Consider the following 288,358-nt stretch of genomic DNA (forward strand, 5'->3'; position numbering starts at 1 on the left):
CTCATTGCAATCAAGCAGTCACTAAGTATTAAGCAGCACTTAGGTTCCCTGGGGATGTAGACAGGCAAAGGCACTTCTAACCGGAGGGGAAGACAGACTATCAAGTACTATATATCTGGGGAGATACAAGACATCTACAGAGCAGATGCAAGGTGACCTTAGACAAAAAGGCCCTGGCAGCTGCTGGGAGGACCAGGAAATAGCTCCTGCAGAGTCATAAGGGAAAGCAGGGATTCTGAGGTGAGGGCAAGGTTCTCAGGTTGCAAAGGCCCAAGACAGGTAGGTCCGAATGGCAGAATTTGGGTATGTATAGAGTTAATAGACATGGAAAGGGGGAGGGATCTAGGGTATGAAAAGCTTTAAATGACAGAAGAGTTTTTATATTTGATCCTGGAGATCACAGGGCATCACCACCATCACAGGTTGAAGACAACGGGATCTGTAAAAGGTCAACAAAAATGAAAATTTTACCGATGAGAGAAGTGAGACTTGGAGAGAGCCTTGTGACTTGTTCAAGAGGATGCAGTGAGTTAGTGGCAAAGCAGGATGTAAAACCAGATCCTCCACTTCTTAATCCAGGACATATACTTTCCCTTTTGCCCCCTCAATTTATGGGGAGGAGAAAGGCATTAGGCTCCCAATTCCTCTCCTCAATATCATTGGTCCCACCAGGTTCCAAGTCCAAAAGCCACCCCCCCACACACAAACACACAGACACATTCTCTGAGTTTATATCCCAAGACACTGGATTCTTATGGTTTCCATGCTGGACTGGTTAAAACCTGTAGCCTGGAATTCTGGCTTCCTAGGTCCCCATAACTTGAGGTACTGAGTCGGGGACTCTACCCTCCTGCCCCTAAAACCATAAAAGACAAACAAAACAGACCAAAACCCTAAACCCATTTCTTGGGGCCACAGGGCCTAAGGGGAAGGGGGGAATGGTCCTTTCCCAGCCCAGCTTATTGTAAGTGCCAGACCTTCATCTATGAATACCACCAGAAAGAGAGAGACTGTCTCAGTCTGGTGGTTTGAAAGACAAAGCCAGTTGTATATATACCACCAATGCAAAGAGACTACTTCTACACACATGGTAGGACAATGCAATATGTGTTCTTCTAGAAGCCAGCTTATTCTCAGTACCTCCCACATGAGTGTTTCCATCTTTAGTGATCTGGGCATGTGCCAAAGACCCATGATACTTGCTTTTTGGTAAGCTCTCCATAGGATCTACCCAACACACTATAGGCTTCCTTGTTGTTTTTCTAAGGTGGCTACCAATGGACATCTTGGACTGTCCATCTTTTGTCTTTCATTCTCAATTTATGACCAGTCTACTTCCTGATCCAGTCACATCCTCGATGATGTCTTCTACTTCATTTCCTATGTACAAGGCTTTAATATAAACATGTGATAGCTTCAGTCTATGTACCTTTCTGTTGCCCTTTGAGTTATCTGTAATTTTAATTCTTCTGAGTTCCATTATTTATGGCCAGATAGCACCACTGGGAAAATATCTGGTAAAAAGATGGTCTTTTGCAGAAATAAGTAGTTTGGGATGTTGGTAGGTGACATATAATCTCTCAAATCTGGTCCACCTGAATCCTGGGAGAATAGAAGCAGAAGAAGCCCTAAAGTTCATCTCATTCATTTTCTAGATGAAGAAACTGAGGCCCAAAGTGGGCATCATATTCTCTCTAAAGTCTGTACCTTCCCAATGTCCATCACAGTGCTCTGCACATAACAGGCACCCAACTGCCAACTCTTGAACTGAATAGACACCATTTGAAGAGGGAACACCATTTATGCCTCTACCTACTGCACTTGTCTCATCTTACTCCATGCTTCAGGTCTCATCTGTCCCTCATGCCTGAACTTCAGTTACACACTCCCCCTTTTGTAGACACTAGGGGAAGAAGTCAAGTAGGCAAAGCCTCAAACAGGGTTCAGGCCATCTTTGGTACAGTAGGCTTGTCACACACAGCTGTGAGGAAACATTTTAAGAGTTCCATGGCTAGAAAATCCCAGAAAACAAGCACACGCACACATCCACACACACTCGTGGACACATCCACACACATGCAGAGCATACTTCTCATAATAAAGTTGAACGTAAATGTTAGTAGATAAATATAACAGCCAGCCTTGTATTTGGTGACCATGGGTTTCAGTACAGTCTCCTTATGCTCGTTTTCATCACGTGCGATGGGGCAATTTTAATGGAAAGTAGACACTATTGCTCAAAGGTATACAAACAATGGGTTATTTCTAGGAGCTTATGTTTATTTTGCAAGAAAAAGCACCAAATAATGCCATTTATTAATCCTCCCATTCTGTAATTTGGATACCGCTGGCAGAGTGAATGATAGCATAAAGAGAAATGCCTCATCCCGGCCAATAAAACCACTTGGAAATATGTAGCGGTATTTATCTTTGATCTCCACCTCACCTCCAGCCCTCATTTTCAGAGGAATGTGGATTATTTTCAATCATCTTCTATAACCTACCTGATGTAAAGAGTCCTGTGATCTTCTCTTGTCTTAAAAGTTCAGTGAGTGGGGGTGAGCATGAGGGGCAAGGAAGATCATTTGGTATAATAAATTCATACAGCCATGGGCATCTTGGGTGGACCAGAGAGTGAGGGAAACTGGCCAAGTGGAAGTCAAGTGAAACAATTACTTTGAAGACTTGGTTCTTCATAAAAAGCATTGCTGGTCAGTCAGAGAGAGCAGTAACAGCCCAAGTTGAGTAAATTTCTTTCTGTTCCTTTAGACTTTGCAGATGAAGGAATTGCTTTTAAATTTAGACTCTTGCATCCTAAAAAGTTTGTGAATTCTGGGTTGACATTATCTATTTAAGGTCCAGTCGTACTACCACAGGAACTCACCTTCCTCTGGGACTGCACCTTGGCAGGAGTTAGCAGATGTGACATGCACCAAGTTCTCTCATGTGGGCAATCCAGAGCCACAGATGTTAGAATGTCTGGGCTCGGCCACCTTTTCCTCTGCCTCCTCCCCATGTCTCCATTGTCTGCATGGCAGTGGGCCAGGTAGTCTAAGCACTTTCAAAGCAAGGTGTTGCCTTCACGAATATAAGCTATGTCCTTAGGGCTCCCAGGCTTGGGGAAAAATTATTCAAGCTTTTATTCCCCCCAAACAAGGCCAGAGTTGAGAAGTGGGGTCTAATGAGAGTCCGTACTATAGAAGGAATTTGGATGGCCACTCGGGAAAAAGCCTCATTAATCAGACAAAGAGGCACCCTTCTCCTGCAAAGCCTCAATTTCACTTGAAGGAAAGGAGCATTTAAGGGGTTGTGGCCTGCCCTATCTTTCTCACGTTTCAGACCCACAATAGCTGTCTCTGAGTCCAGTGACCACAGAGTAGATTGGGTGTGTTGGCCTAGCCATATATAGACAGTGTCATTTATGTGTATTTTGACTGTGTCCGTTTCTTTCCAAGAGAGCATGGCCCGTTGCCTTTTGCCAAAATAACCAGGCTGACTGTTTTCTCTGCCTATCACATGATGCTGGTGGCAAAGTTTGTTTGCCCCCTTCTTTTTCGGGTGTCATTTGCTGCTCCAAGCCAATGCATGAACGGCTTTTTTAAAAAAGGAAAAAAAGGAAGGGACAGCGGCCACGTCCCAAAAGGGAAAACCCCCAGGAAGTCAAGTCCCAGGTTTCTGTCCAAGAGGTCATTTCAGATGTTGCCATCACGACTGCCCTGTAGTCTGGCTCTGGGCACTCAGCTCCCTTGCCAACAGTGTGATACTGATGCCAAGGTTTGCTCCTGCATCAGTTTACCTGCTGCCTCACCTGAGGGTGGCCTGGGGGCCTTCTTCTGGGCAGGCTACCAGAAAAACACTAGCAAAATGCTTCAGAAGGACCTCAAGGAACTCTGAGCTTCCTGTGGTGACAGTCTAACCACAGCAGCTGACATTCCATCCTGAGTAGGGCAGGCAGGCGGGCCAGGGAGGTTAGGGCCAAATGAATGAAGCTTTGGCCAGAAGGTGAGTAGGCATTATCAGATCACAGACCTAGAGTTGGCAGGAACCTTTCCAGTCTAGTCATCTAGTGGAACCCCCTCATCTTTAGATGATGAGGCTGAGGCCTCAAAGAGATGAAAGCTCTCACCTGAGGTCAAACAGTAAATGCCAAAGGCAGAATTCAAACCCAAGGCCTCTGATTCTACGTCAACCAATTTTTCCACTGCCCTATCCAGAATATTCATATGAGACTGAAGGAATTCAGGGGAAGAGGGAGCAGTCACTCTTTGCCCATGCTGAGTTCAGGAAGTGGGCCCTTTCTTTTTTTTTCCTCCAGAGGAATATTAGTTGAAGGTATCCCAATTTCCCTTTGTGATTTTGCTAGTGGTGTGTCCAGACTGAGGACAGCTGTTACCTTGCAGTCTTCCAACTAGGGCTGGGCTCCCAGAGGCTGAGCAGGCAGCTGCCCCAACTCTGTGGTGGCATTTGAGGGGCCACCTCCAAATCTCGACTCAGAAGGAGAGCTTTCTGGTATCTTATTCTCTTTCAAAGTACTTCTCCCACATTCCCTTTCTAAACTCCTGGGGAATGGGTGCAGATGAAGCTGAAGGATGAAATGTGAAATGAGATCACAAGAATGAAATCATTCAATTGCTCTTCTGCTTTCATAATTCCATCCGGCAGGGCCCATCCTCATGATGTCATCATTTCTACATGGCTAGGTTAATGCACCACAATTTTCATGAATTACCTTCAATCAATTAAAAGAATTAGCATTTGTTACTGCAGATCACTATTTCAATTATCTGTTGCTTTTTAAAGCTTTAGAAATGCATACCAATGAATTCATGTGACACAATTAGCATTTTAATATCAGATAGCTAGAAAAGACAGATGATGTTTAAGGCTGTTAGCATGGTACTTAAGAAGAGCATTTGGTTTCATCTGATAGTTAACTATAAGTAATGTGGTGTTTCCCCATGTGAAAATTGACCCATCTCTAAGATAAGTTTGAGTAAGACTTCCATTTCCCTTCCCTCTTTTTCTTTACCTGCCAATTTAAAAGGGGACTGGACAAAGGGTCAAGAAATGACTGTGCAATTGGGATGAGTCCTTTAATGTCTCTGAGTAATCCTTCAGTTCACACCTAATCAGATGATATTCGCAAAGCACTTTGCAAACTATGAAAAAAATCTACATGTGAAATATATATGCATATAGACAAATATATATATATGAAAAATACAAATGTATGTATTTGCTGCCAGTTTTATTATTGAATAGTTTATGTTTATTTGCTTAATGATGGATGGAAAAAAGGAGGATTTGATGGGAGAGCAATCAGAGAACGACTGTGGCATAAAAAACCACAAGGCTTTGGTAAGCATTCGGGTTTTGTTGTTGTTGTTGTTGTTGTTGTTGTTGTTTGATGGAAATGCTGATTGCTAAGCATTTGTAAAGAAGAAAGGAGCAATGTTGTAGCTGACTGACTAGTTTGGAAGACAGGTGAATAACAGTAATAATCATAATAATGGCCACCAGTTCTATAGCCCTGTGAAGGAGGTTCTATCATCCTCACTTTACTAATGTAGAAAAGGAGGCTGAGGGAGGCCACACAGGCAAAACGTTTTTGAGGTGGACTTGAACTCAGGCCTTGGGAGAGTCAAGGAAGAGAAGAAGGACTTTGGCATTTTATCACCCTGTAGTCCCTTAGCTCTAATGGCTGCTGCTGTGCCACCCTGAGGTGCCCCATTGGCTTTGGTAGGGACAGCTTTGGGCCTAGAAAACTGAGTCCTGGGGAGTGGTCTTGTTCCCCACTACATAAAAGAAGATAGGCTTTTATTTTCATGGAGCTTTCTTAATTCACTTTAAAAAAAAATTGAAGTAAAGCAGGTAGAACAAAGAACAACAAAAAAAAAGCCAAAGGAAAATCAAAGGTTCCCTCATAGTCATGTCTTAACCAGCTCTTCTGATTCTCTCTCTAATTCTTCTTCAGCTGACAGTCCACGTTTAAAAATGCTATTATACCACTTTGCTACTAAGTTACCCAGAATGCTAATGACTCATCCAGCTGTTTCGAATTCCCCTGCTAGAAGTCTTTATGGTTTTTTAAAATTTCTCAGGAAACAAGTCTCTGCTTGGCATGGCTCTTTCTTGGGTGTGGTCTTTTCTTCCTGGGTCCCCTAGAATAATCCTATTCTCTCTCATTCTCCCCACTGCCCTGCCCCGACATTTGCCCCCAACTTCCACCCCCATGGAGGCCTAGAATGGCAATTCTTTCTAAGGTAGCTTCCTTTGGATTCTCTCTCAGGGCATGGCTCAACCATTTTGCCTTTTTCGGTGGTATATGTGACCTTGTCATCAAATGAGGTCCTAGACAGTTAAAGTATGAAACAAAACAAATACAAGTTAAACACAAATGGGTTTCTTCCCCCAGCTAAAGCGCTCTGGGCCTCTAGAATGAATCAGAATCATGTGGGTGGAGACCTGGAATGACCCAAAGCATGAAGACAAGGCCCATCCCTTTAATGCAGGCCGCCCCTCTGACCAAAGAGCTGATCTGCCTCCTGTCCATTTAGGGAATCCTGAGCTGCCTTCAAGGCTAAGTCCTGGGGTGTCCCCCCAGTTGTTAATGCTCTCTTTCCTCCTCACTCTTCTGCTTATGTCCCCAGTGGAACAGAAGCTCGCTAAGGCCAGGGCCATTGTGGATGGGCCACATAAACACAGCACACAGAGAGCAAGGGTTTGATCAATGCTTGTTGACCTGAAGTGTCATATCCCTAATAAAACTACGCCACTCATTATATTTTACTGAGCCATGAACAGTACCAAGTGTATGGGCTTTCTTAAAGCACCCACCTAGTCCATTAGTTTGAATCTGACTTAAACCTTGCATTTTATAAAAGTGCTGAACCAAACTCAAACATCAAAATATTCTCCAAATCAAACCTGAACTGATCCAATATTTCATTTGGCTCAAGTCCCTGGGAATAACACAATCTATTTCCAAATAAAACACAGAATTCCTTAACCAAACCCATTCCAGGTACTAGTATTCAACCATATGAATTTTATTTCCATGACTAGAGGCACTTGCCAAACCAGACCTACCACTAGTTTCTTCCTCATAGTAGACCAAGTGTATGTCCAAAGGGTGTGTCATGAAACTCCTCCCCACAGCCCAATTCTGTCACCGCCCCCACGCCCCTCTGGAGTTTGCTGCCTGCACTTCTGGGCTGTGGGTTGTGACAACAGGAGCTCTATTCTCTGAGGTACAAAGCTGTCTCCTTCTCTCCAAGTCCGAGGGATAAAAAGGAAGGAGATCAAGGTGTAAGTGAAGAGATGAGTGAAGCAAAGGTGAGGAATCTCAAGGCCCAGATAAGGGATGTGGAGTGCTCAATGCCTAGGAACCTTTTTTTCTCACCAACTTACCATTTAGCTGGCCGTGGCTCTTCATAGTAGAGTAGTATTCTTGGAGCAAATCTCACTCTCAATTTTTTGGCCCTAAGAGTACAATTCCTTGCAGAAAGCGGTAGCTGAAGGTATCTGTCAACAGTTTTTCTTTCATGTACTTTCTTTGGTTTTGACGTCCACTGTACTGGCCTTTCAAGCTTTCAACATAGCATCCTCGAACTTTTTCATTTGTTAGTCCCAATGTCCAGTGTCATTAAAGGGGAAAAGGAGATTTGGTTCCCATCCCCCAGATCGCTGTAGTCACGGATATAATCGCAGGTGATGAGGTGATATTGTGTTAATGAAACTTTAACACCTAGAAATCCTTTTACAAAGTATGAATACCTTTCTCTGATGGAATGAAAGAGAACTTGACCAACAGAAGCAAAAAAAATCTCATTCTCACCTCTCTCTAGTTTCCACCAACTTCTAATCACCTGCTTGTAGGGAAAACCTCTACCCTCCCTCCCCCCAACAAATTTTCAGCACCCCTTTATATGTTGTCTTCCCCCACTAGAAAGTGAGCTCCCTGAGGGTAGGGATTGTCTTTCTTGCTTGTATCTGTTATCCTTAATGCTTAGCATAGTACCTGGACACACAGTCAGTACAAAATAAATGCTCTATTCACCTATCTCTAAAACTGGCCACAGACTCTGTGGACAAATTCTGGAGACAATTAGACAGTCAAAAAGATCCAGAGTTCATTAGTTCAAGGAAGCTGAGATAGGTATCAGCAGTTAGGGAAGAACCCAACTATTTATCACTTGGGGACAAGGGAAGGATTCCCCCCCCCCACCATCAGCCATGCTACCCACTCAGAAGGAATAGTTGGAGAATCAGTCCAAGAAAGTCCCAGAAAGTATGAAGCACAACTAAGAGAGGAGACACATAGCCTCTTCAGACAGATCCAGATCCAGAGACCCAGTCACTCAAAGGAAGAAGCAATGTGTAGCAGCATCAGGACCTCCAGCAGCAGAAAACCTATGTACTCACGGAAAGAGCTAGTCCAGGCAATTTGCAGCATAGCTGCAGAGAGGAGCAAACACAGGGAGCCAATTGAACGGTCTGCCACAGCAGAGATACTTCCCAAAGACTCCATAAAAACATTGGAGCCCTGCAGTGAGAGACTTGTGAATTGCCTTGACCACATGTGTACCCTACAACAATGGAGTCTTAAGTATATGCTCACTTTTCCAAGAGTACCTATGGAAAAGTGCACCCCAGGCTTGGGAGGGTGATGTTTTGTAGCTATTATTCTTGCTACACCCTCTCAGTAAATGCCTTTGATTTGAGCTGTGTCCAGTGGCTGACTATTAAAGGTAAGCACACTTGGGAGGGGCTCCTGAGCTACAGACTAATGAGTAGCCACCCAGAAGGCAGTCTAGAACCCAAGGTAGCAGCCACTTTCTGGGGAGCCAACCCACCAGTGCTAATTGTAAGCTGGGGTAATACCCCTAAAAGAAGTGTTATATTCATTTTTGTTATGAACGCTGATTTGTAAAAGTAGGAGTTAGTACCCAGGTTCAATAATCTCCTCTACTATTTACTACTCAGTGATTTTGGGTAAGTGTCTTCCTGTCTCTAGGTTTCCTTGTTTTCTTCATCTTTTTTTGGGGGGGGGACAATGAGGGTTAAGTGACTTGCCCAGGGTCACACAGCTAGTAAGCATCTTTAAAAAAAAAAAAAAGGGCAGCTAGGTGGCACAGTGGATAGAGCACTGGCCCTGGAGTCAGGAATACCGGAGTTCAAATCTGGCCTCAGACACTTAACACTTACTAGCTGTGTGACCCTAGGCAAGTCACTTAACCCCAACTGCCCCACCAAAAAAAAAAAAAAAAAGAACCTTTCCTCCCTAGGGCCATACTCTCCTAATGATGACTGCTATTCACATAACACTATTCCAGGGAGGCTCCATCCATGCTTCACTTTATGCTCTGCTCTCATACTAGTCAATGCCAACATAAAGCCTTCCTTTCCTGGCCCTCTCTCCAGTTCTGGAACCACTAAGTATGACTAAATCAACTTTGACATTGTTCCTGAACTCGACGTGCCTATTCCCTGTGGCCCCCTCTTACCATTTCTGTAATTTGATGATCAAACTGCTCTTCCCTGGCCACCATTCCCCTATGTGTGTTGTTTTCCCCACAAGAATGTAAGCTCCAATCAGGGCAGGGACTGTCTTTGCAGTTGTATTTGTATCTTTTGTGCTTAATACATACTTTTTCATTCATTCATGCAAAATGAAGAAGTTAGACTAGATGACCTCTGACATCCCTTCTTGCTCTAAATCTATGACTCACTGATCCCAGGATTCAAGAGGGTAAAATATGCTATATTAAGATTCACATTATTAAAACCAGATTTTCCATAATTATAGACATTTCTTTATTATCTCTAATACTGCTACTCCAAATTCTTATTTAAATAAAACCAAAATAACATTTATTCATCAAATACAAAATGTTGAGAAAAATCTCTACCTACTCAACTTCTGGTTGAGTTCTAACACCCCCTGACTATATGCTATATAAGTCAGTGAAAATTCACAGATGTTCCTCATCCACACTTATGCATGAATAGGGCTACCGAAATCAACATGAAAAAATCACTCTTTCCTCTTGTCTTTCTGGTTGTCTGCCCATAAAGTTGCATATCAGTAAGAAGTTTCTAGAATAAAATATTCACTACTCAATGGCCCTATGTCCCAAATATCTGTCTCTTAACTGTTCAGCAGGGTTTTTATGATGATATATTTATTCTAGTGCTTTCTGCTGTCCCAGAATATGCAAATCACACTTCTGGGCTCTGGGTGACACAAAAATATAAAAATACACAGGGTCCATGCCCTCAAGGAACTTACAATCTAGTAGGAGAGATGCCAAGGGATGTGTGCAGAGATAATTCTAATCATAATTAGAATATGAAAGCAAAGGAGGATTACAAAATACTATGGCAATTCTGAGACAGGAGAAATCATTTCGAGCTTGGATGGTGTGGGTAACCTACAAAACTATAGCAACTCCATTTTATCTGTAGTTACTCATTTTGCCCTGAACCCTGTTTGTATTATAGCCCAAACCCTGTCTACAACCTTCCTTTCTGCTGAAACAGATAGTATCCAAAATAGGCCTATCTATTAGAGCAGGGTTATAAGAGATAACTAACCTGAACTACTAGCCCCCCAAAATGTCCTATACAATCAAGGTATACTACATCCCCTATTCTTATCCTGTAAGCCCCCAGCAACAATTGATATCCAATCCAGAGGTACCCCATACCCAATTCACCTCCTGCCTAAATTGAAACCTATATAAGTTTTGTCCTTTTGTTCCTTTGAAGAGTCTCCACCTTTGTGAATGGGGCTCCCTTGCTGGCAAACTCAGTAAATCCCTCTTGGTTCCTCAATTTCTGGTTCAGAACCAGAGTTCTGGTTTGTTACAGCCCTGATCATTTTTCCTACAAAGGAGAGGGAAGGGAGATCAGGGAAGGCTTCTTGAAGAAAGTGTCATTTGTACTGGAATTTGAAAGGTAAGGAGGTTGAGATGGGGAGAATGGTGGAAGGATTTCTCATGTAGCTGTACCTGGTACTCAGAACCCACTAGGTTTCACATCTTAACAGCAGAAGCAATAACAACAGCTAGAATTTCTATAGCACTCTTGATGTGGGATGGAATTAGGGTTTTAAAAGTGCTTTATAAATATGATCTCATTTTATCCTCGACAACTGTATGAGGTAGGCACCGATGGACGAATGAGACGAGAGTCAGCTTTGGTGCTGAAATATCCTCATTATATCTAGCTGGCTATAGACCCATGCTTCATGCTAGCCATATTCTTGCCATCCCTCCTACACACTCCATACCTCCCACCCCTTCTACTTCTTGATCTGGGAATAGTGATTAAATACAAGTCAATGCTGCCACAGCTTCAGGAAAAAGCACGGCAATCTCTCTCCATTCACCATTGCTCTAACTCCCCAAAGAAACATTCCCTTTCCTGGCCACCATTTCCCTGTATGCGATATCTCTCTATTAGATTATAAGTTCCTTGAGGGAAGGGTCTGTCTACATAGCATAGAATGGAATTGGCATTGGAAGCAGGAAGAACTGAGTTCAAGCCCCACCTCCTATATCCCACATGTGTCACAGGAGGCTGTGGGATTTTAAGCAAGTCATAATCTTTCAACAACTCTAAGACTTGGAGAAGGTGCTAACCTGCATTGATAGAGGAAGTTTCCTATACCAATGAAATCACCTGTCAAGTACCAATCCCTGATCTGCAGTGCTATTGGAGAGTGCTTGACACATAGCAGGCACTTAAAAATGCTTTGTCATTCATTAATTCACTCATTCATTCATTGGTTATACAGAATAAATATAAAACAAATACAAGGTGGTTTAGGGAGGGAAGTCATTAACAGGGAGGAAGCAATAAAGACTTCCTATAGACGGTAGTGTCTTGGGGGAAAAAAAGGCTTCTCTGAGGCAGAATGGAAAAGGAAAAGCATGCCAAGCAAGGATGGCTAGTGCACAGGCAGAGAGCAGTGATTTGAGAAATTGCAAGAAGGCCAACCTGTTTGGAACATAACTTTCCCCCAGTATATTAGCTACTACTCCTAGACTTAGGCTGTCTGCAGAGTTGACATGAATGCTGCTTCGGTCTTTCTCCAAGTCCTAATAGAAACATGAAGCAGTCTAGGGACCAACCAGCACCAATCCCTGAGACACCTCACCTCCTTCCAAGCTGACACTGAATCATTAACTGTAACTCTGAGTCTGGCCATTCAAACAGTTTCAAATCTGCTTCTCTCCTCTAGCTCAGATACTGAATTTCTTGCTCACGCACCATCTGTTTCCTTTGCTTCTCCCCCTCATACTGCTGTATGGAGCTGGAGGAAATCGTTCAAATGGGCTACTACAACAAAATTCTGTGAACTCATTTTCACTAGGCCTTCAGCACAGCAAGACACTACCGTTACTCCTTGTACCCTAATTGATTCCCCATCCCACTCTCCCCAGGAGGCTGTCAAAAACCTCCTCTGCTCTCCTCAAGCTTCCCACACCATCTCCTCCCCCAACCACTCAGGTGAAGAACTTGATCTATATTTAACAAAGAAAACTGAGGCCATTCTCCATGAGCTTCCTCTTTGCCTCTTCTCTATATATCAGATTTTCATGACATGATCTTCATTCCCTCCTCCTTCATTCATGCCCATGATAAGTTTATCTTTCTCCTTGCCAAAGCAAACCCTTTTACACGTACCTTATAATCCCCTCAGATCTTCTGAGCAGATTGCCCTCATGATCACACCAACCCTAATCCTCTCTCTAATCTTCAATCATTCCTGGATTCTTCCCTAACTGTCCAAGTCTTTTATAAGATTAAGAAAATCCTAATTAGACCTGAGTTCACTACAAATTTATGTTACGTGACCTCAACTGGGCCTTCACTGTGATAAGGTAATACTTTTATACTTCCTTAATTGACTCACTATCCTACTCACCACAGTAGCTTTTCCAAATCTATCATCCCTTCTTAAACTTCCTTTGACTCCACCTCCACCCACCCACTCAACTGAGAATATCACCTATTTCACTGAAAAAAATAAGGCTATTTGATGAGAGCTCCCTCTTTTCCCCTCCTTTTCATAGTATATCACCCAAATGCCTTCTGCCATTATCCCCACCTTCACCCCTATCTCACATGAAGAGATCCCCCTTCTTCTTGCCAAGACCTCTACTTGCATAAGTAACATAATTCTACCCCATCTTCCTCTGCAGATTGCCCCCTCTATCATCTCTGCCCTCTCATTTATCTTCAGTCTTTCCTGTCTACTGGCTGATTACCAACTGCCTAAGAGCCACTTGATCATCCATCCAACCCTCCATCTATCCACCCACCCATCCATCCATCCATCCATCCATCCATCCATCCATCCATCCATCCATCCATCCATCCCCCCATCCATCCCCGTTAGCTGGGGTCCTAGATCTCTCCCTCCATTTTATGGCTAAATTCCCTAACAAGGCTATCTACAATACAAGCTCTCTTTGCAGTCAGGCTTCCAAGCTCATCATTCAACTGAAACTTCTCTCTACAAAGTTACTAAAGATCTCTTAATTGCCAAATCCAGTGGCATTTTCTCAGTCCTCATCCTTTTTGGTCTCTCTGAAGCCTTTGACACTGTTAATCACTCTCTTTTCCTGGATAATCTCATCTCTCTAGGTTTTCACAAGATTACTTTATCCTGGTTCTCCTATGTGTCATATCTCTCTTCAATCTCTTTTGCTGGATCTTCAGCCAGGACACATCCACTGAAGGTAAGTGTCCCCCAGGGGTGTGTCCTGGGCCCCTTGTCTTCTCCCCTATACTATTTCACTTGAGGATCTCATCAACTGCCATGGATTCAATTACCACCTCTGTGCTGATGATTCTCAGATCCAACCTCTCTCCTAACCTCCAGACTCACATCTCCAACTGTCTACTAGACATCTTGAAACAGATGTATAGTAGACATCTTAGACTCAATTTAGCCAAAACTGAACTCATTATCTTTTCCACAAAACCTTCCACCCAATGCCAAACTTCTCTGTTATAGTTCAAAGTACCACCGTCTTCCCAGTCACCCACACCTACAACACAGGTGTCAACTTCAAGTCCTCACTGCCTCTCACCTCTCATCCAATCTGTTTCCAAGGCCTATTGATTTTACTTTCATAACATCTCATTTGTTCCCTTCTCTCCTCTGATACTGCCGCCACCCTGGTGCAGGTTGTCATAACCTTGCACCTGGACTATTGCAATAGCCTGCTCATTAATCTGCCTGCCAAAAGTTTCTATGCCACGGTATCTTCCCCTCAGGTGTCAAAGTGATCTTAGTGATCTTTCTAACATGTAGGTCTGACCATGGTGGTCTGCTCCCCTCCCCCATAAACTCCAGTGGCTCCCTATCACCTCCAGGATCAAACAAAATCCTGTTTGATGTTCAAAGCCATCTTTTGGTACCTACTACACCATCTTCTCCCACCCTGTGCTCTGGTGACACTGGCCTCCTTGCTCTTCCCTGAAGAAGATATTCCACTTCCCATCTCCAGGCATTATTACTGGCTAGCTCGCAGGCTTGGAATGCTCTCCTCTTGTAATCTCCATCTCTTGCCTTCCTTTAAGCCCCAGCTTAAATCACACCTTCTCCAGGAAACCATTCCAACTCCCGCTTAATTCTGTTTTTTCAAACAAATTGTATTTCTATATTAATAAGGGCTGGACAAGAGTCTTTGCTTTAAAACAGAGAAAGAAAAGAAAAGCATCAGAAAAAAGGAAAACAGTTTATGGCACATAGTCCTGTACAGAAGAGAGAAGGAGAAGACAGGTTGTAAAGAAGGGGAAAAAGACACACATACACACATACATATATACATACACACAAGATTAAGGGAAAGGAGGCCAGATAGGCAGGGTCAAGGTTCTTGGCTAGTCATCACCTGCTTCATGTAGGTTTCCAACAGTTCATTTTTAAAGTCTCTGTGGTTTGTCCAGAGCTCAGCAATGCATATGTTCAATGAGTTGTTGATGTTGGGTTCTCCTAGGAGACTTTGAATAGATAATAGGATGGTCCTGACATGATAGAGGACTGATCACTTGTCCTTAAGGATTTCCAATAGATTATGCCTTAGATGTCCACACTGGGATGGGAACAGGGCATGACAAATTGCACAATGGGAGCATTATGTGGGTAGCTGCTGGGGAACTCCAAGAAGAGCTTATACTTCAGGTCTTGATATACTATCTTGGCTGCCCCATGGATGATCTCAACCAATTTGAATAGATTGATTCTGGGAAGGAAGAAATTCCTTTGTCTCTGAATATCATTAAGGTAATCAATTACTGCTGTAACCACTTGCTGGTGGACCTAAGGACCTCTCAACTCACTGCCTGAGGCTTGGCCCTCTAAGGGCTAGGGTTGGTGGCAGGGGTCAGTTCTGGGAGGCCAATAGGGACAGGGGCTAGAGAAAGAGAAATACCCAAGTGGCAACAACAGGGTTTTAGCCCTCCCTCCTTAACTCTAGTGCTTTCTCTCCATTGATTATTTCAAATTTATCCTGTATATAGCTAGTTTGTACATTTGCAGTCCTTTTTCAGTCCTGCCCGACTCTTGGTCACCCTATTTGGGGCTTTCTTGGCAAGGATACTGGAGTGATTTGCCATTTCCTACTCCAACTCCTTTTTCAGAAGAAGAAACTGAGGCAAATAGGGTGAAGTGACTTGCCCAGGGTCATATAACTAGTAAGTGTCTGAGGCCAGATTTGAACTTCAGGCCCAGCACTCTATCCACTGCAGTGCCACCTAGGTGCTCTGGTTTGTACCTAGGTATTTGCATATTGTCTCCCCTGTAAAACTGTGAGCTCTTAGAAGGCAGGGACTGTCTTTTGCCTTCCTTTGTATCCCCAGGGCTTAACACAGTGCCCAGCAGATAGTAAGCATTTAATAATCTTTGCTGACTATCATCCTATCTATTTTCTCCCCCTCAGAGCCAAACTTGTAGAAAAAAAACAACCCTATCTACATGGGTTACTTCCACTTCCTCTCTTCTCACTCATTTCCTTTGCAATCTGGCTTTCAAACTCATCATTCACCAGAAACAGCTCTCTACAAAGTTACTAATGATTGTTTAATTGACACATCTAAGAACCTTTTTTAGTCATCATTCTTCTTGACCTCTCTGCAGTATTGGATGCTGCTGACCACCATTTCCTCTCTAGTTCTCATGCTATTGCTCTCTCTTATTTCTCCTTCCTGTCTGAGCATACCTCAGGTTCTTTTCCTAGTACATTATCCATATGACACCCTCAAACTATGGGTGTTCCTCAGGGTTCTGTCCTGGGTCCTTTTCTCCTCTATCTCTATGTTCTTTTATTTGGTGACCTCATAAACTGTCATGAATTTAATCATCTGGATGCAAATGATTTTGTAATCTACATATCCAGTCCTACTGTCTCTCCTGAGCACCAGTCATACATCTGCAACTGCTTATTGGATCCTTTTTAATATAATTTTCTAATTTGCCCAAAGAAAATATTTAATGCATTAACTGTGATCTTGCATGGATAATTACATGGATAATTAACTAAATTTATGTAACAACATTTTCCTGCTGATTTTAAAGTGACATTTTGAAGGTTTCAGAAGAAATTCTGAAATACAGATAACTTCTTTATAACTACAAGTAACCATTAATCCAGTTAATTTTCTTATGGAAAGCTGTTCTTAAATGTATCTTTATCGGGGCAGCTAGGTGGCGCAGTGGATAGAGCACCGGCCCTGGAGTCAGGAGTACCTGAGTTCAAATCTGGCCTTAAGACACTTAACACTTACTAGCTGTGTGACCTTGGGCAAGTCACTTAACCCCAATTGCCTCACTAAAAAATAAAAAACAAATTTAAAAAAATGCATCTTTATCAATTTACTTTATTTTTATAAAAATCTTAATTGTCTCCAATACTAGAATCTCTAAAAAATTCATCTAAGATCCATCTAGTTAGAATATGTAATAGCTAAAATTTACTAGTATAAAGTGTGTTTTACCCATATGAGTTATGTGTATGTCCACATAGGTTTGTCTGAATTCAGTTTCCAGGGAGGAGTGAATTATCTATCTCTAGAATCTTGCTCACCCTCTCCAAGGGAGACTGATTCCTGCCTGGAGGGGAGCAAGAGCTTGAGATCAAGAAGTAGGCTAACATCATCTCTATCTGCTCACCTTGCTGGTCTAGGTTCAAGTTGCTTTTCCTGGTCATGATCCCTTAACAGGGAAGAGTGTGCCCCAAGCTACATCCAAAGGCTGGATCCTTTTCCCCATTGCATCCTAGTTACAGAAAAACTATCACAAATGGTGAATAGCCAATCAACCCATCTATTCAAGCTATTACCAAACATAAATCAGAGAAGTTGTACAGATTAGAAAGTATCAAACAATTCATGGTTCAAATGAGCTTTCCTGCTGGGGGCAAGATATATGGGCTCTACTCAGAGAGCCGCCAATCTCACCCAAGGGGAAATTTCCTGAAGTCTCCAGTGTGACAAGCTAGAAGTCAGAGTCATGCTTGAGGGACCCCCTCTGCTGCATGTTGGTTTCCTCCTGTCTCCGTTCCATCTAGGGGCCTCTCTCTGAAGAGGACATGAAACCATGTGTTGTCTCTTAAAGCTGGGAAGCCCAAAGGAAAATACTCCTCTCCAAAGTTCTCCCCAGTTCTGTCCCTCATGCAGGTACCTCTGGAGCATCAAGTTGTCATCTCCTCCATTGAGGAGAATCTTACACAAAGGCCCAGACTTGAACCCTTGCTTACACTAGAAACAGTCCATCATTTAGCAAGTAGCATGTTTGCTCATTAAAATAACTTCGCTTGGGTATCAACTCTTCAAAATATAAAAACAAAAATAATTTAAAGGTGCTTTTAGGAAGACAAATGGCCAGCTTGGTCTTATGATAAATATTATAGTACATAAGACCTTTGCTACTGTATTGGACATTTCAAACTGGATATGCAGTTAGACATCTCAAAATCAACACACTCGAAAATGAATTAATTCTCTGTCCCCTCAAACCTGCTCCTCTTTGGAACTACCCTGCAGCAGTGTGCAAATTGGATGGGCCAAAGTAAAAGAAAGGTATTGACATATAATAAATCTCACAACTTTTCACATCTTTAAAAAAGTTTGAATATGTAATAGCTCTTTTCCCTGTAATCATTTGTTTTATATGGTTTAAACATGCGTTCACAAAATTTTGACACATATTCCTTAGTCCTTCATCATGAAACCACAAATTTATCACAATGGATATAAAGTATAATTCTGATGAGCAGTCCAATTTTCCAAGTCTAGCCTTGATTATAATCCATAGGTTTTCAATAGGGTTTCAATCGAGCAAATGTCGAGGCTTACCTCAGTCTCATGGATACACTTCTTAACCCTTCCTGGCATGTGGCAGGGTATGAATTCCAGACCAATTCTTAGAACAGGAATATAGTTATCAGTTCTGTCAAAAGCAACATGATCCTTCTGGGTTACCCAGATTCACTCCTCACTCTCTCACCTCATCTCATGGGTCCATGGCCAAAATCTTGTCATTTTGACCTCAGAAACATCTCTTACATCTGTCCCCTTCTCTCTACTCATACATACAACATCCTAATTCAAGACCTCACTTAGCTCACAAGGCTCTCCCACCTCAGGTTTCTGCCATCTCTGATCCATTATCCCTGCAGGAAGGAAGTGACAGGTTCTACTATTACCCTTGTGTTAAGGTGAGGGAACTGACTGAGGCAGACAGAGGTTAAGTGACTTGCCCTGGGTCACACAGATAGTAAGTGTCTAAGGCCAGATTGAAATTCAGGTCATCCTAACCCTAAAGCCCAGTGCTCTATCCACTCTACTATCCAGCTGTCTCAGTGACTGCAGCTGCTAAAGTCCTAATGTTCAAGTCTGACCATGGTATACCCCCCTCCACGATAAAATCCACGTGACTCCTTATTACCCTTAGAATCAAATGTGATGTCCTCTCTTATGCATTTAAAATCATATAGAGGAGGCAGCTAGGTGGTGCAGTAGATAGAGTACTGGCCCTGGATTCAGGAGGACCTGAGTTCAAATTCAGCCTCAGACACTTGACACTTACTAGCTGTGTGACCCTGGGCAAGTCACTTAACCCTCATCATCCCCCACAAAAACAAATAAAACAAAACAAAAAAACCCAAACAACAACAACAAAACAATAAAAAAAAATCTTATAGAATGTGGACCCAACCTGCCTTTTCAGCTTTATTATACATGACTGCCCCACCCACTCCTTATAGTCCAGCTAATCTAGCCTTTAGGCATCATCATATTCCAAAGGATGAGAGAGCTCTTTGGGGGGGGGGGGCCGGGGAGCTTCCTGCTATCCCTTTGATCACACCCCATAGGCACTCCCCTCCTCTGCTTATATATAAGCCCAGTCCAGCCCAGACTGGGGATATGATCCTTGAAATGGTAGTGGCAATAATGTGCAGTAAAGGGAGCATGCCCAGACACTTGGCTCCAGAAGATGACTCCATACAGTGTCAGAGAAATCTACTAGTGGAGTACATGAGTGTTCTACTTTACTGACACAATCATCCCTTTATGACCTTCTCAGACTTCTAACAAAGACCATGGACCAGAGTAATCAGTCACCGAGGAAAAAGCAGAAAAAAAAAAAAAAGAACAATGGAAATGTCTCCTCTCCTTTGGTAGCCTCAAAGGAATCAACTGAATTAATACATGTGCTGACAAACTCCTGGAGTGGCTGAAAAATATCCTGAGATGGGAGTGAACTCTGAATCTCAAGGCAGCCCTTACACACCCACTGGACTTTCCAAAGTATCCAACAGGATTCCAGAGCTGGAATGCACCCCCCTCATTTTGCAGAGGAGAACGTGGGCTGGGAGCAGGGCAATGCAGAGTCTCCTGCTTCAGATCCAAACCGCCCTGACCTTTCTTCATCGGACTGAGCAAATATTTATACACTCCTCTTCCAACAATGAGAAAGGGCATTGAGATCTATTGGCAAAATGAAGAATCATAGGGCTTGGGGTTGATTTTTCCAACTCTGGGCCTGAACCTGTCATACTGAATTCCCTTCCTGCTGTTCTCTCCAGAAATGCTATTCTTAGACCTTCTTGGCTGCCACCACAAGCAGTAATTGCTGGTTTGAACCTGAGGTCAAAAGACATCATCATCTTTGAAAAGAGAACAATTGGGGCAACTACAATTAGAGGACCAAGTGATGAAAAGTCACTGTGTCCCAGGCCCAGCTGTTCCTCCTGGCTTCTCTCCCTATTCTGGTGGGAAAGATGGGAGGCCTCTTTTTACTGGGATGGTGAGATTTTGGAGGCTGGAATTAACTGAGGGTGCCTGGCAATTCAGGTGCTACAGGTCAGCCTGGCTGACAGGCTGGGCACACAGTGTCACAAAAAGTGCTTGAGTTACACATTAAAGATGAGACCCAGGTCCTATCCTCAATGAACCCAGTCCAAAAAGGACTCAATAAACAGACAAATATGCCCTCAGTGAGGAAATTCATATACAGATCATTGTAACAGGAGTTGAGTGGGTTAGGAGAGCTACATGGTACCTGAGAATGTACCCCGTAGGAAGTCATCCTGAGTTGAACTTTACAGAAGATGAGGGCTGTGGTATGGAGGAAATGACAAGTGGCATTTACACTCACAGTGGCAGGCACTCCACTCATTTCCATTTCTCCTGTCTCTATCTTGTTTGTTCACATTGTCTGCATGTTGCCTCTCCCATTAGACCGTAAGCCCCTCAGGGGCCGGGAACTTCCTTTTTACCTTTCTTTGTATTCCCAGAATTTAGCACAGTGTGGCACATAATGAATGGTAAGGGACTGACTAATAGCTGACATTTCAATGGTGTTCTAAGGTTCATAAAGGACTTCACATACAGTATCTCACTGTGAGGTAAATGCTGTAGACCTAGTTTATCCCACTTGACAAATGGCACAGCTGAGGCTCAGAGATGTGAAAGGCAGGATTCAAATCCAGGTCAACTCTGCAAGTCTGGAACTCTTTCCACTACACATTAAAGGTCTTCTGCTGCATGTAGTAAAGGGCTCTTGAGGCATAACCAGTATAGTGATAAAAATCTTTTCTAGGAGATACTATAACACTGCAATGGTTATTGTCTTATAATATTGCCAGCAGGCCCTCTTACACCAGAAAGAATGAGAAAGACCAAGAGAGATGGAAGGGAGAGACACAGAGAGAGAGGTAGAAGTAGAGGAGGAAGAGAGAAGAGAGACAGAGACAGAGATAGAGACAGAGATGGAAAGGAGAGAGACAAAGAGACAGAGGTAGAAAGGAGACAGAGGCACAGAGAGAAAGAAGTCAAGGAGAGAGAGAAGTAGGGGAGGAAGGGGTGAGAGAGAGGGAGAGGTAGAATCAAAGTTATTGAGAAGGGGGGGAAGGGGAGGCAGGGGAAAGGAGGAGAGGGCAGGGAAGGAGAAAACCATACTAATAAAAGTCAAAGGGAGCATGTCTTTCATAGCACCTTCTTCTTCATGCCACTTCTTAGTAAAAGAGAGCTGTTTCCAACATCGTCCAAATTGACCAATGATATGGAAATAGTGTGTCCAGCCTTGTTTGTGAGCTTTTGTGAAGCTACAGAGGGGCATGAATTTGCCACAATGTTCCCCTGTAAGTGGATCCCTAAAACATGCTTATTTGTAAGGTTGAGCCATCTGGTCACCAATATTAATGATTCCACATTAGATCTCCACATGCTAAATCTGAGGGCAAATGACAACCTTCTTTCCTAGTAATATCTGACCTTGTCAGAGATCCTTTGGGGTAGAGTCACAGAGTACACAGGTATAGGCCAAGGACTTGTCCTGGGATCTCCAAATGGGGAAACTCTTTACCAATATGGATTAAGGTGGAAGAGAATTGCCTAGAGCAATAAGAGGTCAGACACCTTGGCTGGAGTGACAAGGCCAGGCTGTGTCAGAGCAAGATTTGCACTCAGGCCTTCCTAGCTCTGAAGCCAGATCTCTAGCCACAACTATCCCATGCCACCTCTCACAAAAGTCTGATTAGGATGAATTCACATGAAAAGAAATATTGTGAGGCTGAACTTATTCTAATTCCAATACAGCCTTTGAACTCTTTCCTTAAAACACTCGAATCCATGGACCGTGCAATGATTTAAAGTTGATGTCCACATCTGAGTGAAATCACTGAATTCAACAAACAAAATCCAGAAGGTAATGTCTGTGCTTCATCAAATCCCAATCTTCCTCATTCAATCCAAGGGAAGATTCTACAGGAACTTGGCAAAACTTTGAAATGGCCCAGACACTAGCAACAAAATCCAATTTAGCTGTTTAACAGAACCAACTGATTAATTAGTCCAGCCAAGTCCTGCTGGGTGGTAGAAATGGTTGCTTTTGAAACGGACCAAGAGACCTAACTGAAGAACCACCACTGTTCTCTAACTCTCATTCCACAATGGCTAATGGCCAAAAGATCTGAACAGACTCTTTTTTCCAAAGAAGGAAGCAAATTGTTAATAATCACTTTAAAATACTCATCCTTACTAATAATCAAATAGATGAAAATTAAAATAATTATAAAGTACAACTTTGTACCTCTCAAATAGGCAAAAAGAATTAAATACAATGAAACTCGTTACTGGCAGGATTGTGGGGAAATAGGTGCAGCCACTCTGTTAGTGGAATTACAAATTTGTAACCTCTTTTTGGAGAGCGACCTGAAAATATGCAGAAAAGTTATAAAAATAACCATATCCTTTGATTCAATAATTTTACTGCTGGGATAGGACCTTGAAGTGTTATCAAAAACAAAAACAACAGCACACATTTTTTTGTGGAAACATATGTAATTTTGGAAAAAAAAAACAACTAGAGGCAACTTAAATGTTTAACTAATAACAGGGGCCTCACTAAATAAAGTATGGTACATTTATGGAATGAAATACTCTCCCACAAGTAAGCCTAACAAGTATGAGGAATACACGGAAATCTGCAAAGACCTTTACAAACGAATGCCAAATGAAAAAAAGCAACAGAAGTAGAACAAGGTGTCCAGACTTAAGAGGGATCTGGAAAGGGCCTCAAGTCCAACTTCCTCACTTTACAGAAGAGGAGAAATGACCAGCCCCAAATCACACAGGTAGGATGCAGCAGAGGTGAGATCTGAACCCAATTCCTGACAAGCAAAATCCAGTGCTCTTTCTCCTCTAACATGCTAAGTGAAAAACTGCAAGGATAACTCCAGACAAAGAAATGAATCCAAATATCAAGATGTGCGCGACTGAGTTGACTGTATTGATGGCCAGTGTTCAATTTTCAATAAAACACTTAAGTGGCTTGTTTGTTTGTTTGTTTAAAGAGGCTTTTCTTCATAGCAACAGTTTTATGGAAACAGAGGATTAGAAACAAAGTCGGACCCTATTGATCAGTGAATTCTCAAATTGTCACACATTCTGTACCATAAAAAATGACAAATATGAAGGATCCGGAGAAGTATGCAGTGTATGCACATATGGTTTTTCTTGAGACTCCCTCCCTAGATTATGCTGTTTCTCTGTCGCTGAATTGTTAGTAGTTGTTCCTTTGTTTTCCTATAAGACACAACATAAGACTAGGAGACAAGGAGAGACTAGATGCTAACCGGCCACCTGTCAAGAGAGCCCTACAAAGGGGGCCAAGGGAGAAGGGAAGAAGCATTTATTAAGGACCTACTACTTGCCAGGCACTGTGCCCATAACAACTCTGAAAGGGAAGTGTTATTATTAACCCAATTTTACAGGTAAGGAAATTGAGACAAACAGAGATTAATTGATTGCCCAAGGTCACACTGCTAGTGGTGACAAGCTGGATTCAAATTCAGGTCTTCCTGTCTCCAGACCCAGTGCTTTATCCACTGTGTTCCCTAGTCGCCTCAGGCATTACACAGGGGAATGGTTTAGGATGATGGATTTTACTGAGAGGTACTGCGAGGTAGTGGAGAGATTCTGAAAGACCTCTGTTCAAAACGCTTTGCAACCCCATGTGAGAAAAAAGGGCTCCTTCCAATTCTGAGATTATCTGATTCTCTGAGAGTCTTTGATATTATGATGCAGGCTTCCCCAGAAAGTGCCCCACTAGTGGAAAGAGCCCCCCTAGAGGGAAAAAGAAAATTTGCCTCTATTGGCACCCACTCACTATTGTATATTTGCTAAGCACCTCCTAATCCTCACATTAGGATATTCTTGGAGCATTTACCTCCTAACCCATGGCAAGTAAAATGCTGGCCAGGTCTCAGGAGCATCTGTAGACTGGACACCACAAGGGCATCAGGCAGAAAGGCCACAGTGGAAGGCCCCGTGGATGCTGATGCTGGGGGCCTTTTTCGTCTCTAAACAAAAGCTGGGGCTAACTACCAGCAGCACTTCACCACGTCAGGTGCCTGGCTGTCCTTCAGGTAAATATTTTCTGCTGCTGCTGTATGTCCCATGTTTTCCCAGTTAAGATGACTTGCTTAATGCTAGGCAAAGAAATGCAGATGCACTCCGGGCCTCCCCCATGCCCACCCCCGCCCTTTCTGGCTGTAACCACGGAGCCAGGGGATTCAGCATGGCTGGGGTGGTACAATGTGGGGCTCATTATTCTCCCCTGGTAGCTTTGTGCGGTTCTTATTTAAGTGGGGGGAAAGGAATTTACATTGCCCGAGCATCTGTATTAAAGGGAAAATAGCCTGTACCACAAGGAGACGGGTATTTACACGTAGGCTTAGGAAGAAAACCCTGCTGTCACAATAGAGACATAAAACTTTGTCTTCTTTAAAGCACTTATTCCTCTTCGTTTCAATATTTTTAGCGATGTGCCCTGCTCTCTGCTAAAACACAGACTCCCCGTGACAGTCACACACAGCGGGCACTTACAATTAAGGAAACACCAGCAAAGGTGTAATGGGGCTGTCTCCTCTGCTGATGAGGTTCCTCGCCCTGCCTAGTTGGACCCTGCCCACTATGCCACCCATGCACCCCCATGGACCCCAACTCAGAGGCCTTCACAAACTGGGGAAGAGAAGCCCCAAGTGCTGCCAAATGGAAGGACTCCAGATGTTCTGGTTGCCCCCACACACCCTGCCCCGGGGAAAACTAGGAACAGAGGGCAGAGGGTACAGAGGCACCTCCAGGCTTGATGCAAGAAAACCCTTCCTAGGGAGGAGAGCTGGCCCCTGTAGAGACGGACCAGGAAGGAGGGGAGGTCCTGTTAAGCTCTGAGCTTCTGTGGCCTAAGACACCCAGGGCTACTGCCAGACCCAGGGAACAAATCCAATGCCACATGTCCCCTCTTCCCTCCTTCCTTCCTTCCACCTTCCTTCCTTTCTTTTACCTTCCTTCCCTCCCTCCTTCCTTTCTTTCTTTTACATTCCTTCCTTTTTCCTTCCTTCCTTCCTTTTACCTTCCTTCCTTTCCTTTACCTTCCTTTTACTTTCCCTCCTTCCTTCTTTTCTTTCTTTTACCTTCCTTTTACCTTCCTTCCTTTCTTTTACCTTCTTTCCTTCCTTCCTTCCCTCCTTCCTTCCTTTCTTTTACCTTCCTTCTTTCCCTCCCTCCTTCCTTTCTTACTTTTACATTCCTTCCTTTCTTTTACCTTCCTTCATTCCTTCCTTTTCCTTCCTTCCTTCCACCTTCCTTCCTTTCCTTTACCTTCCTTTCTTTTACCTTCCTTCCTTTTTTTACCTTCTTTCCTTCCTCTTACCTTCCTTCCTTGCCTCCTTCCTTTCTTTTACCTTCTTTACTTCCTTTTTCCTTCCTTCCCTCCTTCCTTCCTTCCTTTCTTTTACCTTCCTTCCTTCCTTGCCTCCTTCCTTCCTTTCTTTCTTCTACCTTCCTTTCTTTTACCTTCCTTCTTTCCTCCCTCCCTCCCTCTCCTCTTCTCTTTCTGTCAGTCAAAATTGAGTGACTTGCCTAGGGTCACACAAATAATACATGTCAAGTGTCTGAGGCCAAATTTGAACTCGGGTGGTCCTCCTGACTCTAGAGGTGGTGCTCTCCCTAGTTACCCATCCCTTTCTTTCTTAAGAATTTGGTCTCTTTCTCAAAGTGGAGAGAGGGTAATAATGCAGCACCCTGGATGGCAGAGAAGGGTAGAAGTTTGTGGTGGATGGTAACTTGGTCACCTGCCCCCCTCCAAAGAAACCCTCTCTATACTCAGTGAGTCTGGGGTTGGCTGTCCACCTGTCCCCCAGACTGTATACCAGATGTGTGCAGACAGGCAGAGGAAAGGAGGATAACTGGGAGAGAGCTTGGGAGAACCTTCGCACATACACACAGTCTTCGCATTTTTCAGCAACAGTTTTTTGAGAATAGAAGAGGAGGATACTCTAACCCACTCCTTCTTTGTCCTTTCTCTCTCCTCCTGCCCAGTCCCACAGCAGACCATACCAGAAATCTTTCTGTAACCTGTCCCTCTGGTCTCATCTTCCCTCACAGGCCCAGACAGAATAAGGTTTATTTAGAATTCTTTTTTAAGTCACATAAATGACTTATAAATGACATATAATGACATTGGAGGTCATTATTCCACTGGATAGTTGGTACATTTTCCTGGCACAAAGTAAGTACTTAATAGATGCCTTTTGGGGGCAGCTAGATGGCACAGTGGATAGAGCACCGGCCCTGGAGTCAGGAGTACCTGAGTTCAAATCCGGCCTCAGACACGTAACACTTACTAGCTGTGTGACCCTAGGCAAGTCACTTAACCCCAATTGCCTCACTAAAAAAAAAAAAAAATAGATGCCTTTTGACTGACTGACTCTTCAGGAAAATCCATATTTTGTCTTTTCCCTGAATACACAGAGGATTTGTTTTTTTTTAACTTGCATTCAAATTCAGTTGACCAAGCACAAATGACTAGAACACATAAGCAAAAGGGAGGTAAATGTAGACTGAACAGTGGACAGGGCCGTCCACACAGGTGTAGGTAGGTGCTGAATAAACATGGGTCAAATTTATCAGTGAAGGCCACTGTGAACCTGCTTGAGTGACTTCCTTACCTTTCCCTGCAGTCAAAAGGGGGACAACTTGCCATCTTCCTTCTAGCTCTCCTTTTTGGTACCATTTTTTGAGAAGGAAAAAAGCAAACACAACAAAAACAAAAAACAAAAACAAGGAAACAGAGAAAATAACCTGAAAAGTTGGGCCACTTCCCTTGAACCTACCTGCCTTGGGTGGTCTTCATTGGCATTCTGTCCCCTATGTCTTCATTTTGTACTCCAATTCTGAAGGTATCTTTTCTGTGCAACATTTCTCCCTTAAGAAAAGAAATAAAAGAACTCTTTAATTTTTCTCTTTTATATTAAAAAGCAATTTTATTTTCCCATTCCACAGTCTCAACTCTTCATATTCCCTCAAATGTATCTGGCTTTATGAAAAAAAGGGGAAATGACCAGGTCTCAGGTCACATGAGAGAAGTCTTGGACTGCTGAGCCGTTAGGAGCAAGAGTTCCACTCCAAAAGAAGTCTCCCTCTGATCAGTCTAACTACATGTTAGAAGCATCAACCTTGGGAACACCAATCTGCCTCCCCCCTTAGTTTTTCTTTGCTCCTGTCTTCAATAAGCCATCCATGTTATCACATTCAATCAGCCTTTAAGAGTATCAGAAACCACTAGATAAGCCTGGTTTCACTGCCTACTTTCCTTCTGCTTCCCTCACAAGGCCACACAGTCTCATTCTCTGGTCCTCTGGTTCTTGAGTAAGCCAGATCCTTTCTCAATAGTTATCTGGGCTTTCTTTGTGGGGACAGAATGCTCTCTCAGGCAATTCTACCTTCTACAACATCTGTATCCCATAGGTGCCTATGGTGAAGAACTAATGAGCTCTTGCAATTTGGTTTGAGTTTCATAGCACAAGTAACAGGCTTCATAAATGTATTATTCTTCTATTAAGATATAAACTTAGTACTATCCTTTGGTTTTAAAGAGAAAAATCTCAATCAGGTGGACTCAGCCCCTGAGTCCCCAGACTCTGATGGGTAAGCTTTTTCCTTGTCTTGTCAGGAACCAGGCCTCTACATCATTTCTCAACCATTTCCAAACCATGCTGACGTGTATACCCTACCCCTTGCTGGCGCCCCCAAATTTGTTATCTTTTCCTCTTAGAATGTAAACTCCTTGAGGGCAGGGATTAGCTTTCTTTCTACTTGTATTTGTATCTCCTGGGTTTAGTACAATGCCTGGCACATAGTAAGCACTTTTTAAATGTTTTAGTCTTCATTTTTCTCAGGACTAGCGCATGACTTAGGCTCCTTACTTTCAGTCTTCCCTGTTCAATGAACATAAACATTGTATTAGGAAATGCTTTCCTTAGACTCTTCCTTGGTCCCTTACTCCCAGAATTCTAAGTATCAGTTTCTGGTGCTTCTCAAACTACCTCAACATGTGTCCTACCAGTAATTCAAAAGGAACTATATCCAAAACAGAACTTAAATATTTTCTATAAAACCTACTCCTTCTAACTTTCCTGTCTCTGTCCATGTTATTAGCATCCTCCCATTAACTGAGGCATACAGCATCAGAATCTTCTTTGCCTCTTCTCCTTCCTTCACCTCCTACATCCAATCCACAGTCACCACCTGCAAATTGCACTTCTGTAATGTTTTTTATACTTGTCTATGCCCCCTGCCACTTCCATGCTCATTTCCACTCACCTGGACTACTGGCATCTTCTGATTCCAAGCCCAGGGCACTATCCATTATGCCACACTGCTTTCTAAACTAAATGATATTTTCATCATATTATCTCCAAGTTCAGACCCCATAGCTTTAGTTTTGAGAATACCCATCCGGTTTAAAGCAGGTGGACCTTGTTTTTGTTATTTTTATTATTAAGCAGTCACCAATGAAGAACAGAGCCCCAGAAGGGTCTATGTCATTTCACCTCACACGACTTAGGAACCTCAGCAGATGGTAGGACCAAATTACAAAGCCTTCAGGCTCATTTTGTCCCAGCATAAAATAGTTACTATGTTATCCATCCAACTGGCTTCCAAGAACATCAGTGAGGATTAACAAGTTATATGTAACAGGACATTCTGAAGAGTATAATGGTTCTAAAAATTACAAATGATATTATTATTTATTCTCATTCCATAAATTCCAATGTGAACAAGGCTCATATGGTCATGATAGACTAATGTGGCATCCCTTCTGACCTAATCTTTGAGGTATCTTGGATCAGTGTCATTCCCAGACAGTCTTTGATACCAACAGCCAGACTAGGAATTATAGATCTTCTGGTTCTTCCACATGACGTCCATTTGGTAGCAAGGGATGATGGATCACTAACATATATGAAGCAAGACGCTGCTTATTTCAAAGTGAAAAAATGAAACAATCTTATAAGATTCTCCTGTATCTACGAAGAATATTTCACTTTAATTATATTCCTAATATATGTTTTAATTTCCCAACCAGCTGCAAGGAGTCCCTTGAGTTAAGAAATTAAAAGAAAAAAATTCCTGGCATAAAATGGAGGAATTGGTTTGGTATTCAAACATGAACACCTATGAAACTGGAAAAAAAAAGAAAAAAACCACAAGATACACCTGGAACTTTTGTCCCAACACTAACCTGTGGTTAGTCCACCAATCCTTTAAAGATTACTTGTTCTAGAAAAATCTTCCATGATTCCTTCGGTCAGAAGGGATCATTCCTTCTTCCAAACTCACAAAATTATATAAGCATTAATGTTACTCTAAGTTGTATTATATTGATCTGAATGAACATCTCATCTCTTTTCTAGATTTTAAGCTCCTTGAAAATGTTGATTTCCCCCAATACCCACCACAGTGCTCTGAGAATACTAAGCACTCATTAAATATTTATGGACTGGCTAATGAATCAATGGTAGCAGTCTCATCAACTCTAGCACCTGCCAAAGCTCACATGCTGAAGTCTTTATGTCTGCTCAGCTCCTGGATGCACAGGAATAAACTCCTGAATAAAAGAAGACATAGGTGACCACAGATGAAGCATCAACAAGCTGATTCTCTTGAAAAACCACCTACTTAGTTTAATAGAAAACATTTAATACATTGGATTGGTGAAAATCGGGCTGGTACTCTACAGAATTACAAGATGGAAGAAGTTTTCCCTTATCACCTTCCATCTCTTTTCCCACACATAAGTGCTTTCTGGCTGTCTCAAAGCCGCCGTGCTCTCATGATGCCCCCAGAATGCCCCAGGCCCCCTGCTGTGGGGCCTCCAGTTGGGCTAGACTCTGTAGGCAACACTCTCAATCATGGGCTTTGCCACTTCTCTTTCCATTTCATTTCCTACCATATTAACACAAAATATCCCTGAAAAGGGTCTGATATCCAAGTTATATAGAGAACTAAAAAAAATATGAGACCAAGAGCCATTTCCTAATGACTAAGGGAATATGATTATAGAAAAAGAAGAAACATTTCTTAAAGAGATTGCAAAGCACTGGGGGCAGGTGTGGAGTTCACCAGGTGGTGGCAGCACCAGTGTTGAGCATTGGAGATTGCTGCAACGGGGCCAGCAGCAGCTCTGGGAGCTCTCAGGCCTGAGATAGTAAGGGGGTCAGGCCACTGATCAGAGAGACATTACAGGGAACTCTTTGAAGCACTGGGCACAGGACCTTGTTCCACTGCCCATATACAGCTGAGAGACATAATTCCAGGGTGGAGAGGAGTGCCTGTGATCTGTCAAAAGAGCACTGGAGCCCTAGTCACAGTTCCAAAGCAGAGAGAAGCCCTAGCACCTGCAGCTGGAGGGGATCAGAGGCCTTTCCTGGGTAAAGACTAGAGCACAGAAGAGGAGATCAGCGATCACACCTCTCTCCAGATCATATCACCTTGGAAGCACCAAAAACATGCAGACCTCCAGAACTTGCTCTGAAAACAGCAGTGCAAAAAAGCCTGAAGCTTAGGACAGTGCCTCTCCACCCTCAGGTGAGCATAGCCCAACCTTAACATAAAGTTCAAAGTCAAGAAATAGGCTGGAAAAATGAGAAAACAACAACAACAAAATAAGGCAAGCAAAACCTCAAAGAAAAAAAATGCTAATCAAATACAAGTCCAATAAAAATTCCTGAAAGCATTAAAGAGATAAAAGTGACAGGGGAAAAGTTGGTGAAAGAGAGCAGTGACACAAGAAAAGTATGAAAGGAGAATGAAGAGAGTGATGGAAGAGGCACACAAAAATACTAAAGATAATAACACCTTAAAAAAAAACTGAAGTGCGGCCAGCTAGGTGGTGCAGTGGATAGAGTACCGGCCCTGGATTCAGGAGGACCTGAGTTCAAATCTGACCTCAGATACTTAACACGTACTAGCTGTGTGACCCTGGGCAAGTCACTTAACCCCAACTGCCTCACTAAAATGTTTTTTTTTTTAAATAAAAGAAATGATGAGCAGGCAGATTTCAGAAAAACCTGGAAAGACTTAAGCAGACCAATACTGAGTGAAGTGAGCAGAACCAGGAGAACATTATACATAGTAACAGCAACAGTGTGTGATGATCAACTGTGACAGACTTGGCTCTTCACAAGAGTGCAATGATCTAAGACAATTCCAAAGAACTCATGATGGAAAATGTTCTCCACATCCAGAAAAAAGAACCATGGATTCCGAATATAGATTGAACCATATTGTTTCTACTTTTTGGTTGTTGCTTTTTTTCTTTATTGAGGTTTTCCCTTGTGTTCTGATTCTTCTTTCACAACATGACTAATGCAGAAATATGTAACCTACATCAGATTGCTTTCTGTCTTGAGGAGGGAGGAGGGAAGAGAGAGAGGGAGAAAAATTTGGAACTCATAATCTTATGAAAACAAATGTTGAAAACTATCTTTACATGTAACTGGAAAATAATAAAATACTCATATAATAAATAAAAAACAAAGGAAAAAAAAACAAAAGAAAAAGGGGCTATCAGACTGTACCCTGGATCAGACTACATGAGGGCCTGGTGACAATTTGTAGAGCCCTAGCCTGAATCATTCCTGAACTCTTTGAAGAACATAACACAACACCCAGAGCATGAAGTGCCAGAACCCCAGATGACAAAGATCAGGACTATACACAGCACCAATTTTCCCTCCAGAAGTACACAGAGGCTGTTGTTGTTGTTTGTCCTTCATTCTCAAAGAGGACCATGACATTGGGAGGTGATGTCAAGACTTGCACTGAACTGGATTTAAGTGAGGGAGGGCTGTACAAAGTCACCAACCTCACTCTCTCCTCCAGACCCATCTGGATCCACTGGCAAGACACAGATCAGGATGACTAGATAGCCCCAGATGTTTGAGGCAGTTGAGGTTAAGTGACTTGCCCAGGGTCATCCAGATATTAAGTGTCAAGTGTCTAAGACCTGATTTGAACACAGGTCCTCCTGACTCCAGGGCCAGGGCTCTATCCACTGTGCCACCTAGCTGCCCTTAACATAAAGTCTCAATTCAAAAAGTAAAGCTAGAAGAATGAGTAAACAAAAAAGAATTGATGATAAATGGCAACTGTGAAGATGAGGATGTCCAAGATACCAACCCAAAAGAAGAAAATAACTCCAAAACATCTATAAGCAAAGCCTCAAAGAAAAACACAGCTTGCCACAAGGTGAACTAAAGTTCCTGGAAGAAATGAAGCAAGAATATACAAAATTCTATTACATATAAAATGAATTATCTTGAGGGAATAATTAGAAAATAATGAAAATGCTACAAGAAATATTTGAAAGGAGAATTAATACCAGACTTAACAGGTTTTATAGCAAGAGAATGAAAGCCTTAGTAAAACAAAGCTGTTTTAGAAATTTAGAAGGGAGCAAATAGAAATCAATGATTCTCTGAGACAACAAGAATATTCAAACAAAGTGAAAAGCCTGAAAAATAAAAGAAAGAAACAGCCTGGAAAAAAGTTCGAGGAGAAATAATTTTAAAATCATCAAACCACTTAAAAGTCATAACAAAATAGAGCCTTTATATCATATTTCCAGTAACTATAAATGGAAACTGCCCAGATTTGTTGGAAGCAAAGGTCAACATGGAAAAAGAAGGAATCTACTGATCACCTCTTGAAAGAAACTCTAAGATTGAAACTCTCAGGAATATCATAGATCCAGAGCTTCCAAGTTAAAAAAACAAAATATTGCAAGAATTCAAAAGGAAAATATGAAGTACCAAGGAGCCACAGTCAATTAATACAAGATTGAGTGGCTACCACTATAAAGGAGTGGACTATTTGAAATACTATATGCCAAAAGGGAAAAGATATAGGCTTACAAGAAATAATAACTTTCCCAGAAAAATGAAATATAATCCTAGAGGGGAACAATGGACATTTGATTAAATAGAGGAATTCAAAGTATTCCTGACAAAAACCCCAAGCTGAATAAAAAATATGAAATGCAAACTCAAGATTCAAGAGAAAAACAGAAGTATAAATATGAGTGAGCAATCAGGAGGGATTAAACATTGGAATGGAGGAAGTTATATGTGTCACCTCAGAAACCTAATGTCATCAGGCATGATAGAGGGAGTTAAGTAAGACAATGCACAGAAGTGTTTTTTATTATGATTCAATGATTTTTAAATAAGGAAAGGAAAGGGAGGGAAAAGGAATATACCAAGTAAGGAAATGGAACAAAGAGTGGAGGCACTTGCTATCTCACAAAAATGGAAAACTATATCTAAGGAGAAAGGGGTGAGTTGGGTTGGTACCACTTGGATCTCACTTTCATCTGAACTGGTCAAAATCAAGTTAGAACATGCACACATGAGCACATACACACAAAGCGTTGGGTGTAGAAATACATTCAAATCAACAGGGAAACGAGATAATAGCAAGAGGAAAGACTTAAGCCTAAGCGGGAGGGTCCATTTAGGGAAGAATTAGTCATAAGCAAACCGAATGCTGACCTCCGAAGGGAGATTATGAATAAGAGTCTAAAGGGGGAAAAAAGAACTTGCGATTGTGGGCTAGGGGAAGGGAAGAGAAGAGGGGTAGGGAGTAGAAACTGCTCACATCAATCATATAGCACTGGTCCTGAGTACACTCTTCTCTTACCACCCCCTTCTTAGTAAGATGGAGCAGTTAACAAAGAGTAAAACAGCATAGAAGAATAGGATGGAAGGAAATAGGTAATTAACAATCATAACAGGTTATAAATGGAATTAATTCACTATTAAAATGAAAGCAGATAGCAGAATAGATTGGAAAGCAGAATCCAATAAGATGATGTTTATAAGAAACACACTTAAAACAAAGGTTTTCACAGATTCAAAGTCTGCTGGGGTAGGTAGGTGGTGCAGTAGATAGAGTGCCAGGCCTGGAGTTAGGAAGACTCATTTTCCAGAGTTCAAATCTGGCCTCAGACACTTACTGGCTGTGTAACTCCAGACAAGTCACTTAATACTGTTTGCCTCAGTTTCTTCTTCTATAAAATGAGTTACAGAAGGAAATGGCAAACCACTCCAGTATCTTTGCCTAGAAAACTCCACAAAAGGTCACAAAGAGTTGGAGCACAAAACTGAAAAATTACTGAGCAACAGCAACAAAGTAAGGGGCTGGAACAAAATCTATTTTACTTTTGCTGAACTCAAAAAAGGAAGGGTATCCATAATGGCAAAGAAAAAGCAAAAATGAACTTGATTAAAAGAGATAAACAGGAAAACTACATTATGCTGAAAGATATAGACAATGGATATCAATGCTTAACAGACACAAACCAAATGTTGAGTTATACTTAAAAGAAAAGCTAAATCAATTATAAGTAGAAGTAGAAAGTAGAACTATAAGAGTTGAGGAACTCAATGTACCCCTTTCATATCTAAACAATTTTTTTGTGGGGCAATGAGGGTTAAGTTATTTGCCCAGGATCACACAGCTAGTGTCAAGTGTCTGAGGCTGGATTTGAACTCAGGTCCTCCTGAATCCAAGGCCAGTGCTTTATCCACTGCACCACCTAACTGTCCCATATCTAAACAATTTTAACAAAAAACAAAATCTCAGAGAAGTTAGACATACATCTCTGGAAATTATTGAATAGAACAGAAATATTTCCTCAGCTGACCATGGTAACTTTACAAAAATGATCATAAATTAGAATATAAAAGCCTTACAAATGCAGAAAAACAGAAATATTAAAAACATCCTTACTGGCCGCAATGCAGTTAAAATTATATTCAATAAAGGACTGTTGAAGAAAGTATTGAACACTAATTAGAGACTAACTTAAAACTAAATATTTGGTGTGTTACATCCATAAGGACAACAAATTATACTTTTTAAAAAATACGACCAAAGTAGTCCTTAGGGGAAAATTTATTACTCTAAACACTTTAAACAATAAAAGAAAGAAATGATCAATGAGCTGAGGATGCAACAGAAAAAGTAGAAAATCAACAAATTTAAAATTAAACCCCAAACTAGGAATTCTGAAAAATCAAAGAGATTAGCTAAATTGAAAGCAAAGAAGTTGAATTAATATATAAAACTAGGAGCAGTATTTTAAAATGAATAAAATATGTGAACCTTCATTTCTATAAGACAGGGGAGGCATGGATAGAAAACAAAAACAAAAACAAACAGAAAACGGTTCTTCTGAATATGGTCTGAGAGGGTTTAGTGGAATGCAAATAATTCAGCAATGTGATTTGACAATTAGAACACTAAGCCACTAAATTAGGTTGCACTGGGAGGTCCATATCTTCTAGGACTGAGGTGGATGGAAATGAGATTGCACATAACAGGCGTCGGGTAGGGAGTTCCTGCACTGGGACTTCAGTATCACTAAGATGGGAAGAGTAAGATAGGGTGAGAGAATACTAAATATTGTGGAATGGATTCAGACAGAATATCAGTGGATGAAAGTTCTGCTGATGAAGGCAGCTGGATTAGGATGTTTAAGGTCTCAACAGAAATGGTGTTTTACTAGAGGTATTCACTTGTCTCCTGGCAAGTGAAAGAAGAGCCTCAACTCACTGATTTGATGAGTTTGGTTGGTGAATAACTCACTGTGCAAAAGTGAATTTATTCCTGTAAAGAAAAAATAGAACTTGAATACAACAGAAGACTTTCAAGCATTTTTGATGAAATGAATGAACCAAGTAAAAATTTTGAAATGTAAATGGAATAAAGCAAAATCTAGAAAGGGAGATACATTTGAGCAACTACGTGAGGCCAACACTCAATATTAGATTCAACAATACCAAAGGGTTCTCACACAGTGAGAGGAGACAAGTATACATTTAGAATTTTACTATCTTCAAGGCACACAAAGGGGGTTAAGAAAGAAAAACACAGTCTTGGTGTGGTTTTGTGTTGACTTATTGGTTTTTTAAAAAGGAAAGAAAAGAGAACAACGAAAAAATTAGGAAAAGAAAGAGAAGAAACTTACTATTTCTCATAATTTGGGTATAAAAGAAGAAAAGTAAACAAATAGAGGAAGGGGTAGGGAAAGTGGGCTTTTCATGAAATTTATTTTTACTTGAACCAGACAAAAATATTAAACACAACACATACATACATGCACATAAAGAACAGAAATACATTAAATTCAAGAGGGATACAGGCAGGGAGAGAACATGAGAGAGGTCAGGTTTAAAAAGTCAGGTCGAATAGAGAAGAGAAAAGACACAAGCAAAACAAATTTAAATTTTAGGGTGGAGCTCATAAAGGGATATTTAAAAAAAGAAAAATGTACAAGAACCTGACATTTTCTGGATGTGATGAAGGAAGAAGTGACAGAAGGCCTTTGTTTATGGTGTAGATCAGATTCCTTTCCTTTCTCTGTCTCCTCCTTCTTTATAAAGAAGAGGACAAGAAGAAAAGAGAAGCTATGATGGTGGGATATGGAAAATTAACAACCATAACCATGATGGTGAATGGAATGAACTCACCCATAAAACAGAAGAGGGCAATAGAAAGGATTCAAATAAAAAATTTTAAGTATGTACAAGAAACACTTAAAACAAAAATTCACACAATTTTAAAAATGAGTAGTTGGAGCAAAAGTTACTATTCTTCAGGCAATTTAAAAAAACCGGGTCAGCAGCCATGACCTCAAACAAGAGTAAAAAGAGACAAGCAGGGAAGCTAGATTACGCTTAAAAGCACTAAAGAGATGAAATAATATTGATAGTACATTCTCTAAATGCCACAGCATTTGAACACATAAGAAAAGTTAATTAAATCATAGGACAAAATGATAGCAAACCTATAATAATTTTTTGTTCCTTTTTCTTAATTTTTTTTCTCTTTTCTTTCACAGCCTGACTAATGTGGAAATGTTTTGCATGACTACACATGTATAACTTATATTGAATTGCTTGAGTTCTTAACGTGGGTGGGGAGGGAGGAAGAGAATTTGGAACACAAAGTTTTAAAAATCGATGTTAAAATTTGTTTTTACATGTAATTTGGAAAAAATTCTAAATAAAAAATTAAGCAATATAGTTTGTTTTTATAAAAACAATCTAAGAGATTATAGAGAACAGAATGGGTACCCACAGAATGTTAATGAATCTCAAAGATGGCCTCCATCACAAATGGTGGACACCATATGGAAGATTTATGGTAGGACTAAGGCAGGTCTTGATAGAAGATCTAGATAAGTTGGAGTGTGGAGATTTATCAGTGAGATGACTGGATGATTCAAGTATGGTAGGTCTGAAGCACTACTGCTGTGTTATGGATTGACCAAGCTTCTGTAGAATGCCTGAGAAACAACCATCCATCACTTTATTTTTGAACAGTGGCTATCTTTGGCTCACATTTCTCTAGTGCTTTTAAGTTTATAATGTACCCTCCTCCAAATGAGAATATAGGGTAGATAGCCCAGATTTGGAGGTGTTATGTTCTGGACCTGTGATTTCACTGGCATAAAGAACTCTTGGAATTTGAAACTGAGGTGATGTCCATCAACTGATTTCAGAAAAATCTGGGAAGACTTACACAACCTGATGTGATGTAAAGTAAAGTGAACAGAACCAGGAGAACTTACCAGAAATGACAAATACTGGAAGGGATAAGGGCAAATTGGTACACTAATGAACTAATGAACTGATCCAACCACTCTGGAAAACAATTTGGAACTAGGTCCAAAGGGCTATCAAACTGTGCGTATCCTTTGATCCACAAATACCATTACTAAGTCTATATCTCAAGGAGATTTTCAAAAAGGAAAAGGACCTATATATAGAAAAATATTTATAGCAGCTCTTTTTGCAGTGACAAAGAGTCAGAAATTGAAGGGACACCTAACAGTTAAGGAATGGCTGAACAAGTTGTGGCATATAATTGTGATGGAATACTATTGTGCTATAAGAAATGATGTCAGATGCTTTCAGAAAAACCTGGAAAGACTAATATAAACTAATGCAAAGTGAAGTGAGCAGAACCAGGAGAACACTGTACACAATAACAGCAATACTGTAACGATGATCAACTGAACAATACAATGATCCAAGACAATTCCAAAGGACTCATGATGAAAAATGTTAGAGAATGAACTGATAGTCTGAATGCAGATCCAAGCATACCATTTTTCACTTTCTTTCTTTTTTTGTTTTTTTTTTTCGGTCTTCTTTCACAATAGGACTAATAAGGCAGCTAGGTGGCACAATGGATAGAGCACCAGCCCTGGATTCAGGAGGACCTGAGTTCAAATCCGGCCTCAGACACTTAACACTTACTAGCTGTGTGACCCTTGGCAAGTCACTTAACCCCAATTGCCCTGCAAAAAAATGAGGACTAATATGGAAATATATTTTGCATGACTACACATGTATAACCTATATCAATTTGCTTACTGTATCAGGAAAAGGGGAGAAGGAGGACAGAACTTGGAATGAAAAATTTTAAAAGATGAATATCCAAAATTGTTTTTACATATAATCAGGAAAAATATTACTCTAAAAAATAAAGCACTCAGTGAGGAAACTCCTTTGACCAATGTTTATCAACAACTATTTTGCAACTTACCATCTTTAGAGAGTGGTCTGGAGTATCAGACAGCCAAGATGCACCGCATGCAGTCCTTGAATCTACATCTTTCTGATTGTTGAGGCCAGATCTCCATTAGGCCAAGCTGCCTAAGTAGTATTATTCCCATTGTGTAGGTGAGAAACTGAGGCCCTGCAACATGAAGTGACATGTCATATGATCAGCCAGGAAGTGTGAGAGAGGGCATTTCAAGCCAGGTGTCCAGACTCCATGTCCAGTACTCTTTCCACGATACTCCTCTGTCTAAACAACTGATCTGCGTTTTTGGAGCATGACCAGTCTGTAAGACAACGACTGAGACCATTATATATTCCTTGAAGTAGATCCACTTAGAATAAAGCTGAAAGTATAATAATTCTTTCATGTGTCATCCAGGGAATGTCTTGCAAGTCGATGTTGTGTGTGATTTGATAAGGCACCTTATCAAATTTTGGACAGGGAGTCCTGTCCAAAAATATTAACATTACCATCTGTCATTCCACCCTTGTAGTTTCATTCACTTAGGTCATAAAGTCTTTCCTTCCTCTTCAGGAGTCTGGAAACACTCAGGTCTTTTATGCAAATATCCCTAGGAAGTATTAAGCCTTATACTAGCTATCAAATTAAGTGATCCTCAATATCCTTTGGGAATGGGACAAGGGGAGAAAGGCACAACTCCAGTGTGGTCAAGAGGAAGGAGAGAAGTACTGTTAGGAGAGGTAATTAAGAAGTAGGGACATATCTGACCCCCTTTACAAAGCCATCAATGCCTAAAGGGGGAAGTGGAGGATCTCAATCATGGAGGCATGGTACTGATTCTACGTCATATCCATTTAAGACTAGACATGATTATCAAGTTGGATGTACCAGTAACCAGTCATTTCTATCCAATAATTCTATGAAACTGACAAGTAGAACTCCTCTAGTCAATCAGATTTAAAAAAAAGAATAATGCTTATTACTCATCCAAGCAACTACTATCTCTCTACCTCCATGCCACTCCATTTTGGGAATCGAATACATTTGCATGCTACTCAATAACAAGTTAGAGAAATCAGTAGTAACATCTAGATTCACTTGGTGCAATTTTTTTTTTTTTTAGTGAGGCAATTGGGGTTAAGTGACTTGCCCAGGGTCACACAGCTAGTAAGTGTTAAGTGTCTGAGGCCAGATTTGAACTCAGGTACTCCTGACTCCAGGGCCGGTGCTCTATCCACTGCGCCACCTAGCTGCCCCCACTTGGTGCAATTTTAATAATGATTTCTTTCAGGCAATTATTCAAAGTGGACTGTTTCAAGATAAATCCAAGAATGCTTCTCAAAGCCAGCCAAATGGATCTGACTTGGTGATCAGGGTCTCAACCTTTCCAAGAACAAAGTTAGCCAATACCATTTCCAGACCCATTTCCCTCCGTGGCTGTGGCCCAACACATTGGTCCCTGTATATCCCTAGATGCTCCTTGAGTTCAGATACTGCAAGGATAAGAGACTTGTCACAATCTAATCTCAAATCACTTGGAGCAAAGGTTTTCAACAACTACATTCTTCAGTGATGGAACTGACTTTTAGAGTAATACAATCAGATAACATTTGAGCAAGAATGTCTTCTAAGGAACATTTAAAACTCATATATGACATAATATAGGCTAACATTCTGTAACTGGAAAATGGAAGGAACCTAAGAGATCAGCTAGTTCAGCTCTCTCATCTTACAAGAGCCCAGACAGAGGAAGGGTCTGGCCCAAGGCCACATAGGTAGGAAGGAGCAGAGCACAGATTTGAATTCAGATCTCAGATTCTTAACTAAGTGCTCTTTTTCCTGTTGCTTTGAAAAACTTTTCCCTAAAATTAACTATTTTTCCCCTCCAAAATCTTGTGATTACTATTAAGGATTTAGTTTCAGATGAAGATAGAAGCCCCACATGTTGTTCACAGCCATTTCTTTCCTATAAATTGTAAAAGGTCATAGCTCTCCCCTCCTCAACCATGTCCCTCTCTACCCCCATGCCTGAACTGTCTTAATTATCATTTTATTTGAATTTTGGTTGAATTGAAGCCTTTGGTAAAGTTATAGAATTGTATTTTATTTGAGAAAGAAATAAGCCTGCTTCTCATCCTTCTCTACTTTCTCCTCATCTCCTCTCCTCCCTGGGGACCCATATAGAAATGAGATGATACAGGGCCCAAGGTCATCTTGTCAAGGAAAATTTCACTAGGTAAATAAACTATCAGAGAAGCTTTCACTGTGCACTGTTGACTTCTGCAAACATGACTTAGAGGATGTTACTGTGAATATCACAGGAGGCTAATGGAAATGATGGAGAAACCCTAGGTCAAGAACATAATAATAAATACAGCCCATATTTCTCAAGGCTATGAATGGCGGAAATTGGAATAATAATTTCCCTTTTAAATGAGAAATTCTTGGAAACGCTGCCTGAGGAACACTGCCCCAGAGGAGCCTGACAGACATTTTCTCAGAAAGGCTCACTGTGCAAAAATCCTGACACTGTTCAGCAATTCCTGAAATGGAGCGAGAGGGTAGAGTAGAGGAATGCAAGAATCTCTAGAGAACAGGAGGGAGAAGGCTAGCCAGCTACTTCTTTTCAGGAGGCCCTAAAAATGCCCAGGTAGCCAATCTTGGAGCAAGCCACCTAGGAAGCCTAGAAGTGTGAAGAGAAGACCTTGATGCTGAAACAATCCATCAATGGACAGAGCCATATTTTGTCCTCTCTTACCTTGGATAGAATTCTACTCATCCTTAATGAGATGTATTAGACAGAATGGTAGACCTGGAGTTACAATACATGGGTTCTAGTCCAGGTTCTACCACTTCCAAATTGTTTGACCTTGTCAGCTTTCTGGGCTTTGCTTTCTTCATTCTATAAAATGAGAATGGCATTTGCATGACATACCTCCTAAGCACTGTTGTGGAGAAAATGTAGGGTGAACTAGAGAGTACTAGATAAATGTGAGCTATACAATTGAGAACCAAAATGCCAAGGTTTGAAACCTGACTCTGGCCCATTAGCCACATGCCATTGGGCAAGTCATCTAACTTTTCAGGACCCCATTTTCCTTACATTAAATATGAGGATAAAAATTAACCTTCTATCATCATTACCGTCAGGTATTAAATTTCCTTTTTCATAACAAATTATAAATAACAGAGAAGGGTATGCAAAGATTACAATCTGCCCTGGTGGAGGGAGCACCCACACAGATGAAATAATAGTGCTCTGAAGTAAAGTAATAATGGACCTCCCTTCCCACAGAGTTGTTGGGAATACCATATGAGCTGAAGGAGTGGGAAGGCACTTGGCAAAACAGCATGTGTTAAGCAAGTCTAAGGTATTATTAATTATAATAACAATTCTTAAAACTTAGTTAAACTTGGTCTTAACTCTTTAGAAAGGCAGGGTACCTACATTAAAGTTACCTTTTGTTAAGGCAGATATCTCACAGGCGGCAATATGAGAAAGTCAAAAGAACACTGCCTTGAGTCAGAGAACCTAGATTCAAATCCCTTCTCTGATGCTCGTACCTTTGGTGATCTTGGGCAGCTCATTTGGCCTCCCTGGCTCTCAGTTTCTTTATCTGTAAAATGGACGAAATGGCCCCTGAAGTCCATTTTAGCTCTAAACTGAGACTTTGCTGATAAGGCAGAGTAGCTACAGCAGTAGTCAGCAAGCTTTCAGCATTGATGTAGCCAAATGCTGACCCATTCCCTTCTGCCATGGCCAGGAGAGTGTGAATCCAAGGGCTGGCTACCAGAACTCAAGGTAGGGAACAACCAGTATCTTTGACAAGCTACCACAAGCCTTGGTGGCACTGAAACTGAACCCACGTTGACATCCACTGTTCTAGAGGTCCTTGACATAAGAATTAATGTCAAAGTAGGATAATCCCCTATTTCCATGATTTTAGCTAGGGCTTTTGAGACAAACTAGAAACTCAATATGTAAATGCATCATATAGTTACACTACAAAGGAACCTCCGTCACCACACCTACCACAGAGCCTTGGGCCCAAAGGACACACTCAATAAGGCTTTGGAGAAGTTCCTTGGTCATGATTATTGGAAAGGACAATACAGACCATCTAGTCCCCCCCCCATTTTATGGAAGAGAAAACTGGCACCCAGGGTGGGGAAGTGACTTATCTCAGGTCACATAGCGAGTCACATCGTTAGTAGGGAAAACAAGCAAAGACAGGTGCAGAAATAACGTCATCATTTGTGTAAAAGTTCATAGGAAAAGTACAAAGTGCTATGAAAAAAGAGGAAAATTATTTCTGGCTGGGGGAAGTTCAAAGAAGGTTTTGTGGAGGAGGAGGTGGCACCTAAGCTGATGGCTCCCTACCTCTCAAAGTTCATGAGCTTGGAGAAAGCTATTTTTAACTCAAGAAAACTTTTTCATTTACTTCTAGACTTAAAGCTACATTCTGGATGGCTAAGAATTCTGGAAGTCAGACCTCTGATTAAGGAGTAGAGACGAGTCTAGCGAATTAACTCTCAAATACTTCACAAAGCTTTAGAAGATAGCTTGAAAATACAAGACTCTGTGTGTGTGTGTGTGTGTGTGTGTGTGTGAAGAGAGATGTAAAAGAAATTCCATTCTAGAATAAAAATCTATACAAATACATCATACAGCCACACCAATGACTCTTGTCAGCCCCTCCAGTGACTAGGACTAGGCCAAGCAAATTATCCTAAAACTCAGAGATGCCTCAAGGGAGCAGCAGAAACACAAGATGGAAAGGGGCTGCCTCTGAGGCCAAAAGCCCATGTCTCCATTACACTCATATAGAACACGGTAACAGAAACACTGTCTGACACAAAACTTGTCAACCAGAGACTCTGAACCTGGAGTATCTGACCTTGCTTTTACACACACACACACACACACACACACACATACACACACAGAGAGGCATGTAGATACATATGTATATACACATATGTCTATATATACAAACATATTTATAAATATAAGTATATGTATTTTATGTGTGTAGCAATAACTGTATTTCAATATAATTTGTTTACTTTGCCATTCTATGTAATTCATTTTGTGCATCTCAAAACACACTTCTTAGCAGGGGGCCCTAGGATTCACTGGACCCAGTGCAACACAGGGAGTTCAGAAGGATGGTGTGGTAAGGAATCATGGAAGCCAGGACCAAAGAAGGGGCTGGAAATGAAGTGCACTAAGGAAAAAGTTGGACTTTAACAAAATCTATTCCAAGGCCCATGCCTTACTAGTGATCTTCCTATGTCACCCAGCACCCCCAACTCTGTAAACTCCAGCAAGCCCCTCTGGCCTCCAGGATCAAATACAAAATATTCTGGCTCTAAATGCTTTCATAACATAGCCCCCTCCTACTTTCCAGTGTTGTTACACCTTATGCCCCCAGTGGACTGTGACCTCCTTGGCAGGGACTGCCTTTTTGTACCCCTCATGCTTAGCATATTAGGTGCCAAGTAAAACTTGATTAGTTGATTTTAAGTCTGAAGATGCAACAGAACTAAGTAGAACTTGCAGTTATAGAACCCTAGAAGACTCCCTGGCACCTACCTCTGGTACTAAACATATTTTCATATACAATGACACGACGGGCCAGGAAGAGAAACAGGCATGCTTTTCACTCCTCTCTTTCACTGCCAGACACTCCTTCTGACCATCACTCAGCAACCTCTCCTTTTAAGTACATTGGTCCTCTAGAATCATGGTTGGTCAGTGTATTATCAAAGTCAACATGGCCAAAATAAACAACATTCCATTTATATGTTGATGTTGCCCCAAATGCCCTTGCTTTCATTCCATAGTGATCTTTACCTTAATTCCACCACAATCACACACAGAAATGGTTAGACCCTTCATCTCATCCTCACCCACAAGTGTTTCACCTCTACTATCAATAACTCTGCAATCCCTCTGATTATAACCATCGCTCTCTATGCCACAGCCTTGCTAAATGTATTCTCTGTCCTCACTGCAACCTCTCTTCACTCCAAAAACACACTCTTACTTTCCCAGACCCTCACCCCTGCCCTGGCTTCACTCTCCTCCCTTCATAACCTCAACCCTATAGTTACGCAGTTTAACTGTACACTCGACTCTACCCTTGAATTCTTTGTCTCATTTCTGCTCATCTCTTTCCAAACATCAACCATAGATCACTGTCACTATAGCCCCTACTTCTGTGCTGAGTGAGTCCCCTACAAATGTATGTTATTTAGTCTCAAATGGGCCCCTCATTGCTTTACAACAATCCTTTTGCTCTTCTCTGATTTGCTCTCTCTCACTCCCCACAGCACCTGTGGCAAAGCTTTCCCTCTCTTCTCAAGCCATCTACACCATCCATTTGTTCCCTGATCCTTTTCAGCAGAAGACATTTCTTCATACTTTATTGAAAAAGTTGAGGCTACACGAGCATCTTCCCTCCAATTCTTTTTTTTGGGGGGGGGGCAGGCAATGGGGGTTAAGTGACTTGCCCAGGGTCACACAGCTAGTAAGTGTCAAGTGTCTGAGGCCAGATTTGAACTCAGGTACTCCTGAATTCAGGGCCGGTGCTTTAACCACTGCGCCATCTAGCTGCCCCTTCCCTCCAATTCTATACAAAAAATACCATCAAAAGCATCCTCATTCTCTTTCCCTTTGCTCCAATCTCTGAGAAAGATATAGAGGGGCAACTAGGTGGCGCAGTGACCTTGGGCAAGTCACTTAACCCTCATTGCCCCACAAAAAAAGAAAACAAAAACAAAACCATATAGAGAAACATGTAGACCATCTCCTTGCTTAGGCTAATCCATCTACTTTTCAATCTAACCCACCTATGCATATCTTCACCAGGAGATTTGCCCCTTTAATCATGCCCTTTCCCTAATTTTCTATCTCTCCTCCATCAGCTTCTTCACTGTTGCCTGCAAACATACTTGACCCTGCTCTATCCTAAAAATAAACAAAACAAAACAACTTTACTGGATCAAACCATTCCTTCAAGCTATCATCTGTATTTCTCTTCCTATTCACAGCCTAACTCCTAGAAAAAGCTACCTATACTCACAGTCCCTACTTTCTCATCTCTTGTTCAATCTTCAACCCTTTGCAATCTGTCTTTCACCTCTACTATTTGACTAAAATACTCTCTCCCAGGTTACTGGGAAATGATTTATCTCTTTATCACCTTTTCTCATTCTTCATCTTTGTTTTCCTCTCTGCAATGTCTGATACTGTTGATTACTTATTCTTTTTTTTTTTTTTTGGTGAGGCAATTGGGGTTAAGTGACTTGCCCAGGGTCACACAGCTAATAAGTGTTAAGTGTCTGAGGCCAGATTTGAACTCAGGTCCTCCTGAATCCAGGGCCAGTGCTCTATCCACTGCACCACCTAGCTGCCCCGATCACTTACTCTTAAACAATTTCTCCTCCCTGGGTTTTCGTGACATTGCTCTGTCCTGATTTTTCTCCCTTCTCAGTTTCCTTTAAAGGATCAGGACCTATGTCTTTCATCCCTGTGTAGATGGACTCTAAGGCTCTGTCTGAGACTTCCTTCCTTCCTTTTTTTCTTTTTTGCAGGGCAATGAGGGTTAAGTGACTTGTCTAGGGTCACATAGCTAGTAGTAAGTGTGAAGCATCTGAGGCCAGATTTGAACTCAGGTCCTCCTGAATCCAGGGTCGGTACTTTATCCACTGCACTACCTAGCTGCCCCCTGAGCCTTCCTTTTTCTGTCCAGACCTTTTTCTTTTGACAATCTCATCAGCTCCTTTGGGTTCTATTATTATCCATATGCAGATTATTCTTAAATTGACATATCTGAGATCTAGTCTCTTTCCTAAGCTCCACTTTCACATTTCAACCTGGATGTGCCACATGCATCTTGAATCCAACAAGTCCAAAAATAGGACTCGTTCTCTTTCCAATCCACCAGACCCTGCTTGCTAACTTCCCTCTTTCTGTTGAGGGAGGGCACCACCATTCTGCCAATCACCCCAGTTCACCATCTATATTCAAGTCAGACTCAGCAGTTCACTTTCTCTCACCTTCCAGATCAAATCTTTTCCATTCTAAATCTCTATATCTCATGTATATTGCTTTTCTCTATATTCACATAACCACCACCCTGTTCAGATCCTCATCAGCTCTTACCTAGACCATTTGCAACAGCTTTTTAAGTGGACTCCCTGCACCAACCTTCTCCCCTCTCAAATCCATGTTATAAACCCTTTGCTGTTGTTTTGGTCAGTCATGTCTGATTCTTTGTGACCCCATATGGGGTCTTCCTGGCAAAGATACTGGAGTAGTTTGCCATTCCTTCTCCAGTAGATTAAGGCAGACAAAGGTTAAGTGACTTATCCAGGGTCACACAGCTAGTGAGTATCTGAAGTTAGATATGAACTCAGGTCTTCCTGACTCCAGGCCCAGCATTCAAGTCTTTGAACTATCTAGCTGCCCAATACACAGCTACAAGTGTTATATTCCTAAGGCCCAAATCTGACCATGTCACCTGCCTGCTAAATTTATTCCAGGATAAAATACAAAGTTGTCCTTGGCATTAATGACCTTCCCAAATGATCCCAGTCTACTTTTCCAGTCTGATTTGTTATTACTTCCCCCTGGCCACATTCCACACTCTGGCTAAAGAGTTCTACTTGGTGTCCACCTGTCCATGAAATATGCCTTTGCATGGGCTTTTCCTCATTCCTAGAATGTTCTTTCTCCTTCCTACTCTCCCTCAGAACTTCCAGTTTCCTTCAAGGCGCAGTTTGAGGGCCACCTCAAGAACACTTTCTCAATTGTCCTGGTTGTTAGCATTCCCTTCTTCTCCTCCCAAATTACTTAGTAGTGATGTCACATTAATATATCTGTGTATGTTGACCCCTTTCCTCAATGGAAAGGAAGCTCTTTGAGGAGAGGGTTGTATGAGATGTTTGGGGATTTTATATCCCTAAAACACAGGACATGCTTGTTGAATTGAACACCTTGGATCAAACATGGAAATACATTAAATTCAGAAATGCCCAAGATGTAGATCCTGGAAAGGGGCAAAATATGCCATAGCTATCAGTTATTGAGAAGCCCTTGAGACTAGTTCTCACAATGAATCAGTTAGTCAATCAATCAGCATGTAATTAAGTGCCTACTCTATTCCAAGCACTGTCTTAAGTACTGAAGATACGAAGAAAAGCAAAAAAAAAATAGTCCCTGCTCTCAGGGACCTCACATTCTAATGGAGGAGATGCCATGCGAGTAACTATGTGAAAACAATAACTAGACAGAATAAATTGAGAGTAATCTCAGAGTGAAGGGACTAAGATTAAGAAGAACTAGGAAAGGTTCCTTGCACAAGGTAGGACTTTAGCTGAGATTTGATTCAAGCCAGGGAATCAAGGAGATAGAGATGATGACGGGGGTGTTTCAAGTCTGGGAAACAGCCAGTAAAATACTCAGAATCAGGAAGTAGAAACTCATATGAAAGGAAGAGTAAAGAGTCCAGTGTCACTGGATCATAGAATACATGTTGGGGAGTAAAGTATATGAAGACTGGAAAAACAAGAAGGGGTCAGGTTATGAATGGCTTTGAATCCTGGAGGTGATGGGGAGTCATTGCAGTTAACTGAATAGGGGGGTGACAGGGTCAGACAAATGCTTTAGGAAGATCAGTTTGATAGTTGAGTTGAGAATGGACTAAAGGGAGGAGAGACTTGAAGCAGGAAAACTAACTAGCAGGCTACTGCAATAATCCAGACATGAAGTGAGGAGGATGTGTGCCAGGATGGTTGCAATGATATGGGGGAGTACTCGATATGCTGAGAGAGAATGAGGATTCAAGGACGACACCTAGGTTGTGAGCCTGTGTGACTGTGAGGATGGTGGTCCACACAACAGGAATGGGACAGTTCAGAAAGAAGAGTTTGGGGGGAAAGACAGAGTTCATCTTTGGATGTGTTGACATCAAGATATCTGCAGGCCATCCAGTTAGAGATGCCTAAGAGGAAGTTGGAGATTAAGACTCGAGGTCAGGAGAAAGATGAAGGCTGGGCAAATAAATCTGACAATCATCGATATAAAACGGATCATTGACCCCATGGGAGATCAGAGCTTTCCTTACTGTAAGTGTCTGGGAATCATGGCTTGAAAGTTGGTCCAACTGCTAAGTCTTTCCTGTGGGAAGTGTTGAGTGAAGTGCAAGCAATAAATCAACATTATTCACTATTCTGAATCTGAGCCCTCTACTAATGAGAGTGATCCCAAATTTCAAAAGAAAGAATTCTGGGAAAAGAACCCCAAGTATGTATTAAGCTCCAACTCCAGAAAGTCACATGCTACAGAGATACAAAGAGATATGGTAAAAAGAGTGCTGGCTCTGGAGCCAAAAGGCCTGGACTTGATCCCAGATTTGCTGCCAATGGCTTTCTGGGCCTTGCTTTCATCCCTTGTCAAAAGTGAGGGGCTGCACTACATGATTTCTGAAAGGTAAGCAACAGCACGTCTGTATCTAGAACTACATCCCATATCTAAAGCTATATCTGTGACATCTACTACAGATGGGCCCAAAACTGAATAGGAGAAAGAAAACAAGCAGACCTGGATAACATTCAGGAACAATTACTGGGCCCAAGGAGCTGGGGAAATGCCCATACTTCCTTCTTCCTCAGGAGATTCTCTGCTCTGGTCCCAGGTACTTGGTCCTACTCAGGTCAATTCTGAAGGAGTCTGACTTCTAATGAATGAGGGTGGCTCCCTTTCATTCCATTCTTTGTTTGGCTCATTAGGACTCCAGCCCAGGACAACTTATTTAAATCTTAGGTTTTATTCCCCAAAGAAGTCAGGAGAGCAAAAAGGTACTCAATACACAATATGAACCAGGTATGGGACAAGTATCTATTTCATAAACACAAAAGAAATGCTAAAACGCACAAAAAGACAGCATAAATCAATGACACAACTTAAAACAGGATTCAGCAACTTCAAATATAATTGCTATTACAACCCGCAGGAGAGCTGGTGCTTAAACCTCATCTCACTATGAAGCGGTTTATAGGGCTACTGAGGAGGCATTCTGCTGCTGCTATTCAGTCGTTTCAGTTGTGTCCAGCTCTTTGTGACCCCATTGGGGGTTTTACTGACAAAGATACTAGAGTGGTTTACCAGGTCCTTCTCCAGCTCATTTTACAGAGGAGGCAAACAAAGTGAAGTGACTTGTCCAGGGTCACACAGCTAGTAAGTGTCTGAGATCAAACCTGAACTCAGGTCTTCCTGACTCCAGGGCCATCGCTCTATTCACTTATTGATTTACCACACAAAGTCAGTCAGTCACTCAGAGTCTCAGTCTGTGTGTGTGTGTGTGTGTGTGTGTGTGTGTGTGTGTATGTCTCTCTCTCTCTCTCTCTCTCTCTCTCATATAACACAACCTGCTCTGCTATTACAATGGGTAGGGGGAGGACCAAGGGGCCAAGCAAGGTTTGCCATATCACAACAAAGTATCATGTCTTTCAACTCTTGAGTCACACCATGGCCAAAAGTAGCCAAGAAGTTAGACATCTCCAATGCATACAAATGCTGAGTTATATATGAGTCAGGTAAAAGCAGGAAATAATAACAACCAGCACTTATATAGTGTTTTAAGGCTCACAAAGTGCTTTACAAATATACAATTTATCCTTCTAACAACCCTGGAAGGTAGGTGCTATTATAATTTCCATTTTACAGATGAGGAAACTGAGGCTCACAGAATAAGTGACTTGCCCAGGATCTAAGGGCTAGTTACTATCTCCTGATATGCACACTATCCTCTGTGCCACCTAGATGCCAACTTTGTGCACATTCCAAGGCATGGCACTCATTATACTCACATTTGGGGAATGAGACAGGGCTTTTGATGATTCCAGACATTCCCTAGCACAGAAGTCTATCTTTAAAAAAAAACATTTCCCCCCCAATTTATTTAGTTTTAATTCTTTAAATTTTAAAAAATTTATATAACACATTTTTTTCTGGTATAGATTCTGCCACTTGGTAGTTGTGTGATCTTGTTCCTTTTTTATGAGCAAAAATACTTTCTCTTCCTCCCCATTAAAAAGATAAAGAAAACCATTGTAATACATTTGCATAGTCAAGCAAAACTGATTCCCTCATTGGCCATGTCTAAAAAACACATCTCAGTCTGCAACAAGAGGTGAGCAGCACATTGCATGATGGCTCTTCTGGAATTAGGGTTGGTCATTGTGTTCATTAGCATTCTGAAGTCTTTCCCAGTTCTTTGTCTTTGCTATGCTGCTGTTCGTGTATAAATCGTTCTCCACTCTGCACTGCTCGGGGGAGTCCTCTCCAATTTCTCTGACATTGATCTCGTCATTGTTTTTTATGGCACAATAATGTTCCATAATTGGTTTAGCCATTTCCCTTCTGCTACCACAAAAAGAGTTGCTGTCATTTGTTAACATATAAGTCCTTTTTCTCTTTCTTTGGTCACTCTGGGGATATAGACCTAGTAGCAGCAGCTTAGAGGGAAGTAGGAGGAGCAGTGAACAGAGTGTAGGACACAGAGTTAGGAAAACCTGAGATCAAATCTTGCCTCAGACACTTACTAGCTGTGTGAGTAGGAAAGTCACTCAGTCTCTATTTGCCTCACTTTCCCCATCGGTAAAACGAGGATAACAGTAGTACTAATCTCCCAGGTTGTTGGGAGAATACGATGAGGTAACATTTATAGAGCACTGTACAAACTTTAAAGCTATTATTATTAGTGAGGCAGCGAGGTGGCACAGTGGAGAGAGCGCCAAGTCTGGAGTCTGGAAGACCTGACTTCAAACATGGCTGCAAACATTGGCTGTGTGACCCTGGGCAGGTCACTTACCCCTGTCTATTTCAGTTTCCTCATCTGCAAATGGAGCCGAAGAAGAAAATATCAAGTCACTCCAGTATCTTTACCAAGAAAACCTAAATGTCGTCACAAAGAGTTAGACATGACTGAACAACAACAAAATTACTATTAGTGCCATTGGTAGGTCAAAAGGTGTATGTATGTGTGTATGTGTCTATATATGTGTGTATGTATATATGTGTGTGGATATGCATATGTGTGTATATATACATATAAAAATGTGTGTGTGAGAAAGAATATGATTTTGGGGCATAGTTCCAAATTGCTTTCCAGAATGACTGGACTAGTCAGCTTTACCTACATGCATTAATATACCTGTTTTCCCATAGACCCTGTAGCATTTATCATTTAAAAGACCACCTTTTCAAAAAAAAATAGATTTTATTAATATATGATTTTTATATCACCTACATTTCTTACTATATCCCTCCCTCTTCCCACTCCCAGGGAGCTATTTCTTATAACAAATATTTTTTAATTCAACAAAACCGATCAACACATTGGAAAAATTTGACATTATATTCAGCATTAATTTCCAATTGTTTTATGAGGATTTTTTTTTTCATTTTACACTGCTGTGGTCCTCTTAGCCCTTGGTTTTCACCTGAAGTTACATTACCAAAACCAAAACCCAACCTCTAAATGAAATGAATGCTCCCTTTGGGAATTTTCAGAAGATATTCTAGTCTGGAACTTGCTAATTGCTAATAGTAAACCCTCAGCCAAAATGAAATTTTCAAAAGGAAGGCCCAATGCTTGGTGCCTTGAAGCTTGTCATCAAAAGGCACAAAGGTACAGATTCAGAAATGACATCCAAACTGAAAGTGAGGAGAATCAAGATATTTTGATTTAGGTTCTGTTTCTTCTATTCGATAGCTGATGGACCTTACTGAACCTCAATTTTCTCATCTGTAAAATAAATAATACTATTAAGAGAACCAATGAAAGGTTCTCCTTTCTCTTGTCTTCTCCCCCATAGGCCTGTCATAGTGTTTGAAATGCCACCAGTACAGATCTTTTCCCTGTAGTGATCTACAAAGTTTTTGTTGTTATTGTTCAGTCATTTTTTATTCATGTCTGACTCTTCATGACCCCATTTGAGGAAACTGGGGCAAACAGGGTGAAGTGACTTACCCAGGCCCAGGAAGATGAGTCTTCCCAGCTTCAGACCTGGTACTCTATCTGCTGCTCCCCATCTCCAATTTAAAAACCCACTGAGGGGTGGCTAGGTGACGCAGTGAATAGAGCACCAGCCCTGGATTCAGGAGGACCTGAGTTCAAATCCGGGCTCAGACACTTAACACTAGCTGTGTTACCCTGGGCAAGTCACTTAACCCCAACTGCCTCACCAAAAACAAACAAAAAAACTATTAAAATACCACTGCTATCTAGGGCAATGGTGTCAAATTCAAATAGAAATTGAACTGCTAAACTGTACATAAGGATCCCTGTGGGCAGCACATTGACTTCAAAAACCACATGTTAACATTATCTATCTTCTACTATATTTTTATTTATTGTCATAAGTATTTCCCAATGACATTTTAACTTGGTTTACAGCACTGGGAAGTGTTAAAGGTCAATGAATACTTGTACTTCTAATCTAAGAGTAACACCTGACACTGTTAGCAACTATTAAAACTTTTGAATAAGTTCCTATTGATTCACAGAGCCAGATGCTAGCTTCCCACCAAGTCTAGTAGACAGAGGAGAGCTGATGTTATGTCTACTTTACAGCTGAGAGAAGGAAGGTAACTTGATTCATACAGTTAATAAATGGCAGGGCCAAGAACTGATGCAGAGTGAAATGAGCAGAACCAGGAGAATATTGTTCACACTAACCACAATACTGTACGATGATCAGCTGTGAATGAATTAGCTGTTCTCAGCAATACAATGAAGGACTCATGATGAAAAATGCTATCTTTTTACACGTAATTGGAAAAACTAAACATTTTCAAAATGGCAGGGCCAGGATTCAAACTTGAGTCTCAGCTTCCCTGCCTCCCCAGGTTTTACCTTTATCTCCTGTCCCCTGCTGCCTCTTTTGGGGATACAAAGAAGACGGAGAATTTTGATGAGGGACAGGAATAGGGGTCACTGCTGGAGGAGGCATCATGGGTAAAAACATGGGCAAAGGTGCAGCAGCATATGGGGATCAGAGATCAGGCTGTTCCAAATTACTGATGTGGCCATACAGAATAGTTCCCTACTCTACAGTGCGCCAGCTCTGGGCATCAAGGTCAGTCTTCCCTTTTTAGTGACTTCCTCCTCATTTTAGTACTTTTTTTCCAGAACATGGCAAGAAGCAAGCCCCTTGAGGAAAGGTGTGCTTCACACTGTGTTCTCTCTAGTGTCTGACAGATTGTTGGCATTTAACAAACCATAAATAGCAGTCATCACAATAACTCAACAACACTGAAGACTCATTTTCAGTAAATGAAGTGAAGAAGTCATATGCTGCCTATACATTCTTACATCATTGGCAAAAGGGAAAATGCTACACCACACGGGAGCATTCATTTCCCTTTGAATCCTGAAGTTATGCATTGGTTGGGTCCTATAAGCCTCTTGGAGCTCTCGCATCACAGGGTACATTTATTGGACCCTCCTGGACTCAGAGGAGAAATTCTTGGCCCTTGATGTGAGCTTTGAGAGAAGACTCTCTTGTCCAAGACAGTGCCCAAGCAGTGCCCTATCAGAGCCCTTGGCAGACAAAGGGTTCTAATGCTAACACAGAGCACCTGCCCAACTAGGGTTGGAGCTCAGCCCAGTGGCATGGCCATGGGGCTACTGGAAGGAAAGTACCCAATAACCCTTGGATAGATAGCATGCCATCAACATGACGGGTGACTTCTCAGAATCTTGCTTTGCCACTCACGGCTGTGGAGGGAAGAAAGAGGGGAAGTGATCCGTGTGCTGTTGTCTTAACACACTCTAGTGACTCCAGCCATGCCATCAACATTTACAGCTACACCTCCAGGCAGTTGCAATTGGTTTTTTATGTACAAGAAGAATCCTATTTTAATAAACACCATTATAACAGCTGGTGCATGATAGGAAAGCCTTTTTCAGGGTGAAGTATATTTTCAGGTTTCTGAGACAGCATTGGGGAGTACAAAGAGGAAAGGAAGGGTCAGGTTCAATGTTTAGCTCCAACATTTACTTACTGTATGACTTTAGGCAAGTCAATTATTCTCCCCAAATCTCAGTTTTCTCAGCTACAAAATTGGGATAATAATACTTGCACTACTTGCCTTCATTGTAATAAATGCACTTTTAAAATTTGAAAGAGGCACCAAAGAAATGCGAATCCTTCATTTATTTGGTTTCTACTAATAGGGTTTTGTTAGTTTACTTACAGCAAATTCTGGGTCAGCCTGCCTCAAGTCTCTCCCCACTCCAATCCATCCTCCATTTAGCCACTAAAGTGATTTTCCTAAAACACAGGTTTGATCATGTTATTCCCCCACCTCTTTGACTTAATAAATCCCTGTGGCGGGGCGGAGCCAATATGGCGGAGAGGAAGCAGCAAGCTGCCTGAGCTCTCCTGCACAAGAAGCCCAAAACAGGGACCCTGGTGCCCCCAGAACAGACCTCAACTTAAAGAATAAATAAATAAGCTGCAATAATGAGTAAGAAGCAAAAAAGAGCCCTCTCCATTGAGAGCTTCTGTATCAATAGGGAAGAAGCCAACACAAACTCAGATGAGGACAATAGCCTCAAATTGTCTACATCTGAAGCCTCACAAGGGAAGGTGAATTGGTCGCAAGAACAAAAAGCCTTCCTGGAAGAGCTCAAAAAGGATTTTAAAAATCAATTGCAAGAGGTAGAAGAAAAAATGGGTAGAGAAATGAAAGCAAAACAAAAAAACTATGAAAAAAGAATCAGCAGCTTGGAAAAGGAAGCTGAAGAAAACAAAACCTTAAAAAATTCATTTGGCCAAATGGAAAAAAAGCTGCATGATCTCACTGAAGAAAACAATACCTTAAAAAATTCACTTAGCCAAATGGAAAAAAAGGTGCATAATCTCACTGAAGAAAACAATGCCTTAAAAATTAAAGTGGGACAGTTGGAAGATAAGGAATCCATGAGACACCAGGAATCAGTCAAGCAGAATAAAAAAAATGAAAAAAATAGAAGAAAATGTGAAATACCTCATTGGAAAGACAACTGATCTGGAAAACAGATCGAGGAGAGACAATTTGAGAATCATTGGACTGCCTGAAAGTCATGACCAGAAAAAGAATCTAGACACCATATTCCAGGAAATTATTAAGGAGAACTGCCCTGATATCACAGAATCAGAGGATAAAATCATCATTGAAAGAATCCACCGATCACCTCCTGAAAGAGACCCCCAAAGGAAAACTCCAAGGAATATTGTAGCCAAATTCCAGAATTATCAGGTGAAGGAGAAAATACTCCAAGCAGCCAGAAAGAAGCAATTTAAATATCATGGAGCCACAGTCAGGATTGCTCAGGACCTGGCAGCTTGAACATTAAAGGACCGCAAGGCTTGGAATATGATATTCCGGAAGGCAAAGGAGCTTGGATTGCAGCCGAGAATCTATTACCCAGCAAAAATGTGCATTTTCTTTCAGGGGAAAAGATGGACATTTAATGACATTGGGGACTTTCAATCTTTCCTGGTGAAAAGACCAGAACTGAATAGAAAATTTGATCTCAACATACAAGACTCAAGAGAAGTTTAAAAAGGTAAACAGAGGGGAAAAAAAAGTTACCCTATTAGGTTAAACTGTTTATATCCCTACACAGGAAGATAATACTCATAACTCTTGAGAACTGTAAATGTATTTGGGCAGAGAGAAGGACTTTATATAGAGGGTATAAATATAAATTGTCTTTGATGTGATGATACAAAAGAATAAAGGGGATAAAAAGGGAGTCTATGGGGAGGAGAGGAAAGGGGAGGTGGAATGGGATGAATTATATCATATGAAGAGGTGGAAAAAAACCTATTACAATAGAGGGAAAGAAAGGAGGGGGGAACATGGTTTCAACCCTATTCTCATTAGATTTGACTCAAAGAGGGAATAACATATACATTCATTGGGATAAAGAAACTTAACTCATTCTTTAGGGAAACAAAAGGGGAAGGGAAAGGGGGGACTGATAGAAGGGAGGACAAAAGCAAGGGAGAAAAGGGTAAAGAAAAGAGAGGGGGGTGATAAAAAGGGAGGGCAGATTGGGGGAGGCAGGGGTAAGAAGTAAAACGTCGGTGAGGAGGAATAGGGTGAAAGAAGAGGGAAAAGTACAAAGGGGGTAAATAGAATGGAGGGGAATAGACAGTCAGTAATAATAACTGTGAATGTGAATGGGATGAACTCTGCTATAAAACGGAAGCGAATTGCAGAGTGGATTAAAAACCAGAACCCTACAATATGCTGTTTACAAGAAACACATTTGAAGCAGAGAGATACACACAGAGCAGAATATATTATGCCTCAGCTAAAGTAAAAAAGGCAGGGGTAGCAATCCTTATCTCAGACAAAGTGCAGGCAAAAATAGATCTCATTAAAAGAGATAAGGAAGGAAATTACATCTTACTTAAAGGTACTATAGATAATGAAGTAATATCAATATTAAATATGTATGCGCCAAGTGGTATAGCATCCAAGTTCTTAGAGGAGAAGTTAAATGAGTTGCAAGAGGAATTAGATAGTAATACTATACTAGTGGGGGATCTGAATCTCCCCCTCTCAGAATTAGATAAATCTAGCCAAAAAATAAATAAGAAAGAAGTGAAAGAGGTGAATAGATTACTAGAAAAGTTAGACATGATAGATGTCTGGAGAAAATTGAATGGAGATAGAAAGGAATATACCTTTTTCTCAGCAGTACATGGCACATTTTCAAAAATTGACCATGTATAAGGGCACAAAAACATCATAGTCAAATGTAGAAAGGCAGAAATAGTAAATGCATCCTTCTCAGATCATGATGCGATAAAAATTACATGTAAGAAAGAGCCAGGGAAAAGTAGAATGAAAATCAATTGGAAACTAAATAATTTCATTCTAAAGAATGAATGGGCCAAACAAGAAATCATAGAAACAATCAATAACTTTATCCAAGAGAATGACAATAATGAGACAACATACCAAAATCTATGGGATGCAGCCAAAGCAGTGCTTAGGGGAAAATTTATAGCTCTAAATGCTTACATGAATAAAAAAGAGAAAGAGGAGATTAATGAATTGGGCATGCAACTTAAAAAGCTAGAAAAAGAACAAATTAGAAATCCCCAATTAGACACTAAATTAGAGATCCTGAAAATTAAAGGAGAAATTAATAAGATTGAAAGCAAAAAAACTATAGGATTAATCAATAAAACTAAGAGCTGGTTTTATGAAAAAACCAATAAAATAAATAAAATATTGGTTAATTTGATTAAAAAAAAGAAAGAAGAAAACCAAATTACCAGTATCAAAAATGAAAAGGGTGATGTTACCACCAATGAAGTGGAAATTAAAGCAATAATTAGGAAATATTTTGCCCAACTGTATGCCAATAAATTTGACAATCTAAATGAAATGGATGAATATTTACAAAGATACAAACTGCCCAGGTTAACTGAAGAGGAAATAAAATCCTTAAATAAACCCATATTAGAAAAAGAAATTGAACAAGCTATTAATGAACTCCCTAAGAAAAAATCCCCAGGGCCAGATGGGTTTACGGGTGAATTTTACCAAACATTTAAAGAACAATTAATTCCAATATTATAGAAATTATTTGGAAAAATAGGTGAAGAAGGAGTTCTACCAAATTCATTTTATGACACAAATATGGTGGTGATACCAAAACCAGGCAAAGCAAAAACAGAGAAAGAAAATTACAGACCAATCTCCCTAATGAATATTGATGCTAAAATCTTAAATAAGATATTAGCAAGGAGATTACAGCAAGTGATCACCAGGATAATACACTATGACCAGGTGGGATTTATACCAGGAATGCAGGGCTGGTTCAACATTAGGAAAACTATTAACATAATCAACCACATCAATAAGAAAACCAACCAAAATCATATGATTATCTCAATAGATGCAGAGAAAGCTTTTGACAAAGTACAGCACCCATTCCTAATAAAAACACTAGAGAGTTTAGGAATAGGGGGAGCTTTCCTTAGAATAATAAACAGTATCTACCTAAAGCCATCAGCAAGTATTATATGCAATGGAGATAAATTAGAGGCCTTCCCAATAAGATCAGGGGTGAAACAGGGATGTCCATTATCACCCCTATTATTTAATATTGTCCTAGAAATGTTAGCTTTAGCAATCAGAGAAGAGAAAGGAATTAAAGGAATTAGAATAGGCAAGGAGGAAACAAAACTATCACTCTTTGCAGATGATATGATGGTATACTTAAGGAATCCTCGAGAATCAAGTCAAAAATTACTTGAAACAATTAACAACTTTAGCAAAGTAGCAGGATATAAAATAAATCCACATAAATCATCAGCATTTCTATACATGACCAACAAAGTCCAGCAGCAAGAGATAGAAAGAGAAATTCCATTTAAAGTAACAGTAGATAATATAAAATACTTGGGAGTCTACTTGCCAAGACAAACCCAGGAACTCTATGAACACAACTACCAAACCCTCTTCACACAAATCAAATCAGATCTCAATAATTGGAAAGATATCAATTGCTCATGGATAGGCAGAGCTAATATAGTAAAAATGACAATACTACCTAAATTAATTTACTTATTCAGTGCCATACCAATCAGACTACCTAAAAATTATTTTATACAGCTAGAAAAAATAATAACAAAATTCATCTGGAAAAACAAAAAATCAAGAATATCCAGGGAAATAATGAAAAAAAATTCACAGGAAGGTGGGTTAGCGGTACCAAACCTGGAGCTTTACTATAAAGCGGCAGTCATCAAAACTATCTGGTACTGGCTAAAAAATAGAGTGGTAGATCAATGGAATAGGCTAGGCTCAGGAAATGCAGTAGTAAATGACACTAGTAATGTAGTGTTTGATAAACCCAAAGACTCCAGCTTCTGGGATAGGAACTCAGTATTTGACAAAAACTGCTGGGAAAACTGGAAGATAGTATGGCAGAAATTAGGCATAGACCAACATCTTACACCTTATACTCAAATAAGGTCAAAATGGATACATGATTTAGACCTAAGAGGTGATACCATAGGTAAATTAGGAGAGAAAGGAATAGTGTACCTATCAGATCTTTGGAAAGGAAAACAGTTTTTGACCAAACAAGTGATAGAGTATATTATAAAATGCAAAATGGATTATTTTGATTATATTAAATTAAAAAATTTTTGTACAAACAGAAGCAATGCATCCAAAATTGGAAGGGAGGCAGAAAGCTGGGAAACAATTTTTGAGGCCAGTGCTTCTGATAAAGGCCTCATCTCTAAAATATATAGGGAATTAAATCAAATTTATAAGAATCCAAGTCATTCCCCAATTGAGAAATGGTCAAAGGATATGAACCGGCAGTTTTCTGATGAAGAAACCAAAGCTATCTATTCCCATATGAAAAAATGCTCTAAATCTCTAATGATTAGAGAGATGCAAATTAAAACAACTCTGAGGTACCACCTGACACCTATCAGATTGGCTAAAATGACAAAAAAGGAAGATAATAAATGTTGGAGAGGCTGTGGGAAAATTGGAACACTAATGCATTGTTGGTGGAGCTGTGAGCTGATCCAACCATTCTGGAGAGCAATTTGGAATTATGCCCAAAGGGCGATAAAGCTGTGCATGCCCTTTGACCCAGCAATCCCACTTTTAGGTCTTTTGCCCAAAGAAATCATGGAAGGGAGAAAGGGATCCACATGTACAAAAATATTTATAGCTGCTCTTTACGTGGTAGCAAGGAATTGGAAGTTGAGGGGGTGCCCATCCACTGGGGAATGGCTGGACAAGTTGTGGTATAGGAATACAATGGAATACTATTGTGCTGTAAGAAATGATGAGCAGGAAGAGTTCAGAGAAACCTGGAGGGTCTTACGTGAGCTGATGATGAGTGAGATGAGCAGAACCAGAAGAACATTGTACACAGTATCATCAACAATGAGTGTTGACCTACTGTGATGGACTATATTCTTCTCACCAATGCAATGGTACAGAAGAGTTCCAGGGAACTCATGATAGAAGAGGATCTCCAAATCCAAGAAAAAAAAAGAAAGAAAGAACTGTGGAGTATAGATGCTGATTGAACCATATTATTTCTTTTGTTTTGGGTGCTGTTGTTTTTTTTTTTCTACTTTGAGGTTTTGCATCACTGCTCTGATTCTTTCTCTTGTAACAGGATTAATGCAGAAATAGGATTAATGTTATTATGTGTATATATATATATATATATATGTGTGTGTGTGTGTATATATATATATATGTATATGTATAGAGATATAACCTATATCAGATTACCTGCTGTCTAGGGGAGGGGGGAGGGAGGGGAGGGAGGGAGAAAAATCTGAAATTGTAAAGCATGTATAAACAAAGGTTGAGAACTATCTTTACATGTAACGGAAAAAATAAAATACCTCATACATTAAAAAAAAAAAAGAAATGAAAAAAAAATAAATCCCTGTGGCTCCCTATTGCCCCCAGGAACAAAAACAAAAGGCTATGTTTGGCATTCAAAGCCCTTCCTAACTGGTCCCCTCCTACCTCTCCAGTCTTCTTCTGCCTTCCTGCCCACACATACTCCCTAATCCATGACACTGGCCTCCTGGCTGTTTCATGAACAAGACACTTCATCTCTTGGCTCCAGACATTTTCTATGGCTGTCTGCCACACCTGCGATGCTCTTCTTCCTCTGCCCTAACTAATGACCTCCATGCCTTCTTTTATAACCTAACTAAAATCTCATTTTCTACAGGAAGCCTTCCCCAAGCCCTCTTCATTCCAGCACATTCTCTCTGTTAATTATTTTCTATTTATCCTCCATGTAGTTTGATTTGTATATATTGGTATGCATGTTGTCTCCCCCATTCTATTGTAAGCTCTTTAAGGGTAGAAGCTGTCTTTTGCCCCTTTTCATATCCCTCCACTGTGCACAGTTGGTGCTTAATAAATGTTTACTGATTGATTAAAGCATGACCCAAGCCAAGACAGAAGTAATTTTCAAATCTGCAAAAGTGCTTTAGAAATGGTTTTTCCCCCACTCCCCAGTGAGGTCCAATTCTCCATCTCTTAACCAATGAAGGACTGTCGAGTAAACAAGCATGGTCTTTTGCTGCCCATCAATTGGGGAATGGCTGAACAAGTTGTGGTATATGAATGTAATGGAATTCTATTGTGCTGTAAGAAATGATGAGCAGGCAAATTTCAGAGAAACCTGGAAGGACTTGCATGAATTGATGATGAGTGAGATGAGCAGAATTGGGAGAACATTGTACACAGTATCATCAACATTATGTGTTGATCAACTGTGACAGACTTGATTCTTCTCAAGAATACAATGGTCCAAGATAGTTCCAAAGGACTCATGATGGAAAATGCTCTCCAAATCCAGAAAAAAAGAACTGTGGAATATGGATGCAGATCGAACCATACTATTTATTTTGGTTTTAGTGCTGTTGTTTTTCTTTTTTGAGGTTTCTCCTTTTTGCTCTGATTCTTCTCTTATAACATGACTAATGCAGAAATATGTTTAATGTTATTGTACATATATAACCTATATCAGATTACTTGCTGTCTTGGGGAAGGGGGGAGAGAGGGGAGGGAGGGAGAAAAAATTGAAACTAGAAATCTTATAAAAACAAATGTTGAAAACTATCTCTACATGTAACTGGAAAATAATAAAATACTTTTATAATTTAAAAAAGAAGCATGGTCTTTTAATGTACTCAAATGACACTTGCTCTTGATTATATGAACTTAAAAGAGCAACAATGGGGTTTCACAGGATAGTAAATACAAGCTTCGGTAGGTAATATTGCCATTTATCACAAAATGAGGAAAACTGCTCAAGGGGCATTCCCCACCCCGAATTATTTTCTGTCCCCATGAAATCTTGCAAAAATTAAGAAATTAAGGAGATGTGGATTTAAGAAATCAGTAGTCACAGCATCCTCAAGCTCCTGAATTTGCAGGAACTTTAGAAGCTCCAGCTGAGGGCTGGAGCATCTCCAACACAATGCCCTTGGGAGATAGCACAGCCTATGAGCTGACAGTTCAAAATGGCAGCAACTTCTTCTTTATATTGAATTGAAATCTGTCTCCCTCCTGGTCCCAGTTCTAGCTTCGGGTGCTGAGCAGAAGAAAGCTAAGGCCTCTTCTGAAGTACAGACATTCACATCTTTGGAGGTGTTTATGCCAAGTCTTCTCTGGTCTGAGTTGAGCTTCTTCAGTTCATCCTCATCACCTCCTCTTCTTCACTTCTTCTCAGTTTCTCCCTGGCAGCTGCTGATGCTGTAAAGACCTAGGTTGTATGTTCTAGCTTCCATGGTCTTTTTCCCTTGGGAATACCACTTCTTGGGCCTGATCCCTGCCTTAAGTACTATTATTCTTGGCCTCATCTTTCAATAGCTTTTGAGGGTTCAGAAAAGCTCATCCCATGAGCATCGGGACTCACTGAGGATCTTTTTCTGCTTTGGGAAACAGAATTACATAAATTGAGCAGTTGATCTAGTTTTAGTGAAATGGGTCTAGTTTAGCATGCCCTTCTATTTTGGTCATTCAGTTGTTTGAAAATCACAGAATATCAGAGGTAGAAAGGCTCTTAGCTGGTTGAACCCACTCGTTTTTCAGGTGAGAACACCAAAAGGCGGACAGGCCAAGTGACTTCCCCTAGGTTTTATCACTAATAAGTAGCAGATCTAGGATCTTTTGACTCCAGAAATCAGAAAGACCCCAAAAGTGGTGGGAAGAAGCCAAGTGAGCCCTACATGGACAGCAAAGGGGGATTTATCACCCAAAGTTTAGGGGCTGACAGTGAGAGGGAGCACAGGCAGATTCCAAAATTCCCAAGGACACAGTCAGAGCCCTCAAGAGGCAAACAGGTTTGAGGAACTCAGGCCTAGGAGATACTAGAAGGCCAACCTAAAGCTCTTAAATACTTCTGGCAATGGCTCTGGGTGTGATCTCCCTGCCTGAAGGAGACCAAATGTTATCCAGGATTGTAAGCTGATCAGGCAGTGACAGGTTGTGAGTACAAGAGTCAGGGGGAAGAGCAAGAGCTCTGGGCTTCCTCCCTAGGTGCCACACTTCAGGAGTGTGTTCAGAGGGGACAGCCAGGACAGTAAAGGGATATGACATTATATATGTCTACAAAGCCTCTGGGGTCCCTGTGAACCCTGGATCTCTGATTCTATAGTCCCAGATGACTAGAGGATAAAAGAAAGAGAAACTTAGGAGGAACCTTGTCCTTAAGAGGAATTGTTTTCAAATATAAGGAGAGGAGACACAAAGAAAAGAGAATAGAATTTATCCTCAGTGAGCGGAACTAGGATCAATGGGTTCAAGATATCAGGAGGCAGATTTCAATTCAATATAAGAAAAAATTTCCTACCAAATTAGAACTGGTCAAAGGTGGGCTGGGGTAGCTCTAATATCTAATAATGTCACATTATATTGTTTCAGGTTTACAAAGTGATTTCTCCATAAGGATTCTATGAAGTATAAAGTCTAAGTATTTTATTAAAGCAATATAATAATAATAATAGTCACTAGAATTTATGTAGTAAGGTTCTCAAAGCACTTTATGGATATTATCTCATTTGATCTTCACAACAACCCTGCAAGGTAAATGCTATTATTATCCCCATCTTATAGATAAAAAACCAAGGATAACAGAGGTTAAGTGACTTGTCCAGGATCATACAGCTAGTAAGTATTTGAGTTTAAATTTGAATTCAGGTCGTCCTGACTATAGGATGAGCACTCCACCCACTGTGCCACATAGCAAACAATTGTATTTCTGATTTTGCATTCCAGAACTAGCAGTACCTGGTTGATAGTAGGCACTTAATAAATTCTTACTGAATAAATGAGTTGTGTGACTCACCCACAGTCATGTAGCTAGAAAATATAGGATACAGGATTCCAATACAGGTCTCCTGACTTCAAGAACACCACTCCTTCCTGTTACTGAAGGTCAGCAAGTAGATGGCCATTCTTCAAGCCCAAGAAGAGTCCCAACACACCCGAGTATTCCCCACCCCCTCCTTAAAGAAGCTGCCCCAGACACTGCCGATGGCCCAAGTCATTATCCTGGAAGTTTTTTCTCCTCCTAGAGTATGTTCACTTCTCGACTCTTTGAAATCTGGTTCCCGACATCATTACCCAACTGAAACCAGTCTCCCATCATTACCCACTATCTATTACTTGTCAAATCTGACAGACTTTTCTAAGTTCTCCTCCTTCTCAGGCCATCCGCTATATCTGAAACCACCTGAATATGCTCTCATCTCAGGGTCTTCAGGACATTCTTACCTAATGTCTAATGTAACCACTACTTCCCAGTCTCTTCTGCTGGTTCTTCATCTGGGCTGGGCTCTCCCCTGTCACTCTGGGACTCCATCAGCTGCCATGGGTGTAACTGTCATGTCCACAGAGATGATTCATACAACCTATGAACCACCTCTCTCCTGAGCTCCAGGCCTGCCCATTGGACATTTTGAAATGGATGTCCCATAGGCACCTCAAACTCAATTTGTTTAAGACAGAACTCCTTCCTCTAGTCCCATCCTCCACATAGCTGCTGAAGCACTTTTCTTGAAGTGCAGGCCTGAGGTCTGACTACAGCCCTCCTCTAGCCAATGAACTTTAGCTGCTCCCGACTGACTCTAGCAGTAAATGTAAATTCCTTGGCCTGGCCTAGTACTAATTTAGACATCTGACTATTAGAGTTCTCCCTGTCTGTCAGTCTGGATCTGTGCATCTACTGGTGTGAGGAAACTCTGTCCCCCTATGCAGCCTCTGAGAGCTTCCTGGGGCAGTGGCAGGTGAAGGGTCACACAGCCAGGAGATGGACCCAGGGCTTTTGGACTCCCACATCAATTCCACATAGCCCCTCTGGAGCTCCCTGATTTCCTCCAAAAGCACAGGTTTGCTTACATTCTTGACTTGCCTTAAGGGTCATTTCTCTCATCTCTTCTTCCACCTTTGGAAAAACGAGACTGCCATCTGGGACCTAATGCTGACAACCAAGAGGGCAGGCCCTGGTTTCTGAAGCGGCAGTGGTGCCAACCTTGAGGGAGTGACCACTGTGCTACAGGCCCAGTGCTAGGAGAGGAAAGGCAGCCTAGTCTGGCATGCATGAACACACGTGCTTCCAAAGGGTAAGCAGGAAAGGGAAGGAGAAGCAGGATCCCAGCCACTACAGTTCCTTTGAGGGATGCAAAACTAGCAAGGACAAAATTCCCAAGTCACAAAGAGAGAACAATTCTGATAAAGAAGAAAAGGGAGGGGGGCATTGTCTAAAGAGACAAAGGTGAGCTCACAACCGACTCAGACTTTTCAAAGAAACTTACAGAAAGGGGAGCAAGAACAGGAGCACATCCTCGAAGAATAGTGTCCAAAGTGCCAAAGGCCAGATAAGTCGAGCCTAGGGATGAATGCTAAGAACAAGTAAGGGCAAGAAGAAGATCAGTGAGGGAAGGGACAGAACCACAGCCTGAGGGGGATGGGACCAGAATCACAGGCAGTGCTGAGAAGGCAAAATACCAGTGCTCAGACTTAACTCCATTTTCCTGTTTAAGGAAAGAGACCTTTGCCCAGGAAGGACAGCACCAAAAAGCTGAAAGCTGATGTAAGGAGATGGTAAGAGCACCCAGCTCTTCTCTTTTTTGTGGGGTATTGAGGGTTAAGTGACTTGCCCAGGGTCACAAAGCTAGTGTCAAGTGTCTGAATCCAGATTTGAACTCAGGTCTTCCTGAATTCAAGGCGGTTGCTTTATCCACTGTGTCACCTAGCTGCCCCACCCAGCTCTTCTCAATGAGGTCAAGTGAGGAAGCACCAAAAAGACCAGGGTCCTGCAAGGGGAGATTACTAGATGTGATCACTGAACCACTGACAAGGATCTCAGAGAAAGAATGGAGAATGTGTCAAGTGTGGGAGAACTAAAGAAGGGAAAATGTTACAATTTTACAAAACAGGAAAAAGGGTAGAGTCTGAAAATTAAAGGTTGATGCTTGATTGCAGGGACATCTTCAGTGGAATGCCCTAGCTCTATCTCTGCTTGGCCCTGCTCCATTAGATATTGGATAAAGCATGATGGCAGATGATACAAAGCTGGGAGAAAGAGCTAATGTGTCGGATGGTAAGGCAGCATCCAAAAATATCTTGACTAGCTAGAACAATGGGTCAAATTTGATAAGATGAAACTTGGGTGACAAATGTATAATTATACATGAATTCAAATAATCAAGAATAACTAGATAACATTTTGAATGGATTAAAAGCTCAAAATGTAACTGATAGGACTGGCTCAGAGATCATTTCTTCCACTTATGCCCAGAAAGGAACATACACATGCACATACACACACACACACAACATGTCCAAGTGATCATTCAACCTTTGAAGACCACCCATTAGCAATGACCTTGCTTACTTCCAAGGAAATCCATTCAACTTGTGTGTGACTTTAACTGTTTTACGTTTTCCCTCATAACAAGCCTAAATCTGCTCCTCTGTAACTTTCCCCCACAGATCCTAGTTCTGCCATCTGGATCTAAGAAGAATAAGTCTCTCCCTATTCCACATGAAAGTCCTTTAGATGCTTTGAGACAGCTATCACATTTCCCCAAAGTCTTCTTTTCTCCAGGCCAAATATACCAACTTCCTTCCATTGATCCTGGTATGGAATAATCTTGTAGCCCTTCACCATCCTGGCTGCCTCTCTCTGAACAATCTTCTACTTAACCAAAGTCCTTCCTAGAGTGTGGCCCTAAGAACTGAACACAATGCCCCAGATGTAGTTGGGGCAGGACAGAGCAGCAGGACTACATGACTTTCCCAGTAATGTACACTATGAGCCTCAATGCAACCTAATTAAGCAAGAAGACAGGGAAGTTAGAAAAAAGTGGTTGCTATATCCCATATCCCAGTGAGAAAGCTGTAACATCTGGGACAAGGGCAGTAAGCATCCCATTATCCTCTGTGACTTGTGTGTTCAGTTTGGGGAAACACATTTAGGAAAAGACATTAGGAAGTTGAAGAAGGGCAATCTGGAAGGTGAAGGGACCGAGGACCATGCCATCTGAAGAGCAACTGAAGGAAATGGGCATGTTCAGTCTGGGGAAGAAAAGATTTTAAGTATTTCAAGGCCTGCCTTCAGAGGGATTCGATTTCTTGGTTGGTCTCACCAGGCAGAACAAGGAACAGAGGTGCAGATTTCAATTGGCTTTGAGGAAGAACTTCTTACAAAATAGAGCGGGTTCCCTCAGGAAGTAGTGGGTTCCCCTTTGGTGGCAGTCCCCAGGAAAGATGGATAAGCACCTGGCAGATATACTGCAGAGGATATTTCTGTTCAGATATAGCTTGGATGGCCTCTGAGGTCTTTTCCAGCTTGGAGCTTCTATGCGTTAGTTCTGAGGGCCATCCAGGGCCTGGACTCTGACCCTGCTGTTAGAGGCCATGGCCATGATCTCTTTTGCGTTATGTCTCTCTTCCCTTTTATCTCGGAAGTGACAGAGTTGGAAACAACTTCAGAAATCACATAAGCCAACAAGCTCATTTAAGAGAGGAGGAAAAAGGCCTGTGGAGGGAAAGTAACTTCTCCAACTTGGCGTTTCAAATAATTAGTAAAGCTGGGCATAGAACTCAGGTCTCCTGATTCCTGGCCAATTATCCTTCTAACTTGAACAGACTTCATCTTATCTCCACTCTTTCACCCTGGACGTCCCCCTGCATCTATTGGTCTTTAATGACTTGGAGATTATTTCACAAACCAGTGTCACCACATCGCAACATCTGAAATATATTTAATGACAACAGCAACCAAAACCCACTGACATTTTCTATTCTTCTTGGCCTTCTATTGTGTAGTATTGGGGTGCTGAAAAGTGGAGACGTCTTTAAAGCTTTGTCCATTCATTTGAACCTTTGACTAAGCTTTAACCTTAGAGCCTGTAATTCCTGATTTATAAAATGGGTTTCTGGAGCAGGCCTCAACTGGGACAGGATTAAGGCTGACAGGCTTCTCTTGTTCAAAACATCAAACAATCATATTCATCATAGGCATGGCTACTGAGCAAAGGGCCCTGCTGGCAAAGAGAAATCCTCAGAAAGCCAGTTCACCAGGTTTAAGGTCCTCGGGTATGCTGGAGAGGAGCAGGTGATTTTACTTTAAGCTGCATTTGTCCCCATTTGTCCTTTCCCTCTAAGAAGTTAATTGTCTAATGCTGTTCCTTACCTTCTAAGCTCCCGAGAGAGCAGGTAACTTCCCATCTCCTCCAGCCCCACCATCAGTACCCCAGTCTTTGGAGGGACTGCACATCTGAGAGCATCACAGAGTCCAACTAAGAAGGATGGAGGACTATCTTTTGTTCAACACCTCAAACTCCCCAAATCCCGCTATGGGACACTGCTTAGAAACTGAGACAGACTAGATAATTTGCACCTGACCCAGACCAAGGACTTTTTCCAGTGGGACCTTGAGCTGCCTCCTGTGGACACAAGAGATGTACTTCCTCCCTTGGTTGCTAACACTGTCTTCTGTACTCAGGCCTGAATTATGGCGACAGCTCCAGAGTGGGCTGCTTTGTGCTCTCCATTGGCTTCACTGTGCTGCCTTAAAGGGGCTGAGTCAAGGCCAGATTTTCATGCCCAAGACATGCTATTCAAATACCAGTGTGACCACATTTGAAAAGCCTGCCCGCGTCACTTCATTGCCACAGATGTCTCTTACATCTGGCAAGGGCTGGTTCTCTGCATGTCAACAGTAATTCAGCTTAACAGCTGTCTCTTTTGACAGGCTTAGTGTCAGACTCTAAAATGACAGGGTGACAGTTTCCCTTTTCTTGAACAGAACATAGTGCAAATTAACCATTTGAATACAGGAGCACTGAATGCATTTAGAGCCCCCCCCTTTTAAAGCAAGCTCCGTAGGCTTAAAGAACTTGTTTATATGATTACTGGGGCTGGAGAATCAGAGGCTGATGATTCAGGCTTATTTTGGACAACAGAGGGCTATGTGTGAAATCTGAACACTTTCAACGTAAGATGGCCTTAAATTGAGGCCAAACGGACAGTGCAAATAAACATCACACACTGACAAACTGGCAAATGATTCATGGGGGCTCCATTGCCTCAGGAGAACTGAGAATCCCCACTGTATTTGCACAACAAACTTAGAGAGCCTGGGACTATATCAGCTAATAAATAGTACTGGCTTTATTTTTTCGGCACCAGGCTGTCCACGTACAGTTTGGTCAAAATACCACTAGCTACCACGGCCTACTCTGGGCAAACTCTCCAAATCTGGGAAGTGTGTCTTTGGTACCTTTCTGTCTCTCTTGACTGTGACTCCTCCCCTACACACACACACACACACACACACACACACCCTCTTGTCTCCTGGCTGCTCTAGGCCACCACACCAAAACACTGTTCCCTAGCCCCCATGATGACCCGAGACTTATCTCCCCTGAGCTTTTTCAAAACTCCAGATGGAAGAACAAGGACCTGGTAAACTAAATCATACTACAAATGGCCATTCAAATTCAATATGTCCCAAGTACTGTCCTAGGCGAGAGGGAGCAGAGAGGGATGGATAGAGGATTAGTCTTGGAATCACCTAACCTCTTGGCTGCCATCAGGTAACACACATCCAAAGGTTCTTAATATGGGATCTGTGAACTCTAAAAATATATCTTAATAACTATTTCAATAAATGTGGTTTGTTTTCTTTGAAATCCTATGCACCTTATTTTGTGCCTTTAAAAACCTGACTCTGAGCTGGGCTCCATGGACTACATCAATATGCCAAAGGAGCCCATGACATCTGGAAAGTTCAAGAGCCCCTGCTCTAGACCAGAGAGTTACAGATAGCTGGGGGTTTGCACAGATAGAGAGAATTTCCACACTGGGTTTTCCCACACCAAGGATATTGTAAACCCAGATCCCTCCATTGTCCCCTACCAAAAATCAAATAAAAACTCTCCTGAGTATTGAGGGAAGTTCCCTACCCTCAAAGAGATTCTTGTCTAAGAGAAGAGAGAAAATATTTCCCACTGTCTCACTGAAGGTCGTATTCCTTTCAGCACTGTAGCCCATCAATGCTTGCCCATTCTCTGTGATCCCTTCCCATGCCTTCCTATGAAATGCTCATAGAGGTCTACCCAATGTGCTGGGAGCTTTCTTCTCATCTTTTTAATGGACATGAATACTCATGGGTAGCCCTATCCAAGTGTCCCTCTATTCTACTTACCTAGATTTGCTGAAGGGTCAATGGATTAAGGGTTATGATTCTATAACTAACTTGAATAGTGACAATTTGTCTCTGCTTGAAATTTTCTGGATGTGTCTATCTGTGACATGTGTAAAAGGGGGACTGCCACCATAGAGAAGGCTTTTGACAGAAATTTTCAGAGAAACAAAGCCAAGGCAGGAAGACTTATTGGCAAGTCGCCCCAGTGCCCCACTTCACTTAGTCCACAGATCTAAATAATCTAAAGATAATTTAATACTGGCACTAGCAAGCAACACCAATAATGTTGCATAGTTTAATATCCGGAACTACTTCAGTACCTAACAAAAAATGACCAGGAATGGCTACATGAAGTGCCTTACCTTTCATCAAGAGAGCCAAGTGGGCTGGTGAGAGATGCCAAGGCTCAGAGTTCTGCCTTTTGGTCCAACAAGAGATTCAGATGCTGGGAAAATAGAAAGATTCTGGTTGGCAAAGAGCTCCAAACTCATCTTTAGTCCTGAAAGGATTCAGAAGGACCCTCAAGATCATCTAATTCAATGTTTGCTCAAAACGCATGTTTGTTGTTCTGAGTTGTCAGCAACGATGTGTTTAAAAATCTGTCTAAATCTCTTCTTCTCTTCACAAAGACTAGTTAATTTCATACAACTTAACTGATGGAGAGCCAGGTCTAGACTCAGGAAGCCTTGAATTCAAATCCTACCTCAGACACTTGCCAGCTGTGTGAGCATGGGAAGCCATCTATGTCAGGGAGATAAGAACAGCCACCTCAAGGGGATGTTAAGAAACTCAAAGGCGATGACAGACAGAAAGGACTTTGCACATTATACTCCTGGCTCTAAACAAGTACCTCCCCAGCCTTATTCCACATTATTCTCCTTCACACAGATTGTGGTCCAGCCAAACTGGTCTTCTTCCTCCTAACAATACTTAGCACTTAAGGTTTGCAAGCTTTACAACTTTATGAAATAGAAGCTATTATTATTCCCATTTTACATATGAAGAAACTGAGGCAGGCAGCAATGAAGTGACTTGCCCAGGGTCACACAGCTGGTAATTATTTTCATACACATCATTACATCTCCTCTCTAACTGCTTAGAAGGCTTTCCTTTCGTCTCCTCCTTAGGATCCCTAATTTCTGTCAAATCTTAGCTCAAACACCAGCTCTAAATAAGGCTTTTCCTTCCCCCAGCTACTAGAACCCTCTACACCCTCCCTATTATGGATTTGGTATATACTTCTAAGTTAACATGTAGTTTCTGCCCAGTAGAATAAAAGCCCCACTAGGACAATGACTGTTTTCACTTTTGTCTTTGCTAGCATATCATAAATTCTGGGTGATTTCTTGGTCGATGTCCATTAGAGAGATGATGATGATGACTTAGAGAGAATGTGCATGGTGTCCTTGAGCCAAACACGAGGGATCACTGATCTAACATTTCACCTAGAGAAGAGGCTTGCCCCAAGCCACACAGCTTATGCATTTCTGGACTCGGTAGGGGTGGGTGTGAAACCCAGGCCTCTTCATTTCTAGTTCAGAGCTTCTTTCCACTTCACTCTGCCTGCCTCTTCTAGTTTATCCCCATGCTGATAGCCAGGCTGCTAACGAGAAGAAACTTAGATTGTTCTGAAGTTCTCCTTTTTCTGTTCCATGTGCACCATATTACAGACAGGTAGAGAGACTGGACGAATTATTTCTTTGGTGTAGGGAGCTACTAGAAAAGGAAATTCCCTCTACCACACCAGGTTGGTGTCTTCATTGACAGAACAATGAGAGGTTAAATGAGGTATCCAGGATCCCAGGGCGAAGATGGAAGGACTTGAGTCCAAGGCTTCCTGACCAACCACCTTTCTAGCTACTCTGACATACCACCTCCATTCATTAGTAATACCCATGGCAAAAAGAAAGAGACGTTGAGGGAGGAGGTGAAGTTTACAACTGAGAACTTGAAAACCTCTCCATGAAGGAAGTCTATCCTGATGACCTCAGCCCACAGACTGAACCTTTCCTTGAGATATCTACAGCCCTTCCTGCTGACTTACTGGGACAACATATGGGAATATGGCCCAGGTCCCTGTGAAGTAGAAACAATTTCAAGGGGTCATAACATTAGAGCCAGAGGGACCTTTGAGAGCATCTTGTCCAATTCATTCATTTTCTGGGAGTAAGGAGAAGTGAGGGGGATGGGGGTCCAAAAAGGTATAGAGTCCAAGGCCACAGGAAAAGTGAAAAGCAGAGCTGAGACTTTGGACTCCAAGAGATTTTTCTCATTTAGTGCGCTGCCCCTCAAAATAGCTTTCATTTTCAAAGGGGAATTGAATATTTTGCATTAGATTTTAATGTACTGAAAATGGTGCCAAGTCAATAAACACCCACACTGCATTCTAAATAACAATCTAGGTTATCAATCAATATTCAGAAAAGAATGGGTACTCATATAAGGTGGTTAAACAGACAGGAGGCTATAATTCAATCTCTTTTACTGACTTGACTTATACATATTTACTTGTTCTTAACAATGTTAATTATAGAATATTTCATGCAAATGGGATCTGTAAAGGTGGAGTAAAGAGTAGAGGAATGCATTACAGTTTAATGACTAGTTACGAAGTATTCTGGTGATGGAGGAGAAAACCCCCGAAAGGTTAAACAAAAACAAAAATTATAGTATGCGTAAGCTTTCTTACATTAGCTTCCACAAAGCTAGAAACTTTACTTTTGGGGCATAAGACTTGATTTTCTGATCTGTGCATTAAATATTTACTTCTAATTATAAACTTATATACAACACAAACAAAAACTGATTTGCATTATTAATGATGCAAGAAACGCAAGATTTCATCTCTCAAATTTGGTAATAAAGAGGAAAGATTTGCTTAACTTTTCTCCATTTTAAAAGATAAGTTGAAATGATAAAACTTGTTTAATTAGTTACTTACAAATGACATCTTTTTGCCAGCAAGAATGTGAAGGGGGAGGGGATGGAGAAAGCCTGTTTCAAATGGAACAGAGACTATAAAGGATCCATTTCCAGCCTCAGAGTCTCTAGGGAGAAATCAAAGGGTTTCTTTCTTTCAACAGTTTGGGTGAGATGATGTTTGGAAATGTTGACAGCTGCCAAGCTGCAAAACCAGTGAAGAAACTTTCCAAGTGAAATGCCCCTTCTGATCTTTGGGAATTTTCCTGTGTGTTCAGACCATTTCTCCTTTTTTTAAAAAATGGCCCCAATTCTAGTGGTTTAAGAGGTCATAGCCAAGACCAGATTAGTGTTCAGCTCAACTGCTCAGGAAGATAACTGTCTAAGAGTATCCATTCTTGGAGTTGAACTTAATTCCACTGGCTTCAGTCCTTCAAGAATCCTTGATTTGCCTGGAGTAGGTGCTCACACCACTCAAAGAGAGCAGTAGTGTTTCACCAACTAGCAGACAGTTTAATGAGTTAACATGCCAAAGTACTTCATCACCTGGTAGTCGACATTCATGCTAATGAGTCTCTTGGAAATTAAGGAAGCTGGCACTTAAGTGATACCCAGTCTGTTGGAGAGCCTCTGCTCTCTGGCTGGGCCTAGATCTTAAGAATCCATGGAACCAAACAGCATTCTTTGTGGTAAGAAAGAATTGGAAAGTAAGTGAGTACTCATCAATTGAGGAAGGACCGAACAATCTGGGTTATACAAATGTGATGGAATATGATAAGAAATGACAAACATGGGAAATTCAGAGAAACATGGAAAGATTTGTAAAAATAATGCAGAGTGAATTTGGGGCAGCTAGGTGGCACAGTGGATAAAGCACTGGCTCTGGATTCAGGAGGACCTGAGTTTAAATCTGGCCTTGGACACTTGACACTTACTAGCTGTGTGACCCTGGGCAAGTCACTTAAACCTCATTTCCCTGCCTCCCCCCCAAAAAAATAAAAATAAGTAGTATGATTATTTCAAATGAGACAACATTAAAAATAGACACTATCAAAAAAGGTAAATACAGAAACTACATTAAAGTTCTGGAGTGAGAGTCAGAATACTCTTTGATTCTTACTGCTACTTCCAGACTCTCCTCATTGAAGTTCACTCTACTGAAAATTTCCACCCTATACAGATCATAAGGGCTGTTGCCTTTTGACCCCCAGGTCATTCATTCCCTTTCCTTCCTCAAGGAGTTCATAACCTGGCTCATTGTCTTTCCCTCCCCAATTCCTGCCTTGATAATAGGGCACTTCAACATCCATGCTGACATTCCCTCAAACACCCTACTCTACCACATCCTCAATTTCCTTAAATCCATGATCTATACTTCAATAATACACAAGGTTGATCACATCCTGCATCTCACCATTACCCACAAGTCTACCATTTCCTTAACCAAAAACTGACATTCCTTTATTCAGAACTTTCTATCATTACATCATCTCCCTGTGCTTCTCTCCTCCTAAACCTGTTCTTCTCCCTTATCATGACTGCCACCCATCCGTACTTTCTCGGGTCATCACCACTGCTCAGACTTTGCTTTTCTTCCTTCCCAATTTTGGCCCTATAGTGAACTGGTTCAGCTTCATGCTGTCTTCTACTTTTAAGTCTCTTGCTACCTTGTTTCTAGCTGTTCATCCCTTGCCACTAATCTGCCATCCACACTTCTTCCCATGTAGTACTGAAACAATGGAGGAAACCATGTAACCAAGTTGACTGGGTACATTACATGTTTACATTACCTAATCTCAATGGAAAATTCAGGACATCAAGGCAATCCTCTCACTCCTTTCTAATTGATTCCCTATTTTACTTCCCCAAAAGTTGTTCTAAACATTCTTTTCTCTCCTCTAGCCTTCTCCATTTTTCTCCCCTCATCACCTCAGCAGAGGGTCTCTCTTCTTACTTTATTAAGAAAACTGAAGCCATTTGTGATGAGTTCCCTCTTTTTCTCTCAGCCTCTCTTGATATCATCCCCAAATCTCTTTCTTCCAGTCTTTATTGAACAGGGGACCTTTCCCTTTCCCAAGGGCAAACAATGTGTCCTCAATCCCATCATATCCTCCTATCTTCTCTAAAAAATTATCCCTTCAGTCATTTACCCTTTTCTCTAACATAAGAACTCCCCTAATGTGCATGTTGGATCCACCCATACCCACTGAGCTATCATCCTACATCTCTCCTCTCTCTTGGGGCTAAACTTTGGGAAGACCATCTACAATTGGTGCAACCATTTCTTTCTCCTCACTCTCTTATAAACCCTCTGCAGTCTGGCTTAGAACCTCATTATTCAACTTAAATAACTCTTTCCAAAGTTACCATTGATGTCTTAATTGCTGAATCTAATGGCTTAGATGACTCTGCAACCTTTGACAAAGGCAATTACCCTCTTTTCCTGGATATTATCTTCTCACTGCATTCTCATGGCACTGCTTTCTCCTGATTCTCCTGACAGTATGACCCTGGACAAGTCACTTAACCTGTCTCCCTCAGCTTCCTAAACTACAAAATAAGGGTACTAATAGTACCCATATGGGGGCACCTAGGTGGTACAGTGGATAGAGCACCGGCCCTGGATTCAGGAGGGCCTGAGTTCAAATCCAGCTTCAGACACTTGACACTTACTAGCTGTGTGACCCTGGGCAAGTCACTTAACCCCAATTGCCTCACCCAAAAAAATAGTACCTATATGCCAGGATTGAGAGAATAAAATTAAACATTTGTAAAACATTTTGTGAACTTTAAAATATTACATAAATGCTTGCTTGCCTGGTGGTAGTAGTAGAAGAAGAGGAGGAAGAAGAGAAAGAAGAAGAGGATAAAGAGGAGGAAGAAAAGGAAGAAGGGGAAGGAGGAGGAGGAGAAAGATAAGAAGGAACAGAAGGAGGAGGAGACATGATGATGATGATGGGGATGAAGATGTAGCAACATAAGTAGTAGATATCTTAGCACTTTTCCTTCTCCTTTGCTGAGATTTTTATCCATGTCACACCTACTAAAGGCTCTGTTCTGGGCCCTTTTCACTTTTCCCTCTATACTATTATACTTGGCAATCTCATCAGATTCCATGAATTAAATTATCATCTCTATGCAAATTATTCCCAGATCTGTTTACTCAGCTCTGACCTTCCTTCTAATCTCTAGTTTTGCATCTCCACCTGTCTGTTGAACGTATCAAACAAGATGTCCTGCAGATTTAAACTCAATATGTGCAAAACTGACCTCATGATCTTCCCCCCCAATATTTTCCACTCTTCCCAAGTCCCCTAATCCTGGTGAGGGCACCACTATCCTTCCAATCATCCAAGCTCATAACCTGGGTGTCATCTTTGACTCCTCATTCATTGTTGTTGTTGTTAAGTCGTTTCAGTCATGCCCGATTCTTCGGGATCACATTTGGGATTTTCTTGGCAAAGAAACTGGAGTGGTTTGCCATTTCCTTCTCCAGTAAATTTTAAAGATGAAGAAACTAAGACAACCAGGGTTAAGTAGCTTGCCCAGAGTCACATAACCAATAAGTGTCTGAGGCCATATTTGAACTCAGGTCTTCCTGACTCCAGGCCCAGAGCCCTAGCCACTGCCCCTAAATCACTATAACTTCTCATATCTAATATGTTCCTAAGTCTTCTTGTTCTAACCTTTATAAATTACCTCATTTCTCCTCTGACACTGCTACCATTTTGGTACAGGCCTTTATCACTATTGCAAAAAAAATCACTATTGCTTGTCAGTCTCCTTGCCTCAAGTCTCTCCCAACTTCATTCACTCTTTCTTTTTTTCTTTTTGATAGCTGAGTAGCTATCAAAGTGATCTTCCTAAAGTGCAAATCTGACCAGAAACAATAAACTCCAGGGGCTCCCTCATACGTCCAGATTCAAATAGAACTTGGATTGGTTTTTAAATCCCTTTGTACACTGGCCCCTTTCTACCTTTCCATTCTTCTTGCATCTTATTTCCCTCCATGTATTTTATAATCCAATTATTCTGGCATCCTTGATATTCCTTGAGCAAGATAGTCCATCTCCCAGTATGTGCCTTTTTACTGGCTGGCCCTCCATTCCTAGAATTCTCAGACCTGTACTTTGAGAGGATCATTTTGGTAGTTGAGTGGAAGATGAATTGGCCCGGGGAGAAACTTAAGGGAGGGAGACCAATCAGAAGGCTATTGCAGTAGTTCAGGCAAAATATAATGAGCATCTGCACTAGCATGGGGCCTGTGTAAATGGAGAGAAGGTGACTTATACAAGAGAAGTTGTGAATATAGCAATAACAAGACTTATCAAGAGATATCTTGGGCCAGTGTAAGTGAGAAGTCAAGGATACCACCTGGATTGCAAGTCTATGTGATTGGAAGGTTGGTGGCATCCTCGAGAGGAATTGGGAAGGTGGGAAGAGGGAAGGATTTTAGGGGAAAATATACTGATTTGTTTTTAATCTTGTTTAGTTTTAGGTGCCTATGGCATATCCACTTTGAGATGTCTAAAATGCAGTTGGTGAGGTGGAGTACAGGTCAAGAGAGAGGTTAGGGCTATATAAATAGGGCTGAGAAGCATTTGCATAGAGATGATAATTGAACTAATGGGAGATGATGAGGTCACCATCAGTATAGACAAAGGAGGAGAGGACTAAGGAGAGCCACTTGGGGTACACTCACCCTTGATGGGTGTGACCTGGATGAATATCTAGCAAATGAGTGTGAGAAGTCAGACAAGGAAGAAAACAAGAGAACGGTGTCATGAAAATTGAGAGAGGAAAGAATGTCAAGGAAAATAGGGTGATTGACAGTGTCAAAGGCTGCAAAGAGAGGAAGAAGGATGAGGACTGAGAAAAGGCCATTCGATATGGCAATCAAGAAATAATTAGCAGTTTTGGTTGAATAAAATGAAGTTGCAACAATGAATTTGGAAGCTAGACTACAGAGAGTTAAGAAGATAGTAAGAAGAAAGGAAGCAGGAGCACTGATTTTAATGTTTTTCTTCAAGAGTTAACCACTTGAGGGTAAAAAAACCAACATTAGTTCAGTGCTTGGCACATAATAGGTGCTTAATAAATACTTACCAACAGATTGTTTTAGTGACTGAACATAATGAAATATTATTGCCCTGTAAGAAACAATGAATATGAGGAATACATAAAAAGTCTCAAATGAAATGACATAGTGATGTGAGGGGGGAAGGGGAAAGGAATAAGCATTTATGGAGTACCTGCTACACCCCAGGCATTGTGCTAAGCACTTTACAAATATTATCTCATTTGAAGCAAGCAATATACATAATGAGTACAATAACAAAGGGAAAGAAGACTAAAAGTAAAATTCACATTGATTTCAATGACCTATCTTGGTCTTGGAGAATGGATGATGAAGCACACTTCCTTCCTCTTGGTAGAGAAATGGGGGACTACAGGTATGCACCATGACAGATTACTGTTCTCATGGTTATTCTTTCAGTCAGCTTAGTATTTGTTCAAAAGGATTGTTAGATAAGAATTACAGTAGTATAAATAGTATAAAATAGATGCTATTTGACTAACACTTTAAGGTTCACAAAACACTTGATAAATTCATCTGCGTGCATAACAGCCTTGTGATGAAGGCATGATCATTCTCATGGGTAAACTACCACAGAGAGGCTAAATGACCAGTTCATGTTCACAAGTGGAGTCAGAATGATTCAAATCCTGATCTTTCTGACTCCAAATCCAGTGTTCTACTTACTATGCTTTAATTAAAAAAGAACCCTAGGAAACCAACAAATTACTGATACAAACCAAATATGGGAGTAAAAATTCAGAGATAAACAAAATTGAAATCAGAAAGACTGGATTTATAAACAAAACAGCTATTTTTTAAAAGAGAAAGATAATCAATAAAGCATTAACTAATCTGATGAGAGAGAAAGAGAGAGAGAAAGCAAATTACCAAGATCAAAAATGAAAAATGGGAACTCACAACAAATGAAGAGAAAAAATAAAGGAAATTTTCCGAAACTACTATACTCAATTAGTTGTCAACAAAATTTAAAAAGAAATCAAATGGATACATCCAAAAATATATAAATATATGATATCAAAATTATTAAAAGAGAAAATAGAGTAGCTAAACGACCCTATCTCAGAAGCAAATTCTGTGCCTAGTTCGATTTACAAGTAAATTCTATCACACACTTAAAGGAAAAAGAATTAATATGCAATATAAGGTGTTTCTTAAAAGAGAGAAAATAAGACAACCTACTGAGCTCCTTTTTATACAAAGTTTATTGAGAGTATAGCAAAGCATTTGATAAGATCTCTCACGAAAATGTTGTGGAGGAGGTGAAAAGATTTGGGCTAGACAATAATGTAATTAAGTAGATAGCTCTCTAGTGACCTGGGGAGTTTCAAGTATTGTCCTTTCTGCTATTTCTTCTTCCCAAGTGCCTTTAACTAGAGGGTATTGGCAAAATCTATGGCATAGCTCTTAAGAAATTCAGAGATTCATATTCTTCCTTGAGAATACAGGCCTATCATAGCTGGTGGGCCTGAAGACTACACTCAGAGGGAAAGTGATACCCTGATGTCACTTCCTCCCCTTCAGAAAAGAAACCTAACTGTCCTGGGTGAAAATTCCTCTGGATTGCTGCAATATTGGGAATTCCAACTGGAGGTCCAGATAAATTTGATACAGTTTTGGTGAGAGTGACATTAAAGAATGCCAATGACTTCAAGCTTTGGAACCTGAGTGACTGGAAGGATGGAGATGCCCTCAATGAAAATAAGCACATCTGAAAGAGGGATGACCATTGGAAGTTACGATAAGTTCTGTTTTGGAAATGTTGAGTTTGAGATTACTATAAGGTATCCACTCGGAGAAATCCATGCAGGAGTTCATGATGTGTGACTGGAGCTGAGATGGACTAAGGCTGGATACACAAACTACGTTTTTCTAGGAATTTGGCAATGAAAGTTGAGAAACAAACGGGAGGATAATTTGCAGGTAAGTATGGGGGAGAATTGTACAGGAGGGGAGGAGCCAGGAGACAGGGAAAGGCTGAAAATTAGAAAAAGAAGTGATGGTAATAGGGATGAGTTCTAGGAAGAGACAGGAGGGGATGGGATTAAAGGTATAAATTAAATGTGTTAGCTTTGATAAAAAGGGTTATCTCTTCTTCAGAGACTGGAGAAAAGGAGGTGAAAACAAATAATAGTGGTGAGAGGATTTAAAGGTTAAAAATAAGGAGAAAGGGGCAGCTAGGTGGTGCAGTGGATAAAGCACCGGCCCTGGATTCAGGAGGACCTGAGTTCAAATTCGACCTCAGACACCTGACACTAGCTATGTGACCCTGGGCAAGTCACTTAATCCTTGTTGCCTCACAAAAAAAGGAAAAAAATAGGGAGAAGAAAGTGTTTTACAAGTATAGCTTCAATCTACCTAGTAAAGTATGAAGGGAGGTCCTCTGCTGAAAGATTGGGCAGAACAACATTGCATGCAGGGTGCTTGAGGAGGGGGGAGAGAAAATTTGGAACAGACGCTGGCTGAGTATGATAGGATCAATCAAGACAGAGTAAAACTTCCTCTGCAACAGTGAAGGCCCAGGTTAAATGAGAGAATGCAAAGGTATGGTCTACCAGCAGTGTTCCTCAGAAGAGAGATGAGGAGGCATGTCGGGAGAATAAGTCAGGGTGGAGTAAGTCAGTAAGCATACATCTCTTTGTCTTTTTTTTTGGCTGGGCAATGAGAGTTAAGTGACTTGCCAAGGTTAACAAAGCTAATAAGTGTCAAGTGTCTGAGGCTGGATTTGAACTTAGGTCCTCCTGAATCCAAGGCCAGGGATTTATCCACTGCACCACCTAGCTGCCCCTTAAGCAGAAGTTTCTTACACATCTATTATGTGCTAGGCCTGACATGAAGCACTGGAGATAGAAAAAAAGGAAAACCATAGTCTCTGCCCTCGAGTAGTTCACCTTCAAATGGAGAAGATGAAAGGCCAGCAACTTCATGTACACAAGATATACACAGAGTAGATGAAAGGTGATCTCCAAGTCTAAGTGCCAGAAGTGCAGGGGGGGGCAAGGTCTTAGAGAACAGACAGAAGCCTCTTGAAGGAGAAGCTTTTTGGGCCAAGTCATGAGGAGCACTAGGGAAGCGAGGTAAATAAAGCATTCCCAAGATAGGGGGCAAGCAGTGCAAAGGAATGGAGCCGGCAAACAGAGGGGCATGTGTGAGGAACAGCAAAGACACTGGATTGTTGAGTACATGGAAGACTGGAAAAGGAGGGAGGGGCCGGGGTATGAAGGGCCTTTAAAGCCAAACAGAGGGATTCTGGAGGGAAAAGTGATCCAATGCAGCTTACTGACAGGGTGGGAGTGGGGAAGATAAATTAAGAGGATGGACTGGAATGGGGAGAGACTTGAGGCAGGCAGACCCACTAGCAGCTGTTGCAATAGACCAGACCAGAAGGAATGAGGGCCTCCATCCACTAAGGTGGTGGCACCGTCAGAGGAGAAAATGGGAAATAGAGGAAACATACTGTGAAGGATTGAGGTGGGGAAAAGGATAAATAAAAAGAAAGCAAGTGATTTACATACCTGGGCCTGAAGTCAGGAAGATCTGAGTTCAAATATGTACAAATACTTCACTTCTGATTGCCTCAGTTTTCTTACCTGTAAAATGGAAATAATAACAGCACTTACATCCAGGGGTTTTGTGAGGATCAAATCAGATATCTGTAGAATGCTTAGTGTAGTGCCTGGCACATAGTACATACTTAATGAATGTTTATTTCCTCCCTCCCTCCCTTCCTCCCTTCCTACAGGTGATAGTACTCTGATTACATCAAGTTCCATAACATTCCAAGGCCACCTCAATGCAACCCACAATTATTCAAAAGAGACTGCCCTGGGGGCAACTAGGTGGCAAAGTGGATAGAGCACTGGCCCTGGAGTCAAGAGGACCTGAGTTCAAATCCGGCATCAGACAGTTAACACTAGCTATGTGACCCTGGGCAAGTCACTTAATCCCAATTGTCTCACCAAAAAAAAAAAAAAAAAAGAAAGAAAGAAAGAAAAAAAGAGATTGCCCTAACAATTCCTACGGAAAAAATGCCTCTAGTCCATCCTGACACACATAGTTGGATGGAATGTTCATTGAAGTATCGTGTAAGTACATATATATTTGACACATACTGCAGATGGACAGTGAATTGGGCCCAGAATTGAACAGGAAGTAAAAAGTGGGCTGAATTGCATTTGGGAAACTCTATGGGCCTTCCTTTTAATGATTTCAAGCTGTTCCCCTGTGAAAAGACACATTTTTTTTTATCATGAAATTGTTTTTCCAGCAAATCTCCACAGTTCTAAATCTTCTAAACACTAGTCTCCACAGAGTAAAAAGCCGTGAGTGACCCAGAGATGCATGATGGGTGTTAGCTCGCTTCAGTACACTTCCAATAATGAGCTATGTTCAAGAAATGACATAAGGAATATCATTACAGGTGCATGTTTTCAGCAAAGTGAATGCAGTACCAGCAAAAGATAACAGTTAGACAGCCCGAGTGCCCCATCAGTATCCTTGAGTTGTTAGAACACCTGGATGAGGACTTTCAGCTTGGGGAGTAGGTCCTTTAGGAAGCATTAGTAGATGAACATGGTCAAGAATCACCCAAAATGAGAAGGTTCGAATGGGCTGCAATCAATATCGACAGATGGAAAAGCCACATTAATGACATTACACATCTGTCCAATAAGTTTTAAAAAGTTGAAGGAATGAGCAAAAGGAAGACTTCATAGAAACATGGGAAGGCTTGTATGATATGATACACAGTTTAAAAAGCATAGTTAAAACAACAATATACACAACACAATCAATAAGCAAAGTATCTAAAGGAGGAGGTGATAGCAAAGGCGTGGCAAAAAATCTCTAACTTTATAAATGCCAAAAAATTGCAAGCGAAAAAACATCAATAACCACCATTCGTATGCTTGTTCTCTCACATATGCAGACCACCTGAACATGAATTGAAGTCATCTTCAGTGAGGATTCAGTAGGGTACAAGCAAGTTTTTGTAAGAAGTATTTGACAATGGACTTCTTCACCATTGTTTAATTGACAGAAGGATATAGAGAATAAAAACATCCACTTTGTGTTTTTTCATAATCAACCAGAAATTTGATTTAGTAAAATAATGTCACCTTACAGATCCTTTTACAAGTTTTCTCCCATCCATACCCCATAATCAGTCAATATTCTTTGAAAGACAAAACAGAGATAACACTAAAGATGGACTGATTACAAATATCAGGCAAAGAAAAACACTGAGAGATCTCAACTTGCTAAAACATTTACTGCTATGATGAAGGAAATTCAGCAAAGAACTCAAGTTGAATAGAGATTCCCTGTGGATGGTGAGGTTCTTCAGATGCCCTTATTTGCACATGACTTTGTGCTGGATTCACCAAGCCCCCCTTTCAAGGAGTCGGCCTGACTACCCACACAGGAAAGGGCAAGTGGATGAGGAATGGTTAGTGCCCATATTGCAATACACATTTAAACAGAAAACCTCTAGGATTTGTCCATAAGTATGTACGTGTGCAACAGACAATACAAATGGACAAGGAACTGCGCTGAGTTGAAAAGGAGGAGGGAAGGCTCATTGCCTTTGAGAAATTGTGAAACAAAAGGCCATCTTTGTCATACCGATGTTCTACCCGGGTTGCTTTGTGTCAAAGAAACCTACAAGAGTCTCTGCGAAATTCAAAATAAGCATTATACGGTCAGAAAAGGAAAGGCAATAGTGAGTCCAAACAGGCCACGCCATATAACAAACAAGGAACTAGGAAGAAAAATAAAAGATATTATCAAGGACAAGTATGAAAGGAAGAGAAAGCAGGCTGGTCACCTTGGTGAGACTGAGCGAGGGCTGACAGGCAGAGAGCCAGAGTCCTCCATTGTACTTTCATGATGTTAGGAGAAAGCAAGAAAGACCTCTCGTACATTGGGGTGACCCCTGTATGGAACTTCTGGAAAGTCGACAGGAGGTCCTCAGCATGAGCAGGCAGGAGTGGGATGGGATCTCCGTTATTGGAGGGAACCCCCAAATAAATGAGATCCCAGCTCCATTTGCATATTAGATTGTAGTCAATGATCACAACAATGTAAATAAAGACAGCATTAGTAAAAGACAACTCAATAAAATAAAATGGACAATGTTGATACCAAGCCATATAAGTTAAAGCACGTATCTGGTCAACCACAAAAGCTGAAAGTGACATGTGCTATGGGTCCCATTCACTCCATTAGAGAGTTTTGCTTAACTGTTTTCAGGGAAATGTATTTTGTGCCTGAGGCAGGGAGGGTCTCAACAGACACAACCATCAGCATAAAAGGTATCTATTGATTCAAGTTGTACAAAATAAAAGCAGAGGAGTCATGTGGCCCAGTGGTTTAAGAGCCAGCTTCAGAGTCAGGAAAAGCTGGGTTCAAGTCCTACTGGTGATAAAGGAATCCTCACTGTGTGCCTCTGGGAAGGTCACAACTTTCTGGTGCCCCCAGGCAATGCTCTATGACTACATGTTTTTTTTTTGTTTTTTTTGTTTTTTTTGTTTTTTTTAGTGAGGCAGTTGGGGTTAAGTGACTTGCCCAGGGTCACACAGCTAGTAAGTGTTAAGTGTCTGAGGCCGGATTTGAACTCAGGTACTCCTGGCTCCAGGGCCGGTGCTCTATCCACTGCGCCATCTAGCTGCCCCCTATGACTACATGTTTTTGATCAGCATTGGGATAGGAGGTTTCTTCCCCAAGAGTTTCCTACACCTGAAATCATAGGCCCCAACAAGATGAAAGCCAAACAGAGAGATGTGCTTACTTTCAAGGGCAAGAGAGATGGGTGGCCAATTCATTTCCTAAATCTTATTGGATACATGGCTTCAATGAATTGTGCTTTGGGTCTGCACACTATTCTTTTCCTGCAATCTGTACTAGACTTTGAATCAAGGGGATACCAAGGCCTCTGGATACAAAGTGAGAAACTATCCAATCTGCTGAATGTTTTGTGTAACCTTAAGTTATTCCCAAAGAGCCAGATGTTTGGCATTATGAAGAAAAGACAACTAATAATGGTAAAAAAAAAAATAAAGCCAGATGTTTTGGCACAGCCCAGAGATAGCCTTAAACCAGTTATGGTAAAGATGATTAAAGAAAAATGCTGCTTCATCATTTTATTCTCTGAAAAGTATTGAATTTGGAAATGGCTGGTGCCTCTAGGCCCTGAAAAGCTGACTCAACCAATTACGCTCTAGCCACTCTGCCAGGATCCTAAAAGGACTACTGGGATTATAAGAGCCTGATTCTCCCTTGTCTCTTTCCCAAGCAGAGGGGGATGGGGGGGTGCTTCCCCTGTACTTTCTTTTGATTCTCATCCTGAAACTCAACTACTTGGATCTTATGCAAAATCCTTGACCCAAGAATTTCTAAGCTGTTTATACTACCAGCCCCTATATCTTCTTACTCATTTCTCTGAGATCTGTGGTTTCATCGGAGAGCATTACTCTACTCTGGGGAAAGACCATGCCAAGGACACATGGATCTCACCCATGGGAAACATGGAAGTGGAATGGCTATATGAGGAGCTCTCTTATTTTTGGTGAAGAAATGAGGGTTACGTGACTTGCCCAGGGTCACACAGCTAGTGTGTCAAGTGTCTGAGGCCAGATTTGAACTCAGGTCCTCCTGAATCCAGGGCCAGTGCTTTATCCACTGAAGTGCCACTTAGTTGCCCCCAGCTCCTTCTCTCTTGAACTGGCCTAGGACAGGGAGAGGAATATTCCTTCCACATGAATCTACAAGGCAGGGTGTCTTAACCTTTTCTGTGTTGAGGACTCTATGGCAGTCTAGTGAGGCCTACAGACCCCTTCTCTCAGATTTACATTTTTAAATGTGTAAAATAAAATAAAAAAGATTGTAAAGGAAATAAAATATTATTGAAATATTTATTAAAATATGTTTTAAAAGTTCATGCACCTTCTGGATAGACTAGTCACCCTTCTTAACGTTTGCACACTCTACCCTATAGCTAGCAGGCTGGAGAATTCTCAGACATTTCAGCAATCTAGCTCTCTCTCTCTTGTGATATCACCATGATCCTATGACCATGGCAAATGGTAATGTCTTAGCATGCAAACCCCTTTTGAGCAAAGGTTGGAGGGAAGCCTTTTTTCCCTACTTTTGTTGCAAAATGTTCAAAATTTTTTTTAAAGATGTGGTCTTCCTGTCTCATCCAGGCTGGAAGTGCAGAGTCTACTCACAAGGCCAGTCCTACTACTGATCATACAAGAGCTTTGACCTGCCATATAATAGGTCCCTAATAAATGCTGATTGATTCCCTAACCTTGACCTGCTCCGTTTCTGAGCTGGACCTGTTTGCCTGATTTTCCAAACACCATATTTTCATAAGTAAACATGAGGTTTCATAAACAACCTGAGGTGGCGTGAAGAGCACCCAACTTAGGGCTGACACCTGCTTGGTCCACTGCAATTCAGAGCTCCTTAAATCAAGTGATGCCACAGCCTCAGCCTCCCAGGCAGCTGGGGTTACAGGTATGCCCCACCAGGCCCAGCAAACTGTTCAAAATGCTTTAGTGGGACATTTATTTGGGCACTTAACATCTATCTCTGGCCTACTTTCCTAATCTTATGTTATGTTGTTGTCATTGTTCGGTGCTGTCTCAGTCTTCATGTCCCCATGGACCATAGCACACCAGCCCCTTTTACCCTCCACCATCTCCCAAAGTCTACCCAAACTCATGTTCATTGCTCCCATGATACTATCTATCTCATGCTCTGCTGTCCCCTTCTTCTGCCTTCAATCTTTCCTGATATCAGGGTCTCTTCTCATTATGTGGCCAGAGTATTTCAGCTTCAGTGAACAGCCCAAATTAATTTCTTTTGACTGATTTGGTCTCCTTGTTGTCTGAGGGACTCTCAAAAGTCTGCTCCAGCACCATGACTTGAGAGCAGCGATTCTCTGGTGCTCAGCTTTCCTTACATTACTCCTCATTCGGGCCCCCTACATTCCAGACCAACTGGCCTGCTTGCTGCTTGCTGCTTCCTGCCCCTAGGGACTTGCCCAAGCTGCCCCCATTCCTGAGACATGCCCTCTCCTCACCCTTTGCCCACAAGCAACTTGAGCCTTATTTAAGGCTTGGCTCAGGCGCCTCAACGTCTGGAAAGCCTGGACTCATTCTCCCTCCTCTGATTAGCTTGCGCATGCTTATGTGCATACATAATACATATACCTCTAAGATAGCATATGACAGAAAGAGAATATGGACCAAGGTGCTCCAAGGCCCAAGTCAATTGCACATTGGGTGCTTAATGAGTGACTATGGAACTGAAAGGAAAGGGAGTGACTGAATTCAAGCCAAACGCCAGATTTTCGTAAGCAATCTATTGGGAGGAAGAAGAGCCCTCTACCAGAATGTGCACTTTACATTATGGTGCAACAAGGAGATATGAGGAATCCCAAGTGCTCTTGGAAAATGGAGCAGGAAAGCTGAGCTGGACTTGGAAAAGAGAAAAGGATTTCAATGGGCCAAGTGTGAAGGATCTGGCCAGGGTCTTGGAGAGCACATCCCACCCCTTCATTTTACAGAGGAGAACACTAAAGGCCAAGAAGGGAATATGACTTGTCCAGGGTCACACAGCTACCAAATGTCTGAGGCCAGATCTGAATTCAGCCTGCCCTGCTTCCAAGGCCAGGACTCAGTCCCTATGTCATGTTGCCTCACATCATAGGACAGCCCAGACAAATGCCCAGAGGAAGGAAGGGGTGGAACAACTTCCAGGAACAGCTGATGAACCAGTTTGGCTGGAACAAAGAATGTGAAACCAAAGTTAGAGAAGAGGGTTGGCCAGGCCTTATTCAAGAAGAGATCTGCAATGTCTTGGACTGCAGAGTATGTACCACATCAGTCAAGGAAGACAAACTCTGCAGCAGGGACACTCCATTGCCAGGCGGGACAAGTGATGGTCACTTCCCAATGCAGAGCTGCTGTGCTCACAGGAACAAAAGAGGAGACAGGTCTTAGTTTCAAGGGGAAAAAGCCCACCAAGGAGTTGGGAAAGTTAGAAGAAAGTCTGAGGCCTCCAAGATGGGTGGCCAGTACCAAGGCATGGCAGCCACAACCAGAAGCATTGTGCTTGCAATTTGGGGGTCTATACCCATTCAATATTTTTGGCCCAGTCCTAATACATATATTTCTATTATTTCTGGGCTATATTCTAAGTACATGTTGGAAGGAAAAGGAAAATCAGAGAGAAACATAAAAGAAGACTGTGACATGACATCTGTCTAGGGTCTCATAGGAAAACAACATTTTACAGAATTGGGTTTCAATACAACTGCAGTTCCACAGTTCTAACTCACAATTTCTCAATTCTCACTGATGAGAAATCCAGCCTTCTGAGGAAGAAGATCAGTAAGTACAAGCCCCTCATAAAAGAAAGTGAGTCGTAGAGAAGAGAAGGGACTTGTTCAAGGTCACACAGCCAGATACTGGCTTAGCCGGGACTGGAGCCCACATTGCCTGCAGTACATCCTCCTCTTCCTCCTCAATTTACTGATTTGTGTGCATGTATTATCTTCCCACTCTCTGCCACACCAGTCAGGGAAGTAGAAATTCCTCGCAGACAGGGACTGTTTGTCTTTTCTATCTGTATCTACAGCACCTCAAATACAGTAGGTACTTAATAAATGCTTACTGAATTGTCTTCATCCTGGACATGTCACTTTGGATCTGAGCTTCATTTTTTCATCTATTACATTTGAATAACTCAACAACAAATTCAACAGACATCCATAAGGTACCTACTCACAAGGTTCCTATAGCAGATCAAATCATAACCCATTTATTGGCCATAATTAAAGCATCAGTTGTCATGATGCAAATATCCGAGTGCAGGCATTCTGACATTCTGCATGACTAGCCTTATGAACAGCATCTGGAGTCAAGAGAAGAGAATTGGAGGATAATATGCATCTGACCCAGTCAGCTCCAAATAAATGGGGAGAAAAGGCAAGATCAGGGGCAAGCTGGGTACTGTCAACTACAGTCAAAGAAATGAGCATGTGTCATCCATTAGACGGATGGTACAGCATCTAGCTCCCTTAGGAGGAATCACACATCCTCCCAGCATTCCTGAGAGTTCCGGGTGATGCCCATTTTTTCAATCAGGATCACTGAGGCATGGGTAAAAGTGAAATCATTTGGCTAAGAAGTCCCCATAACATCCTGAGGGGCAAATGAGAGAGCATAGTTACTAGAGGTTCGGACTGCTAAAAATGCGACAAAAGGAGAATTAACAAAATGGATGGTACAAGGATTCCTTCTTTCTGTATTCCCTATATACTTTTTCCTTTTCTCAGATCACTGGAAAGCTTGAGGACCTATTGAGATGTCACCAAGAGGCAGAGGGACAAACAAACAGGTAGAAGGTGACGTGAGGTTTCTTTCCATCCATCCAAATTCTGCCCCATTCTGGGAGAACCAGTTCAAATCCCTCTTCTATGAAGCTCCTGGTGACCTCTCCTTCTTCTGAACATCGATGCTCATTTATTATCTGTACCTCTCCTTGGGGTATCTGGTCACAAAGCTAACACCGATGTACTGACCTCTTATTTAAATCTGGTTTTGCAATGTAACTTGAAGGGTTTATGTACTATCTCTACAAATTGACTCTAAGTGCTTGAGGACAGTGGCCTGACTTTGGATCCCCTATACTGAAAACACAATATCTTGCATTTAGCAAGTGAGAGTCACTCAGTCAATAAACATTTATTAAGTATGTATTAGTGCTGGGCACTGTGATAAGTGACAGGGATACAAAAGAGGCAAAAAACAGCCCCTCCTTTTAAGGAGCTCACAGTGTAATAGGCGATACAGCATACAAATAGCTATGAACAAACAAGACACATAAAGCATCAATGCTAAGTAACCTCAGTGGGGGATGAGGGGAATATTGGTAAAGGAAGGAATTGGAAAGGCTTCTTGCAGAAGGTGGGGGTTGAGCTAAATCTTGAAGGAGGCCAGGGAAAAGAAGAGGCAGAGTTGAGGAGGAAGAACATTCCAGGAATGGAGGGCAGTCAGTGAAAAGGTGCAGTCAGAGGTTGGCTTCCTTCTGCTCCAACAGGCACACACTTGGCTACATAAGCTCCTTTCTCTGCACATGTTGGAGATACAATGAGGAAATTATTTAAAAAGCCACAAGGGAGTGGTAAGTGTGGGAGATGGGAGATGAAATGACCGAGGAAACAAAGGTCTGATCTTCTGAGCAAATCAATTTATTAAGCAATGCATGGCAATTGCCCAATAAACCAGGACCAGACCTCCTCAGCTTAAGCCTGAACCCCAAAGAGGGAGGGAGAGAGACTTTTGTACCTTAAAAACAATCAAATAAGACCAATTAATTAAAAGGAAACAATACATGGGTAGGAAATCAGATTTCCAATTGAAGGAAAGATTAGGGACTTTCCAAATTGGGAAAGGGAGAGCAAACAGGTATAGTTCCCTGAATGCAGGAAAAGAGGTGTCCCATTCGCCCCAAGTGTGTGTAAATAATTAAAGGGACATGGGAACAATCACTGATTGATCAGTATGGGGCGAGTTTTCAGGTAAGACACAGGGCTTGCTTGAGATATACAATTGTAAGAAAACTCCTTGCATCAATCCTTGGGCCTGATTGAGTTGCTGTTCAGCATAACCTAGACCCTTGGTTAAGGGTCTTTAATCAGTAGGTAGAGGTGGTCCACCTTGCCAGCCATGCAGGGCTAAGTTCAAATGTTACAATAAAGTTTTCTCCAATTACCACGACTGAAGAAAGTTTTCTCACAAAACAGAATTTGGACTAGACCCACGATTGAATAGAAAGAGAATGGAGTGGGGCAGCTAAGTGGCACAGTGGATAAAGCACCGGCCCTGGATTCAGGAGGAACTGACTTCAAATCCGGCATTAGCCACTTCACACTTACTAGTTGTGTGACCTTGGGCAAATCACTTAATTCTCACTGCCCCCGCCCAAAAAAGAGAGAATGGAGCTAGCTCCAAGAACTGAGTCACAAGATGGAGTCAGTGTGGTTCACTCAATTTCCACAATTAACCAATTGTTGTCCTGATCTTCTCAATTCCCTCCATTTCCTCATATGGCAGATTCAGTGAGAATGTTGTAAGAGAAAATGTGCAGACATCCCAAACAGATAAAGGTGCTCAGTCCTGGGAAGCTGCAAATCAATTAGCCAAATCATCAATAATGTTAACGCTGGGTCCCAGCCACACTGACTTTGGCACCCTTATTTTCTGCTATTCAATATTCTCCACAAAGAAAGAATGTAATCCAAGGGAAGGAAACTTGTTCTCCAAAATGTTAATAATGTATTCATTATGCTGATTGAAATTCATTGCAATAGCATTTTCAATCATTCAGCTACAGTGTCCTCTGAGATGTTATTTTCTATACGTTTTGTATTTAATCTTCTATGTACATGTTTTCCCCCAGTAGGATGTATGGGTCTAAGAAAGTCTTTATTGCCTTGAAAAGCACCCAACTCATAAACAGCTGCATTATTTTTTTCCATGAATTATCTTTGCATTTGATGGGAAATCTAGAATTTATTTTTCTCTGCTTTCAAAGCAATCATAATCACTTTTCAAGTCTCCTTAGCTGTTTTCAAATGTTCCAAAGAAGTCTTTCTCCCCAGAGAATCTTGTAAATCAAATACTGTTTCCTATATCCTCAGAATGACTTTCCCCCACCCTATTCAATGTTTATCCACCGGCAATTTGAAACTATAGTTCCCACTGAATTCAACATCTAAGGTCAGGAAAGCAGTTGCTTTTCCTGAAGTCAGGTGGGCTAACTTCCCCTTCACTATCCCTTTATGAGAAACTAAAGGGTTATCCATCAACTAGGCTATAGTTGAACAAATTATATGTATGTAATGGAATATTATTGTGCCATAAGAAGTCATGAAAGGGATAGTTAAGGAGAAAACAGGGAAGACTTATACGAATTGATGCAGAGTGAAATAAGAAGAATAAGAAGAAAAATTTATACAATACCAAAAACACTGCAAAGACTTTTAAAGCCTTTAGAACATGAAGGAATGGAATATGGCTGACCAGAACTCCAAAGGAATGGTGATGAAGCACATTACCCTTCTCCTGACTGAGAGGTAATGGACCCAAGATGCGCAATGAGAAATACGTTTTTGGAAATGGTCAGTGAGGGGAATTTGTTTTGCTCAACTATGTATATTTGTTAGAAGAGTTTAGTTTTTCACCTGTGGGGATGGGGAAATGCCTTAGAGAGATAATAATTGTGTGTTAAATGAAATGAAAATAACATTTTAAAACTACCCTTTTTGTAAGGTTAATACCCAAATGTGGTCACTTGTCCATTGCTGCTACTGACAACTGTTGAATCTACTTGTGGAGCAGTCTCTTGCACTAATTCTGAGGGTTGTAGAGCCGAGTGTAGGAAAGGACTGTGACGGAAGAGTTCTTTCATGACCTTTTAGATTTTAGAAAAGAAAAGGTTAATGAACCTGGCCTCAAATTCCATCTGCCATCCATTCTCTCCTAGACTTTTTTCTAGAAAAGTAAAAAGGCATTTCAAGTTCTTCCTTGTGTTATATAAGTGCTTAGCTGGATGAAATGTTTCTGAAAGTGTACAAATAGGAACATAAACCCTACCCCACCACTGACCTTTGGTGTAGGTATTTAATGGGTAAAAAAGCTTCATATCCTAATGACTTCTATTTCTTCATATCAGGGGACCTCAAAATTTTTGGTCTCAGAACCCCTTTACACTCTTAAAGAGCTTTTGTTTATGTGGGTTATATTGAACAATACTTGCCATATTATGTTTAACATGATTATAATGCATAACCTATATCAAATTGTTTACTGGCTTCAGAAGTGGGGAGGGAAGGGATGGTGGGAGAAAAATTTGGAACTCAAAAAGTATCTTTACATGTAATTGAAAATCATTAAAATACATAAATTTAAATGAAAAAATACTTACCATATTAGAAATTAAAATATCTTACTATTACTTTGAAAAAAGTTCTGACCTCATAGACACTGAGGGGTCCCTGGACCACACTTTGAGAACCAGTGTTTGATGTAATTTTCATTCCCGAACTGGAAATATATCTGCACAAATGTCACTATGACAAAAGAAAAAAAATTAAGTACAGCAGTATTGTGGCATGCCATGGACTAAGCAGAGAACATTTTCACTGCCAGCTCCCATGATTGGGGACATATGCTCCATGATCCTTATAAGGAAAAATTGAACTCTTAAAGAGGTCATCCAAAAGCACAGTTTGGCCAATTTAGTTAACAGAACCTAGTGAGGTATCATCCAAAAGATAGGCTGGTTGGACTTGGGAACTTTTAATCTATAAACTTCTCCCTGGGATCAATAAGGCCACTGGATAAACCATTTGAAGCTTCATCACAAGCAATGGGTAGGATCATTCTACACCCACCGGACTAGATTACAAGCAACTGAAATCTCTCATGATTGTGAGTACATATCCATGTGGTCTAGTAGAAAGAATAACGGACTTGGAATCAGGAGCCCCAAGGGCAGTCTCAACTGGGGTACTAACTTGCTATATAACATATGTATCAGAGTGCTGACCCTGGAGTCAGGAAGACCTGAGTTCAAATATAGCCTCACACATGTACTAGCTGTGTGACCCTGGGCAAGTGACTTAACCTCTGCTTTCTCAACTATAAAATGAGCATAATAATAGCACCTAAACCCAACAGGGTTGTTTGGGTTTTTTTGTTTTTTGTTTTTAGTGAGGCAATTGGGGTTTAGTGACTGGCCCAGGGTCACACAGTAAGCGTTAAGTGTCTGAGGCCGGATATGAACTCAGGTACTCCTGACTCCAGGGCCAGTGCTCTATCCACTGTACCATCTAGCTGCCCCCAGGGTTGTTATAAGGATGAGGTGGAATAATAACTGTGAAGAATTTAGCACATGGTGGGTATTACATAAATGCTTATTCCTTCCCCTTCTCTAATCCTTGGACAAATCACTTACTCCCTCTGGGCTATAGTTTTCTCCTATGTAAAGTAAGTGGGCTGCTTAGGTGGTGCTGCAGTGTAGAACTGTTGGACATGGAGTCAGGAAAGCAGGAGTTCAAATGTGGTCTCAGACACTCACTAGCTGCATGAGCCTGGGCAAGTCACCTCACCCTGCTGACCTTAGTTCCTCATCTGTAAAATTAGCTGGAGAAAGAAATGGCAAACCACTCCAGTATCTTCACCAAGAAAACTCCAAAATAGGTCACAAAGAGATAGACACAACTGAAACAAATGAACAACAGATGTAAGTGGGATAAATTCACTAGACAATCCCTTGGAATAGTGTGAAAAGCACTAGGGCTCTACAACTAGACATGCAAAGTGAGAAGATCATATGAGATGGCTTTTGAGGTCCCTTTTTGCTCTGACATTTGATAAATCTGTAATTCTGTAATGAATGTTAGTGATGGGAATAGACTTAATTCCTTATAAAGGAAACCAAGGATCCAAAACCATAGCCCTAGGCTCACATGGACCACATTTAATTCAGGAGATCTCATTCTAATAAAAATTTCTTTGACTGTTTTTGTCTCCTCCCCATCCATGCAAATATTGGGAACATTTGAAGTGTATTTGTCCTGAGCCTATTGGTCCTTCCAACCCCTATGAACACTTCATGCCAACAAAACTCAGGTGCTACCTCCCATGCAAAGCTTTCCCTGACCCTCTCCTCAAATAAGCATACATATGCTTAGCTGTATACATGGTATATTACCCCACCTACTCCCATTGGAGGGCAAACTCTTGTAAAGACAGGAAGTTTTTCATTTTGTCTTTCTATTTCTAGTACCTCACAGTACCTGTATATAGTACATGCATGTTGATTGGATCAGGAGATACTTATATTGGCAAACCATAAATAAGTATACCTAACTTCAATGAGGATTTTAATAGCCCATGGGATGCAACAGATAAATGATCAAAGGATATGAGCACACAGTTCTCAAAAGAAGTACAAACTATTAAGCACCATGTAAAATTATGCTCCAAGTCACAAATAATTAGATAAATCTAAATGAAAACAACCCTGAGGTTTCAATTCACACTCACCAAATTGACAAAGATGACAAAAGTTAGATATAGTCAGTGTTAGAAAAGTTTTGGAAAGACAGGTACACTAATGCACTTTTGATAAAATTATGAATTAGTTTGAGCATTCTAGAAAACAATGCAGAATTATGCAAAGAAAGTGACTAAAATGTCTATAACCTTTAATCCAGAGATTACAATGCCATCCATATATCCCAGAGAAGTCAATAACAAAAATATAGGCTCCACATACACCAAAACCATTTTTGTACTATCAAAAAATTGGAAACAAAGTAGATGCCCATTGATTGGGAAATAGCTAAACCAACTATGGTACACGAATGTAATGGAAAATTAATGTGCTGTCAAAATGATGAACATGATGGATAGACATAAATATAGAAAGACTTATACACGAGCTCTTAGAAAGTGAAGTAAGCAAAGTCAGGAAAATAATATATACAATAACTACGACAATGTAAATGAAAATAATAACTACAAAACAATCATGACTGAATAGTCCAACATTATGGGGACCAAATTTAGCTCCAAAGAAAAGCTATGGGAGGATATCTCTCACTATTCCTTTGCAGAGGTGAGAGCACATGGGTATGGAACAATGACTATAGCATGAGATTTTTTTCAATGTGTACTGATGAGCTTTGTTGATTTTTTCTCTTTTTAAAAATATTTTTGTTATAAGGGATTGTTCTCTTGGAGGAGAAAGGGGAGAGACAGATGGGAAGACGCAGGTGATCTATAAGCAAAATATATGTATATGTATGTATGTATGTATATATATATATATATATGAAAACTGATAAAACAAGTATCCATTGAACAGATTTCTCCTATATGCAATAGCCTTACCTGCACACAATTCACGTTATGATAGCTTTTCTCCTGATCTCTAATTAAAACGTGTATAGTTAAACTAGTGAAGGAAGAGTCACTTACAGAAATGGTACCTGGAACTTGAAAATCTGAGTCATCTAGCATGTCAGTGCCAGATTAACCCCCTTAAAAATCACTTTTCTCAAGTCTCTCCCATGCCCAATGTGGTGTAATGAAGAGAGTACTGGATACTTGGGTTTCTAATCCCCCCACACTAATTAGCTGTGGACTCAGTTTCCTCATCTGTACAATGGGGAGGTTGGACTATAACAGTTCTCAAACAGCCACTCTAGCTTCGGAATCATACTGGATTTGTTCAAATGACTATGCATCCAGATTAACAATTTTTGGAGGAGAAAAAAATATTTATATAGCATCAGTCCAGGTAACTTAGCAATACAAACATATAAGACATGAACAATTCAAGTTTAAAACCAACTAACTAGAAGATCTCTAAGGTTCTTTTCACATCTAACTTTGTATGGTTCCATGGTAATAAGACCCTACTGTGGTTCCCTATTGCTTACTGAGAAGGTCAGTCACCGGCGCCTTAAAACCAGTTATTTCCGGCAGGTGGGGTTTGTCAGCCTTGGTAGGCACCTGCCTAGGGGAAGGAAAACCCTGATTTGAAACCTCCACTGCCTTGCGGCTATACCCATATATGGGAAAGGCTTCGGAGTTAACCCCGAAGAAAAATCAGGAGTCAGAGTCCCTTAGGCAGTTGGATGTTGGACATCACATCCCTCTGGCAACTCCTGTGGCGGCACTGGTGCCAAACTGTACTGGCTCTGCCTCTCCTTTGGATCCACCAGTGTCGCGGAGAGGGAAAACCTGCTGCATGGGCAACAGCTTGTTTTCCATATTGATCTGCCCAGGCCAGTGCCCTGGAGAGGACACTCCAGCTACTCTTCATGGGGTAGATATAACATACAACCACACTGTGGTCTGTGGCTCTTCAAGGCGCTGATCCATGGTCATCAGCGACTGGTGGAAGCCTACTACTATTATTGCATTCAATCCAAATTCCTCTTGCTGGTTTTCAAGGTTCTCCATAATCTAGCCCCTACCTATCCAGCCTTTTCTCCTATTACTCCTAATTATATACGTTCTGTTTTAATAAGGCCAGTTTTTTCACTATCCCTTCCCAGGTAGCAAGCTCCTTTCATCTTCTAAGCTTTGGCTTACATTGTTCCCTTCTCTACCCTTTACCCTTTACCCTCAAGCAGCTAGGTGTCATGATCCTCTTTGAGAATGAAGGACAAACAACAACAACCCTGGACCCTCCACTTGCTAAAATCCAATCCATCTGCCAAGGCCCAGATCAAGTCCCACCTTTCATCAATCTTCACTTATCTCTCTTTCTTGTAACACAGAATCCATAGCACATGGTTTCTTAATTATTTAGCATGCGTTATTTTTGTCTCCTAAGACAGACTGTAAACTCCTTGAGGGTAAGAACCATACGATGTATACTTTTTCTGTACTCCCATCCTAGCATTTAGCAAACTGCTGAATATATGGTAAATCAAGAAATACTGTTACTTGGCTAATAAGTTTTTGTTTGTTTGTTTTGGGTTTGTTTTTGGTGGGCAATGGGGGTTAAGTGACTTTCCCAGGGTCACACAGCTAGTAAGTGTCAAGTGCCTGAGGCCGGATTTGAACTCAGGTCCTCCTTAATCCAGGGCCGGTGCTTTACCACTGTGCCACCTAGCTGCCCCTTGGCTAATAAATTTTAAAGGAGATGTTAAAAATTCAATATGTATCTGGCCCCTTTTACCTAACAGGCAAGGGGTTCTACAGCATATGATTACCCTGGCCTCTAGGAGCATACATTATAGGAGGTGACATATGTACACAGATGGAAAGAGGGGCACTGAATGAAAAATCAGAAGGAAAAAAACAGAGATGGAGATTAGTGTAATCCCCAAAGGCCCAAAGAGTTCATAGTAAAAGGTCTCATAGCTTCACTAAAAATCTCTGGAAGAGAAATCAGTCCTTGGGAGGCTCTAAGCCATTCCAAGCAAAAATTCTTGGCAGAACTATTTATGTCAACAAGTCTTAGTCATCATATGTTCTAGGATAACTTCGGGGAGGTCCCTCCAGGAGATTCTCGGGTTAGAGAAGAAGGAAATAGCTGGAACTGGCATCTGCATGTTCCCTTTCCGGACAGATGTAATAAGTTTTCAATTCGCTATTTAGCATAAGTGAAATGTTTAGCCATGTCAAACAAACTTTGAGTCTAAGTTACCATTTGAGCACATCCTTGGCAATAAGCAAAAGGATAGGCTTATCCAACTTCAACTTTTAACTATGCCAAATCCTTGCCCAAATGCAAAAAATCCAGGACAATGAAAAACAAAAGATGAAAATAGGCCAACTAACTTTGACAGTAGATAATGCCACATTCAGTGGTTCATCTCTCCCTACTGCATCAAGGTGAGATAGAAAAAACAAAGACCTGCCTCTAACTAGCTGTGAAATTTGGGCCAAGTCATTTAGCTTTTCTGGACCTCAGCTTTCTGCTTGGTAAAAACAGGGGACTGGGAGAGACAATTTCTAACATTCTGGGATTCCATGCTTTCTTCAGAATCAGGATAGAGCAGAGATGGTCACCTCCACACAGTGTTACCATTTATCTAGCAATTGCAAAATGTTAGAAATAGAAGTGACATTAGAAGCCAAGTAATCCTACCTCCTCATTTTGAAGATAAGGAAACCAATGCCCAGAAGGATACAGGGACTCCCTCAGAGCCATGTGGCAAAGCTGGAACTCAAGCATGAATATCCTGACTAACTAAAGTCCATGGTTTGTGCCCCACGCCACACTTCCACACTCAACGAAGTATCATGAAATCCTCAGATCAATATTCACTTTAATTCGCCATTATTTGAAAATGTCATATGCAGCACTTGCAATAGAGGTTATTTAAAAAATTTTAAGAATCACAAAACAAAACAGATGACAAGAGTGTGTCGCAACTACCAGCAGTCTAAAAATTGCTGAGCTAGTTGTCCTTCAGCTGAGGTAATGAGAAGACATACCTGGAAGCTAGCAAGGTCATCACAATACAATTATCAATTATACAAGGAAGTCATTACAGAGATGACTTTTCTTTATTTAAAAAGCAAATATTGAGGAAAAATACCCACATCAATTGAGTCAAACGTGAGGAACAAGACACATTCTTCTATGGCCACTGGCTCCCAAACCCAAGTACAAGGTGGGGAATGAAAGAGACTAGACAGAAGCCACACAAACAAACAAGCTACAGACCAGGTATGCAGGGACAGTAGCAGGAAGAACCAGGCAATATTAAATACAGACTTGACACTTCACTGAAGACTGTAGTCTGGGAACTGTCCAGGAGTATACTCTAGCTGCAGAGAGACTGTGACTGTGCTAGATTTCATTTACCAGTAGGAGTTTAAGCTTGCAGGACGTTGAGGCCCAGAATCATCTTGGGAAGGTGGGCTTTTGAAAGGACACAGAAGGCCACTGTACTCACTGGGGAATGTGACTGATATTGTGAGCATATTTATTTTTGTTCCAATTAAACCACTTACTGTTTATTGTTCAGTGTTGTTCCTTGCCGGGATCTGTTGGCAGAGTAAACAAATGAATAGCTAGACCTGAACTAATAAACAGAAGTTCATAGTTTTCAGAGTGAATGGAGGCAAGGGAGCTAAGGTAAGTAAATTTCCCATTTAAAGCCCAACAATTCAAACCCGAGTATGAAAACTTGCACTCTTTACTTATAAAAGGTTTTCCCCAGGGGCAGCTAGGTGGCGCAGTGGAAAGAGCACCTGCCCTGGAGTCAGGAGGACCTGAGTTCAAATCCGGCCTCACACACTTAACAATTACTAGCTGTGTGACCCTGGGCAAGTCACTTAACCCCCAATTGCCTTACACACAAAAAAAGGTTTTCCCCTCCAATTATAGGATAAATAGTGATTTGACTGTACTAATACCAACCAAGTCTACAAATGCACCAAGATGAACAAACTATTAGAATGCACAACAGATATCTGTGTGTTTCTCCATTTTCTATCACACTTGCACAGCATTTGTTCAAAAGTAAAAATTGAGACTAGTAGGTACCTTAGAAGAGATAAAATTATGTAGTCTCCTGAGTCTCCGTTTCCTTATCTAGAAAATGAGATACTGGGCTAGGCAGCCTCTGAGGTCCCTTTCAGCCATATGATTCTATGAAGATGATTCATTCTACCCAGCTAATTTTGCATGTATGGATACTGAGGCCAACTGCATACAACAAACAAAAATACAAAAACAAGAGAAGGACAATGGCTTGCCTTAAGATACACTGTTAATTAGTGGCAGAATGAAGACTAATACCTATGGCCCCCTGACCCTTTTCAAGACCATACACCGTCTCTGGTGAGATCAGGTGATTTTTGTGGTCTTTCATTTGCAACCACTATTTATAGTTTATTTCCCCTTTGGAGAACATAAAGCATTATTTACACTGAAACCAGGTACAATATCTCATAATCACAATATTAAAAAAATTACAGACTAGATATTTTCTACTATCTCCACTGACATAAAAACCTCAAAAGAGAAATTAGGTCTCATATGTCAAATCCATAAACCAAGAAAGTGAGAACTAATCCTTAAAGATGTTCACTTATAGGGACAGCTAGTGGATAAAGCAGCAGCCCTGGATTCAGGAGGACCCGAGTTCAAATTTGGCCTCAGACACTTGGCACTTACTAGCTGTCTGACCCTGGGCAAGTCACTTAACCTCAATTGCCTCACCCCCCAAAAAAAGATGCTCACTCAGCATCACATGCTTCTGGCAGGGACAAACTTTGTATCTTGAACCCAAAAAGGGATTTTCCCCTCCCCATTTCACTATGGTCTCGGGGGGTATCTCTCATGTCTCGTCTCTCTCCTCTCTCCCTCTCTCTCCCCTCTCCCTCCCTCTCTCTCTCTCTCTCTCTCTCTCTCTCTCTCTCTCTCTCTCTCTCTCTCATTCTACCCAGCTACATGAGGCAGAATAAAGGGAATAAAGGGTGGGGATGTATATTGCCTTCTGCCTGAGGAGGTCCCTAAGTCAGAGGGCCCCAAGGCTCAAGAGACTATGTTCAGAACATGTTTCTTATCCTTCTCCAACCTGATGGAATTAATTTAAAAAATCAGCCAATCTCTTTGGTAACTCTTAGGTAAACAATGTTGGTTTTCCTTTGACTTCTTAACTATTGTGCTCCACATGTGCTGTGTCGTTGTTGTTGTTTATCCTTCCTTCTCGAAAAGGACCAATGACATCATGGGTTCATGTCTTCATTTTCAGGTTAATTGGATTTAAGTGAGGCAGAGTTGCATAAATTCATCAGCCTCACTCTCTCTTCCAGAGTTATCCACCCAGCGGAAAGACAAAAGTCAAGATGACTGGCTGAAGTCTGGCAAATTCATGAAGTCCAAAAAAAAAGAAAGAAAAAGAAACCCTTTTCCCATTTCTGCTTTTTACTGCATTTGAAGGAATGGTGCTATCACTAGACTTAGTCAGCCAATGTCCTTCCAATGACCACAGTGCTTGTATGCCACATGAAAATAAAGTAAAAAAAGTACACAAGCAGAGGGACTTGAAGACATTTGCAATTCACATCTGGACCTCTTACTACTTATCACAATCAGCATGCAGATTCACAAACCACCAGAATTAGGGATCTCTGTTTCCATCCTATCATCACCCCAAGTTTTCGCTCTCTAAGTTCATCATTTGTGTGATCCAATATGCTGGTCCAGAAGTTCATCCATTGCTGGTTGCATGTTGTCTCTCATTAGAATGTAAGCTCTTTGTGGGCAGGGGCCTTGTTTTAGCTTTTCTTTGTATCACCAGGGCTTAGTACAGTGCCTGGCACGTAGTAGGTCAATAAATGCTTCCTGGAGGAAGATGAGGATGATGATCATTGCTCCATAGCTTACTCAGAAGATTTTCACATGATAAACTTGCTCCAACATGTACCCATGGCCTTATACTCAGCTGCTCCTCATTTATCCTGCACTTCCGAGACTAATTTACACATTGTTCTTTCCACTGCACAGCATGACTACAAAATGGTATCTTCTTGTTTGCCAGACTTCTGGTATATGGCATGATGATGGTGGTGGTGGTGGTGGTGGTGGTGGTGGTGGTGCTGCTGCTGCTGCTGCTGCTGCTGCTGCTGCTGCTGGTAGTATTTTCTATAGGTCCTCCAATGTGTCAGGCACTGTGATTAAGTGCTTTCCTTATAACAAGCTGGGACATAGGTGTTATTGTTTCCAGTTTCCAGTTGAGGAAGCTGAGGCAAATAGAAGTTAAGTGACTTGCCCAAGATCAGAGGTAGTGTCTGAAGCCAGATTTAAAGCCCTTTATGACCTGCCTCCCTCCAACCTTTCCAGTTTTCTATTTCCAGGGACTATCTTTTGCTTTTCTTTTGATCCCCAGTGCCTAGCACAGTCCTTGATACAGAACAGACCTTTAATAAATGCTTGTTGATTTGATTTGATAATTACATAGATAACTATAAGCAGCAATGTAGAGTTAATTTCTGCCCCAATCTTCATGGGCACCTCCTTTTTAATCAACACTATGTGGATTCAGCAGAAACTAAAAAATTATTCTGATGTCTTCTGGTGCACTCTTTGTTCCTGCAGTTATCTTGACCAAGTTGATAATTAACAACAACTCAATTCTACTACATCCTCTATATCCAAGCTGTCACTTCCCTAGAGATGGATTTTTAAAACCCTTTGCTTTCATATCATAGTCACTTCTGAACACATCCTTCCCTCCCTCCCTTACTACCTAGGGAGACTTCCCTTGTAACCAGATAGTTCAGTGAAATAACCAACATATCTACCATGTCTGAAAGTACATGCAATATGCTGCATCCATACTCTCTCACCACTGCAATGAAGAGAGAAGGGTGCTTTTCCTCAACTCTTCTTTAAGCTAAGCTTGGTCATCATAATTATACAACCTTCAGTGGCTGGTGTTTTTTGTTTTTCCTTTACATTGTTGTAAGTCATTTTATATATTGTTGTTCTGCTCCCACTCACTTAATTGTATTAATTTATACCAGTCTTCACATGCTTCTCTGTATCCTTCATATTCATCCTTTCTCACTATAAAATAATAATATCTGACATTAATGTACCACAATTTTAGCCATTCCTCAGTCCATGAACACTTACTTTGTTTCTGGTTCTCTCTTACCATGGAGAGTTCTACAATGACTATTTTGCTATGTATGAGATATTTATTTCTGTCTTTGATATCTTTGAGGAATATGAATAGCAAAATGATTTCTGGATGAAAAGATATAGACATTTTAATTACTTTTTTTTTGCTTCATTTCAAATTACTTCCCAAAGTGGTTGGAGCAATTTGCAGTTCCTTAAGAGTGTATTCAAGTGGTTGGAGCAAATCACAGTTCCTCAAGAGTGTATTACTATGCCCATCTTGTCCCGTCTATTTTTTATCATCTCTGCCAATTTATTGGGTGAATGGTAAACCTTCAGAATTGTTTGAATTTGTATCTCTCTTTGTATTAGTGATCTGGAGCAATCGTTCATATAATTGTTAAGAGTTATAATTATTTTTATAATTGTGGTAACTGATTGTTCATATCATTTGATAGAATCAATAAAAACTGATTTATTGATTATGTCCTGGGTACTGGCTCTTGACCATAGATGATTTTAGGCTGGACTAAATAGTTCACGGACATATTTATATTTGTGTTAATTCCATACATATCTTGGACATCAGACTCTTATCAGAGATACTTGATGGAAATTTTTTCTCCAACTGACAACACCCCTTCTTATCCCAGATATCCTAATTTTGTTAACACATATGCTTTTTTAAATTTCATGTAATCAAAATTACTAATTTTATCTTTTGTGTGAAGACGAAATTTTTACTGTTCCTAAGAGTTAGCTGACCAAAGCTACATATGTGATTGATATTTCTTGCTCATCTCAGAGGAGGCCAATAGCTCCTGAAGCCCAACTTTCGCCTTCTAATTTAATATAATATAACTTGTTTATTTATTTATGCTGGGTTTTTTATTTGAATTCTGATCTAAATTCTTTTTTTGTGGGGCAATGAGGGTTAAGTGACTTGCCCAGAGTCACACAGCTAGTAAGTGTCAAGTGTCTGAGGCTGGATTTGAACTCAGATCCTCCTGAATCCAGGGCCGGTGCTTTATCTACTGTGTCACCTAGCTGCCCCCTCTGATCTAAATTCTTAATGGAGGTTGCCTACTAGAGAAGCCAAGTTCCTCATTCTGTCAGACATATCATACAGTAAAGTTCTGAAATATGGCACCATTCAATGATAGATATTAGCCACAATTTAGAATGAGCATAGTAGTTAATTTATAATTTGTATCAAAGTACAAAACAATAAAACCTCAATCAATGAAACTCCAACCAACTGGAAGCCCTAAATTTACCAGAATTTTTGACTTGCAAAATGAGGCTATTATAAATAAAATAGCTTATTAGCGATTAAGTAAAATAAAAATATAAATCACCGAATTTTTTTGGATTCAGAACTCAACGACAACAGATTTAGCTCAAATACTTGATATGTTGCCATCTCCTGAGAGCTACTATTCCAAAAGAAGGCCCCTGAACCCTGCAGGATCGATCCTCAAGCAGCAAAGGAAAATCCAGCCATCAGCACCAAACTCTACCCAATAGTGCAGGAAAAGGAACTCAGGAGATATAGAAAGGGTTTTGACAATAATGGTTAACTTTCAATTGACCCCAAAATTACATTTCAACAAGAAATCTCCTATTGCCTAAACATTCCAGGTAATCTGGGTTTTATTGTATGTAGAATATTTTTGTATTGGAAAATTAGGAAGATATTTTTAAATGATGTGCTGACCACCTATTTACCTCCTTTTGTGCTGTCTCTTAACATTCCAGCTTCACTGTACTTACTCTGGTTCTAGCTTACTAGGACTTCTGGATAGACCATAAAATGCATCAGTCAGGGGGCAGCTAGGTGGCACAGTGGATAAAGCACCTGCCCTGGATTCAGGAGGACCCGAGTTCAAATCTCAGCTTCAGACACTTGATACTTACTAGCTGTGTGACCCTGGGCAAGTCACTTAACCCTCATTACCCTCAAAACAAAACAAAACAAAAACAAGAAAAAATGCATCAGTCACCCATAGAATCTTCATATTATTTGCATATGTTTTCCCCCTCAATTCATATATTTTCTGTAACATCCCAACAAATAAGGTAATTTCCAATATGGTTGCTCCTCTGAGACAATGGCATTTGTTTCCCATGTGCTGTGCTCTACACATTATGGTGCTTTCACTAGAAAGCTTCATTTGCTCTGAGCTATGTCTAATGTACTACCAACCAAATCATTCAGTGTGACTAGTATTATTGCATGACCTCAATGAGAATTGAATTGTAGGCAATTCATATTTTTAGCTCCCTAAGGACTTAGAGTCTTTATTTCCTCTCCCTGTCTCAGTAAGGAACATCACCTCCTATTTCACCCTTTGCTGTACCCCTTGTCTCTGTTCTGGGCCCTTTTCTCTCTTTTCTCTCCAGTTCTTGCTTCATGACCTCATCAACAACCATGAGGTCAACGATCATCTTTCTGCACATGAATTGCAAATTTATATATCCATCTCTTTCCTGAGACCCAGTCCTACATCACCAAGGGCTTATGGAACATTTCCAGTTAGATATCAAACCCCACTCTGCCCTGAAACTCAAAATGTCCAAAACAGAACTCATTATCTTCCCCCTCAAACATGGTCATCTTCTGTATTTCCCTGTTTCTATCAAGAGTTATCACCCATCCTTCCAGTCATTCATGGTCTGCAACTTCAGTGTCATCAGTGACTCATCCTCACCTTCCAGTCCCACTGATTCTGCTGTATGACATCCTTTACATCCATCCCCTTCACATAACTGATTCAGCCCAGAAGGGGAAAGGGAATGACTTGTTAATAGTTATTACCATACCCAGAAGCAAACATAGTGGGAGCTGTGCTTAAGAAGGAAAGGACTAGTCTAGGACTTAGGTACCCCTAAGCTAAAAGTGTTCCCTCCATGTTTGCCTCACCACCTGAATGCTTCAAGTTTGAGCTCACTCTCCCCAGAGTATGTACAAGGGGAGAGTATCCCCAGCTTTGGGAGATGGTTTTATACCTTTTATAACTTCTGCCCTTCCTTTAAACTTCTTATTAAACATATCTTTTGTAAAAGCTAATTGATGTTAACTGATTGATTACTATTGGGGAGTACATGGATATGAGTTCCCTATAGTACTAGAAAGCACTCTGAGGAGTTACCCCTAGAACCCAGAGAAGTAGTATTCTCCCCTCTGGAAACCTGAGCTGTCAGTGTACTAACATTAATTAGTTGGGCAAATGGTCCTGGATAGGATGCAACACAAACACTTATCAAATCTCTACTAAAACACTGTCAAAAAGGGGGACAGCTAGGTGGTGCATTAGATAAAACACTGGCCTTTGATTCAGGAGGACCTGAGTTCAAATCTGACCTCAAACACTTGAGACTAGCTGTGTGACCCTGGGCAAGTCACTCAACCCTCATTGCCCCACAAAAAAAAAATGCCAAGAGAAATACAAAAACATTATTATTTTGTCTCTGTCCTCAAGGAGCTTATCTGCTTATCATTCTCACTTTCAATGGCCTAACAACTATTCTAGTCAATCCAAAGGGTAGTGACTATAAGCCAAAGCTTCTGGGCAGCCTGATGTGGTAGTACCATGGGCTTTGGAGTCAAGAGAAAAAAAATTCCTCTCCATCTTCACCACTATCATAAATAAATAATTTCCCCTTTACATGCCTCAGTTTCCTCATCTATAAAATAAGGTTTTATACTAGAGGAAGGCTAAGGACCCTTCTACCTGTTACATTCAATGCTCTCTTGCCATCTTTCACCAAAGTAGCAAACTATTGGTTATCTATGGTTCCTGACGGGACACAGGGAAACAAGCCACCCTAAAAACATTTTCAATCGTTTGCTTTCTACCATTTTTGTAAAGCTTTAAAGTACTCATTACTGAACAAAAATTGCAAATGACCTCCAGCTCCCTGACCTGACAAACTTCAAAAGAGCTTGGGTTTCCTCAAAGAAGGGAGGGTAGGGCTAGAGCAGAAGCTGGAATTTCTGCTCCTGCTATACACCTTGGCAAGAATTCAACCTCTTCCTTCTTCTGGGGATTTTCTGAACATTTTGAAATGTGGCCGACTGTGAAAGCAACTTGGGATGGGTCTAGATAACCATGCCATAGCAGTTGCAAATAAAGAGAACAGTTCTGTCAATCATCCAAGTGTTTTGCCTGCATGACAGAAAACATTCAAATGTTAAGAGCACCATCCAGACCTAGCCTTGAGTCTTTATCAGCAACACAAATAAACATTTATGCTTCATTTATACAACTTTTATTAAGAACTTATTAAGTGTGAACCCTTGTCCTAGATATTGTGGACAACAACAAAGAATAAGATATAGTTCCTACCTTCAAGGAGCTAAAAGTCTAGAAACTAAATTTTAATTTGAATATTAGTTTACAATGTATAGAGGGGGTCTTGAGGACATATTCATAGAATCATGAAATCACAAAATATTAGAACTAGAAGAGCCCTTAGAAATTGTCCAGACTAATTACTTCATTATTTTTATTTCCCTATGAAAAAAATCTCAACAACAAATATCAACTAAAATGAATACTTGCATAAATATACACAGTAGAACAGAAAGAGAAGGTTGTATGATCAACCATGAATCTATTATTGAAAGCATACTTTTCTTCTTCAGTGTATAATCAATTCAACATGTAACTTTCATAGCTGTCATCCTTGTCTACGATCCCTTCTGGACTTCCATCTGTTCTCTTCTATGCATTTTTTAAAATTACATTTTGGTTGTAAGCCTATAGGTTTTGCTTTCTAGAACATGAAGTACCAAGCTCTCCACTCCTTTAAAGTAGTGGCTGCCAAATTGTGTGTGAACCTGACTGGCTCCTAGATACTTGAATTCTTTCTGGCTGATTGAAATCAAAGAAAAAATGTTGCAAAGTGCTGGATTTTTACTATAATGTTCCTGGAAGTTTTCAACTTAGATTTTCTTTCAGGAGGTGATCAGTGGATTCTTTCTATTTCTACTTTGTTCTCAAGTTTTAAGAAATGGGGAAAACGTTATTTTATGATTTCTGGAAATGTGATGTCTAAGCTCTTTTTTTTTTTTGGTCATGGCTTTTGGCTAATCCAATGATTCTTAAATTATCTCTCCTGAAACAGTATTCTAGATCAGCTGTCTTTGCTATGAGATACCTTACATTTTCTTCTATTTTTCAGTCTTTGGGCTTTTTAAACATTTCTTATTGGTTCATAGAGTCATTATCTTTCATTTTGTCAATTCTACCTTACTTAGGTAAGGTTTTGTACCTCTTCTGCCAAACTAGTAATTCTCTTTCCAATTCTTTCTTCTATAGCTCTCATTTCTTTTTGAATTTTTCTCCTAGCGTTCTCATTTCATTAATAACAACTTTTCAACTCCTGCTTCATCTCTTCCAGAAAATCTAGTTAAACTTGTACCCAAGCTATGTCTTTCATTGAGGCTTTGTAGGTGATTTGAAGACATTCGCTTTTTCTGGATTTGTATATTAAGCATCCTTATCATATCAGCATTTTATGGTAGGATTCTCTTTTTAAATTTGCTTGTTCTTTCAACCTATTTCCTGACTTTAGACTATATGTTAGGACCAGGTTCTGTACACTTTTGAAGGGACTGTCTGAGCTAGTCCTGTCATTGCTTTCTTGGGGTATTGAGTGCTGTGTTATTCCAAGATGTCAGGGACAGCTTAGGCTAAGGACCTGCATGCTTTCAGTGCTCCTTTGACCACTTATTCAAGATAAAATCTTATTACTGTCCCCCCACCTCAACACTAGTATGACCTATACAATTTTCTGACCTAGGTTTGGGTCTGAGCCAAAATTGTTTGTGGGCTTACCCCTATTGAAGTTCAAAAGATCATTGCTGGACTCACTATTAGCTGTTAGAAAGCTCTGCTGGTTTGGTTTACAGGCTTTGACTATTTTTGCTACAAGCTTTAGACTGGCTTAGAAGCTGAAACTAAGATGCAGCTCTTCTCCTGGGGACCAAGACTCAAATATGCTGCTTGCTTCTGAACTTGTTCCTTGCTCAAAATAACACCTAGGGCCCACAACTGCTCCTCACCCTAGAACATTACCCCTAATCACAGATCCCTCCCTCAATCTGCCCTGGATCTATAACCCAGAAGTGGGTAGTGAGTGACAGTTACCAATTGGCACTTTTTCCTATGCCCTGCACAAGGTTAGTAGGCCCATCTATGTTTCACATGGACCTCTTCTTGCTATGGTAGACAGCCTTTCCATGCAGAATGCTTCTATACAGACCCTGTCCCAGTGTCTGCAGACCTCTCTGTATATCTTCCTATGCCAATCTAGGCTAGAAAAAATAGATCACTGTTATTTTTCTTGTATTTACCAATCAGGACTGGATAGGTAATATTTCTAAATCTGTTTGGAGGAATGGGGATGGGGATGGAGATGGGGCAGAGCTCACTATGCTACTGCTCTTCTTCCTACTACTCCACCATCTTGGCTCTACCTCTCTGTCCACTTTCTGATGTATGTATTCTAGATAGATTCTCCCAGAACTAGGCTGACAACTCTCTCCCCTAAGGGTTCTTAGATACCCTGAGAGCTATAGGACTGTCTATTCCAACACTGGGTCAAGGCCCCACTGACTGTGTTATCCCCATTTGTATTAGTAATGAGCACCTCAGTTCCATTTAACCACTTAACATCAAATAGCTTTTGCACACAAACATACTGACACTTTCCCTCAGAACTCTGGTGGCATCCTTTCCCCTATACTACCTTGGTTTCTAGTGAGAGTAGACTTGAAATTTAGCTCAGCTCCTTAATAGTCCCACTGAGTTCATGTCCAGATTGACAGATGAAGCTCTCAATGGGTTGGTTTCACTTTCGAAAATGGCTCCTTGCTCCTCAGAGCACTGATACCACACTGGCTGAAAAATCCAGTCTGAACTCACTCCTAGATTCATGTGGCTCATTCTTCCAACCTTTTGAAACTTTTGAGGTTGGACACTTCACTCCCTTCACCAAAAGCCATGATTGAAGGAGTCACCAACATCTCCCAGAAGTGAATGAGACCAAGAGACAGTAATGGAAGGTGCCAGGACTTTTTGAATGCCTCTATAGTCAATCGAAGAGCCTCTTCCTCAATATGTAGTAAGCCACAGCCAATCAGAGCCAGTCACAGAAAATCTACACATGTTCCACAGTCTGTCTCTCCAAGGTGCTTCCCTTACATGTCATCATGATTTTTCCAGAATTGACTCTCTAGTATCCTCCATGTAGAAAGGTATCTTCTCCCTAGTATCCTTCACAAGAAGGCATCACCCAAAGTACGCTGGGAATGCACCAGACTCCCATTATACTTTAGAAAATATGCTTTGATGACCCTCTTTTCTTTGTCTTCTTTTTCTTTCTTTTAGCAGGAACCTTACACCTAGCTCCCCTCTTCCTCTCCACTCCACTCTTAAAAGAAGAGGGATAGAAAAAAAAAGAAAAACAAAACTTTTAAAATAAATACTCATAGTAAAACAAAACAAGTCCCCATATTGGCCATGGCTGAAAACCTATGTCTTTTTCTGCATCTTAAGTACATTACCTCTCTGCTAGAATTAACTTCCCTTATTTCACAAAGGAGGGAACTGACACTTAAGAACAGTGAAATGACTTAACCAAGGTAACATAAGGATTTAGAGTATAAGTTGGAAATGATTTGGTGAGGTCAGTCATCTATTTCCAAGAGGAAGATCTCTACCAGGACAAAGTATAACGCTATGGCTCGATGGCATATTCAAGGTTCCCTTGTAGAATTCGGCTAACAGCATCCCCAGTTCTAGTCCCATAACAAACCAAAGGATCTGGTCTCAGCCCAAGTTTACATCTCTCAAAGGTAGCAGCACATTACTCCTCCCTTAGCAGTTTCCTTAGAATTTAAATTAAGCAACTACTGATTCAGGCCTTGTTCATTTTTTGTCTTGTGTGTAGCATAGAGCCTATTGTGTATTGAATTCATGTTAATAACAGTACTAATCATAAAAACCCTGATACTAATGAGAATAGTCATTATAGAATATAGAAATTCTGTACTTGGAGGAATATGTGTGAACCTGTACTCATAATCACCAGTGCTATAGTTAGTCCATATAAAAGAATCCTACTAAGTCAGGGCTAGAAGAGCTTAGAGACCATTTCCCCATATGACACTGGGGAAAACAAAGATTCAAAGAGGCCAAGTGATTTCCTGACAGTCACCCAGCTGGTTAACAGCAGAACGGATCAGAATAAGCTCTCCTGATGCTCAGAGCAAAATTCATTCTATTCCACCACTGAAAAATATGTTCATATAAAACAACAAAATGACCAAAACCACCTATCTTTTACTTCCCCATGTAAGAATCAAGCATGGAAAAAAAATAATCATACCCACTTACCAAAGTAAATCTACATCAGATTATTTACCATTGTGTTATTGTACATATACACATATACATAATATCCCAGGCAGAGCAGAAAATTAATTCTGAATCTCAGGACCTTAAAATCATATGGCTTCATAACATTGTACTCCCTGGAATTACAGTGTGACATTTCAGGATGAAATTAATCAGAATATCAGAGTGGATCTACTGAACTATCAATCAATAAAATGTGTTCCTTTGAGAAGGAAAAAGCTATATTTTTGTAAAAAAAAGAAAAAAGAAAAAGAAAAAGAAAAGAAAAGAAACAAAGGAAAACAAAACAAACAAGGGAGAGGAAAAGCATCCATCCATAGATTTCCGGAAAACACACACACATATGGGCACGTGCGTGCGCGCACACACACACACGCACGCACGCGTGCTTTTGGCATGCTTCACTGGCTTTGGTGATAAAGACATTTCAGGGTCCCTTGATGCATCTTTGGCCCAAAATGTCCATCTCACAAAACAAATACCATTCTATTCCCGTTAAAATTGGGCAAAAAAGTTATGAGGCATGGTTTTTGTCAGCAAAGATTGACAAGAGATTTTCTAGTGGAAGGGACAAAGGATATTGTAATATGGAGTCACAACATATTTGCTGAGCTGTTCTGCTAAGTAATGAAAGGCAGAACACATATCCTTTGTGCAGTCACCAGTAAACTGCCCAATAGTGGTCATGTTGATCTTGCACTGCCATTAGTCACTTGAAGAAGATGAAATCCCCTGTTAAATTTGTAAAATTCCCAAACAAGGCACTATTTTCATGAAGCAAATGTTAATGAAATCAGGGTGGCTTGATTATGTGATTCACTATACTGCTTGAAAGACGCAAGCGTTCCCATTTGCCTCTGGTCACTACAACAAACTTGGAGCAAAGGAGAACACTTCTCAGCAAAGCTCAATGATAACCAATAGAACTGACTAGGAATGGGAGATGACCTGAGGCCAAACCCCATATTGGCACAGTGGTAGCCAGAGCTTGCCTAGTAAATAGATGATTTCCTCATTAAATGAACCCTAAAATCAACCAAAAATGTTTACTGGACTCCCACTATGTATGCAGGCCCCATGCACTAGGAACTCTGTGGGGGTGAAAGTACATGGTTCATAAGACTTTAAAAAATGTTCAACACAATAAATCAAGAGCATATTTGAAGGGAAAAAAGCACACTTACTTTCCAGACAGACCCAGGCACTGTGTCTCACTTCCTTGGTCTGCCATGCTTCTGAATGGAAGCATCTTTCACACCAGGAAAGACACCATCTGGCAATGGCTCATGAAGATGATTCATTGGTTTGATTTAACAGGAAAGTGGGTACCTACATCAGTCCTTTTGAATAACACAGGAAGAATTTGTGAATACGGTGGCAGCCATTTGGCTGGGTTTATAAACCTGCCTGAGTAAGAAAAGGAAAACTTTCTCTCCCTTGAAGAGTAAACTTATTGGCTAAAGCCAGATGCACAGCTAAGCTGCCAACAATGTCAACGATCTGCAGCCAAATCACAGGCACGAGTAATGAAGAGTCTGACTTCCATTCCTGACTTTAACACTTCCTAGCTGGGAGACCAGAAGCAAGGCCCTCTCTAAGGCCTCAAGATACAGACTACTAGAGCATGTCGGCATTCTGACACTAAGCTATGACTTATAGGCCAAGATACATCTCTCCTACAATTCTCCATTCTTTCACACAAACTGCTTTAAAGGAGGTTGGAGGTCTGTAGCCCTCACAAAGGCTCTTAGGAAGTGATACACATATTACACAAATTTCTTTTCAGCACCAAGTTGATTTCCTGGTACATATTTTACCTTTGAAAAACATCATGCTACCCTCTGGACATGTAGACAAGTCATCCATCATCAGTAGAACAAAACCTTTGATTTGCTTGCCCAAGTGTAAATATGGATATATTCTCTCCCTCCATCTCCATTTCCATTTCCATCTCCATCTCTCTCTCTCTCTCTCTCTCTCTCTCTCACACACACACACACACACACACACACACACACACACACACACACACACACACACACTCTCACTCTTCCTTGTGAACAAGTATATAATTTGACTAATAGGTAGCTAGAGGTAACTATGTAATATGACCAGGGTACAGAGCAAAGTTGATTTGTTCACCCAAAGCTTGGTAGCTTGGTCCTTTATTCTAAGTCTTATTTGTACAATGCTTTCACCAAGTGACTAAGCTACCCAAATTGATCACTGAATACTGTGAACTCTGTGGCCTAGCTTCTTTTGAGGAGGGGGGTTTGGGGGGGGGGTGTTGCAAGGTAATGGGAGCTAAGTGACTTGCCCAGGGTCACACAGCTAGTAAGTGTCAAGTGTCTGAGGCTGGACTTAAACTCAGGTACTCCTGAATCCAGGGCTGGTGCTTTATCCACTGTGCCACCTAGCTGCCCCAATGTGGCCTAGCTTCTTAAACTGTGGATCCTGACCCCATATGGGGTCACGTCACCGAATGTGGGTGTCACAAAAAATTTGGCAACAGTAAAAGGTTATGTATACCTATTTTATATACCTATATATCCAGGGTCTTGTAAAAATATCTTGGACGGGGGCAGCTAGGTGGCACAGTAGATAAAGCACCAGCCCTGGATTTGGGAGGACCTGAGTTCAAATCCAGCCTCAGACACTTGACACTTAACCTTCATTGCCCCACAAAAACAAACAAACAAGCAACAACAAAATGTCTTGGGTAAAAAGGGGTTGCGAGTGGAAAAAATTTAAGAAGCCTTGCTATAAGGGAATGGTCTAGGGGTTGTCTGAGTCAATCAAGCAATTATCCTCCCATTACTTAAAGTGAAAAGATGCTATATTTGCAACCTTTGCCAGGTGAGAACAAATGTGAATTAAATGTGAAATACAGTATATCAATTAATCAAAGGCCTTAAAATAAATGTGAAAAGTGATTAATTTAGAAGTCCCTGAAAGTCACTGGATGAAGTGAAGGAAGCATGTTTGGATTGATTGAGGGGACAGGTGAGGTCCTCAGGGCTTTTAGATAAAATAGCCAATGGGGAAGCTGGAATTGGAGCATGTGCTGGCCAATCACAGAAGCCTCCAGCAAAGCTCCTAAGAAAGAGGTGATGTTAGAGTGAAACAAGACACTTGTAGGTCATTCAGAAGGTAACACAAGGAGTGTTACTTAGCTTTGGCTAAGAAGGATCTTCAACAAGGATAATGTAGCACTTAGCTTGGGTGCATGTTTCTCCCCCCGCCCCCCGCCCCAATACATTCATATGGCCAGCATCTGGTCAGTGGCCTCGAGATATCACCTACCAATGTCTGAGGGTCCAGGTAACAAAGGGTTGGATGTTTTATGCCCTAAGGTGAGCAGGAAGTCCTAGCAACATGACTAGAAGCCACGAGAAATCTGCTAAGGGAGACTGAGCTTAAGCCTTACCTCCCTGAGTCAATCAAGGCTTAGAGGCAGCTTCTTTGCCTTCAGCCCAGGTCATATGGCAGAAGGGTGGGGTGGGAATGTCCTAGGAGATACACTAAGAATGCTAGTAGATATGGATCCTACCATAGAGGCCATCAAGTCGTATTTTACATGTGAGGAAACTGAGGCACAGAAAGGATAAATTATTTGCCAGGGTAACAAAGAGAGTACGTGAGGTTGAATATGAATCCATGACCTTCTAACTCCAAATCCAACTCCCATTAGTGCTCTCTCTCCTCACCTCCATGTTGTAAATTCCCTGGCCTCCTCCATGACGTACTGAATCCTACCTTCTCAGAAACACAATGGTTAAAAAATACAAATAATACTCAAAGTGTTTTAAACGATATATTCTTAACCTCATCTTTCAGCTCGCAGCTTATTTTTTTGGTTGGGGTCTCTGAACTGCACTGGTTTTTGTCATGCTGAATCAAACCTCCCTGTGGACTTGTGCCAGTTCCGTTGCCAATGGGCCTTTTGTCAGCATTTGGGCCTGCCTTGACATATTGGCAATAGTGCTTTTTACCACGCTAATCCATTACCTTCACTTCAGTCCAGCTATGGAATACCTCTGAAATGCCCACATTTCCTTTGGAGCTAGCAAAGATAGAAGCTGCCACTGAGCGATAACCATCTCTGTTGACTCGGAGCAAAAGCCCTTGGAGCATAAAGTTAAGTACAGGGCTTGCAGAGCCTCAACCATTAAGGCAACAGCAATAAAGGGAAAGCAAATATGAGATGGCTCCAGGGAATAGGGTTCATTTTTCTTCCTCACGGAATTTTCATGTTCACATTCTGATTGGAGGAACATACCACAAGTGAGATTGAATTCAACTCGATTCAACAAATATTGATTGAAGGTCTACTTTGTACATTTCACTTTTAATTTCTAATGGTCCATGATGTTTTGCCTGTCCTAGAATGTCTTTTGTTCTAAATCACAAGCTACTTCTTGGTTGGTCAGAATAGTGGAGTCATTTATAGGGTTGTATGCCTTAGGCATAGTATGGCATTAGCATGATACAGGGGAAAGAATTCTGACAGGCATCTGAATCTGGCAGTGCTAACCCTAGCTCTATGACCTTGGGAAAGGTCACTTTCCCTCTCTGGGCCTCAGTTTCCTCTTCCGTAAAATGAGAAGGTTGCATAGATAATATCTAGGTTCTATGAATCTATATCCCAACAATCACAGAGAAAGGAGAGAAAAATATTTGGGACAATACTGAGAAATCTGACTGCTGTTTTCTAACTTTAGATTTATATTTTTGTTTTCTTCTTTGCCAAAAATTCAAACTGATGGAAATGTGTTTGATTCAGCCTCATTCAGTTGGGGGAACGTTTTGATGTTCTGTTTGTTACAGGTTGATAGCTTTAAAAAAATTATGTAGCACTGATTCCAGTTCAAACTAGGAGTTGGGATGGGAAAGGGAGGGAATCTTGCATTTAATTTACAGCTGGGCTCAAAATAAATATTTGGATTGGGTTTTGATTGGGGTGAAGGAAGGAGAAGGGAAAGATCCAGCCAATTACAATGGTTCATTCTGGCCTGGGGTTCACCATTTGATTTGGTTTAAATCCTTCTATTCACAAAAGGCAGAAGCTAAAGGCCTGCTGAATAAACTTTTCAATAGGCCATTAGGCCACCTTCTTCCTGCCCACAATGGACAGACATAAGACTGGCTCAAAATATATTTTCAAACATCCATCCTTGAATCGGCCCCAAAGGATAGGCCTAATGGAGAAGAAAAACTCTACTTAGTTTGTTGCTAGAGCCAGCAGAGCAGAGTTGTGGGGTGCATTTGTGCATTCTATATTTCCATTCCAACACCAAGTTCAAGGGACACACAGTGGCAAACGGCCTCTCTTTAATCAAAGCCAATTACCGAGTCTCAAGTGAGATGTATGCTGTGGAGGGGAGGATTGCTAGAAACCAGATGGTAGTAGCTTCCTTAATGGAAGGAGAGCAGACCTTTTCACTCTGTCCTCACAGAGCAAGCAAACTCCAATGGCAGCCACAAGAATAAGTGCCAAGAGTCAAAACTGGAGCCTAGAGCTTCTGATTTCCTGTTACTAGGAACATCTACATGCTTATCCAATGACTGAACAGCTCAGGCCATGTCTTCCTGGACCAACCCTCCTTCATGCTCTCTCTCTCACCTTTGAGCTCAGGCAGGAGAGAGGGGAAATAGAAGGTGAAGGCAGGAGGCAGGAGGCAGAGCCAGAGGCCGAAATCACATATTTATTAAGGTATGACTTTGTGCCAAGCACTGTGTCATGCATTGTGAATTCAAATACAAGCAAGCAACATGTGTAGCCTATACTCTGATGGGGAAAGACAACAATACATCAAGAGGAACTGGAAAAGGATGGGACACGGTGGTGGAAGGAGAGCTGGGAAGTCAATTCAGTGCAGCGACTTCTATATTCTTCACCCTAGCAAGGGATACAGGGGAAAAAAAAACCTGATTTTAGATTATGGCACGGTGAAGTCTAATGAAATTAAAACTACTTCAAATAGTGAACTGGATTTTAAACCAACTGTTTGGAGATTATTATTATTAATAATAATAAGAGCTGACATTTATATAGCACTTCAAGGTTTACAAAGTGCTTTACATTCATTACTCATATTACAATGAGGCATAACCAATCCACATAACCACCTAACTTTTAAAGTCATTTCTATAATACAGAAGATTTAGCTCTTATAAGAAGCTTTGGAGCGAAATGAAATATGTAATCAAATAATTATTTTATTCCCAAGAACAGAAAGGTAAATAGTGATTCATTTTTCAATCATTCATACCTTCATCCTTTCCTGGGCTCATTTTCATGAGCAATATTACATTTTCTGAACGATAATCCCCAAATGGGATTATACAGTTCTGCCTTTAATCTTTAATTGTTCTGTTTCAGGCATTTTCCTCTGGTTTCTGTGTTCGAGAATTCACTGAGAGCTTGGCACTTGTGGCTTCATCAGACCCTTTCCACTGCTCTTTCCATTCTTCTTTGTTTGTTTGTTTTGACCAGATATATGATTTCATCGATGTAGGGAACGTTCATTCGATGTAAGGAACCTCTACCAGGACAGATTGGTGCACCTGCTGTGCTTCTTAAAATGTCAAGAGTTGTCTGAAGCACTGAAAAAGATGAAGTGACTTGTTCAGGGTCACAAAGCCTAGAGATGTCTGAGATGGAACTCCTGAAGAAAGGCCAGCTCTCTATTCACCACGCCATTGGTGGATACCTTTCATTTCCATTATTACTAGCTACTTTTTCATATAATGGGCCACCTGAGATGAAGGAGCACCTTAGCTCACCCTGAGGTCACACAACCAAGTTATTTGGGTGCCCCCCAATCTTCACCTGCTGAACTGGGTAGAACTGCAAGGTCAGGTAAATTCTCATCTCCTTGGAAAATTCTCCAAGGCAACTGGAAGATACACATATATACCCCAAGACATAAATCCATCTTCAAATCCAAAATGGCTGCATCAGTAGAGGGAGGCAGGCTGCCCCGTTCCCCCACAACACTTGTACTAACAAAGACCCCCAAATAAAACAGTTGTAATGATTTTTTTAATTCAACGAGAAATCATAGTAAGTAAACTATAGAAAGGCTTTATTCCCTCTCCAATTGCATAAAAGTCAGTCAGAAATCCATAAGCAATAGGAAAGAGAGCTACTAGCATAGCCAGTGAACAAAAGGTCAGCTTCCCAGTGTGACCAGAGACCAAAGGTCACATCAAGAGGCAGGGAGAGCAGAATGTTCCCTTGAAGAAGTCTCAGGGTGATCAGAACCCCACAAAGCCACCAGGAGCTACATCAACCAGGATGGGAATGGCCCAGGTCCTACATTCTAACCTGAGATGCAGCGTCTGAACCTCAAGGGGGTGGGGTCTAACCCTGAGAGGTAGAAGTCAGAGCAGGAACCAAGGTTGAGAACAAGGAAGACTAGCCATCATTCCATGCAAAAGCCTGGCCCAGGCACAAAGTCCTAGTTCAGAAACTAATGCTGAAAAGATATGAACAAGCAGAAAAAGATGCAGAACATTATAATTGTAATAGAGCCAAAAAGGCACCTTAGTGACTTCCTGTCACCTTCAAAACCCTTTATAAGCTAGCTTCCTCCCACCTTTCTAGGCTTCTTACACCTTACTCTCCCAACCAGTGACATCGGCCTCCTGCTTGTTCCACAAACAAGGCACTTCTTCTCTTGGCTCTGGGCATTCTCTCTGGCTGTCCCCCTTTCCCAGAATGCTCTCCCATGATAAACAATAGAGCCTAGATGGCATGTTTTTAAGGTAGTTTACCATATGGTTTTGTCCCTGGGGAAGGGCTGAGAGCACAACACTCAGGCCATGCTGGTTCTGATGAAGGAAGTTGCCCTCCATCCCACCATCCATGGTCTTCCCAAATCCCAGCATTCATTCATAATCCTAAGATCATAGATTTTAGAACTGGAAGAGACCTTATAGATAATATTCTCCAACCTTTTCATTCTACAGATGAGGAAACTAAGGCTCACAAAGGTGTACATGGTTTGTCTAAGGTCACACAGGCAGTTAGTAGCAGGGTAAAGACCTTCACTGAAGTTTGCTCTTTCCACTAGAGCAGCCGTTCTCAAAGTAGGGTCCTTTGAGTTGCAAGGGTTATGGAGATCCTTTCAGACAAGCTGTGAGATCAAAACTATTGTCATAACTGTTTGCCTATCTTTTTTTCAACTTTGTATTGATGTAAGGCTAGATTTTCTTCATAAACTTCAAGCAAAGTAACACAACAGAATGAATACAGAAGTAGATATGAGAATCCAGCTGTCTTCTATTAAGTCAGACAGTAAAAAGACTTGTAAAAATATGTAAAATGATTCCACTCTTCTCACGAATTTTTTTAGGATTTGGAAAATAGAATTAATTTTCTTTAAAATATTGCTATTTATGTTTGTTAGTTATTTTAATGAATTAATAAATATTTTAAAATTAATTTCTAATATGACAAATAGCAACAGCTACTACCCACATAAATAAAAGCTCTTAGGGATCCTCAATAATTCTGAAGAGTGTAAAGGAATCTTGAAACTAAAAGGTTTGAGAACTGCTGCCCTATACCATGCCACAGACCCTGCCTCTTCAATTTCTGCATCTCTGATGGTGGCTGTTGCTGATCCTAGAGAGCCCCCAGGAGCTCTTGTCTGCAGGAGTCAGGTGAGGGAGAGGGCAAGTTTGGAGAGGGACAGGGCCAAGGGCTGGGATGCAATCATGGTTTGAGGCCCACCTGCATGAGGCTGCCCATAGGGCACTTTGGCTAAGGTCAGACAAGCACCTTCCCCTCTACATCTTTCCCATCCCTTTCTGCTCCCTGATTCACTGCTATTGGAAACTACTGCTAGAGAGATGAGGCCACAGGGAGAGGTAAGGAGTGAGGACAGACACACTAACACATTCTTCCTCTTTGACTGCCAGACACTCTATTTCAAGAAATCACAAATGAAAACTTACCAGATCTATTAGAAAAAAGTAAAGACCATAGCTTGCAATCACCTCCTTAAAGAAACCCCAAAAGGAAAAGTTACAAGAATAACCTAGCCCAAATCTTGAGGTCTTGTGTTATAGAAAGAAAAAACAAATAACTGCAAGCAGTTAGAAAGAAAGGATTCAGGTATGGAGGAACCACAGTCAGGGTTCCACAAGACCTGGAAGTTTCCATTATAATCATGAGTAGATCTTGGAATACATTATTTCAAAAGGACAAAGATATGAGTTTAGAATGCAAACTAACTTTATCATGAAAAGCTGAGTATAATCCTGGAAGTAGGGGTGGGGGTGGGAATAGAATAGAAGACCTTCACACATTCTGATGAAAAAACCAGAGCCAGAGTAGGAACTTTGAAATGGAAAGACAAGAGTCAAGAGAAACATAGCAAAGTAAATTTACTAGAGCAACTGGAAAGGGCTGTATGATGATAAAGAGCTAACATTCTAATGAGGGAAAGAAGCTAGTGTCCCTTCAATTTTAATGTCTTCAAAGGGTACTGAAGATGTTAAATAAGAAAAACAGAGGTCCTTCCTGGAGGTGGATTGGTTTTGTACACAAGACTTCAAAGAGGGCAAAGAAGGGGAGAATAAAAGGAATATATTAGTGTTGAAATAGAGGGGTGGAATTTGCTATTTCTCATACCTAGGGTGTGTGAGAAGAGAATACAAACATGGAAGAAGGGGTAGAGTCAGCAGGCATCAGTTGAACCTCACTCTCATCTCAACCTGGCAAACACACACAAAGAGTGTGGTGTAGAAATACATCAAACTCAACAGAGAAACAGTTGGGGGTGGCATTAAAAGGGAGGATAATATCGGGGAGGGAATAGTCTCAAGTGAAACAAATTTCTTGATCCAAAAGTATGGATTAAAGGGGGGGAGAAAGGTAACAAAGAACTGGAAACTGAGGGGGTGCCCATTAACTGGGGAATGGCTGAATAAATTGTGTTATATGTACGTAATGGAACATTATTGCACTGTAAGAAATGGCAAAATAGCTATTATTAGCTAGCTATTATTGCATTGTAAGAAACGCCAAAAGAGATCATTTCAGAGAATCCTGGTAAGTCGGAACTGATACAGAGTGAAGTGAGCAAAGCAAGACCAATTTCTATAATGGCAATAACCCTATAAAGAAAAACAAAGAGCAGCCGGCCCCATGTCCAGAGGGCCCAAGGTGAAGCATGTGAGCCTCCTCCTGCCACAGGGAGGGCCTGGTATAAACTGTGTTAGTTGCCTCCTGACAGAGCGGGTGGACTCAGGCTGTGGAAGGAGAAATACATTTGTAGATGTGGCTACTAGGTGTATTTTTTGGTAGCTAAACTTTGCTTATCTGTTAACAAGAGTTTCTTGTTTTTCCTCTTTTTAATTGGGGCGGGAGTGGGGGAAGACAGGAAGAGGGGAGTTAGTAGTAGTGATGGGGAGGGGGAAGAAAAGATAAAAACTCTTAAAAAGTACACAGAAGAGTGGAGAAGGTAAGCAAAAGGAAGCACAGATAAGCAGGACAGTTTTCAGAATAAAGTTTAAATTTATTATATAGTTTTTAAGAAAGCGAGTGGTGTGAAACAGAGGTATAGACCTGCTTCCTATACAGTCCCCTTTGGAGAGATGTTTTGTATATGGAAATGCTCATTTCGGGGAGTATTTGCAAGGTTCAGAATTTCTAAAATGTAAAGTTTTGAAAGCATCAAAGGAACCCTCTGGTGAGTGGGGCACATGCACACTTTGTCGCCCACTATCACTCCCATTTCAGAATTCCTACAGCACTCACAGACTGAGCACCATGGACTAGCACCTGATTATTATACATACACTGCCTTTGTGGGTTTACTAGTTGTTGTAGGATATGTATACTTTGTTTCTCCTGTGAGAATGTAAACTCCTTCAGAGAAAGGACTATGTTTTGTGCTTCTCTTTTATGTGTCAACACAGGCAGGCCACATAATAAATGCTCCATAAATTTCTGCTAGTTGAGAGATTTGGCTCCTCCATTATCAGCAAATGTAGTTCAACAAGGAGCTTCAGTTAGGGAAGAAAGAAGGGGACACCAACAGATCTAAAAGGGGAGATACTGGAGCATTTATTTTTAAGGTTTGATTCAGAAATGATGCAGAAGCATTTATTTTTAAGGTTTGATGCAGAAAAAAGGAAGGTATCATCCCAGAATATTTGAGGTGGAAGAAATCCTAAAGATTATCTAAAACCAATCCCTTCATTTTACAAATGAGGAAAGTGAGGTGCAGTGAGGTTAAGGAACTTGCCTAAGATTATACAACTACTAAGTGGCAGAGCCCGAACTCAAAGCCAGAGCTCTGTCTCCAAGTCCAGAGCTTAATACATTACTCCATACTGCTCAAATATAGTGAGTGAGCAGAATCACAGAATTTACTGGCTAGAAGAGACTTCAATGGCCACCTAATCTAACCTGAACCTGATAGGAATCCCTACCATAATATACCCAACAAGTGGCTATATCTGCTCAAAGATCTCTAATGAGGCTAAAGCCACTATTCCCCAGGGCAGTCAGCCCCTTCCACTGTGGACAGCTGTGATGGTTAGCAAGTCATTCCTGACATCAAGCTTCAACTGACCCCTCTGCAACTTGTCCCACTGCTCCTGGCTCAGTCCTCTGGGGCCAAACAGAACAAGTGGAATCCCTGTTCCACAGGATGGCCTTTCAAATATGTCAAGATATCTTCCCTGTCCTTAGCTAGTAGTCTCATTTACACATTAAACACCCCCAGTTCCTTCGACCAATCCTCATATGAAATGGACTCAAGGTTCTTCCTCATTCTGGATGTGTGCAGTCACTGAACACGTACAATGGTGATAGAGCACAGGCTCAAAAGTGTTGAACTTGGATATGATAACTACAAATTTACTAAGAACTGACTGATCTCCACCTACTCTCCATTCCCAGGCCAATGAATTGCCTGGGGATAACTAGCCTTGATCAATTCCAGACTCTTGATTGGCTCTCCCCCAAACAAACTATCACCTCCCAAAGATTCCCCACCCTACATTAAGTAGTTTCTATTTAGAGTTAAGTAGCTGTCTTTACTTAACTCAGGAGCAGTTCTATGGTTTCTTTTGTTAAAGGTTCATTTACATTAAGTTCCCTATTGTTCTGTTACCCCATAAAAACCCTGTCCTTGGTTCCCATCTTTGGGTACTCCTAGCTTCTTGCTTTGCAATACCATGAGCTATAGTTCCTCTGCCCCAATTAAAGACCTTATTTCTCCTCTATTGATTGTTTCCTTAATGAGAGAGAGAGAGAGAGAGAGAGAGAGAGAGAGAGAGAGAGAGAGAGAGAGAGAGAAAGCTCGCACCCAATGAGCTCACTTCTTTATTGAGCGTGTTTGAAAAGAAACATGGACAGGAATTGAGAAAGGTACACTAAATGACCTCTAAGATTGCTTTCAGTTCTAAATCTGGAATGTTAGTCTCCTTTTTTCCCTGTGGGGACGTACATGAAAAGTACCTCCATGAGCCTATGTGGAGAGCTGATGCAACTGGATTCCTAGCTGCAAGAATGAATTGAAGGAAACAATTAGTCCCAAATGGCAATATCTTCCTTCACCAACTATCGCTGGTCATTCATAGTTTGAACCAAAGTACTTAACAGAATTCGAACTGAATGTTTTAAGATGGTATAACAATGAATTGAACCAAACATTAAAACTGAAAACATGAAATGATCTGGTCCATCCCACTCATTTTACAGATCACGGCAGTAAGAACCAAATAGGTTAAATGACTTATTTAGGCTCACAAAGCTAGTTAGTGAGTGGCAGTGGCAATCCTTGAACCCAGGTGTCCTGAGGCCAAGTCCAGTAAGTATGTTTTAAGTTATGTCACTCTGTGTCACAAGACTCTAAGAATACCAGCTGCTCTAAGAACTAGTCAAATACTAAAAACAAAAAAACAAAAACAAAAAAATAAACGTTATTCCAATAATACTGGCTGATTAATGAGCACACTATATTGGAATCTTTTACACACAGTCATTTAAATAGGATGCTGCAAATACCCTCTCTTGGGGACTAAAATGAGTTAATTAAGGCTAACTACCCTGATACCTCACTCTAACACTATTCACTAATGAACAGACCTGTAAGGTAGGTCCAGCTAGAACTTCCTCCCAAAGGACTTAGTTACTGACATACCAAAGTAAACTCATTAGAAGGTGGTCTCACAGCATGGACTCTCAGAACAGTATTACAGAGAAATCCCTGTTTATATAAGTCAAATCCTATTGCCATTAGTGGTATGGTTGATTAACACAGAATGCAGGTTGTGGAGTAACTAAAAAACAAAATGAGGATGGGTGAGGAGGCCAAAAAATAATATTATTACTGCTAGACTGTTTTCCACTCTGCATTTTCCAGGAGGAGCCCATAAATAACTGAATCCAGGGAAAATCAAAATCAGCTTGAAAAGATAAATAAGGCAGGCAAGTGTAAAGTACCTAGCTCTAAAGATGTCCTTCTTCCACTCTCACTCCTCAAAAGGCCCATGCTGATTCAGCCCAGAAGCAAAAGGAAAGGAGGAAAGCCAAGGGAGGAATGAAGACAAGGAGACTGAAACCAAGATGAAGACAGTGCCAACCCCACTAAATTTACTCACACTTAAGTGTATTCCCCGGAAAATGAGACTGACAGAGTCTGAGCCTAGCCTTGAGGACATACCCACCAACAAAAGGTCAAGGGAAAGATAATTCATGGTGGGAGAATGTACCCCTGAAATTTTGAAATGCCAAAAATTTCAAGGGGAAAATCATCAATAAAACCCAGAGCACAAGAAAATAAACCAAAGGAAAGGGTCCTAAAGCCAGAGGGAATGATGAGTAGTGAATTCTTGAAGTGAATACAAAGCTTTCTTAACAAATGGTACAGGACAAGGGAAAGTGAACTAATGCCTGATGAAATATAGAATGCTGTGGACTCCCAAGAGAAAATGAAACAGCATCAAGAAAAGTCAGAGTAGTTCAAAAGAGAAAGAAGAAACTGGTAATTAACATGTTAGGACTATAAATAGAGGTTTTTTTTTAAATCAATTAGCACATCAGGAAAAAAACAAATTCATGATAGAGAGTCCCCCACCTCAAAAAGGTGAGAGATTAATCTATTTGGAATACAAAATACTGAAGTGGAGGAAAACTTGGTAGACAAAGCAAAAAGCAGCAATGTTAAAAGAATACACAAACTCTATAGAAGCAAAAGTCACTGACCTCAAAGACGGAGTTGCACAGAAACAACTTAAGCATCATAGGTCTCCCAAAAGAACATGAGACACATTATAATATTGTAAATAACATAAGATCTTCTAAATTTAGACAAGAAATCAACAACCAAGAGATTCTGTGGATCAGCTCCAAAAGGGAAAAGAAACTATGCTTCAAACTCCAAGAGTGTCAGGGGTTAAATTTAATAACTTCAGTGGCAATTAAGTGGCCAAGAGAAAGACCTTCAAATAGAAAGGAAAAGAAAACAGAATAATATAAGGTTATTTTACATGTATAAGAAGAGAAAAAATAAAGCAGAAGAGAAAAAAACAAAGGAGTTCAAGCCCCAGCCCAAAAATCATACCCTACAAGCCCAAGCTTAATAACCCCGAAAATGGACATTTAACAAAAAAGTGGCATTTGAACAAAAAAAAATTGACATGAACATAATATCGTTAAGCTTGCAAGCACCCCGACCAACAAAACAAAAAATGCACAATTAACATGGTAAGAATAAGTAATGAATACATTACTCCATGTTTAGAGATTATTTTAAAAAGAGAAAACAAATGAATGAAAATAATTTATTAAATACTTACTATGCGCCAAGCACTATGCTAAGCATTGGGGAGACAAATATAAAAGCAAAGACAATCCCTACTCTCAATAAGTTTGCATTCTAATGGAGGAGACAACAGACAAAGGCAAATGGTACCCAGGGAGGGACATTTTGATTGGGCAAGTTACTGGGATAATGAGTAGAGGCATAGGGGAGTGTACTGAGACACAACAGGAATAATGTAAAATTTTACTTAATCATCATTCATAATTCCAGAAGAGGGAGCAGGAGGAAGACAGAGGAAATAAATACAAGATGAAGGCAGTTGGCAAGAGGAAGATGGACAGAGAGCAGGGAGTGAAGTGAAGCAAATCTGGGGCTTTCCTAAAATAGTCATCTGAGAGAGGCAGTCACTAATGAGGACAGACAGAAAGATTGACATAGGGGTAGAAAAAAAGGATCATCAAGGGACAAAACAGCACACAAAGGGATAAAGTTGAAATCAGAACTCAAAGATATAAAAGGTGGATGACCAAAAATAAAGCACAATGGATTTAACCCCATAATGCTCACAACTCCACTCCCACTGGTAAATCAATGTATTTTGTGTAATGAATTACAAAGTTCAAGGATACATAAAGGAAGAGAAGAGAGGTAGGAGAAAGAAGGCAATAGATGGTACAAGTCCATGGGCGAAGAGTGCAGGGATGATGACTCTTATAGTTTCTTGGCAAGAAGGGGATTTCCAGAGAATGGGAAAGGCAACATAATACATAGATTTACAGGGGAATCTCAACTCAATGGGAAGGGAAGAAGGTCCCATAGAAAATTATTTATTTGGGGAAGAGATATGTACTAACAAAGGGAGATGAGGACCTCATAATGGATGACATTATGATGCAGGGTTACTGCATGACACTGATGAATTAGGAGGCTACGTCCTCTGAGATAATTCTGAACACTTATGAATGACATCCTGACCCAGGAAAAGGGATGCCATGAATGAATATGGGCCGCTAACATCCAGAAAAAGCAGAGGATAGATCCAGACATGAGGTGACAATGACCAGTGGAAAGGAGAAGGAGCATGGGGAATTATAGAATAATAGACTAGAACTGGATCACATAATTGAGGAAACAGGGTAATTTCTATGATGCAGTACTGCTTCTAGCCAACATTAAAGCCCATAAAAATGAATACTTCTAAGAGTGATAAACTACAAGGGGAAAGGATAATCTATAAAGGAAACATTATGGAAAGTGGTTAAAAGAGGAAGCTCAAACTGGAACTTCTGTAGCTTTAACTCCTTGAGGAACAAATTAAGGGTACAGTAAACAAGAAAAAGATAACATTTCATAAGAAAATGGAAAAGAGGGGCAGCTAGGTGGTGCAGTGGATAGAGCACTGGCCCTGGATTCAGAAGGACCTGAGTTCAAATCCAGCCTCAGACACTTAACAAGTTGTGTGACCCTGGGCAAGCCACTTAACCCCAACTGCCTCACCAAAAATAAAAAAAAAAGAAAGAAAGAAAAGAAAAGAAAAAGAAAATGGAAAAGAAAAGAATTGATTAAGGGAACAAAGGAAACAAAAACTTCTGAGAAGAAAATTAAAAATAACAAAGAAGTTGGAAAAGGAAAGAGATTTTTAAATAACCATTTAAGTGAGAGGTAAAAGAGATTAGATATAGCTAAGTATCACAGTGGATAAAGTACTAGGTCTAAAGTCAAGAAGATCTGAGTTCAAATCTGGCCTTAGACTTAACCCTGTGTGCCTCAGTTTCCTCACCAGTAAAATGAGCTACAGAAGAAAATGACAAACCACTCCAGTGTCTTTGCTAAGAAAATCCCCAATGAGGTCATGAAGAATTAGATATGACTAAAAAAACAGAGATGGGACAAAAGAGGGAAAACATTGTTAAATAAATAAAAGAAAGGAAAAGAAGTAATTTAAGCAAAAGTAAGGTATAGGTCTACAAAAAGAGGGGTGTGGGGAGTTTGTGGAAACAGACTAACATAAAAGTAGTCTAAGAAAATCTAATTTAATTAGAAGAAAGGGATTAATTAAAATAAAACAAGAAAGCAACAAATGGAGGAAAATAATGGCCTTTCATAATTTTAAATATTAATGGGCTAAAAAGATCTGATAAAACACGAGAGAATAGGAGAATAAATAAGAAAACAAAAGTCCACAATCTGTTTTTTACAAGAAACATTTCTAAAAAGCAAAGACCAACATAGAATCAAAATGAGAGACTGGAACAAAATTTACTATGTATCAGGTGAATTCAAGAAAGTAAGAGCTGTATCTATCAGATGAAGGAAAAATTAAAATTCACAATATTAATAGAAACAATGAATTTACATTATTCTTAAAAGATTCAGACAATTATCCAAAAGCAGTATTAAACATATGCACCTTTAAATACATAAAGGAAAATTTAACTGAACTACAAAAAGACATAGATAGTGACAAAATACTACCAAGAGACTTTAGTATTCCTCTCTCAGAGCTAGACAAATCTAATATAAAGCTAAAAAATGGGAAACAACAGACCTGAATACATTTTTTGTGACTTTCTGAATAGAATTTTATTTTCCAAAATATATTTAAAAACAAAATTTTAACATCAATTTTTTTAAAACTTTGTGTTCCAATTTCTCTTCCCCCCTCCATTCCCACACCCCATCCACAGGAACTCAAGCAATTCAAAATAAGTTATACATGAGTAGTCATGGAAAATTTTTCCATATTAGCTAGTTGTGAGAGAAAACAGCCAAAAAAACCAAAACTTCAGATTAAGGAATTGTCAAAGAGGAAAAGAAAAAAATTTTCTAATGTGTTTCCATCTGTTTTCAGATACTATCAGTTCTTTCTCTGCAGATGGACTGCAATCTTCCTAAGTCCTTCAGGGTTACACTGGATCATTGCCTTGCTGAAAATAACCACATTTCCCAGCAGATCATCCCCCACTATTGCTGTTATTTTGTATTTTTGAAGAATTTAGAACTGAAAGAAATATGGTACCTTATTAAAAAGAAACATTAAAGGATATACATATTTATCAGCAGCATACAGTGCCTCTACAAAATTAGGCCACACAGTAGAGCAAAGGAAAACTATAAATTATATGTAAATAAACAGGAATACCAAAAAATTCCTTGACAAACCATCATACAATAAAAATAGTCATCAGTACAGGAAGGGTAAGCAAAAGACACAAACCTAAATGAAACCTTAATAATGAAATCCTAAATAGTGAATGGGTCAAAGGATAAATTGTGAAAACAAGTAAAAATTTTATGAAAAACAATGATAATGATGAGATTTCTGGAATACAGCTGAGCAGTTTCAAAAGAAAATTTATATCCCTGAGAATATACATTAACAACATAGAAAAAGAAAAGATTAATACAATGAATATGTAATTTTAAAAATTGGGAAACCAACAAACTGCCAAAATTGATAAATGGCCAAAGGATATTAGGAAGCAGTTTTCAGAGGAAGAAATCAAACTATTAATAGCCATATGACACAATGCTCCAAATCACTAATAACTAGAGAAATGAAAATTAAAGAAACCATGAGGTTTTCCCTCATTTCATCAGGTTGACAAAGATGACAAAAAAAGAAAATGACATACTAAAGGTACAAAGGGGAAAAAGGTAAATTGATACACTACTAATGCATCTGTGAAATGGTGGTTCAATTATTCTGGAAAGCAGTGAAGTATGCAACTATGCCCAAAGTGTTACTAAACTGTGCAAAACTCATTGACTCAGCAATGCCACTACTAAGTCTATATCCCAAAGAGATTAAGAAAGAGGGAAAGGACTCATGAATGCAAAAATATGTATAGCAGTTCTTTTTGAGTTAGGAAAAAAATTAGAAACTGAGGGGAGTGTCTATCTTTCCAGGAAAGACGGACAGCATTAGGATATATGAATGCAATAAAATATTAGTGTGCAATAATAAATTATAAAAAAGGAAGCTTTCAGGGAAACTTGGGAAGATTTGTATGAACTAATGCAAAATGAAGTGAGCAAAACCAGGAAAACAGTTTATGCAATAACAATGATACTGCTAAAAAAACAAACAATTTTGAAAACTTAAGAACTCTGATCAATGCAAGGACCAATCATGATTCCAGAGGACCCATGATGAAATATGCTGTGAAACATACTACTCACCTCCTGAAAGAGAGATGATGGATTCAAAGAGCAGATTGAAACATTAAATGATCAATGCTTTATTTTTTTTGTGCTCTCTCTCTCTCTTTCCCTATCTATCTATATCTATATCTATATCTATATACAATTTATGAGAAGGTCTTTATTTTTCTTTTTCAATGGGGGTATGAGGAGAGGAGGGAAGTGAGATGGAGAAAAGATAGACTTTGATAAATTAAAAAATGAAATTTAATTTGAACAAATGTTTTTGTGGACAAAAAAGTAAACTTTCACCTTGCAGCCAGCTTAGTGATGAGCCTTTCAGAGCAGGTCCATTATACATAAAGCCTTTCCAGCTTGATTGGACCTTCCAGAGCTGGAACACAGCTAGCATAGCCTTTGAGAACTCAGTGTCACCTATATTCTGTGAGAGAAGCTTTAGGAAAAGAGGCATTTCTCTAAGGACTCGATTTTGTGTTTTCCTTTTTCTGTATTGCCTGGCACACAGTATGGAATTACTAAATGCTTGGTGATTGATTAATGCTCCTGTTATTTCAATAGATTTCCAGTCAAACTTTAGGTAGCCTCAATCATCCTTCACAAAACTATAAACCCAGAAGCAAGTTTAAAAAAGCTTCAAAGGATTAGACAAGTGGGGGAAGATGCCATTTCTATAGTGCTTTTCATGGATCATCTCATTTGAGCTTCACAGCAACCCTACAATCTACTTGTACAATCTACAAGTATTATTATTCCTATTTTACAGATAAGAAAACTGAGGCTCCCAGGGGATAAATAATTTTCCCCAAGTCATACACATGGCTAAGCGACAGAAGCAAAATTTGAACCCAAATCTTTTCTGACTCTATGTGTAGTTTTCTATCACAGGATATGATAGGAGTACACCCACTATCCCAGTAAAAGCCAGTTGACTGAATAATATATATATATATATATATATATATATATATATATGAGATTAATGTGAGTGACTTAACAAGTTGGTCACCTGCCTTCCTTTCATCTTTAGTTGATTCTAAGTGAGAACAGACATCAGAGTAGTGGTAGCAATGTGGTGAGGCTCAAAAAAGCAAATATATTGACAACTGAGAAGAAAAAGTTGCCATCAAGGAAGAGGACAGATAAAATATACCCAGACAAGTATGAATCTGGGACTGTCAGGTAGGGGCAAAGAGCCTTTCTCACCTCAATAGTCTCTGAGTACATCATTGTCTTTAAAGCACAGAACAGTAAATAATGTCAATGACTTTCATAATGATGACCCTGAGTTGTCGATAAAAGTTCAAATTACGTTCGGGATACTTGGCTTATAGGAAATATTATCACAGAACTTTGAAAAATTTCTATCAGAAATCATGATTTTTAAAAAAAAGTTTTAATGCTTAAGGAAATATGATTCAGTTATAATGACAAGTCATTCACCACTAATCCCCCTATTATGCTAGATAAATGAGACATCATAATTCAAAATGGGTACCGACTTTATATCACATTGGTTAAGTATGTGGTCATGTGTCTTTAGATTTGTGAGGGAGAAACCATTTGTATCTTATTTCAAAAGCCTTGCAGTTTATGGATGGGATATTTTCAAACCTATTTTTCACAGAATTCTTTCACAGAGAGAAACATGAAGCACACAGCTCAGTCGGTAGAAAAGAGAATCACAGAGCATACATTTAGGGGAACCATTAACTTTGTGGCAGAACTTACCAACCTTCTCATTAAAAGGATCTCTTTTTTGGTTTGTTTTTTAAATAGATATTTACTGATATCTTTTGGTTTTTACATTAGGGAAAATATCTCTTGTATCCCGATCCTACCTCTTCCTAGAGAGTCATGCATTACAACAATTTTTTTTTAAATAAAGAGAAAAGAAATTTAGCAAAAAAACAATCAATATATCTAAATATATGACATCGTATGCAATATGCCTTATGCATGGAGACCAATCCCTGCACACCCTTCACACATTCCTTTATGAAGGAGAGGAGGGAAGGGTAACTTTTCTTGTGTGTACTTTGGGACAAAGTGTGTAACTTTGACAACATTCCATTTTGCTTTATGGTTGTTGTCCTCTCCATTTACATTATTTTCATCAAGATGTGTTTCCTAGGGTATCTAGGTGGCAAAGTGCATAGAGTGCTGGGCCTGGAGTCAGGAGGACTCCTCTTCCTGAGGTCAAATCTAGCTGCAGAGACTTCCTAGCTGTGTGACCCTGGGCAAGTTAATTCACCCTGTTTGCCTCAGTTTCCTCATCTGTAAAATGAGCTGAAGAAGGAAAAAGCTAAATGGGGTCACAAAGAGCTTGAAACAACTGAACAACAAAAATAATATTCTCCTGGCTCTACTTTACTTTGCATCAGAAGTTCGTGTAGTTTTTTTCTTTGCTTCTCTGTAGTCATTATATTCTTCTTCTCTTACATCATAATTGTATTCCATTACATTCATTTACCACAATTTGTTTGGTCATTACCCAAGCAGTGGACACTGCCTTTATTTATAGGTTTTTTTTTGCTATCATAAAAAGGCTACTATAAATATTTTGGTACATATGAAACCTTTCTTTTGTCAATTTCATTGGGGTGGCATTTGCCCAGCAGCAGCAGTACTAAATCAAAGCTTTTGGGGGGGATTCCAATTTATCTTTCTCCTCTAAGTTTTACTATTTCCTCTGTGCTTATTTTCAGTTTATTTGATGTGTCTATTTTTAATGTATATTTAGTTCATTAATCTTGTCCTTTTCTATTTTGTTAATATATGTTTTTAGGAATTTGATCTTTTTCCTGAGGATTTTTTTAGTTGGATCCCAGAAAGTTTAAGTTATTTTATCATCACTATCTTTCACATATTTATTGTTTCTATGATTTGTTGTTTGGCTCACTTATGATTTAGGATTTGATCATTAAATCTCCTTTAAGGTCTGTCTTTTGATTGTACTCTCTAAATTGATTATTTGTATTGCATTGTGGTCTGTAAAAGATGTGTTTACTATTTCTGTTTCCTCCTCTGATTGTGTTATTATCTATGTCTTTTGGTAATTAAGTTAATTTTCCCTTATGAATTTAAATGTTAATGTTGGTTTCTTGTATGATTCCTTTTAGTATGATATAATTTCCTTCTGTTTACATTGTGATTTTTAAAATTTTTGCCTTATCTGATAGCGTGACTGGAACTCCTATTTTTTTTGTTACACCTGATTCATAAATTTTGTTCCAGCCTCTCATTTTGATTCTTTGTATGTGTTTGCTTTTTAGCCATGTTTCTTGTTAGCAAAAGAGCGTGAGGTTTATTTTGTTTTGTTTGACTGGATTGTTTAATCCATTCATATTTAAAATTATGAGAGTTGGGTTTATATTTTCCTTTATTTGAAAAAGATACCTTTTTTGGTTTGGTTTGGTTTGGTTATTTTGGGCGAGGGGCAATGGGGGTTAAGTGACTTGCCTAGGGTCACACAGCTAGTGTCAAATGTCTGAGGCCGGATTTGAACTCAGGTCCTCCTGAATCCAGGGCCGGTGTTCTATCCACTGTGCCACCTAGCTGCACCCCCCCCCCGCACCTTACCCCTCTCAGATTGGCTAAAATGACAGAAAAGGAAAATGATGAATATTGGAGTAGTAGGAAATTTGGTACACTAATACTTTGTTAGTGGAGTTGTGAACAAATCCAACCATTCTGGACAACAATTTGAAACTATGCCCAAAGGGCTATAAAACTACGCATACCTTTTGATCTAGCAATACCACTACTAGGTCTGTATCCCAGAGAGATAAGAAAAAAAGGAAATGGACCTATAGGTACAAAAATATAGCAGCTCTTTTTGTGGTGGCAAAGAATAGGAAATTGAGGGGATACCCAACCAATTGGAGAATGGCTTAACCAACTGTAATATGTGATTATAATGGAATACTATTGTGCTATAAGAAATGATAAGCAGGCAGATTTCAGAAAAATCTGGAAAGGCTTACATGAACCGATGCTGAGTGAAATGAGCAGAACCAGGAGAACACTGTACACAGTAACAGGCTGTGGGTATCTGGCATTCTGGATCCTGTATGAAAACAGTAGCTAGTGGTGCATGAACCTACAATACCACCTCTGCAGTCACAGTCAAATCCGCCATCAGAAGACTGAAGGAATTGAAAGACCAGTAAAATCTTCTCCCCACCATATCTGTAGCCCATAGTCCAACAATAAATGAGTTAATTTATGAAATAAAAAAAGAATGTTGAAAACTACCTTTACATGTAATTGGAAAAAATACCATTTATGGGGCAGCTAAGTGGCACAGTGGATAAAGCACTGGCCTTGGACTCAGGAGGACCTGAGTTCAAATCCAGCCTCTGACACTTGATACTTACTAGCTGTGTGACCCTGGGCAAGTCACTTAACCCTTATTATCCCACAAAACAAAAAACAAAACAAAACAAAATATCATTTACAAAAAAGAAAAGAAATTATCTAAGAGCCAAAATAATATTATAAATGAAACAAGAGATAAAGGAAAGATTTGAAAAAGACATGAATTGTGGAAGAGAACCTTGGAAAAACAGCTCAGTTCAAGAGGTATGAAATGTTACCTAACAAGCTCCCTGAAAATTAGAGTGAATCAAACAGAAGTTAATGACTCCATGTAACAGCAAAGAATATCAAAACAAATTCAAAAGATTGGAAAAATAGAAGAAATGTAAGATACCTTATAAACAAGTGACCTGGAAAAGAGATTAAGAAAAAATAATTTGAACTACCTGAAATCCAGGGCCAAAAAGAAGCTTAGACATATTTCAAGAAATCATGGGGGGCAGCTAGGTGACACAGTGGATAAAGCACCGGCCCTGGATTCAGGAGGACCTGAGTTCAAATCTGACCTTAGACACTTGACACTAGCTGTGTGACCCTGGGTAAGTCACTTAACCCCCACTGCCCCGCCCCCCCCAAAAAAAGAGAAATCATGAAAAAAACTACCTAGATTTCTTAGAATCAGAAGGCAAAGTGGAAAAAGAAAGAATCTGCTAACCAACTCCTTATAAAAGAAACCCAAAATAAAAACTCCAAGGAATATCACAGCCATAATCTAGAGCATCCAGGTGAAAGAAAAACATGCAAGCAGTGAGGGACCACAGCCAAAATCACAAAAGTTTTAGCAGCTACCACTCTAAAGGAGCCAAGAGTATGAAATAAATTGCAAAAGGCCAAAGTTCTATTAGGCTAAGAAAAAAGAATAATTTGTGCAGGAAACCTAAATATAATCTTATAAGAGGAAAAGTGAACCTTTAATAAAATAGCATAATTTCAAGCAACAAAGACTGGAGATTGGGCAGAATCTTTTAAATACAAAAAGAAAAAGAAAAAACATCACAAGAAATAAGTCAGAAGAAGAAGAATATTTTTTTTACCATAACAACATTGTTAAAATGAACTATTATGAAAGATTTAAGACTTCTGATCAATATAATGATCAAACATGACTCCAGAGGATCAACAATTTAGAACAGAGGTCAATAAACTACAGCCCATGGTCCAAATGTGACTCACTACCTGCTTTTATGTGACTCACATGATAAAAATGTTTTTTAATACAAAAGCATTCTTGTCTCACAAGCCATGCAAAAGCAGGATGCTGGCCACATTTGGACCAAAGGCCATGATTTGGTGACCTGGATTTAGAAGGCTTCGTACTTCCTAACAAAGAAGTAATGGATTAGATATGCAGAGTGAGACACTGTTTTGAGATATGGTCAATGTGAGAATTTGTTTTTGCTTGCCTGTGCATATTTGCTGCAGATATTTTGTTTTTCTTTTTTCCTAGTGAGGAAAGTGGGAGAGAGGGTAAATGTTAATTGGAAAAAATTAATAAAAAAATAGTCTCTGCCTACTACTTACATGTGAAGAATAGTAATATAGATGTATGATATTATTCATCTTCTAGAAGATATTTATCATTGTGCATAAGGATTCATGGCTCCCTTGCAATAACTCCAACTCAGAAGTAGGAAATACCTGCTCTGTTTATCACTTTGAGGCAAAGAACTTCCAAGACCTAGTATCAGTTTCAATTCTGGACGTCACAACAGAATTCTTGGCCCTTAAAACACTTTTTATCATACCCTACAAAGGTCAACAAATCAGCTTTACCAGATCTGTATCTATACATAATCAGTAAAAGGAACCAAGATATATGGTTCATCACTGCCAATTCTCACAATTAGTATAGCTCTCCCTCAAATATTCAAATACATCTGTGACCTCATCAATTTGAACATTCCTTCCAATGATCCAAATCACAACTCATCCATGCCTACCCAACCTCTGTGACTCCTGCCCGTAAGTTCATCCCAGGTGCCACTCTCAATTCTGGAGGCCTTTCTCAATGCCTTCTGACAACATGAGGTTATCAGTAGAGATCTCAGGATATTCACTTGTCATGTCTTACTCTCAATATGTGACTATTCCATCTTTTCTTCTTACCATACATTCCCTCAGTGACATGACTTACTCTCGCCCTCTAAAGTTGGGTCATTTTTATATGTTGTAGCCAACTCATATCCACCATGTATCTCTCCACTGCTCTGTGTGATAATCAATTCTTCTACGACTGTTGCATTCCATGCCTCATAGCCATAAAATAGTAACAACAGCAGCACACTGTAATTTTTTAAATAGTTTGTTAATTTCTTGATGAAGTTTGGGGTCATTAAAAGAGCTTTGAAATTTCCTGAAGGTAATTAGTATAGGTCCTAATGCCTAGTAAAGATTACTTGAGCCTTGTAGGCCATATCACAATTCATCTGTATCCTTACAACTCTACAATTAGTTTTCATGAGCTACTTTCACCTTAAAGAAGTTCTCCCTCCTACCAAACTGAACAACCTACATATGTCTAAGGTCAGTGGCTTTACATTAGAAAAAAATAATATTGTTTGAGATTATGCAAATAATCTCTAGTAATCCTGACATGCATTAGGTAGAAAGTGACTAGAAAGTACAGAGAATACAAGATCCTACTGTCTGTTAATTACAAAGAAGCACAGGACTCCATAGAGCAAAACATAGCTTTAAAGGCTCTTTACCAAGAAGATAACTCTCCTGTCTGTGTTAAGATCATAAAGATTCCCTGATATGTTTGAAGACTGATTATGAATGCCAAAGGAGGCTCATCAAAGGTGATTAGCATCATCACAGAGGTTGTCTTGCATAACATCCAAATGGAAAATGGATTCCCTACAGATGGTGAGATCCTTCAAATGTTCCTGTCTATGGATGATATTATACTGACTGTATCAAGTTTCAGAGCATTACAGGGCCTCCCCCAGGGAAATCTACAATTACTGAAAAGAGATTGGTAACTAAACTATATAGGATAAACAAAATGGATAAACAATATATATTGTGCAGATTAGGACATACATCTGACTAACCAGTCCGTTGATTTAGTATATAAGTACACACTTTTGGGACAGGGACTACAGGTGGACAATGAATGTGACCCAGAATTAGATGGGAGGATGAAAATGGTCTGGATTTTGTTTGGAAAATTTGGAATTTCATTTAATGATCCCAACCTGTTCCCTGTTGTGAAGGTTCCCTTATTAAAACAAATGTTCTGGCAATGACCTATGATTACAAATCTGACCACACAATGATCTCCAAAAAATTCAAGTTGGAGGTAACCCAAAGAGCAATGGTGAGATGAATTACAGGCCCAACCAAGTAGGCAGTCACATATTGCCAATAATGGCCTATGCTCAGGAAGTGACATAAAGGATAGCACTGAGGGAATATATTACCCAAAAAAGAGATGGGCCAGTCATATGGAAAGAGCAAGAAATAACATACAAAAGATTAAGTGCTTCATTGGTCCTTTAAAAATGGAAAAGGTCCTAAAGGAAAGGCCTCTGACAAGTGAGAAGGAGATAGGGTATCCATGGAAGAATGATGACAGCAATCTAAGAGGACTAGAAGCCAGGGATGGGTTGTGATCTCCACTGATAGAGCTCTCATATTGATAAGATCTTACATTCCCCAAAGGACAAAAAGAAGAACAAGATAGGGGACATGAAGAAGTAGGACTTAGAGAACATACAATCTTCCATTTTCTAAGAATGTTCATTATTTATTCCCATTCCCATTATTTCCTGCTAAAGAGATAAAAGCATTTCTATTTAGTCCAATTACCCTCTTCTTCCTGCTTTATTTACTCAAGGAAAGCAGAGGTAAGCATCTGGAAAATCTGAATCACTTGTCTGGCATGAAACTGTGACACCATCACCTCTGCTGCTGTTGAGAGCCTTTGCACATGGAGACCCAGCTAGAAAATCCATCTTTACAAAGTGTTTTCTTGAATATTATCAACTTAAATCCTCCCCAATGCCTTATAAGATTGTGGAGGCGACCTTGGATTCTTAAAGGCTCTGCCAGAGAAATATCAGCTTTGGTCAAACCTAGCCATCCAGAAACGTAAAGGAAGGGCCCAATGAGAAATTGCACATTTGTCAGCAGATGTTTGGGGTTTGAGAATACAGACTATTAAGGAAGGTGGAAATTGTCAATGAATAAAAGTTGTTCCCTAATTTAACAAGTATCATTTTAATAACACCCCCCACATTTTAGTTGACTATGAAGTGTCCTGTTGGATGTTTCATTTCTAGTTTGTATACTGGCCTGAATGTTGTTTGGGCTTGCCATTTTCAAGATTTAACTTGATAGTTAGGCCATGTACGTACACAAAATGAACAGAGCATAACACAAATGACTCATTCAGTTGGGCTGTCACAACAATCAATGCCCACTGCTACAAGACTGATTAAACTGTGTTAAGTGACACAAATTACTAAAATACCTAAAATGCTTTCATTATGCTATCGTCTAGTAAGTAGCCTTGGACTAAGTGATAAGCCAGCAAACAGAAAGATATTAATAATTTGAAGTAGATTCAGGGCAAAGAAGCACCTACTAGTACATGTGCTCTCTGCTGACATGGAGAAGGAGTGGTTTAGAATTTTTTGGAAACCAAAGCAAACCATACTCAGATTTACAAACACCTGCCTTTAGTTTTAAGTTAGATTCCAAAGTATGGCCTTCTTATTTTTTTCATTTATGGGCAGTTAGGTGATGTTGCAGGGGATAGAGCACCTGGCCAAAAGTCAGGAAGACTCATTTTCCTGAGTTCAAATCTGGCCTGAGACACTTATTAGCTGTGTGACCCTGGGCAAGTCAGTTCACCCTGTCTGCCTTATCAGTTCCTCATCTGTAAAATGAGCTGGAGAAGGAAATGGCAAACCACCCTGGTATCTTTTTTTTCAATTTATTTTTTATTTCTTTTGTGGGGCAATGGGGGTTAAGTGACTTGCCCAAGGTCACACAGCTAGTAAGTGTCAAGTGTCTGAGGCTGGATTTGAACTCAGATCTTCCTGAATCCAGGGCCAGTGCTTTACCCACTGTGCCACCTAGCTGCCCCCATCCCAGTATCTTTGTCAAGAAAACCCCAAATGAGGCCACAAAGAGTTGGATAGGAGTAAACAACTCAACTACCAGTGCTCAGCCTCTCCTGATGACAGGATTTGTCTTTTCTAGGTGTGTTCTACTGGTTTTTCCACACGAAAGGGGATAATAGTTTGTGTTGTGTACAAAAATGCAACGACTGCCAGTTTTCAACTATACTACAAACATGCCGGCACTGAGTAGCCATAGACGGAGGGAGCTGCCTTTTCTAAGCTCTTGAAAATCTCTCCCTTCCTTAACTTGATGATATCTGAGGGCAATTTGGATCTGCTGTTAAAGAAAAGCTTGTATCATGGAATCAGAGTATTAAGGCCAGGAGGGGCCGTTTCAATTTAAAGATGAGGACGCTGAGACTGAGAAGTGAAGTGACTTGCCCGAGGTCACAGTAGCTAATTAACAGCCAAAATGGTCAGAGAACACAGATTTCCTCACTCCTCGTCTGGTGCTCTTTCCATTATACCCTTTGATTTTAGCCGTTAATCTAACTAAGGTTTAGAATGAATCCACAAATATTGATTTGATTGTTTCCACTGTATTCACACACATGGATAAGCACATATAGGGGTAAGAAAATAAACTGGACAATATACAGTGTGTGCCTCCCATCTGCATAAATAAACACACCTCCATTTGTGGCTGGCTATGTGTGACTGGAAGACATTTATTCAACAGACTTACAAAATATAGCTTAAGAAATTTTAGTCGTTACCATTTATCTGCCCCTCATTTTTTTTCCTTTACAAATACCTCCCTAGGGTTCCACTGTGTCAGTGTTGGAGAAGGGAGTCCTTCATGGAGAACTCCTTCAGCTGCTTAGCCCAACAGCATAAATCTGATCTTGTAATTAGTATTCAACTCAGCATCTTGGATAGAAACCAGTGTTACAGCCACGAGGTAGTTTAAATCCCATAAATCATAGATCAATGACACAACTCGAAGCACTGGATAGATTACAAAAGTAAAGCTTTAGTTTAAAATAGATTAACTGTTTCCCTGTAGGATTTGCTTAAAAGAATATAAAATAAAACTCCTAACTGGCCATTTTCTAGCATATTCACATAATGAAAGTTGAATTGTACTTTCCCTTGATAGATACTTCAGAAATGTATGAAAAAGCACATTTCAGTTAAGCTGGGGAACAAAGTCGTCATTTCTAAGACTTATTTTTGGATGATTTTTTTAAAAGATCCACAAATATCAATGCTCTTAGTATATTATAAACCTCAGATTATTTCATTCTGATGCAAATTAAATGAGTTTCTACAGCATGAGCAACAATGGGTACTGGCAAAACAGCCTAGGTCTCATTAAAGACTGATGTTTAGATGAACTGTGAACTCATAGTGTAATAAACAAGAAAAAGAGTGAGTTTAAAGATATGATACCATACTATCAGCAAATATTGCATTAGCCCTTTCCCCTGATTCTACTTATCAAGTTGAGAGGGATTCAAAGAGATCACTCAAAAAGCATTTTCTATTTTCCTCATGGAAAGATATATACTTTCAAATTGGGCTTATCATTGTGTGTTCATTAAAATAGGCAATTCACTTATAAATACCATGAAAGCATGACTTATTTTGGAACTCCAAGCCCTTGTTCTCCTAGCTAAGAGAAATGGTTTCTATTCCTGACACTGAGATACATACCCCAAAAGAAGACGAAGGCTTTTCTTCTGCAATTTCAGACAACTAAAGCAACATCAAATAGATAAAAACCAGTCTGAAGTTCAGACATATAACCCCACCACCTCCGACACTCTTTTGCAGACATTAAATGAAGACTGCAGATTAAGTTAGTTAGGGAAATGATCAAATACACCAAAAAGAGACCCAAACTATTACATCAAGTTGTACCAGTTTTACTCAAAAGGAAAGCAAACTGAATTCAAATTAGGAGAATCACATTTTAACAAGACTTAGTGATAAATGAAGATAAAAATGGAAGGCCAATGCTTAGCGTAATTTTTCTTTTTTTTTTAATTCCATTTCTTAACTACCAAAATGTCCCCACTACAAAATAATGCGTGGATCTTCTTTACAAACCAATGCATGAAATCCTACACATCATATTTATACTAGCAAGCCACTAAGTCTGGGATTTTTACCCTGGGGTCCACAAACTTCCAAGAAGCCTATAAATAGATTTCAGGGGGGTCTGTGTGCTTGGATGAGAAAAAATTACATCTTGATTTTCACTAACTTCTAAATGAAATTTAGTATTTCCTTCAATTGTGAATGAAGGCAACAAAACATTATTCTGAACAGGGGTCCATAGGATTCACTGGTCTGCCAAAGGGGTTCCATGAGACTAAAAAGGCAAAGAACCCTAGACTAAGTGAATAATTTTTGGATTCTATCTGTCCATATATGACTTTTGTTTTAATGGACTATCAAGAAGGGAGAATTCAATTTTATGTCCCCACTGATATGAGCTATAGAAAATAAAGCTACCAAAAGTTCCGGCTGCTTAGGAAAGCACTGTTGCTACTGTAAACTATCCTACCTACCACACCTGACAGGGTATAAACTACTGAGATCCAATCCAAAGGCAAGAGCAGAAGGTGTTCTTTGAATCTGACTTCTCAAACTTCTATTTTGTAAGTTGACACAAAGTCCGATATCATGTGAAATTCCCTGATTGTGTTAGTGATGTCAAGACTGCCTCTTAAGCAAATCTCCAAGTGTTAAGAACAACTGCATTACTTTAATGTCAAATTAGACATTTTTCTCTACTCCCTGCCTGTGTTTGTGGTGAACGCAGGCCAAAACTGTCTTAGTTTCCACTCTGAGTCAAGTGTAATCAAAACCTCCACTTTGGTCAAAATGTGCAAAGTACATTAATGGATTTATTCTATTAGAAAACATTGACCACATTATTTCAGAATCTCAAATATCAGCAAGTGGTTACAATTCACAAACCCTCTTTCTGATGCTTTCGAAAAGATAAAAAGTTGTTTGTCTTTTCTTTTTAAAAATCACTTTTAATTGAAAACATAAACAGACAAGCAAATTCATAAGAAAGATAATTATCAAAACTTTTAAGTTGGCCCAGAAGGTAAGACACCCTGATAACACAGAAACTACTAAGAGAGGGAAGGAGTGAACAAGCATTTCTGACAATTATTTGAAATGTTTCTTTTATGCCTTTAGGAAAAACTACTGTGTAACAAGAATGTGCTAAAGATCTAACGGGCAGCTAGGCGACTTAAGTGGATAGAGTTCTGGGCCTGGAGTAAGAAAGGCTCATCTTTCAGAGTTCAAATCTACCCTGAGATACTCACTAGCTGTGTGACCTCTGGCAAGTCACTAAACCCTCTTTGCCTCAGTTTCCTCATCTGTAAAATGAACTGGAGAAGGAAATGCCAAACCATTCCAGTATCTCTGCCAAGAAAACTCCAAAGAGGATCATGAAGAGTCAGACACAACTGAAAAATAACTAAACAGTAACAAAAACTCAAACTCCCTAGTACTGCTTAGAACAACTGAAAGAACACAGAACTGCCCTTATCATTCACCTGCTAAAATGTGTGAGCCATTCAGTAAAGAAAACCATGCCATAAAAGTTCATCACTTTATCAAGTAAAGCCACTGCTGAGTCATTTTTTTTTTCATTCCAAGGGACAATCACCAACAAGTTACTCAGAAAGTTCTTGGCCAAGGTACAGGCATGGCTTTTTTTATGAATTGGAATTCCAAAAATTTTAAGGGAAAAATTAAATTAAAGAAAAAGAACACAACTTAGACAAACTCTAGAAGATCTGTAGTCATCGAATGGACTTCTTAAATACCACCTAATGCAAAAGCTCTGTAGCTAGTCAGAAGATTAAAAGCTTTTTAAGTTGCTATCTTGGGAAATTTCTTTCAAGGAAATGACTACAAAGCCTTGTTTTAGTGTGTTCCCCTACTGTGCTTCCCACTGTGTTTTTTTAATAAGAAAAGCTATCCATCCATAGAGGTGTATCCTGTTCTCCATGCTTGAGTGTCTAGCAGCAGGCAAATACAGTAGATACTGGGATGTTCAACTCTTTAATTTTCACTCTGTAATGCTGAAGCCTGCTTTTGCTGACTGATGCATGTAACTCCACCGTTGTGTGACTAGAGCTGTGCACAGATTTCTCCTACCCCTTTCTTTCCCACCCTCAGCCAAAAGGCTCCACTAAACTGTAAAGAAGCTAAGTGATATATGGTGTGATCAGGAAAAGACAGATTATTATTGAAAATTCAAGAGATGTTAAGCTGACAAAGAATGGTTTAAAACATTTATAAGCACCACATCAAAAGTAAAATTCTTTTTTACTTCTAGGCTGTCTGTAGATAGATATAGATAAAGTCAAACATACATATTATATACATATATGTGTATATTATATACACAAATATAATGTTTGCATTATATATGTATATGTGTTATTGTTCATTAATCAGTAAGAAAAAAGGGCTATTCAGTACAAGATATTTAAAATGGATTTCAAGGAGGCTCTGTATTATAACTAACAATCCAATATATTCCTTTTTTCAAAGATTGGTCTCAGAATAAACAGAATTCCAAGTATCAGAATTACAGTTACTTCCAGAGAGAGGAAAATAATCCTTATCTTATTTAAAAGATGTCTCTTTTTGATTTTCAAATTGAAACTTCAAACGTTTTTTTGGAGGGAAAAATCGAACATCCACCTGCTGTATTAAATTAGCTCCAATCAAGCTGGGCAGAGGTCACCACATATTACTGCATATATAGGCAAGAAACAAAGAAATGTATATTCACAAGTCATGAGGTGGTATAGGAGGCTGGTACATTTTTCTAGGCAACTAGTGGTGGTTTTAGTTATTGGCAGATTATTGTGTTCTTTCCTTTGAGAAACTCTTGTGTTCATGGATCACAACACATAATCCTTGAAAGTTGCTAAAAGTGAGTTGGTCAATTTTGTTTGGTATTGCTGAGAAAGCCTGGAATCATGCCTATCAGTTGGGTTGGGTGTAAATATACAAAACCAATATTAATTACAACCAGGAAACATGTTTCTCCCCTATCGATGGAATTTCTGCACGGCTGTGTGGCATCAGTGATTGTAAGATTTCACAAAATCTCAAAAGTTCTCAAGTTTGATTTCCTCAATTGTCCCCAGGCATATACATCTATTCATGAAGATTCACTGAAAGCCATTTTCCCATCACAAACGGAGACATTTAACTTCAATGCTTGTTTCACAGTCTCCGAACTGAGTGTGACAGAATGTTTTGATTTTTAAAAGAGCCTTATGAAAGATGGGTTTTTCATACTCAAAGAGCAACGAGGTTTAACATTTTAACATCTAAGACCCCAAATAAATAGCAAATTTGAGAGAGTGAAATAATTTTTCCTGTAATTCAATTAAAATTGGCAGATAAAAATAAGGTTGTACAGAGACTACTGGTGCACAGTGTACTGATACAGGGCTGTGTCGCCTCCATGACAACAGAATGAGGGGTTGCTTTTAATACCATTATCTTACAGCCTCCTAGCTGAATGCTAATGCAGCCAGACTGAGGAGGGGGAATCAAATTTTAAATCTGTAGCCACTGAACTTACATATACTAGGCATGGAGGTTTAAATCCACAGTAGCATAAAAAAGCTAACATCTGAGCTCTGGAATCTCTCAAAAGGTCATTATTTCAAAATGTACACAGAAAGACTAATTGTCAAATACTTGAGAAATCCATATGAATGTAAAGCAAGTTTGGTAGAAAGGAATCCTTTGCTGCCAGTTTTCTAAAAGAACACAATCAGCAAAAAAGAAAGATTAATTCAATTTTCCTCTGCACTGAAACCCAAAATTGATTGGCTTTCACAGAATCTCAAGAGGGTATTGTCTGATTCACCTCTCTCTGCAAAGAAGAGCCGAAAAATGCAAAGCAAAAAACAACTGTAGAACTCATTCAAAATCTAGGAAATCAAGCTGGGGAGCCAAACTCCAATTGATAGACTATTGCATTTCCTTCTGAGAAGAGTCAGCACACAGGCATAGGGGGCCTTAACTTTGTTTCCCCTTGGTTTCAATCCCTTTTTGATGGGCTTGGGGAAGAAAATGGGAGATACATGTGGAATATGCCACAGTGGAAGTGGTAATGGTAGGACAAAAAGGTTTTCCCAGACAGCTATGGACCAAAGATATATATCAGAAAATTCCAAGTCTGGGATGGCTGTAGATAAAGGATCACTGGGAAGAAAAAAGAAGGAAAGAGAACTGCCAGAATGGAAAAGAGTACTCTTAGGACAAAGAAGCCTAGCTGTCCTGACGCTGTAGGACCACATGTAGCAGAAACAGTGGTAGTAGCAGCTGCAAAAGCAGCAGCAAGCAGATGAGAATGTTAAGCCTATATTTGTCATGGGCCAAGTTATTGGAGCATACTTAACTAGCCTTTCCCAACGGATGCTATGAATGTGTTCCTTAATACTGGCCTCAGTCTCAACTTCCATTTATAACTATATGTGTTTTAGAATAAAAATGTATGTCCAGAGGCAGCTAGGTGGTGCAGTGGATAGAGCACTGACCCTGGATTCAGGTGGAACTGAGTTCAAATCAGCCTCAGACACTTGATACTTACTAGCTGTGTGACCCTGGGCAAGTCACTTAATCCCAATCACCTCACCAAAAAAATGTATGTCTGAAATGCCTCCTGGTCATCTCGGTTGCTAACAGGTAAATTAACTCAAATATTCTAGCAGCAAGCTAGTCTTAGAGGTGCCAAAAGAGACAGAGAGAAACCATTTGGTTGGGTGCAAGACACAAGCCATATGAGAGTATTTAATCACTGATAAGTCTCCAAGATTGAGCCTGAATCCCTGTGAATGCAGAGCTGCCTTGGCCCATGGGCCAAGTTTTGTAATTAAGTATGGACAAATAAATATCTGGCCAATCCCACATCAATTCCAAAGTTGCTTGATGAAAGTGGCTTTGTAAGTTCAGCTACTGTACTTGGCTTCCCCATGATATAACTACTAATGAATGATATACCTTGCTAGGTTCACTCAGATTTCACAAGACCTACCTGGTTGAGTAATATAGAAAACTTTGATGCAGTAGCAATCGTGCTGGAATAAGAATAGGAGGACATGATTTCAAATTCAGGCTCTGTCACTTGTTACGTGTGTGACCTGAGGAAGTCACTTCCCCTGGTCAGGACTCAGTTTTTCTTTCTATAAAATGAGGGGGTTGGACTAGATGATCTCTAAGGCCCCTTCTTAAGTTTCTATTTTGAGATCGCAGTTGCTTTCTTTTTTCCCAAAATGGAATAATCATTTTCTCAAGCTGAGTTCATGTAGGAAGTGTGACATGAGGCCTGGGGTGAAAGGGAGACTTGGCCATTATCCAATTAATTTAAGTAGCATCACCAGGCCAACTGGATAATCCACTCTGGAGCAAAGCCACACTGGGGCTTGCCTTATCTAGACTAGAGCTTGACATTGAGCAAATTAACCAGATAATTACCAAGTCTTTCCTTTACTTTGTGTTGGGGAGAACCAACTGGCAAAAGAATTGAAGCAATTCTTATGACAATTAAAAGGAAAAATCACGCTACCCGAAAAGAGGATACCTCTTTCAATGTGAATTTACATTTACATGGTTTGAAAGTATGGGTCCAAATACAAGTTTTACTTTTCCCTCCACCCAAAATGTGGCTTGTAGAAAACCTGAGTGCTGTATATAATTGTTATTTTTTTCTTTCCAATGGCTCTCATTTTAGTAGTGTGGCCTATATTGGGAGTATGTATGTTTCAGGATCAATACTGCATTTCATTCAGTTGTCTGCTTCAGTCTCTTGTTCTCCATCAGTCTTTGGCTTCCACTGAACAGATTTAACATTGAGGAAGCAGATGTTTGGTGCAGACCACAATGGTAGGTAGTAGACATAAATAAGACATCACTTCTGCCTTCATGGAATTTATAGTAAAACCCTCCTTTCTCTACTTTTCCCTTTTGCTTAGACCCAATGTATTTTTCTCTTTTCATCCAAAAGCATTTTCTTCTTCTTGGACTCACATTCTCCAGAAAATTTTCCCCCAATTCCATTCATTCACCAAACTATAAGCCCAATTTCTATCTTTGTACTCCTTCTACCCCTTAACAGATCTTCTAATTACTGCATTTTGCTTTATCTGTATGTATCACTATAATATATTTCCAAAAAAAAGCAATAGAATGAGAATCATAAGACCTGGATTCTAGTTCTAACTCTCTGGCTTACTAGCCTTGTAACCTTGGGTAAATCACTTTTACCTTACTTGGTCTTAGTTTCTTCATTTGTAAAACGAAGGGTTTGGCCCTAGATCAGCTCCAGAGTTTCTTCCAAACTCTAACATTCTATCATTCTATAATTAATCTTCAGTCTGCCACTTTAAGTATCATTTACACATGACCCATTGAGAATTAATAATAAGCCACAATAAAGACAGAAACTAGTTAACTACCACCACTAACACACACACACACACACACACCAAAAGACAATAAGCTACCAATTAAATATTTTGGGTTGAAAACTCTCCTATTAGAGCAAAACACATTTATTTGGAATAAACTTCACTGCAATGAAACATTTTCAAAGTGAATGATGGTTCCACAATTTAAAACTCCCAGGCATATATTCTTTGCCAAAAATTTGGTTCATATTAATGAGCCATCCCTACATTGTTAGAATACAGAGAATAACTTCTTCATTTATATGGAGTAATAGAAGCCCTCAAGAATAAAGAATAAAAAAACAGAGAAGGGGGAAAATAGACTTCTATTGGTCAAAGGATGACCTGATTGCTAATAGAGTAAATATTTATATATTTAAAGTTAAATTGTGGGGACAGCTAGATGGCACAGTGGATAAAGCACTGGCCTTGGATTCAGGAGGACCTGAGTTCAAATCTGGCCTCAGACACTTGACACTTAACTAGCTGTGTGACCCTGGGTAAGTCACTTCACCCTCATTGCCCCACAAAACAAAAGCAAAGATAAATTGTAATACTGAATAGATCTTGGATCAGTAGACAATTTTGCTCACATTAACTTTCTCTAAAAATTCTTCGAGATAAATATGTTGTTCCAGTCAATCATGATGACTTAGTGGCTGTGTCTCACTCACTTTTCTCCTGACTTTCCCTTACCCATCCATCTCTGGGAATTAATCAATCATTTGAAGTACAGAGGGTTTTTTTCATTGTAAAGGTCTTCTTAACTCACAAAATTAGAACTCAGGGACAATTGCCAAGGGAAAATGAAACCCAAACAGTAAAAGAAGGCCTAAAGATAGATGAGAAGGCTTCCATTTTGCTAAATGGCCCAAGGTGGCCCAACATCTGACCTTCTGATGACCCCACTGAAGAAAACAATGCTATAAGTGAAGACATCTATCTGCACACTCCAGCTACATTCAAATTTCTAAACGAATACCGTGAAGAAATGCCATTATTGTTAATGTCCTTTTTTCAGATCTACATTTCAGATAATACTCATCCTTCCGCTTGATCAGTTCTACAAAGGGAAATTTGAAGTAGTAAGCGGGTGAGCTCATTTTCCAGTTCAGAAACTCTTAAAAGAAATTAGTTCCTAGTTAGGTAGGTATTTTACTGTAAATTAATTTCGGATACTGTAAGAAATGACTTCAGATACTGTCCCCATCTGTTCTTTTCAACAGGAGTTTTTCAGTTTGGGATTGGTCTCCAAGTCTTAATGGTTCAGATGGGGAAGAAGTTTCCCACTGGAGACCTCCCCGTAGAATCCCCACTCTAACAAATATTTTCATTAGTTCTTTAAGAGGCATGAGAAATCATCAGGGCTTCCTTCTTCCAGCTGGGTGAAACTTAGGAGGTACATATGTGAAAAGACTGCCAAGTCTCAAAAACTACATTTTTGCTCAGTTTCGATCACATTTGCAAACTCATTTCTACTTGATGAAGGGTTGTTGTCATTCTTAGAATCTGTCAAATTTTCAATGACATAAATATCTGCTATAGTGAAAAGGTAAATAGAAGGAGCCAAGAGGGAAACTCATGTAATAGGAAGTTAGTATCTTTCTTTCTATCTATGACTTCTTGGCTCATTTGGTTAGAGTTTGTGACTAATGAGGCTGTGACCTCACAGCTCTTACTTTCACATAGGCAAGTGGCCTTTATTCTTTGCCACAATCACAAACTGCAAATCTAACACAAATTCTAAATGTCTTAGATTACTGATCACAGTGGGAGCCAAGTGTAACAGAGAGTGGACAGGTCAGTGAAAGCTAATTCCCTTTAACAGAAAAAAAGAATTTGAAGTTCATGTTTCACTGATAGTATATTGGGAGCTATGGCTTCTTGGGTTGCTGTAGTATTAAGTAGGGATAGAGCTCTTTTTCTCATTACTAGATGCAGTGATGCATCTTGGTACTTACTATGAAAGGTTCTCCGAAGAGAAAGACCATTTATTTTTATTCCAGAGGCAGAGTTTCATTTTCTTTAGAATTAGACAGAGTCTATAAAGGAAAGCAAAAGGGAAACAACCCCACAATCATTCAATTATTCAAGTCCAAACAAGTGCTTCCTGGGAAACATCCAGAAAACTAAAGGTCAAATAGTCTTTTGACCTGAATTATCTGGATAACTGGCTCAATTTTCCACTTGATTGTGCACGGGTATGCAATGGCATCCAAATCATAAGGAATTGGAAAATGAAATGGTTCTGGGAGAGGGCAATAAACCCCAAGTCAAGGGAACTGAGTTCGAGTCCCAACTCTGCCCCCAAATGGCCGTGTGCCCATGGGCAACGAACCACCTCTCTAAGCATTTTGCAAAATGAGACTGGATTCAATTACTTCTAAGGTACATTTCAGTTTGAACATTCTTTGAGCCACGATGACTCATCACTTCCCAGTCACCCACCTAGGACCTTATGGCACATTCAAAAGAGTGAGCTGATTTTCATACCTCTATACCTTCCCTTCACTACAAGTGCCCACCATAGTATAATTTCAACTTCCTCTCCCTGATTTTCTATCTTCCTCTACTCCTTTTTCTGTTCAAATCTGTGCAAGAACAGAGGCATTTTCCTAAAAATGCACCCTCCCCATATCAAAACTGCCCAAGGGGAAAAAAAAAGGAAGTGAATTGTTTGACTCCTTTACCAGGTGATTCCAAACATTCAGCTCGATTCATTTTTCCCCTGAAATGAAGGGTTGTTTGACTGAATCCATAAAATGTCCATAGCCTGAAGTTCTCCCAAGCCCCCCTCAACTGACTCCCTCATTGAAGTCCTAACAGATATTAATCATATAAGGAAAATTCAGCTGGGAAAAACTGCCCAACAGCCTGCAAATCTTGCTCTTTGCTCTTGGGAGCCCTCCATATTCATTCATTCATTCATTCATTCATCCTCATTCTCTCTCTCTCTCTGCCCCCCCCCGCCCATTCTCTGTTACTGTCTCTTTCAATGGTTTTCAGATGGAAAAAATGAGCAAAAGCATGATATCAAACAGTAATTCTCCCTCCCCCTTTTTAGAATTTATTTACAATCTACAGATCCAACAAGGTACAGAATTCAACTGTTTCATGCTACTGGAAAATCTCTCTGCTCGGTCTTTTGTCTTTCATAATCCACTCTTATTATGTTTGCTAATGGAAGCCAGTACAGTCTCAGGTAAATTGCACTGTAGTTATATGTGTTCATATTAACCAGGGGGAAAAAACCCTGCAGACTATTTCATTAGGAAATTAATACAATAACTGCTAGTGATACCACACCCAAATTCTTTTTTTAAATTTTTAATAGAATTTTATTTTCCAAAATATATGTAAAAACAAAATTTTAACATAGATTTCCATCCTGCCAATTATCAGCAAGCTTCAACAGTAATTTCTCTTTCAATAATGTAAAACTGGAGACTTTGTTTAAAAAAATAGGCCTAAGAAAAAATGTTACAAAGCCCCAGCAGACATCAATAATTATATACAGTAAGAAAACAAAGCAGGGAAAGAATCTGATGCCTTCATATTTGTGAAGCAACTGCCTCAGGTGATAAGTTACCAAAAGTTGTCCTCGTCTTACTGTGTTACTTCGAAGAATCACAAACCTAGGTAACAATTAATAAAAGAAAATGTCAATTTACCAGGCTTCCAAAAATACCCTTGTTTTGATTGGTTGCTTAATCGGGCTTGCTCCACCAGAAGACAAAAGGCAAATTAAGAAAAGATAGCGGGGAAGTGGTTAAATCAATATCGTTTCATCTAAATTGCTGAAATACTGCCTACTTCTATGTAGTTCAGCCCACCTGGAGGATCTATTCTGAAGGAATTCCTCCCTGTGAAGAAGTTAGTATTGATTACAACAAACTAGTGAGAGGTATTGGCCTCTGCCTTCACCTTATAGGTAGCAAATATCTAGAAAATGTGGAGTTTCTGCAGTTTTATGTTCTTTTTGACCAGGAGATCATTAGTTACTGGCAATTCTGTATTATGTCACCCTGCCAACTCCAAATACATAATAATTTCCTTAGCTGAAATTGACACTTAATGCCTAGGAAAAATGCAGATTTGGATACCTCACTACTGCACCGTTATTTGAGATGTTCTTGCTTTCCAAATCGTAAAATGCTAGACTGGAGCCAAGCTACGGGCAAGAATAAAATGAAGAAATTGTCCCATTTTCTCTTATCGTATCAACTGGCCCCAAGGTGCCATCAGTGTGTGTATGCATGACTATGATTAAAAATTCACCACCAGCCACAAATACCATTCCAGTGTCATTTCCTTGGCTTAACCTTCACCTGACCTTGCTCCCTAAGACAATTTTGGTTTCTGTTGTTTCCACATCTGAATGCTTCAGTCAACCAGGTGAGCATATCTCGGTCATTAAAAAGCAGCATTCAGTAGTCAAACAGTACTGCCATTTTTTCCCAGATGTTTGTTAAGAACATGAAAATGAGCTCTTTCCCCATTAAAAATAACAACTGCTTTACAATTGTCCAATTAGAAAGGCAGCTTAATCTGCTGTCAATTGACCCACAGGAGGCAATTCTGGAGCTCCTTAGTAGCGGTCTACTGGAATCACAAATTATATGGAAACACACAGAGAGAATGATACTATTTGAATTCTTCAATGTAACTTGTGAAACCAAAACATGATGGGTAGAGGGGAAGGTATCATTAACTTGAATTTTCATGGCAAATTGTAAAATATAAAGGAGTAGGCTTTTTAGAAAAATATGACTTCTCCTCTCTCGCAAAAAGTCATCTCTGTTCCACACTGTAGTTTTTAAAAAACAAATCTGTGTTCTACAAAAATAACTACCTGAAAAGATAGCCTTCAGATAATTCCCTATTATTTAACAGTATCAAAGCAAGACCACCTGTTTAGTTATAGAAGGGTTATGATCTGTAGTGGTGAAGGGGATGACTACAGTAATAAAATTAAGGATCTGTGACAGAAAAAAAACCATTTAGAATGTTGGTTTATGAAAGAGTACCTATCATGAGTCAATTTCAGGGTACTATGCAAATTTCTCCATAGAAGTGAGAAAAATGTTAATAGTTGCACTAGCTAACCCTTACTCTTGTGGGGAAAGTGTTGTAAACCTTAAATCCCATAGAAATTATCATTATTAAAAGGAAATAACTGGCTGACAAGCAGCAGCAATAAAAGAAAGTCATTTATCATAATCAAAGAAATGGTGACCTTGAGTAAGTCACTTCCCTTCTCTGGGTCTCTATTTCCTTCTCTGTAAAATAAGATAAATTAATTAGACGATCTCTAGGCATCTAGGTGGTACAGTGGAAAGACTGTGGAACTTGGAGTCAAAAAGACCTGGATTCAAATCACACCTCAAATTTTGTTGTGTGACTCTGGACAAGTCACTCTTACTCTCTGTACCTCGATTTCCTTATCTGTAAAAGAGGGACAATAATGGCACCTTTCCCCTATGGCGGTTGTGAGGAACGAATGCACTAACACATAGGAAGTGCCTTGCAAACCTTCAAATACAGTTTAAGTTTATTGTTGTTATTGTCATCATCGGCATTGGCATTGGCATTGGCATCATCATCTCTAAGGTCCCTTCTAGCACTGGTATTCTTTGAGTCTTTTGTTCTAACCATGATTCAAGACTTAATGATACTCTTATCACTCCTATCCTTCCATCTTCCGTAATAACCTGACAGCCAGTAAAGGGATGCATATGGCCCATTTCCTCCACTTGCCCACCCACTTGTATCCATACCCATACATACGCACTCAAGTCCAGAGATGAGATCATATAACATCCCAATATCCCTTCTCCAACTTCTCTCTACTTCATATCATCCTTCCATCTCTGGCTCCAAAGACTGAGACAAAGATTGATATCAATGAGCTCCCTGTCCCTGGAGGAATCTCAGTTCTGGGTGCACAATGTGGTAGTGAGCTCGCTCCAGAACTGTATGACATCTCTCATTGCCTGGAGGATACCATCACATTTAAACGCATACTCAGCATATCCGAGTTCTAAGGACACTTAAATATTTTCTGGTGCTCTCATTCTACAGATGAGAAAAAAACCTGAGGCCCAAACATGGGCCCAATTCAATGAGATTAGAACCTGACTCCCAGACCAGTGTTGTCTACTTGAAGCAAGGACCAAAGTCCACATTAGTATTAAGTCCTTAGTGTTAAGTCCAGGACTCCAAATCACCTAGGAGCATTCTACCTCAAGGCTGGGGTGGAAGACTTGCACTGTATCAAGGCCAGCTGGCCAGTAGAAGTGACTGAGAGCCTGAATGTTCTTTGTCATTCTGAAAAGCAGACTTTGGCATCCAAGTCCCCCAGATCTTTAGTGTATAATGCATTTTAGCACCAGTAAAATGCATTTGATTTGGGGACTGCTTTACAAGAGTCATTATCATCAAGAGGAGGAAACAGAGAATGATAGCTTAACACAGGAATCAGGAAGGATACCTTTGTTCTTCCATCAGTCCCTAAAATATACCATCACAGAGCTAGAAATTATCCTGGAGCAATCATTTATCTTCTTTCTATCTCAATTTCTCTCTTTAAAAAAGCAGTGACACTTCAGTCATCTACTCACATTCCTGGGATCTTATGAAAATTGCTAGGTTTCTCTGTAAAGATTTTCAGATGGAGGCAGTACCTAACTGATAAAGAATCAAGAATGAGAAAAAATGGTAAAATATGAAGTCTTGATCTTATGGTCTGTCAAAATTATTTTGTGCAAAGTTTTGTTCTTCTGCCCACTGAGCCTTATATTCAATTTCAGTTCCCAGTGGGATCGTGGGAAATTGGTGGTCTTTAAAACAAAAACAGATTCTACAGACCAACCTAAAAACCAAGCTGTTGCTTTCTTCTATAACAACACCACTCTTATGTTAAAAGTCACAATAACAAAATATGGCAGGAGATCTGGAAATGCACCCTTTGGTGTTCAGATTCATAAAGGTTAGAATACAACAGCTATTAATCCTTTTTCACTTTGACAACTGATTTGAATGCAGCGTCTGCTGTAGACTCTTTATAATACAAGATCACAAAAGTTCAAAACTAATTTACTGCTCTTTGTTACACCTGGCAAAAAAGTGAACCTTCTCTAAATGGTTACTGTCATGTTGATATTGTCCTGAAACAAAGATGCAGATTAACTTTTAAGGCTTTTCTTTTTATCCACATTCATGAATTACTTTGTAATGTCTGAGTACTACTGGGGGAAAAACCCTTCCAAAGAAAAGCTTACTAGAAAGAGAGAGGCAAAGGGGAAGAACGAGGAAGAGAGGGAGGAACAGGAGGAAGAACTTCGAGTTCATATAGGCTTAATTCCTGAAATGTTACTACAAAATTGTAGAAGTTTCTTAAATTCTGGAATGTAATTGAGAATCAGAGTGCTTTGAGTTGGAAAGGACCTTCAAAGGTCATCTATTTCAAACTCCCTCAGTTTCAGGATAAGAAATTAGGGCACAGAAAGTGGATATGACATTTAATGCCATCCAACTCTGACTTCTCATCCCATGTTTTTTCCTTTTATTTTTTAAAAAACTCTGGGTCTCCCTCTCTCCCTCAGGTCCCAAGTGCAGTGGCTGTTCATGGGCCTGATTCCACCGATGATTAACAAGGAGGTTTTGCCATGCTCTGTTTTTAACCTGGGCTGGTTTACTCCCCCTCTTAGGCACCCTGCTGACCCCACCCTTGCTTGCAGGCGCTTATCATATTGATGCCAGACTTAGTGGGCCACCTGGTCAGTTTTAGCCCTACTGCAGCTCAGAACTCCCATGCTCAAGAGACACTGACTTTGGTCTCTTCAGTAGCAGGGAATCACAGGTGTGGGCTACCATGCTTGGTTCATGCAGGGCTTTTCCCACTGGATTATCACTGGCAAAGGTGAGTTTATGAACAGCCCCTATCTCTTCCACCATTTTCCTGAGAGATCCCTGGATACATCATGGTTTGCACATAAAGGACCTGTTTGCATCCCAAAATAAAGAGTATTTAGAGAAAGCATATTTGTTTGACTGGCCTTGGTAGTATTTAACCATTGCATTTCTGGCCTAATAAATCCACAGTTAAGGTACAAAAGCACTCACTGACTTGAAAAGGGAAGTGTCTAATCTCCACTATGTTCACATGTTTATACCAAAAGAAAAAAATGTAGATAACTTTTGTTTTTCAATTAATCCCGTTTGGGAAAATTCACCAACCCTTTTTTCCCTGGATGTCTCAATTATCATTGGCTCCTGTGAGCAGAAGGGTGTACAACTAACTCCACATAGGAAAAAGATGAAAGGAGAAGGTGGGAGGGTAGCAGACTGAAAGCACATTTGTGTGTAGAACTGCACATATCCTGAAAATAAACAGCAAGAGTAGGTGCCTGTACTGGCCTAAGACACTGACACCAACTTTTATGCAGAGTTTGCAAGTGGGTGTTCAGATCCTTGCCCCCCTGGGGCAAGGGGGAGCTTGGTTACCACAGCAACTGCCCTGGAATTTTTATGGAATCTCTTCTAAGAGATATATGTAGGTGAGTGCTTATAGAAACATTCATATAATATCTATATATCATATTTTTTCTTTCTCCAATGCCACATGGCAATATGGGGGGGTGATGCTATTATTGCAGCAAAACGAATTCTGCCAAGTTTTAAGGAGCAGAGAAGCCTTGAAGTGTATCCCACGGCTGACTGTATATCTATTGTCTTCTATCCAGCCTAACTAAAGGTGGAGGGGCTTATCACCAGTTGGGTGGACTACAAGGTGAAACAATCAGCAAGCCAGACTAACCTTATGTCCTTAGGATTATTCTACTTAAATTTTAGCACAGCATTTGACAAAAAAAAACTCTTATGCTATTCTTGCGGAAAAGATAAAAAGAGGTGTGACCTAGACAGTAAAAGATGTATTTAGGACAGGTGGAAAGGCTGAGCAATGGTCTCATGCCAACTTGGAAGTCTCCAGTGGAATGCCCCAGGGATCAGTTCTTGGCCCTGTAATACTATTCAACACTTTTATTAATGATTTGAATAAAAACAGGAATGGCATGCTTATCAAATTTGCAGATGATACAAAGCTAACACACAAGATGATACTCAAGATTCAAAAATTTTTTGACAGGCTAGACTAGAAGATGAAATCTAATAAGAGTAAAGGTTAAGGGGGCAGCTAGGTGGTGCAGTGGATAAAGCACCTGCCCTGGAGTTAGGAGGACCTGAGTTCAAACCTGGCCTCAGCCACTTGACACTTACTAGTGGTGTGACCCCGGGCAAGTCACTTAACCCCAATTGCCTCACCAAAAAAGGAAGGAAGGAAGGAAGGAAGGAAGGAAGGAAGGAAGGAAGGAAGGAAGGAAGGAAGGAAGGAAGGAAGGAAGGAAGGAAGGAAGGAAGGAAGGAAGGAAGGAAGGAAGGAAGGAAGGAAGGAAGGAAGGAAGGAAGGAAGGAAGGAAGGAAGATAGATTTCATTTGCTCTGTTTGGTCCCAAAGGCCAGAACTAGGAACACAGTCAATCAGTTAGTCAAAAAGTATTTATTAAGCCCATCTTAGCACTGTTGGGCACAATACCAAGTGTTGGAAATACAAATACAAACAGAAAGAAAGCCAGTCTCTGCCCTCAAGGAGCTAACATTCTAATGGTGGAAGACAATACCTAAAAGGAAATCGAGGAGTGGAGGTGGGATCGGGCTACAAGGCACAGGATGTGGTCAAGAAAGTCATGAGTACAGGCTGGAGAGGAATAAAGACATCTGCTGGGCTGGGCACTTTCCTCAAATAGAGGTGCTGGATAGAGCCATCCAATCAGAGGGCCGAAGGGGTGAAGGGTCCTTCCAGTGTGTGAATTCCAGGACTGGGCTGAACTTCTAAGATGAAGAGGTTTCTGGCGCATGGTGAAGAAAATCTGGAGTAAGCCTGGAGAGGAATGAATTCCACAATGGGTAGAAGTTGCAGAGAGGCAAATTTAGTCTTTTTTCTGTTTTGTATCAATCAACAGTTTCATTCTTGGTAGAGTTTTTTAACTTATATTTCATTTTCAAGGAAGAAAAATTTATTTTCTTTCCCGCCTTCCCTGCCCCGAACCATGGAGAAAAATAAAAAGAATAAGGCCTTTGTAACATATTTGCATAGTCAAGTAAAACAAATTTCCATGTTGGCCATATCCAAAAAATTATGTCTCATTCTGCACCCTGAGTGCATCACCTCTCTGTCAAGACATGGTAGCACGCTTCTTCATCAGTTGATTCTCTGGAGTCATGGTTGGTCATTGCACTGATTTGAGTTCTAATGGATTTTTTAAGTTGTTTGGTTTTTTACAATATTGTGGTTATTATATAAAGTGTTCTTCTGGTTCTGTTCACTTCACTCTTTGTCAGTTCATACAAGTCTTCCCAGGTAGATTTAGTCTTGATGTCAGGAAACAAGAGGTGCCCAAAAGAGATTCTAGGCTATCTTGGAAGGTAATGGGTTCCCCTCAAACTAGAGGTTTTCACACAAAATATGGATGACCACTTGTTGGGTATGCTCAGACCCAAGACCGTGTATTAAGTTTTAAAGAGTCTGCAATTGGGAAAAACATCAATAGGTTCACAGCATGATATAGTGGATAGAAGACCAAACTTGTGGTCAGGAAGAACTGAGTTTAAGACTTGCCTCTGAAAGATATGAAATTACTTACCATGGGCAAGCCACTTAACAACTCTCAAAAGCCATGTAGGACTCTAAATTATTAAGGAGTTACCTATCTGTACTAATTTAAGGAGTTTCCACACTAGGAAAACCATACACTGATAAAATCAGAGGTTTAGAACATCCCTCCCAAATATACATAGTGTTAATAATTTTCCAAAGGCATTACCACTACCACATTTTTCATTCTCACAAAATCCTTGTGAGGTAGAGGTGATACTTCGACCCTTATTTTACAAGGGAAAAATGAAGCAGAGACATTAACCAACCTACCCACAGTCACAAAGTCTAGTGCTCTACTATCCCATACTAATATACTGCTGACACCCAACAAAAGACTTTCACAGCAAGTTAATGTGTTCTACTACAATTCTAGTTCATAAGGATGCGTTACTTTAATGGGCATAGAATAATATTTCCTATGCATCATATGGGGGTTCTCCCCCTCTGTTTTACATGTACAAAGATGCTTACTCAAAATAACATCATACCCAAGAGGGTTTGAGCTTAGTGTTCATGGGGACTACACCTGGGAAGAAAATAAACTGTTAGAGGAATGAACAGAAGTTACCACTTGGAACTTATCACTCATTAATACACAGATTTAAAATGAAAAAGCCACATTGAAAATCAAATTTTTTTCCAATTCATAGTGTATCATGTAGCAACTATTGGAATTTTGTCCTGTTGGTGCAAAAACACTATTTCAAGAGCCAATAAAAATTCTCCATATCCTGAAAACTTGGTTTCCTGTTTCTGTGAAACTCCAACTTTTTTGTCTAAAATGTGATTCTGGGGGGGGTCTCTTATTCTTCAAAAATGAGATGGGGTGGATAAAGCACCGGCCCTGGGGTCAGGAGGACCTGATTTCAAATCCAGCCTCGGACACCTGACACTTACTAGCTGTGTGACCTTGGGCAAGTCACTTAACCCCAAATTGCCTCACCAAAAACAAATCAAAAAAATGAGATGGGAATTCCACAGCAGCAGCTCTGAAATCTAAGCACCATAGGCACCACTAGATTCTTTTCATGCACAGCACCTAGTCAAGTGATTTTGGCACATAGGAAGTTAAATATACATGTAATAGATATTTAAATTTTCTGAGTATAGTAAAATATAGATTAACCCACACATTTGAGGATTTTCTGGTTTTGATTCTTATTGAACATTTTTTCTAACATCTGTCCTTTTTCCTGTTTTATTGAGCAGAGTCTCAGGAATCAGGCCTCAGAATCATGGGTATGATAATAAATTCAATTTCTAGATTTGTATAAGGAGAAACAGAAAGGGCAGGGGGTTGGTCAGAAAATTTGTGCTGAGGCTTGGAAACTCTTGTTGGAGGTTTTGTTGTTTTACTCAAATCATTGGTGCCGGCTTGTTTTCTTGTAATTTGCCTAATTTTTCTAAAAGCATAAATCAATGAAGAAGTTGGGTTAAAATCAAAGGAGTTAGAGCTAGAGGGAACTTTAGAAATTATCAGAAAGTTCTTGAGTGAGCAAGGCGGCACTAGAAGTCAGGGCTGCTGACTCCTGGAAGTTGGTGTTCTCCACTCTGAGCCATCCTGAGTGGGCCTTGTTAGTGGGATCCGGGTGAACTGAGGTTTTGCTCTACAGTGGCTGATATAGAAACACTTTCTCCACTGCAACCTCCCAGCTCTCTGAAGCCTATACAATTACTGAACCCCCGAAATGACATTCCACTGTAAAAGGCCTAACAATAACGCAAGATAAATGCAAGGGGTTCCTCTCCTTAAGTGACTGGCTAATGATGCTAATCAACAAGCAATTACTAAGCATCTACTGTGTTCCAGGTGCTGTGCTAGATGCTGGGGATACAAAGGCCGAAATGACACAGTCCCTGCCCTCAAGGAGCTTACATCCTATCAGGGAGACAATATGAAAAGACAGAAAAAGATACAGAATAAAACCAATATAAATAGGAGGCAATTAAGGGGAATGGCAACAGGAGTTGGAGGGATGGCCAAGAAGGAAGTACATTCCAGGCATGGGAGACAGACAGGACAAAGGCAGAGATGGAGGGCCATGTGCGAAGAACAGTAAGGCCAAACTGACTAGACCACCAAGTACAGAAAGGGGAATAACATGAGGCCATGTCATTACTCCCATGGTCCCCTCCTACTACTCTCCAGCAGGGTTAGGCAAAGTCAGGACTTGATAGTTCCTGGGTTAGGGTAAGGTTCAGGTACCATCTTCCTGGAGGTCCCTGGCTTCCTAAGCACCTAGAGGCATAAAAGGTCCCACCCATGGAGAGTGAGATCACCTCTCAGTGGTCATTTGAAGACCACAAGATTCATCGCACCCTGCCCTCTGAACGCATTTCCATATAGAGACAAGGGGCGTCACGTGTACAGAAGCCAAACGTAACTGGTCCCCTTGTTGTATATCCTTGCTATGTTGGAGCTCAATAAACTGCCTTTTATTAACTAGTAAATGACCTATGAATACATCATTTCATCCCAACACTGAATCCAAACTAACGGGGTATGAGAGTCAGGACTGCCCCTAACAGGCTGGAAAGGTAAGGAGAACCTCTTTCAACGTCAAACAGAAAGCTATACGTTTGATCCCAGAGGTGATAAGGCTTCACTAGAGTTTATTGAGTAGGAGAATTAAATGGTCAAATCTATACTTAAAGAAAATCATTTTGGCAGCTGAGGGGAAGACAGACTGGAATGGGGAGAGACCAGTTAGGAAGCCATTGCTTCACAGCTTGGTCAGACAATGAAGATGCCAAGGTCCTCCACTGCATCCTGAGCCAAAGCCAGTCGTCCTGACTTCTCTCTTGCCACTGGACTTTGATGACTCAGGAAGAGAGAGTGAGGCTGACTTTGTGCAACTCCGCCTCACATAAATCCAATTCCTGTGCAAGTTAATACATCATCCATGATGTCACTGGTCCTCTTCAAAAATGAAGGACAAAACAACAACAGAAATAGTCTAGGCAAGAGGTAATGAGGGCTTGAACTACAGTGGTGGCTGTACCCATAATGTGAAGAAGACTGCAAGTTGCACAGGGAGAAATGCCAAGTTTGGCAACTGATTATATATCTGAGATAAGGGAGAATGAGAAATCCAAGATAACACTGAGCTTACAAACCTCTTTTGTCTTTCTTTTCCGTATGTGTCTCCCTAGCTCCTAGCTCAGTGACTGGAACATGATAAGCATTTCAGAAATGTTTATTGACTGACTAAAAAATCTTGGAGACTAGAAGAGAGGTGATACCCTGAAAAGAAACAGGGAAGTCCAGAAGAACACTGAGTGTGGGGGGAAATTCAATTCGTTCAACCCAGCTATTCAGTAGGAATAAATAGTCTTATAAAATCTTCTCCTGGGATTTATAGCCTTCCACAATCTTGCTCCAAACTATCTTCCAACAAACCTTCTTTCCCACTATTCCCTTTCTCATCACCCACATTCCTGCCCCAGGGCCCTGGTACTAACTGCTCCCTAGCTGGGTGCTATCCTCTCCTGCCTCCAGGCCATTTCACATGCCTAGAACATGCTTCTTCCTCATGTCTCTGCCTGTTGCAATTCTAAACTGAAGTCTCACTTCTCCTCTGAAGCCTGCCCTGAGCTCACCAAATGAAAATAATTATGACCACTCTCTTCCCAAATGTTCCCAGAGTAGACTATAAGTCACTTGAGGGCAGAAACATTTTCCTTTTTTTCTTTGTATCCACAGTGCCTAGCACACAGCAAGTGCTTAGTAAGTGCCAACAGACTAATTGAGTTCTTTGCCCCAATCACATTCTACCTTGTATCATACTTCTGTCCCTGGTACCTCCTCCTACCCTTCCAATGGACTATTAGCACCTTGAGAATAGGGAGTGTGCCATTTTTCATCTTTAAGGACCAAAATCCAAGGACAGTATATTGTATATAGTAGGCAATTAATAAACATTTGTTTAACTTAATTGGGTTCCATTCTGCCCTGGGCTGACACAGTCACGGCCAAAGTAAATATGCAACTGAGTACATGTAGAGATTCTTTGGTTTCAAAAACCGTGTACCAAATCAAGTGAGTCTGTAAGAAGAGTGCATGGTAGCCAATACAGAGCCGAGCATTAGCTTTTTTGTACCATTCCCCAACTTATTTTTTACTCCAAAGCTTTACTAGCACCTCCCAGTGCCCTCTGACATTTAAAGTTGCTACAAATCAGCAGTCAGTGGCTAGGGCAGGAAAAAAACCCATGAAGACATGCAGTCATCATCGCTGCACCACACCAGGCAGTTAGCCATGCTGTTAGCAAAGTGGGGTCCATGCCATTTGGCTTCATGTACAGTATAGAAACACACACACTCACATACTCACACATTCACCCCTGAGGGAACAAGAAAAGTACAAGTCGGCAATCAGATCATAAAATTCCCTTTCAAAAGTGTTTCTACAAAAGTTGAAAAAAACGTTGAATGAAATAATGGCAAGCATGCTCATTAGAACAGCTCAAAGAGATATTTGTGGAGTCCATTCATGTTCCACCTCCGTGAAAATACATTTCTAATCTAACAAAGTAAAGTTTGTGCTTCCACTTAATTTGTAATAATATCCTTCGACAGCTTTAATAATGTTGCTACACTGTGGGAGGCACATTGTTTAACAACAGAAGCTGAAATACTAGCATTTGTGTTATTTCTACTTCCCTTTCAAATTAGTCAAATGAAAAGAGATTCACTGTGCCTCAATTTATACTCTAGTCTTGTTTGCCAAGATTCCCCCCACCACCACCACCACAAACCCTCAGTCTGATGTGAGAAAGACAACATGGTCCAGAGAAGTGAGCAGAGGTTTGATGAGAGATCCAAAGGAATCACATCATCCTAAGAGAATTCAAAAAAGAAACGGGGCCAAAAATGGAACAAACATATATCTATAGATATATAGATATATCTATAGATATATAGATATATAGATATATAGATATATCTACGGATATAGATAGATAGATAGATAGATAGATTTCCATAATCACTTACTTTGATCATCAGTGGAAGATAAGCCATATTTGGATCCTGATATCTCAGTTCCTGATGTGCTATATGAGGAAAGAAAAATGGCATTTAGGAAAATAAAGGTAGAATGAGTAGCTGGACCAAATCAAACATACACTGAGGAAACCTGCACAGGAAGTAGCACAATCTTCAAATTATTCAGGCTTTAGCAGATATTTCTGCGGCAGCTAGGTAGCTCAGTGGATAGAATGCTGGGCCTAAAGGCAGGAAGACTCATCTCCCTTAGGTAAAATCTGGCCTCAGACACTTCCTAGCTATGTAACCCTGAGCTATTCACTCAACCCTGTTTGCCTCAGTTTCCTCATCTGTAAAATAGTCAGAGAAGGAAATGGCAAACCACTCCAGTATCTTTGCCAAGAAAACCCCAAATGGGGTGACAAGGAGGCAGACACGACTGAAAAATGACTGAACAACGAACAAGAAAAAACATATTTCTGGGAGATAACAAGGCCAAAATAATGAGGGAAATCACAGATAATGCTAGTATCTTCCATAAGTAACAAAGGGACCATCAATTATTACTATGTGTTCACTTTCTTATCTTTATTAAAAAAATCCAAAATGTTCTACATGCATATCAAGTGTATCCTCAATGACAACATGAACAAGAAAAAAGGTAATTTTTTTTAGAAAACTGTATTCCACAGCAAACTACATCTTTACAATAACACAATTGAATGAAATCCTCCTTCCAGAATTGCATTTAGTTTGATTACAGAAAACATTCGACTCAGTAGAGAAAAATATAGTCTTTAAGGCTCTCTTCCAACAGAGTCCCTCATACATATGTTAAGATAATATAAGATTTCTGGGTAAATACAAGTACAGAAAACTCTGTTCAGTGACCCTCTGATTATTAACATAAAGCAAAACACAAAACAAGAAGTCTTATGCAAAGCAAAGGGGTCTGCCACTGTCGTGGAGGACATTTTGTATATGCAGGTGATATTGACCTGATTTTATCTGACCTTGGAACATCATAGGGCATCATCAATGAGCTCTGTGATTACTCAAAAGAAATGAGTCTAACAACTCATGTGGGGAAAAGGAAATGGATGAAAATGACTACTGGCCAGTCAACAACATGCAGTTAGCTCACTGCATTAGTCCATATCAGTATAGCTATTTGAGATGGGCACTGCAGAAGGGGCAAGGAATAGAACAGAAGGGAGGGAGTGGGGATTTTAGTTGGGAAATGAGAGAGAGAGAGAGAGAGAGAGAGAGAGAGAGAGAGAGCACGCACCTTTAAAGATTAGAAGCCACTCCCAAGCACAAAGGCCCATCTTTTCAACACAAATGTTCTAGTGACACTCTCTAGGGGGTGCTGCAATGGATGAAGTACTGGTCTTAGAGTCAGGAAGACCCATCTTCCCGAGTTCAAATTTAGCCTCAAACACTTATTATCCTAAGGTTGTTTTTTGTGTGTTTTTGTACCTCTAGAACCTAGCATAGTGACAAGCACCTAGTAGGTATGTAATAAAAACCTATTGAATGAATGAATAAACCTGAGCTCTGAAGTAGTACTTACACATTGTAAGAGGAGAGCCAAGATTGGAAAAGACTATGAGTCAGCCGTGAGATGAAGGGAAACCACCAGGTGGACAGCCAGTGTGTGGCATTGGGATTATTAAATGAAATGTTAAACATCTAGAGGAAAGTCTCCATAATTTGGAATCCATCCCCTGTGGAGAACTTAAAGGAATGCATGGATAAGAATTGCACAGCATGAAAAGGCATTTATGGTTCACAGATTCACTAGTGTATCAATGTGGGCAGTCATGAAGAAAAGCATCTCTGTCCTATACAATAAGAATACAAACCACACAATACCAAGAAAAATTTGCACTGAAAAACACATATCGACCACATATGTATAATCTCCTTTGATTCTTATAACACTTTCATTTCCATTATATAGATGAGGAAACTGAACCTCAGGCAAGTTCAATGGCTTGCCGATGGTCACCCAGCTTGTGAGCTAGCTGAGCTTATATCTTCCTGACTCCAAATCCAGTAATCTGCCCCCAATAACATGGATTATTTACAAATTAGCATTTTTGTCATATGCCCCTACATGAATACACACACACACACGCACACACACACACGTATTAATATTAATGAATGAAAAGGCATTTATTAAGCACTTTCTATGTGCCAGGCACTGTGCTAAGCACAAGGGATACAAATACAAACATGCAAGATAGAACCTGCCCTTGATGAGTTTACAATCTAATGGGGAAGACAATACACACAGGGGAACTAGAGTTAGAAGAGGGGGCTGGCTGAGGGTTCTCATGGTAGCATGGTTTGGAGCTGGCTGGAAAGTGGCCCTATGTGTAATCATTATAGAAATGCGGGAGGGAGTAGAGGCCTGTGATTTTAAAAATTCTAGGTACTTGCATGATAAGGAAACTCCTCATTTCAATGAAGAGCAGCATCTTCTCTGCACCTTCTAGCCCTCATGAGTGGTTGCCATAGAGCACTGTTTGCCGAGGATCCCGTAGTCAGGGTGTGTCCGTCTCTCCACCATGCCATGCTGCCTCTTGTTCCCATTAGATGACTTTTAAAAAGTAATGGTGTCATATTTTCTATGAATTTACTTTCGTAAATAATAGATTCTCTTCTATGACAGGCTAAGACTGTGTCTTTCCAGTGCCAAAACAATGTCAATTCAGTGGGAAGCTGCCAACCCGGCTGTCTGGCAAACACAAATAAAACAACCAGTTGGTTGAAATGTTCACTTTGAACTGGCTGTTATAACACCATATAGACACAACCCACAATATTCATGTTCAACCCAAGCAGCTGAAAATGGAGTAAGGAGATTAATTTGAAAAAGTAAACCAGAAATAGGACACAGGGCAGCCATGTGAAATATTAGAAATTAAGGAACCTGAATCAGCAGGGTAGAGTGTCATACCACTAGCAACTCTCCACAGGTGGGACTTGCATCCGAGTCATTTTCTGTTTTGTATAGTAATCAAAGGGAATCAGAGGAGCACTGATTTAGAGATGGAACTATGATCATAAGGGCTATTGAGTCCAACCCCATAACTTCTCAGATGATTACCGTGGACCAGAGAGGTGAAGTCACTTGCCTAAGGTCACACAAGTAGTAAGTAACAAAACTAGGATTGATTTAAACCCAGGATTTCTGATTCTAAATACTGCATTCATTTCATTGATGTATTTTTAATAAAATAGGGGTTAATATAATGATCAATTATGTTTGGGGTGGTTTACACTGAGCAAGAAAGAGCAAAGAAAATACCACTTTTGGAAAATGTGTCTTGTCCGATTCAAACCCTTACTAAAAATGGTTCTATGTTTAGTGCTTTGTCTACATATTGGGGATACAAAGATGAATAACTTCCAGAATGTGTCCAGCTTGATGCCTCTACTAGGACCATCACCTCTACTTACTCCCCACTAGAGAATTAAACTCCACCCCTTGAGCCATTCTGGGATACGCTATGCCAGTTTGGGACTTATTTTACTAAGGTCCAGAAACTTTCTAGACATCTCCAGTCATGTTACCATGTGTGTTCCCCTCCTTTCCTGTTCCCTATTGTTGTCTTCCTCCATTAGTATCCCCAAAGAGATTTGTGAAAGATAAAAAAGTCCTCTATACAAAAATATTTATGGTAACAAAGAACTAGAAACTAAAGGAATACCCATCAAATGGGGAATGACTCAACAAACTATGGTATATAAATGTAATGAGATACTATGATTCCATAAGAAAGAGGGAAGGGGACAGTTTTAGAAGACATGCATAAACCGATGCAGTGAGAACAGAACCAGAAGAACAATTTATACTATAACAACAAAAGTGTTAAAAAATAAAAACAACAACTTTGAAGGACTTAAAAATTTGATCAACACAATGATCAACCATGATTCAAGATGATTGATGATAACAGTTGCTACCCACCTCCCAACAAAGAGGTATGGACATAGTCAATATAGGAATTTGTTTTTCTTGACTATGCATATATATTATTAGGGTTTTTTTTTCTTTTTTTCCATTGGGGGGGTATAAGGAGTAAAAATAAATGCCTGTTGGGGCAGCTAGGTAGGTGGCACAGTGGATAGAGCACCAGCCCTGGAGTTAGGAGGACCTGAGTTCAAATCCGGCCTCAGACACTTGACACTTACTAGCTGTGTGACCCTGGGCAAGTCACTTAACCCCAATTGCCTCATAAAATAAATAAATGCCTGTTAATAAAAATTAACCTTTTAAAAAAAAAATAACACCTTTGAGGGCAAGGGCTATCCAGCATGCACTTATTTGTATCCCTAGAGTTTAAGACAGTGTCTGACACACTGTAAGCACTTAATAAATTTTATATCTAGCTATCTATAGCACAGTCCCCAGCTTCAAGGAACTTACACTCTAAGAGAGAAAAGACATGTATAAAAATAAAGTGTGCTACAAAGTGGAATGGATCAAGTGATAGCTGTCGAAAGAGAAAAGAATAAAATATGAAGGGGGGGGTGGCGTGTGAAAGAGGAACCTCATTGTTAAGAAATCATTATGGCCAACACAGCAGTATAAAAATGACCCTAAATCCAATAGGATCTCTCATTTCTAATAGCTAAATTCTCCCAATTAAAACAATTTTTGTTTAAACCAATACACATCTCTAGCCATCTAACAACGTATCTATCAAGTGACTCTCCAAAGTCACCGAGCATTTATGACTTCTTTTCTTCCCCCTTGACAGCTGCCTTGGTGCCCCGAGTAAGCTCCAATGTGACACTCCGCTTTCCTGATTGCCTGCACTACTATTTCAGAAGGAGCCCAGACAATATTACACAGCACCTCTGATTCCTACTCCCCTAACTTCTTTTCCTCTTCTCTGACAGCTGCCTCGACCCGCAGGAAGGGGACCCGCCTTTCTTTCCTTCTCTCCTACTCCAATTTCCAGCTCCCCTGTAGGTGTTTTCCAGCTCCTTGAGGGCAGAACCTCTCTGGCTTGCCTAATATTTTGATCCTCCATGGTGAGCACCATGCCTAGCACATTGTAAGAACTTTACAATTTGAATCTATACAGCGACTATAAAAGTCTGATTGCTTAATTATCAGAAGTTAAATGAAACATTTAGGGAAAATGATTGAATTTTACATCAAAGTTACAAAACCTTCAGTACTATTTTCCCAGGCAAGCACCTGAATGCTTTTTCAATTCCTTGAGAGGCTAGAGGAAACAAAAAGGACTTTAGACATAAGACATAGGATATTTCAAGGTGAGGGCCTTCGGCCCTGGGACTCAAGAACATAGACTATGGAATTTAACCTTACCACTAGGTGACAATCTTCAGGGAAATCTTTCTCCTTGGAATATGGACAAAGTTCTTAGGCCATTAGATGAGGGGTTCTTAACCTTCTGTGTGGGTGGTAGGAACTAATTTGGTAGTCAGCCTATGGACACCTCGGAATAATATTTTAAGTGCTAATATAAAACACACTGGATTACAAAGGTAACCAACAATTTATATAAAAAAAAAAAAGTTCACGGACATTCAGCCTGAATCCCAAAGCCCTGAGAATAGCTGTGCTTCCTGCCTAGTACCTGAGGAGACCATCCTCCTGGGAAGCAACCTCAGTGGAGCTGCTGCCTGGGCCTGTTCTTGCAGGGGCTACAGCCATAGCTACAGAGGACCCAGAAAAGGGAGTCAAATGGTTCTATACCAGAAGCTGATGGGATTTTAGAAGTGGAAATGACACCTGCTTTGCAGGTGCCCTCTGGGGACCTTGGGAATTTTCTATATGACTTGCATATGAAACCTCCACTATGCATAGTCTTCCTCATAGTCTTCTGGAAAGAAGGGGCTGTCTTAGTTTTCTACCTGAATCCTCAGTGTGTAACACAGTGCTTGGAATATGGAGTTTAATAAACATTTAATTCACTCATTCATTCATTTTTTCACCGAACAGAGTTTCCCATAGTCTAATGAATATAATGATCTACCAAGTATGTGTCTAAATAATAAACTTAATATTTTTTATCATTTAGAAGTTGCTTTTACTTAGTACATTTAAAGTGATTTGCTTGAAATACACTATTTTTTAGGATTTATACTTTTTTAAACTTTTTTCTCCTTATTAAGAATGTTTACATTGACTCGATTTAAATTTCCCAGCAGATTACCAAAATGAAAAACACACTTAGCTGTATATCAGCAGACTTAATTAAAATGAATGAAAGATGCCAGAAGTCTTTGGGAGAAATTTAACACATGACAGACTTACATGTAAGAGCATTTCACTGGTTAAATGTTCAATTAAATAGGCTTATTTTGATTTGTTAATGATGATGTTTAGTAATTGGTTGCAAACTATTATAGATTATAACTATTATCAGAAAGGATGCATTTCATGGGAAAATAGCTGAAAAATTACAATGTCTATAATGTTTACAACAATCTCTGAACTTCATAAAACCTGTAAGCCAAATCCTTGTGCTCACATAAAGAAACTTATTTCGGTGTATAAAATAAGCCAATTACAAACTTTAGTAAGGGTTCTGGGGAACAGAACAGGTATCCAGGGAGTCTATGAATGGATTTGAGAAGATCCAGGAATTTGTTTTTTTATAAAGATATTGATAAATGTATTTCAGTATAATTGAGTTCCTCTGTAACCCTGTGTATTTGGATTTTATGCATTTAAAATCATCATTCTGGGGACAGCGCAGTGGATAAAGCACCGGCCCTGGATTCAGAAGGACCTGAATTCAAATTCAGCCTCAGATACTTGACACTTACTAGCTGACCTTGGGCAAGTCACTTAACCCTCACTGCCCTGCAAAAAAAAAAATAATAATAATAATAAATAAATAAATAAAATAATCATTCTCAGATGAGGCACAGGCTTTACCAGATTCCCCCCAGAAAAGGTACTCCAGGAAGGTCGAGGGGGATACCAATGTGCCTGAGTGTAGAGTATACTCACTCTGACAAAATACCAGATCATGAAGAGACTTGCCTGTTTACCTAAGTCACTGGAGCCTAGCCATTAAGGGTCCAAGTTATACCTTTTATGATATGGAACCCTCTAGGGCTAACTGAAGTCACTGGTTCGATTAAAGCAAAAATAAAAGGTGGCAAGAAGCAGTGTCGTACATTGGAAAGTTCACTGGACCAGGAACCAAGATAAATTAGTCATGACCCAGATCTGTTTGATGATGATGACGATCATATAGCTCTTTACGGTTCGCAAAGCTCTTTTACAACTATTCTCTCACTTGATCCTCACAACAACCCTGTTAAGCAGGTCCTATCATTATCTCCACTTTATAGATGAAAAAACTAAGACTACAAGAAGTAAAGTGACTTGCATAAGGTCACACAGTTAGTTTAAGTGTTTCAGGTAGGATTCACATCCATGTCCACCCTCCAAGCCCAACATCCAACCCACTAAGTCACCCTGCTGCCTTGATGTGAGACCTTTAACATGTCTAGTTCTTCTCATGTGTCAAATGAAGGGGTAGGACCAGACGGTCTTTAAAGTCCCCGGTAGATTCTAAGATGCTCTGGTGTTAGACTTGTACTCATTATCAAACATCAGTAAGCTAAAGACTGAAAGCTATGTTATACTTACAAAGGAACACCATTCAGAGTTCCTAGCCTTACTTGGGTATTCATTATTATCCAACCTGGAAACTAGTCTAAAAGCTGTTTCCACTTGTAGGTTCAAATGAGCTTCAGAAATGTTTCCTCTCTTTTCTCCTTCTTTAAAACAAGCTTGTTGGACATTCATGACCAGAGTCCAAGGTAGCCAATGGAAAATCTGCTTGATTTTCTATCACTACCAGGATGCATTACTCATCCTCCCTCCAGATTAGTGCCAGTGAATTCCAGCTCTTATTATGTGCATTGTATGCACAAAAACAACGGATGAACAAACAGGACTATAAATGAAACAGAATGGGAGGAACAAATACTACCAACATACGAGGCAAAGAAAGCGAACGCAAATATTCATCTCCTTCCTGAGACTTTCATGGAAAAGTTCTAATGGAGGATGGGGAAATCTCCATATACCAAAACAGAACCAGGAGAGACAGGATTTGACTGCAAGAAGGGAATTCAATTTGTTTTTGATGCAATGTGTCTACGGACTTGTCTTCTTTATCCATCACAAGCCAACATTTAAGCCATGGTTTCTTTTAACTCTATTATTTATATACCATCATTATTGAGGATATAAACACTGCTCTAGTCAAAATAAGTTGTGGTTGATTGTCTAACTTGTGCTCCATCTGCTGGCTGGCTGGCCACACAACAACAAAGAACCTTGAGTATAATACTGGACTGGTAATGAATTTCACTGTTGTTCATCACGCTAAGTGACACTGGGCAGGATATTAAAATAATAAATGATTAGAACATCTAACTCAATACCATGATATCAGAACATTTTGGCAGTCAATTTTGGTCTGGCCTGTTTTTGTTAACATCTTAATGATACAACAGTACAGATTTTGTCATCCATATGGTAACTTTTGAATGAAAACGTTTGTAATCATGGTATGGACAGTTGGTATCATAACTGTATATAGCAACATATTTTAGAAATATTGCTATTGCCACTACATTTTCACTGTGGTTTATACCTCCCCTCCTTTGGAGATCAGTTTCCCAGATGCACACTAATTCTCTTTCTTTTACCTCTCTTTGGGCTCTAGCTGACTACAAGTTTCACATAATTGCTTTCGTGAAAAAGTAACTAGCCTCCCCATCTTCCTGATAAGGACTTCTCCACTCCCAAAGGATAATTAATCTTAGAAGAAAGTGAAGGTTATCAAAAGCAGCCACTTTCTTTCTTCCATGGTTGATTACTATTATTCTTCTGTGTTTTATACCTGCAAGTGATGAAGGAAGAACAATTGGGGCCCAATCATGAATTGTTGATATCTCTGGAAAAGATGCTCCCTGGCTAACCTATGGCTGTTCTTCAGTTACTGCACTTGGTGGCTATTTTCTGTCCCCAAGGCACAGTGGAATAAAAAGCAAAACCTGTTCCATCCCTGATAATTTTGATAAAAACAACTACCATGAGAAGGGTGCCTTTTAAAAAATAAGAAAATTTATAAGATTATATCTAAGACAAATAGTGCTATCAATCACTACATTTTATTTTCACGATAGAACAAATGAATTAAAAGACATTCCAATGAAAAAACAAAACATAGTTCAGGGATTTCATGACAAATTCGTTTGAACATCACAAGGCCCACACGTAATGGGCATTATGTACTCAGTTTTCTCTGGGGTCTTCAATGTATAGCAGCCAAAGGATTAGTTACTGAATTAATTCAGATAATCTTAATAATAATATATATTAGTTAAACCGCAATGTAAAATCACAGAGGAACAAGCCTAAAAGCTACTAAAGGTGCACTTGGGCTTCGTCAAAAATTAAATCACATTCTGGAGTGTATTTTCAAGTGCATGCCAAATAGCAGGTTGGTGAAAAAAACAATTTGCTGTGGTCTAGAGACCTGGCAGTGACTGGAGCCAAGAGACAGAAGACTTCCTACTGTGTTTTCTTTAATTGTCTAAGGGTATACAAACTAACAGCAGGGCAGGCAGCTTCTCTCTCAACGCCCAGCTAAAAGGCATGAGCATCCAGGGATCTACTCTAGAAATTCTCTTTCTTCAAGAGAGAACCAGTGCATATTGGGTCATGGGGCCTGTATGTCATTTAACAGTTTCCACAAAGATTCTGTCATGAGCTGGACTCTACTAGCAAGACCATTTATACATTTGACAACCAGGAAAAGACCAACAGAAAGGACAAGGAAGCTGAAAAGCTCAGAGTTCCTAAGTAAAATTAGGAACAAAAGGGAAAACAGTAGCAACAAACATATATGTAATATGGCGGATGGACTGAAGCTTCAAAGCAGCTCTTGGTAAACTGTTAGCAAAGAAAAGCATGAAGCTCATTGCTCCAATATTGTGGAAAAGCTAAAAGGAAAAAGACAGAAAGGGAAATTTCATTAGAAAAGAGGAACTATATCACAGTGAGAGACAGAGAGAAGAGTGAAGGGGCCAGGACCAGGCTGGGATACAGAGTATCCAAGGGTCTCCCTTCTGCAAACCCAGACAAGACACAACTTCATAGTATCCCCGACAATTAACCCTATAAGACCAAGAATTACAGATCTGCATTTGGTAGAGGTAGTTCTTGTCTAGGAACGCTCTAGTGCAATGAAATGAGAATCTAGTTTCATTCCCCACCTTACTGCCACCTCTGTTCCCTCCAACCCAATTCTCCCCACCTACTACCACCAAAACCCTCCCCACAACTTACCAGTAGAGTTGAAACACTAAAAAATGTGCTCAACAAGAAGAGAATCAAACCCTTTGGAACTTAATATGGTAGTGATATGGGGAAGGGAAGTTCCTTTTTTGTCAAAAAGAGAAAGATCGTAAATTACATATTAGTAAGAATTTGAATTCCTTAGAGATTGAGGCTCAGAGAAGTTAATTCACTTCCCCAAGGTCACACAGCTAACAGGTATGGGGGGGTGTGAATTCAAACCCAGGGCTCTCTTGACTCAACTCCAACACTCTTCCTACTAAATCATGCTAACAAACAAGCTAGGAAAAGTGAATAATGAATACTTTTCCCATTGTTTCTAATTATGGTTTTAGTTTGGTTTAGTATGGTTTAAATATTCACAGTTTCAACAATATGGACATTCTTGCCACTTATGAAGATCACAACCTTTCCATGGAGATACTCTTGCTCCAGTTGCAATGGCCAAAAACAATTCTTCCTCTCTGATGAGGCCAGTGGCCTCTGGCTCTGGATGACCCACTCTACACTCAACTGGTCCCCAGAAGCCTCCTTGCTATTCAGCACATACAACACTACATCACTTATCTGTGTCCCTTATGCCCGGAATATTCTCCCTCCTTACCTTCATCTCCTGCTTGCTTTCAAGACTCAGTTTAAACATGTCTCACATTAAGATGATAAGATCACCTAAGATTCCTTATTCAAGAAAGGTGATAAAACATGGAACTGGAATAAGGATTCTCTAAAAGGGTGAGGTTCCCATAATTCTTCTGTTGGCAAATGACACTGTGCTCATTGCATCAGGCACTGAACAAAAAGTCCACAATTGCTCAGAACAGTTTGGCTTAAACACTGTCATAGACAAAACCAACGTGGACGAAGAATGCTGATTGTCCTGACTATGACATGCAGCTGTCTGGACAGCCTCTAGGGCCAAGTTATCAATACAAATATCTTGAAGAGACACTGTAGGAAGCCAGTAAACTGGACCCACAACTGAAGATGAGGAAGAGAATAGGCTGGAGTGCATTTGGGAAACTACACGATTCTTTTAGTGAACCCAGGCTTCTCCCTGAAACAACATAACAACATTCTATCTTCTTAATGTAAATATTCTTACAATGAAGTTATGCAGCTGGTAATCATGGAACACTAACATATTTTCAAGTAATCAAAACTGTGGGTCACCTAGAAGGCAAGTCTCAAGGTGACAGAGAGTCCCAAGGTAGGCTGTAACATGTTACCCATAATGAACTGCACACAAAAAGCAATATCAAAGGTAACATCAAAGAAATATATCACCACAGTAGGGGGTGGGCTGATTACATAGTAAGCATAAAGGACAACAAATGAATAGTCTACAAGCCCCTGTTTGATCAAGAGACATACGGGAAGGCTTCCAGCACAAAGAGTAGACTCTCTGCAGAGGATTTATAGAAGAACATGGAAAAGAATAACTGAGATCACAAATCCACTGAAGTAATTAATATTATCTCTTCAAGTAGAAGGATAAGCAAGATATGGTCCTGGATCTCAAGGAGATTAGAATCTAGCAGGGATGAGAAGACATTTGTTTCATAAAATGAATGTCATCTTTTCTATCGAACTTTAAGTTCCTTAAAGTGAGGGATTCTGTATCATTTATCATCGTGTTCTCTCCCCTAGGACCTAGAATGCTACCCTGCACATAGTATTTAACAAGTACTTATTGAACACATGGATTATAGATTTATATATTTAAGCTCACATATCAAACATTCAGCTTTGTCTGTGTGCCAGCCAGGAAAAGCAAATACATCTGCGACTGCACCTATGCCAATCCCCACAACTCTTCCAAACTTTCCTCAAGCCTCTGAAACTACCCTCTTCTCTATATATCACAACTATTTGACATCCCCCATTCTCTCTTCCTTAACTTCAGTTTTTGGTAAAGAGGTGGCTCTTCTCCTTACCAAGGCCATCCCTTCTATATAGATACTTCCTTGATTCAAATCCCTTAAAGCAGATTGAACCCACAATCATGCTTTCTCTTTCTCTAATTTTCAATCTCTCCCTCTCTACTGGTCCCTTCCCTGCTTCCAAAAATAAACCCAGGGATCCAAGATGGTGGAGAAAAGGCAGGGCCTCACCTGAGCTCTCCCAAATTCCTCTCCAAATAACTTTGATGCCTCAGAAAGAATTCTGGAGCAGCAGAACTCACAAAAGAACAGGGGGAGACAATTTCCAGCCCAAGACAATTTAGAGAGTAGACAGGAAAGATCTGCTGCACCTGGTTGAGAGTGGAGGCCAATCCAGCACAGGCAACACTTGGGCAAGTCAGCAATAGGCCTTGGGGGCAATTGAATTGGCAGTAGCAGGTTCCAGAGCTCTTAGCCCACATAAGGTAAGGGAGGTGGACAACTGCTCAGAAGGAGATTACGGAGTCCCTTTGCTGGCACTGGAGGGCAGGACTCTTGTAGTGCCTATACAATCATCTGGGATTTTATTACTACATGGGAAGATGATACTTGCAACTGCTAAGAACTTTCTTATTATAAGAGCAGTTGAAAGAAGTATACATAGACAGACGGCAAGTATGTGAATTGAAAACAATGGGATAATATCAGAAAAAAATAAAATTAAGGGGTGAGAAAGAGTAATGCATTGGAAGAAAGGGAAAAGGAGAGGTAGAATGGGATAAATTATCTCACATAAAAAGGTACAAAAGAGCTTTTACAGTGGAAGGAGGAAATGGGGGAGAGAAGGGAAAGCGCTCAAACCTTACTGTCATCAGAATTGGCTCAGAGAGGGAATAATATACACACTGAGTTGGGTGTGGACATCTATCTTACCATACAGGAAAATAAGAGGGGAAGGCAATAAGAGAAAGGAAGGTGTGGCAGAAGGGAGGGAAGATTGAGGAAGATTGGGGGGGGGGGGATGGTAGGAAGAAGCAAAACACTTTTTTTCAATTTTTTAACATTTTATGTAGCATTTTGAGTTCTAAATTCTATCCCTCCTTCCCTACCTCCCCTCCCCTCTTCCTAAGGCAGTAAGCAATCAGAATCATGTAAAACATTTCCATATTAGTAATTTTGTACAAGACGACTTGAATAAAAGAAAAAAAGGAAAAAAGGAAAGTGAAAAAGAGCATGATTCAGTCTGTATTCAATCAATATCAGTTCTTTCTATGGAGGTGAATAATATGCTTCATCCTTAGTCTTTTGGGATTGTCTTGGATCACTATATTGCTGAAAATAGCTATGTCATTCACAGTACTTCATTGGACAATATTGTTTACTGTGTACAACATTCTCCTGGTTCAGTTCACTTCACTATGTATCACTTCACATAAGTCAGGTTTTTCTGAAATCATCCTGCATGTCATTTCTTATAACACAATAATATTTCATTAAAATCATATACCGCAGCTTGTTTAGTCATTCCCCAATTGATGGGCATCCCTCTGATTTCCAATTCTTAGGCACCACAAAAAGAGCTGCTATAACTATTTCTTTGTACAAATAGTTACTTTTCCCTTTTTGGGATATCTTTGGGATATAGACCTAGCATTGGACTTGCTGGATCAAAAGGTATGTACAGTTTTATAGCCCTTTTGGCGCAGTTCCAAATTGCTCTCTAGAATGGTTGGATCAGTTCACAATTCTACCAACAGCTCATCAGTGTCCCAGAGCAAAACATTTTTGAGAATGAACTTCCTGTGTTAACAGCCACTCTCACTTCACCCAACCCTAACTTCCAGAATTAGCTTTAAAAATGAACTGTACAAGCTTACTTTTCAAAAGTAGGTCTAGTGGTACCCTATGCAAAGCAAAGGGGTCTGCCACTGTCAATCTGGCATCCATATATAAATTATCCATATAGTTGTCAGACTCTGGCCTTGGGAAAGTCCAGAAGGCTTAAATTCTCTTATAGATCTCATCAAGACCACCCTATTGCTCTTTATGGATCCCGATGACATAGAAATGTCATGAATTTGAATGAATAAAGGTAAATGTCATAGTTGTGGGGGGAAATGGTGACAGCTAAGTGGTTAATGTCCTGGACTTGGGAAGAGTAATTTGATTTCTTGACATCAAATTTCATTTCAGACACTTCATAACTGTGGCACCCTAGCCAAGTAATTTAAATTGTTTCACCCTCAGACAACTCCTTTGTCAAATGGGCACAATAACAGTAATGACATTGATGTGTTTCTAAAACTCTGCATGAAATTGAAAATCTTCTGCATAGAAAAAAATTAATGCACCTATAAGAAGAATCAAAGTGCTCAAATGAGAAGAAAAAATATTTGTATCAAATGTCTCTAATAAGGGTTTAGTACCCAAGATATAAAAACAACAGATATGCCTATCAGACCAAAAGTCATTCTCTAAGAGATAAGTGGTCAAGAGATATGAACAAACATTTCTCAAAAGAACTGAAAACTATTAACAACCACGTGAAAGAATGTGCCAAATCACTAGTAATAAGAGAAATGCAAATAAAAACAACCTTGAGGTTTCACTTCGTACCTTGCGAATTTGTAAAAATGACAAAAGATGAGAACAGTCAGAGTTGGAAGGACTGAAATGATAGGTACATAAATACATTGTTGATGGAGCTATGAATCAGTACAACCATTTGGGAAAGCAGTTGAGAATTACGCGCATACAATCACCAAAATGCACATACCTTTTGACCCAGAGATTCCGCTGCTAAACTTCTACCCCAAGAAGGTAACTGATAAAAATGTCTCCATATATGCCAAAATATTTTAACAACACTTTTTGTAATAGCCAAGAATCAGAAACAAAATAGACGTCTTATGGACTGAGGAATGGCCAAACAAATGACACTACATAAACGTAATAGAAACTTACTGTTCTGTATGTGATGAAAACGGAGAAGCATGGAAGGATCTACATGAAATGATACAGAGTCAAGTCAGCAGAGCCAAGAAAACAATCTACATAATGACTAAAACAACGTAAGCAATAAAACTACACACAAACATGGCCCTTTTATGGAGGTGGAAAGTCTACGAGTGTTGCATGTTGTACATATTTTCAGACATTTTCAATGTTTTGATCTGTTATACTGATCTTTTTCAGTATATACTGGGCTGGCCTTCTGAAATGGAAAGGGATACTGAGGGAGGATATGGTAATGTATAAAATAAGACATAAATAAAAACATTTAAAAAAAAAAGAATGCGAGCTTCTTGAGGGTTAGGATCTCCCCCCCTTCAATATCCAGCACTTAGCACAGTGCCCAGAACATATCAAGCACTTTATAAATGCTTACTGACTGATTGGCTAGTGTCTTCCCTCCAAAAATCACCTTGTGTGACACACACATGTACATGAAATTTTGACTCTGTATCCCTAGTGCCTTTGACAGGACCTTTGACAGACTTTCAAACTCTAATCCATGCCATGATAAACCTCAATTCCAGAGGACCAAAGACAAAGCATGCTACCCACCTCCTGCCAGACAGGTGACAGACTTAAAATGCAGAAGGAAACATAGATCTTTGGACATGGTCATAATGGGATGGTTTTGATAGACTATTCATATCTTTCTCTTTTTTTGTTGTTGGTTTTGTTGTTGTTGTTTTAGGGTTTTTTCTGGTTTGTGTTTTTTTTGCAGGGCAATGAGGGTTAAGTGACTTTCCCAGGGTCACACAGCTAGTAAGTATCAAGTGTCTGAAGCTGGATTTTAACTCAGGTACTCCTGAATCCAGGACCGGTGCTTTATCCACTGTGCCACCTAGCTGCCCCCTATTCATATCTTTCAAAGGGTTTTCTTTTTCTTTTTAAAAAAATCAGTTGTAGGGGGATGAGTAGAGACAGAATAAATGCCTGTAAAAAAAGAATTTTTTAAAAAACCCATTGTCCTGGAAACCTGGTAGAAGAAACTAGACTATTGCCACAACCATGCCAGAATGATCTCCCCGATCCACACCTCTGATCGTGTCCCTCCCCTGCTGAAAAATGTTTAATGGTTCCCCCGCTGCCGCAACTTCTCATTCACCCTCCCAATGAAACCTAGCCCCTTTCCTACTATTGCTCCATCTCACATACTCTATAATGCCAATAGACTATATGAATTGCTATTTCTCAAACTCATCCCATTCTCTTCCACATCTGTTTGTTCTATCCCTCCCTCCCTCTCCCTATTCCCTTCCCTCCCTCTCCTCCCCCCTCCCTCCCTCCCTCCCCTATCCCTAGAATGACCGCTCCCTCCCAACCTCCATCTATTAAAATCCATCAAGGCCATAGCTCAAATGCTCTCTTCCATGAAGTCTTCACCAATCACTTTGGCTGTCTCCCTGGATATAACATAGTACTTGGTGCCTTTCATGTTCTTTTTTATATCACAGCATTTATGTATATGTCATCTAGACTATAATCTGCTTGAGAAAAGGAGATGCAATATTTTCTTTGTCTTTGTTACTTTGCTCCTTATATTTCTCCTTGCACATAGTAGATGCTTAATCAGTATTTACTGAATGGAAATGAAAAATTTTTGTTTCAATATGTACAAAATGTTTCCAAAATTTAATTAGAAGCAAGGGTCATAATGAACTCTGGAGATCAGCTTGTTAACTTAGAGACAAATGTTCTCATTTTCATCCTTTCTAGGCAGAATTCACAGAATCGTGGACCATATTTAACAAGGGAGCTATTTGAGGAGTTTCTATATGATATAACAAAAGGAAATGTAACTTCCTGATTTAAAATTAAATCTGATTAAATTAGCAACAATGTTATTAGAGACAGGATAAATGTCAAGAATTCATTATTTTGTTTCAAAGTGAGTTTATCATAAATCTGCCCTATGACACATAATAACTTATAATGTTTTGCAGGTTATTTGATAGCAAGTTCAACAGTGTAGGTGAGTGACAATGTGAGCTGCATGATAATGACTCCCCAGGGAAATCAGCCCGAAGAATACAGGGAGAGAAATCTATAGGCTCTTATTCAAATGAAAAAATGTATTTGAAAATTTATTGTTTTTCTCATAAGAACATCACAAAATATATAGTACTTCAAATCAAACAGATCAAGGATGCTTGAGAAATGCATAACTGCAAAAAAATCCTAATGGCTCTTCTAGTCTAAATTCAAAATATTTAGTACCTCATACACTGAAATACATGACATGATTGTATAAAAGAAAATTTATATGATGTGCCTTTGGTCTCTTGTGGAAATATGAACTAAATGGCACAGCAGGTTGATTTGATCTGGCATAAAAAAATAAGAAAGAATTAGAGAGCATGTTCTCAAATCTTCCATACCAAATTGGACTCCTTAAAAATTGTGGTGACTACACACTGAAGTTGTCCCAATTCCTTGCCCCCAAAGGTAAATTGGTCGAAATAAATTAATTATTCCAGAATATTTTACCTGTGAACATTAATATAACATTGTATTTCATCTATGAGGCATTATGTATAGTCGGTGGTAGCCATTCTTCAATACCTGAAAAAACATCCATAATCTTACATATTTTGAGTATTGATCGTGTTTTTTTCCTAAGACCAGCAGCAGCAGAAAAGTGCAGTGGAAAAGGCCCTGGACTCCGTGTAAAGAGACCTACCTTCTAGGCCTTGTTCTGCCAATAAACTGTACGGTGACCTTGGACATTTCACTTGGACTCTGAAATTCTGTTTGCTTATACCTGTGAAATGAAGCAATTGAACAACATGGTCTCTACAGTTTCTTCTAGTTCTAACATGCTATAATCTTTCAAATAGCAAGGCAGCCAGCAACCAAACCCCTAAGTCCAAAGTGAAAAGCTCAGTGCCACTGACCCTTTCATAGTGATAGAGCATCGGTCACAATATGCACCTCCTTCCCGAGGAATAAGGCCTCTCAGCTTGCCTTATTCTGTTACTACAAAGGCATAATCAGGCTTATAGCTAAACCATGTATTTTATTGCTAACATGAAAAAACTAAAGGAAACTGGCCACTTCACAGGGCTTGTACAACAGCAGCACTTAATCAATGCTTTTTCATTCATTCTTTCATTCCCAACAGAAAACTGAAAGGCTTGCTCTACCTGCTCATGTAATATTGTTATTGTCACCTGTTGCATTTTGCCATCCTCTGAACACTTTGGAGGAATTTGGTAGGCCTCAGTTGTTTGCCTTTGAATGTATCCATTCATTACACAAACAGTTCTAAATATCCATTAACTTCCTGAAAAGTTCCTTTGTCTCCTCACATCACTAACACATCTTTTCCATCTTCTCCCACTCTCTCCTCCTCTGCTCCTGTTGTGCATGAAGGCAAACTCTTACACGTGTACCTCCTCCCAACTTCTGCAACAGATTGCTCTGCACACTTAATCAATGCCTGTTGCCTACCTAATTTGCTCTAATTGTCCATCTCTCTGTATCTACTGGCTCCTTTCCTGCTATCTAAAAACTAACCCATGTGTCTCCTTATCCTTAAAAAATCTGTTTATCTGACCACCCGGAGCAACTGCCATCCCTCATCTCTCCTCTCCTCCTTGACTCATTGATCTGCATCCATGTCCTATTCTTTCACCCACTACTCTATACACTGCAACCTGACTTTGGACCTCAGCATTCAACTGAAACCATTCTCTCCAAAGTTAGCGATAATCTTTTAAATGCCATATCTTTTCTCAGTCCTTACCTTCTTCACTTCTTAGCAAATTTTGACACTGACAATTAACACCTCCTCCTGTATATTCTCTCCTCTCTCAGTTTTTGTGACATTGCATCCTCCTGGTTCTGATCTCCTATCTGTCTGACCACTTCTCAATCTCCTTTATTGGATCTTCAGGTCATTTCCACTAATAGCGGTGTCCCAAAGGTTCTTTTCTGAGCCTTCTCCTTCTGCACTGTCTTGCTTGGTGAGCTCATCATCCCCTAAAAGGCTTCAAATGTCATCACTATACAGATGATTCCTAGCTCTATGTATCCAGTCTTAACCTCACTCCTGAGCTACAGTTTTGCATCATCAACCACCTTTTGGACATCTCAAATTAGATGTCCCATATGCAGCTGAAACTCAACACATATAAGACAGAACATATCCAAGACAGAGCAGATACAAAACAGAACAAATTTCCTTTTGAGAATATCATCATCACCCTTCCAGTTACCCGAGATCATAACTTGAGGGCCCTCCTAGACTCCTCAGTTCTGGTAACCCCGTACCCAATCTGTGATCAAATCTCTTTCATGTATGTGTCCTCTCTACTCACACAGCTGCCATCTAGTTTAGGCCATTATGCCCTCTCTCCTGGATTACTGGCCTCCTTCCTTCAAGTCTCTTCTCATTCTAAATTATCCTCCCCATAGCTGTCGGATGATTTTGCTGAAACATGGGTTTGACCATGTCAGTACAATTAAATACATTTATAAGTGTGGACCCTTCCTATTTTTCCAGTCACCTTATATTTTACTTACATCCAGGAACACTATTTCCAACTCTTCTAACCTATGACACTCTATATCTCCAAATCCCGCACCTTTGCACTGTCTCCCATGTGCAGAATGCTCATGCTCGTTCGCTCTCCCCTCCCCTCCCCCTCCTAGCTTCCCTCAGGTCTCAGCTTTTATAACAGGCCTTTTCCAGTGTCTTCCCTCCATACCCCTCTGCTAGTACCTTTCCTCTGAGATTACCTTCCATCACCACTTTGGGTATATACATAAACAACATTCAAGTAACTATGTAATAATATATCTTTGTATATATGCATACATGTATACAAACACATACATACACATTCAAATTTTAGTGAACGCCCCTTTTTTATTTGTGTTTGAGACCATTTCTCTATAGAACTCAGAATTTCCTGAGGTATCTATTACTAACTCCATCATATATCCCAAAGAGAAGTAAAGTTTCTACATATGACAATGGTATACTGGGGAGAAAAATGATGGACTTGGGAGTCAGAAGACCTGTGTTCATTTTCTAGACTCACTACTCACCAGCCATGTGACCCTGAATGCATCAGTGGTTGTCTCTAATCCTCAATTTCCTCATATGTAAAACTGGAATAAGAATACTTGTACCTCCAACCTCATAGGATTGATATAAAGCATTATATTAATTTAAGTTATTATTCTGCTACTCAAACCAGAAATACCCCAAACTACCTGGTGGTATGTAGGCTGTTATTAAGAAATATTTTACCACACAGGATACTGCTTTTTAATAACCAAGACTGACATTTACATAAATTTATTGACAAGTTAAACCTTGCTTATTCCATAGATGACCAATTAGGGCATGTTTTTACAAAATCCCAGAATCTCTAAGGTGAAAAGAACCTCAGAGACCAGCTACTCCAACCCATAGGTGGCCCAAAGTTAACAAATGACGTGCAAGCCGTATAAGAATCTGCTCAAAGAGCTCTAGTGAAGAGGCAGCCATTCCCCTTCTGTATAACCCCAGATGAGAGAAAGGTTTTGCGAACATCGAATTTAAATGGAACTTTTGGAACTTCCACCCACTCTACATTCTTCTTGGTGCTCTGGGACAAGAAGAACCAGTCTAATCCCTCTGCCTCAAGAAAGCCCTGCAAAGCCCTGAAGAAGGGCACTATCATGCCCCCCTTTCATTTTTTTCTTCCTACAATAAATAGCCCCAGTTCTTTCAACTAATCCTTATGTGGCAGGAACTCAAGCCCCTTCACTATCCTCATCATCTTCTCCATGATCTCTAGCTTGCCAATGTCCTCAGAAGTGCGTATGATACGAGAGCTGTGTTCTGATCAGGGCAAAGGAGAGCAGGTTATTCCTGAATACTATGATTCTATGGATGTAGACCCAGAACAAAGTAGCTTTTTGGTCACCACATCATACCACTGACGCCTACTGAGCTTGGGGGCCACTAAAATCCCTACGTGACTTGTAGACAAACTACTATCTCACCAGCTTCCGCCATCTAATGCTTACAAAGTTTATTTTTAAACCCAAGATTTTACTTTCTCCCTTTAAAGTTTTCATCTTAATAGATCCAACCCAATTTTCAAGTCTATCAAGAAGACAGAAGCAGCAGCAGCAACTGCTAACATTTACAGAACATTTACCAAGTACCAGGCACTGTGCTAAGCATTATAAAATCATTATCTCATTTGATCTTCACCACAATTCCAGCAGGGAACTTCTATTATTATCCCTATTTTATAGATAAGGAAACTGAGGCAAATGAAGCTAGGTGTCTTGACTAGGTTCACACAAGCTAGTCAGTGGCTGAGGCTGGATTTGAACCCAAGTTTTCCTGACTTTGGGACCAGCACTCTATCCGCTATGCCATCCAGCTATTCAGATTCTGACTTTATCATTAGGGGTGCTAGCTATGACTTCCAACTGTGTCACTTGCAACTGTGATGAGCATGCCATCCATGCCTTTATCAAAGTCATTAATAAAAACAGTAAAGAGCACAGAGCCAAGCAGAAATCCCTCAGGCACTCCACCAGAGACTTCTAAGTTGACAGGCATTCATTAGTGACTAATCTTTGTGGCCAGCCATTCGATCAGTTCAAAATGCACCCAACTATATATGCATCATCCGGCCCAAGGATATTCATTTTGCCAAATTAAGTGTTGGTAAATTAAAAGTTGGCAAATTAAGTGTTGGTGAAGTTGTGAACAGATTCAACCATTCTGGAGAGCAATTTGGAACTATAAAGGGCTATAAAACTGTGCATATCCTTTGATTCAGCAATATCACTGCTAGATCTGTATCCCAAAAAGATCATAAATAGGGGAAAAGGACATCTATGTACAAAAATATTTCTAGCAGCTGTTTTTGTGGTAGCTAAGAACCGGAAATCAAAGGGATGCCCATCAGTTGGGGCATAACTAAACAAGCTGTGGTATATAGTTGTAAGGGAATATTATTGTGCCATAAGAAATGACAAGCGGGGGGGGGGGGGGCGGCTAGGTGGGGCAGTGGATAGAGCACCGGCCCTGGATTCAGGAGTACCTGAGTTCAAATCCAGCCTCAGACACTTGACACTTACTAGCTGTGTGACCCTGAGCAAGTCACTTAACCCCCATTGCCCCGCAAAAAAAAAAGAAAGAAAGAAATGACAAGCAGGACGATTTCAGAAAAACCTGGAAAGACTTAGATGAATTAATTGATGTATAGTGAAAGGACCCAGGAATAGGTTGTACACAATAACAACAATATTGTTCACTGAAGAACTGTGAATAATTTAGCTATTCTAAGCAATACAATGATATGACAATCCCAAAGGACTAATGATGAATATACCTCCAGAGAAAGAAGTGATACTGATTGAATACAGACTGAAATATGCTGTTTCACTTTCTTTCTTTCTTTTTTCCTTTGAGTTTTCTTGTACAAAATTACTAATATGGAAATGTTTTACATAATTGCACATGTATAACCTATATCTGATTGTTGACTGCCTCAGGGAGAGGGGAGGGGAGAGAGGAAGGGAGGAATTGAATTTGGAATTCAAAATTTTAAATAAAAATGTTTTAAAATGAAAAAAAAATAAGTAAATTACCTCTGAAGCATTCCTCATAATTTAGTACAATTGCAGAAAACAAAAAAGGAAATAAGGTTGATCTGTAATGATCTGTTCTTGATGACATCACAATAACTCCTTGTGACTACTTCCTTTTTCAGATTGTCACTATCCATTCTTTTAATAACACATTCCATAATTAAGTCAAGAATTAAATTCAAGCTCACTGTTCCACAGTTTACAGACTCCTTTCTTTTCCCTTTTATGAAAATCAGTACATTTACCCCTTCTCAAATAACTCCATGTCTTTTGTTCTTTACAACCTTTCAAAGATCACCGACAGTGGCTTAGTCACAACATCTAGGCAGCTAGATGGCATATTGGATAGTGTACTGGGCCTGGCTTCAGGAAGACCTGCATTCAAATCCATCCTAAGACACATACTAACTGTGTTTCCTTGGGCAAGTCATTTAACCTGTTTGCCTCGATTTCCTCATCTGTAAAATGAGGATTATGATAGCGCCTATTTCCCAAAGTTGTTGAAAGGATTAAATGAGATGTTTATAAAGTGTTTAACATAATGCCTGGCACATAGTAGATATTTTTAAAAATCCCAGCTGTTATTATTACTGTTGTTGTTATAAAATGATAATTTGTAAAGCACTTTGTAAATCTTTTTTTTTTTAAGTGAGGCAATTGGGGTTAAGTGACTTGCCCAGGGTCACACAGCTAGTAAGTGTTAAGTGTCTGAGGCCCGATTTGAACTCAGGTACTCTTGAATACAGGGCCGGTGCTCTATCCACTGCGCCACCTAGCCGCCCCCACTTTGTAAATCTTAAAGCTCTACGCAAATGAAAACTATTAAAATCATTATAATTACTATTGTTACTATTATTATCATTATAACTATTATATGTTTGTTCTTTCAGTACCTGAGGATTTAGTTCATCTGGCCCTGCTAGGTACTGCCTTACTATCTCTTCCCATATATATTTTGTATCAAATCCATAATTAGCCATTTTATTCTAGTCCAGAGCTCATTTTTCTTGGCAGAGAAAACAGAAACAAAATTAGATGTGAACAGCTCCACCTTTTTTCTCTCATTTGTTACTGTCACTCCATCTACCCAAAACAGAAGCCATTTCCCTTCTTTGACCCTCCTCTCCCCACCCCAAAAAAACCCCTTCGATTAAAAAAAAAAAAGCTTTTTGTTGTCCTTAGCTTTTCTTGTCAGAAAGATTTTGAACTGCCAACACTTCTCTTGCATGACCATGTCATGCTTTTCTATTCGTCCTCCTTTACACATTTTTTTTTAACAACATACGCTTTTTGCCGAGCTCCTTTCACATCTACACAGGTCTGTTTTGACAACTTCTCTTACCTTTTCCTTTGTGAGGTTAGCCATTAAAAGAACAAAAACAAAATAAATGAAAGTGGCATGTTATAACACATGCGATATGTAAATACAGTATAAACTTTAACCACGTCAACTTGGAAAGAGATATGTGCTTGTCCCTGTGCTGTTTAACATTTTATGAATGACTTAAATAATCAATTAATCAATAAACACTAAGCACCAGAGTGCCAGGCCTGGAGTCAAGAAAATTCAGCTTCGCAAGTTCAAATCCAGCCTCAGACACTTACTAGCTGTGTGACTCTGAACAAGTCACTTCACCCTGTCTGCCTCAGTTTCCTCTTCTGTAAAATGAGCTGGTGAAGGAAATGGCAATCCACTCCAGTACCTTTGCCAAGAAGATCCCAAATGGGGTAAACAAGAGTCAGACAGAGACTGAAAAACAACAGAAGAACTGAATATGCTACACATTGTTTTAGGCATTGGGGCTACAAAGCTGAAAACAGACCCTGCCCTCAAGGAGTTTATATTCAAACATGAGAGACAATAGGCATATATAAAAGTGTAACCATGTCATAGGGTGAACTGGCTAATGGGGGAGGGTGGTAGGAAAGCCTTGGAGCATGCAGAGATATTTGCTACCTGGTGTCAATCCAAATGACATGTAGAATTTGAGGGGCAGCTAGTTTCTGGCCATGGTGACTCAGAAGTTAGAAATATGTAATGAAGAAAAGTCTTCTAAGTGGTTATGGAGCCAGAAGAACTGATGACTCAGGAGTCGCTGAGCCAGAACTGTATGTGCATGTAAAAGGGGAGACCCTCCCATCTGGCAGTCTTTTTCCTTTGCTGCTATGATGGGCTGTTTCTCCAAGAGTTGGCTGAGGGAAGAGCACCAGCCCTATGTCAAATATGGCTACCACAGATATATCCAGGCAGTAACCTTGTAGGCTTGAGATACCCAAACGTCATATTAGAGGTTCCACTGCTGACCATACTTGGTAACATAGTACTCTGGAACCAGCAGCCTGAGGACTTTGGATGTAACTGAGGAACAACCTGGAGATGAATATGCCTGGACATGATGAGCACTGTAAGGTCTTAAAAGATTGCAGAGCAGCAGCTGACTGACCTAGCCCAGCAGCCATCAGGCTCAGTTAAGAGTCAAAATAGCAGGAAAGCGGGCAGCTAGGTGGCACAATGGATAAAGCACTGGCCCTAAATTCAGGAGGGCCTGAATTCAAATCCAGTCTCTGACACTATCTGTGTGACCCTGGGCAAGTCACTTAACCCTCATTGCCCTGCCCCCCCCCAAAAAAAAGCAGGAAAGTAGCTAGACTGACCTATCATAGCAACAGACCAACCCACTGAACTGAGACACAGTATTCTGGGAGGAAACAGCCCAGCTGAGCAGTGGAGTAATGTATACATCACCAATGCCCAGCCCAGAGCAAATGATATGAGGTCTCCTACAAGGGAAAAAAGATCATCCAGATTTTGGAGTCAGGAGGTACTTCTTTACTACATGTGCCTCATTACCAATATTCTCTAAGTTTAAGCCCCTCTACCCAGAGACCTTGTGTGTCCAAGGAGATAGGATGTCCCTGGAGTTGAGGGTAAGGATAGTTTAGAACAACTGCTCTTGTTATTTTTGTTGTTATCATTGTTGTTGTTGTTGTTCTTCTTCTTCAGTCATTTCAATCATGTCTGCTTCATGACCCCATCTGGGGTTTTCTAGGCAAAAATATTGGAGTGGCTTACCATTTCCTTCTTTACCTTATTTTACTGGTGAGGCAAACAGGGTGAAGTGACTTGCCCAGGGTCACCCAGCTACTAAGCATCTGAGGACAGATTTGAACTCACAAAGATGAGTGTTCTCAAATCCAGGTCCAGCATTCTATCCACTATGATAACTAGCTGCCCACTCTTGTTATATCATCTTAATAAATTCTCTTTCTAAAAGCTAATGGAGTCAAACAGAGGAGAAGAAAGGAAATGGATTCTAGGCATGAGAGAAAGACACAAAGATAGGAGATAAAACATCCTATGTGAGAAACAACAAAAAGGCCAGTCTAGAGTAAGATGCAATAAAGTTGGAAATGTCGAATGGGGCCAAGTTATTAAGACTTTGCATGGTAAACACATGGCCTTATATATGATCTTAGCAGCAATACATAACCACTGAGATTTATCAAATAGGCAACCAACATGGCCAAATCTTAGCTTTACAAAAATCACTTGGGCTAATCAAAAGAGGATGGATTAGAGTAGGGAGAGACTTGAGTCAGGAAAACCAATTAGGAAGATATTACAGTAGTCTGCATGAGAGATAATGAGGGCCTGAACTAGGGTGATGACTGTGTGAGTGGAGAAAATGTGAGGCTTAATAGATGCTGTGTTTCTTCCGGGGTGGAGCCAAGAAGGCAGAGTAAAGAAAGCACTCAGCTCAGCTCTCCCAACATCTACCTCTAAGAGACTTTATAATAATACCTCAAATCGAATTGTGGAGTGACAGAGTCAACAAAAGGTCAGAATGAGTCACTCCCAAGACAACATAGGAGGTCAGAAAGAGAGCTCTGTAATGCAGAGAAGGAGGCTGATCTGGAGGCCACGAGTATAAAACATTAGTGGTAGGATTAGGTGATGGCAAGAGAAGTAGCAGGAGCTTTGGGAGTTCTCAAGTAAAAATCAATCAAACTACCTTAGAAACACCAAAAATTTCCAATCTCTAAGAGCTATCTCTGAAAAGCACAATGTGAAAAAGCTTAAAGCATGAGATATTGTGTACACACACACACACACACACACACACAATGGGAACAGAATTCAAAGTTAACATAAAGATCCAAACAAAGAAATAGGGTAGAAAATAAGTTAACAACAAAAAAAACCTAACCATAAAAAGTACTATGGTGACAGGAAAAAAACAAGACACAAACTCAGAAGACAATGAAGTCAGCACAGCTACAAATGAAGCCTCAAAGAAAAAACTGAATTGGACACAAGTACAACAAGGATTCGTTAAAGAGCTTAAAAAACACCTAGTTTTCAAAATCAGAGTGGTAGAGAAAAAATAGGCAAAACAGACTTAAGAGGATAGACAGGATAAAAAGAGAGAAAGAAAGATAACCATGAGAAAACAGGATGGAGGGGGATACATAGTTAGAATCCTAACTGTAAATGTAAATAGGATGAACTCATGTATAAAATGGAAGCAGATGGATGGTGTTGTTAATCCTTCGTCCTCAAAGAGGACCAAAATGACATCACTATGTTAGAGTCAAGTTACAGTGTGTCCAATTGTGGCTGATCAGAACCAGTATGAGCTCAGAACATTCTACCGCAGTTCAAATACAAATAATCCATGTGAACATTTGGGTTGGAGTCTTTAAATTTGTGCATGTCACATATCTTTTGAGCTACTTCCATTCTACTTTGCTCATAGCACACAGTCCCTTCTCTGATGAGGGCATGCCATGCTGGGTGGTCCTGTGCCAGTATTTTCCATCTCATGCAATCAATTCCAAAGGTTTTTTTTGGGGGGGGTTGTTTTTGTGTGAGGCAACTGGGGTTAAGTGACTTGCCCAGGGTCACACAGCTAGTAAGTGTTAATTGTCTGAGGCCGGATTTGAACTCAGGCCCTCCTAAATCCAAGGCTGGTGCTCTATCCACTGCACCACCTAGCTGCCCCAATTCCAAAGTTCTTAAGAGAGACCTTGAGAGTGTCCTTATATAGCTTCTTCTGACCACCATATGAGGACTTGCCTTCTGTGAGTTCTCCATAAAATAGTCTTTTAGGCAAGCATATATTTGGCATTTGAATGACATGGCTAGCCCATTGGAGTTACACTCTGTGCAGTAGAGTCAGAATGCTTGGCAGTTAGTAGAATGGATTAGAAACCACAATTATAAAATACGGTATTTGTGAGAGTTATGCCAAGAGTTAAAATAAGGGGCTAGAACATAATCTATTAGTCCTCAGATGAATTTTAAAAGGCAGGGGGAGCAATCATAATCTGAGACCAAAAGAAGCAAAAATATACCTAATTAAAAGAGATAAGTAGGGAAACAACATCTTGCTAAAAGGAACCATAAAGTAATATCAATACTAAACATATATGAACCAAATGTATACCATCCAAATTCTTAATCTTTTTTTTTTTTGGGTGAGGCAATTGGGGTTAAGTGACTTGCCCAGGGTCACACAGCTAGTAAGTATCAAGTGTCTGATGCCAGATTTGAACTCAGGTCCTCCTGACTCCAGGGCCGGTGCTCTATCCACTGCGCCACCTAGCTGCCCCAATCCAAATTCTTTGTTTGTTTTTTTAGTGAGGCAATTGGGGTTAAGTGACTTGCCTAGGGTCACACAGCTAGTAAGTATTAAGTGTCTGAGGCTGGATTTGAACTCAGGTACTCCTGACTCCAGGGCCGGTGCTCTATCCACTGTGCCATCTAGCTGCCCCCCCAAATCCAAATTCTTAAAGAAAAAATCTAACCATGAAGCAGATTAAAAAAAAGGTCAAAGGGATGAACAGAATCTTAGAAAAATTAGATATGATAGACCTCTAGAAAAAAACTGAATGGGAACAGAAAAGAGCACACCTTTTTCTTAGCTCTACATGGCACTTTCACAGAAAAAAAACCCATGTATGAGGGCATAAAAACTTCACAAGCAAATGCAGAAAAACAAAAATTACTCAATGTACTCTCTTCAGATTACAATGCAACAAAACTAGTTTTAATAAAGGGCCATAGGAGCATATATTAAAAATTAATTGGAAACTAAATAACCATCCTAAAAAATGAATGGGTCTAAGAACAAATTATAAAAGCAAGCAATAATTTCATTAAATAGAATGACAACAATGAGAAAACATTCCAAAGTTTGTGGGATGCGGTCAAAGCAGTACTTAGGGGAAAGGTTATATCTTTAAATGCATACATCAGTAAAAGAGAGAAAGAGCATATCAATGAATTGGGCATGCAACTAAAAAAACTGAAAAAAGAAAACACTAAAAATACCCAATTAGGGGCACCTAGGTGGCGGAGTGTATAGAGCATTGGCCCTGGATTCAGGAGGACCTCAGTTCAAATCCGGCCTCAAACACTTGACACTTACTAGTTGTGTGACCCTGGACATGTCACTTAACCCCAATTGCCTCACCCCCCCCCAACAAAATACCCAATTAAACACCAAAATGGAAATCCTAAAAATCAAAAGAGAGATCAATAAAATTGAAAGTATAAAAACCAATGAATTAATAAATAAAACTAAGAGCTAGTCTTATTAAAAAACAATAAAACAGATAAAACATTGGTTAATTTGATTAAATAACAGAAAAAAGAAAAAGAAATTACCAGTATCAAAAATGATAAGGGTGAATTAACCACCAATAAAAAGAAAATTAAAGCAATTAAGAATTTTTTGTCCAACTATATATCAGTAAACCTGACAATCTAAGTGAAATGGATGAATGTTTACCAAAAAAATTAAACTTCCCAGATTAACAGAAGAAGAAACAGAATCCTTAAATAACCCTATCTTTGAAAAATAAATTGAATAAGCCATCAATTATCTGTCTAAGAAAAAAATCCCAAGGACCAGATGGATTTAGAAGTGAATTCTACCAAACATTTAAGGAACAATTAATCCCAATACAATATAAACAATCTGAAAAAATAGGTAAAGAAGGATTCCCATCAAAATTCTTTTATGAAATAAATATAGTTTTGAAACCTAAACTGGGAAGATCAAAAACAGAGAAAGAAAATTATAGACCAATTTCATTAATGAATATCAATGTGAAATTTTAAAATACAATACTAGCAAGGAGATTATAGCTATATAACACAAATATCATATGATATGACCAAGTGGATTTATGAAGAATGTAAGTTTGGTTCAATATCAATAACAAAAATAACAAAAATCATATATCAATAGTTGCAGCAAAAGCCTTTGACAAAATACAGCACCCGTTCCTATTAAAAACACTAGAAAGCATAGGAATCAATGGAACCTTTCTTAGAATGATAAGTAGCATCTATCTAAGGCCAAGAATAAGAATGATCTGTAATGGGGATAAACTTGAAGCCTTCCCAATAAGACCAGAAGTGAATCAAAGATGTCTATCATCACTACTTTTATTCAAAATTGTGCTAGAAGTGCTAGCTATAGCAGTAAGACAAGAAAAAGAAATTGAAGGAATAAAAATGTGCAATGAAGAAACAAAACTCACTCTTTGCAAATAATATAATCATATACTTAGAGAACCCTAGAGAATCAACTAAAAAAGGGTTGAAACAATTAACAACTCCAACAAAGGTTCAGGATAAAAAAAATAAACCAAAATAAATCATCAGCATTTCTATATATTACCAACAAAAACACAGCAGAATGAAATACAAAGAAAAACTTCATTTAAAATAATGACACAATGTAAAATACCCGCCAAGACAAACCCAGGAACTATATGAACAAAATTACAAAACTCTTTTCACAGAAATAAAGACAGATATAAACAATTGGAGAAATATTAATTGCTTATGGGTAGAAGGAGTCAATGTAATAAAAATGACAATTCTACCTAAATTAATTTACTTATTCGATGCTATTCCAATCATACTACCAAAGAATTATTTAGAGCTAGAAAAACAGTGACAAAATTCATTTGGAAGAACAAAAGGCCAAAAATATCAAGATATTTTTGATAGCAAATTTAATGGAAAAATGTGAAGGAAGATGGCCTAGCAGTTCTAAATTTCAAACTATATTACAAAGAGGTAATAATCACCAAAATAATCTGGTACTGGCTAAGAAATAGAGTGGTGGATCAGTGGAATACAGTAGGTACTTAATACACAGTAGCAAGTGAACATAATAATCTAGTGTTTAATAAATCCAAAGATCCAAGCTTTTGGGGTAAGAATTCAAAATTTGACAAAAATTGCTAGAAAAACTGAAAAGCAGTTTTGCAAAAAGTAGGCACAGACCACGGGGCAGCTAGATGGCTAAGTGGATAGAAAACTTGGCCTGGAGTCAGGAAGACCTGAGTTCAAATCTAACCTCAGACATTTACTACCTATGTGACTGGGCAAGTCACTTAAACTCTAGTTACCTAAATACACTGGAGAAAAAAAATGGCAAACCACTCCTGTATATTTGTCTAAAAAATTTTTTTAATCCTCATGGACAGTATGGTCCACAGGTTCATATGGAGTCACACTACTGAATAACTAAACAAAAACAAGGCATAGACCAATATCTCTCAGCATATACTAAGATATAAATGGATAAATTACTTAGACATGAAGGGTGATATCATAAATAAATTAGGGAAGGATGGAAAAATATACCTGTATGATCTATAAATATCTCATTTGTGACCAAAAGAGACAGAATCATGGTATGTAAAATGGATAATTGATTACATGATTTTTAAAAGCCTTTGCAAAAATAAAACTAATGCAGCCAAAATTAAAAGGAAAACAGAAAACTGGGGGAAAAATTTTAAAGCAAGTTTCTCTGATAAAGGCCTCATTTCTTAAATATATAGGGAACTGAGCCAAATTTATAAAAATAAAGAGCCACCCCATTGATGAATGGTAAAAGAATATGAACAGTTTTCAGAAGAAATCAAAGCTATTAAGTCACATGAAAAAATGCTTTAAATCACTATGGATTAGAGAAATGTAAATTAAAACAATTCTGAGATACCTATCAAGTTGGCTAACATGATAGAAAAGGAATATGATAAATATTGGAGGGGATGTGGAAAAATTAGGACACTAATACAGTGTTAGTGGACTTGTTAAATAGTCCAACCATAATAAATGTTGGAGAGGCTGTGGGAAAATTGGAACACTAATGCATTGTTGGTGGAGCTGTGAGCTGATCCAACCATTCTGGAGAGCAATTTGGAATTATGCCCAAAGGGCAATAAAGCTGTGCATACCCTTTGACCCAGCAATTCCACTTTTAGGTCTTTTGCCCAAAGAAATCATGGAAGGGGGAAAGGGACCCACATGTACAAAAATATTTATAGCTGCTCTTTACATGGTAGCAAGGAATTGGAAGTTGAGGGGGTGCCCATCCATTGGGGAATGGCTGGACAAGTTGTGGTATATGAATACAATGGAATACTATTGTGCTGTAAGAAATGATGAGCAGGAGGAGTTCAGAGAAACCTGGAGGGTCTTGCGTGACCTGATGATGAGTGAGATGAGCAGAACCAGAAGAACATTGTACACAGTATCATCAACATTGAGTGTTGACCTACTGTGATGGACTATATTCTTCTCACCAATGCAATGGTACAGAAGAGTTCCAGGGAACTCATGATAGAAGAGGATCTCCAAATCCAAGAAAAAAAAAAGAAAGAAAGAACTGTGGAGTATAGATGCTGATTGAACCACACTATTTCTTTTGTTTTGGGTGCTGTTGTTTTTTTTTTTCTATTTTGAGGTTTTGCATCACTTCTCTGATTCTTTCTCTTGTAACAGGATTAATGCAGAAATAGGATTAATGTTATTATGTGTATATATATATGTGTGTGTGTATATCTATATCTATATCTATATGTATAGAGATATATAGATATAACCTATATCAGATTACCTGCTGTCTAGGGGAGGGTGGAGGGAGGGGAGGGAGGGAGAAAAATCTGAAATTGTAAAGCTTGTATAAACAAAAGTTGAGAACTATCTTTACATGTAACGGAAAAAATAAAATACCTTATACATTAAAAAAAAATAGTCCAACCATTCTGGAGAACAATTTGGAACTACACTCAAAGGGCTAAAAATCTGTGCATACCCTTTGACTCAGCAATAGCATTACCAGGTCTATATTCCAAAAAGATCAAAGAAAATGCAAAAGGAGCTATTTCTACAAAAATATTTATAGCAGCGTTTTTGTGGCAGCAAAAAATTAGAAATCAAGAGGGTGCCCATCAGTTGGAGAATGGCTGAACAAGCTGTGTTGTGTATGAGCGTGCGTGTGTGTGTGTGTGTGTGTGTGTGTGTGTGTGTGAGACACACACACACATATAAAGGATGCATATATCATGGAATATATAACCATGTCATATCATATCATATATCTATATAATGCATATATAGCTATATATCACACCTATATATCTATGAGTGTATGTATACACATTTATGAATACTATTATAATGGAATACTATTGTGCTATAAGAAATGGACAAGCAGTATTGTTTCAGAAAAACTTGGGAAGACATATGAACTAATGCAAAATGAAATGGGAAGAACCAGAAAAACAACGTACACAACAAGAGCAATATTTTAAGGATGATCAACTATGAAAGATACAGCTACCCTGATCAAGACAATTCCAAAGACCCATGATGAAAAGTGCTATCTACCTCCAAAGAGAGAATCAATGAACTCTGAATGCAGACTGAAGCATGCTTTTTTCTACTCTCTTTATTTTTATTGTTTTATTTTGTGTTTTCTTTTGCAACATGGTTAATATAGAAATGTTTTGCATGATATCACATATATAACTGATAGCAGATTGTTTGCCATCTCAAGAAAGAAGGAAGGAAAGGAGGGGAGAGAATGTGGAACTCAAAAAAATTTTTTTTGGTGAGGCAATGAGGGTTAAGTGACTTGCCTAGGGTCACACAGCTAGTAAGTGTCAAGTGTCTGAGGCTGAATTTGAACTCAGGTCCTCCTGAATCCAGGGCCAGTGCTCTATCCACTCTGCCACCTAGCTGCCCCCTAAATGCTGCCCCCTAAATTTTTTTAATTATCAATTCTTTTCCTGTAATTGGGAAATATTTAATAAAAGAAATAAAATAATTAAAAATTTTTTAAAATAGATGTGCTTGTAGGAACAAGATTTGGCAATTGATTGATGAATGGTAAAAGAATATGAACAGTTTTCTGAAGAAATCTAAGCTATTAAGTCACATGAAAAAATGCTTTAAATCACTATGGATTAGAGAAATGTAACTTAAAACAATTCTGAGATACCTATCAAGTTAGGCAAGAAAATGCAGTGTTGAACATGACACTAAGGCTGTGAATCTGGGTGACTAGAAAGATGCTGTTGCCCTCAACATAAATAGGAAAGTTTGTAAGAGGGGTAAGCTTTTTTGGAGAGAAGGCAGTAAGTTCTAGTTTTATACATTTAAAATTTTAGATTCTTACTAGACATGCAGTTTCAAATGTCCAACAAGCACTTGCTGATGCAAACTGTAGTTCAGGAGAGGGACTTAGTGTTGGCTATGTAGACATGGGAGACATCTGCATAGAGATGATCATTAAACCCAAGAGAGTGTAAAGAAAAAAGAGAAGATGACCCAGGAAAAGTTGGATGACCACTTTTGGAGTCTTACAGTGGGGAATTATTTTTTTTTCAATTACAGGTTGGACTAAGTAAACACTGAGGGCTCTTCCAACTCTGAAATTCTGTGACTAATTCTACCTATTAACATTCCAGCAGGATACCGAGTACAACTGCAAAAAAATGCTATCAGTGAAGTGGTTTTTATTCTTTATGCCACTTTCCCAATTAATTATTTTTCTATAAAAACAAATAAAAAACTGTAAGGGAAAATTTTTTATCCTTCTATATACTTTGATGAATCTTGATTCCATAAATATTGGTACTCCTCCTAATGATGCAAATTGCAACCAATCTATGTTTGCCTATCTTGTATGACGCTTGTCCACATGTTTCCATAAATCCACCCAAGATGATGGCAGCTCTCAAAGACTTTTCTTGACATTATAATGATACCAATGAAGTATGTTATCCCTCACCCTCACTAGGTAATTGGCCTATCTTTTCCAATTTCATGATATTCTTTATGCTCCTTTTAACTACACAATTCTTCATCTTCAATGTGTTTCAGATTATTCACACCTAAAATGTACCCCTCCATCACCCTTTGGGTGATATTCATCTTCAATTCTTTGATGAATATGGAATTCCAGTACTTGCAGCCATACAACATGATCAGAAGAGGGGCAGCTAGGTGGCCCAGTACCAGCCTGGATTCAGGAGGACCTGAGTTCAAATCCGGCCTCAGACACTTGACACTTACTAGCTGTGTGACCCTGGGCAAGTCACTTAACCCCCATTGCCTCACCAAACAATCAAAAAAGCAAACAACATGACATGATCAGAAGAATATTGGTGTTAAAAAACGTGGGCTTTTGTTTCAAGAAAAAAGAACTACAGAATATCTATCCTTAAAGCATTCTAACCTGCTATACCTGGTCCTGTTCAATTCTGAGCCCAGCTCACTGTTCATCTGCAATGTCTATATGAGATATGCATATACCTTGATAAATGGATCCATCCAAATACACATCATAGTCTGCTCAAAAGGCATTCTTCATTCACTTGTTTTGTCTCGTGTGAGTAGTTAGGCTAAATCCTGGTAAGTAATTACGGATCTCATTTAGGAAGCCCTGTGACATTCTGGAGTTTGATGCTATTAGCACAACACCATTGTCAAACAGCATCATCTGGAGAACCTCACCATCTTCTTAATCTAACAGGAGAAAAGTCCCAAGAGGTCCATGGATAGATTGCAGGGGACCTGAAGTTGGGATGGGGGGAAAATCATCTAAAAGAAATTTGGCATTTCCTTCAATTATATTTTTAAAGCATTATTATAGGGAGTAGTCAATGGGCTTTATCACACTACTCAAAGGGTCCATGACACAAAAGAGGCTAGGAAGCCTGAATCTAAAGGAGTCCCTCTTCACTTTGGCCTCAGTGCTAAACATTTTCCATTAAGATGTCAAACACCTTTGGTGAGCACATATCTCCCTGTTTTATCCTTCACTTTATATCAATAATCAGAAGATTGCTGTATAAAATCATTCCTCTTGTTTCATCTTTCAAGGGACCTTGTATGATTTTAATATGTGCATGGGAGACATCCTGCTGAAGGATAACCTTTAAGCAACTGTTTTCTGCACCAAATAAAATTATTTTTACAATCAACAAACAAGATATGTAGTAGGATTTTGTATTCCCTCTATCATTCAGTCAATTATGGGCTTGTAAAATGATGGTGTACTGTAGAATATCATTTGCAAAGGTGTACCTGTTTCTCATACCTTTGTAAAATATACCTTTGATGAGTATATAGATTATTCTCATAAACACTTTATATAGATGAAAGAATAGTCAATGATAAAGTTAATAAATTGTCTTTTTGATAAGTTCTGTGGTTCCTTCCTCACCTTTGAAATCTTCCCCTCTTTCAGAAACCTTCAGACTCTATCCCTCAGTACCCTCAAAATTGTGATGTAAATAAAAAGACTTTTTATTCTACAATACTGACTTTGAGAACAATTATTTATACAACTGAAATAGTGAAAATACACGTGACTGGACATAAGAGCTGACCTTCTAGTCCCAAGTTCCACCACTTACTAGTTGCATTTATCTGGGAACCTCACTTACTCTCTATTAATCTTAGTTTCCTCATTTATAAAATGCATATAAAATAATACTTGTACTACCCATCTAACAGGGTCACTGAGAGTATCAAACCAAACAATGTATGCAAAGCATTTTGTAAGGCTAAAGAATTATGTAAATGGAATCTATTATATATCAATTGTTGCCTTAAGATGTTCAGGAGAGCAAAAGATACATACACAGGCTGGATCATGGTCAATAAAATATGAATATCTATTCTAAATGATGTAAAAATTTAATTCAAATAGAAAATAATTATTGCTTAGGATCTGTGATATACTATAAAATAGGTAAAATTAAAAGTTATTTACAATTAAACAACTGCATTGAAAATTGCATTTTAATCTCCTGAATTTTATAACAAAGATATACAAAATCAAATAGGAAGCTTTTGAAAACTAGTGAACAGAAGTTGTCACAGATGCACACATAGTAAGTCTATTCTTGGTTCTTCCTCTGTGTGGTCTTTTAGAAGTGCCTTTATCAGCTTTCTATTTATTATTGTGTTCAGTTTAAAGGGAATTTGCCAAGTGATCCCTCGACTCCAATTTTTAGGTTTGTTGTCAAGACAAATTAATTTCTATGGAAACCCACCGTGCCTCAGATATCATCTAGGAAATGTAGGATTAATAGAGCCCCTGTACAACAATCTTTGTGTTACTACTGGGGGGAGAGGGAGGAGAAGGAAATAACTTGAAGAAGTAGAAAGGTTTTTAATAAAGCTATCAATTTTTTAACTTTCATAAGCCCATGTTAAAATAAAGAAAAACACAATACAAAGTAAATCAACATGGACCAACTATAACAGGCATGACCAAATCAAGAAATGACTACATTTCCCAGGACGCTTGGCCCCAAAACACAAATGCTCATTAGAAAAGAACAAGGACTCTATTTCCCATGAGACTATGTGCTATAGATGGTGAAGAGAAATTTCTGGAAAGATAGGAGAGTAACAAGAGATTCTGCTAAGATTATTACTATATGGTACTGAGAATGGTACTACAGGGAAGCCAAGCTGAAAACTTCATGAAGAGATAGATTGTAGACTGGACATGGGCAAGGACTATAAGGAGAGCAAGAGATCAATAAGACAGATTTAGCTCTTTAGTAATGTCTTCAGCCCCAGGCCCTACCAGTTAGAAAGAAAAATTGTATTCATGCATTCCCTTTCAGGGTCATGAATTTTGGAGGAGCTTGAATCCCAAACCAAGATAGGGAGGGAAGGGGAAAGAAAATATAAGACTCTATCCTATTGTTACTTGCAGCTCTGTCCCAATTAAATGCTATACTGTTTCAAAGCTATTTCTTGTCTGAATCTGTTAATATAATTCGTTAGTATAGTGTGCAACTTAATAACTTGTTGTTCAGTCATTCTTCAGTCATGTAGGACTCTTCATAATCCCATCAGGGGTTTTGTTAGCAAAGATACTGGAGTGGTTTGCCATTTCCTTCTCCAACTCATTTGACAGATGAGGCATTGAGGCAAACAGGGTTAAGTGACTTGCCCAGGGTCATACGGCTAGTAAGTGTCTAAGGCCCGATCTGAACTCAGGAAGATGAGTCTTTCTGACTCCAGGCCCAGGACTCTATCCACCATGCCAACTAGGTGTCCCCCAACTTAATACCTAGACTTGAGTTAACTTCAGAAGTTACCAATTTTCTGAGTGGGGGGGGGGAGACAGATAATTAGATGCCACCAATGAAAATTCTCAAAGATCAGAACCAAAGCATGTCCATGGCTGGTTTGTACCATAAGCTATATAAGACTAATCAATATGGACCAATTGATGCCAGAATTCTCATCTAAAAAGCCATAATGCATTACAAATGAATATGAGAGTCGTGCTTAATTAGCATTGGGTTTCCTTTCTCCAATGAACTCAAACATCAAAGAAAATTATTAGATTTCAATTATTACTGTGAAAATGCATTTTATTGATTTAATTAATTAAAATCAAAGTTGCACTTGATATCACATCTGATTATTTTTTACAATTAGAAGATTTCTCTAAACTCATCTCAAAACAAACTCTGCTGAAGTGGCCAAGAATCACCCAATATTTCTATTTCCTTTTCTAACATCATAAAAAATCTGGCATTAAACTATGATTTGGGTTTTAGATGAATGAAAAGTTCTTCTATTATTAGATAATGCACAGAGAAGCCATGGGGCATTAAGGTAAAATGGACCTCAGTTCAAGTCCCAACCTTCCTCCCCCAGAATGTCCCTCTGCCAGTGAAATCACAAGTCCAGTCCTTTTCCTACATAGGGGTCAGGTCTGCATAGTACAGTTATCTTGATTCTTCAGATTCCAGCTTATAATTTTTCTAGATTATCCAGATAGTTGGAAACAAATGCCTGATTTAGGGTCTTGAATTATGCAGATTGGCTATGAAGACTGTCTGAATTTGCCAAATCAACATCTATTTTCTTCACTATGGATGGATCGAATCTTAGTCAAAATTAAAATGCCCACAGCCACCTGCCACCAACTTTCTGTTCAACCTTGAGCAAATCACTTAACCTTTCTCTACCCTTAATCTGTTGGTGTAACGTTGGTATAAACTGCTCCTCACTCTGCCTGCTTCACAGGGAACTTGTGTGAAAAAAGTAGGTGACCTTACAATTCTTACAAAAAAAAGTTGTTTTTTTCCAAAAATACAGATTTTAAAAAATTCATGTCTAAGAAATTGGGCCATTGCCAGATCCTGTCAAATGCTGGAAAAAGGATTCCATGAACAGGAGCATTCACCAGAACCACCAATAATAAGGTTGACACAACACCTCTCATTGTGCAGAATAGATTAGGCACTGAGTAAGATACAAAGAAACACAAAATATCTCCTCTTACTTGGCCTTTTTCAGAGTCTCTTATTTGTCCTCCCTGCCTCCAGCCTCTCCTCTTTCCAATCCATTATTTACAATGCTGAGTAATTCTCTTAATGCACTTTCCAGGATTCCCCATTGCCTATGGAATAAAATTTAAACTTGTGACTCTAGCATTCAAGGCTCCATACAATCCAGGTCAAACCTACATTTCCAGCCTGATTACTTATTACTTCCCTTTCTAGCCAAACTGGAATGCATCTCATTCTCCTCCTCTCAATGCCTTTGCTCATGCTAGCCTCTATCCCAGGAAGATGATCCCCCCACACCAAACTCTATGTTGAAATCCACCCCTTCCTTCAAGGCCTAATTTAGATGCCACCTCTTCCTTCCTGATCCTGGCCTTCCCTGATTTGCATCCCCAAGTGAGAGCGATGTCTCCCTTTTCAAACTTTTCATAGCATTTTTCCTCTCCTTGTACTTAGGTGACTCTCCCTCGTATCAGAATTATGTGCTAACAGCTCTTTCCCTCTATTGGACTGTAAGTTCCTTGAGAACCAGGTCTATGTTGCATTTGTCTTTACATGAAGTACCTTGCACAGAGGAGGTGGATAATAAACATATGTTGTTGAATTGTTACAATGGGTTCTGCCTTCCAAGAGTTTATGATACTTTGGCTATGCTCAATGGAAATCAAAATTGATGCACTGATCACTTGTTCCTTTATTTAGTTTGTTTTTCAATCCAAGTGGCCAATTTAATGGGGACTTTGCAAGGGATGGTGGGAATCACTAAGTTAGATTAACAAAAATATAGCAATGATTGCCTGAATAGTTCATATTTCAATCCATTATGCTGGCTCTGTGTCAACTGGGTGCTTTGGGTTGAGAAAAAATTAGGTCAGTAGTTCCTCCTGCCCCCACCAATTTTCTCCATGTACCTCCTGTCATTCCTCCTCCCCAGTCTGGGACTTTGGGCAGGTAGGTGGGTTGGAAGTGGGAGAAGGGGAAAGGGTTTATGGAAAGAGAAAAGGAAAAATCAGTAAGAAAAGAAGGAAAAAGCAGAGTAAAAAGGAGGCAAAGTGTAATGTTTTGTAATTTCTCAAAAGTGGGTGCCAAAAGAACTAGAGTAATATTAACCTCATATTTCTAACCCCACTGTCCACCATGTCTAAATAACAACAATAACAACTGATGCAGTGAAGACAACGCCGACCCTGCAGTCAGGAAGATCTGAGCTAAAACTGTCTCAGATACCTCTCTGGGCCTCAGTTTCCTCACCTATAAAATAGAGATAATAATAGTTCCAACCTCATAGGGTTGTTGTGAAGATCAAGTAAGTTAAGAAATGTAAACACTTTGAAGACCTTAGAGCACTACATAAATGCTAGCATTGTAAAGTTTACAAAGCATTTTACAAACAATATTTCATTTGATTATGAAAGCAACCCTGTGATCTTAATACCATAGGTATGATCCCCTCCATTTACAGGGGAGGAGACTAAGTGCTGTTCCTAGTCCCAAAGCTAAGAAGTGTCACATGGAGGATTTAAATCTAGTTCTTTTTCATTCCAAGCCTGGCACTCTGTCCACTGTACCACACTGCCTAAAGCATTGATAGTAATAGAACCTTAAGCAACTAAGAGTATGAATAGTTTATTCCTATGTAAGCCAGAAAAAGCAAAGCAGACTTTCCAAAGATGGACTTTATCTCTTTATATCACTTCCATTGAAGAGTGATCTCAAATTATTCCATTCTTCATAATAATCTCAGAAGGAAAAAAATTACAAGTAATCCAAAGAGTAATGGAAAGACATATGATGAGTGTACAAGGGCTGTAGTATACTGCAGGGATAACTTGCACGAAAGAAGTGGCGTGAAAGACATCATCCAATTTATGTGTAATGAGGTGAGGTGGCCAGTCACAGGAAGAATGAGTGACAAGATATGGAAGGATGCAGTACTGCACTGATACCTCTGAGATCCTAAAAGGAAGAAGAAAGGCCTTCAGCCCACTGGGATGGGCCCTCTATGAAGGAATTATGAAAATACATAGGATGAGAAGGCATGAAAGAGTAGTGATCTGCACCAAAGGATGGAATTTCCATTCCCTGGAGACCAGAGATCCATCCAAGTATCAGAGCACACAGTATCGCCATAAGGTTTAGTCACAAAGGGCTACCCTGAGCAGATGAACTTAAGTGGAGTAAAGCCCCATGTAACCAGACAAACTGGAAAATATTTGCATTCTTACTTTTTTCTTGAGAATTCAAGGTGGGAGGGAGGCTTCATGACTTTTTGTGAGACCAATATCCCCTTAGGAAAATCAAAATCTTAACTTTATTTCCACTTCACTTACTTTCCTCTTCCCAACCTTTGGACCATAGTTTTACAGCCCTCTAGTAAATTTCTCACATGCAATTTTGTGTTATACTACAGCAGTAGCACTGATGTTCTTTGCTGATGCCCCACTATGCCTGGAGGTAACCCTGGGTGCTCAAAGGACTCAGTTCTGAGTTCAGCAAAGGTTTTGTCTTCAGTGGACCAACCTAAGCATCAAAACATTGATCTCCTTGTTGACCACTGGGTAACTTATTCTTTACTCACAATACCTCATGAAGACCATGCATAGAGGCATGAGGAGACAGGGGGATGTTGCGCTTTGCATTGTGTGGAGTGGGAAGAGACACAGCAGGAAAGACAGGCTGGGGACAAATCACGAAGGGCTTTGAATGTTAAGCTAAGGAGCTTACTTGATAGCCAGAGCTTACTTGGAGCAGAGAAGTGATGAGATCCAACAGGCCAAATAGTTCAGGACCCAAACTTAAACACCTGAATTCTCAGTGACATAGATCACCAGGTAGATTTTTCTCATAAAGCAAAATGAAACCTGAAGTTGTTGAAGTTGTCTCTGAAAGGGCCATTTTTTATTTATAAGCTACTCATAAGAACTTAGCACTTAGGCAGATAGATCCTTAGAGGACTAAATCTCTTGCTGAGCCCAGAACTAACACCTTTGACAACCTAGAGTCACCTTGAGGCTACAATGAGGCATAAGAGAAGAGCATCAGTGATCCAATAATATTACAAAGGATTACAACACAAAATAATACATTAGCTACAAAACCAAGTCCTAAGTGCAATACAAGGATGGGGGAAAGAAAAGCAAATCATTAAGTATTTTTACCATTGTAACCTACCTAAGAGGATCAAAGCCTACTTAGAAAGTCATGAGTTCTTAATCAATTCATGAATGATTATTTCTCAAGCATCTGTCATGTGCCATGCAACGTGCTAAGCCCCAGTTTTTTTTAATTTAGGCAAGAGAAAAGCACTAAAGTTTTAAGCACTATGCCCCTTTTAAAACTTTGTTTCATTAATGTCTTTTGTTTTGACGTCACTGTCACTTTTAGATGTGTTCTCCATCCCCTTTTCTTCTCTTATGTTATCTTCCCCAGAGTCAACTGAAAGGGAAAATACCGAAGCACCTGAAATAACCTACAAGCTTCTAGATCAGGGGAAATTGTTTCAATAGTATGCTAGCTGGGACCTACAACCTACTGTATGTACAAAGAGACAGAAGGGGTGACTGCACTGGGGTGTGACTTGTGGAAGGAATCACTAAAGCCCCTGTGAACATGACCTTACCCCTAATTGGGGGTAATAATTTTTTACATTATTTTTCTTGAGGGTTTTTGTCTGTTTTCTTTCACAATCGACTAATATGGCAATGTTTTTCATGACTACATATGTATCCCTTATAGTGAATAGCTTGCCTTCTTAAGGGAGGAGGGAGGAAGGAAGAGAATTTGGAGCACAAAGTTTTAAAAATGGAAATTAAAATTGTTTTTACATGTAATTGGGGAAAAATAAAATTCTAAATAAATTAAAGAAAAATTTAAAAAAATAATAAGAAACCTAGAACCGCACCCACCAGTCTACCCCAGGTCTCACCAAGGCTTCCTCTACCAGGCAGACCACTGGCCCTACCTCAACCCATTGAACAATCCAGCCCCCTATGCTTCCGCTAAGCAATTGTGCCCCTCCTGCCATGTGATGGACTACCTGGCTTATCCCACCCTGTGAATATGCAACTATGGATCAGAGGAGGAAGAAGTTTAAGCATGGCCCTAAAGTAGACAGAAGAATGTAAAGGAGGCCAGGAAAGCTTTCTGGCTATTTTCTAAAGCCCCACTCCTCCCCCCCAAGCTACCTGGGCTACTGACAATGGGCAGCCAACTATCCCACTCCAGGCACACTCGCACCCCGACCCAGCTACATCATCCAACTAGGCACTGAAGTGAGGACTGCATCTTTTCCCTGCTCAAGGGATACTTTGACTTTCCTACTGAAATCTCCCTCCGTGAAGAACTCCACTTCAATGCCTACTTCCCTGGCCAAACCATTGGCATGCACTTCCCTCACCTATGAGGTCCTTAAGTCTGATGATGGCAACCCAGTCACTAGGTCCCAGATAGAAGAGGATATACCTTGGGCAGCTAAGCCAAAGCATGACCATCACAAGCGTATGGGGTTAAAGATGTTGCTAATGTTTAACTTTCTGTTCGTCCTCATCTAGATCATGAAAAGGCACAATGAGTGAGTTCTGAAGAGCTAGAAGCTGGATTCCTGTCCTGCAAGTGATCCTCCTTTCACGTGGACAGTTATGGCCACACTTAGGGTCCATTCAGTTGCGCCAAACTGGGTACATCCCATTCAACAGCCATGGTCAATGTGGCTTTCAAATGCAGACTGCTCTGACCCCTCTGACTCCTCCTCTTGGATGGGCAAAGGCAGAGGTAGGGCAGGAGAACTGGCTCTTCCCCCACCATTACTACCAGCCCCCCACCAGAAACAAATTAAGTTTCTAAATGGCAGGGGAGATGTTGGAGATACATCCATAAATGACAAAGATGTAAAAACAAAAGGTATCAACAATCTATTTTGAGGCATATACAAATGAAAACCTTAATGCTTTTCCTCTTAACATATCAAAATTTCAAAATTCTCTACTCTTTGAATACAAGTGTAGAATGACTGCTTTTTACTAAACCCACTGAAAGAGCAGGAAGAGGAAGAAAGCTAACACAAAGAAGCCTTGTATTTCACAAAGAAAGAAAAAAGCTCAAAATGGCTAACTAACTAGAACCCATACCAAGGATTAGCATGACTTCCAAAAGCATATCACAGTGGATAAAAATGTAAACGATTATACTTAAACAATGGGCCATCTGAAATTATTAGCAAGTAGTTGTCAGCTCTCCAGGAGAATCCCCTGCTAAAATCCCTCAGATCCAGAAAAAAATGATATAGGGAGATCTCCATCTAATCTAAAGCCAAAGCATTCCTTCCCAAGCCCAAAGCAGGGAACTTCTGGCATGAAGGCTTAGAAAATGCTTTGTAAATAGAGCCCAAACCTCTTCCAGACCCTGCACTTCTCCCTAAAGCTGGGCTCAACTACCACTTCTAGGACCAGACTGCCTTGAAAACCTTTCACTGCCCATTAAAAGGTGATATTTCACAAGGAGACTTCGTAAGCAGGGGCTCGTGATATTCTGAACCCAGGCCTTCTTTTTCCAACCCTGTGGCTCTTTGCCCCCTTCTCCTTGGCCATGCCATGTGCTACTTCCTGCTGTACCAGAAAGGCTTGTCCATTTCAGAGAAGGACTGAGCCCAGCCTCAGCAATCTCACTGTCTGGTCCATTCTTGCCTTCCTCCCTGCCCATCACCAGCATGGAGTTCTAGCTACTGTACCGCCCACAATTCCTGAACTTATAGCCAGTGATGTTTCCCCATAACAGCTGGTTCCCTTTATCAAGGTGACTACATATACCCTTTCCCTAAGTCCCACGTACCAAGCCTGGGTAATAGTGGGGCTTTGAAACCTTCTTAAAATCACTTCAGAAAAGCAGCAAAGTGATTTTACTCAGTTTTATCCCAAAAAAGCTTGGTTATATAATCAAGCAAAAAAGCTTGGTTATATAATGTCTCGTGTCAATGACCCTTCCATATCATTAATCTAACTGAAGCCTCACAGCACAGCCCTGGGAGGTTGGTATTTCTAGTGCTATTATCCTCCCCATTTTACAGATGAGAAAACTCAGGCTCAAAGAGGTTAAGTGACTTGCCCAGGGTCACACAGCTCTTAGGTGCCTGAAGTAGGATTTGAATCCTGGTTTTTCAGACTCCAAGTCCAGCATTGTGTGCAATATACTATACCACCCCTCCCTTCTACATTAACATTGTTGATTGAACCGAAAACTCAAAACAAGGAGGGTATCTTATCTAAACTTTGTATCTCCTCTAGCACCTAGCAAAATGTTCTATTCACAGCAGTGGCTTAATCACCATTTGTCAAATGAATGATCACTGAATAAGTGAATTTGTAGCCCAATTTTTCAAAAACACACAAACAATGGCTACTAGCTGACCTAGTGAGGATCTTCTGGCCCACCCAGGTTCTTATCATCTACATAGCTCCTAAGTGAGCCTCTGCACCTTTAATAAAGTCACTGATCAGGAAAGGACTAAATCATGACATCAACAAAGAGAAGAATCCTCTCCAAAATGAACTGATCCTCCATGCCAAAGAGAGAAAGAGTAACTTCAAACAAAATAAATGGCAGCCAGTATGACATACCATGGGGAATGCAAGCACCCTGAGACCACTGTGATGGCTGTGAAAGCCTGGCAAGTGCTCTGGCTATACTATTAAGTGGGTTAGAAGTCCCAGCAGCATGATGCAAATGCCCCTAACAGTCCAAGAAACAAGTAGGGCAGCATAGGCTACATGGTAGACTGAGCTAAAATCATCACAATAAAAGGACTGACTGCTGGAATGAGCAGAGCACCTTCATGTTCTAGGACAAGAAGGCAAGACAAAGACATTCTTGGAACACATGATTAGCACACCAAAATCCTCCAGAAATATTTTTGCAGCAAGCAATGGTAAAGGCTGACAAGAGGAACATACCATGGGATTTGTCAAAAGCAACCAAAAGTAGTTTACTTCCAGATGAAGTCTATGAACTGGCTAAGAACCAAAAGTGTCAAAAGGCCCTCAGTGAGCAACGCTCATATGAGTTTAACCAACAATAAGTCAACAAAGAAGCATCAACAAATAGCTGAGTCCAATGGATTTACTGACAAGTTTATAGGGGCAATTCAGGACCAGATCATCACTACTAGAAATTAGAGAAGGGCTATCCTTAAAATACCTGGACTTAACGGGGCAGCTAGGTGGCACAGTGGATAAAGCACTGGCCCTGGAATCAGGAGGACCTGAGTTCGAATCCGACCTCAGACACTTGACACTTACTAGCTGTGTGACCCTGGGCAAGTCACTTAACCCCAGTTGCCTCACCAAAAAAAAAGAAAACAAAAAAAATACCTGGACTTAAGATCAAAGGAGATGATATAAAGAATCAATCGAAACTATTTTCATCACTACAGCTGCAAAATTTTAGCACCTACAAAATACAAGGGATAAAAGGGATACAAGACATGATCTGGTGGATAGAAACATTCTTGAGAAACTTCTTATCCTTGATGGATTGACAGATGACAAGTTCTTATTCCACAAATGTGCCCCTCAACATAGCCTTGAGAACTGAGCCATTAAACTATATGAGAACTGGAACATTATCACAGATCAAATTGTTACAGTTGCCCAGACATAACAATGATGCATAAAAACTTATGAACATTTCAAATAAATTACACATCTCCATCATAATCTCCAAACTACAAAGAACAAAAATCTTTCAAAATGTAGAAACTGAGCAAAAGAAATCAAAATTATTCAAGAACAGGGTTAATCAAGCAATCGATTGACAAACATTTGTTAAGCATTTACTATGTGCCAGGAAATGTTAAAGTGCTAGGAAAACAAAGAAAGGAAAAACCCCACACAGTCCCTGGCTTCAAGGAGCTTACATACTAAAGGGGAAAAGAACATGTGCATAGGCATTTGACAAAGTGGAAGGAGTAACTTTAGAGGATAAGGTCCATATTAACCCTGTCATCTTGCCTTCTCCTGGACCTTGAGCAAGAATGTTTTCAGTAAATCCAAAGAAGATACAATTACATTATACACCTGTTCAATAGTCTATAGGATATAAACTATAAAAGAATAATAAGAAAGTGACTTGTCCTAGGACCATTTCTATCTGAACTCCATCAAAAAGATGAAGACAAAATGATAATTATAATAAAGATCACAATAATAACAAGAGACATATAATGCTTTAAAGTTTGCAGTCATCACTAGGAACTAGTAAGTCATGCCAAATTAAGCTCACTTCCTTTTCTGGAATCGTGTACTAGCCTAGGAGATTAGAAAAATGCTATATGCTGATTTCAATGAGACATTTTTAAAAGTCTTTCATTAAAGTATGCCAGACACCTTAGAGACATCATCTCATCTGAGTTTTACAACAAGCCTGAGAGGTAGATATACTAGAGGTATTCGCCCCATTAAAAAGATGAGGAAACTGAGTCTCAGAAGGTGAAGTGACTTGGCCATTGCCAGCCAACCAGCAGACGTCAGTATACAAATCTGTCTTCCTAACGGCAAATTCAGCACACTATCCAACAATGATAACCTCAGAGTGTACCATTGGAAACACCATCCAGTGTAAAAAAATGAACATCAACCTGCTGATCAGTACTCTTTGGAGATAGTATTTCAATTGATTCCCAGTTGCCCTCACTGTGCTTTCTATCACTTGGCCCACATTGCTCCATCTTGTCTGTGGGTGGTGGTAGTGGTGGTTGTGGTTGTCCAAGGAGACCAAAACGGCATCACTCTGTTAGAGTCAAGTTACACTGTATCCAACCATGGCTGATCAGACCAACACGAGCTCAGAATGCTCTACCACATGTCAGATACAAACAATCCATGTGAATGGATTAGATTCTCTAAATTTGTGCATCTGGCATTTTGTTTGAGCTACTTCAATTCTGCTTTGCTTATAGAGCACAGTACCTTCTCTGATGAGGGCAAACCATGCTGGGTGGTCCTGTGCCAGTGTTTCCCACGTCATACAATCAATTCCAAACTTCTTAAAAGATATCTTGAGACTGTCATCATCTCACTTTTTCTGACCACCATGTGAGCATTTGCCTTCTGTGAGTTCTCCATAAAACAGTCCTTTAGACAAGCCCTGCTTTCTAACAGTCGACCTACTTTCTCCATCTTGTCCATATGGATATCATGAAAGACTTTTGAAAGTGCTTCACTGATACATATAAGAGAGGACGTGACTGCCTGGCTCCTAATGGTTACTGCTCTCTCACCAAAGCGCTCGCATCCTATCTGTTCAATCATTTCCTTCGATATTCCTATGGCCTTGTGCCCTCCTCACTATACATACTCCCTCTAATGGCCCAGTTCACAACCCATCTATATCATAATCCAGGGCAGACCTTTTATCAGTGTTAACAGTGTCAAGTTTACCTGTTTATAGTTTCTACAATCTACATCTGTATTTGACCATTACAGCAATTGCCAATCGCCAGCCTTCTGGTCCTTCTCAATAATTCTAATCATACTATTCTAGTATGGCTGAAATGTAACTGTCATGTAGCATCACATTCCGCTAATGCATTTAGTTCTAACTCACTTTAAGGTTTACAAAGCACCTCGTATTTAATCCTCCCTACAACCTCACAAGATAGGTGCTATTATCATCATGCTCGTTTTATAGACGGGGAAACTGAGGCACGGAGAGTTTAAGTGACTTGCCCAGGGACACAGAGCTGGTAGGTATTTGAGGAAGGATTCAAACCTATGTCTCAGTAACCTCAAGACTAGTTCTCTATCCACCATACCATGATGCCTATGGGAAAATGTGTTCTGAGTTCTGAGTTCAAACCCATCTTTCCCAATCCAAATAGCTAGAACAAGTTCTCCCTCTCCTCTTGTTCTATCTGGATTCCTTCAGGGGCTGGAGTTTTGGGAGCTAGGGCTCCCACTGAGGATCATGGGAAGGGAGAAGCTCCCATGAGGGCTCTATCAGAGGCTGTCTGGCTGTATCTTCAGTACTTAGAATGGAATAGCAGCAACACTTCCATTGAGAGGGGGACAGGGATGGGAATAGGAATTCCTAGACAGTGGCAGGGTCTCCAGTATGAAAAGTTTCCTACAGCTCCCAATTAGGCAGTGATGACCATTCATGTGTATGGAGTTTTCAAAAGTGAAGAAAGAAGAAAAGAATTTGCCCTCAAACTTCCAATTACTAGAGGTAGAAAGTTGTTGTTTGTCCTTCATTTCCAAGAAGACCAATAACATCATGGGGTGATGTCTTGACTCTCACATAAATTGAATTTAAGTGAGGCAAAGTTGCACAAAGTCAGCCTCACTCTCTCTTCCAGAGTCATCAAAGTCCAGGGGCAGGACAAAAGTCAGAATGACTGGTGACAGTCCAGGATACAGCCACAATACCTTGGCATCTTTGAAGACTAACCAAGTGACCCACAGTGCCTGTTTCAGCCACACTCATGGCCATTGGAACAAATTGTTATCACCCATCCATTTCACCAGGGTAGTCTTCACATGCTTGGGATAGACATCCATCCCCCTAGCTCACCAATGGTCTTGAGGCCTATTGGTTGCCACTGGAATGAGAAGACCTAAGTTCAAATCCCACTCTGGCCACATAAGCCAAGAGACCTTAAGTGGCTTCACCTCTCCTAAGCCTCAGTTTACTCATCTGTAAGCATATTGTACTACCACCCCCACCAGGTTGCTGAGAAAAGCCCTGTGAAAATAGCACAGTGTTACACAAATCCAAGTTACTTTTGTTTAAAAGCAAAGATGTATCATAAATAGCAAAATAATTAAGTTTACAAGTTCAATTATCTAACTGCAGATTACTGATTAAAAAGTTTTACCTCAGGTTTTATTTGAAACCAACCTGTCAATAAATACTGTCCATATTTGGTGCGACTGATAAATGGCTGCCATATTTCCTTTCAAATACAGACAACAGTGGTTTGGTTGATCATATAAATGATCCATGGGTGAGCTATAGTTGTCTCTATAAACTTGGGAGTGGCACTTACTCTTCTGAGAACTAAAGGACATTTGGTTTTGTCTCCTCATCTCATCTCCCAGTTGGGAGATGCCAGAGCAAAGCAATTTCTTAAGCATGAAAATACTTCCCCACACTCAATATTGCCTATAAATCATTCTTCAAGTTTTTCCATCCGCAATTCCCCCCAACCATCACTATCAACCTTTGACTTAACATTTTATTCTAAATAAATTTGGGTATAGCCCTGTGACTTATATTTCCCACTATGAAAATAATATTTTTCCCTTCTATGAAGCTGCACCAGAGGGTCTGAGAAAAAGGAAATTATTAAGCATTCTAGCTTTTTTTTCCACCAAAAACTAAGATAGAGGTCAATGAATAAGTATGTGCAGACTGGAACTTGAATCCTCTGGGGTGACTGTAGGCTAATTAATAATTAATGCCAGAGACATGGTGTTTGAAATGCAGATGTGATAACTAGCGGCCTGGCCAAGCTGTTCAGAGGAAGCAGGTTTGGATGCTACAGGGAATAGGCACTCCCTTGCCGGCTGGCTCCGGGAGCAGACCTGGGTGCAAAGCAGGGCCTATGCTTTAGATTCGATTCCCCTCAGCTGTTAATTACCTGAACCTACTTTGAAGTTCTTCTCTTTTTATCCTCTGCATGAAAAGAGATTGGTTCAGCCAAGGGACTTGAAGAAATGATCAAATACGCAGGGTGGAGGGGTTGGAAATAGAACTTCAGATATAAGATAAGGAAGAAAAATACATAGTGGAGCATACAAGAACATGCATTATTAGGAAATGTATAAGTGCAGTTCACTGTTTCAAGCAAATTGTGCTTCTTAGAGTTGTTTTAATGAAGTTGATTTTCAGGAAATATATAAACTTTCTCTGAATAGACATGTCGAAGGAATCAGTATCTGTATTACAATATGAAGTAATTATTTGATAAGAGATTACCAGGGGTGCTTTTCAAAGCCATTTTTAATTTAATAAAATTATTTAAGCCTCTTTTATGTGAGGTGTTTGATGAAGTGTACAACATTAATAGAAATCCACAATGGGCCATTTCTGAAAGAATTACATTTTTGTGCAAATCACTCATTCTCCAAAACACAAACAGAAAGTGCTATATATTGGGACCGCCCTAGAGGGATTATAAACTGATGAAAAAGAATAACAATTGAACAAAATTGGAAATGGATGATTGAAAGTTTAACTTCATTAAAGAGCACTCAGGGTTGTTCTCAGAATACATGCATATGCAATTTACAAAAAGCCCTGGCAATGAAACATCTTGAAAGTGAATTGTGGCATCCCTGGAATGGATGTGAATGCCAAGTTGGTTTTCTTTGACACTTTCATAATACATTTAGTCTAGCTGCTTGGGGTCAAGTGTTTTTCTGAGAAACCAACTACTTTCTCTTTCTCTCTCTCTCTCTCTCTCTCTCTCTCTCTCTCTCTCTCTCTCTCACACACACACACACACACACACACACACACACACACACACACACAGAGTGTTCTTTGCTGGTGCATATAAAGCTGTCATGCAATATCTAATTTCCAACTGTGAGTGGTATCTCTGTATCTTTTTGACAGGATAATGGCCATCAAAGGAAAATATGTACCTACATTGAAACTGACACCTATAGATGGAGCATCACGGGAGGACAGTGACATCAACTGCACACGAACAAATGGCTGGGCAATGGCTCACTCTGGTCGGTCTGAAACAACGTACAGACTCTCAAAGGGGGAATTTTATTTGGACAAATTTAATACTGCTTATTATTCATTTCTTTTTAAAAGGCCATTTTATAAGCAGAATCTCTATGATTTTGACCATTTAAAGTCATCCTGGGAAGGTGGGCATTTACACACTAATCTTGGTCAAAGAACAAAAATGACATTCAGCACAGCACATTAGATTTGCCTTGAGCAAGAAAATAGTGTTGCCAATGTCTAAAGGTCTCTAATGAAAGGCCAATCACATTTAGAAATTCGGCTATTGGCGTGTGAGATGGCTCTCAGGTGCTGTTATCATTCTGAGGACAAATATACATAGATGCTATACTCATTTTTAAAAATACAAATTCCTAGTTGTTTTGTTACGGTTAGAAGGCAAATTGACAGACAAAAAAGAAAAAAAGCTAACAAAGCCCTACCTGCCAACACACTGGCGGCCTCAGCTCCTGAGAGGCCACTTTTAGTAGTACAAGGAAGCCTCTTCTGCTGACATTCAAGGGCCAACAATCCTGACAATACTATACGATTATCAAGAAGCCTCCAAGCAGATGCACCCTTTCCTCCATTTTTGGAAGATAATCTTTGTGTGCCGATTTCCACTGGTAAAAAGAAAAGGGAAAGAACATAAACTCTTGACAAATGTGAGGAGCAAGCCAGAGCCAAACTCAAAAACCCACAGCTCCAGTCAGCATTTAAAATGTGCTCAGCTTACAGATTGTTTGCCCGGGACACCAACATAGCTCTTTAGAGAAGTAGGCATCCATGAATCTAGGACTATCCATGGGTAGAATAGAATGCTTTCCAGAATAGAATAGAAAGGTTCCCATTACAAGCACAGCTGACATCTTTCAAAGTTGAAAAGGCTACACTTTCAAATAACTGCTCCTGGATATCGAATAAAACGGTACTTTAGACTGATCTTAAGTGATTCAGACTTCATCTTCTAAATGAATGGTTGTTGTTGGTACCTGAATCATCAACCAATGAACCTCCTTTCTTTATTTCTTTTTTAAACGCTCTTATCACTTGTGCAATCCAATTTGTGGGGAAAGATGTCTGAAAGGATGCCCCCCAGCTGAAGCACAGTGTACACAAGCTTTGGCTTGGAGAAAATGTGCATGGCAGAGATAGAAATCCTAAAACGGACGACTGCCAATTATGCTGCTACAAATTTGAAATCAAGCTCTGCAGGCACAGAAACGGTTTGATTTTAGCAAGAGAAGTCGATTGCATTTTGAGGCAGCTTTCGTGGTTGACTCCCTCCTCCCCATTCACTCCACAAATGAACACATAGAGTCTCCTGATTTATCCAACTTTTTGTGGAAAAATCAAGTTTTGACAAAATACAGATTCCTACTCACCCACTAATCTCAAGGGCTTAATGTTTTGTAAAAATATTTTCAAATTGCCTCTCTGCACAGCACCCTGGGGCCTTAATGTAGCTTCCATCCAGGCCAATTTGGAACATGCATATGCCAACCCTATTGTAAATAATTTTCCCTGTTAATATCTGCTTTCCATGGTTCACTTTCAATATTTTAAGTGAATATAAAAGCCTGTGAACCTAAGCCCCTGCAGTCTTCATTCTCTTAACACTGTAACAGCGAGTCTTGCTAGATTCACTAGTATTCGTGTGTTTACTGTTTACCTGCAGCTATACAACGCCTAGCATGAAGTCTGTTTGTCTTTATTAATGCAAGTAAAGGAAAACTAAATTGATTTTAACAAAACCTTTTTCTGTTTTCACTGCGAGTGGGGTTGGTTACATGTGTCATAAGCTCTGCAATACACTGTATGAGAAGACTTCTTTGCCCTGCAAAAGGGAAAGTGAAGGGGATTTTAATGAAATCATAACATTAAAACAGTTTCATATTAAATCCTGCTAATTTTCTAGGTGAAGACTGCAAAGTGAATGTGCGGAAACATTAAAAGGGAATTGAATTTGCATTCCTTATGCTACAGGCACATGTTTACATGACCTTTAAAACAGAATTAAGGCTGTATCATCAGCAGCTGTAGGCAATTCCCATTACTAAGGCAATCAAATCAGAAGGCTAAAACTAACTAGAAAACATAAATGAAACTGATAGAGAATCATCCTCATTCACTAGGTTTACTTGCAATCTACTTCCATACCACACACTACTAGTCATTTCCAAACAGTTTGCAGGAGAACCAAATCAGAAATACTCAAAACACATGCTGAAAGCAGCATAGCACTAGGTTAGAAAGATTTCAAATCTTTTCCCCACAAAACCCTCACTATTCATCAGCAACCAATGATCTTCTGAGCATTATTTACTTCTACCAATCACCTCAAAAAAGTAAGCACCATGATGATCTCTCCAGCAGAGATGATGTTGATTTAAAAAGAGAGGCCTGGAAGGACTAACTGTAATCGAATCCTTTTCGAAACTTTAGTGTGGTCTTTCAAAATGGTCTATCCAATTATTCAGACTTGTTTTGTATTTAGCATTTCCAACTTTTTTTTTTAATATGAAGAGATCCACTATTAAATAGCTTTCATTCCACTATTTCTCGAAGATTATTCAGAAAGAAATAGAAAGACTGATGTAAAAATGGAGAATGCCTGTAATTACATCAAGTCAGGGGACTGTGTTTTAGGAAATTTTTCTCCTTTAAATTCCTCATGGGATTGGGAATCTTTTTCTCTTTCCTAAGGCTTTTAGATTTGTGTACTGTAGAAGAGTTTTAGTCCCTTAGAGAAAACTTTATAGGCACCAAGACAACAATCATAATATAAGGAATATGTGTGAAAACACAATTCTACACTAACAAGAATTTAATTCATTTTTTTCCACCATTGGCTTGAGGATTCGTTGAGGATAAATGTCAATTAACTCTATAAAGTTACAGACCTTATGTAAATGTCTATAGGTTCTCAGTTGACTCATGAAGATTAAGGTTCTGCATAATCCTCAACCATAATACTAAATTTTATATCATTACCGAAATCGATGCATATTTAAGTAGGAATATTCTTCAGTAATGCTCATGTCTGGCCCAATAAACTCACCAACACACACTTGCAGCCACATGCTACGGGGTGTGCCAGGCTTAATGTTCTGGAGATCCAGTTGGGTTCAGAGCTCACTTGTGTCACTTTCGAGCTTGGTGACTGTCATTTTATCACTGACCTTAAGTTTCTTCATCTCAAGTGAATAAACCATGAACCAGATTTCTTGAACCAAGTAAGTCACAGGATTGTTTCGAAGTATGTCCCTCAAGGATTAGCTAGCTAAATTCACAATTTAACAAAGGAGTTTAGGGATGTTAAGCCTAATTTACACAAGCATCTTGTAAAGAACAAACACTAGGTTGGGAGTTAAAGAAATCTCAACTGAAAGGGACCAAAGAAGTCATCAAGTCAAACCAAGACTCACACAACACAACACAGTCCAGTCCAGCTCCCTGCCTTTTCGCAGGCCGCCCCCCATGCCTGGGATGTATTTCCTTCTCAGGGCCATCCATCCTCCTCTTAGATTCCCAGGCCTTCTTCAAAGCTTAGGTCCAGCACTATTTCCTAACAGGAAGCCTTTCCTTGCCATCTCCAACCAAAAATTACCTTGTGGATAGAGCACCAGACTTAAACCCAGAAGACATGGGTTCAAATCTATTTTTGATACAAAGTGGCTGTGTGACCCTGAACGAGTCACTTAACCTCTACATTATCTCAAGTGAAATATTTGTAAAGCACTTAGCACAGTGCCTGGCACATATAAATGGGAATTCCTTTCCTTTCCCCTTCCCTCCCAACGCCCCAGGTTAGGTTCTAGTAAATGGCCTACTGGCTGCCAACCTGCATTGGTAGTTTCTTCAAGCGAGAATTCCCTACCCCATGAAATCACAGTGCATCTTATTTACTTCGAATGTATTTTGTATTACTTCTTCGTGTGAGTATGCATGGATATGCACATGTCTGTGTATGTATGTATACACACATACACACGTGTGTGTGATTTCCCTCCATAGAAAAGAAGCTCTTTGGGGGCTGGGCCTCCCGACTTTGTTTTTGCAGCCTCAATGCCAAGCACTGGGCCCCATAGGCAGCATGCCCTTTTCAAAAAGGGTCAGTGGGTTGAGTAAGGAGAAAACGGAAGACTGCCCGGGGCCCCAGGCCTAGCCAGGGGCTGGAAAGAATCGGAGCTGAGAGAGTGCTCTTCCCAGCAGACCCTACTACTGCCTTTCACTAGCCTTCTTACCGGCTGTGCGGCCTTCAGCAAGCACTCCACCTCTCTGGGCCTCGGTTTCCCAGTCTGTCCAAGAGGTGCAAAGACTGCCCCACTTGGAGTCGGCGAACGGGAGTTGGAATTCGGTTCTGCTACTTTCTCCCTGGGGGCGTTCCGTATGGCCCTTACCCGCTCTGGCCCTCAGTTTCCTCCTCTGTCGGGGGGGGGGGGAGGCGGGAGGAAATGCCAGGGATGCTGTCAGCTCCAACTCCAAGACCCCGTTACTGCCGAGGTCTCTTCCCTACACGCTCTCCGGCCCCGCCCGGCCTGCCTTTCACCTGGCGCTGCTGAGGGGGGTGGGAAGCCCGAGGGGGGAGGGGCGAGCGCTGGGGCTCCGCCGGGGGGCGGGAGCGCTAAGGCCGACGAGGCGAGCGGCAGTGGGGAGTTTAACATTGTCCCAAGTCTCTTTCCTTAGAGCTCCGGGTTGGGGGGGGAGGGGGGCCGCGTGGACCATTGTTCAAAGCGGGGGCCACGGGTCTTTTCCCGTCCTCGAGGATTAGGCAGGTTAAAGGCCCGGTCTGGCTCGAGCTCCTCTTGACCGGCGGCGGGTTAACCCTTCCGCGCCCGGAGAAAAACCCCCGAAAAAGGCCGAGACAGGGGGCAGGAGGGGAAGGGAAGCTCGCTCCTCTCGCCAGCCGGACCTCGGAAGGTGCGGGCGCTAAGCTGGGCGACAACCATGCTGGGCTAGGCTCGCAGCCGCTACACGGAGAGGCCCGACAGGCCCCGGCGCGCAGCCACGTACTCCTGGCGACACCGCTCCCCCTCCCCCTCCCGCGAACCCAAGCAGCTAAGCCTCGTGCGTCTCCTACTCCGGGCGGGGGCTTGGGGGCGGGGCTCGGCGTGGGGAGGAGGGGGGCGTGGTAGGAAGAAGAACAATATGGGCCTCGCTCTCCCCCCTCCCGCGGGTTTGGCTGGTGGTCTGGGTGGGGCCGGCTCTGCAGGAGAGTTGCCAGCCACAGAGAAAGCTGAAATTTGGAACAACAGAAATGACCCCCCCAACCCCCGCATACCCACCCAAGACCTGCCTCTGCCCCCGCCTCACCCCACCCCCTTTGCCAAAGCGCTGGCCCGGGCCACTGCTGAGCTCCACGTGGGAACCCACCGGCCCTCCCAGGCGGGCATCTTCCTCATCAGCCCGTGCCTAAGCCACTGAGCTGATCGGCCCAACCTGAAAGCGCCTTGGTGATACCGGCGCATCCGGGAGCTTGAGCTGATCCTAGAGGGTAGGCAGGCAGCATACTGAGGCCCGCGTTGCGGGGGCGGGGGGGGGGGCAGGAGGGAGCAGGTCCCCATAGTCATCCTGATCGGCCGCCAAGCTCTCTCTTGTTCTTTTATGCACCGACGGCTAGTCCATCTACACTGTAACTAAAAGTGTAGTGTCAAGCTCTAAAGTGGAACCCTTCTGTCCCAAAAGCAACCCAACCCCCCAGATCGATAGAATGTCTGCCAGAGTGCAAAAAGCTACCGAGTCTCTGCAGAAAACTTTGCTAATGGGAACCTCAAACTCCTTACCAAATAGATTCACAATGATTTCCCAAGTCGGCCTGATCCCAACCCGATTTGCCTTTTTTTTTTTTTAAATCAAGCTCTCTCTTGTTAGTCCCAGCCCTCCTCCCCACTCTCCAAATTATCTAGTTGCTTGGTTCATTTTCCAAATTTGATAAGATTTGGTTGTCTCTAAGCAAACCAAACAACAATCGGATAGCTCTTTTGACGTGGTTCGTTTTCAAATTTGTTTGAAATCTGTTATAAATTTCTTTGCTCATTGAATAGCCCCAAAATAGCGGCTAGCACACCTCGGGGATCTGCACATTCGTTGCCATAAATCTTTTCCTAGAAGCTCTTATTTCGATCCTCAGTCCCGCTTATATAGTTACATCGAGCGAGGTGAGAGGGAGGTGGTTATGTATCCTTAACCCCAGTAAACAGCATTTTTTACTTCGGGGAGGCGTCCTTGGAAATTGCTAAGAATATCCAACTGCACTTAACGAATGAAACAAGCTCCTTCTAAATATGCAAGCTGGAAATCCGTCCCTGAAGAGAGAGTTAACTGTGAAGGGGGTGGGGGTGGGGGTGGGCAGGTCTATTAATTACTCACTGCCAGATCACAGCTTTAAAAAATGTGTATTCTATATCTACGTACAAATGTATCTACATAAACAACAATAATGACATGGCCTCACCTGGTCGATGCTGGCGTTAAAGCCACATTTATGGCGTCTTAAAACCACAACCACATTCAAATTTGGAAACAAATTATGAGTTCGTAAACACAATTAAGCAACGAGTAGTGCGCTCTCGCTCTCTCTCTCTCTCTCTCTCTCTCTCTCTCTCTCTCTCTCTCTCTCTCTCCCCCCCTCTCTCCCTCTCTCCCTCTCTCTCCCTCTCTCCCTCTCTCTCCCTCTCTCTCTCTCCCTCTCCCTCTCCCTTTCCCTCTCCCCCCCCCATTGAGTTTCTCAGAGGTGCTCTCTACCACTACAGCACAAGTCAGTGTCAGTATCTCATGCCTGGCTACGATGAACCCCAAGAATGGTGACCATGTAGGATGCACGCACGATTCACAACATCTGCCTGTAACCCTGGGAGAAAGAACGTCAGCCATTGACAATGGCGATGGCAAGGTAGTAAGTGAGCAGAGACGAGAAAGTACGAGGGGCACCGAGCCGCCTGTGAAAATGCAGCATTTAGAATACATGGCATTTACCTTAGCAGGGATGCTCTTTTATTGTACCCCGCTAGCCTCTAACCATGCTGCAGAACAGCCCATTGCCAAACAATGCCTCGTCGTTTCCAAAGCAGCACTCGTTTTGCTAGCAAATGCAAGTGGTTTGGCAGATTTGGGTATGTTTGCATTAAATCTTACATTATGAATATTTGATTTTTAAAATTACCCCGTTTCTGCTTCTGCATTCGCGGTGTGCTGGCTCCCTCCCCCCACGTCAGCTCCCCCCACCCCCACCGCCCTCTCCCTCTCCCTTTTTCTCAGAAGATCACTTCCTCACGTTCAAGAACATCCAACAGAGACCTACAAAAATGAACTCATTGCGCTTGAGTCGGTATTGGCTAATGTCTGCCACTGCTGCCTGAATTCCCCTTTCCCACAACATTGCAAGCCCCTTACCTTCCCCCGCGGTTTGCTTTGTAAAAAGCTAAACCAGGAGAGCCAGGGGGCCGCTAGGTCCAGCTGAGAATCGGCTGGGCAGCTGGGTCTCCCACCAAGAATGTATCATGTATCATGTACAGGGACCAGAAAGGCTTCTCTCTTCCTTTGGCCATTTGTTTCTCTTCGCTTGGGATTGCTCCCCACCACCACTACCACCCAGCCCCGCCATTCCTAGAATTTTGTACTTGCTCCTATGGAGCCACATCTCGATCGCCCTGTTTCTAAACTGAATTGGTGTTGGAGGTGAAGGGTTCGCTGTGGAGGTCACAGCCCAGCGCCCCTTCTCGCCGCCGGGAGCCTCCTCAGGCGGCATTCAATCCGACTCAAATGGAGCCTGGGACTTCTCCGCACCTTCTTCGCCCCCCGCCGCTCCCGCCCCCCCCCCCCATCCTCCATCTCCAGGTTTGGGGGATTAAAGAGAACCCTCTAAGTCTCTGAACAATATGAAGTGGAGCTGCATGGCCCTCCCCGCGGCTCGGCTCCTCTTGGCCCCAGTCGGCTCGGCTCTTTGGCCGATCTGCCTGTAGAGCAGAGCGAGCTGGGGCCCCGAGCACGGCCGCTCAGCTCGGCTCTGCTCTCTCCGACAGTCCCTTCTACCCGAAAGAAATCGATCAATCAGGCTCAATTTGTTGGCTCTTGACTGCAGAGAGAACTCGGTGGTGGTTAAGAACGGGATGTGTGTGGGGGGGGGGGGCGGGGGGGGGTCCCTGCGAGCACACGGGCTTTCTGTGCGGTGTCTGGAGGTAACTCCGCTATCTCCATCGTTCTGAAGGCTTCCAGTCTTTCCGAGGGCCACAGGGACATCACCCGCCCCCCAACCCCCAACCCACTGCCTTCCCTACCCAGTTTACAACCGAACAATCAAGCCGTTCTTGGAAGGAGTCGGTGGGCTAGTGGTGTCTGTAATTAACTAAATAGTGGTCCTAAAAGAGAGAATCAGAGAACAGACCCAGAAGAGAAAGTTGGTGGCCCGCACTCGTTTGACCTGGAGAACTAAGTCTGTCGGGCCGGGCTTATTCTGGGAAGTGTATGAACCCCAATACAATTACAGCTCCTCCGCCTCAAAGAGGGACTGCCCTCTCTAGCGACTTTTAGCTGGCCCAGGTTTCAGGGGAAGGGAAAGGGTTGGAGAAGTGACAAAAAGAATCACCCAAGGCTGAGCTGTTGGGACCTAGGACTGTGGGGCAACACCTAGGGGCAGGGACCCCGTTCTAGAGGCGGATCTCTTCCGTGCTTGCGAACTTCGGTCGATGAAAAATAAGTTACAAATTCTTGCAACAGTAGCTTTGCGTGTACTCATTTCGCTCCCATGTCCAGACGGGGTCGGCTATTGAATAAGGCTCTTTTATTCCGCATGGGGTAGGGGATTTGTGGCCATGGTCCCCCTTTTATTCCTCTCTCTATGGAAACCCAGATCATGGGGAGAAATATGCGAGGCTGCATAAAGACAAGCAGCAGAGAGGAGCGCTTGAGAGCGGCATCTGTTACACTTGGGAAGTTAGACTGACAGGGGAAAGCGAAGGAAACCCTCTCCAGTAGATTAGTTAGAACAGCAAGAAGATTTAACTATATGCAGATTTTAAAAATCCTTCCATGCAAGGGCATAATGGTCCAGAGTTAGGTTGCAGCCACGAAGATGCTGCTTGGCTAGGGGCTCGGGCTGCTGAAATGCATGATTCCTAGTTAGTTGGGGAGGTTTCCTTCAGCCTGGCCCCGGGTTAAAGGCTAGCCTTTTACCTGAATACACCACAGGAGGGGGAGGAGGGTGGGGAAGTGCAAAGCCTGCCCTTCTGCCCAAGTGATTTCTTTCCTCATTGAAGGGGGGGGTGGTGTCTGAAGCACAGGGGCTCGCTCCACCAGCAAACCTTCCTAAGTTGGGCTCGGGCCCGAATTGGAGTAGTGCTCCCCTCCCTGGACTGGGTGGGAGCTGTCAGGCTAGAACGCTAAGGGCATGCCAGGCCCCGACCTAGTGCAAAACCCCCACACCATCAGCCCCTTCTAGGCCAATCCATGAAAGAATGCTAAAGGCTTCACATAATACTCCAGGCACGAGCACTTTGGCCATCAGAAACCCTTCGGAGCTGGGAGAAACCTCTGCCTGAGCATTATGTTAGGTGCCTTTCCTTCTGACCTCTAAAGCGACCCTGACCCAGACCTCGAGTGCCTCCACAAGTGAGAAGCTTGCAGAGCCCCGGAAAACTGCGCCCCTTCTTCACACGAGCACGCACACCCACGCACACCCACACGCGCGCACGCGCGCAAAGACACACACACACACACACACACACACACACACACACACACTCATTTTTTTCCAGGAGGCAAAAGTTGAAACAAGAACGAGCAAAAAACAGCTTCCGCGTTGGGCAAAAGAGGACACACAATTGACAGTAAGAAAAGAAAGAAAACGAGAAATAAAAGAAAGAAAGAAAAAGAAGAAAAAACCGAGTAACAAAAAAAACCCCAACTAAGCCTTTAGAGGACCCTCAGCAAAAGAAACTATTTCAAGGAGGGGGGAGGGGGATGGATCGTAAATAATCGCTGCAAATAACTACGCGTCTATTTTTTAAGACAGGAAGACAGACAGACAGACGGGGGCAAAAAGACCGAAAGAAAAATAAATAAAGAGAAAGTCGCGCCCCAACAAATAGCATCTTCTTCTGCCCAACAGACTTTTCCCATTCCCCAGACTCGACCCTGTTAGCTCACTGCTTTTTCCCAAACGAGCCGTACCCAAAGGAGCCCGAGAATGTCTAGCTGTAGAACGGAATTGGAGAAGAAGCTGCTCACCTTGGCTTTTGCATTTTTTCCTTTTCTCGAATTTCCTTCAGATCTGTCTTCTTAGGCAAACTAATGCCTTAATGACTTTCTGGTAGCTGCAAGCCTTCTTTTATTTCTGCTAAATATATGAAAATGTATGCAAATTTAAATCAAGCTTAACCTAGGAGCTCTTGCAATATATTTAATGGAATTTCAAACCAATAAGGGGACTCTGCTGCAGTCTTCTGCAAGTGCAAATATCATTACGCAGCTAGGTTACTTCCAAAATTGTGTCCAGAAAGGTCATTTTAAAACTTGGGAGCCTTGCCTAGGTATGGGTGCCTCACTTTCCAAGCCACAGCACCTCGAAAAGCCTTGTGTTTAGTCCAACCCTGCCCCCAAAAAGAGGATTTGAAAGAGGGGATGTAGAAAACAATGACTTTTCTTTTCCTGATTTGGAAGGGCTTAAGGGAAGGACAAGGAGTGTTCCCTATTCCTTCCCCCCCCTTACACACACACACACACACACACACCAATTGTTGTTTTGTTTTGTTTTGTTTTTTTCTTGAAGGAAATAAATAAAAGCTTTCTCTTTAGAATCTGAAAGAAAACTCCAACCCATACCCAGTTGGGAGGGGAACGGGAGATGCAAAAACACCATAGCTTTCCTATGCCAGCATTTTAAGGGCAAATGAAAGCATTTCCTTTCCTTACAAGTCCCTTAGAAATCTCTTTCTGCTTTTCCCAGGAGTCAATGCCACGGAGGTGAGGTGGCAGCCACCCTTCTCCCAAAAGTCCTGGTAGCTGGCCTGCCTGTCGGTGGGCCCTCCATAAAGGCTTTGTGTGCTTGGAAGGCTTGCTCAGGCACTGAACCTCCTTGCTGGTGAGGGGCTTCTACTGGGATGGGATGGAACGGATGGGGTGACAAGCTTCAGAAAAGCCGAAGGTGCCCGCGTCAGGACACGTTCCACCGAACTTTCCTAGAATACTTTAAAGTTCATCTTCAACTCTCCCAAATTTTCTTTAGGGTCATTGATCCTGGCGTTGCAAGGGAGATCAAGATAACTTTTAGTCCAACCCGCTCAGTTGACAGTAGAGTGGTTCCTGAGGCCCAGCGATGGCAAAGGACTTGCCCAAGGTCACAGGTAGTAGATTTGAACTCAAGTCCTCCCAATCTAATGCTTATCACTCCCCTCCTCCTCCCCCCTGCCTCACCCAGTGCTTTTAGTTACACCTTATGGAACTTAACTATGCAAAGAAAAAATAAGGGGTACCTCAGATTTGTTTCACTTGATGGCAAAAGGTTACCCGTCCTTTAGTGTCATCCTCCTTAAGAAAAATAAATAAATAAAATCTCTACCAGTAACTTTAGATTTGCTGATCTATATATAATTTTTTCCTAGATGTCTTTGTTGTTACAACTTTGTAACATGTATTATTTTGTAATTAGCTCCATGCCTGATTCATACTGCTGAGGAGAGCAGAAAAAAAAATCTTTAGTAAACGGGCTGAGGATGCAAAATCGATCTTAGAAAACAGAATTTCATATATTTTAATTTTTTTACCCTATTTAGAATTAATCGTTGTGAGAAATACGGTACTGCCATTCTCTACCCCCCCCCTTCCCTTCCCCCTCCGCCACCCCCCCCCCATCACGCCCAGGATCCCTTTAAAAAAACAAATGTTTAGCATCGTCCAGAGAAGAAAGAGTTAAATAAATGATCCGTGGATAGTCAGCTAGAGGCAACCAATGGAGCCTAAAGATTGATTCACTTCCTGCTTCACTCCTCACTTTAACTCCTGGGTTTCACAAACCTAATTTGGAAAGCGCGACCTGCCTCCTTGCCCATCATTGGTGCCAGCAAAAGCTTCCCCGCACAAGCGTGGCTGCCATTGGCCAGGACGACTGCCAATAACTAAGTGGTTGCTGATTTGGCTCCCTTGCTTCGTAGATGTCAAAGGCTGAAGCTGCTCCCTTTGCCACATTATAACTAGTAGGGGATCTACACCAACCATGGCCACAGCCGCCTCTAATCCCTACAGCATTCTCAGTTCCAGCTCCTTGGTCCATGCAGACTCTGCAGGCATGCAGCAAGGGAGCCCTTTCCGAAATCCTCAAAAACTTCTCCAAAGTGATTACTTGCAGGGAGTTCCCAGCAATGGGCATCCCCTCGGACACCACTGGGTGACCAGCCTCAGTGACGGGAGTCCCTGGTCCTCCACCCTAGCGAGCAGCCCTCTAGACCAGCAGGACGTGAAGCCAGGGCGAGAAGATCTTCAACTTGGCGCCATCATCCATCACAGGTCGCCTCACGTTCCCCACCACTCACCTCATACAAACCACCCTAATGCCTGGGGAGCCAGCCCGGCTCATAACTCATCGCTAACGTCCAGTGGGCAGCCCATGAATGTCTACTCCCAGCCTGGCTTCACGGTCAGTGGCATGCTGGAGCACGGGGGGCTCACCCCGCCTCCCACCTCGGGCCCGACCCAGGGGCTGCACCCTGTGCTGAGGGACACAGCGGAGCACGGAGACCTCGGGGCCCATCACTGCCAGGACCACTCGGATGAAGAGACCCCGACGTCGGACGAGTTGGAGCAGTTCGCCAAGCAGTTCAAACAAAGGCGCATCAAGTTGGGCTTCACGCAGGCGGACGTGGGCTTAGCGCTGGGCACCCTCTACGGCAACGTCTTCTCGCAGACCACCATCTGCAGGTTCGAGGCGCTGCAGCTGAGCTTCAAGAACATGTGCAAGCTGAAGCCCCTGCTGAACAAGTGGCTGGAGGAGGCTGACTCGTCCACCGGCAGCCCCACAAGCATTGACAAGATAGCTGCACAGGGCCGGAAGAGGAAGAAGAGAACTTCCATAGAGGTGAGTGTCAAGGGGGTCCTGGAGACGCACTTTCTTAAGTGCCCCAAGCCTGCTGCCCAAGAGATCTCCTCCCTGGCAGACAGCCTGCAGTTAGAGAAGGAAGTGGTGCGGGTCTGGTTCTGTAACCGAAGGCAGAAAGAGAAGAGGATGACCCCGCCCGGGGAGCAGCCCCCGGGGCCGCCGCCGCCGCCACCGCCGCCGCCCGGGCCCCCGGGGCCGCCGCCGCCGCCGCCGCCCGGGCCGCCGCACGAGGTCTACGGCCACGCGGTGAAGACGGACGCGTCGTGCCATGATCTGTGACTGTCGGGGCTCGGGGCTGCGCTGGGAGCAGCGCGCCTGGCTCCCGAGGGGCTTTTCGCTTAGACGTTCAAAGAGGCAACAAACACACACGTACATGCACAGTTCGTCCCGCTGAGAAGGCGTGGGCCCCGGAGCCCAGGCGCTCTCTCTGCGCGCTATAGTCCTCGCAATCTTCTTTTTGTTGTGCTTGTTGTTGGTTTTTCCCTTCTTTCCGCTGATCAATACTTAGTGTTTACTCTCCAGCAAGGTTTTTGTCGGTCTCCGCTAGGAAGAGAGGAAAAGGGGGGGGGGGGGAGAGAAGAAAAGACAGATGTGTGCCTATGAATAACCTTTCAGCGCCTTGGTTATAGCAGCTGTACTTCAGGTGGAATCTGTTTTACAATAGACTAGTTTCGCATTTTTTTTTTAACTTCTCTAGCGTTTTCTCAGTGTCCGAGGTGTTTTGCTACAAGCTGTACACAATATTTGTGAAATACTTTGTATCTCAGCGACCACGATCTTCCAACTAGAGAGAGAGCATCATCATCGGGCTCCTTCCTGCCTTCTTCCTCCGCGGAGCTGATGGTTTGAACCTGCCTGGAAAGCACCGGGCAGTTGGCTGGGATACCCCCTCCCCTAATCCGAATGGAGACCAAATACAAAGCGAATACTGGGGAGCCCGGGGGTGGGCCGGTGGAGAGGAGGGAGGAGAAGGCAGGTCGGGAGCTCCAAAGACCTAGCTCTAGAAGAGAAGCGAACGAGGAAGAGAACGGGGAGGTTGAGGTGCACGGTGCTTCCGTACTTCTCCTCTCCGAGATCTGTGATCCTCCCTCTCCCCCTCATGCTGTTCCACACCCGCCTTGTGCCCCCAGATGCTTGCGCCTCAGAGCTGTTCGCCCTTAGCAAACACAAGTTAAAACCCCAGGAGAGGGACACAAGATTCTCCCCCAGAGGAGCACCCAGGCAGTCAGAGCTGACCGATCCCAGATCCCAACTGCCTCTTTTTTTCCTCCCCCCGCCTTTTCTTTCTTTTCTTTTCTTTTTTTCTTTTTCTTTTTTTAAGCAAAGGCCGATGAGTAGCGCCAGCCAAGAAAGCCTAGGGTGGAGAAACTCCTTTGCTGGCTCTCCTCTGCTGTGCCTTGGGAGACTCCTTTCGGGGTTCCCTGGTTTTTACCCTTCCAAAGGCTCCGGAGGTGTTGGGGGAGGACTAGCCCAGCATGTCCCCTCCCCCTCGGTTCACCCGGGGCTCCTTCTCCTCTAAGCTGGAACCCCGAGAACGCTTAAAAACTCTTGGGGGAAAAAAGAAAAAACAATGAATGAATGAATGAATTGGAATCATTTGAAAGGTCCCAGTTCTCCAGCTAGAGAAATGCGCTCCACCCCCTCACATGGACAGAGTACAGTGTATATATATATCAGTATATGTGTGTAGGGGCTTGTGTGATGGCTGATGCCCACATATGCAAACGTGTCTACTTTGTAAGCTCTCCGTGCACACCTCTGTGTGGCTGTAGGTATAGCTGTGTATCTCTTTCTATATGTACCATCTCGATATACTGTATACAGAGCCCCCAATATGCGGTGTTATTGTTGCTTCGTTGCTCTCTATAAAATATATACACGCATTCTCTCAAGGCACATCACTTCATAACGCACGCACACACATGTATACACGCACCACAGCACCTACCATATCTATCTGTCTACAGCCTCCTCCAGATAGCCAACTCACCTTTCGGGGGGGGGGGTGGGGGGGGTTATCTTGGTAGACAAAGCTAGACTACCTAAGGACCAGGAAGCCTCCTTCGTGCCCCTTGTTTAGAATACGCTGGGAGGGAGAAAATGGACTGGTACCTGGGAACCAAGGTCCCCGAAACCTCTGGGGAGCCCTCCAGCTGTGGATCCCATTCCAGGTTTCAACCTGAGATGCCAGTCCCTCTCCCCTGACCCAGCCCCGCAATTTCCCTACAATATTTACTATCTATCATTTGCTCCCCCAGCATTTCCCCAGGAAGTGCTAGGGTGAAACCCTGAGTTAATCGAAACATCCCTGCCGACTTTATAATTGTACAGTTTTGTATATTAAACGGTTTTTGAAGTTATTAATTTAAAGAAAGATCATTTAGTTTATTCATTTAGTAACGGATGTATAATAAACGCTATTTTTCCTTAAGAGTTGCTTTTTTCAACTATTTTATTCCAAATGCCTATTGCAGTTACCAACAATTATTTATTTTCAATAAATTCCACATTATGTTTTTAAGAAACTCTTTGCAAAAAAAAATGAACTGCGTGTCCAAAAAAAAAAAAAAACAATTAGCTGTTAATGTTTGGTCGTCTACCAGTTTTAGTCAGGGGGTTTATAATGACGCGATATTTTATTGTTGTTAAAGAAAAAAGGGTTTAAATAAAACATTTTTCCAAAAAAATTGCTTTGTGTGATGTATGAAGTGGTCTGGTCGAAGGGAACCACATACCAGCTGAGAAATTAGTCATTGTTTTGATTCTTGATTCTCATTCTCTGTGTGTGTGTGTGTGTGTGTGTGTGTGTGTGTGTGTGTCTTCCCCTCCCCCCTTCCAGCTGGGGAGATTCTGATACATGTACACAGACATCCTGCATATATTCAGAATTCTGTCAAACCTATTAGAAAAGGCCAGCATTTTTATTTAAGTAGGAGTGGCAGTGTTTTCATAGAAAAGCCCCTTATCCACCCCACCCCATTGCAATCTGGACATACTGTTTTCATTTCCCTCCCCAGCCAACTTAGACCCCCACCAGAAATTCAGAAACCTGTAAAGATATCTATTTGCAGTTCTCTTAGCAGGGAGGTATAAAGGAAACAAAGTAGTATGGAATCTGGAGTCAGAAAACCTGAAGATTAAATCCTATGTGACCTCTGTCAAGTCCCTTTCATTGCTACAGTTATGCCTCAGTTTCCTCCTCTATAAAACAAAGAAGTTAGGATACATGGTCATTGGCTCTCTAAAGTCTCTTCAAGATTTAAAGCCAAAGAATCTAAGAAAATCCTATAACCCCCCCCCCCTTCCCAGACCTCCAGTGTTTTTTGGCTAGGTTAGCTTCCCCTTGCCCCAGTGAGAGTTTGTACCCTTCTCTTTCTAAGGATTTTCCCCCAGCCCATAAATGCCAGTCTGGGCTATTTGTTTGACCTCATAGGACTTGACTTTTGCAGGTGTAAATCCCTCTCTGGGTTCAATTTATTAAATTCCCCCTCCCATTTAATCATGATCATTTGATTTCAATACCTCCAAGTAATAAGGGAGATTTATACATAATGATAGTCACACCAGAAGTTATTAGTCAGAGGTCATGTACCAAAACAGGGGGAAGATAGATGTTAAGGTTGTGTACACACATGTGCAACCCAAATCAAGGCATTCTTTTGTTCCTCTCTGTACATAATATTCTTTTACATATGTGCATATCAAGAGATGGAACATTCTGATAACATTTTCTAGCTGCCAAGCTAGTCTCCATTCAGAAGTCTGAGGAAGGAGATTTTTGTTAAGCAAAAGCAAAACTACTTCATTTGTCATTTTAATAGGTAATTATTATCACATGTAATGCTTCACATTTTTCTGGTTGCCTAATCATTGACAGCTGCATACAACATTATACGCACGTAACCACTATGTATAAAATTTGTCAAATATTATATATGTGTCGCATTTCGAGATAAATAACACAGATTTATAGATTTGTGCATGTGCACGAGCGTGCACAACCACGCGCTCATGCACGTGCGCGTGCACACACACATCAGGCATATTGTTAAGCCCTTTGGTGCTATCCAAGTTTATACCAACTTCCCCTGGTTGCCCTGTGAAAACTTTCAGCCGATTACAAAGGCACGGCTTTTCTTGTTAAAACACAGAGGTTAAACTATACTGTATTTTGAGGTGATTTTTAACTGAGCCAGAAGCCAGTATTTTTGAAGACGGGTTCTGTACAAACAGCTTTTTAAGCTGCCTTTACTTTCTCTTAAAATGATTTTGGAGGTCTAAAATGCCCTCAATGAAATTTCTTTTACATGAAGTAAGTTTCTCTCCAACCTCCTCCTAATATGCCACTTTCATTACAGCCAGGGGACACTGGAGCCTAAGACAAATGAGAGGGGAAAGCCATTTTAGCCTCAGTTTCCCTTCAGGCCTTCTCAGAGCTGCTACTGCATTCCCTGAGAGTAAAGATAGGAATGTTCAAAGAGAGCAACAATAATTATTTTAATGGGGGGGGGGAAGTGAAGTACAACTGAAAATCTCCATTCTCTTTGCTTGGGCAAAGCCATAAAAATGTATAGGCTTTTGGTCGGAAGGTCTTTGTGTGTTGGGGCGGGGGGAGTGGGAGAGGGTGTCTAAAGACCAAAGAGCAAATTGTAAATATGTGTGACTATAGAGCTACACACAAATATACACAAAGAATTCCCTTTATCCACACATCTCTGTATGCATAACAAAAAGGAAAGTAGAGAACTAAGCTACAGAGTTGCCCTTTTCAGAAGAAGAGGAAGGAAGGAAGGAAGGAAGGAAGGAAGGAAGGAAGGAAGGAAGGAAGGAAGGAAGGAAGGAAGGAAGGAAGGAAGGAAGGAAGGAAGGAAGGAAGGAAGGAAGGAAGGAAGGAAGGAAGGAAGGAAGGAAGGAAGGAAGGAAGGAAGAAGGAAAGAAGAAGAAGAAGAAGAAGAAGAAGAAGAAGAAGAAGAAGAAGAAGAAGAAGAAGAAGAAGAAGAAGAAGAAGAAGAAGAAGAAGAAGAAGAAGAAGAAGAAGAAGAAGAAGAAGAAGATATTATCCCTGGCAATTTTAACTAGTCCTTCTAAATTCGGGGAAGGGTGCCATGAACAAATCAAGTACCAGGCATTAATAAAATCAAATCTTGTTCCTTGAGACTTATTTAACATTCAAATATTTGCCGTGCTCCCAACCCAGGCTGCTGTTTTTGCTTTAATTGCTGGCAGGTTAGAAGAAGAATCATTAAATTGGGGGGGGGGGGGCTGTTTTCTTTTCAGTTACTTTTGGAGGGGGTAGTAGAAAGGAGGCAAAGAGATAAATGGAAGAGTCTTTAAAAAGTCTTTTTTCCCAAATAAGAATGTTTCTCCCCTTCGCTCTCCTGACAACCACTTTGAAAAAGGCACATATGGAATTATAGGTGTTTAGGAATCTATATGACTTGGTATGAGAAATTCAACATAAAATTGTTTCCAAAATGTCTTGAAATCCGAAAATAGGGCCAGTCCCATGCTAGCTGACTCCACGTGCACTCATCCCTTTTTGCAAAGCAGAGAATGTTCCGTTTATGTGTTCCTAGATAGGAGTTCTAAAATTGGAAGCTACCAACAGGCTTCTTTACAGATGCCAGCTTTCTAGCACTAAAGAAATGCCCAGGCAACAAATATTTGACATTGATCAAGGCTTTGGGGTAAATGACAAAAAGGGAATGGTTGCATGCTTTAGCATGCAGATAACAGAACTTTTCAAAAGTCAAGGAAGTATTTGCAGGAAATATTGTAGCCAATTTTTAAAATTTTTATTATTATTATTTTTTTACAAATGTCATGTTCCATAAGAAAGGAATTTTACCTTCCAAGCCCTGGACTTATTGTGTCTGCCCATGGACAAGATCCATAAAATCTTCTCCCCTTAGAGAAAGGAGTTCATTTACTCATCTACATGTGTCCATAGAGATCTCAGCAGCAAAACATGAATTCTCTATCTACACACTATATCAAATGATAATTAATATAAGGTGGGCCCATCTTGGACTCCTTCCAAGGATCTTTTGTTCCTCAGGCACCAAAAAGCCTTCCTAATTAGGTCATCTTGTGTACAAGCTTGGTGAATTTGCAGACCAGACTACTTCATCATGACAATCCTGTGAATTTCATGGATTTCTATGTATATACACAGAGAGAGTAGTTTAGCCAAAAGAGAACCATCCTGAACGACAGCAGGGAAAATGATCAATTCATTGACCAACTCTTTAGGGTTTTTTAGTCACTCAAGTTATGTCTACCAGAGGCCAGAAAAAGAAAAAAATCAATCAGTCCTTTGTTTTGCCCATTTAACGTCAAATAACCGATACGACTGATTTTTTTTTCCTTCACTGGTTATTCTGGCATCATATAGACACACGGATCATTTCCTCAGCCATGAAGATAAAAAACACCTCACTGAGTTCCAAGAAGCAAGGCAAGGAAGATTTGAGAGTATTATCAATTCCTTTATGGAAACAAGAGACCATATACAAACATTTGGAAAACTGGTTGGATTTCATCATCCACAGTGGATTTTCCACATGAAGTATAAGCATTATCATACAACACATGGCTCTGGCTAGCTTGTAGGCCAAGTACTGCTCCCAGCTCCCACCTGCCCACCACCCACACATAACGAGACACATAGTAAAAGGCTTAGCCTATAAAGCGGGTGCTAGTCCCAGTGCTATCAAGGGGTTTGTTTCACAGAATTTACAAATGGATTTATAAGATTTTCTCTGCCATAATGCCTACAATCTGAGAACATAAAAATTGCATGCATTCACCATCTGGTATCATCACTGCTGAAATAAAAAATTAAAAACAAAAAGAATGGTGGGCTCTGGACCAGGGACAGTAGTAGTGTCTTGGGCATGAAAAATGACATGCCATTCTGAGTTTTGAGGAAAATGTTACAGGTGAAATAGCAACATGGAAAAATATTTTCCCTAAGGAATTATGTAGTTACCACCAATCTGACCATCGAGAGCTAATTTTCATGTATAAATACGGACCGTTAACTTTTAGAATCTTAATAGTAAGTTTAGAAGAGGTCAGAGCCAATATTCCAAAGCTCATGGGGTGACTTAACCTTGCAGTATTCGAGGACATGAAACTTGGAAGAAGGAGGAGAGGTGGGCGCTCTAAAAACCTACTGGCTTTATCAAGGACTGTTTTCAACACAGTGTACAGCAGTCACTGTCAAGAACAGCATTTGGTTTACACAGCAATGAAAAGGTACTAGTTACCTACAAACAAACTCCTTTCATCAAAAGAACAACCAATCATGCGTGATTTAACCTCCCATAGGAAATGTCTGCACTATTGGGATTTCAGATCCTAGATAAAGTTGCTTTCATTTAGGATTTTCATGTTTCCCAGAGGAGAAAACCTGTTTTCTTCTGCGTCTGACATTCCAATGGAATCGAAAGTGATTTCTAAGACTAGCTGGACTCGGCCAGATGGTCCATTCCTACTGGCACCCCCCCCCAACACACACACACACACACACACACACACACACACACACACCTCACGGGGAAAGGATACTGCTTAGAGATACTTAGGGAGGGATAGGGGAGTAAAGGCACTGAGGATTCTAGGGGAGTAAAGGGACTGAGGATTCTAAGAGCTCTAGCTAGACACTACCAAGTGCCGGAAGTTCAGTACGTGAGATAAAGTTCAAACGCTCCTTCCAGCTCAAAAATTATCCTGTTTGACATCTCCTGGCTCTATGTCCTCTGCTTAATTCTAAAATGTCACTTTTTGAAATGTCTTTCAAATGGGTCAAACAACATTTCTGAACGACTGCAAGAAAAATTGATGACTTAAAAAACAAAACAAAACTCTGCCAGCACTCCGCTTCTGCCAGTTTTCATACTATACCTGTTTATGATTGGCTTACAGTACTTGCCAATTAGAATTTAAAATCAAATTCAAGATAAATATGCATGAGCTCAATTTTAAGAAGTTGAAACAAATGTCTAAGGGCCAGAATGTATCATATTTTAAATTCTTAGAGCCCCTTCCCTCCATAAGGATTCCAAGGCACCATAGAAACTGAAAGAGTGTGGGCACTATAGACTCTGCAACAACCAATATGCAAATTGCAACAAAATGACCACTTCAGGCCACACAAAATGACCACGATCAGTCCAGGCAAGAAACTCATTAATATCAATAGGCGTTCTGGGCACAATTGAAGAGCAGTATATGACACGGGTCTCATTCATTCCCTGTGAGAGTATGAGAGTCCAGAGGCTCACAGAGCAGAGGAACAAAGTCTGACATTTTTTAACTCATGCCATATAGGCCTTGAAAGGCCAATAAACACACCCAAATTTGCTAATGGGGCTAAATGTATATTGGAATCCTTTTGAGAAAAACAAGGATTAGGTAACCCATAAACCTAAAAGGGTGCCAAGGGATCACACACGTACGGCCGACAATATCAGTAATTAAAAATCCTTGTGAACATTTGCAGTGGGGGGAAAAGTACTTCATATAGGGTAAATGGCCAATTTTAAAATCACAATCTCTCAGCTGCTTTTTTTTAAGGTATCAAAAACAATCAGAACACATTGTGGACTAATTGCTTTTAAAATGCTAATTGAACCCATTCTCAAACCAGTAGTTCCCCCCCACCCTCCCATATTTCAGCTAGGATATGTCAAATTGGCCAAACTAATCAGATCTTTTGTTCTTGCTTTAAATGTGCTTAAGTAAAAAAGGGTTCTCAGGTCTGAGACCTTCTATATCTCAGCCAAGAGCATTTTCCCCCTGTTTCACTTTTAACCCTTTGGAAAATAAAGTATGTAATAAGAACAGTGAATGGTCTTTAGCTAAAAACATGGAAATAATTGAAATAATAAAATAATTGAAAAAAGAAAAAGAGAAGGAATTTCTATTTTCTATTTTTAAAAAACCCTTCCTAAAAGGAGGCCATGTCTCTACTGGTAGAATTTGTTGCTACAGCCTCTCTCTTCCTGCATGGACTAAAGCTTAGTGTTACATTAAATGACCAGAATCAGGCAATGGAAAAAAAGAGCTTCAAGCTCTCTACCACACACTTCCACATATGAACAAGAATTTCTGAACTCAGCACTTCAAAAAACCAAAGAAATAAATATGCAAACTTTGGCATGTTACCAACCAAATAGTTTTAATAAAGCTAGAGAGATATGGTCCCAGAAATTTGGGCAATACCATGGTGCCTTTTAAAATGATTACTTTTTATGAAATTGCTGTTGTGTTCTTGACATTGCTTTGTCTTAGTAACATCATAAACCCTGACTGAATTGAGAATACAAACAACAGACATTGGACATATGCGTAGCCATTAAATATAATTTTCAGCTTTCTAAAATTGAACTCAGCCACTTTTATCTTAATCTTTTTAAGAAAGAAAAAAATAGATGAGAAATATGGATCTATAAACAAATTGTTAACTTTTAAATACAACTTTCCAGTTAAGATATGAAACGAATGGCAAGTCTGATGAGCATTGTGGAAGATCTTTTCCCCCTGCTTTAGCTAGTCCTCCCATAAGGGTATTAGTTTTTATTATCTATAGATGCAACTAGTAACTTGTAATCTAGTTAATCAAAATGGAAAGGCCCACCAGCAGGTGCTGGGAATAATATCCCAAGAGGCAGATTCTTTGCAATTGTTCCTTCTGCTCCCTCTGTGGATGACGAAACATGGGTAAATGCTGGGGTTTTTACGTGTGTGTGTGTGTGTGTACATTTCCAGCTCTGAAAATCCTGTCGGGAATCCGAGGGTGATGTGAGAAAGTGTTCTCTAATAGCTTTTCATGGCCACATTATTCCTTTCTAAAAAAATCTAGTTGAGCTGTAGGGAAGCAGTGTCTTTCTCAGTAGCAATGTGTGAATTTGTTTTTATAAATTCTGGGGCTGTGGAGAGGGAAGCTCTAATGCTTAAAGAGAGATGCTTTCTTGCCTTGTTGAGATGATTTCTGAAAACTGAAGAAAGCCAGAGCCGTTAGAAACGGATGACGACTAAAATTGAGCAGATTTTTTTTTGCTTTTCCCAACAATATTCAGCATATTTTGAGGTGGCCAATTATTTGTGGAAAATATAAATGTAAAACATCTCACCCAACTAAATACATACATATATATATATATATATATATATATATATATATATATATATATATATATATATATATATATATATATATATATATATATATATATATATATATAGAGAGAGAGAGAGAGAGAGAGAGAGAGAGAGAGAGAGAGAGAGAAAAGTTTAACAAGAGGAAGCAATGCTCAGACCATGGGTACTTTGGCTGGCTTATCTTCCTCATTGGGAAGAGTTAAAAAATACAGAGGGGCTCCTTCTAATGCTGGTGTCGGGTGACAGAACTAAGACTTGCCTTAAAGTCTAACTTGGTCACGGCAGGCTTTTACTGTGTAGAGCCACACTTTCAGAAACACAAAGAGAAAGATCTGTGGTGTGTCCAAATTCATGGAATAATGAGCCTCGCTATAAGCTCCTTCACCAATGGTCACTGAAATCCAAGCCAGCTCTTTCTCCCTGTCACTCAGTAACTCTCTCTGCTCCAAGTGCAATACTGTCTTTCATTTTTTACTTGGTGGGTAGGAGGAGGGAAGGCCCCAGTCAAATAGCATCTTGGTGATGAAGTGGGTGGCTGTTGCCATTTCCCTAAACAAATCAGCCCCCTCTCAGGATGGAATTTTATCCTAGAAATTGGTCGCTCCTTACTTTGGTCATGTTAGGACCAGTATTTTTTAGTCTGAAATTTGGTAACACAGTCTGGTTGCCAGGGCCAGCCGAAAACTTCCTTAAATTGATCTAGAGTCTAAAAGCTTTTTCTGAACGTTGAAGACGAGACCCGAAATTCCCTCTGAGCCCAGCACAGGTCAAAGCGATCCAGTTCAGGGGATGTCCAAGTGCCAAACTCCAATTGGAAACTGGGTCTAGACTACATGGTAAGTGCAACATTTCAGTCTGTTTGCTCCAGCAGGTTTCAATTATTCCCGAATTGGCAGACTTTTGGAGGGTTTGTTTTTCCTACTCCAGCATGTAAACTCCTTTGTCCTGTCTTGTAGAGTACTTTGTGATATCTCTGCAAATTATACTGACTTCATGGAAAGTGATAATCATTTTTAGTGTTGACTAGAGAAAGGGCCCGGGGCCTCCTGGCAGGTAATCAAAAAAGACCGTCTTCTTTCGAAGTATTCCTTTGTAAAAGAATTTAACAGACTGCTTCCTTAGCTTCTTGTTCCCATTGCAGAAGACTCTTCAAAACAAGAGTTTCATGATATTAAGACTCTGTCAAAGGGAGAAGTATTTTCAAGTATCTCCCAGATTGAGATCACTTTTCTTCCAATGAAGGATTTGTGAGGCCTCAGACATTGCAAGGGAATGAACAGTCCTGCCTTTCATTCAGGTCTGTTCTTCCTGCTTACAGGCTTAGTAACCTGGCTAGGGGATGTTGCATGGCCAGGCAAGCAAAACCGAGAATAGCAAAAAGGTTTGAGTCGGTGTTTACAAGCCCATGAAATGTTTATAGTCTTTCACAGATTACACTGGGCATTAACACTATTGTATCCTGTTCTGCTAACAAACACTGCCAGGGCAGCCAGAGTGGGCTGCTCACAGCAAAATTGTTAATGAGAATACAAAATGGTATAATATGCATTCATTTGTTCCCATGACAATAACTACAAGAAGAATAGAAATTAGTGTGAGCCTAAACCACTCATTAGAGCAGGCACAGGAATTACTAGGACCCAGTCAGCCTAGTTCTTTGGAATGACTGACTACCAACCCAAGTTGCTCCTCAGAAAGGTGGGAAACTTCTCCAAGGCCAGACATACTTAACTGTTCTCCAGCCTTTGTTTACCAATCTGCAGGTGCCCTTATGTTGAAAAACGGATAACCAGCAGGTAACCAGAATGATTGCACACGCTATTATTTACATGTCTGTTTTGTATTTGAAATATACCGTAATTTGCCTGCATGGGACCCTGCAGCATCTAGCGTTCCAGAGGGTAATTATACGTTTCATAAAAACATGTTACTTTCATCTGATCATTAGGTCTGATAATCTTATACCTGTGTTATAAAAGTTGAGAGCAAAGTAACTGCTTTTATATCGGTCATTATTCTGCCTCCAAACTAGGTGGCTTTCCCATCTTTCCTTCCAGGAAAACAACAGTGTGTCTACATGTACATCACCAAGGATGCCAAATCTTCAGCTGTAGGCATATGGCAGCTAATTGTTTCACTGTCAGCCATGTCAAGCCTCCCAGCTTCCCTGAGCCCCTTGGATACACCCAACCACCACTATGAACACTGAGGCTTCCTCTACCAACTATGGCTGAGGGGACATTTTTGGTTTTCTGAAACTGGGCTATGAAGTTCCACAATATTCAAACCAATGCAAACTCTGTGTTAGCATTTTGGCAACATACACATTTGAAAAGTCGATTGTTTTGAGTACAAGTTTGTATCTACCCTCTTTGAATGGGGTATGATATAAACAAAGAGCACCCAACCTGGAACCTAATGCACAACTTTCATCTGAAAGCATGAATCCCAAAGTGCTTTTAGATCCTATAAAAGATCATTTTTCTGGCTACAACAGTTCCAGGGACAGCAGCCATTGAAACTGAAAGGAAAGCAGGAAAGGAAAAAAAACAACATTCAAAAAGATGACTATCTGAGTGACCTCATTTCCCCTCCTCCCTCTCTTACTCTTAGTTTCTAGGGCCCTCCTACCACTGGGGCCTTAAGTGCCCTATGCAGCTGATTTCTGGCCAAACAAAGGGCATCCCTGGGATCCCATCCAGGTCTGTCCTCACATTCAGTACCCCCACACTCCCAAGGTGCTTCTCCCTTCTCCCCCAGTGGACTGCCCATGCCCTCATGGTGCAGCATCTCAGCTAGGTGCCAGATGTCCTTCCAGAAGTACTTACATTTCAAAAGAGAACTATGGGCACACAGACCTAATTTCCTTCCTTCCCTCCAGATCAGCAATCCTTTTCTGACCTGACTATGGAACCCAAACCATACTTTAGACAATGTTCAAAGCCCCACAGCCACAACAGAAGGAAAAAAAGAGGAAATAGGATAGCAAAGGGCACAGATATCCCACATATAAAGTACCAAGGGAATATGAGTTAGATAGAGCACAGCAAAGAGAAGGCACAATCAACAGAATAGAGAATCGAGGGGATAAGAAAGGAGGCTCAATGTTAAAACCTACATAGGTGATGGAAATGAGAAAAAGAATTTATCCTAAAACTACACAGCTCTCCCAAACTATGAACCCTCTTGTCAAACAGGGAAGGAGGCAGTTTGTCTTCAGGTCTCCTCATCTGTCTTTCTGACATCCTCCAGCTCCCACTTCCCACGTGCTTCCGGTTGTCCCCTAGAACCCTTCCCTACCAGCTCCTCCAGGTTTGTCTTCCCCAACATGTTTCTGGTACCAATACTCCCTCCTGTCCCCTAGTAGGGAAGGAGTCAAGGGAGTACCCTCTTAGTGTAATGCAAAGCAATGGCCTTCTCCAATAAACTCAGGTGACAAAGGGCCCTCCAAATTAATTTCTAATTGATGGCATGTGTAGGAGGAGATTTGTGAGCAGAGAGACCTTTCCAAGGACCAGTGCTACCATCCAGGAGTCATGGAATTCATGAAGGCAGCTTCTGAAATATCTCACAGCCAACTCTTTAACAACCTGGGCACCTCGGTTTCTGTTTCAGAAGGCAGAAGAGCCAGCTGATCAGAGCCATGGATGAAATTCACAAAGAGGTCAGTAGCAAAGCAACATTTATCTCTGATACTTCCCAGACTCGTTTTGGAGAAGCCAAAGGCTTCTCACGTGATTGTCTTTTCTGCTCCCTTTCACAACAGCCATCCCAAATGCCTTCAGACCTTCCCATGACACAAGAAGCCAATCTTTTGAGATTTCACAGGGAAAAAAGTAAGCAAAAGACCAGATTTAGTTCCTTCCAACTCCTTCATACCCCCTGTGGCTTTACAAAACCCTAAATCTTGGAGCAATAAACTTTTTTAAGTGCCAATAAAAATAAATACTAAACAAAGAGAACACTGCAACTCTCTTTTCCTTTCTCAAAACCCCTGAGACTTTTGATCTAGCAGGATAAAGGCTGCTTTCCACTTACTTGAGGATCCTGTGAATGGCCTGATGCTGCCTGCCAGTGAGATTAATAGCCAGTTTTAGAAAACTGAATGCTGTTGACGTTGGCCAATACAGCTAATTTTGTTTAGATTTCCCTAGAAACAAACAGTATTTAATATGGCCCCATCTTATGCTCCTTACCTTGTACTTACTTGCCTTTATCATATCTTATTTACGCTCTGAACTTCTTGAAGGGCAGGCAAGCTGACTCACATAGTGGAAAGAGCATTGGCAGACTAGAATTTGGGAAACCCAGGTACTCTGACTTTGGCACAAAGTAGTTGTGTGACCTTGAGCAAGTAATTTCCTCTTTCTAGACCTAATAAAGCTGCAAAAGACCTTAGAGAGCAAACCACACCTTATTCTACATATGAGGAAACTGAGGTCCACCAGAAAAAGAAAAGGACTTGCTCAAGGTTACAAAGGTAGTAAATCAGGGAGCTGAGATTTGCTCCTGAGCTCCAACACTCCAGATCCAATTCTCTTTTCCATATGCCACACTGCTCTCACAATTTCATCCTCTGTAAAATAGAGGATAGACCCGCAGACCTCAAAGGTCTTTCCAGCTTGAACATGCTACCATTTGTCAAGTGTCTAACTCATCTTTGCCTGTATATACAAGTTAGGCATTCGATAATTATTTGTTGAAAGCTTGTCTCTATCTATTGCTGGTATTTTTATTTTTGTTGTTGTTGTTGTTTATTCCCTCATCGGGGCTAAATTCTGCCCTAATACCAAATGCGTTCAGGAGATCTTCTGGCTCCTGGTGTACATAACTAGCCACTTGCCTTTATTTTTAGGATACCTAATGACAAAGAACAGGTGAAATTTGGATGCCATAACTAGAGGCAGCTGAAAATGCATCAACAAATAAATTAATTCATTAATTTATTAAGCAGTCTCATTAGATTAAAGCCTAAATGTGACCTAGAGATAAGAAATGTCGAACTTCTGCATCCATTTCTAGAAAAAGGGGGGAAATGCCCATGGGCACTATTTTATGGTGGTTTGGAAAAGATAAATTGTCTTAAGAAAGCAAATGTAGCCTGTAGCAGAACTGATTTCTGCAGAGGCTGTGGCAGGCACCATGACCAGATTCAAGAGATTTGGGAGAAATGGCCTTATTTACAAAGCAACTACCAAATCTGCAGGAAGTTCCCCCAAGTAGTTAGTGTAAATGAAGTGTGGGCATCAGGGGCCAGATAAAGGGGTCAGCAGCTCAGTGGGGGTCCTAATGAGCCAACATGGAAATGCACAATTCCCTTCCAGCTCTTACTTTCTATGATCTCTGTTTCAAGGGTCTTTTCCAGAGCTTGCTAATGGGAAGGTGTAGTAGGGGACAAATTAGAGTCCTGACACCTGATGCTAGTTAAGTAGGTCATGTATTTTGATCACATGTGCAACATAAACATAGGAACTTAAGCCCACAGAAGAGACCCTCATGCAAAGTCCCAAATATTTGCATATTCTTTAGTACACTATATTTATTGCAAAACTCTTGCTTGCTTGTTGCCTTCTTGGAATTGGTAAAAGGCCTCACTGTGTAAGGTCCCACCCTATGGAGCTATGTATATAGAGAAAATAAGGAAGCCAGGCAAACCAGATATGTATTGCTGAATGTGAACGTGTGTCTACATGTAGATGTGTATAGCTAAGTATGTGTTATATGTAATAACGTGTGAGATGAGCCCCTTTCACCTCCTCAACAAACTGTGATGCCTGCAAAGCCCCATGACCTCATGTGTAATAGAGGGATGAAGATCTCACCTCAAAAGCAGGGCACTTCTCAAATGGAACTGCACCAAGACTGAAGCATAACTTGTTCTTCTCTGCCTCCCCCGCCCCCACCAGGATTTTGCCTCTCCTTCCATGTGTGGTCATACATATTGGCCTGAGGAGTGTGTCCCATACCTCTCCTATGGCATAGTCTCAGAGAGCTGCCTGATGCTCAGAGACTCTAGGGCAATCAGATGCCACACAGCTCGAGTCAGAGGTGAAACTTGGACCCTGGTTTTCCCAACCTCTATGTGTAATAGGAGACTTCCTCCCTTCAAACCTACCTGACATATTTCCTCTTCATCACTGATGCACTGGAGGCTACTCAGAAGATCTCCTAGAATGGCGAGAGGTCTGAGGAAATATTCATATGACAAACAATAAAGGGAGCAAAAAATATTCAACCTGGAGAAGAGAAGACTGAGAGAAAACATCTGAAAGATTCTGGACAGAAGAGTAAGCAGACTCATTCCATATTGGTCCCAATGAAGGTCTTCATGGGATCAGTGGAGGGCAGTTAGAAGGTGGCAGACTTTGAAACGATATAAGGATGGCAGGGTATATAAGGACGCTATATACTAGAAACAGTGATGGCCTTGGAGCCAGAAGATCTGACTTTGAGAAGGTGGGCAAATTTCTTAACTTCTCACATCCCCAGTTTTCTCATCTGTAAAATGGGGTGTATGGGGGTGTGTGTGATTTCGTTCATATATGGAACTCCCAAATGAGGAAACTCCCTCTACAAATTCAGGTTAGCACGCTGTCAGCAGCTTATAGCCTTAGAGAGGATCTCAGTCAATAAGCAGGTATTAAGCCCTTAGCATGTGCCAGCACACTGCTAAGCCTGGGAATGCAAAGAAAAGAAAAACAGTCCCTGCTCCCCAGGAGCATCCATTCCAATGTGGGAGACAACATGTAAATAAGTAGGCACAAAGAAGATATAAATTATGGAAAGTAATTTGATTGTCTAATAGGACAGAAAAGGAAAATGACAAGTGTTGGAAGGGATGTGTGAAAATTGGAACACTAATGCATTTTTGGTGGAGTTGTGAACTGATTCAACCATTCTGGATACTAATTTGGAACTATGCCCAAAGGGCAATAAAGCTGTACATACCCTTTGACCCAGCAATACCACTGCTAGGTTTATATTCCAGAGAGATTAAAAAAGGGGGTGAAGAACCTATTTGTACAAAAATATTTATAGCAGCTCTTTTTTTGTAGTGGCAAAGAATTGGAAAATGAGGGAAGGCCCATGAATCGGGGAACAGCTGAGCAAGTTGTGGTATATTATTATAATATAATATTACTGTGCTATAAGAAACGAGGAAAGGGCAAATTTCAGAAAAACCTGGAAACACTTACATGAACCAATGCAAAGTAAATTGAGGAGAACGTTGTACACAGTAACAGAACTATGAATGACTTAGCTCTTCTCAGCAAGGCAACTATCCAATACAATTCCAAAGGACTTATGGTGAAAACACTATTTACATCCAGAGGAAGAACTGATAGAGTCTGAATGTAGATCAAATCATATTATTTTTTCAATTTTTGTAGTTTTGGTGTTTTTTTAATCTCTGGGTCTGTGTCTTCTTTCACATGACTACTATGACAATATGTTTTTCTTGATTGAACATGTATAACCTATATCAAACTGCTTACTGACTCAGGAAGGAGAGGGATAAGGGAAAGAGAAAGAAAATTTGAAACTCAAACTTTTTTAAAGAAATGCTAAAAATTATCTTTACATGTATTTTTTTAAAAAGAAAGTCACCTGAAAAGTGAAAGTATGGGGGCAGCTAGGTGGTGCAGTGGATAGAGCACCGGCCCTGGAGTCAGGAGGACCTGAGTTCAAAGCTGGCCTCAGACACTTAACACTTACTAGCTGTGTGACCCTGGGCAAGTCACTTAACCCCAATTGCCTCAGTAAAAAAAAAAGTGAAAGTATAGGCAGCTGAAGGGGCAGGGAGAGGAGGTACCAAGAAATGATTCCTGCAGAAGGGATGATTTGAGCTGGCTCTTGAAGAAAGACCAAGAAGCTAAGAAGTTGAGGTGAAGACTACGTTCCAGACAAGAGGGACTTCCATAGCATGTGTGGATGGGACTGATGAAGCATCATGTGTGAGGAATAGCAGGAAGGCCAGTATGGATGAATTGTGGCATGCACAGGATGCATGGTGGGAGTAGAGGCTGAGTGACTTGCCCTGAGTCACACATCTGTTATATGTCAGAAGTGGTACTGGAACCCAGTTCTTCCTGGTTCTGAGGCTGCCTCTCAATCTGTAAAATAGGATGAGAACACCGGCACTGCCTACCTCTCTGGGTTGTTGTGAGTTAAGTGTTTTGTAAATTTTAAAGCCCTCTACAAGCATGAGTTATTATTAATAAGAACAGTCTTCCTAATAATGAAGAGTCAAAAAATGAAATAAGCTGTGTCATTAGGTAGTAAGTTCCCCATTACTTGTGGTACTCAGAGGCTAGATAACCAGCATTTGACGATACTGTAGAAGGGAGTCCTACCAGGAATAGAAGGGTGAATTGAATGATCTCTAAGGCCCTTTACACTTCTAAAATTCTATGATTGGGAGCCAAGTTGGAGGAAGAAAGGCAGTGGGCTCTCAAACTCATGACACAATCACTCCAAAAAACCTCCAAATAATGCCATAGGACAATTCCTGGAGCAGCAAAATCCACAGAAGAATGTGCTAAGATAATTTTCCAACAAAGGACAGCTTGGAATGTCAGGAGGGAACTGCTGTGCCGAGACAGGAGTGGAGTCCAACCCCACAGTCATCTGACACAGATCCAGTCCCAGGAAGGCCTCACCAGAGAAAGAGACCCCCAGAGCCTCTGAACCAGCTGCAGCACCAGTGTCATCTGGAACTAACCTCACAGTCTGGTGAGAGGGCTGAGCCCTTGGCAGAGGGGAGACTACAGGGGTATCTGCTGGTGCTGAGGCAGAACTTGGGTTTTTCACCCCTGCTGGGAACCAGGAGGTAGGCTTGAGTAGCAGTGGCCCAGATGGGGGAAGGGCACAGGCTCGTTGGAGCTGACAGCCACAGAACACAACATTTTGCTGTCTGGTTCATTAGCAAGTTGGCTTGGGGTTATCTACAGACCAGGGAACAGGCCAGGTGAGTGAAGAACCTGCCCCTCCTTAAATCATACCACCTGGGACCCCCTGAAGCTTGGGACAGTGCAGCCTAGAAACAGTACCCCATTTTAAGGAGCTAAAAGTCTAGTAAAAGAAAGGCAAGATGAGCAGACAGAGAAAGGTGATGACCATAGAAAGTTTCTTTAGTGATAAGGATGATCGAGGTGCACCCTCAGAGGAAGATGGCAATGTCAGGGTCCCTATATCTAAAGTTTCCAAGAAAAATATGAATTGGTCTCAGGCCATAGGAGTGCTCAAAAAGGACTTTTAAGATAAAGTTAGAGAGGTAGAGAAAAAAATGGAAAGAGAAATGAGGTTGATGCACAGGAGAAAAAAGTCAACAGCTTGAAAAGCCAAATGGAAAAGGAGATACAAAAGATCACTGATGAAAATAATTGCCTAAGAATTAGAATTGAACAAATGGAAGCTAGTGACTTTATGAGAAACCAAGACACAATAAAGCAAATCCAAATGATTAAAAAAATTAGAGGGAAATGTGAAATATCTTCTTGGAAAAACTGTTGACCTGGAAAATAGATCCAGGAGAGATAATTTGAAAATTATTGGACTACCTGAAAGCCATGATCAAAAAAGGAGCTTAGGCATCATATTCCAATAAATTGTCAGGGAAAACTGCCCTGATATTCTGGAAGCAGAAGGTAAAATAGAAATTGAAAGAATCCACTGATCATCTCCTGAAAGAGATCCCAAAAGGAAAACTCTCAAGAATATTATAGCCCAATTCCAGAGCTCCCAGCTCAAGGAGAAAATATTGCAAGCTGCCAAAAAGAAAGAATTCAAGTACTGTGGAGCCCCAGTCAGGAAAGCACAAGATCTAGCAGCTTCTACCTTAAAGGATTGGAGGGCATGGAATATGATATTCCAGAGGGCAAAGGAATTGGGCTTACAACCAAGAATCACCTATTTAGCAAAACTGAGTATAATCTTTCAGAGAAAAATATGGGACTTCAATGAAAAAGAGGACTTTCGGGTATACATGATGAAAAGACCTGACCCAGGGGGCAGTTAGGTGGCGCAGTGGATAAAGCACTGGCCCTGGATTCAGGAGGACCTGAGTTCAAATCTGACCTCAGACACTTGACACTTACTAGCTTTTTGACCTTGGGCAAGTCACTTAACCCCAACTGCCTCACCAAAAAAAACCCAAAACAACAACAAAAACCAAGATCTGAACTGAATGGTAAATTTGACGTTCAAATCCAACACCCTAGAGAACCATAAAATGTTGGAGTTAGGTGATATGCCTGGGGTCGTGCAGTGGGTGCCTGTCTTGTGTCTGAAGCCAAATTGGGGCTGGGGTCCCCCTGGGTCCAGGGTGGATGCTTTGTCCACTTTGTCACTTAGCTGCCCCATAATGACATCTTTAGGGTAAAATTGAGGGGTGAGAGGAATGCACTGGGGGGAGGGGGAAGAGGAGAGGTAGCATGGGGTAAAATCCCACATGAAAGAAACAGGAAAGGGTTTATGAAATGGGGAAAGAAATGGGGGAGGAGCAGGGCAGTAAATGAACTTTGCACTCATCAGAATAGGCTCAAAGACCTTAATTTCATCAGAGTTGGCTCAAAGAGGGATTAACACACACACCCAATTGGGTGGAGTAATCTATTTAATCTGGGCAGTAAATGAGCCTAACACTCATCAGAATTGGCTCAAGGAGGGAATAAAATTCTGTGATTACTTAGAGGTACTGATTTATACCACATAAGTTAGGTGGCCCTGGAGTCAGGAGTACCTGAGCTCAAATCTGGCCTGACACACTAACAATGTGACTCTGGGCAAGTCACTTCACCCTGTTTGCTTCAGTCTCCTCATCTGTAAAATGAGCTGGAGAAGGAAATGGCAAACCTCTCCAGCATCTTTGCCAAGAAAATCCCAAATGGGGTCACAGAGTCAGACATGACTGAATCATTCAACAATAACATACAGACTTGCAAGGAAATTTTGCTTAGAGGATTGGGTGTTTTCCATTGGACCCTAAGGCATAGTCAGGTTTCTAGAAGTTATACTAGACCCTATTCTTGGTTACTCTGCTGTTATAGACAATGAAAGCCATCCTCATTCACCTATGTGCCCAAAACACTGGATCCTTCAGCTTGAATTATTTGTGAAAAGTGAAATCATTTTGGGATGTCCCAGGCAGCACAATTCAAGGGTTACAAGACCATAAACTAATGACTTTTATGCAGGGCAAAGAGCACTGTACTGGGAGCCAGGGGCCCTGCATTGCAGTATCAGCTTCCCAGCTAACTTGCTGTGTGATCAATGATCTTGAGCCAATCCTCTGCCTAGCATGGGCCTCAGCTGCTTCCTCTGTAAAATGCAGAGATCAGGATACCTTCCAGCACTGATTTTTTTTTTGGTTATTTTTAAAGGGTCCACTCAGTTCTAAAATTTTTTGTTCTTTCTTCTAATGCAGAGGTTCTTAGCCTGTGATACATGAACTTTTTTTTAACAACTAAAATCAACAACATTTATTGAGTACCTACTGTGTACTAGGCACTGTGCCAAGTATCGGGTATACAAAGAAAGGTAAAAACAGGGGCCCTTCCCTCAAGGAACTCACAGTTTAACTGGGGGAAACAACTACATAGAAACAAGCTACATCCAGGATAAATTGAGGATAATCTCAGAGGATAGGCCATACCAGTTAGGGGGGACTAGCAAAGGCTTCAGGGAGAACATCATGTTCTAGCTGAGACCTGAAGGAAGCCAGAGAAGTCAGGAGACAAAAGTGAGGCAAGAGAATTTCAGGAATGGGGGACAGGAAGTAAAAATGCCCAGAGTTGGGAGATGGAACATCTTGTGGAAGGAACAGTAAAGAGGCTACAGGTACGGGATCCTAGAATATGTAGAGGGGAGCAAGGTAGAAGACAGTTGAAAAGAAGGACTTGGAGTGGGGAGAGATTTGAGGCAGGGAAACCTACCTAGAGGCTATAGGAATGTCAAAGTGTGAGATAATGAGGGCCCTGGATAAAGAGCCAACAAAAGAAATGGAGAAATGGTTTCTTTTATGATCTTATCTATTTTATTTTATGCATTTAAAAACATTATTCTGAGACTTCCATGGCTTCCTCCAGACTTGTCAAAATGTCTGTGACACAAAAAAGATGAGGAACACCTTAAAATTATGATAGATAAATGTAATGGAACCTGATGGGCCATAAAAAAATGATGAAGGGCATGGTTCCAGAGAAATTTGTATCAACTGATGCATAGTGAAGTGAGCAGAACCAAGTAAACAACTGAGACTTTAACAACAACATTATAAAAATGACAAGTCTGATCAACACAATGATCAACCACAAATCCAAGGAACTGCTAGTGAAACAGTGTACTGCCTACCTCCCAACAGAGATGGCCTAAATATGAAGAATGAAACTCATTTGTGAACATGAGCAGTATGGGACTTTGCTTATTTACGCATATTTATCACAAGGTTTTGGGTTCTTTTTCTCCCAGGGGGCCCATAGGGGAGAGAAATGGATAGGAGAGAAAATATAATTTTATTAATTGGGAAAAAAAAAACCCACCCTGATTTTAAGGAAAGAAGCCCTTTGCTCAAGTCTCTCCTGGCTGTAGCACTCCACAAGCTAAAGGCTCTTCCAGGTCTCACACTGTGTTTTTTCCTGGAAGGTCCTTCAAGCTCCAACCCTCTGTGTTCTCAGATCCCTTTCAATCCTGGGAGCCTCTATTTCTCTACAGCAAATCACCCCCTAGAGGGGACAATCGGGCTCTACTGGAGAGTCACTTTGTGAACTGCTGTTGCCATCTAATGGCTTTTTCATAAAACTGTCTCTCAAATTCCCATCTGTGACCTTTCTCCTAATAGGCCTTTCTTCCATTTCATCCCCAAAAGGCAATATCCACAGATTTACTGAGTCATAAAGTACCAGATGATAATAGATTATGTGAAACCCTTTAAAGAGCTTCACATTCAATCACTGCAGGCCAGGTAGGCCAGTGTCCATGGAGCTGAATTATACTCAAGTCTCTTCAACATGCTCTCTCTTCTCAATAATTCTATCATCATGGCACAATGACTTGTGTGACTTGACAAATGCATTTATAAACAACCCCTTGTGGTGAACTTGCTAGTGAAGTTCAACTTTAATTAGAACATCAAATGTCAAAGCTGGAAAAGACCTTAGAGATCATCTCATTTTACACATGAGGAGACTAAGGTCTAGAGAGGTCAAAGTGACTTGCCCAAGGCTACACAGTAAGTTAGTGGCTGAGCTGGGAGAATTGACCCAAAGTGTCATGTCCAAAACTGCTGGGCAGAAATAGGTGTGGGATGTGTGTGTGTGTGTGTGTGTGTATGTACCTGTGTATACACACACACACACACACACACACAAACATGCATGCTAAGTAAAGCAGGAGAGAAAATGAGGATGATCCTAAAAAATGCAACTTCAGAGAAGCGAAAATGATAATCATTAAAAATCCCATCCAAAACACTGCTATGGTATATTTTTTTTTTCAGGGCATTGAAGCTCACTGCCATCAGATGCACCAGCCATGACTTGATAACTATGGGGAGAATATTATAGACTGGAAATGATAGTAATGGCCTTGGAGTTCTGTGATCTGATAGAGTGGAAAGGGGGTTGTGTTGTAAGTAAGGAGAGATTTGGACTGAAATGTCACTACCAAAATTTGCTGGCTCAATGACCACGGTCAAGTTATTTAACTCCCCTAACTCTCAGTCTCTTCAGCTCAAAAATAGACATGATAGTATCTAGCTCAGAAGGATGATCTGAGAATTACATGAGATCATTACATGACAAGCATCTAGTAAATACCGACTGCGGACCACCCCCTTTGATAGATGCTGAAGATACAAGGACAAAAGTGAGACAATCCTCATTGTCTGCCCCTTACTTTGTGATCACATCCGAGGTTTCCTCTGCTGAGGTGTTGCTGAAGTGTTGTGTAGAGACTGAATTGCCCTCATTAGAATCAGTTGAAGGAGGCAGAGATATTTGGGCTGGAGAAGAAAAGCCAGGGGATGCGGGATTAGAGACAGGGAAGTAGCCAGGGTGGAGCCAGACAGCTGTCTGCAAGCCTCTCAAGAGCTGTCATATAGAAGAAAGATTAGACTTGTTCTGCTAGAACCAGAGGACAGAATCAGGAGCCATGGGAGGAAGGTGCAAAGATAAATTGAGGTTTTCCAGAAGGATCTATACCAAAGTAGGATGTCCTAGCCTGGGAGGGAGTAAATTCCACACCCCTGGAGGTCTTTGAGTAAAGGCTGGATAACTACACGTGAGGTTTTTTGTGGAGATTCCTTTTCAGTTATGTACTGAAATAGACAACCACTGAGTTTCTTTCCCACTCTGAACTTTCCTGGGTGACTCTGTGAATGGTACTTCAAAGATGAAAAACCCCAAGTCCCTGCACACAAAGAGTCTGCAATCTAATAAATGCCAACTAGAACTTAATCCACCTTTGTTTGAGGTCCCTTCTGCTGCTAGTCTATAAAGGCAGGTAAAACCCACATATCACAATTAGTAAGTTTTGATCAATACCAAAAATAAAAATACGAAAATGCTCCAGTGAAAAATATGTTAAACTATTAGTTCAAGGAAGTAGTTAATCTTCACTCTAAACAGTTCTTTATATGCTAGACTAGAAAAGGCTTTCATAACAATCCTCTACTTTCCCTACAATTTTATCTAAGCATGCAGTAGATTGCAGAGACAGACACACACCCCTCACTGGAATCCAAGTATGCCTTATGACTCTCACAATTTCCTCTGGTTAATAAATTCAGGTCCTAATGTTGCAAGCCTTCTTGTTCTTAGAATAATGAAATTTTAATGAGAGTCCAAAGAGATAGTACTACTTTCATAGGATATTAAGATCACAGATCTAGAAATGGAAGGAAGGAAGGATTTATGAAAAGCGTCAAGCACTGTCTTAGGTGCTTTACAATTATTATCTCATCTTATCTTCACAAAAGCCCTGGATGGCAGGTGCTATTATCATCCCAATTTTACAGACGAGGAAGCTGAGACAAACAGAGGTTAAATGACTTGCTCAGGGCCACACAGCTAATAGGTATCTGAGCCTGGATTTGAACTCATCTTCCTGACTCCTGACTCTTGAAGCAGCCAGGTGGCACAGCAGTGGATAGTTCAAATCCAGCCTCAGACACTTCCTAGCTGTGTGACCCTGGGCAAGTCACTTCACCCTCTTTGCCTCGGTTTCCTCATCTGTCAAATGAGCTGGACAAGGAAATGGCCAACCCCTCCAGTACTTTGGCCAAGAAAACCCCAGATGGGGTCTCAAAGAGTCAGATAAAACTGGAAAAGGACTCAACAACAGCTTCCTGACTCTAGGCCCAGCATTCTATTCACTGTGCTACCTAGCTGCCCCTCAAAGGCCAAGTTTTCTAACTGTTTCATTGTGCCAATGAGGAAATGGAGGTCCAGTAATGACAATGGCAAAATCTGAATCCAGATCTTCTATTTTTAAAGGCAGTGAGCTTTTCATTGTATGTACCATGCTGTCTTTCACATGGAAAGAAAACACCTGCCATGCTGTTCTCAGGTTCTTGGATCAAATGCTTATCTCTAAAGAAAAGTTCATGATGGGAATAGGATGAAAGGAAGCTGAAAGGAATCTTAGGAAGCTGTAATGAAGGAAAAAATAGAAGCGATATGGTCATCGAAGTAGTCTACAGACCACCTGAAAGATAAAAGGAATTAGGGAAACAGAGCACAAACCTGCCACAGAGGCATAATGCAGCAGTGATGGGGACTTCAATCATATAGACTTTTTTTTTTTTTTTTCACAAAAAGCAAAGGAGGAAACAAATTCCTGGCTTGCCTTAATGGAACTGAATTTCAAACTTCAGATCAGGTGCTCTTTCTCTCAGGAGGCCTTCCTAGATTCCAACCCTATGCCCCATCCTGCAAGTGAAAATGACCTTTTCCCTCCTCAGATTTCCTTAGCCTAGATCTGTCCTTTGTCCTGATCACATTTTACCTCATATCCTACTTATGTCCTTTTTCCTGATTAAATTGTAAGCTCTTTGAGGGCAGGAGTTATGCAATTGTTTAACTTTGTATGTAACTTTATCACCTAGCACAGTGCTATATGCACATAACAGATGCTTAATAAATCTTTGTTCAATTCAATTCAGTTCAGTTGAAAGAAGACTCCCACACCTGTAGTCTGTATTCATGTTGAAGTTCATGGCAACTAGATTCAAACAAACTTGCAAAGTGAAGGGAGAGAAGAGGGGAGAAGCTTTTGGTGAGCATTATCAGTGGAAGAAATAAGTGATACTTGTATGGGAGTACATTACAGACCACCTGGACAGAAGAAACAGATAAGGACTTTGGGAAACATCAAAAACTGATTGTGGGGCAGCTAGGTGGTACAGTAGATAAAGCACTGGTCCTGGATTCAGGAGGACCTGAGTTCAAATCTGGCCTCAGACACTTGACACTTACTAGCTGTGTGACCCTGGGCAAGTCACTTAACCCTCATTTCCCAGTCCCCCTCCCCCCCAAAAAATAACTGATTGTGGTTGATTAAGAAAGTCTTCTTTAGCAAATTTTCTTTCTACTGTGGGCTCTGGCCAAATGCAGCAAGTAGCAGCAGAAATTTCAGACACAGAGGAGTTCTGAGCTAAAATTCCATTGCCATGAAAAAGTGATGTTTTTCTTGTAGAAGAGAAGAATATATTGCACAAGCTTAGTGAATTCTAAGTAAGGAAGATACTCCAAACTTTGGTTCTCACAGTGAGAGTATATGGCCGGAAACAGAAGTTGGAATGTTGTTTTAGTAATTTTGCTTTTAATCTCACTACCTTAATTTCCCCTAAAGAAACTATGATCAAAACATTAAGGTTAGAAAAATGATCATCTTATCATTTATTAGTCCAAACCCCAACATGAGTCACTTTACCAGAGGCTGAGGGCTATCCCAACAATTTCCTTCCATTAAGTATTTTTTGAGGGGCAATGAGGGTTAAGTGACTTGCCCAGGGTCACACAGCTAGTAAGTGTTAAGTGTCTGAGGCCACATTTGAACTCAGGTCCTCCTGTATCCAGGGCCAGCACTTTATTCACTGCGCCACCTAGTTGCCCCCACCTTCCATTAAGTATTAAGCTGAATTCAGTTGACTCCAAATTAGCTAATAGATCACATCTATGGTTGTCAACTCTTTTTTTAGAGAATCCTTTTTACATAGTACTCTCTGGCAAGGATATTCATTAGCATGTTACCTAGCGAAGTGTAGACTAGAATCAACAGCACTTCCCTCTCAGCAGCATTTTGAGGCTTTTTCTCGTGTACTTATAAAGAAAGTACTATTCATAAAAGGCCAACTGGAGACCTTCCTGGATGCCTCATTGAGTCCCTTGAGGTGACCCTTGGCTCTCATGACAGCTTTTATAAATGGAAAGACTGACTCATAGATTGACAACTAAGTTTGGAGACACTCATGGCCAGGTGGGTGCAGAAAGCCGGCATCTGTGGCCACAACAACTCTTAGAGAATGTCTAAATTGTGTGGCCCAGTGGGCAAGGGCCCTGAGTGTGGAGCCATAAGGCCTTGTAGCCGAGACCTAACTCTGCTGCTTACTACTTGTCTCAGGGCCTCAGTTTCCTCAGTAAAATGATGGGATGGTACTAGAATGGGGTTTTCAACCTCTCCTGTGTGAGACCCCTTTGGCAATCTGGTGAAGCCTATGGACCCTTTCTCAGAATATTTTTTTTAACATGTAACTGAAAACAATGCTAAATTTCAGTTAGAGGTTAGTGAAAATAAGATGTAACTTTTCCTATTCAAATTCACAGAACACTTCCCCTGAAATCTCTGTAGGGACCTCTTGGTGGTGGTGGTGGTGAATCTATGAACTTAGGATAGATAAGAACCCCTGGACTAAATGATCTCTGAGGTTCTATTCTTTTTTTTTTTTTTTTAGTGAGGCAATTGGGGTTAAGTGACTTGCCCAGGGTCACACAGCTAGTAAGTGTTAAGTGTCTGAGGCCAGATTTGAACTCAGGTACTCCTGACTCCAGGGCCAGTGCTCTATCCACTTTGCCACTTAGCTGCCCCTCTGAGGTTCTATTCTAAATAGATGAAATGAAATTGTAGAGCAGTAGTGACCTCCATTGGTGGAGGGATAACCCAGACCAATGAAATTACAGAGACCTGAAACATTCATCTCTGATCTGTTAGTTCTTTGTGTTTTGGTCTCATTTCCTTTCACTTGACTGTAAACTCCTTAATGACATGATTGTGTCTTATTTATGTGTGGGTTCCCCCCCCCACCAGTCCCTGGCACCATCTCTTGAATTAAATAAATGTGTGTTGGTGGTGAATCATGATATCACAGAATGCTCGAACTAGAGGGTGTGTAGTTCATAACCCACCCCCACCCACCACCCCATCCACACTTTATTTTATAGAGTAAGAGTAGGAAACTGAGGCTCAGCAAAAGGCTGTGGCAGGATTAGAACATAGGGCCCAAGATCAGCTGGCATGGCCCCTTTCTCCCTAGGGCAAGAGTGGAAAAGCCTGATTTGCATATGAAGCCTGCCTTGGCCACTGAAGCTTCTTGGCTATGTTGCTAAAGCCACATAAACTGCGGAGTGTGTTTACAGGAGAGACTAACAGCAGGCTAATCTAGAAACCTAAGCCCCTGGTAATTCACATGCAAAATGAATTCAACTCATTAACAGGTCCCTCCAACAGCCCCCTTTTAAGTCTAATAAGTGCTCCACACCTCCACACAGCTCCAAGCAGACTCATTTACACATCCCTTTCCTCTGGGCGTTTCCTGTAGCCAGCTCACCCTGACTGCCAGCCACCACCAAGACCCTGGAGAGACAGGGTTCTTGCAACAGGGACAGTAGTTGCTGTCAGGTGCTCTGGCCACAGATGCATTAGGCAGCCTCCATTCAAACATGATGGGACTCAGGCTAAAGACTGTCAGCATCTGCTATCTCTGGCTTCTTGTTGGTGCCTTGATGGGGGTGGGGGAGGGGGGGCCGGAGGGGGAGCCATATTGCTTTCCCATTGGCCTTCACTTCGATGGGGCAAAGGGATTCACAGAATCTCAGAGTCTTGGAGCTGGAAGGGACCTTTGAGATCATCTGGTCAATAAAAAAAATTAGCCACACATTTGTATAGTACTTTTTTTGCAATGTGTTTTCATCACAAGAAGCCCGTGGGACAGGGTACAAGTAAGATTACTCTCATTTTTACAGATAGAGAAGTTGTGTCTTGTTCCTGGTACTGACCTGTTAATAGGCATCAGTCTCCTGACTCCAAAAGCAGTGATGAAGCTAACCACTACACCATGTTACCCCTCTTCAAACAGTTGGGGATGATGAGGTTGAGATGATCTGACCAAGGCCTCAGTGTATTTCACCTCATGGATTCAACTAGAAAGGAACAGAAAGGTTGCAAGGAAAGGAAAATGAGCAAGGGGAGGGAGGTATGCTATGTATTTGGGGAGGTTCAAGAAGCACTGAACATGAGTCACAGCTTTTCTACTTCCAATCGGTGTTGACACTGGGCAAGTCCTGGAGTCTCAGTTTCCTCATCTGTAATATGGGAATAATACTATTACTGCAACAAAAAGATGGTATTGTCTATCTCACAGGACTATTGTGAGGCACCAACATGATAATGTATGTAAAAGAGATGTGTGCTAGTATTATTATTCATGAGACTGACGAACTAGCAAATTGGGGACTCTGGGCCCGTGTCCCTGTATGCAAAGTGAAGTGGAAAATTGAAGCAATTATGTGAATAATTCAGTCCAAAACACACTTGTCTGAAATAGCCAGATAATTGAGGCAAGACATTTTTTGGCTTGAATCATCTTGAGAGTTGTCTCAATTATCCACTTTGCATGTGTAGCCCCAGCCGCCAAGAGATATCGGGTGGCCTCATAATTGTTAGCCACCCTGGCCTCCTTCAAGTTGGGTACTTGGGCTTAATCAGCGCCCTTCCCTACTAAGTCTAAACTGTAAAGGGGAATGGTCGCCATGAAGGCTGAGCTGGCAGCCAACTTGGAGGCCTCTTTGAGTAGCTCTAGAAAGAAAAGAAAATGGCAGAAATGGCTCAGGGAGCTATGTGAGAGCACAGTAAATTCCAGGGAGAGCAGCTGCATCTGTCATCAGAATCAGTCATCGAGAAAGGACAGCACATTGGGCTAAGATACAATGAGGTTTTGTACCTGCTTTTATGTGACAGACCAAAAGCATATTTTTTTTTAAATCACCAGTTTTTTGAGAGTTAAAAAATATGTAAAAAACTAGCAAAAGTTAAGTTTGTGTGTCCTTTAGCCATTAAGTATATTTATCACAGAAAGAGGCATCCTGGCAGTCTTGGAATCAGGAAGCTCTGGGTTCAAGTCATCCCCATATACCATGCATAGAAGCTAAATGGTTCTGTGGATAGAATTCAGGATCTGAAATCAGGAAGGTCTGAGTTCAAATCCTGCTTCAGATACTTACCAGATGTTTAACCTTAGGTGAGTCATTGAACTTGTCTCAACCTCAGTTTCTTCATCTGTAAGAGGTTAATAATGGTACCTACCTTGAAGGGTCATTTGCAAATAGATGATTCTTCACATCTCTTCTGGAGGATGGAGTAGGAAACTTGGAATGACTAGAAGCTACTACTAGAGGGAATTTCTCTTCTCCTCTCCTCTCCTCTCCTCTCCTTTCCTTTTCTTTTTTTCCGGGGCAATGAAGGTTAAGTAAATTGCCCAGGGTCAGCTACTAATTGTCAAGTGTCTGAGGTCACATTTGAACTCAGGTCCTCCTGAATCTAGGGCTGGTGCTTTATCCACTGTGCCACTTAGCTGCCCCCCCACCCCGGAAATTTCTGAATTACTTCCAAGATGGCTTCTGAGAGATCACCCGATAATAAGACCTCCCTCCTCCATAGAGCTGACCACCTCGAATCCCCACTATGTAGGAAATAGAGAAGGGAATAGCCTTCCTCTTCTCTTGGGGAGACAGCTGGGGATATTTCTCACAAGTCTGTCTTGTCCCTTAGGGACAAGGAAGGAGAAAAGCTCTTCTAAAGAGGGAAAGGATCTGGGAGTTGGGACTGAACATTCCAGCTGTGTTCCAGGTAGAGGGTCAAAAAACCTCTTGCTGCTATTCTTGGGCAAATTCAATCAATCATGGCTTCCTGTTCATGGATGGCTTCCAGATCTTGATTTCTAGCCCTAACCTCCTTCATAACATCACCACTCAATGTATCTCAAATTGATATTAGCTTTCCTTAAACCTCTAAATGGCTTCGCCATTTTGGACAGAGGTAGCACCATTCACCCAACCTCCAGAGGCCCAACCCATGGTGCTGGCTTTGACTCTTCCTCTCTCTCATCTCCATTTTTATACTACTGCCAGATTCTACTCAGAATCTTTAGGAGCTCCCTGTGACCTCTCTAGTAAAGTTCAGACTTCTCTGCCTGGCATTCAAGAACCTCTACAATCTGACACTGCTTTTGATTTCCAGCTAAGGATCTTTACTACTCTAAATCTTTAATCCTATGATGTCCTGGTAACTTGGGGGTATTCCACGGGGATTAGAGAAAGCATTTCTAAGGACTAACCTTTCTTCCTATCCTCCTGATGCCTCTCTCAGACAATCTCCACCAGGAGCACCCCAGCACCATCTCCCCTAACCAATAACTGTGAAGATCAGTTTTAAGAATCAACACCCGGGCAGCTAGGTGGCACAGTGGATAAAGCACTGGCCTTGAATTCAGGAGGACCTGAGTTCAAATCTGGCCTCAGACACTTGATACTTACTAGCTGTGTGACCCTGGGCAAGTCACTTAACCCCCATTGCCCTGCAAAAAAAAAAGAAAAAAAAGAATCAACACCCAGGGGCAGCTAGGTGGTGCAGTGGATAGAGCAGCAACCCTGGATTCAGGAGGACCTGAGTTCAAAGCCGGCCTCAGACACTTAACACTTACTAGCTGTGTGACCCTGGGCAAGTCACTTAACCCCCATTGCCTCTCCAAAAAAAAAAAAAAAAGAATCAACACTCATAACATTTCTGCATATATCTCTTCAGCCTGCTCCATTCCCCCAAAATATAATGAAACCACATGCTTCCAATTCATTTAGTACAATGAGTGATTACAAGGAATAGATGGAAGAAATGATACTAAAAACCCTTCTCTTCCCTTCCATTTTTTTCAAACTGATAGTCAATCAATTAATAGACATTTCCTAAACACCAACTACATGTTAAACACAGTGCAAGCACCTGGATGCATGATGACAAAAATGAAAGTCTGTCTCTTTTTTCTGTTTTTGTTTTTTTGTTTTTTGCAGGGCAGTGGGGGTTAAGTGACTTGCCCAGGGTCACACAGCTAGTAAGTGTCAAGTGTCTGAGGCTGGATTTGAACTCAGGTCCTTCTGAATCCAGGTCCGGTTCTCTATCCACTGCGCCACCTAGCTGTCCCAAGCCTGTTTCTTCTTGAGGAGCATCCATCATCGAATGCACACATGTAGACCCATAGGGAATATGTGCAAAGTGACTGAACTCCAGGGAAAGACCCTGGCAGCTGGGAGGGGTGGTTAGAAAAGGTTCCGTGTAGGGTGTGGTGTTGGATCTTAGCTTTGGGGGACACTAGGTCTTCCAAGAGGCAAAGGTGAGCACAGTGGGCATTCCAGGCACAGGGAACAGTCTGCACATTCATGGAGATGAGAAATGGGGTGGCATGGGTGAGACACATCAAAAGCACCACTCTGGCGGGACCAAAGAATGTGTAAAGGACACTAAGAATGCATAATAGAACTGAGAAGATTTCTATAAAAGCTCCAAAAGCTTGGGGCTGGCTTGTAAGATGTTTTCAATACAAAATAAAAGAGTCTATAGTTGATTCTAGAAGCAACAGGGAATTTCTCAAGCAAGGGAAAGACACATTCAGATTTTGGCTGTGGAAGCTTTGTGAAAGATAAGAGAAAAAGGGGAGAGACGTGATACAATGTCATATCTGAGGCTGTTGTGGTGACAAGGCTTAGAACTAGGGGGGTACCTATGTGAGTAGAAGGAAACAAATACAAGAGAAGCTATTGAGATCAAATCTACAAGATTTAGCAAGTGGCATAAGGGAAGGGTGACTCCAAGGAAGTGAACCCAGGAGTGTGGAAGGATATTGATGTCCTTGAGAGAAATAAGGAAGCTTGAAAGAGGGAAGAGGAAGATGATGAGATCCATTTTGGACATGCTGAGTTTGAGATGCCTATAGGACGTCCACTTTAAAATGTGCAATAGGATGGGGCAGCTAGATGGCACAGTGGATAGAGCACCAGCCCTGGATTCAGGAGTACCTGAGTTCAAATCCGGCCTCAGACATTTAACACTTACTAGCTGTGTGACCCTGGGCAAGTCACTTAACCCCAATTGCCTTACTAAAAAAAACAAACAAACAAACAAACAAAAAAAAATGTGCAATAGGCAACTGGTGATAAATAACCAGAGTTCAGAAGAGAGAATAGGGCTGCCGTATGGATCTAGGGTTCATCTGCAGTGAATCTATGAGAAGTAATGTGCTCACTGAACAAGAGAGTAGAGACAAGATAGCACTCAGGCCAAAGCCATGGGGTACACCCACAGTTAGGATGTAGGATATGGGTGTTGATGAAGATCACCAAGACTCTACTGAGCTTATCCTTGGTAGTTAGGCCTGTTCGAGCTGACAGAAATACAAGGCATAACTGCCATTCTAAGGAACTTATGGTCTACTTAGGGAGATAAGATTTCTATGCACAGAGAGAACACACACACACACATATACACACATGAAGGTAAAGTGGGGAAAAAGAGAATAATATAAGCTGATATAAATCCTAAAAGACAGGATACAAACTAAACAACAGATGACATTTACAGAGCACTTTACACACATTATCTAGTTGGATCTTCTTGGGATCCAGTGAAGAAGTATAGGAAGTAGGGTAACAGAAATCAGGCAGAGAAAGCACAAAGCCTTTCAAAGGATACATAATGCTCATTAGAAATTTGTCAGGCCTGCCAATTAAAGGGAACAATCAGAACAAGAAGGCCCCATTTGCCCACCAGGGACAGCTGACTGCCTTTCCAATTGCAGATTCAGAGATGCAACAGTAAGTAAGTGGAGGGAGGGAGGGAGGGAGAGAGAGAGAGAGAGAGAGAGAGAGAGAGAGAGAGAGAGAGAGAGAGAGAGAGGGGGGAGGGAGGGAGAGAATGGGGCCTAGGCCAAAGCCCTGGGGTCCACCCAGAGTGCCCGCCAGCCATCAAAACAGGCAGCCATTTTGTTTTAGTTGTTTAGTTTGGGGGAGGAGGAGGTAGAGGGGCAGGTGGCAACTCAGAGGACAATATGACCATAGGGGGGCAGTTGGACCTGGGGAAGTCACTTGGCAGCTGGCTGTGCCAGAGGATTGCAAAGTGAAGTCCAAGTATGGCAGTGGCCAGAGAGAGGGAGCAGAGCCAGCTCCTGGAAGATAGCACCCCAGAGCAAACACCCATTTGCCCCACGTTAGCTACAGAACTTGCCAGATTTCTTCCCTTGTCTGTTTCTAAGAAACAATGGCCCGTATATAAGTGAACCTTTTACATTAAGGAAATTATGGAGGAAAACTCAGAGTAATTTTCTAGAAATAATAATCCCAAAGAAAAAGAGGACAGAAGATTTGAGAGGAATTCTTAAAACTGGGAGTCACTTTCCCTGCCAAGAGCCTAATTGCTCTCTCAGTTAGGCCTTTATTTCCCTCTGTGTCCATAAGGGAATGACTCCACAGAAGTATGCTCTAGGTTTGGGCTTCCTTGTTCCATCTCCACAGTGGTCTTGATTATTTGGACAAGGCCTAGCACCCGAAGATAAAATACAATCCAGTCTAGGCAAGGTGGCTCTGGGTGTGGCATCAGAATACATGACTTTGAGCCTTGGCTTTGTCTTGGGTAATAACAGCCATTCCCATCAATATGGCACTTTACAAACTTTAACCCATCTGGTCCTCACAAGGCTACAAAATAAGCTTGTTTTTATAGATGAGCAAACTGAGGCTTCAAAAGAGGAAGAGAATTGCTTAAGTTCACAGAAGTAGAACATGACAGAAGGGATTCAAATGTAGGTCTTAACTCTCAGCTTAGTCACTTAACTGATGGGATCTCCATTCTCCTCATCTTAAAAGTGGGGATAAGCATCCATGGACTACATACCTCAGAGGATGAAATGGATAGATAGTACCATGAAAAAAAAGGATCAGGAACTTGGACAGACTTCAAGAAAGAAAGGATGGAAGGGCCTGGTGTGCTATGGTCCATGGGGTCATGAAGACTCAAACACAACTGAAGAAGAATACCCCAAACACTACATACCTCCAGAGGTGCAGCTAGGTAGCACAGTGGATAGAACACCAGCCTTGGATTCAGGAGGACCTGAGTTCATAGGGATAGGGAACTTCTGGTGGAGGAAACTTCCGGCCTCAGACAGTTGACACTTACTAGCTGCGTGACCCTGGGCAAGTCACTTAACCCTCATTGCTCCTCAAAAAAAAGGCTATTGTAAGGAAAGTACTTTGTCATATGCAAAGCACTAAGTAAAAGACCCAAATAGTTGTGAATATCTCTATCTATCTATACACGCACAAGTGTGTATTTATGTGTGTGTGTGTATATATATATATGTATATATATATATATACATATATATTATTTAGTTAAATATTTGAGAAATCAATGAGGGCTAGAGTCTGAGAATGGTGATAGTGTGGGGAACATGGAAGGCCTGGGGATTGTCCTCTACAAACTAGAAAGAAAACCATTTTCCCCAAATCTAGGGTAGGATAAATTTTGGTTTGCAAGTGCTCATGCCCACTGATGATTAAAATTCTATGAAGAAAATGTGTTTCTTTGTGCCTGGCTAGCATTTCAAAGAAGCTTCTAACTTTCCAGTACATTAAGATTTTGATAAAAACATTAAAAAAATATCTTTGCATCCAGAGTTTATCTTCATAATTGTCCTGCTTTAATTTAATGTAGGAACCTATGAATGGCTACTTGGGAGAGGGTATTTTGCCTTCTTAATTCATTTCCAAAGACATTCCCTTTGGTCTGAGACTAATAAGCTAGGAAAAAATGGCAGCACCTCTCCAAAGAAACACTTTTTTTTTTCAGGGCAATGAGGATTAAGTGACTTGCCCAGGGTCACACAGCCAGTAAGTGTCAAGTGTCTGAGGCCGGATTTAAACTCAGGTACTCCTGAATCCAGGGCCAGTGCTTTATCCACTGCGACATCTATCTGCCCCCAAAGAAACAATTTCAGTGGCAACCTTGAAAAGTTCCTACAACTCCTAGACACCAAATTGCTTCAATCATGTAATCTTATAATGTTTCTCTCCAAACACACGGTTAGAAATGAGAAGGCTGTGCTGTTGCACAGTCAAAGTTGGGGGTGGGTATGCTCAAAGCTACCAGAGAGAAAAAAGCTTTTTCCCCCTAATGGTGTTTTCTAGCCATGTAATAAGAGTAATAGGTGCTTTTATATCCTGTTTCCTCTGGGCCTGCCAACAACCCTATGAGGTGGACAGGGCTAATATTGCTGTTTTGGGGAGAAGTACATCAGGGAGAAGTGATCTGCTAAGGGATTCATGCCAAATTATACAGTAAATCTCCATATTCCTACATGTTTGGGGCACACATCTCTTGGTTTTAGTGGTTTAGTGGGTATGAGCCTCCTAATGTCTGAGGGTAGATGGAAGAGAGATGGAACGACTGGGAAATCAGCTGAGCAAAAGTATACCATGGGTACCTGGAAAATGGTACTTAAGACTGAAGCCCCAACTACCTGACAATGCCGTCAATTAAAAGTTTGAGATGAGTATTAACTGACAATAATGAACACAGGGGCATGATCACAAAGGCAGAAGTACTGGAAAACACAGAGGTCCAGGCTATATACCCCAATTGTAATTGAAATGTTTTTAATTGATGTGGTGATCTTACCTAGGCCAGACCTCAGCACCTGGCAGCAGCAACCTACAGAGGAACTGGTGGAAGAAGTGGGATGGTTTTCATTGGTTGATACAAGAGCCCCGGACAATTGCAATTGGTGTCTTTCACCTCCTTTTCTATGTCCCTTTCTTACCTACTAGTACCTCCTCTACTACTGGCCAATACTCCCAGAGTTGCCTTCTTGTACAAAACTTCCCACCCACCTCTGTTCTCTATCCCACACAGTCAAAACTATATATTCTGTGAGTGAGATTGGCTTGAGCCCTAGCAAAGCAATCTAACCATCTGATTATAAAGTAACACACTAAGCTGTAAATGGATCAACAAGCAAGCGGCATTTACATTCTCAAGAAAGTACAGGGTTAGTTCAAAGGATTCTATAAGAGGTTGAGGGGACAGGGTGCCATTTTGAAAATGGCAAGTGTTTCCCCTTGGCTACTCAGAACCACCTCCATGAGGCTGGCCACCCATAAAAAGAGGAGACATTAAAACATTCCTGAAGAGTCTTTGGGAAATCGATATCAAAGTAATTAAAAATTAAGCTTATTATCCACCACCCCCCTACCAGCCACAACATACTTCCCACCAAAAGAAAACACACATGTACATAAATTAAAAATCAACACAACTTTCTAGGGATCATCACAACAAGCCCATGTATATGGATAAGAATAACTTTGGGGGGACAAACTTCCAGGGTCTAGAAAGTTGGTGGGGAGCAAATTGACAGCCTAAATTGCAGCTTCTGGAGAAGACAGCACTCCATAGCCATACAAATCTTTTGGCATCTCTTCTTTATTTCTAAAATTTTCAAAAGCATTCAAAAAATTGCAAGCATTTCTTTCCCTTTTGCACAGCACTAGGTGACTCATAGAACCATCTCTCCAAAGTGTAATTTCATATACATACTCCTAATTTCTCATTATTCTGGTCCCAATTCCATGTTTGGTTTTGTTTGTTTGTTTGTTTTTTGTTTTTTTAGTGAGGCAATTGGGGTTAAGTGACTTTCCCAGGGTCACACAGCTAGTAAGTGTTAAGTGTCTGAGGCCAGATTTGAACTCAGGTACTCCTGACTCCAGGGCCGGTGCTCTATCCACTGCGCCACCTAGTTGCCCCCCAATTCCATGTTGCTAACCAAATCCATTTGTTCCTCCTTTTTCCCTCCCCTATCATTTGCTCCTAAATGCCCCTCAACACAGACCTAATTCAAACCACATTTTTGATTCAGCAAAATAGCTAGCATTGACTTTTGTCTGCTATTTTAAAACTCAAAGCAAAAAATGGCAAGGTATTATCCCTGAGACATTACTGGAACAAGCAGTTAGAAGGAAGATCCTCAAAAGGAATCAATACTATGGTATAATAGATAAGACATTATAAAGGTTTTGTAGAGAAATGAAAAAAAGTCTTGTCAAGAGCCTCACTAATATGCAAACAACTCATACCAATGTTTCCATACAGCCATCAGAGGTCTTACTGACACTGATCAAGTAAGAAATCTATGGTGGGCCATCAAAAGGAACTTCAATAGGTGTTCAATAGCCAACAACTTCACTTCTTTTCTCTCATCTTTAGTGAAGTTTTCATCAGTCAATCAATAAGCATTTCTTAAATGCATATGATTATGGCAAGCACTGTGCTAAGCACTGGGGATATAAAGAAAGAGGCTCACAGTCTAATGGAAGAGACAACATGCAAACAGCCACGTACAAATAAGATAGACATGTGATAAACTGGAAGTAATCTTAGAGAGAAGACACTAAAATTAAGGAGGGCTGGGAAGGACTTATTTCAGAAGGTGGGACTTAAGATGAGATTTAGAAACCAAAAGACAGAGAAGGAGAGAGTTCCTGGTTTGGGGGATAGTCAGTGAAACTGCCCATAGTTGGGGAATGAATCTTATATAAGAAACAGCGAGGAAGCCACTGTCACTGATCAAAGGGTGGGGGGAGTAAGGTATAAGAAGATAAGAAAATGTAGGAAGGAGCCAGGTTATGAAGGGCTTTGAATGGCAAACAGAGGATTTTATATTTGATTTTGGTGGTAATAGAAACTCACTGGAGTTGACTGAGTAAGGGGCTGATATGGTCAGTGCTGCTTTCTAAGCAGATCTTTTGAGGATGGACCAGAAAGACATGAGGCAGAGAGCCCAACCACCTGACTACTGCAAGAGTCCAGGTATGAGGGGTGAAGATCTGCACTAGGGTGGTACCAGTGTCAGAGGAGAGAACAGGATGTATACAAAAGATGTTCAGAAGGTAGAATCGACAGGACTTGATCACTGATTGGATATGGAGGAGTAAGAGAGTGAGGAGTTTAGGATGACATCTGGGTTGACAGGCTGGGTACTTGGGAAGAGAGTGGTACCCTCGCAAGTAATAGGAAAGTTCAGAAGAGGGAATAGTTTTGGGGGAAAGATAATGAGTTCAGTTTTGGACATGATGAGTCTAAGATTTCCACAAGACATCCAGTTCCAGATGTCTAAGAGGCAGTTGGAGGATTCAAGATTGAAGGTCAGCAGAAAGGTTCTACATAGAGATGATAATTAAAATAATAGAAGCTGGAGCAGCTAGGTGGCGCAGTAGACAGAGCACCAGCCCTGGAGTCAGGAGGACCTGAGTTCAAATCTGGCCTCAGACACTTGACACTTACTAGCTGTGTGACCCTGGGCAAGTTACTTAACCCCAATTGCCTCACAAAAAAAAATCATAGAAGCTGATGAGATAACCAAGTAAAAAAAATAGAGAGGGAGAAAGGAAGAGGGCCCAGGAAAAAGTCCCAGGGGACTCCCACTGTTGGTATATATGATATGGATGAAGAGACAGCAAAGAAACCAGAAAAGAAGCTATCAGGTAAGAAGAGAACCGAGAGAAAGCAGGTGTTAGGAAAATTTCGAGAAAAGGGAGTATTAAAGAGAAGAGGGTGATGGATAGTATCAAAAACAATGAGGATTCAAAAAAGGCCATTAGATTTGGCAATTAAGAGATCATTTGTAACTTTGGAAAGGGTAGTTTCAGTTAAATGATGAAGTAATTAGACAGACTGCAAAGTAGAGAGAGAAAAGGAAGTATAGTCAACCACTCTAGACAGCCCTCTCAAGGAATTTAGCCATGAAAAGGTAGAGGAAGGTAGGACAATAGCTAGTGGAGACAGACGATCGATCGAGTGAGGCTTTCTGAGGATGGGGGAATCCATGAGTATGTTTATAGGCAGTAGGGAAGCAGCCAGTAGACAAGGGAGAGACTGGGTATTACTGAGGTAGTAGGGAGGATAGAATGTGCAGTGTGCTAGAGAAGATGAGACAGAATGGGATCACTTCTACATAAAGAGGGGCTTGCCTCGGCAAAGACAAAGGCCACCTGTTAATATAAAACAGAGGTGAAGGAGGAGAAGATACCAGAGGCACCTGAGTGATGTGAAATGTGGGACAGGGGAGAATAAGGAGCTCTCTGTGAAGAGGCTCAATTTTTTTCAGTAAAATATGAGGCAAGGTTCTCATCTTTGAGGGTAGGAGAGAGTTGTGGGGGGTCTGATAAGGGATGAAAAGGTATGAAAAAACTATTGTGGTAAGTGGATATTGAATTGATTAGGGAGGTATAAAAGGACTGCCTTGCTGCAGTGAGGGCCCAGTTGAGATTTTGTAACATATACTTGTAGTAGATCCAGTCAACACAGTTTTGTGACTTTCTCCAGCTTCTTTCTGCAGCATATGAGTAGGAGCAAAAGTGGGGAATGGTAGGAACAATCTTAAATTAGAGTTTAGAAAGGTAAGATAATATATAGGATAAAGGGGCAAGGAACTTGAGAGAAGAAGTCAATATAGAGTTGAAGTGGTTTACTATGGGGTCAGGATGAGGAAGAGAAGAGAAAGTAGACAGTGTAGGAGTAATGGTTTGCAGAAGAAATGAGGGGTTGAGGGATCGATGGTCATGATGAGGATGAAGAACAGGGTTTGGAGTTGCAAGGGAAGGGAATTAGTGGACTGACAACAGATTATAATCAGATAAAAGGAATTTCAGAGTTCATGAACATGGTTGTGGAATATTTGCGGGTGATCGAAAGATAAAGGGTAGGATTATCTTTGCGTATGGGATGTGGGTCATGGAAAAAGAGTAAGTTAAGGAATTGGGAGGTTGGGATATTTGAGGGAGTATCAATATATTTGTCCCCCAGTATGAAGGCTGGATTAAGGGAGGAGAGAAAGACTCTGAGCCAGGCACTGAACTCAGTGAAGAAGGAAGAAGTGTCTGGGAGGTTGGTAGACAACAGCTACTAGAATCTTGATTGGGTGATAAATATGTATGAAATGAATCTTAGGAATATATAACATATTGAATTGCTTGCCTTCTTAAAGGAGGGGATGGGGAAGGAGAAAGGAAGATAATCTGGAACACAAAGTTTTAAAAATGGATGTTAAAAATTGTTTTTACATGTGATTGGAGAAAAATAAAATTCTAAATAAAAAAGAAAGAACTGATATATTCCTTCCTCTCCTAATTTACCTAAGGCAAAAAAAGAACTGATGGTGTCTGAGTACAGATTGAAATATATATTTTTTACTTTATTTTTCTTGAGTTTTTGTCTGTTTTCTTTCACAACACGACTAATATGGAAGTGTTTTGCATGAGTGCATATGTACAACCTATATCTAATGGCTTGCCTTCTCAAAGGGTGGGGGAGGGAGGAAGGGAGAGAATTTGGAACAAAAAGTTTTTTAAATGGATTTAAAAAATGGTTTTTACATGTAATTGGGGGAAAATAAAATACTGAATAAAGAAAATATCAAAGGACACCAACTTCCAGAGTAAAGACTCCCTATTTGACAAAAACTGCTAGGAAAATGGAAAGCAGTCTAGCAGAAATGAGATTTAGACTAGCATCATATACTATATATCATAATAAGTTTGAAATGGATATGACCTAAACATAAAAGATTTATCATAAACCAATTAGAGGAAAAGGGAAGGAAATGCCTTTCAGAGCTATGGATGGCAGGGGGGTGGCAGGGAAGAGAAAAGTATATTTTTTCATTTTAAAATGAACTTGATTAACAACAAATACAGTGAGCATTTCCATACATATAGTAGAATAGAAAAAGGATTCTAAATGAAACTGTAATGGTCTTATGTCTAGTTTGTTTTTCTTTTTAAAGCATTTAATAAATTCAGCATGGAATTTTCAAAGCAGTATCTTGCTTGCCTATGATTCTGGCATTCCTCCTGTTCTCTTCTATGCATTATTTTTGAAAAATGTTTCTTTATGTTTTGTATTTTGGCTACCCTAATCTTAGTTCCCCTTTCCCTCCTGAAAAAAAATCGTGGTAACAAATACGTAAAGTTAAGGCACAATACATTACCATACTGACTATGTCCAAAATATACGTCTTATTTTGCATCTTGAGTCCATCACCTCTCTGGTACCATGGTTTACATCTATCATCTGGAATAATGGTTGGTCATTTCACTTATTAAGTCTTTCAAAGTTGTTTTTCTTTACCATGTTGTTATTATATAAATTGTTATCCTGGTTCTGCTCACTTCACTCTGTATCAGTTCATACAAGTCTTCTCAGGTTTTTCTGAAGTCATTAGGGATGAAATTCTTAACTAAACAAAGAACAGAGATAATTGTAGAAGATTAAATGGATGATTTCAATTATACAAAATTGAAAAGGTTTAGTACAAGCAAAATTAATGCTGTTAGAATAATCAGGGAAGTAGTTACCTGCCCAAAAGCATCTTTGCAGCAAATTTCCCCAATAAAGGGCCCTGATAAAGATAGCAAATAGCAAACCAATGTACATGAATAACCGATTTTATATATATATATATATATATGAGCTATTCCTTAGTAGAGCAAAGATATGAACAATTTTCTTATTATTTATTTTTAACACTCATTAATTTTTTTTGAGTTCCAATTTCTTTCCCTCCTTCCCACCCCTCCCCCACCTATTGTGAAGGCAAGAAATGTGATATCAGTTATACACGTGAAAAATGCAATATTTCTTTTTTTAAATTAATAAAGTATTTTATTTTTTTTCCGTTACATGTAAAGATAGTTCTCAACTTTTGTTTATACAAGCTTTACAATTTCAGATTTTTCTCCCTCCTTCCCCTCCCTCCCCCCCTCCCCTAGACAGCAGGTAATCTGATATAGGTTTTATATATATATATATATATATATATATATATATATATATATATATATATATACACACACACATAATAACATTAATCCTATTTCTGCATTAGTCATGTTATAAGAGAAAAAATCAGAGCAATGATGAAAAACCTCAAAATAGAAAAAAAAACAACAGCATCAAAAACAAAAGAAATAGTATGGTTCATTCAGCATCTATACTCTGAAGTTCTTTTTTTTTTTTCTTGGATTTGGAGATCCTCTTCTATCATGAGTTCCCTGGAACTCTTCTGTACCATTGCATTGGTGAGAAGAATATAGTCCATCACAGTAGATCAACACTCAATGTTGATGATACTGTGTACAATGTTCTTCTGGTTCTGCTCATCTCACTCATCATCAGGTCACGCAAGACCCTCCAGGTTTCTCTGAACTCCTCCTGCTCATCATTTCTTACAGCACAATAGTATTCCATTGTATTCATATACCACAACTTGTCCAGCCATTCTCCAATTAATGGGCACCCCCTCAACTTCCAATTCCTTGCTACCACGTAAAGAGCAGCTATAAATATTTTTGTACATGTGGGTCCCTTTTCCCTTTCTATGGAAAAATGCAATATTTCTTAATGTCTTAAAGTGTGAAGCAAATAAGAAGGGAGAAAGGAGAAAAAAGTTACATAAGAATATAGGTATAAAAAATCTTAATTTCATGATCTTAAAATAATACTTTAAGGTATTCTTCTTGGTTCTTGTTTTAAAATATTTTTCTAATTACATGTAAAATCAATTTTAACATTAAAAAAATTAGTTCTAAATTCCCTTCTACCCTTCCTCCCTCCTCCTTCCTTGAAAAGGCAAGCAATTTAATAAAGGTTATACATGTGCAGTCATATAAAACATATTTCCATATTAGTCATGTTGTGAAAGAAAACACAAACAACAAAACCCCAAGAAAAAAGAAAATAAAGTATGAATGATTGTATTGCTGAGAAAAGCTAAGTAATTCATAGTTGATCATTATATAATATTGCTCCTGTATACAATGTTCTCCTGGTTCTGCTCACTTCACTTTGCATTAGTTCATGTAAGTCTTTCTGAAAGCCGCCTGCTCGTCATTTCTTATAGCACAACAGTATTCCACCACAATAATATACCACAACTTGTTCAGACATTACACTGCTATAAATATTTTTGTACATATAGGTCCTTTTCTTTGTCTTTTAGGATATAGCCAACTTTCAATAGAATAAATGCAAAAACCATGTGAAACAACCCTTGGAATCAGTAATAAAAGGAGGAATACAAATAAAAGAATTCTTCAGTTCTACCTCATACCAGAATGACAAAGATGACACAAGAGAAAACTAGCAATTTGTTGAAGGGGCTGTGGGAGAAACATACAAATGCACTTGTAGGTACAACAGTGAACTGGACAACCATTCTGTAAAGCAATTTGGAAGCATACCCTCCAAAATCACTTAAACTTTGACCCAGAGATACTACTACAAGGAATAAATCCCTAAGAGGTCAAAGACAGAGGAGCAATACTCATGTATAAAAAAATAATTGTAGCAACACTTTTTGTTGTAGCCATGAAATGGAAACAAAGTGTATGCTCATCAACTGGGGAAGAAATGAACAAATTATGGCATATGAACATAATGGAATATCACTGCACCATAAAAAATGACAAAAGGGGCTGATTTAGAAAAATCTGGAAAGACTTGGACTTATAACAAGTAGAACCAAGAGAACAATTTACACAATGATTACAGATTTATAAAGAAAAACAACTCTGAAAGATTTATTACTCCATAAGACTGATAATGAAGCATGCTTCCTACCTCCTGGTAAGGATGTACAGAATAAGACATACATTTTTGGAGGAAGTCAATGTATAGATTTATTTTGCTTGACTCTATCTAATATAAGAGAGGGCTTCTATTAGGGAGTAGGTGCAGATAGCATAGTAGTTTTATTATTATCCCAATAAATTTAGTATATAATCACAGAAAAATGAATATAATAGAAAGTCAGAGTTTCATATATAACCCTTTTATCTAGTATCTTCTAAAGAAAGATTTATTTTTGTTTGAGAGAAAAGGAGAAGATAAAGAGAGAGAAGAGAGGAGGGGGAGAGAAAAAAGAGAGAGAAAGAGAGTGAGGGAGAGAGGAGAGGGGAGAGAGAGGGGAGAGAGAGAGGGGAGAGAGAGAGAGAGAGAGAGAGAGAGAGAGAGAGAGAGAGAGAGAGAGAGAGAGAGAGAGAGAGAACACACACAAGGGAGCATGAATGAGCACTAAATTTGTTCTGCTTAGCCCCAGAAGGCAGAAAAAGGAGGAAAAGGGGAGGGGAGTGGTATTATAGAGAGAACAATTTTGGTGCAAGGGAAGCAAAACCTTTCTAATGGTTATATTTGCCAACAATAGTAGGCCTTGCCTCACAGGACAGTAAACTCCTTGGTCCTAGAAGTATTCAAGGATTAGTCAGATGATCTTCTGTTAGGAATATTACAGAAGGCATCCCCACATGAGCTGGTCATTTGGATTAACAAATAAATGTTGGGACTGAATGGCCTTATGCATGAATAGTCATTTTTATCATGAGTTATAAATAGGAATTTAGGGATGACATTACAAGAATAACATCAAAGGAAATTTTTGCTCCCCCAAAAGACTAAGGAAGCTATTTATGGTTTCCTTCCCAATATACCAAGAGAAAGATAATCTCAGTTTTGTGAACTCCAAGAATGTTTTCCTCTGAAGGAGAAATACTGATTTATTTTTTGTTGTAACAATGAAAAGAGATAGGAGAATTATAGAAGGATCTCCTTGATTCAGGCTTTAGGGCAGTATACAAAAATTAGCAAAGCATGAATTTCTTAATAAGTAGCCTATATTTCATTCAAACCAATTTGACAGAATACTAGCCATCATTCTTAATGGGAGGACTTTGTTAATGAGCTCAGATTAAATACTGTATCCCCAAACCACAAGTAACTTCCTACTACGTAATAAAAGGGAAGCAGAGGTAAGCAACAAGGAAGGAACAATGGAAATCCAATTCCAGTAAGGACTGTTTTGCTTCTTATGCACCCCCCCCCATTTGACGAATCCACAGAAGGACAGATATTTCATAGCAGCCTGCGAGTTTAAATTTACAACTTTGTGACTCAAATAACTTGACAAATAATCCCAAAATAGAGAATACATGATAGATCTATGAGAGTTTGACATACATGCATATGGTCATAAATGGACACTTCTGCTCCCATTATTGACTCCAGGTTCTACCATGTTTGCTGAATGACTGTGGATGTGATCCTCTCTCATTCCATTGACTAACACTGAAATGAAAGGTGTAAGCCACTTACCACCATCTTTTTGGGGAGAACTCTGAAAGATGCTTCTGGACACTCATGGACCCCAAGACTTTATAAGAACTCTTAGCAAAAGTGCAAAGGCTAAGTACTTAGAAAAAGTTTGATTGACCAAAATATTCCATTTATTGTTCCTGTAGTACATTGCACATACTTTCTTAAACTACTTGGATTCTCTTCTATTTCCACAGGCCCTCTCCCACTTCCCTGCTTCTGTCCACCCACCTTTCCCTAAATTGTGTATTTGACTTCTCTGGCAGTGGTGAAGTGGGATAGCTCTATGCTGAGCTGCTGAGTGGAGCTGCTAGCAGATTGTCATTCCCACTTACTTGACACCCCTAGTTCTTTCCATCAGAGGTGATTTTTTTTGCACAGTTGGGGTTCTCCCTTCTCTTCCTCTCAGTGGCTACATTTTCCCACCTCCCTTCCTGCCCATGGGCTCACTCTCATCCTGGCAGTTCACTTTAGCATGGCTTCTGTCCTTTTTCTATTCTTCTACCTGTGTTTTTCAACTCCGAGCTGAGAATTCTATTTTCTGCCTTGAGAGCCCTAATTTCTGACCTAGATTGATCCCTAATTTCTTCTTTTGTGAATTTTCTCTTTTGAATGATTCTAAAATTTGTTGTTATTCCATTCTCTCTGGGGAGTCCACAGGATTCTGTCTTTCATCAGGCAAGAATGATTCACTGTCTTTCATGTTATTTGCTAAGTGAGCAGTAGATTCTCTTTGAGGTTTTTCTTCCTTCTTCCTTCTCTCTTTTAGGATTCTCTCTGTTCATTTATCTGCCTGCCTGCTCAGTGGGCTTTAATTGAAGTTCTTCTCTTTTTATTGTTGATGTTCAACATGTCCGAAATTCCAATTCAATGTGTCCAAAACTGAACTCACCATCTTTCTCCCTAAACTTTTCCCTCTTCTGAACTTCCTTATTTCTGTTGAGGGTGCCACAATTCTTCCTGTCACCCAGGCTCACAACCTTGGTGGCATCCTTGACTCCTCACTCTCTCACGCCCATATCCAATCTGTTGCCAAGTTCTGCCAAGATTCTACTTTCACAGTATTTCATATACCCCTCTTCTCTCTTCTGACACTGCCACTACCCCAGTTCAGGACTTAACATCTCACATCTGGACTAATGCAATAGCTAGCTAGTTTGTGTCCATCAAGTTTCTTCTCATTCTAATCCATTTTCCATTTAGTTGTCAAAGTGATCTTCCTAAAGCATAGGTCTAACCATGTCACCCCATTACTCAATAAACTCCTGTGGCTCCCTATTACCTCTAGGATCAAATATAAAATTCTATGGCATTCAAATTCCTTCTTCTTCTTCTTCTTTTTTTTTTTGGTTGTTTTTTTTTTTTTGCAGGCAATGGGGGTTAAGTGACTTGCCCAGGGTCACATAGCTAGTAAGTGTCAAGTGTCTGAGGCCGGATTTGAATTCAGGTACTCCTGAATCCAGGGCGGGTGCTTTAACCACTGCGCCATCTAGCTGCCCCTCAAATTCCTTCTTAACCTGGCCCCTTCCTACTTCTCCAATCTCCTTAAACTTTAATCCTCCTCCTGTACTCTTGTGATCAGTAACACTGACTTCCTTCCTGTACCCTGAATAAGACCCTCCATCTCTCAACTCTGGACATTTTCATTGGCTGTTCTCCATGCCTAGAATGCTCTTCCTCATCATCTGCACTGCCTGGCTTCCTTCATACCCCAGATAAAATCCTACCTTCTATGTGAAGTCTTTCCAAATCCCTTTAATGGTAGTGCCCTGCCTCTGTTGATCAGTTCCACTGAATCCTATTTACATCTTGTCTGTACATAGTTGTTTGCACACTGTCTCTCCCCCATTAGACCATGAGCTCCTTCAGAGCAGGAAATACCTATGCCTGGCAAATAGTAGGGGGTTAATAAATGCCTATTGACTGACCTCCACTGAAGATTTGGGGAAGGGCATAAACAGAGTCACACAGCACTATTCCTGTACCATTTGTAATCTCTATCTGTAACTCTGTATAATCAGAGAAAAATTACAAATGAGGTTTGATAAGCTAGGGAAACAACATACAACAGTGAAAAGTATCATGGATTAGGAGTCAGAAGACCTGGGTTCAAATCCCAGCTCCACTACTTAATATCTATGTGACCACAGACAAATCACTTAATCTCTCCAAGCCTCAGTTTCCTTATCTTTAAAAGGAAGGACTACTCATATTTTTTTAGTGAGGCAATTGGGGTTAAGTGACTTGCCCAGGGTCACACAGCTAGTAAGTGTTAAGTGTCTGAGGCCGGATTTGAACTCAGGTACTCCTGACTCCACGGCTGGTACTCTATCCACTGCGCCACCTAGCTACCCCAAGACTACTCATATTGCTGAGATGACGACTATACTAAGTGTAAGATTTTACTTTTATCTCAACTTATTAGTTTCTAACCTGTCCAGATCTTTGAGGGTCCTCCTGATCCTGTCATCGAACAGATTAGCCAGTATCTTCATTTTGTTATCATCAGAAAATCTGGTTAGCCCCAAGTCATTAACAAAAATCTTAATGAGCACAAGACTAAACAGAGTTCTCTGAAGCACTTCACTGGAGACTTCCTTCAAAGCTGTCACTTCAGCTATTAATGAGTGACTGACTACTCTTTGGGGTTAGCCATTCAACCAGTTCAGAAGCCTTCAGAATGTACTTTTATCTATCCCACCTCTATCCATCCTGTTGATAAGAACAGCATGAAAGACTTAGTCAAACAGTTTGCTCAATTCTAGGCAAACTTTATCTCTGGCATCTCCCTGCTCTACTGGCCCAGTGACCCTGCCCAAAAAAGGAAAGGGGTTATTGTGGCATGCTCCATTCTCCATGAAGTGACGCTGGCCCTTTGTGATCACTATTTCCTTTTAAAGATATTCACTAACTCTTTTTTAATAGAGATTCTAAAATTTTCCCACTAACTGAAGTCAAGCTTACTGCCCCCAAATTGGCAGACTCCATTCTTCCCCTTTTATCAACCTGAGGCAATATTTGTCCTTCTCTACCCCTGAAATACCTCTCCTGATTGCCACAGTCATTCAAAAACCCCTCACTATGGCTCTGCCATCACATCTGCTAGCTCTGTCAGGCCCCCTGGTAGGCAGTTCATCTGGGCCTGGTGATAGGAACACATCAAGGACAGCTATGTGCTTGTTCACTATCCCCCTGCTTATCTTGAGTTATCGACTAGCTCTTAGTTATATATGAGAGGTGGATTCACACTTTTCAAGCAGGGGGAGAGTAGTTTTTTAAAGGAGCCTTGGAGAAAGCAGAATAGTAATTTATGAGAGTGGGGAAATATTCTGAAGTTTATAATATATCTCTCTTCTTTTAATTAATGGGCAAGTATAAAAATAATACCATTATAATATTTGTTGTGTTAGCCATGTTGTAATGAAAGGACTTTTTAAAATGCTAACAGGCTATTAAAATGGGAATTGTTATCAAATGAAATGATGTATGTAAAGCACTTTGGAAACCTTAAATTGCTATAGAAATGTGAGCTATAATTATTCCTAATAAGTGATAAGTGATTTCAATCTTCAGAAACCCCAAAGTAGCCATTTTTTCAAAGATGGTAAGAGGGAAAAGATTTTTTTTGCCATGTATTTGATTTTTCCCAATAGTAAGCACATTTCTTCCAGAGTCATGCTTTGTAACACCCCCCCCCCCCAATAAAACCCTGGAGGTACAAATGAAAAAAATTCATTCCTGAGGTTTCTTTTGCAGGTGACAAAATTTGCTGATGGGAGAAACCATGGTAAGAGGAGTAAAGTTAAGAATCAGTGGATGCTTTTGTGCATAATGTTTACTGAGTAATAGCAGCTCTTGTTTTTATGTGGGGAAAAAGTCCAGGTGAAAGAAACAATGATAACCCAACATTTGTATGACAGAATTTCACTCGTTTCAGGCCACCATGGAGGTATTAGTGTCTCCTCATCTAAAGAGCTTTCATTTTAGAAGCACCAGCAAGTCCTTGAATAACAAAGCAATGTGGTATTGTGGGGAAAGCATGGGAATGGAGTTGGGACTTCTAGGTTCTACGTCCAGTTTGATCACCAACTAGCAGCATAACCCTGGGCAAATCACTTCACACCTGTCTGGGTCTGAGATACCTCACCTATAAAATGAAGGGGTTAGAGAAAGGTCATTCCATTTAGTGGGGAGAATACAGGATTCAGTCCCAGTGCACCTGGGTTTGAATCCTGACCCTGTTACTGACTATCCTTTTAACCTTGGACAAGTCTCTTCACTTACCTGGGTCTGTTCCTCAGAAACATTTATAAGTCACTCCTGTCCCAAAGCCCATTGAAATGGGACTCTCTGCCTCTCTCTTCACTGGTGGAGATGAATACCCTGCCCTGAGAGGTGGAGAGAGTTGGGAAGAATGGGAGAAAGGAGAGTTTCTTCGGTCTTTTTTGAGTCTTCTTTGAGCTTGAGAGTCTTTTCGAGCACTGTAGTCATCCCAGGCACTTCTAAGTCCCAGCTTCAAGAGAGAAGGTAGAAAAGGCCAAACTCACTTCAACCCCTGCTGAAAGAAAAGACTGGGAAGACAAGAGAGGAGCTGTCCCTCTCTCCAGCCTGCTACACTAGAGACTTTGGGGAGTTTCCCATTGGGGGAGATCTAGGACATTCTCTCTTGGTTGAGCTGAATTATCTTGCTCCCGATGGGAGAGCTCCTTCACTCTATTGTTGGGTATATATCCTTCTCTGATTTCTGTTTTGCTGTGATTTAGATAAATGGATTTCTTTGATAATTGCTATGTGTGTCCATTGTGAAAGTGATATTTGTGGGAAAAGGGAGTCAAACCTTGGATATGAAGCATGGGGTCCTCCTTCCCCAAATAATGCACAATGATCAGAAGTCATCTTGAGCCTGATCACATTCCCCTAGACTAAAAATACTTAAGGGATCAGAGAAATCCAATTCTAGCCTTGTAACTCCCCAGTAAAGTATTGCTTTACTCTGGCCCCAACCTCCTGCTTTCCCTCTTGGCAGGAATGAAAGTCTCCCTTGGAAAAGGGGCAAGGAGGGAGGAGAGTCTAGAGATGTCTATTCTGTCTTCCTTCAAAGCCACATGACAACAGCTCCACACAAGTGGGTCTCCTTGCAACATGTGGGAGGCACACAACATATACAATGAAGGGGCTAGACAAGATGATCCTTAAGTTCCCCCCAGATCCAAATTCTATGGTATTTATAAAAAAGGGTGGAGATGGTAGTAGTGAGTGGGATGGGAGGGATATATCCATTTAAATGGATACTATGGTTATAATTAGGTAGTTAATCAGATAAGATTAAATAATAAGGGCTATTCATCCTTCTAATCCAAGGCATAAACCTTAGCTTACCATCCGGAAGACATTTCCCTCCATGGTCCACTTAGTGGGGAAAGGCTCTGCTGGGTTAACATCTCCCCTATTCCAATCTCTGTTGTCTGTCAACCTCCTCTATCCAGAATAAATATCATGAAAACTTAAAAACAGCAAAAGTTCCCTAGTTCACTAAGATTCTGCAAGAAGAATCCATCAACCAATCAACTGACTATGCACAATGCTGTCATCATTGTTGTTCACCCTTCATTCTCGAAAAAGGATAGTAACATTGGGGAGATGATGTCATGACTTGCAGTGAATTGGATTTAAGTGAGACAGGGCTGTGCAAAGTCTGGGTCCAGTGGCAAGATAGAGATGGGGATGGCTGGAGATGGCTCCCATACAGTGCTGTAAAGTAGAGATGACAAACACTGGGGGGAGGAGAGAGGGTGATGAAAATACAATCCACTTCTATTTGAGTTGGACACCTCTGGTGTAGAGGATCAGTCTACAGTTAGGAGATTAAGCTGGAGTTATGGAGGAGACTTTACTAGGGAGACACTGGAGGATTATCCCCCCCGCCCCCAAGGTGGGTATGATTGGGAGGGCATTCCACTTAGGAGGAATGAGGCAGCGAGCCACAGAAAGCCACGGAGCATAGAACACAGAGGGGGAAGGGAGAGTAGGGCAGATAGCAAGGAACAGAAGGCTTATAATGGGGAGCAATGAGAGATGGGGTTAGAGAATAGTTAGGTTGGACCAGATTATGGAGAGCCTTGAAAACTAGGCCAAGCAGTTTGGATTTGATGTAATAGGCAACAGGGAGCCATTATTGACTTTTCAGTAGGGAAATGGATTGCTAAAAAAGATGTTGGAGCAAAATGAGATTGGGAGGGATGTGCCAGATGTCTTGTAAGGAGAAGAAATGAGAAGCAGGGAGAGTACCTGGAAAGCAGTTCCAGAAATTCAGGGCAATATGGCACTGTGGCTATAGCCTTGAACTTGGAATCAGGAAGAGCCAGGTTCAAATCCCACCTCAGACACTTACTAGCTGTGTGACCCTGGGCAAGTCGCTTAATCTCTCAGTCTTACCATCTGTAAGATGGATGTAATCATAGCACCTCCTTCCAAGGTTTGTTGTGGAAATTCTAAAGCACTCTGCCAACTTTAAAATGCCAAACAGCCACAAATGATGACAAAAACAAGCACAACATTGACAACAGTGCTGCCAGGAGAGGTTAAATATGGTGATGCAGAGGATGGAGGAAAAGGGACTGAGACAGGGAACATTTCTGAGGAGGAGAGCATGGGCCTTACTGAGGGACTGATTATAAAGGTGGAAAGTAACAGAAGAGCCTTCCAATTTGTTAACCACAGAGCCTGGAAGAATGGTGACATAGCACCCCCAGGGACATCTAGGGAAGAGAAGGGTAGGAGGGAGCAAGAAATTGAGGTATTCAGACCAAAAAGTTACTCAGCAAAAATGAGTCCACAATATTATTTAAGCAAAACACTGTCTGAGAACTGTTGGGAGTTTAAGATGAACTAGCTGACACTCCTCTGTGATTTCAGGAGAAATCCAGACTAACTGGGCTTGCAGTGGGTCTCCTCTGCTTGTTGAGCCTGATGGAGGGGGAGCTCCCTTTGAGGCCCAGCCCCTCCTGAAGAGTCTGGGATTCTGGGATTCCCAGGACCTTGACGCTGATCCACAGCACATTCTTTCTTTCATGAAGTACTTGACCCAGCTAGACAAGAAAGGAAAACACAAGATTATAAAGCTAAACTCCAACAGTGAGGCAGAAGCAAGAAAAGCTCAATTCCAGGATATTCCTGGGGGGAAACAACAACAACAACAACAACAACAACGAACCAACAATGTATTTCTCAGGAGAACTACACAGTATGCAAATACAGTCAGCCTATCTATCTCCACAAGAAAGCTTGGTAACCTTGACATATCATTGAGAGAGGACATTATGAAGGGGCATGTCATTGTGGACTGAGAAAACAGAGATTACTTTTTTACAATACAGTACAATACAATACAATATATCCATCCATCCATCCATCCACCTATCAATAAAAAACTCTCTTAGGAAGTATCTATCTATATTGCTTGTTCCTCAATTTTTAATCACCTGAAAATTCACTCTGAATTAGAAGATATCCCTTCCCAAGGGTCTGCTTCTTTTAAGACTCCCCAATTCCACAGCAGTATCCATGCCCACATGGGCACTTCAAGGTGGCTGGGATCATGAGATCATGGGATCTTAGAGGTCAGCCAGCCCTTCAAAGTAAGACCTAGAGAAGGGAAGAAATTAGCCTATAGTTGCACAAGGTGAAGTACTAGATAGGGGATTTGAACCTGGAGATCTGCTGCTCTTGGACATACACCACAGCATACTTTCTCAGCCACTCTCCTTCCTGTTACCCACCTCCTTCTGCCTTTACTCTAGCAGGAAATAGGACCTGCCAATCCACAGCTTGCCCTGCCACAGCATACTTCCATCTGCATGCCAGACATGCATCTTCCAAGGCATCAAGGATACACAGTTTTTATTATAACACCACTATGCAAAGACTTCACCACTCTCCCTGCTTTTGAATAGCATTGTCTAAACCCACGGGGGGGGGGGGGGGGGAGGGGTGGATAAAGAAGCTGCCTGGGTGATATCTTTATTTCTGGGAGACAGCTGATCATTCTATTTTCTATACTGTACGTTCCACATTAAGTCATTATCTATGCTGTTCACTCCATTAATTCTTCTAGTTTTATTAGCAAAGTTCTGGTGTCTGGTCCTGTAGCAGTGACAAGCATTCCTAGAAGCTAATCTGACAGATAATGACTCCATTAAGTGTTGAATACTAATTGGTTTACATCAGAGGACTGAAATTAATTGATGTAAATAAATTAACACCTGAGCGTGTATCACCCCAGCTTTGGATTTGCAAAATACCAATGATTTTTAAAGCGCCATCTCCAGCATGGAAACCTTATGAGTAATTAAAATGTGGCAATGTGTGGGAATATCAAAACGAGTCAGATGAAGATTGTTTATGCCCATCTCGAGATGAGATGGCGGGTACTTACGAATTAGGTTTTTGTGACGATGGCTGCTACAAAATTTGGTTTTCAGCTCCCCTCCAAGGAGCAGAATATGTCTTTACTACAATTGCTGCTGAAACAACTAGATCATTCCCCTGATAATGTTCTAAGAAGGCAAAGGCTATGACTTAAGAGGATGAGCACGGCCTAGTTTTATGAGTCTAACTCTGGACAAAATCATGCCCAGCTGTAGCACTTATCACTCTCAGGTTTAATGTGATAATGTATGCAAAATGCTAAATCACTCTTATTATCATCATCATTGTTACCTTTCAATTTGATAAGTGGTGGCATCGGTATAGGGTTTATATAAGTGGGGCAAATATAAGAAGATAGGAGGGAAAAATGTCTAAAACTGAACTAATTATTTTTCCATCTCATGGTGGCTCTTTTTTTTTCTGACCTCTTTTTTCTCTTTATCATATGTACCACTATCTTCCCAGTCATCCACGTCTGAACCCTCATTGCTGTAAGCCTCTCACATGACATAAAAGGCCTGAGTGGGTTCCCCACCCAGGTAATCTGAGAATTGTACCATCTGACACCACCCAGCCAGGGTGTTGTCATCATTTTCCCCTTATAAGCAGCACAGTTCCCAAGACTCAAAGAATCAATGGGTGTATTTACAGGTCAATGCAAATAAAGAGAACTTTGTAGCAGTAGTACTCTGGGCAACACCCTTCCCCAGAGACCTGGATAGCAGCCCTGATAGCAACTAGACTTAGATTTCATTGTACTGAGAACTGCCTCCTGAAGAAACTCCCTCTACCAATGCAACTTAGAACCTTCTCTGCCACATACAGCCTTAGGGAGTAGCCTGGAACACTAATGCATTATTGGTGGAGTTGTGCACTGATCCAACCATTCTGGAGAACAATTTAAGTGCCTCACCCACTGCTGCCCAGCCCATATGAACCAGAGGCAGCACTTGAACCCAGGTCTTACTGGCTCTTAGAACAGCTCGCTAGCCACTAGGTCAAACTGTCTCTCATGGTAAGATTCGCATGATAATTTTCGAATACGATAGTCATATCACAAAATTAGCCGTATGAGGAAATGCTATAGGTCACAGGATTGGAGAAACGTCTGTATCATTCAAGTTGTGAAAGCTTCACTTGGATGGGAACTTATCAGGGTGCTAGTAGATGTGTGGGAGATGTTGTAGCATGTTCGGCACAGACCCTAGGGAGCCCCCAGCTGGGGATTCCCACAGACTTTTTCCTTGTCCCTTCCCATAAGAGCTGTACAATTCTAAGGGGTTTCACAAAGTCAAAGGACATGCTATACAATACCTGGGCATGGATCCTGCCCAACTAGTAAGTGGACTAGAATTAAGGAGCCTTGATGCCAGCTCCAATGTCTTTTCCACTACAGTGGCTGCCTCCTTTGCTGCCTTGTTGTCTGTCAGTCACTGAGATGAACACAAAGCCCAGAGAGAACAAAATTCAAGACAATCAGGTTTTTAGGGCAGGAAAAGGGAAGGATGATTTAGAGCAGGGGACACTGTTCAAGTGGCATTCAGAGTGAAGCCTTTGGGTGGCCCGGGAGCCAGATCTCTGAGGCTCTGTGCAAGACCAACTAGACCTGGGTTGGCTCTGGCTGGGCTGAGAGATGGGCAAGAAGAGCTTTTAGTACTGGTTATAATACAGCCACTGAGAGCTGGACCTGTTTCTTCCCTCGCTCCCCAGACTATTAAAAGATCCGACTACTGAAACTGTTCACCCACCCTCCTACCATAGTCCTTTCTCATCAATAGTGAAAAGGATTCCCTCTGTACAGAAGCTAAACTACTAGGAGGTGACAGCTGAGATAAGTAGAGAAATACTTAGAACCACTTAGCTGTCCTTGACAAATGTAAGGAAGCTAATCCACATGAACTCTATCATGGGGTGCTGAAAGAAACTGACACATATGATTTCTAAGTCACTTCTAATCTCTGAAAACTTGTGAAGAAATAAAGAGGCATCATGGGAATGGAGAAGTACGATGCTGATGCCATCCTGCTTTTCCAAAAAGAGATGAGTCAAGTCTGCAAACTCTAGGCTAGTGAGTTTGACTTCAATTCCTGCCAAAATTCTAGAGCACTTTATTAAAAGGATGCTTAGGGGGCAGCTAGGTAGCGCAGTTGACAGAGTACTGGCCCTGAATTCAGGAGGACCTGAGTTCAAATCCGGCCTCAGACACTTAACACTTACTAGCTGTGTGACCCAGGCAAGTCAGGTTAAGTAACCCCAATTGCCTCACCAAAAAAAAAAAAAAAGGATGCTTAGCAAACATGAAGAAAAGGAAGCAGAGATCTGTTGGGTTTACTTGGCTTTACCATTGGCAGATGTTGTCAGACTAATCTCATTTTGTTACTAGACTGGCAGATCAAAAGAA

The 288,358-nt window shown here is 40.6% G+C and overlaps 1 protein-coding gene across 1 annotated transcript; it reads left to right on the forward strand.

Moving 5' to 3' along the window:
- The first annotated feature begins 229,961 nt into the window (after window positions 1–229,961).
- POU3F4 (POU class 3 homeobox 4) lies at window positions 229,962–231,126 on the forward strand. Its single transcript, XM_043974684.1, has one exon. The coding sequence runs from the start codon at window positions 229,969–229,971 to the stop codon at window positions 231,124–231,126; it is 1,158 nt and encodes a 385-aa protein (XP_043830619.1). The 5' UTR covers window positions 229,962–229,968.
- Window positions 231,127–288,358: the final 57,232 nt, after the last annotated feature.

This window comes from Dromiciops gliroides, chromosome X (assembly GCF_019393635.1).
Source record: "Dromiciops gliroides isolate mDroGli1 chromosome X, mDroGli1.pri, whole genome shotgun sequence".
Classification (NCBI taxonomy): domain Eukaryota; kingdom Metazoa; phylum Chordata; class Mammalia; order Microbiotheria; family Microbiotheriidae; genus Dromiciops; species Dromiciops gliroides.

Bases quoted from the DNA above. Each gene is read 5' to 3' on its own strand.
- POU3F4 (XM_043974684.1), top strand. From the start codon at position 229,969: ATGGCCACAGCCGCCTCTAATCCCTACAGCATTCTCAGTTCCAGCTCC.